Raw genomic sequence first — 274,423 nt, forward strand, 5'->3', positions numbered from 1 at the left:
CTTAAGACTGAGGGCCAGCCTTCCTCTTTTATTGAAATGCAGATTATACTCATGCACGTTAATGGTTATTAGGCAAAAATGAAAATAAATAGGAGGCAGATGGCAAAACAAGAGAGGAAGTAAAGAGATCCCAGCTTGCTTCATCACAACTTTTTCTTCAAGCTTCATCACTTGCATAGTCCTGCCCATGTCCGTCGTTGGGAGAAATTGGAAGCCAACGTGCAAATAGTTTAATTCTTTTAGCACAGTCATCACTTCTTTGCTGAACCTTGTAACTTTTAAAGTATTACACAGAGGTCAACACAATAATTTCCACTGCCATATAAAATGAATTAAGCAGTCATAGCTCTGCATGTCAGGCACAAAATAATATACACCATCTGTCTAAAAAGATCCGAGACTGATTTTATTCTTTTTGTAGAAATGAAGTCAGTACAGTAACTGTTGTGGCAGCTTGAATTATCAACTGTAAGGAACACATGTACATTCAGCTAGTCAGTTGTGAGCATGATGTGTGGGCATTGCATCTCATGTCACAAATTGCAATGGAGTAACATGTCTAAATAAACTGTTCAGTACATTGTCTAGAATGTTTTGAAGAAGAGAAAAGTCTGTGCAGTTTTCCCTGTATACCTCGATCCCGAACAAAGACTGAGGTGCTTGCACACCTGCCATGACTTGACTGAAATGCAAAATGTAGACAGTTTTATTCAGGGAAAAAATTAGTAGAAGTCACAAGACTATGAACTTATTGCAAAAATTCACACGAAGGATCAACATTTTGGTGACATAACAGACATTCACAACAATGTGACATCCGAGTTGAACAAAATCTCAAAGGAGGACTTTTCTGACAGTTTTATAAGGGCATACTGACATTCTGTGTTTTTTACTCAAATGACAGGAAGAAATATGTAGAACACATGAGGTGTTAAGACCACCATATTAACTTTCCACTATTTTTTTTTTACTGATCCAGTCTCAAAAATGGCCCAGTCACCTCTATTGTGTTCTGGCCACTTGTCTAATATATGGTGGCTAGGAAGCTGTTTTCTCAGATTGCTGGACAACAATTCAAACAAATCGTATTGATGGACTTTATTACAGTAAGTTAAATTGACAATACTTAACTTTGCATATTCACAAACGTGTGTCACAAGCAAATGGTGACATGCAAAGAATCGATGTCCTTCAGTATATACAATTTCATTGCAAGCAAAACAATACAGTTCGTAAGTCAGTGCTGTAGCATTTGTATGACAGCTCGTCTTCCATTCCGGCTGCAGCTGGTTGGTGTGGGGCTTATATTCTCACGGTGTAGAGGCCGCTTCTGTCTCGGTGTCATCCTAGAGAGGGTTCATCTACGTGCTATTGGCTGCAGTCGTCTCATATGTTTCCATAGCTGCATAACCTCTGCACAGGACTCAAAAACATTTTTGTCATAAACTTCTTTAGTTACGAAAATAAGTGGCAGTCAAAAGTTGCCAAGTCTGGTGAAAATAGTGGATATTCCAACACTCTGTGTCTAAAGTGACAGCAGCTTCATAGGTCAATGTCCAACTAATCCATCACTTATCATGCATACAGCTTTCTTATACAGGGTGTCCAGCAAAGCAGTCCCCAATGTCAAAATTAAGATCAATAGATAAGTGCAACAATAGAAATGCTTATTATGAAAGCTGTAAGAATTTTATACTTAAATTTTGAAATAGTCTGAAACGTTGCTAATAGCTGGCACTGCTTGCTGTGCAGCTCGTTCAGTCACTGCGTGATTAAACTTGATCTCTGCAAGCAGTGTTTGCAGTCTTTTTGAAATGTCCACCACTCACAGTATGGAGGTGGTGCAAATCAACAATGAAATCTGCCGTCAGGTCCTGAAGCTTCTCAATGGGAATGGATTCAGATAACACACAGATCACCAATTCGAGCTCACCTAGCACGGTGGGATGGTTCCAGTAGACAGTGTCTTTCAATGTTCCCAATAAAAAGTAGTCACAAGGAGTCAGATAGGGCGAGTATGGAGTCCAATCCATCCCTGTGCCAATGAATTTGCAATAATCTAATGCATTGTCTCTATCTCCAAAATATTCATCAAGAAAGGAAAACACCTGTTCAGTGCAACGTGGTCTGGCTTCGTCTTGCATGAACCACTTGGTGCTTTGTCGATTCACCAACGCTAGCTGTGTGGTGACAAATTGTTGCAGAATCGCAATGTAACATTCACTAGTGATCTTTCTTACATGAAAACGGGGCAAATAAAGCCTCTGCTATGTATCACAACCCAAACAATAACATTGGGAGAATACAATGGTTTTACTTCATACAACAGGTATTTTTGGAACCCCAGAGTTGCCAGTTCTGTTTACTGATGACTCCTTTCAGGTGGAAATGTGTGTCATCTGTGAACCAGATGCAGCCAACATCAAATCCTTCCTTATCGTCACAGCTCGTACAGGTATGGTCTGGCAGCTTTGGATTTTGAATGATCACAATATTTTCTGCACGCTGAAACACTTCAGACCTATCTCTGGTTCAATTCTTCAGACAGATTTCCTTGGATTTTGCTAGATAATTCCAGAAACCTTGGTGACATTTTCATGAATAACTACAGTTTGCCTGGGGGCCAGTATTCCCTGCTTTATCATCAGCCACACTAACTTTCTGTCAGTACTTCATGAAGAGCTTGTGAATTGTTTTCACATTGGGTCCTTTTGGAACATTAAATCGTATTTGAAAACTGGGCCTTATTGCTATAAGGATTTTGTTCTAACCTATTTGATTCCAATACCAGAAAAACGCATTGTACAATGGAATACATGATTTTAACTTCTTCCTCAGGTATGCTAATATCCTCTCACATTTCAGCAGTGGAAATGATTGTTCGTACATGCAGCACACAACTGCAATTACAGTGCCATCTGCTAGCCATTTTTCAAATTATTTCGAAACTTTTGTATGAAATTCTTACTGTCTTCACAATAAACATACTGTTTATTGTACTTGTCCATCAATCTTAATTTTCAAGATACTTAATTTTGAAATCACGGACTCCTTCACTGGAGACCCTGTAGCTTTTTTTTTTATTTTTTTTTATACCTTTTTTCCTAATGTGGCTAAAGCATCAGTCTTTTGGAAATGTCCAGTCACTAATCCATTCTAATGTGCCAAAAGAAAATTCACTCAAGGAAATTATCAAATTTCCAGAAAGATTTTTTGGCTATACTTACCCTCAAAAGGTGAAATATTTAGTACTACTGATTCACATGGAAAAATATACAACTCTATTCTGAGTCCCTCTCATCCCAAGGTCTGCCTTTCTGTTTTTATCTTGCCCAAACTAATAATTCAGAAAGTAGGTTAGTGTCATGTATTTTTGTGTGTGTGTCAAGGCATTGTACTTATTTCACCACCTGAAGGTGCAGTTATGTACACGTAAAACCAATAGTAAATCGTTTATTGACCTATGAAGGTAAAGTGTTAGCAGTAAAACATATTAAACTGTTAGGTACAAATCACAAAAAGTCTGTAACACAGAATTGTAAACAATGGGTAGATCATCAGTTTTAGGCAGATTACAGGAAGAACACTGGGGAGAAATTTATAAATGAGACAATGTACACAGAAAATTTAACTCCTCATCAAACATACTCCTACAGAATAAGCCTTCTTTTTCCCTAAAAGATAAAAGCAAACAAACAAGGATAACGGATGGATAACTACTGGGACTTGTTCTTAGAAGAGAGTTCTACTGAATACAGAAGACAAACTGTGGGCAAGAGTTGAAACTGCAGCAGTACACATATTGTAAAATCCTTCAGTCTGTTGTGAAAAGCCACACACATGCAGTGTGCTGAAAATACTCTGAAAATAAACAAATATTATTTGGAACACTATTAAACAAGAACAGTAACATGAATGAAACTGAGCCTTCAGAAAGTAGCCCTGGCATACAAAGTATACTTTCATGTCACTGGGCACCAAATTTAATGACGTCTTCCTCACAATGGCAACAGATCCACTAATAACTAAACATAAAGGTATTGGATTTACTTATACAGGCATGCACATTAGTTTCAAAAATATGACCCTTAAGGAGATTACAAAATTCATCAGATCATTAAAAATTAATAATCCTTTTGGTACAACAGTATTTCTAGCAGAATATTAAAATTTTGTGCTGACTATAAGACTACTTGGGGTATATTTATTGACAAAGTTAGATATGCTATAGTAACAACTATCTATAAAACTGTAGACAAGCAAACCACCTCTAATTACAGATTTACTTCATTCCTCTCTTTCAATTCAAAAAGTGTTTGAGACAATGGAGATCAAATACTGGCTTATTTAACTCAGAACTTGTTAACTCTCTCTCAGTTTGATTTCTGTTCTGGAACACGCAAATCAAGTGTTGGCAGCACTAAAAGAAAATTATATATGTGACTCGCAAAAGCCTCTGATTATGTAGATCCCAAAAATCTACTTGCCAAATTACAGTGTTATGGCATTAAAGCCATCTCCTCTTGCATGGATTGAATCTCATCTTCACAACAGAAAGCACACAAATTGTCATTCCAAACTTTGACACATGCACAACACTAAACCAACCTCAATTTATGGAATATAATAACATGTAGGTTCCCACAAGGATTGGTACTGGACCCACTCTTGTTCTTAAGCTACACAGCAGTCTTCCAATGACTTTAAAAGGGCAATTCAGAAACTGTTTTCTGGAAACACTGGCATACTAATTAAAAGTTCATACTCAGCCTTACCAGATACCAGACACAGCTTCAGTTGCAGCTGAACAGGCATTCATGTGGATCACAACTAACAGTTTAAGTATTAACCTAATAGACTCATATTATGTTATTTCAATCAAGCACAAATGACCTACTGACGCTGGTAGGAGAGACATGGCCAGTTAAAGGACAAAGTTAGGAGAGCAGTCACTTGGGGGCACCAAACCGAGAGGGGCATCACAGGCGCCCCTCGTGCAAAATTTTGTACATGGGGTGTAACAGTGAAAATAAACATTTTCTGCAGTCACTAGATTTAGACATATTTTTAAATACCAACAAATGGCAACTAATGTTTGAGGGGTTGGGGGGGGGGGCGGAGGAAAGGGGGCAGACAAATGATATGTCACTTGCATGGAAAAAATGGAAGGGAGGTGCCTCAAATTATATGTTGCTTGTGTGGAAAAATATTCTTGAACTGCCCGAGTAGACATTAATGGACAAAGATCCTGTGTGAAATTCCTTTGAATATAGTTGAAGAAAAAGTTAAAATAAAGGCAACACATAAACTAAGATGCGCAATGAAAATATGCAGGGGTTTCACAATTTTCTCTTACAGGCTTCTAAGGGTTGTAGAAGGGATTTACTAGATAAATTTCTGATAAGAAACCTACATCCAGAAATGTACTGTTTGGATATAAAACTGTATTGTGGAATTCTGAGTTGGGTGAAAGTGGAAGATGAAAGGACAGACTGGTCCCAGGAAAAAAAGTGGTGTGAAACAGGACAGCACATTGTTGCCTGTCCTCTTCGTTGTGGTCTTGGATGAGATAATGACTACAATGGCAGAAAAAAAAATAGAAAAGACAAGATGAAAGCAGTGGTATTCACAAACTAAATTTAATGTAAACGAATGTAAGATCTTGGTTACAACTAGAAAGAAAGATTAGTTAGAAGAATAAGGATTTGGGGTAAACAATTGAAAAAGGTGGAAAGTGTCAAGTACTCGAGAAATGTGATAGAGGTAAATGGAAGAAATGAGAAAGTGATCAGAGAACGTGACAGGCAGGGAGAAATGAGAAAGCAACCAGTGAACATGGCAGGCAGGCAGAAACATTGCTGTGAAGTGTTAGGAGCCTGCTTTGCAGTAATATACATAGGCTACTTCACTCTACTACTGTCCTATGCATCTGAAACACCGGTAATGAAGAAGAGAGATGTAAGCAGATTACAGGTATGTGGAACGAAGTTCCTCCGTAGACTACGAGTAACAAGGGAAGGTAGGATGAGGAATGAAAGGGTAAAGGAAGTAATGAAAGTGGAACCCTTGTGGAGCAGTATATAAACATCAAGGCGAAGTGCAACAAGAGAATGGGAAACAAGAGAATTCTCAAGAAGATACATGAAATGGAGATGCAAAGGAAACAACCAAGAGGAAGACCAAGGGGTAGATGGCTGAAAGGTGTAGAGGTGTGTGCTGAAAAAAGATGCAAGGGCTGAATCAAAGTGAACACACAAAGATGGTGGGGGAAATAGGACTAGATGGCAATGTTTATGTTCCAAACACGCCCAGCCTGTAGCTGGAAACTGTTCAAGATAATGGTAATGATGAAGATTATGATGAAGGATACAAAGTAAGTTCAAAGATTGGAACACTTTCAAATTTGCTTCAGTGCGCGTGTGCGCCCATACACACACACACACACACACACACACACACACACACACACACACACACAGTGGATACAGGATACAATGCACTATGACCTGGTTGCTCTACAAGAGGTTCTTCATTGCACAAGGTGTATTTGTGGTGAATGCTTTCACAATGCATACACATGTTCCCAAATTCTGATGTGTGCTAAGTAATTCATGCTGCCAGCAGAACTTATGTAAGGCAATCTTCTTCATATGGCCCCACAAGAAAAAGTTGAGAGATGTTAAATCTGGTGACCATGGCGAGGTAGGGAGTTGCTATACCTCAAACTATGCACCTTTCACTGTATGTTTGGTTGATACTTTCATGGACACCATGTGCAAAAATGCATGCACCACTATATTGGGACCACACTTGCTGATTTTTGAATGTGGATGAAAATAGTAAGTGGCGGACTGAGGCAACGTGGGAAAGGGTCTCGATACACGCATTGTTTCTGTGGTCCTTATTACTGAGTGACCACTAACATGCAATCAGAAACTGAAGTAGTGATTGTAAACAGAGGGCACATTACATCAGGGTACTGACGACCGTGTCCTCTCTTCAGTTTGTGTGTGTACCTTAGAGTGAGAGATCCAAATTGTACATTTCTGGACATAGTAGATTAAAATTTTAATAAGTAACCGAAGTCCCCTCTACAACCTACATCAGCCTTTTACAGGAATTGTGGAACACTCATATATATATTTTTTTTTTTCAGAAAATGAGTAACTATTAGACAGTTGGCAATTGAGGAAACTAATATGAATGACCATTAAAGAATAGTGTGCAATTACCAAATAGCTATGTGTCAATGTTTCCAACAGGGCATTAGAATTGCTTAAGAAACAAAGGAAAATTAAATACTTGCACTGGCTCATTAAAGATTGAGAACCTAACACCATACATGAAAGGCAAAATGAAACGTTAAAATGGCAGACTGAGAAAACTGAAAATTTTTGATGAAGGTAATACTGAACTTTTGTTATTATATTGTCGTGCAGAAGAAGGTGTAATTAGATGAATGACGAACACTAACTTCACTTAACGAAGGTTTATCCAGCACCTGCACATACAAGAGTGCGGAGCGAACTGCCTCCGACCAGAACACATGCAGTATATATACAGCTACAGAACATTCCAGTAGAATGATTCTTGACATTTGTGGATAATTCTAGAATGTACTCGAAACGAATATAGAAATTAAAATTATACAGTCCAGGTGAGCTTTGAACTCGCAACCCTACATGCAACAGTTTAGTACCATAACCACTACACCACGGTGCTACTCAGCTTCTTCTGCGACATTGCTCCCTCCTTAAGTGAATGGCATTTCGGTGTTACCTCCTCCTAGTCCAGGTACATGTCAGTCCTGCATATTCCGCCTCCCGATGAGTGATGTTCGCCCTAACGGTGATCGTCTTAGAACTTCTTTTGCGCTATGATCTTTGTCACCTTTCCGTTTGTTCCCTGTCGCTGGAACTTTGAATTTACCCTGGGTTGCACAATCCTTATAGGGCTTCATTCCCTGATCTTTTGTCATCTTGTGATGGAGTCGAAATCTTCAACTTTGTAAGTAACATCAGACAACTGTCTTACAACCTTATAAGGTCCAAAGTAGCGCCTATGGAGCTTCTCAGAGAGACTAACCTTCCAAACAGGAGTGAAGATCCAGAAGAGGTCAGCAGGCTGGTAGACAACACAGCGGTGGCTCGCGTCATACCTTCGGCGATCATTTTCTTGACTCTGCAGCGTGCAGAGTCTAGCTGACTGCTGAGCTTCCTCAGCTCTGGTTAATACCTGGCTGATGTAGTCGTCATTCATATCACCAGGATGTAACAGATACAGTGTCCATCTTAGTTGTCACCTCACACCCTTGCACCAAGAAAAATGGCTTAAAATCTATGGTGTCTTGTTTGACGGTGTTGTAGGCAAACGTCACGAAAGGTAGCACCTCATCCCAGTTGCTCTGCTCAACATTGATGAACATTGATAGCATGTCGGCCAAGGTCTTATTAAGGCATTCAGTAAGACTGTTATTTTGTGGATGGTAGGCAGTCGTCATGTGACGAGTGATTTTGCACCGACGGTTTATGTCTGTCACAAGATGCGATTGAAAAACTTTTCCTCAATCCGTAATTAATGATCTTGGGGAACTGTGTCTTAATACAATGTCTTCCACAATGAATTTGGCTACCTCGAATGCTTCGGCTTTTTTCATGGATATTGTAATGGCATAGCGTGTCAGATAATCAGTACAACAATAATCCATCTGTTGCTACTAGCAGATGTTGGAAATCATCCAAGGAGGTCAATTCCAACACGCCGGAAAGGCGTTTCGGCTGGTGGAACTGGTATGAGTCGGCCAAGCGGTTTCTGAGGAACTGTCTTTCTCCTTTAGCACTCTCAACAGTGCGACACGTAGTAACGGACACTCCTAAATAAACCTGGCCAAAAAAATCTCTTGCGGATTCTATCGTATGTCTTAATGAATCCTAAATGTCCAGCCTCAGGTGTGTCATGGAATTTCTGTAGAACATCTAAGCGCATGTGTTTAGGAATCACTGGTAGCCATCTCTTTCCAAACAGATCAAAGTTTTTCTTGCAAAGTAATCCATTAACTACCTTTCATTGTCCTTCCACATCCTCTGACCGATTTAAGGCAAGCATAATTTCAGATATCTTGGCATCCTCCTTCTGCTCAGCAGAGAGATCCTGAAGTGCAGTGAGACAGTCACTATCTTCATCAAAGTCCTGATGGTCTTGCCCAGGGTTTCTTGAGAGACAGTCGGCATTTTGGAATTTTCTTCCACTTTTGTACACTATGTTAATGTCACATTCTTGGAGATGTAGTGCCCACCTGGCGAGTCGTCCTGTTGGATCCTTAAGACCTGTCAACCAACAAAGTGAATGATGGTCTGTAACAACTGTGAATGGCCTTACACAGATGCACATGATCCAGATCACAGCAAGACATTCTCTTTCTGTAGTTGAGTAGTTTCTCTCAGCTTTTGTAAGTGTTCTAGAAGCATAGGCTATAACCTTCTCTTTTCCATCCGAAATATGCACCTGAACAGCACCAATCCCGTACCTGCTGGCATCTGTGTGTAGTTCTGTAGGTGCTTTCTCATTATACAGACCAAGTACAGGGTCTGCCTTCAGAGCTTTTCACAGCACATCGAAACAATCTTGTTGAGCGCCACCCCAGATAAATTTAGCATCAGCTTTTAACAACTCTTGGAGTGGCCTGGCTTTGATACAAAAGTCTTTGATAAAAAGATGGTAATAAGAACATAATCCGAGGAAGCTTCTCACATCTCTAATACTTTTTGGGACAGGAAATTCAGTTATAGATCTCACCTTTCCTGGGTCTGGTTGCACACCTTCGTTTGGCACAAGGTATCTGGGTATTTTGATTTCTTTTGCTCCAAAGAGACACTTTCTTGGATTAAGTTTCAGTCCACCTTGTTGGAGACACTTAAGAACGGCCCTGTCTTTTTATATGTTCATCAAATGTCTCCGAGAACACGATAATGTCATCTAAATAACAAAGACACATTGTGCACTTCAGGTGCCTTAGAAGATTATCCATCATCCGTTGAAAAGTTGCTGGTGCATTACACAAACCAAACGGCATTATCTTAAACACATACAGGCCCTCAGGGGGTGATGAATGCAATTTTCTCACAATTAGCCTCATCTACTTCGATTTGCCAGTATCCTGAGTACATGTCCATGGCTGAGAAAAACTTAGCCTCCTTCAGAAAATCTAGTGTATTGTCAATTCGTGGAAGAGGGTAAACGTCCTTTTTAGTTATCTTATTAAGCTTCCTGTAATCAACACAAAAGCACCAACTACCATCCCTCTTCCTGAAGAGGACCACTGGTGATGACCATGTGCTCTGCGAAGGCTGAATGATGTCATTCTTCATCATTTTCCCTATCTTGTTGCGAATTATTCGACATTGTGTTGCTGACACACGGTATGCTCTCTGGCTTATTGGTTGATGGGTCTCCAGTGCTTCACTGTCGATTTGTCTAATTTGCTCTTCACCTGTGGATTGAAGCATTCAGAGAACTCTTGAATGGCAAGTAGCTTCTTCTGTTGTTCCTTAGTGAGATCTGGTGATAGTTGAGCTAGAAGATCTTGTCTCATAGTGGTAGCACTAATTTCGCCCACAAAATCGGCATGGGAGGTTTCTATGATGCTCAGCTGTTCTTCAATTAACGGCTCAGTGTTTGCTACGCACATGTGTCTTGGAAGGACCTGTGGTTGTTGGCGACAGTTAACTGTCCACAATTCACTGAATCCATTCTTAAACAAGACGAGGCTGGGCTGACCAAGTTTTTCTTCGGTGGTATGCTTCTCTTACATTCCACTATAAGATCCATGGGTTGATGCATGGCATGACACGTGACAGTTACCTTTCTAGCGCTGACTGCAGGAATGGCCATTTCATCCAGCATACAGTCTCAACACACTCGGACACACATCGTCCTGTCCACAGTATCTCATCTTGTCTAGCATAATCTTAGAGCGACCACAATCTATAATTGCCTGAGAAGCTTCCAAAAGTCCCCTCTGAGAATGACGTCATGACTACACCCTCTTAAGATGATGAATTCTAAGGGCTGTGTATGGGGACTTATACCCACATGAATGATACATCTTCCTGTAGGTTTTACATATTTCCCATTAGCCACCTTCAGCAGAGATGTTTTGTTGTTGACGAATACGGTTTTTCTGCAACTGGCAACGGTACTTCTCCAAAATTACTGAATACGATGCTCCAGAGTCCACAAGAGCTTGGGCTGGTCGGCCATCCATGAGAATATCGACATAGTTTCCTACCATTTTTGTAGTGATTGACGGCAGAGGATTTTTCTCTTCGTCAGCCTCACCTCCAAGGAAGATTGCACCCTTTAGTCTTCCAGATTGCGGCAGCTAGGTGATCGGCTGGAGCTTTTAAAAGGCGATGGAGACCTTGAGAGGCGTATTTGGGAGCGTCGTCTCCAGTGGCTAGCTTGCAGTGATGGTGACCTATGTTGTCCTGCACCCACATCATCTTGTTCATTCTCAAAGAATCTTCTGTTCTTGGAATGCAACATGCTCTGCAACATTCCAAGTTCCTCCAGAAATTTTCTCCTAGTCAATTTTCTTGCATTCCATTTAACGTCAATCGAAGTCCACAAGACACATGCATTATAAGCAGCAACATCAAGAATACTAAAGAAAACTATATTGGGCTATCTATTGGTTTTTCATTTGCATGTTTGTGTACCTGTCAGACGATCGAGTGGGTCTACAGTGCCTTTTGCTGAATTGTAATCGAAAATCATTTTCGTCGTCTTATCAGCTCTGTCACTTATTTCCCTACCATGGTGGAAAGTGCTCATTAGTAAAACATTCTTACTTCTCTTAGGAATACAATGGATGACCGTAGTATGATTTGTGAAGTAAAATGAAGAACTATGAATCATCTTGTTGCTCATATTTTGTGGAAGCTCTGGCTTATTTTTTACATATGGTTCCTAACACTGTCAGTTTTCTTTTCAGGAGCAACTGTCCCAAATTCTATGATGTAAAAAAAACTGTCACATGTTACGTTCTGACCTTGCAGATCAGAGGTAAGATCAGCAACTACTCTCATTCCCCGATTTTTTTCTGGTGCTGCTCCACTCTTCTTTCCTGTATATATTTGTGTTTTCAATACACATGAGGCGGCGAGAAGCCAAGGGGTATACGCGACATTTTCGGAAAAAACGAGTTAAGTGCAGAAATGGGTTCCTAATATATGTAAAATTATGGTGGCCAAGAGGTGCAAGTGTATCACTGTCTGGTGCTGCAATCTGGCGGCAGAAAATTTAATTACTTGCAGAAACGGGTGTATTGTTTGGCGGCCAAGGGGTATATGTGAAGCAGCAATAATGGTGGTGCATGTGTGTGAATGCAGTGTTCCTGTTACGAAGTGAAGTTTGTTGTTTCATTGCATATAAGTGATAAAAACAAACTTCATTTACTGTCTTTCATCAATAAATATGAATATTAATATTATTTTTATTGTAAATTGGACATAAAATACGAGAGAGAACAGTAACTGTGACATCTCCAGAAGGCAACTTTATTGACAGCTCCTAAGGTGAGTAGTTAAGTACACCATTAATATTATTGTCTCATGTTTAAATAAAACACTTCAGAAATACATATATTTTATAGTTAAAGTGAAAAGCTGTTGATATTATTCCCTAGAATGACTTTTTTTCTTTTTTTTTTTTCTACTGACCAGACAGATGATGATATTTCGTATGAACCAGAGGTAGGTAGTGTGGATACTGACTCCAGGGAGAACTCTAGTGATGAAGGTAATTTTCTACAGGGTGGCACACGAAATGTGTTACCATTGTGTTTCTGAATATGAACTTTATTGTCAATACAATCTGAAAGGAACACACTACAATGAAGAGTCGTCCATGGAGATTTTTTCTAACTCAGCACATGCTCAATATGTCCATTTCGTTTCCTAACTTCTTCAAAGGAACACTGAAGTCAGTGATTACCCTACGGCACACGTCTTCTGTAATTTCACTGCAAGCTTGAAGAATAAGTCTTCTGACCCCCATAAATCACGTGGACATTTCAGGAAAATTTTTTCCTTTAGGTACACCAAATGAAAAAGTCATATGGATTGAGGTCTGGACTATTGGGGGGCCAATTTTGTCCGTCATTGAAGCGACCTGGAAACCTGAGTGAAATGATCCGCATGTTGAAATGCTCATCTAAAAACTCCAACACAGTGTTTGCAGTATGTGGCCTTGCTCCATCTTGCATGAACCACTGCGTGTTGAAGGGCAAGGCAGTAGCAAGAAGCTGTAGAATGAAGTTATTGCGAAACATGCTCAAACAACGCTCGCTGTTCACAGTTTCTTCAAAGAAAAAGGGTCCAATAAGTCCGTGACTGGAAATTGCTGCGCACGCTGTAATCCTTGAAGCATAATGTTGTCGTTAATGAAGCACTTGTGGGTTTTCAGTGGCCCAAAAGCGTACATTTTGTTTGTTAACCACACCATCTAAATGAAAATGTGCTTCGTCTGAAAACCTAACGTTATTGAGAGTTTCTTCCCTGACCTCCGCCCACTGAGGCGTGTTCTTCAGTGAGCTTCTGTGCACAGGTCATCTTGTATGGGTATATATGGAGGTCACTTTTAAGAATGTGTTGAATGGAGCATCTGGATATTCCCAGTTGCACTGCTGCCTTTCTACACGATTTCCTGGGACTTCTCTGTACAGCAACTCGTACCACTACAATATTCTCCGGCGAACAAACAGGCTTAGGTCAAGGATGCTTCACTTCCAATACTGTTCCTTCCTGTACACATTTATTGTACAACCTGTGGATGGTCTTCTTGCAAGGGACCCATCGTGTGCTAAACTGTTGTCGAAAATGCCTCTGAATCACCACATCAAGGCTTTTCGTTTCATGAAGAAGTAAAACAATAACCGATCATTGCTGAGTCGTCAGTCTTCCATTGAATTACATGTCATTTCGTAACTCATTTGTTTTTTCCAAGCTCTGCTGGTACTGCTGTAGAGATCCCAGCGGGATATCTAATGTGCATCGTAAATTGTGAAAGAAACAATTGATAACACATTTCGTGCGCCACCCTGCATAATTGATGCAATATGAGCAGTAAACTAAGTCACAGTTTGTAAGAATTTTCCTGGCAGAGTAGCTCCTTTCTTCTGATCAATATTTCTCGGTGGAAGTCAGAGTGCATTGTGCTCTTTTCTGCTTGCAGACCCTACCAAACGTAGTAAGCAACTGATTATAAGTGCTACAAAAGATGTATTCATTAATTTCACATACATTAACACTACTCAGAACTATATTACTTTGACAGTGAATATCTGTATAATATTATGCTCTCATGAAGCATTGTTACTGCCGTGCATCATTAATTTCTACCATTGTGAATTATTAATGTGAAGTTAACAGTACTACACAGAATTCTCCCCCCTCATCTTTTCTCATCCCACAGCCATGTTGGTGCATTTTCTTGTTCACATTTTCAGAAAAGTTTTACAAGCTGTGTATTTACCATTAATTAACAAATAATGAGAAATCAAAACAACTTTCATTACCTGAAAAAGTAAAACTAACCAGGTTAACGTACTGCTCTATGCTTCTTCATTTCAGACGAAAATGAGGGGCTGATGAAAGTGAGGTAAACAGTAGAGGGCACAAAGCTTCTAAGAGAGAATAAAGCATGTGGAGGGGTGGGGGGGGGGGGGGGCAAAAAAACCACACGAAGGACTCATTTATGGAAAAGAGTAGTATCATCTACAAAATGTAATGAAGGCAAAGAATATGTGGACCGCAAAGGAAAGTTGGACAAAGAAAGAAAGGTACGAGTGTACAATCACAACTGTCCATTCAAGTGCAATCAAATCATCAGTCAACAAACAAGACAGGAAGTATTTAATGAATATTGGAGTCTTGGTAACTGGGACTTGCAGACCCCCTTCTTATACTCTTCTTTTACTGTCAGTGAGCCAAATAGAAGGAAAGGAACTGCTACAAAAAGAAAATCTATTAGTTGCCAATATTCTCTCCAGGGCAAAGAGTTCTTTTTGAGGACCCTAGATGTGTGTAACAAACGTGATACAAAAGAAAACTACTTCAACCACAAATATTTCACCCAAGGACAAGCGAGGCCATACCACAAGTATTTCACCTAAGGACAAGCGAAGCCATACCACAAGTATTTCACCTAAGGACAAGCGAGGCCATACCACAAGTATTTCACCTAAGGACAAGCGAGGCCATAAAACCCCTGGAAATAAGATTGATGAAGCTAAAGTAGGTCTTATAAAGGAACCCATCAAAAGTTTTCCAAAGTACAGTAGCCACTATTCACGCCAAAAAGCACCTAATAAGAAGTATCTGGCAGGAAACCTCAACCTCAAGAAATATCAGCTTTATAAAGAGTTTTGTGAAGAAAAGGAAACAGAGCCAGTACGGAAAATCTTTTACCACCATGTTTTTAACACATGCTTTAATCTTAGCTTCTACAGGCCATATACAGACACATGTGCTACATGTGACAAGCTGCAAAATACCATTGATCATGGATTGCTTGGCTAAAAACATGGTGCTCTTGTTGAAAAGGAACTCCATCTACAGAAAGTGCTCGGAAACAAGTGGTGCATGCAAAAAATCTGGTTGCTAAAGGTGCTCGGCATGTGGCTGTGTTTTGATTTACAGTAAATGCTCCCAACGCTCGTCCTGACATGTTCACAAGCTTATTACTCTTGACAACTGTGGACTTATATAGTCAACAACACTCACATTCAGACTGTTGGCCATACGTTTCTACTTTCTGGCCATTCATTTAATGATTGTGACAGGAACTTTGGAATTATTGAGCACAGTAGATAAATTTCGCAAAGGGGTATTTACGTTTCTCAAGACTGGATTGATGTAATAACCAAGACGTCAAGATGTTTTGAGGTAGTGAAAATGGGTGACAAGGATTTTGTCACACTAGACATGATTGAACCATTTTTTTCTAAAATCTGTAAAGGGAATTCAAAAAATGCAGTGGATGCACTTCAAAAAAGATGAACCATGGCCATTGTTTTCAATGAAGATTTTGAATTCCACACCTACAATATGAAAGCAAAAAGCATTGGAAGACATGTTCAGACACTCCCAAGACTAACTCACAGAACAACTCTGCCAAAATTTAAGGGAAAAAAGTACAAAGACTTACTGCACCTTCTACCGCTTGTGCCTCCTGTGCATCACAGTTTTTACACAGAACTCAGTTCTGCAGTCCATCCACAATAGGAAAGAAATCGATTAATCTTACAGAGGGAAACCACAAGAGAAACTAATAAGTATTGGCCCTTGTCAGCAGCATATGCAGCACACCATCAAGAACAGTCGATAACAGAGTGCGATAACTCTGAAGGTGAAAATGACAATATTTTTATAGTTGTTTCCATTACTTTCCTATTTTTTTTCTTTAAATCAAAAGGAAAGATTAGGCATTTTCAGTTTTTTTATAATTTGCAAAGAAACTTTCTAAATTTTTTTAACATAAATTATTACTGTATTTAATGTGCATTATGTATTATGATTCATAATATACTAAATAATTTGAAAATTCTTTTAATATTTCTCTGAGATCTTATCTTTCTAACTCTCACTTGGAAGCCAAGGGCTACAAGTGACACGTGTCATCAAATTATCAATGACAATTGTTAAATGACTAATTTTTTTGCTGTAGAAATATGAGGGAGGTAAACATAAAACTATATCTTCAAATGATATGCAACAATGTTTTCTATATTTATGTCCTAGAATTAACTATTCAACTTTAACTTTAAACTTGATTATCTCAAAACTAATTTTTTGTCACTTGTACCCCTCGGCCTCTCACCTCCACATACGAAGTTTGCTGTCACACAGAATGCATATCTTGATCCCAATTTTGCTGGTTTACTTGGGGTTTACTGCCTGAATGAACAGCAGCCTCTAAATGTTATTAGCTACTCGTTGATGGTCACATTTTCCCCTGGATTATACACTTTAGGATGGACTTCTAACCACTTCACAAATTGCGGTGAGTTTATCAGTATGTCATCCTTCCTCTCTTGTAGATTTCTTATCAAATTGGAAGATGTGTGATATTGTAAAATATCACACATATTGTGATTTGATAAGAAATCCAAACATTCTGTAAAGAATCCGCCCAGTACCCTTATCCCACAAACTTTTTGTAGATTCCCCATGTGAGCAATATACACCAACAAGAAGTAGGAATCCTAAGTATGCGTGAAAAAGAGAATCATCAATGTTTGTCCATTGTTTACCATGAAGTTATTGCCCCTCAATATTGGCATCTCTATTATTTCATTCTGAAGTGCTGTAGAAAATAATACTTCAAATGAACTTTTTACATCTCTTATTCTGCTGCTTGCATGCTTGGTAACTCCCAGGGTACTCCTGATGACATTCGAAGCAGGTAGGCAGCTGTGTTGTACTGGTGGTTGCAACTCCCATTCTGTGTTCCCATTTTTAGAAATAGAAGTCTGTACACTACTTTGAACAGGCTGTGGACTGTTATCAGTGACATCAGTACACTCACTTTCAGATGCATTACTGACGTGATCTTCGAACTCGGAAGGTGATCCTTCATCTGTTGAGGTACTTACTAATTCTTCCAACTTGGTGTCAGTCAGTGATGTAATCACCATGATGTCACAATTCAGACTAATTACAAATTATACAGAACACAAACTGAGCAGAAAAAATGGATAATTTGAACAGTTGACAAGTCGGAACAAGTCCATAGCTGTAAAAGCAACGCCTTTGTTGACTTGTTGAATTTTGAGAGTAAGTATTAACAATGAAAGTCATTATTACTATAAAATATGAGACAACCAGAAAGCATTTGGCGTTAAGAGTAATAATATTAACATCAGGTCACATTGACCCGAACATTACATATGTAACTCTTAAGCTTTATGAGCAATGACTTAAAATATTTTAAAACTTTTTTAACCACATACTGCCCTCGCATTTTCAGACAAAGTCTGCCAAATTTCATAAAGTTAATGTTATTTTTAAATAATAATAAATAAAATTTACAACCATTTCAGGTCATAAAGTCCCAAACAGAACAGGAGGGCTAATGAAAGAAGAGGCTGCAGAGAATTAAAAAAAGGACCAAGCGTATCACATGTGAAACGATTGTGAGGAACTTAGGCATTTCGGCAGTTCAACCAACTGCAAATGAAGCTGTCTTATTAATCATGAGATATAGTTACTTACTGAGCATGTTCTTTTCTATTTTTATTAGACCAAAAGACTACTGGCACTGAAAACTCAATGGCAGTCAAAGAGGGTGATCTAACGAGGCATAAGGGACATTCGTGATTACTGTTTGCAGAATATGCTTGACTATAGATCAACATGGATCATAGCAATGAGATATGTCTCTAAAGCTCCAAAGAACAAGGAACAAATAAGACAAAAATGGTTTTGTCACATCCTGATCCTGAAAGAAAGGAGTTACGATGATTTCAGTAATAATTAGTAAAAATATTCTCAAAGAGCTTCATTTTTTAGAGCTGTGTTTTTGAGCCTTCTTTGAAACAGCTTACTGATTTGAAAGAAATTATTCTGCTCTAGCAATCTGTCAAATTTTTGTTGAAACTTCTGAGACATAATCATGCTTTTTGTATGCAATTAAAAAGTTAATTAATTTTATTCAGTCCATCACTACTTGTTGCACCTCCAATAACAGCAGTAGTAAAATGATGACAGACTGGTTGCATACTATCACTGTTAACTAACGTTACTTGAGGGAAATCCTGGATGGAAGAACGACATTATTACACTGGTGTCCAAAATTAAAGCAACAAACCACTGTTTCCCCATTCTGTGTCTAATTCATGTTATAATCATACAAACTGTCAACCAGATACCTGTACGATCGTATTCTGCACGGAAGATGGCATTCCACTCAAAGGACAACCATGCCAACAACGATGTTGGGTCACCTATGACACGAAGTAGTGTTTGCCGGGTAGCCCCACATTCACAATCGCTGTTTACAGTCACAGGCGGTGATACCTACCAGACACATTGTGGTGGAGGGCAGTAGAAAGAAAGGAAGGAAGGAAGGAAGGAAGGAAGCAGAAGAGTCTAAACTGATTTGGGCTAATGGCTTAATGTGAATCGTTCTGTTGTTTCTCGCATGTGGCAACAATTTAGAGAGACCAAAACTGTAAACTGAAGACAAAGACAGGGCCGACCATGTGTGACTTCAGAAGAGAGTACCAGTATTTGGCTGAAAATGGACGATGATACTGCCTTAGTACTGCAATGCAACTGGCATGTGAGCTCGCAGCATTCACTGGACATCGTGTGTCAAGGCAAATATTGTGCTGAAGGCTTGGGGGAAAGTGGTCCTTATTGTAAGAGACCTGCTGTACGTCTACCACTGATGCATATTCACAGCAGGGAACGTCTGGAGTGGAGTGAACAAGCCACCTGGACGGTCGAACAATGGGCCAAAGCTGTTTTCACAGATGAGTCCCAAATTAGTCTGGAGAGTGATTCTTGACAGATTCGCATCTGGAGGGAACATGCAAACACGATTTTGGGACCCAAACATTGTGGACAGAAACCAATATTGAGGAGGATCCCTAATAGTGTGAGCAGGGATAAAGTTTACCACACAAACCCCTTTTTCATGAAATTGTATGGGTGAGCTGGAAAGTTTTAACTGCTGTCAGATATCGGGATGAGATCTTGGGACCTCATTTGTGGTTGTTACGAGGTGCTGTGAGCCCTTGATGGATGATAATCCTCGACCTCATAAAGCACGAGTTGGTTGATGTTTTCTTAAACTGAAGTTATTGCATGCATGGCCTGCTCGGCCTCCAGATTTGAATTCCATACATTATATCTGGAATGCACTAGGGAGACAGCTTGCACCACCACGGCATCCACCAACCACTCTCCAAGACTGCAAGAAGTTCTGCATGAAGAACAGTTGTTATTACCTCAACATGAGATTGATGACATCATTCACAGCATGCCCTGTCCTTGTCAGACCTGTATTGCTGCCACAGGTAGACACATCCCACACCAAGCACGTAATATAGGGAAACATTCCACGTAGGGAAAAATATATCTAAAAACAAAGATGCGGTGACTTACCAAACGAAAGCGTTGGTATGTTGATAGGAGACAATAAAAAACACACACAAACACATATACAAATTTCAAGCTTTCACAACCCAAGGTTGCTTCATCAGGAAAGAGGGAAAGACGAAAGGATGTGGGTTTTAAGGGAGAGGGTAAAGAGTCATTCCAATCACGGGAGTGGAAAGACTTACCTTGGGGGGAAAAAAGGACAGGTATACACTCGCGCACGCCCGCGACCCCCCCCCCCCCCCCCCTTTGGGTTGCGAAAGCTTGAAATTTGTGTGTGTGTGTTTTTTATTGTCTCCTATCAACATACCAACGCTTTCGTTTGGTAAGTTACAGCATCTTTGTTTATATACATATAAAGGCAAAAACTCTTTGCCTTTACATATGTCTGCTTGTGTCTGTATATGTGCGGATGGGTGTGTGTGTGTGTGTGTGTGTGTGTGTGTGTGTGTGTGTGTGTGTGTGTATTTTTTTTTGTTTGTTTACCGTTATGCATGTTGCAGAAGCTATCTAGGTGGCAGGGATAAGGAGGGTGGGGCATGGAGATGGAGGGATGGCAGGCTAGGGGAAGGGAACGGTAAAAGTGCTATTTGTGTGAGCATAGTCAGGAGGTTAGATGGAAGGCAGAAGCAGTGGAAAAGGAGAGAAGTAAAGAGAATGTGGGTGCATTGGTGGAATAGAAGATTATCTAGTGCTGGAGAGCGACCAGGGAAGGGGATAGGTGGGTGCAGGACCATGACTAATGAAGGATGAGGCCAAGAAGGTTATTCAGAAAAGCTGGTGTTGTTAGGAAGCTTCCAGATGGCAAAGGGTGTGAAGCAGTCATTAAAATGAAGAATGATGTGTTGGACAGTGTGTTAAGCAACTGGGTGGTCCAGCTGTTTCTTGATCACAGCTTTTGATTGGCCGTTCACACTAACAGAGAGCGTGCTGGATGTTGTGCCCATGAATGCAGCATTGTTTGTATTTCATGTGATTGGTTTCACAGGTTGCCCTATCTATGATGGGATAGGTGATGCTTGTGACCACACTGGAGAAGGTGGTGGTGGTGGTGGTGGGAGGAGGATGTATGGGACAGTTCTTGCATCTAGGTCTATTACAGGATTATGAACCACGAGGCAAGGGGTTGCGAGCAGGAGCTGTGCAGGGATATTGCGTAGGTTTCGTGGATGTCGGCATACAACTGTGGGAGTCATGGGAATGAATGGGGGGGGGGGGGGGTAGGACATTCCTCATTTCAGGGCATGACGAGAGGCAGTCAAAACCTTGGTGGACCATGTGATTTGGTTGCTCCAGTCCTGTGTGGTACTGAGTCACAAGGTGGAAGCTCCTCTGTGGCTGGATGGTGGGACTTAAGGATGTGAAGGGTGATTGGAGAGATAAGGTATGGGAGATCCGTATCCGTACAAGGGTGGGAGGGTAATTACAGTCTGTGAAGGCCTCAATGAGACCCTTGCTATATTTCAAGAGAGGCCACTCATCACTACAGATGCGGACCACAAATGGCTAGGCTTTATGAGCAGGACTTCTTAGTGTGGAATGCTTAGCAGCCATTGAAATGGAGGTATTGCTTGTGGTTGATGGGTTTGATATGGGCAGAGGTACTGATGAAGGTCAACATCGAGGAAGATGGCTTGTTGGGTTGAGGAGGACCAGGTGAAGTGAATGGGGAGAAGGTGTTGAGGTTCTGGGGGAATATGGATAGGTCCTTGCCCTAAATCCATATCACGAAGATTTCATCAATGAATCGGAAGCAGTTGAAGGGTTTGGGATTTGGGTGGTTAAAAAGGATCTCTCTTGATGGCCCGTATATAGGTTAGCACAGTATGGTGCCATATGGGTGTCCATTGCCCAGATTTGTCTGCAGGTAATACTTTCAAAGGAGAAGTAATTGTGGCTGAGGATGTGGTTGATCACAGTAATTAGGTAGGATGTTACAGGTTCCAATAGTAGCAAGGCTATGGACATTAGAAACTTTGGTATAAAGGGAGGCTGCATCAACAGTGGGAAGCAGGGCACCATGCGGTAAAGGAACAGAACTGTGGAAAGTAGGGGAAGGAAATAGTTGTCACTTTTGGCAGGTAGGTTGCAGGTAACAAGATAAAGTCTACAAAAGCAGAGATTTTCTCAGAGGGGGCACAGTAACAGTTCAAAATGGGGTGTCCTGGGTCATTGGGTTCATGGACATAGGGTAGCATGCAGAAGGTAGGACTGCAGGGGAGTGGTAAGGGTGAGCAGAGAGAGATGGACTGCAGGGAGATACTGCTGGGTTTCTGAAAGGGGATCACTGTGGCAGGGTTTGCAGGTGGTGGAATCTGACAACTGGTAGAGTCCTCCTGCCAGGTAATCCTTGCAGTTCAAAACAACAATTGTGGAGCCTTTGTCAGCTGTTAGGATAATAAGATCGGGATCATTTTTTACATGGTGGAGTGCAGTTCTTTATGTGGATTTAATGTTAGCTTGCATGAGGGATTCGGTGAATAATAATGAGACAAGGTTTGAGGTTAAGAAATTCTGGAAAGTTAACAGGAGGCGATTTAGGGGCAGTGGGGACCGATCAGGGTTGGATGGAGGAGTGAACTGAATCAGGCAGGGTTCAACATTAATTTTTTTACGAGTCTGATTGGCAGGGGTGGTGGCAAAAAAGTGTTTCCACTGTAGGAACCAGTAGAAGGAAAAAACGTCTTTAACAAAACCAGCATGATTGAATTTGGGAGTGGGACAAAAGGTGAGACCTTTGGAAAGGTGTAGTACTTCTGTGGGACTAAGGCTTTGGGAGGAAAGATTCATGATTGTGTTTGGGTCTATTTAGGTTATGGATTTTGCATGCCAGTGGGAAGGAGTTTTGGAGGGTGGGGTAAATATAATAGGTCTGCGAGACAGGGGATTTGAGATTGGCGGTTCTTGTAGAGATCATGGATGATGATACTCCAAGGCATGAAAGGGAAGTGAGCAGATTGGAGAGTTTTTTGAGGTGGTGTTCTGCATGCTGCTCTAGCTCCTTGAGGGCTAGAGTTACAATGTGTGATATGGGATACAGGAATTTGGACTTGCAGTGCAGGAGAATTGGTATCGCTAGGAGGTTTGGGCCTGATTAACATGGTTTTGCAGGACTATGTCAGTGAGGGTTAAGGACTGACAGAATTGGAATAGATGGATGTCATTGTGGAAGGAGGGGGTTGCAGCCGAAGATGGGTAATTTAATGGTAAGGCCATTTTGGGGGATTCTATGAGCCAAGCAACTATGCAGGAACAATATGTGGGACTGGCTTCTGGCTAAGGATAAGGAAAGTTTTCTGTATTTACACAGATAGAAGGAGCAAGAATATATGGTGGAGGATAAAAATGTGTAAAAATATGTGCGAAAAAATTCCAACACAACAGTCATCTATTTCACCAATGCACCCACAGTCTTTTTACTTCTCTCCTTTTCTGCTGCCCCCCCCCCCCCCCCGCCCCCTTCAATCTTACTCCCACCAACCAGACTGCTTCTCCCATCCATCATGTGCTACTGATTGCAGTCTGGCCTCGACAGTCAGATACTGTGGCCGTGATTGTGCGAGTTGCATTTGTGTGTTTTGTATGTTGTCCAATTCCGAAATTCCGATGAAGGCCTTTTTGGCCGAAAGCTTATTTGTTTAACATTCTTTTTGTTGTGCCTATCTCCGACTCAACATCTCTGCTATATGGTGAGTAGTAATATATCCTTTATATAATATTTTTACTCAACAGAACATGCTTTAAGCCAGGTTACAAAAGTGCAGTCTGATTCTGAATATGTCTAGCAGATAATGAAAATAATGATGATCTAACATTAACCATTTTGAATTTACAGACTTCTCTGGCAAGGCAAAAACCTATACTACTCGTTACTGCCCCACTGGTTGTGAATACTACCAGAGCAAGAATCTTACAATTCATAACTGTCTTGAACCAATCCTGTAGGAAGAAACATTGCACAGTGCTTTCTTTATTTGCTATACTTTATTTCCCTTTTCTGCAGTGTTTGTGACTTATCACACATTCCCACATACATGCTTTCTTCTGAACTCTGTTAAAGACTTGGATCCTTTTTAATCACTGACAAATACTGTTTGTTTTGGAGTGAGGTAGGTACGGAGACACTAAGAAAAGTGGATACAAATTATTCTGTCTCTAAAGGAAAATTAAACACTCATTTTTCATTTTCTTTTTTTAATTAAAAAAATTATATGTCATCTACAATAAATACTAACCTTCATAATCTGTACAGGCACATCACTGTTTTCACACATCTCAAGTTTTAGTTGACAGTTAATCAACCGTACCAGATATACGAAGTATATACGGCAGTCACAGTAACATGTTATACTTTAGAATTTCAATGCACTGAATAACAAGAGTAATATCTTTGTGCTTCTGTTCAATAGCTATGTGGTTTACAATTTAGTAAGGTTTTTCTCGGATAGTAATACTTAGATTTCCCACTACTGGCATCTTACAATTTCATGTGATTAAAACTGTGATCCTTTGAGCAGTTTGTTTTTACTTTTTCTCTAATTTATATCTTCCTGCATATTACAATGAAACTGTAACATGAAGATCAGTAAAATGGGTGGCTTCAGGTCTCGTATGAATCATTCTATACCCTTCACACTGTTTTACCCTCATCATTTTAAGTCCACAAAATGAATGAAGCCTTTGCAACATACTACGTAACTGGCACTATCTACCAAAATAAATACACAAGTCTGACATTCAATATCTCCACATACAAACTACACAACCTGTTTCTAAAATGATTCTGAAATCTGAGTAATGGAAATGATGGGACCTATTATAACATATTAGAAATGTCACAAAACAACAAACCCTACAAAAATGGACTGAAATGTGAAAAAAAGATATCCTAGAAAATCATTTATGTACAAAATGATTAAACAATGAAAATACTTATACAAAAATGATCACAAACTTTACAAATACTTCTGTATTTCTGCTGAATCATAAATACTGATTTGTATTTCAGAAACATTTTGAATACATAGATTCTTCAGCAATGTTTTACAAAAGTATTCCTCAGTTAAATTGGCAACAATTAAAAATAAAATAAAAAAGTTTTAACAGATACAACACATATATAAAATGTGCAGACTGATGCTAATGGCATAGAAAAAGAGCATTTTTAAAATGCTCAGACCAGTTTACTGATGATGAAATTCCACTTATGTTTGGCTCATCAACTGGCACTCTTTGAAGACAATGCAATTTGGTATGTTGATTAACTGTAACTCGCAGAGGCATCCTAAGAGTCAGGTTCACTCGCTTATGAGGGTGCCAGCGACTAGTACTGCAACAAACCATATTTAACAACAAGCTTTAGTAGAAATGTACTCATTCGTCTCACATATGAAATGATAGCATATTTTTACAAATGTCTCAGATAACTATTTACACAGCAGCTTTTCATAATGATGGCAAAACTATCTTGATGCATCATATACTTTTCATTTAAACCAGATCAACAGATTTCACACAAACAAGTGTGGGGGGAATGTGTAAAAGCATCCAGCTCACTGAAGTCACCATTTCACATTCACACTACCTACTACAAAGCAATGTTGTTGAAACATGATGTACTGTTTCCTTGCTATGATTGACAACGGAAACAACGCGTATCATTAGACTTCTATCTGTTTCTCCATTCCCAGGAAGGTGCTAATTTATTCTGTGCATATAGTACAATTAGGGTGACCAACATTTGATAGTGATTTTAAGGGAGATTTGATCAGAATAAATTTCGACTGCTTAATTACATCATGTTTTCTTGAATAGGTAACAACGGAGATATCAGTATGAAAAAAAAAACTGGTTTACTTTGCTTAGTCTTACTGTATTGTGTCATATGGTATCATATTTTGAGGTAACTTTATAAACCGAGAGAAAGTTTTTAGTGTGTGAAAACATGTAATATGACTCATTTATGGAGTAAATTCAACTAACCTCAAGAGTTTTAAATGTATTGGTTATTTAATGTTTTTGGCATGTTCCACACCACATATGGTCCCCTCATTTTGGGAATGTGGAAATATACAAGAGAAACACGTATTGAAGAAGGGAGCTGCAGCTAAGTGGGAGGAAAAAAAACAACAAAATAGAAACTTACATCAATTCATAAAGTTTTGAATACTTTCTCACCCCCCCCCCCCCCCTTCTTACTAAAGATAATCAAATAATCTGATCATCTAAATGTTAGCATCCAAAAAAATCTCTCATATGTTATCAATGGTGGTTTACCCACATTTTACTGTGCTCTGACAGTAGGGTGGCTAAGTAGTGGCATACTGCCTTGGGAAATGGAAGTGTGTTGCATGGAAAATCATTTTAAATCTGGACACAGACTTCAGACTTAATGAACTGATTTAATAACGCATGAGAAATGTCTGCTTTATAAATACAGAAATCAACATGAACAAAAGTTGGTGAATTAAGAAATAGAGAAAAATTTTTAAGAATAAAATTGGCATTATGCCTTTCGCTGTAGTGTAGCGGACTTTATGGTAAGCAATTTTATTTTCAACTGTGTATCTAGGGTCTGTGTTCCTCACACAAGGATATCTAATAGGGACCAAAACTAAAGGAATGCTACAAATAACAAATACAGTAAAACTTTTTTTTTTGTTATGGACTGGGATAGAACTAACCAAGACCTTTCACTATTCACCATACCGAATAAATCTTAGTAAAAGAAGTAACCCCATAAAAAGAAAATAGAAGTGAGCATCAGACCAGAGTATAAACCTACCTCATCATGAATTACAGTCTCATGTAACAGCCTACCCACAATTCATTGCAAGGTTTTCAGTATTTTAAAACTGAATGCCGCAATAGGAAAGCTTTGATTTCACTCACAACAATGCCATAGTACTAAGTAAATTGGCAATCAAGGATCACACTCAAAGATTGACTGGCAAAGTGTACTGCCTCCCGAGCACTGTGCATTCCTCATCCAATCAGTGAATGAATTTTGCTCAGCAAAAACAGTTCCACCACATGATGCAAAATATAAAAATAAATCTCAGACACTCTAAGAGAATTAATGTTATAAATAAAAGACTGAATTCTACTGGAGATATGACATTAGTTCCAACTGAGAAAAAAACACCTCTAAGATACATCATCAGTGCCTGTATCACAATGACTAGCTTCAAGGCTTACCTCAAAACATAGAACATTTCAAAAACTGTTGGCATGCTCCCTAAAGGAAAAGCGAAATGAAGAAAAGTGCTAGCTGCAAGCACAGAATATTCTTGAGTGTGAAAAAAATTAACTGTTTGTTACAAAATACATGCTAACTTCAGTAATTCTGTCACACTACTTTTAAAAGATCATTCATAACCAAGTTAAATGATGATATAAAAAATAGCTTACCTTGACGAGTTCTACATAGTATCTTATGCTGAACTGATCTTCATTGCTGTACTTTTGCCCTTAAGATCTTCCTCACTTTTTCCACTGTCAGTATTTCCATCTTGCTCTCTGCTTTTATTCCATTCACGAAGACCCTCTGGTAAAGTCGTGTCTTCTTCAAATGACCCCGTTCCTTCAACAAATTCTTCATATGTTGACTTTTCAGGGAACGGTCGTGCCCCAAGCAATTCAATCATATCATCCCGACTTAAAATTTCTTTTTTTAACAAGCGTTCTGCAACCTGTTGCAAAGATATATTTCATCAGTTTTAACAAGTTTTTGGAGCAAATCATTATTTATTAGTGCCAATGTTTGTCAGGTAGTAACATACCTTTCGGACATCATCTTTATGATCAGTAAGTAACGAAGTTGTACGTTCGTAAGCGCTCTGTATCAATTGACGAACCTCAGAATCAATCAGCTGAGCAGTTTTCTCTGAATATGGCTTCTCCAAAACCATCTCTCCCGGTTGAGGCATGTCAAAACTTATATTTCCTAGCTTTTCATTCATTCCAAAATGCACAACCTGCGAACAATACAATTCCAACCAATATTTCTTAATAACAGTTTCCGTTTAAGATCCAGCATTTTGATCAGATGCATAGGATGTTTCAAAAAGTTTCACCTGATTTCACATTAATGAAGACTTCATACTTTTGCGTGCATGTCTACGGTTCATGCATTCACTGCTGCTATTACGTACTGTAATATTTCGGCCAAAGTTTCTGGAAGGGGAGACATATGTGCAGTCCTTCACAAACCTCTGTTGAGAGATGACATGACATTGAAGGCCAATGGTGCTATGAGAGATCTGTATGCCACCTTACTGCTATCACATCATTGAGGTAGCTCACTGTTATGAAAATCATGAATGGCATATGATTAAAGGAACAAAAAATACCTTTTTTGTTGTTTTATCACCATTTTGTTAATGGATGAGCTACATGCACCAGGGAGATGCTTATAGGTAGTCACATGAAGCAGCAAACTTACAAAGGATATCAAGGTAAACTTCCAAGTATTGATGTGGAAGTAAAAATTTACCCTACTTTTCTGTCTTCATTCGTGTACATAATATAGTCTTGTGAAACCTGATGAATTATTTGGAAACACCTCGTGTTACTGCCCACAAGAATATGGAAGAGATGTTCATTACAGTATGAAGACTTTTTCTACACACTGTAGGAAAATGCATTTTGACAGATATATTACGGAAGCCTTTTGAGGCAAGTTACTTTACACACTTATTGGTAAAACTAATCAAAGTTAAGTGGCTAGTGAGTATTAACAATGTAATGAGGCAATAACTGTGGTCAGCCCTATGTAATTATGTCAAATATTATTACATCAATGCAACTCAATATCAGCCATTACTCTAATGGTAAAATTAATGATATTCAGAGAACACCAATTGGTAGGATATTCTACAAAGAAGATTGCTGACAAAACTCTCACACAACCTATTCTAGAAGCTGCTCAAGTGTGTGGAAGATATACCAAATAATACAATTGGGGGTGGGGTGTGGTTTTGAATGCACACAAAGAAGGCAGCATAAATTGTGACATATTTGTTTGACCTGTGTGAGAGCACTACAGGAATGCCGAAAACAACAGACCTGGCAGATGCTTGAAAATAGATGCCAACTAACCCACAAAAAAACTACTTACAAAGTGTCAAGAAACATAATTAAGTGGAAATCTAGCAATGTGATAATAGTCCCTACTTATCGCTCTTACAGGAATCGCAAAAATAAATTAAGACCAACTACAGTGCAAAAAAAGGCATTTAACAAGTCATTCCATATGTGAACAGAATGGGAAGAAACTGCAACACATGGTACAATGCAAAGTACTCTCTGCCATGAACTTCACAGTGGTTTTCAGAGTATGATTATAGATGTAGATAATTCAATAGCATCTAATTAACTGTTGTTTGTGTTAACCCTGAACTATAACTAAAGAAAACAACAAAAGCCTGGTAAGACCTATGAAGGGAAGGAAGCTTAGAATTTAGTGTCCTGCTGATAATGTTGTTCGAGACATAACACAAGCTCGGACCCATTCTGGCATTCACCTTAACCAATGTAGGAAACAATAGAAAACCTGTCTGGACGGCTCAATGGGGATATGAATCCTGCTCCTCCCAATTCCAAGTGCTATGACATACTAAACACTGCATTCTTAGCACCCCAAGAAGATGTGCTTTGTTGTGCCCCTCATTTTATGTTGGTTTTGCAATGTATATTGACATTACACTGTTCATCTTTGACACACTAGTGTAAAAGATGTCACAAAACCACGTAAGAGCAAAACTGATGCAATTAGCACATTTATTTACTTTTATTTTTGTATGTAAGCTGATATAAGCCGACTTACATTATTTCCTTTGCGTCCAAGTAAAATCATGTATCAAATAAATCTGCCTCGAAAACACAGGTCAAAAAACGTTAACTGAATGAAAACTCTTGTGCAATTTGATGTATTGTGTATTTTCATATACTGAGTGCCAGGAAAAATGCATTTCAAGCTATGGCACTAGCTGTAATCAACATTTGTGTTTTATAGAATTTTGGCAGTAGTAGCACAGTACAAAGCATATATTCGAAAGAATAATTATTCGTTTTTGAGAGCTTTTGGTTTTCGTAGTAAATCAGCATTTGTGATTTAGTTACTGTAGCACATACTGTAACTAACATATGTTGTTACATTTAGTTTTCTGTTCAACAGGAATATATATTATCTGCATCAATTGTAAATTGGGGGGATTAACCTAATAGATACATAAATGGATAAAGAATCACCAAGCTTATTTTAAAGTTATTTCTTATTTTTCTGTAAAACATTGCACCAGCCACCGTGTAGTCCCACTGTGAATGCTGTTCTAAAACGTGGCATGAGAGATTTGAATAAAGAAAGATATAATTTAGGGCATTAGGTTGCATCATTTTGAAAGACTTAAACATCTAAAATGTTGAGATTTTGACCAACTCTTCAGCAGTTCTCTTCAGGGAAATTAACGGACCTGAAGAGGACCACTGCAAATTCGATCAAAATATCTGCATTTCAGTAGTAGTTGTGTTTCATAAAGACACAGCCTAATACCCAAAGTGATTTTATTCAAATTGACACTGGCCATGGAAGTCTACAAACTTATGGGATGAGCTACATGACATTTGTAAGCAGTTGGAAATTGCCCATCAAGGGAGTGGAAGCTGCTGTGAATGAATATGCTGGGAATGGATCCTGCCTCCTCTAGAGGAAGTACAGGCACTATCATTATTCACACAGTCAACTGTGAGAGGTGTATCACTGGGTGAATGGTTGGCTGGTGGTCAAGGGACCAAACAGATGTCACCAGTTCATCCATCAAGAGAGAGTTCATATGGAGTTAACGATATACACCACAGATTCAATCAAATTATGAAAGTACACAGAAGATTTTGATGTATTTGTCTAAGAAGAAGTAGGCATAGAATGCTTCAGCTAAGAAGATCAAGTGCAGAGGGTATACAGCTCTCGCACACATCGTGGGGACACACACGCAGAAACCAACATACATCTGACGTCGCCGGCACCAGCCGCTGTTCACCGGTGCTGACCTGCCTCCACATTCGGTCACCTAAGAATCGAAAATTCTACTCTGGTGAGCGTGAAACAAAACTTGATTACTTTAGTATGAAGTGGTGTAAGATAAGATATCGTTGAGTGAATTGTTATTGTGTAATTATTATATTTGAAGTTAATTTTAAATGCTTACAAGAGCTAAGGCATATAAAAGTGTGGAAGATATACAACAGGTTGGGGAAACTCAAGACCGAGCTATAGCCATGAACATTAGCAAAGAAGTGCCTGACTGGGCTGAGTTGATAAATTTAATCAAAGATCAAAGTCTTACATTAAAATCATTAAATTCTCAATTAAATACTCAAACGACAAATTTAGGTTTGTTAAATGCCAAAGTTGACTCTCAAACCAAGGAATTTAGTAATCTATGCGAAGGCATGGGTGCTTTGAAGGCTGAATTTGACACCATAAGTACGAAAGCAGAGAATTTAAAAGTAGATTTAAAGAACGAGTTGACAAATTCTTTGACCACTCATATAAATCATATGTCTACTAACCTTAGTCAGAAACAGAATGACAATTTTCAAGATTTATAGAAAATGTTAGAACTTGACACCGAGAACAAATGTAATAATGTAGAATCAGAACTTATTGAAAAGTTAAGATCTTTTGAAAACATGTACAATATTAAATATAATGATGTAAGAGCTTTGAAAGAGGGTTTAGACTAGTATAATGAATTAATGCCAATTATTCAATTGCAAATTAAAGGTGTCAATACACAGGTAGATAATGTAGAAAGGAATTTCAAAGAGAAAACAGCTAACTCCGATATTATACACATAATTAGTTTGGAGGTACAACTTGGAGAAATTATAGATCGAAAGGTTACCGGGAGAGTAACATATGGGAACATATTGTCTATTCCTTCTTCCGAACTTAATGATACCAGGAAGGGTATGGACAACCTGTGGAGAGAAATTAAGCTTATCCAAACAAAGTAGAAAAAAGGGTAACTTCACCTAAGGTCGTGTTAACTAGTGAAGCGGTGACCGATTTGCAATGGGGAGCTAATTCAGGATTATCTAGACAAATCCCTAAATTTAAGCCAGATGGACATTTACATCCAACACATTTCTTAAAAAGATTTAATCAAGCTTTGCAAAAAAACTGGGGAGATTCCAAGAAGATCGAATTTGCTGTGGGGTAACTTCTAGGCGAAGCCTCAGAATGGGGAACAGTAAATATTGAGAATTTTTCCTCTTGGGAAGACTTTCAAAAGAAATTTAAGGAGAAGGACTGGTCTGCCAGTGCTCAAGAAAAGTTAATATCAGATCTGTGGGGCCCAAAATATTATAATAATACTTGGGGTACTATAAGGAAATATTTCGATTGACATTTAACACAAGGGGGGAGGGGGGGGGGGCACAATATGAAGGATGTAAAATTTTATATCCCCCAGGGACGTTAACATTCAGAGTTAACGAGCAGAGTAACGACCGTCTGAATCAGAGTTGTTTTTGGTGTTTTTTCCAAACAGTTTCCTGCACCGAATTCCTTTAAAATCTAGAACTATTCTGTAACCATATTGATTAGAAAACCTGATATGACTATGAAATAGAGAACAACTTAAGAAAATCACAGACAGAAAGTGATATCTAGACGAAATAAACTAAATAGAGTATTATATTTTTGGAAAATATAGTACGATGTGACTAGCTGAACAACTGTTGTACCATAGTGTATAGATTTTCTATTTTGTATAGAGTATTTGATACCTTTTATGAGATGTGATATAGGTGGGAGGATTTGTAATAAATTTTGAAAGGGGTGGGTATTGAAGCTAAAAGCATGATTTACAAGAACAGATAAATAATGAATAACACAAAACATACATCACACCTTTCAAACAATGCTCACAAACAAGTGTGCCTGATTTTTCATGTGCCTGATTTTTCATCATTTGCCTTTTCCTTAGGGTTGCAAGGATTTTCTTCGGGGACCTCAAAGGGTGAAAATGGGACAAGTACGTTCTATAAGAGACAATTTAACACCAAACCACCTCTGGTGTCTCACTCAAGTACCTGAGGGGTAGGGATCCTAGGGAATGGGGGTGGAAAGGGTTTTCTGTCTTTGGGGTTATCTTCTTTCTCTTCTTCGATCGTAGCATCCATATCTATTTTTTCCGTTCTTACTTCATTTGAGGACCTATCTATTTTTTCCCCTCTTTCCGTATTCACAAACTTCTATTGCTGAAGTCCTTCCTTATTTTCATCGTTACTAAAAACCTAAATCTTATCTTTAGAGAAGAAGGCTGAAGAATTAGACTACACGAACACACATCCACATATACACAAATAGACACTTCTACACAAATATTAAGTCACATAAGAGGAAGCCTGTCATGATGTGAGAAATGTTCATATATGTGTGAATTGCTAAGAAACCAAACTGTAAACTAACTTATGCTGGGAACAACACACACACACACACACACACACACACACACACACACACACACACACACACACACCCATGCCCGAGGGAGGACTCAAACCTCCAGCGGAAGTGTCACAATGTGAGAACCGCCAGGTGTTTTAGGGAAAACGCGTGTACATATGTAAATATGCACACATATGTAGGAAGCTGTGACAGTTCTACATCGAATCTACATAAGTAGAGGTGCTCTTACATAACTATCAACTATAAAGTAGTAATTAGTAGGGCCCGGATTTTAATCACCTAATAAACAGTGAAATATGTAAGCATTTATGACCTAAAACTTACGTAAATATGACCTTAAAAAATAAAATATGACTTAATAGAAGTTTATTTAAAGCATTCTTGTTTGTTTATTTAATTTTTTATTCGCCATAAAGTAATACAAAATTCCACTTCTCAAAATATTGTAAGTATAGTTCTTTCTTTCTGTAGGATTTGTGGCTAATTTGCACCTATTTTTTGAATGTCTGAATGTTTTATTTTCTAAACACGAAGTACAGTGAAAAGATCATCTATCAAAAAAGAACAATGTTTTTATTTCTACATAGTATTTACAGCGTTTCACATTATTTAATACCGTATGTCAGTCAAAAATCTACGGTTGTCGCCGAGGATAGTTTTGTACCTGGAAAAGCGCCTCTCCATTTCACAAGATGTCACTGGAGCATACTTTAAGGCAGCCAGGTCACTGGAGTTCAGCTTTGTTTCAGTACCTTCAAATGTTGCGGCATTCCCTGAAAGACTGTCACTAATTTTGCACAGTGTACAATATTCAGGATTCCGTTGGAGAACACTTCGCAATTTGGTTTTCACTTTGTCAGCCGCATGACCACAATCTCGACCCAACTCACTCTGCATATGTTGCATAATACTCAGGGCCTCACATAGCTGAGTGCCAACAGCTTCCAGTTGTTTGATGGCTTTTGATATCACTGAAAAATTGGCGTTGATGTATGCCAAGTTTCGTGACAATGTATCTGTAAAAACTTCTTTCACAATTTTGATACCACTTGATTCATCGCTATCAAGCTCACAGAAGGTTGTCTTTATTTGGGTGTAGTTGGTGCAGTAATACTTGGCAGCATTAAGCCGAGAACCCCATCGTGTAGGAACAGGTTTAGGTGGGAGGGGCGTTGAAGGTGCTTGTTCCTCGAATTTCTGCACCCGCAGCGGAGCCTTCACATAGATTTTCTTGCCACAGGAAATTAATTTTCCCCCATCAGGGTAATTTGATCGCATCTCTTCGGCAACTCTGTGCAAAGCATGTGCAAGGCAAGTGGCGTACACCATACTGGGGTAGAGAGTTTGAAGCCCTTTGGCTGCTTTAGCCATATATGAAGCACCATCTGTTACAAGCAGCAAGACATTGTCTCTTTTCACACCATCTGGCCACAGTAGCTACAGAGAGTTGTCAAACAAAATAGCAATCGTTGAATTATTTACTCTATCAAGAGCGTCACACATTAGCAGAAACATATCTCCAGGGCCATCAACTTTTAGAACACCAACAACAACATTTGCAATACATCGCCCACTAATGTCAGTAGTTTCATCTATCGACAGCCAGATCTTTTGCTAAGCAATAGTAATTCGTATTTTGTTGAGCACATCATTGTAGGACACGGATAAATAGTTCTTTCTCAGTGTAGATTCATCTGGAACTGAATGTGTTGTGTACTTCTTCAAGAATCGTCTGAAGTGTGGATTCTTCAGCTTTTCCAATGGGATGTTTCAGGACACCATCATCTCACACAAATCCTTGCAGAATGATTGCACGGTTGACAATTGACCTGTCTGTTCAAACAACAGCGTTTGCCTGCTGCTATTTTCAGCACTTTGTTTCACACAGCTGCTGTGTTTAGCGGTATTACAGTGTTGTTACACATTAAAGCACTTTTCTGCACTAACTTTAACTTCACACAGTTTACAAAATAATATTTTCCCATCAGTACTAAAGAACTTCTCTCCAAATTCTCGAACATATCCTCGCAACTTCATGCTGTCAGAGCACTTTGCTTTAGGCATAGGTCTTATTCAAACTGGTTACTGGGAACACCTGTGCGACTGCGATGATTATTACGGCAGAAGCCACCTTTGTTGGCTCTGAGAGCGTATTGTCGATTCTGCACAACAATGTTTTATGTTCACGAAACGACTGTTGTGGTACACCGATTTTCTGCTACAGTCTTGAGAAATAAAGCTGTCTACTAATTTATCTGTTTATCTTTCATAATAGCACATTAAACATTGTCTCGTGAGCAACATATTCATTTTCTTATTCGTGTGTCCCGTAAGATACGAGAAAAATGGTATATGTGTTTTTGGCAAAAGTTGATATAAATATGACCTATTATATAAAAAGTTAGCCAAAATGTGACCTATTATTAAAATTTGTTGAAATATGACTTTATATGCACAATTAAAATACATTTTTCGATACTAAAATGCCTAGATTAGTGTATAAATTGTTTTGTAAGGGACGTACCTACTAGAATGGAAAGAGGAAGTGCTCTCATAAGGTCAACCCACAAGCACAAGGAATAGGTGCTGATCCAAGGAGACGGGAACAGTATTGTGACAAAAGTCACAAAGTTTATATAGATTATTCTGGGAAGTGTGAATTCTATGAACGAATAGCATTATTATGTTTCGTGGAAATAAATGAGAGTGAAAAGAACACTTTCATTTCGTCCAGAGTTCCTCCAAGCTACAAATAATGAAAATAGTACATACTAAGATAAAGGTAGTACAAAAGATAAGAACAGAAAATACTTTACTCATGTGTCATGAAAATCTGATGATTTTTTTTTTTTTAAAGAAAGGGGGGGGGGGGGGGAATAAAGAAAGAGTCCTCACAAGTTTTACATATTAGTAAAGCTGACTAAAACCACAAGGAAATGCTCATCTCTTAATAACAAAGTAAAATAAGAAAAGAGTAGAGAAACAATAAGCGAAAGATTGTTCAAGGTAGGACAGAGAATTGTTATGGAAAGGAAAGATATGTATATAAACATATGTAAGAAATGTATACTGTTAAGATATGAAATGTTATTATGAGTGATATTATTTGCATAGTGATTATGTATAAAATGTGTTCAATTAGGGAGGGGGGGGGGGGGGGAGATATGTAGCGATTCGAGAATTCCTGTGTAAATCCTAGAACCACTCACTCCGCCTTCTACCATTTCGAACACATGATATTCTGGATATGAGTGTGGGATGGTAGAATCCTACCTACTGCATGTCACATGTTTGTGTGTGAAGGTTTAAAATTTGTCGCAGGAAGAGAGTAGATGCAGCAGTCGGATGGCACCGACAAGTTCCTGTTTGGCATTCCATAGATGTTTTAGTGAGAGTGTAAGGAAGAACCATGGAGTTTATATGCAGCTCTGTGCTTATTGTGTCATTCACTATTGTTATTAAAACAAGAAAAGTTGAAAAGTACTCTTGTAGACTCTTTGACGCAACCTTGTTAGAGGCAAGACTCATTTTATGATTAATGTTAAGAAAGATGGTATCCAAGTCAACTTCCTTTTAACTGTAAATCAATTTGTATGTATACTTATTTCACAAGTAGAAAGAGTCTAAAAATTCCTGTACCTAGTGTTATTCGACAGAGAAGAAGTCAAGAGGGTTTCCAGCAGCCAGCTATTCAGTAAAGAAGAGTGGCTGCAAAATCCAAGTAAGTCATCTCATAAAGAAGTGGAAGGTGGTTTGGAGGAATAAGCCAATATAACCCAGATCCACATTCACACTAAGTTGTCAGAACATTAGATCCTATAGCAATCCCCTTCCCAGTCCTTTAAAGGCAAAGTATTAATACGGGGAAGGGGGGGGGGGGGGGGCAGCCATGATTTATTGGAGTGCTACCCTTAAAACGAAAAATTGCTCATGGTAGACAAAAGGGTAACTGCATGTAAATGCAATTAAACAGGGTAAAAAAGTAACAACCAAGCCAGCTGGCAAACTAGGAAGAGTCAAGGGTCCCAAACTCAGTATGTGGCAGCAGAAGCCTCAATCCCCAGTACTCTGCCCTTGCTTCAAAAGTAACTGAAAATAAATAATAGAATAAAGGCCACCGGAGGACCAGCTCAACAGTCCGTGAGTTGTCCGCCAATATTAGAGGCAAAGAATTCTGAAGACCAGGAGGAGGTGGCATTACACTAGAAAGTGAAATACTGTCTAAAATGCTCTGGAATCACAACATGGAGGCGGATTGTTACATAAAATAAAACTACAGGTTACTCTTGTATGACCATTGTGAAGAAATGGAAGACAGTAGATGCCTTCCACGAGGAATGGAAGGAGAAGGAGAAGGGCCACGCAGCAGTTTGGTCCCAATTTGTACCATAGGTACTAACTAGCGAGGGAGGGGCAAGAGTATTTTAGCAGAGAGCCTCCAGCTGCATTCTAACTGGTAATCTCACCTGAAGATGGATGTCAGATTGTAGACGAACCTTGTATGCAGAAAGAATTTGGTAAATTGAATGATTAGAAAACTGTCAACTGATGATTGCATCCGTAAGATTTGATGGAGGATCCCTACTTCGGCAAGGACACTGTTACAGGATTAACCTGATAGAAGCTAGAGGCCAGACTTGCTCCACAATGATGGACTGGGTCCAACAAATTCGAAGCTTAACATGTCTTTGTGTTGTAAACCTGGAAACTGTGATCCAACTCTGATGAGACCAGAGCCTAGTAAATATGGAGGACAATAACACAATCTGCAAACCGAAAGGTGTGTGTAAGAAAGCAGATAGCATTAAGCTTCCAAATGCAGCTGGTTCTTAGTCTTCTGCAAACTTTTAAAAACTGTTGTCATTAGAAAAATCAAGTTCTACAACAAAACAACTATATGAGAGTTTGCAATGCAAGCATATAAGGCCCTAAAAACAAAAACAAGGTGGAGGTGCATTTAAAATGGGCCCATATATGCCTCCTATTTTTTTGTGGTGACTCTGGATGTCTGTGCCACATGCCGTTGGTGTAGCACTAATACTTTAATCTTCCTCTTTCATCTGCAGATGGTTTCGTTTTTCTGCGGTACTTGGCACCAGCAGAGGAGTGTTACAAACGGAATGTGATATAGATGTTCATATAAAACAGCAATGTGTGATTGAATTCCTCACTGCTGAAGAAATTGTGCTGACTGAAATTAATGAATGCTTGCTAAAGCAAGACGATATAATACTGGGTACGGCATTTTCAAGGTGATGAAAAGGGTGTGCATGGCAAGCCACGGCCTGGTCGACCCTGCACAGCTGTCATCCCTCGCGCTGATCAGCTCATCCATGCTGATAGGCGGATAATGATCAGAGAATTGTGTACAAAGCTGAATGTTGGCTATAATGCCCTTGGAAGCAATGTTGGAACATCTTGGTTATCGAAAAAGTCTGTGCGAGAAGGGTTCCATAGATCCTTACAGAACAAAAAACTCTTCAAATAGAAATTTGTGGAGACCTGCTGGCTTAATATGAAGCGTAAGGTGACAATTTTCTGAATAGCATCATTATCAGATATGAGAATCTGATGTCACCACTACGAGCTGGAAACCAAAAGACAGTCCATGGAATGGCAACGTGTGAATTCTCCGTCAAAGAAGAAATTCAGTACACAGCCATCTGCAGGCAAAGTGATGTGCACAGTCTTCTGGGATAACCAGGGTGTGGTTCTTTTGTATGTCCTGGAGCCTGGAGAAACTGTCAATTCAGCACGCAACAAGACAACACTGACTAAGTTGAAAGCCCAAATTTCCAGGGTAAGGGCAGAGCAGAAGACCAACTTTCACCTGCAACATGATAATGCCAGGCCCCACACCAGTTCTGTGAGCCCACAAATCATTGCAAAATTTGGCTGGACTGTCTTACCACATCCACTATACAGTCCCAATTTAGCACATTCAGACTTCCAGCTCTTTAGGCGTCTGAAAGACGGACAAAATGGCGAACACTTTGATGACTCGGATGCTGTTGTCAAAGTAGTAAGGAAATAGTTAGCCTCAGCCAGTTCTGATTTTTACAAGCATGGCATGCAGGTTCTGGTTCCTCATTGGCATATGTGCATAACAAATGGTGGTGACTATGTGGAAAAATGAGTCTGTAGCTGAAATATTGCTCTATGCTGTTGTGATTTATGTATCTCCTGTAGTTTCGACAAATAAAAATAGGAGCCATTACTTGGAGAATGAGCCTTGTATTATGTTCTAAAATTGTTTAGTCCCCTCGGGGGAAGGTAATATCAAAGGTCTTTATGACTAGGTAGTGAGATAAAGTTCGAATAACTCTAAACACTTCAAGAAGTGTCTTTTGCTATGAGTTGTCATAATATATTTCAGTTTGTTATTCTGCTATACCTACAGAATAAGCTGATTATAAATTCACAATTTACCTGTGCATTAACAAGGCAGTGGAGATCATGGTAGTAAAAGTATTGCACAACAGCTGCAGCACACATCGTATAAATAGCCTGCAGGTTTTACACCACTGTCACACTGAGTAAATTTTGAAGTTCACAGCAGTCTTCCTAACTTTTCTTGGAATGGATTCCCATTAATGTCTTGTTATTATGTAATGCTACTGATGTGCTAGTTAAATTCTAGTTTAACGTACAGTGTACTTTGTCTTAGCATAGTTTGTGGATAATGTGGAACGTTAGTGTTGTAAAAGATGTTGGTATGCTTCATGATGCCTTAACCGCTGCTGGTTCCTTTTAATGTAAGAAAGTCAGCATTCCATCACTACAGGGGCCATGCCCGATAGCTACGCAATGGTAGCCATGGAGGAGTTTCTTTACCACATGTTCCCAAACCTGATAAGGATTTCTTTACACAGGATCCCAAGATGATTATACATTTCTATAAGTGTCCGAAGCCAAAGCTAGAAGAGGTCTCTCTTAAGATCCTAAGCTTACATTTGCTTCAAGGTAACTGAATTTTTTTTTACAGGTTTCATTAACTTCTTGTAGAATACCATGAGGGGAAACTATACTGCTGGCTAGACTATCTCACTGATCGGGCTGTTTTGGAAGAAATACTGGTAACACAGAACCCAAAAAGAGAAAACTATTGTTTTTATTGGATTTGTTATCCCATTTCATTGTCTATAAAATAAATTTTGTAGATCTGAATGCTGTGGAGATGTGAAAAGCAGAAGAAGAAGAAGGGGGGGGGGGGGGAGGAGAAGGGGGGAGGGGGAGGGAGAGAGAGAGAGAGAGAGAGAGAGAGAGAGAGAGAGAGAGAATGAGAATTTATTTCCAGTTTTTTCTGGCTCATGCTCATCTCTTAGTCATCAGGACTGTCAATATTATCTTCCACAGAAAATAATAAATAATTGCATAACATAAGTCTGATTGATTGATTAATTGAGAGGGTTTATGGGACCAAACAGTGAGGTCATCAGTCCTGAGATTCTGAAGTTACTGACAGAAGGAAGAGGGTCCGCTAAAACTGGATGGATCTAGTCAGGGGAGTCAAATTATAAACTAATGAAGTTAAAACACACAGTAAAAGACAGAAAAAGAGAGGCCAAATCTGAAAACTGGCAAAAAAGAACAGTCTTTCCATGGGAGGGTGGTCACGGGGTCCCAGACTGAGAAGACATGGGGAGAGGTCCCAACCACAACCACCCTGCCCCTGCTCCAGGAGTAAAAACCTTATACCTGGAAATAAAAACCACTTTCACACAGGAAGCTGAGGACCAGTTCAACCATCCATGAATTGTTTGCTGATGTTAAAATTAAGGAATCTGGAAGACTATGCTTAGTATGAAGGGCCAAAAGAAGGGGATATTCCACCAATATGAGGGATACTGTCAGTCTGGCTCAACAACCACATTGTGGGAGCAGTTGGTTATGCAGGAGGAAAGAATGGGCGAGCCTGGTATGACCAATGCGTAGACGGCATAAAACAATGGACTCCTTCTGAGGAGCGGAAGGAAGAATGCTAAACTCTAGTGGATTCCTTGATTGTGTGGAATTCATTACTGTGAGCAGTAGTGCACCAGATGTCATTCCACTTCTGGGCAAAGAGAGATTTGACATAAATCCACATATCCACAGCTGGAATCATGAAAGGGAATGGATGGTAAGTATCGGCTTTTCAAGCCAAACAGCCAGCCAGTTCATTCCCTGTGATACCCACATGATTTGGGACTCTGAGAAACACAACTGAAAAGGTGGTACGGCCAAGGGTAGAGAGAAAGTCATGGATAGCAGAGACCATAGGGTGACGAGAGTAGCATCAGTCAATAGCCTGCAGGCTGCTCATTGAGTCAGGACAAATTAAAACACTGTGCACCTGTGAGTGGTTGTCAGGAGGGAGACATTCTTTGTTTACAAAGAGGACAGGGTACACGGGATGGTTAGGGAACTGGCCAATGGTGATTGCACGAGAAACCAGGAGTTCGCTCCGCTGTGTGTGTGGAGAGGGAATACCAGCTTCTGTGAGGAGACTGTCAACTGGACTGCTGCGATTGGCACCAATAGCCAGATGCACCCTCCAATGGTGAACAGGGTCAAGTATCTGCAGAGTGGAAGGAGCTGCTGAACCATAAATCTGACTACCATAATCTAGTCTGGACAAGACCAAAGCACGGCAAAGATGGAGAAGAGTGCTATGGTCTGCACTTCACAATGTGTGGGCCAGAAGGTGGAGAGCATTAAGCTTCCACATGCGCGTAGTCTTCAGTTGACGAATATGGGGCAGCCACGTCAGCTTTTTATCAAAAATAAGGCCCAATAAACGGGACTGTGCTACAACATCGAGGAGCTGGCCGCCTAAATAAAGTTCTGGATCGGGGTGTGCTGCGGGTCGATGGTAAAAATGCATAACCTGCCTTTTGGAGGGAGAAAACTAGAAGCCATTGGAGATGGCTCACGCAGAGGCCCGTCGGATGGCATCTTGGAGCCACCACTCCGCAGATGCTACCGAGTGGGAGCTGCACCTGATGAAAAAATCATTGATTTACAATGCCTGGGTAACTATAGGCCCAAGAGAGGTTACAAGCCTGTTGATGGCGATGAGGATGAGTGCGACACTTAACACAGAATCCTCTGGGATACCATTCTCCTGAATCTGAGGGGTGCTGAGTAAGGTACCAACTCAAACCGGAAGAGACGGTGAGAAAAACTCACGGATAAAAAATGGAAGAGAGCCACAGAAGCTCCAGTCATAGAGGGTAACAAAAATGTGATGGCACCAAACCACTCCGTATGCCTTATGTAGGCCAAAGAAAAATGTGCGAAGGTGCCAGCAGTTAGTAAAAACCTGTCAGATTGCTTCTTCCAATATGAGTAAATGGTCAGTTGAAGATTGTCCTTCCTGGAGGCCACACTGATATTGGGACCAAAGGCCCTGAGATTCAAGTACCCAACTTAATCTGAAGCTAACCATCCTCTCAAGCATTTTACAAAGTACATTTGTCAAACTAACTGGGCGGTAGCTGTTGAGAGATATTGGATTCTTCCCAGGCTTAAGGACAGGGAAAAGTATATTGTCTCACCATTGCGATGGGAAAGCACACGTGGGCCAAATGCAGTTGAAGACCCTGAGGAGATGGTGCCTCTGGGGAATGTACAAATGTTGGATCATCTGGTTGTGGATGAATTTGCGCCTGGGGCCATGTCATGGAAAGAGGTAAGAGCCTGCAAGAATTCCCAGTCAATGTGGGCTGAAACAAGAGGAGGACGAGGGGGGGGGGGGGGAGTTGTCTGTTCGACTGAGTGTTACTTCCAGAGAAAGGTTGCAGGATAGACAAAGGACGCCAATGACGTCACGAGGTGTTGGTGTTCTGCAAGGACCCGTGGATCAGAGCACATAGTGCCCAGGAGGATAAGACCCTAAGTTGAGTCACTGGCAGCCCAAAACACTACGAAGCTTGGACCAGCACTGGGGGAAGCACAGCACTCCCGTCATTCCTTTTCACTCTGCCTTAGCATGGAGGCACTTAAAAGCGAGGAAGTTGGTCTGTGAAGGGTGTCATTTAAATCACTGCCGCAACTGTCGGTGGTCCTGGACAGCAGCTGTTATATCCTTGGTCCACCACGTTACTGGTTGATGACGAGGGGACTTGTGAATAGGTGGACAGCAGTGCCAGCAGTATGAAGAATAGTAGCAGACACACCTCGCACGGCTGCATCAATGAAATTCGAAGACGGAGGTGTCAAAGTGCACAGCAGATGCATATAAAGGCCAACTGGCCCTGAAGAATGCCCAACATAGGGGCCTGTCTGCCTGACAGTAGCCGGAGAATGATAGAATCACCGGAAAGTGGTCACTTCACAAAGGTCATCATGGGATGACTAATGTCAGGAAGCCACAAGAGCAGGGGAGGATATCTTCAGAGCAATAGCAATAAAGGCGCCTTACGTGACACTGAAGTGGGTAGGGGAACCATGATTGAGGAGACACAAATCAAAGTCTGTAATAAGTTGGTCAATGAGTTGACCCCTACCAGTTGATAAGGAAGCAGCCAACCTGGAGGGAGGTAGACATTGGAAATGCTGATTGTCAGAGTCATTTGCACTCTAACCACTATTGCTTCCCAGCTGGTACAAAGAGGGATCCATTCACTCATTACATCAGAGCAAACCTAAGTGCAGATCTGGCCAGGTGCTACCCTGGTGCTGGCACGGTTCCAACAGAATGCCCGATAACCATGAAATGTTGGAGAGTGGTCATCACCGAAGTCCATTTCCTGAAGAGCAAGACAGAACACAATAGGACGAAACAAGACGCTGTAGTTCCAGTAGGTGACGGTAGTGTCCGTTGCAATTCCACTGGATGATCGTGTGGCAAGAGCCCATGTTAGACATAAAGAAGTTGAGAGGAGGTCATGCCACTCAGTCAGTGGTCATCACCGATGAGGATGGGTTGATATCCATAAATAAGATGTCAGACTCAGGTTGTGAGGGGAGGAGACGGCACCTTTGGGAGCACCGGGGGGCCTTGTCTTGGAACGTAAGTTTCTTCTTCTTCTTCTCTTTTAGAAGTGGAGGAGGGCACACAGGGAGGACAAGTCGTACAACATCCAGAGCTGAAAGAGAGTGGGCAACCTTGTGGTGCACAGATGGTTCATATCATTGCTGAATTGTGGTAGAAGGCTTCCAGGATGAGAGATGCCTCAAAGAGGACTCCGGAGGGGGTGGATTACTGGCAGGTGTCGAAGAAGTGGGGCACTTTCTCGGCCGGGAGGAGCAGCTGCTCCCGGACGGGAGCTCGTGAGAACTGCTGGGGATGGGGAAGGGAGAGGGGCAGGGCTGGGATAAGGAAGAGATAGGAGGGGGCAAAGGATGTAACAGAGGCAAAAGTAGAAGAAAGTGACACTGGATGGAGTGTCTCATCTTTTTGGCGAGTCTCAGCATAAGACTGGCAATCCAGGGACTTTTACTCTTCTAACTTCTTTTCTCTCTTGTAAGCTGGGAAATCTGGCGAGCGAGGGGTGGTGGTGGTCATGACAATTGAGACACACAGGTGGTGGGAACACAGGGGCTTCCCTCATGGAAGGGTGTCCACAGTCAGCAGGTACAGGGTCCGCCATATGGTGGGAAGACATATACCTGAAATGCAACCACCGAAAACATCTAACAGTTGGTGGGACATACAGCTTCACGTCACATCTGGGAGAGTATTCCCCTCAAGTCAGAATGAAGACGCCAGTATCGGTGCGGTTGTCTTTGCAACCCTTCAGCATACATCGACAAAATGAATGATGTGTCACTCCGGATTAGCCCGAGTTTCTTGTCTGTTTGCAGGATGAGGTCCCTATGAAAAATCACTCCCGGGACCATATTCAGAGATTGGTGAGGGGGTAATAGACACTGGGTCATTGCCACGATGATCACACACACTAGGAGCTGTGGACTGGGTGGCAGAAGAGGCTCTGATCAACAGGGAGCCCAACCACATCTTACGAGGTCACAAGCACGAAGAGCTTCAGATTGGGTGATAGAAGAAGCTTTGATCAATAGGGAGTCCTTACTAAGCATCTTACTGAGGGACGACTTTGTCGCAGTGAATGTGTCCCCATCCGTCCTAGTACAGACGAGGTAGCGGGGAGAGTGTTTCATCCCAAGACGGAGATCCTGGCCCTCCTGCCATGGTGCAGCCAGTGAAGGAAAGGCTGCCAGGTCATACGAAGCAGCATTCAATGATCCTTCACCATTCTAAGACGACGACCAGATTTTTGCAGCTTGATATGCTTCATGCACTAAGCATCTGCCCCACTCTGACCAGGGGCTCTTCCCGTGGGTGCCACCCAGCTGCAGCACCGCTGCCATTACGAGGAGTTCCGATGCTCCAGGAAGACAAGCAACCACTCCCTGGCATACACGAGTAGGGAACATCTCAGGTATCAGTATGGTGAGCTCTGTGTTGTCAGGAGGCTCAGCCAGATAGATACATAACAGCTCCACAACATGGACTGGCTACAGGTGCTGGTGACCTACCAGGGTGGAGGGTTGCAACAGCATGGAAGGACGACAGGAAGGAAAGGGGGGGGGGGGGGGAATCCACACCGTAGACACTAGGGAGGGAGTTCTTCCCCAAATGGCTCACACTAAAAACAGAAAATTTAGAAGTGGAGGTTAAACTTCAAGCTGGGACCCAAATGCCAAAAAAGGATGGAAGAACAGGCAGAAGAAACAAAATTACAAGAAATACAGGGAACCAAGTGGATAGCTAGGTCGATATAAATCAGAACACAGAGAAGGGATGGAGGGGGCAACAGCAAAGGAGCAAGGATAGGGAGGAGGGCAGGGTGAAGGAAATGCAGACAGGGAAGGAAGAATGGGCTGCAACAGCTCGGCGTCCCGTGTGCGCCATGCACGAACTCACGAAAGAACTGTGGGCCCTCTGGGGGAACATAATAAAATATGTCAGATTTGAGTACCAGCGAGATACAGCTCCACTTTCAGTGCACCTTCACTTTGTCATTCTTTTTTAGGACCTTGTATGCTCACACTGCAAAACCAAATGCAATTTTTTTGGTTGGTTTAGAACGTGTCCTTCCTAATGAAAACAGTTTAAGAGAGTTTGCATAAGACTTCTTTGTAATAGTGGGCCAAAAATAGCCGTTTTTGGTGTTTTTAGAACAATCATCAACTTTGCCCTCAATTTGTCAACTACTGGTAAGTAGCAGTACAATAAAAGTTTGTATCCAAGGACCTTGTATTAGTAAGTTATTATGTTCAAAGTTTCAAGTGTATCCCGCAATTACTTCTTGAGATATACAAAGATAAACTTCACATTTTTTTCCAAGTGTGTGTGTTTTTTTGGCCACCTTTGCTTCAAATTATTCACATGGAAATCACCCAAGGAATCTCTTTTTCAATTTTTTGCTTAAGAGAGTGAAAAAGTTGTACAAGGTGACCTAGTTTTGATTCTTTCAAGAAAATATTACCAGAGAAATTATGCGTTAAAGTCACCAAAAACTCATGGGTGCATTGCATTGTTGATAGCTGCGTAATGGAGTCAACCAAGTGATTATATCTCTGCAAGAATTAAATTGGCGAAACTATAACTTTACCAATGTTCATTGGGAACATGCGCAAATGCTCACACAAAATTTCATGGTCATTTGAAACTTTTCCCAAAATTATACCACTTGGCATGGAATGGCACCTATGTGAATTATGATAATATTTTTGTATGTCACGGTTCGACTAATACATAAAAATGAAATTGTAATCACCTGCGGACTGACAACGTTTTGTGAACACTCACCTGGGCATATGCACTCTGTGTTACTTTCTTGAGATCATCCTGAGCACCAGTTGTAATTCGGCCAAAGAAAATTTCTTCTGATACTCTTCCTCCCAAAGTCATACACATTCGATCAAACAGCTGTTCTTTGCTATAAAGATATTGTTCCTTAGGGAGATACTGGGCATATCCTAATCCTTTACCTCGAGGAATGATGGAGACCTGTGAAAAAAGAACAGGATAGCAATTTAGCAAAACTCTGGAAACCAAAAATAATCTCTAATAAAAATCACTGCCACTATGAAAGCAAATTGCTTGTGTGACAACACACACACACACACACACACACACACACACACACACACACACACAGAGAGAGAGAGAGAGAGAGAGAGAGAGAGAGAGAGAGAGAGAGAGAGAAATATAAGGACGGGTGACCTGGAGAAAGAGAAGGCAATGGGATCTGAACTGCAGCACACAGTTAACAAGCAGATGCACATGATCTGATATTAGGTTTCTGTATTATTTGCCGACTTAAGACAATGCATGTAATGAGGCCTCGTTTTATGCTGTGTAAACATCCTTCCACAAAGTTTCTCCACTGGCTGCCTACATGCTGCCCTGTTTCCAGGTGCAATGCCTCATTTTGCATGGTTTTCAATGTACTCTTATCATGTCATGAGTATGTTACATCATGAAATGTGATTCATCAAACTAAGTAACTGTTTACGATTCAAAGCAGCCACTGGTATTATTGCTCCTAAATTGCTGATAGACATAATTTGCAATATGTGGTGAGCAGGGGCACATGTAGCTTCTTTATCCTATATTAAAGGGAGATTTCTGCATACTATGGCAGCTAGCCAATTGCTGCTCTCCAGTATATAATTGAAAAATGACTTACAACATTCAACCCATCTATTCACGACTATAATCTTAGTTCTATGGCAAACCCCATTATAAACAGATTGCTGCCTACAGTCGTTTACTCTGGTGGAAATCTTTGTAGTAGGTATGCTGTTATAAGGAGAAAGAAAACTGGCATTCTATGTATAGGAGCATGGAATGTCGGATCCCTTAATCGGGCAGGTAAGTTAGAAAATTTAAAAAGGGAAACAAATAGGTTAAAGTTATATATAGTGGGAATTAGTGAAGTTCGGTGGCAGGAGGTACAAGACTTCTGGTCAGGTGAATACTGGGTTATAAATACAAAATCAGATAGGGGTACTGCAGGAGTAGGTTTAATAATGAATAAAAAGATAGGAACGCGGGTAAGCTACTACAAACAGCATAGTGAACGCATTAGTGTGGCCAAGATCGACACGAAGCCCACGCCTACCACAGTAGTACAAGTTTATATGCCAACCAGCTCAGCAGACAAAGAGATTGATGAAATGTATGATGAGACAAAAGAAATTATTCAGATAGTGAAGGGAGACGAAAATTTAATAGTCATGGGTGACTGGAATTCGATAGTAGGAAAAGGAAGAGAAGGAAAAGTAGTAAGTGAATATGGAATGGGGTAAGGAATGAAAGAGGAAGCCGCCTAGTAGAATTTTACACAGAGCATAACTTAATCACAGCTAAGACTTGGTTCAAGAATCATAAAAGAAGTTTGTATACATGGAAGAGGCCTGGAGACACTGGAAGGTTTCAGATAGATAAAACTGAAGCAACTGCAAAAAGGTGGGAATTTTAGAAGATGGGACCTGGATAAACTGAAAGAACTAGAAGCCGAAGAGAGTTTCAGAGAGAGCATTAGGGACTGATTGAAAATAACCGCAGAAAGAATTGCAGTAGAAGAAGAATGGGTAGCTTTGAGAGGTGAAATAGTGAAGGCAGCAGAGAATCAAGTAGGTGAAAAGATGAGGGCTAGTAGAAATCCTTGGGTAAAAGAAGATATATTGAATTTAACTGAGGAAAGGAGAAAATATAAAAATCCAGTAAATGAAACAGGCAAAAAGGAATACAAACGTCTCAAAAACGAGTTCGACAGGAAGTGCACAATGGCTAGGCAGGGATGGCTAGAGGATAAATGTAAGGATTTAGAGGCATATATCACTAGGGGTAAGACAGATACTGCCTACAGGAAAATTAGAGAGACCTTTGGAGAAAAGAGAACCACTTGTATGAATATCAAGGGCTCAGATGGAAACCCAGTACTAAGCAAAGAAGGGAAAGTAGAAATGTGGAAGGAGTGTATAGAGGGACTGTACAAGGGCAATGTACTTGAGGGCAATATTGTGGAGATGGAAGAGGATGCACATGAAGATGAATTGGAAGATATGATACTGCATGCAGAGTTTGACTGAGCACTGAAAGACCTAAGTTGAAACAAGGCCCTAGGAGTAGACAACATTCCATTAGAGCTATTGATAGCCTTGGGAGAGCCGGCCCTGACAAAACTCTACCATCTGGTGAGCAAGACGTCTCAGACAGGCGAAATAACCTCAGACTTCAAGAAGAATATATTATTTCCAATCCCAAAGAAAGCAGGTGTTGACAGAAGTGAAAATTACTGAACGACCAGTATAATAAGCCAAGGCTGTAAAATACTAACATGAATTCTTTACAGACGAATGGAAAAACTGGTAGAAGCCAACCTAGGGAAGATCAGTTCGGATTCCGTAGAAATGTTGGAACACATGAGGTAATACTGACCGTACGACTTATCTTGGAAGATAGATTAAGGAAAGGTAAACCTATGTTTCTAGCAATTGTATACTTAAAGAAAGCTTTTGACAAGAATACTCTCTTTCAAATTCTGAAGGTGGCAGAGGTAAAATACAGGGAGCAAAAGGCTATTTACAATTTGTACAGATACCAGATGGCAGTTATAAGAGTCAAGGGGCATGGAAGGGAAGCAGTGGTTCGGAGGAGAGAGAGAGAGAGAGAGAGAGAGAGAGAGAGAGAGAGAGAGAGAGGGTAGTAGCCTATCCCCAATGTTATTCAATCTGTATAGTGAGCAAGCAGTAAAGGAAACAAGAGAAAAATTTGGAGTAGGAATTAAAATCCATGGAGAAGAAATAAAAACATTTGAGGTTCGCCGATGACATTTTCATTCTGTCAGAGACAGCAAAGGACCTGGAAGAGCAGTTGAACGGAATGGACAGTGTCTTGAAAGATGGATACAAGATGAATATCAAAAGCAAAACGCGGATAATGAGATGTCAAATTAAATCAGGTGATACCGAGGGAATTAGATTAGAAAATGAGACGCTTACAGTAGTAGATGAGTTTTGCTATTTGGGGAGCAAAATAACTGCTGATGGTCGGAGTAGAGAGGATATAAAATGTAGACTGGCAATGGAAAGGAAAGCGTTTCTGAAGAAGAGAAATTTGTTAACATCGAGTATAGATTTAAGTGTTAGGAAGTCGTTTCTGAAGGTAGCTGTATGGAGTGTAGCCATGTATGGAAGTGAAACATGGACGATAAATAGTTCCGACAAGAAGAGAATAGAAGCTTTCGAAATGTGGTGCTACAGAAGAATGCTGAAGATCAGATGGGTAGATTACATAAGTAATGAGGAGGTACTGAACAGAACTGGGGAGAAGACAAACGTGTGGTACAACTTTAATAGAAGAAGGGATCGATTGGTAGGACATGTTCTGAGGCATCATCAAGGGATCAGAATTTAGTTGGAGGGCAGCATGGAGGGTAAAAATTGTAGAGGGATACCAAGAGATGAATACACTACGCAGTTTCAGAAAGACGAAGGTTTCAGTAGGTACTGGGAGATGAAGAGGCTTGCACAGGATAGAGTAGCAGGGAGAGCTGCATCAAACCAGTCTCTGGACTGAAGACAACAACAACATGATATCTTCAACTGCACCGAGATACCTTCTACTATTTGCAATCACTTTTGTGTTAAATTACACCATTTTCAAGTCCCAGGACATAGTTGACATTTCTTTTGTGGCAACTGTACAAAAGATATATTTTCAATTAAAGGGAACCCATTCACTGAATAGGAGAAGTGTTGAGTCATCAATGGTCATATACAAAAGAGAAAGAAAACTTGCCAGCTTTTGGAATAGATTTTTTGTCGAGCTAGAGTACAAAAATACACCTGTGCCCTTACATTTTCCCTTCTGGACACACAATGCTGGGACTGCATTTCGGCAGGTGGACTAGGTTGGCTGGGGGTTGCGTTGGGAGGGTATGGGGAGGGTAGAGGGAGAGAGGCAGGAGGCGGGAAGGGGGATTGGAGGTGGGTAGTTAAGAGTCTATGATGGAAGCAGTATGTTTGCTGGCTAGGAATGTAAGATTGGTGGATGGTATGTGCATGGGCCAGGCATGTGATGTATGTCCTGAGTTAGTAGGGTGTGGCGCACGATGAAGATTATGTGGAGATGTGGACGGGAAGGGAGTGGCAGGACAGATGACGGAGAAACTGTTGGGTGGTTGGCGCAGGGACAGTGGGTTAACAGAGATTGAGGCCACGGGGGTTATGGAACTGAAGGATGTGTTGCAACGGTAACTCCCACCTGCGTAATTCAGAAAAGCTAGTGGTGGATGGAAGGCTTCAGGTGGCTCAGGTTATGAAGCAGCCATTGAAATATAGCATGTTGTGCTCTAATACATGTTCTGTCAACTATGTTCTAGGCCACAATCATTCTGGTGACCAGCTGGTTGGTTCTCACACTCACACTCACACACAAATTAAAATAAAATAAAAAAATTGTGTAGCGATTGCAGCACAACTGGTATCTGACAAGGATGCTTTCACAGATGGCTTATGGCTCTGACGGGATATGATAAGCCCATGACAAGACTGGAGTTTAAAGTGGGTGGATTGGGCAGGTCTTGCACCTTGGTCTTCCACAGGGATATAACCCTTGTGGCTAAGGATTTGGGAGTGGTTTAGAGAAACTCATGCACCTGCCACCCCTCCCTCTCCCACATTCCTAGCTAGGAAACCTACTGCCTCCCTCCAAGCTGCTAACTGCCCATCCCCACCCTTCTTTCTGAATCCCACCTCTCTTCCCCTATAAGCACCCCACCCAACACAACCTCAATCCCACCCTACTTCACCTATGGGGATGCAATCACACCACCTCCATCCCTCCCTAGTTCACCTACAGAAAGGCAATCACAGCATCGTGTGTCCGGTTAGTATACTGTAGGGATGCAGGTGTGCGTGCGTTTCTAACTTGACAAAGGATTTATTCTGAACTTTTGCAAGTTTTCTTTCTCTTTTTGTGGTGAGTGGTCTCCTTCACTCCCAAATTATTTAATTTCAACCAGGACCTTCCTACCACAGCAGAGTGTATATGTGGATAAGAAAAAAAAAAGTTTTCTGACCTCTCAGTTAAATATGAACTTTTACTGGGTTAAAATGCTGTTTTTCTGTGGTAAGTGACAATACCCTTTCCTTTGAGCTGTAAAACTTGTCAGTCCTTTGAATGGTGAAAGTTTTATGGACCAGTATAGAAATTCCTGGCACTTTAGAAAACGAAACCCAGCAAAAAACAAAGCATTTTGAAAAGATCTCTAATGCACCAAATACAGCAACAAGAATTCCACATGGCAGCTTGTGAAGCATTGAAATCAAGATAGTGGTACATCTTTGTCAGCCGATCATAGTTCGTGTCACATGACCTTGCCAGCCAATGGCAGCAGATATTCAGAGCAGTGGACATTTGATGTCATCAGCCACAAGCAACTTCATTGTTAGCGCGAACACACAAATACGAAAAGTTAATGGTTTAAGTTAATATATAAATGAAGATGATGTAACTAACAAAACGAAAGCATTGGTATGTTGATAGACACACAAACAAATACAAACACACATACACAAAACTAGAGCTTTTGCAACCTAAGGTTGCTTCATCAGCAAAGAGGGAAGGAGAGGGAAAGATGAAAGGATGTGGGTTTTAATGGAGAGGGTAAGGAGTCACTCCAATCCCAGGAGTGGAAAGACCTACCTTAGGGGCAGAAAAGGACAGGTATACGCTCGCGCACACACACATATCCATCTGCACATGTACAGACACAAGCAGACATATGTAAAGGCAAAGAGTTTGGGCAGAGATGTCAGTCGAGGCGGAAGTACAGAGGCAAAGATGATGTTGGATGACAGGTGAGGTATGAGTGGCGGCAACTTGAAATTAGTGGAGGTTGAGGTCAGGTAGGTAACGGGAAGAGGGGATATATCGAAGGTCAAGTTCCCATCTCTGGAGTTCTGACACGTTGGTGTTAGTGGGAAGTATCCAGATAACCCGGACGGTGTAACACTGTGCCAAGATGTGCTGGCCGTGCACCAAGGCATGTTTAACCACAGGGTGATCCTCATTACCAACTAACACTGTGCCTATGTCCATTCTTGCGAATGGACAGTTTGTTGCTGGTCATTCCCACATAGAAAGCTTCACAGTGTAGGCAGGTCAGTTGGTAAATCACGTGGGTGCTTTCACACGTGGCTCTACCTTTGATCGTGTACACCTTCCGGGTTACAGGACTGGAGTAGGTGGTGGTGGGAGGGTGCATGGGACAGGTTTTACACCAGGGGCGGTTACAAGGGTAGGAGCCAGAGGGTACGGAAGGTGGTTTGGGGATTTCGTAGGGATGAACCAAGAGGTTACGAAGGTTAAGTGGACAGCGGAAAGACACTCTTGGTGGAGTGGGGAGGATTTCATGAAGGATGGATCTCATTTCAGGGCACGATTTGAGGAAATCGTATCCCTGCTGGAGAGCCACATTCAGAGTCTGATCCAGTCCCGGAAAGTATCCTGTCACAAGTGGGGCACTTTTTGGGTGGTTCTGTGGGAGGTTCTGGGTTTGAGGGGATGAGGAAGTGGCTCTGGTTATTTGCTTCTGTACCAGGTCGGGAGGGTAGTTGCAGGATGTGAAAGCTGTTTTCAGGTTGTTGGTGTAACGGTTCAGGGATTCAGGACTGGAGCAGATTCGTTTGCCACAAAGACCTAGGCTGTAGGGAAGGGACCGTTTGATATGGAATGGGTGGCAGCTGTCATAATCGAGGTACTGTTGCTTGTTGGTGGGTTAGATGTGGACAGATGTAGGAAGCTGGCCATTGGACAGATGGAGGTCAATGTCAAGGAAAGTGGCATAGGATTTGGAGTAGGACCAGGTGAATCTGATGGAACCAAAGGAATTGAGGTTGGAGAGGAAATTCTGGAGTTGTTCTTCAATAATATATAAACAAAGATGCTGTAACTTACCAAACGAGAAAGCGTTGGTATGTTGATAGGAGACAATAAAAAACACACAAACACACACACAAATTTCAAGCTTTCGCAACCCAAGGTTACTTCATCAGGAAAGAGGGAAGGAGAGAGAAAGATTAAAGGATGTGGATTTTAAGGGAGAGGGTAAGGAGTCATTCCAATCCCGGAAGCGGAAAGACTTACCTTAGGGCGGAAAAAAGGATAGGTATACACTTGCTCACACACACACACACACACACACACACACACACACACACACACACATTTGCACATATACAGACACAGGCAGACATATATATCATAGCTACAAGAAAAGCTAAGCTTCCACATTTATTGGTCATCAAAGGTTTTTCATGAAATGAATGGACAAGATGAAATGAAGTTTCAGTGTGGTATACTTTGAAACAATCTTTGACACGAAGTCCTACAAGAAGCAGACTGAAATTCATATGTGCTTCTTCCTCAGTCTTCTTACTGGCTAAGTGCATAATAAATTAATTGTGAATTGAATTATTCACTAACTAAAAACATTTCCACGGACCGTTTTGTAACTTTTTCCAGTCAAAGAGAAGAAAATTTTGGTTCTTGATTTCTTCATACTTATCAACTTCCTGGCAAATATCTCCAATTATCATCAGCATGAATAACCCTATGTTTTGCTGATGAAGTGTTGTTGCCCACTGTCAACAAATGCCAGAGAAATACAGTCTTACCTGGGTACTGCAACTCGTGAGTTCACAGTTGGGTTACCAGAACTCTGGAAGTCCACAGTCGTGTGAGCTTACTTGGATTCTTAGTTTGAAAAGTTAAGATAGGGTGTCCAAATGTTTGTAATCCGACTGTAATCAAATGCAGTGATACCACACATCTTGCTATTCCTGTGCTTGGCTGTCACCCCTGCAGCCACTGCAGGGTTTAGCCTTGAGGCATACCAACTATTCCACATTCTCTCTCTCTCTCTCTCTCTCTCTCTCTCTCTCTCTCTCTCTCTCTCTCCCCCCCCCCCCCCCCCCACTCACTCCCCCACCCACACCTCCCTCACCCGCACCCACCCAAACACAACTGATGCCTCTTATTAAGCTGTTCACTAGGGTTATTTTCAGCAGTGCTCAGAACAAAAAATAGTTGATAATGCCAGTCTCTCACTGGTAGGGTATTCTCAATTCATTCAAATACCAGAATGTTGTTCTGCATTGATGGTTTGTATGGAACAACCGTATTGTGTCTTTGTACTACACATTAACACATCTAATGTCAGATCAATTGAATGACAATGCCAACAATGAGAAATTTAACAATATCTCTTTTTTAATCTTGATAGTATTTTACTTTCACAAAATGACTTCCAAGAGAAGTGAATTTTGCCTGTTTAAAACAGGTGTTCTGCCAATTACATTCCACATGTTCAACAACCCCCCCTGAACCATGGACCTTGACGTTGGTGGGGAGGCATGCGTACCTCAGCGATACAGATAGCGTACCGTAGGTGCAACCACAACGGAGGGGTATCTGTTGAGAGGCCAGACAAATGTGTGGTTCCTGAAGAGGGGCAGCAGCCTTTTCAGCAGTTGCAGGAGCAACAGTCTGAATGACTGATCTGGGCTTGTAACACTAACCAAAACGGCCTTGCTGTTGTGGTACTGCGAACGGCTGAAAGCAAGGGGAAACTATAGCCATCATTTTTCCAGAGGGCATGCAGCTTTAATGTATTGTTAAATGATGATTGCGTCCTCTTGGGTAAAATATTTCGGAGGTAAAATAGTCCCCCATTCAGATCTCCGGGCAGGGACTACTCAGGAGGACGTTGTTATCAGGAGAAATAATACTGGTATTCTACGGATCAGAGCTTGGAATGCCAGATCCCTTAATTGGCCAGGTAGGTTAGAAAATTTAAAAAGGGAAATGGATAGGTTAAAGTTAGATATAGTGGGAATTAGTGAAGTTTGGTGGCAGGAGGAACAAGACTTTTGGTCAGGTGACTACAGGGTTATAAATACAAAATCAATTAGGGGTAATGCAGGAGTAGGTTTAATAATGAATAGGAAAATAGGAATGTGGGTAAGCTACTACAAACAGCATAGTGAACACATTATTGTGGCCAAGATAGATATGAAGCCCATGCCTACCACAGTTACATATGCCAACTAGCTCGCAGATGACAAAGAGATTGATGAAATGTTATTCAGATAGTGAAGGGAGATGAAAATTTAATAGTCATGGGTGACTGGAACTAGACAGTAGGAAAAGGAAGAGAAGGAAACGTAGTAGGTGAATATGGAATGGGATTAAGGAATGAAAGAGGAAGTCGCCTGGTAGAATTTTATACAGAGCATAACTTAATCATAGCTAACATTTGGTTCGAGAACCATAAAAGAAGGCTGTATCCATGGAAGAAGCCTGGAGATACTGACAGGTTTCAGATTATATAATGGTAAGACAAGAGATTCAGGAACCAGGTTTTAAATTGTAAGACATTTCCAGAGGCAACCACAAATCTATTGGTCATGAACTGTAGATTAAAACTGAAGAAACTGCAAAAAGGTGGAAATTAAGGAGATGGGACCTGGATAAACTGAAAGAACCAGAGGTTGTAGAGAGCTTCAGGGAGAGCATTAGGGAATGTTTGACAAGTATGGGGGAAAGAAATACAGTAGGAGAAGAATGAGTAGCTTTGAGAGACGAAATAGTGAAGATAGCAGAGGATCAAGTAGGTACAAAGAAGAGGGCTAATAGAAATACTTGGGTAAAAGAAGAGATACTGGATTTAATTGATGAAAGGAGACAATATAAAAATGCAGTAAATGAAACAGGCAAAAAGGAATACAAACGTCTCAAAAATGAGATCAACAGGACGTGAAAAATGGCTAAGCAGGGATGGCTAGATGACAAATGTAAGGATGTAGAGGTGCATATCATTAGGGATAAGATAGATACTGCCTACAGGAAAATTAAAGAGACCTTTGGAGGAAAAAGAACCACCTGCATGAATATCAGGGGCTCAGATGGAAATCCAGTTCTAAGCAAAGAAGGGAAAGCAAGAAGGTGGAAGGAATATATAGAGGGTCTATACAAGGGTGACGTTCTTGAGGACAATATTATAGAAATGGAAGAGAATGTAGAGAAGATGAAATAGCAGATATGATACTGCATGCAGAGTTTGACAGAGCACTGAAAGACTTAAGTCGAAAAAAGGCCCCGGGAGTAGGCAACATTCCATTAGAACTACTGACAGCCTTGGGAGAGTCAGGCCTAAAAGAACTTTACCATCTAGTGAGGAAGATGTATGAGACAGGCGAAATGCCTTAGGGCTTCAAGAAGAATATAATAATTCCAATCCCAAAGGAAGCAGGTGTTGACAGATGCGAAAATTACCGAACTATCAGTTTAATAAGCCATGGCTGCAAAATACTAACACGAATTCTTTACAGACGAATGGAAAAACTGGTAGAAGCCGAGCTCGGGGAAAATCAGTTTGGATTTCGTAGAAATGTTGGAACATGTGAGGCAATACCGACCCTATTACTTATCTTAGAAAATAGATTAAGGAAAGGCAAACTTACGTCTCTAGCATTTGTAGACTTAGAGAAAGCTTTTGACAATGTTGAGTGGAATACACTCTTTCAAATTATGAAGGGGTCAAATACAGGGAGCGAAGGGCTATTTACAATTTGTACAGATACCAGATGGCAGTTATAAGAGTCGAGGGGCATGAAAGGGAAGCAATGGTTGGGAAGGGAGTGAGACAGGATTGTCGTCTATCCCCAATGTTATTCACTCTATATATTGAGCAAGTAGTAAACGAAACAAAAGAAAAATTTGGAGTAGGTATTAAAATCCATGTAGGAGAAACAAAAACTTTGAGGTTCGCCGATGACATTGTAAGTCTGTCAGAGACAGCAAAGGACTTGGAAGAGCAGTTGAACGGAATGGACAGTGTCTTGAAAGGAGGGTATAAGATGAACATAAAAACCAAAATGAGGATAATGGAATGTTGTCGAATTAAATCGGGTGATGCTGCAGGAATTAGATTAGAAAAGGAAACGCTTACAGCAGTAGATGAGTTTTGCTATTTGGGGAGCAAACTAACTGATGATGGTCGAAGTAGAGAGGATATAAAATGTAGAGTGACAATGGCAAGGAAAGCATTTCTGAAGAAGAGAAATTTGTTAACATCGAGTATAGAGTTAAGTGTCAGGAAGTCTTTTCTGAAGGTATTTGTATAAAGTGTATCCATGTATGGAAGGGAAAAATGGACAATAAACAGTTTATAGAATCTTTCGAAAGGAGGTGCTACAAAAGAATGCTAAAATTCAGATGGGTAGATCACGTAACAAATGAGGTACTGAATAGAATTGGAGAGAAGAGAAATTTGTGGCACAACTTGGCTAGAAGAAGGGTTGGTAGGGCATATTCTAAGGCATCAAGGGATGACCAATTTTATTGGAGGGCAGCATGGAGGGTAAAAATCAGAGGGAGACCAAGAGATGAATACACTAAACAGATTCAGAAGGATGTACGCTGCAGTAGGTACTGGAAGATGAAGAACCTTGTACAGGATAGAGTAGCATGGAGAGCTGCATCAAACCAGTCTCTGGACTGAAGACGACAACAACAACAACATGTTCAACAAAGGCACTCTGACAACGTAACAGTTGTAATGCATAAACAGCAGTAGTTTACAAAAAAAATTTTAATGAATTAGGAAGTATTTTCTGCAAACTATGTGTAAAATATGAGAAATTTTAACACACATCAGTGGTGTAAGGTAATCACAAGGTTATAAATTACAAACAATTCAATTCAAGGATGAAATAACCACAATATGAAAATGATAGGTTGTTACTCACCAAACTGGCACTGCGTCACAGGCAGACACAATGAAAAGGACTGCAAAAAATATTAAGCTTTCAGACAAAGCTCGACTCAGTTGGGCCCCAATGCCCAGGGACAAATGGACATGGATGTGCGATTTGTACTTCAGAAGCAGAAATTTTACTTCAGAAGCAGAAATCGTGCATGCAGAAGCATCCCCCCCCCCCCCCTTCCCACACACATACTTGTGACCATAGACATGCTACAAATTTGCTTAGTTGAAAGATGATTTACACAAAATTAAAATCTAAGAACAAAATTGATGAACAACAAGTACCTATCACTGAGCAATCTCTCAGGTCTATACTCCACTAAAATGTAAATTTATGAAAAATGCAAACTTGGATATAATTAATTGTACGAGTTATTACTACTGACAAAGGAAAATATGGAACATATATTCAGAATACTTTCTTAATTGAAGACAACTAGCTTGTGAAAGTATTGCAATGTACAATCAAATATCATCATCTTACTGGGTTTACCTATTTGCTTTAATGACAAATGGAAACTCTCATATGTTAAAATTATGTGGTTCACTGCTAGGCTAACAATTAGCAACACTAGCTACATCAGGATGGAATTAATCATGACACCAAGAGCTTAATACCACAAAGATTTCAAAATACTTTCATACAATGCACAGCGTTTCATTACCTATTTGTCATTTGCAATTCACTTCTCCAAAGCTGGCATTGTCCTTACTCTAAATAAACTTTTGTCATCTTGAAGTGGCAGGTATTTCTTTGTCTGCTGGCAAGGTAAGTAATGATACCTAGTTGGAGGCAGGTAAGAATTTCAATCTATAATGAGTAATGAAATACTTGTAAAATTTCCACTTAAAAGAAAAATTTAATAAGCAATAGGAAATGTGCTGACCTTCAATAAAGGATCAGCATTCTCAAGAAACCATCCAGCTACAGCATGCCCTGCTTCATGATATGCAACGGTCTTCTTCTCTTCAGGCTGAAGGACATTAGTTTTTTTCTCCATTCCCGCTACAACTCTCTCAATAGCTTGTTCAAAGTTTTTCATTGATATAGATTCACTCAGATCACGAGCAGCAATCAACGCAGCCTCATTACAAACATTGGCAATGTCGGCACCTATTTTAGAACAATAAACTGTTAGTCAATTAAAAATAAAATGTACACAGTAAGGAAGAATGTGGTTGAATATGCTTAATTAAGCCTTTCACTGACACACACACACACACACACACACACACACACACACACACACACACACACACACACACAGCCTGCATTCTTCACTGAGAGATGGTATTCTGGCTGCTATGAAATACTTATCAAATTTTAAGAAACCTACTTGGTGAAAAAAAATTTACTTTTGCACATTTTACAGTGTGATATCTTTGTTCGATAAAGGGCACTTTCTTCTCCTCATTTGTCATAATTACTGTGCTGAATCAAATTAAGTAAAACATTACACGAGATTATAAACATTTTACATAGGCAAAAATGTAGTGTGTAAACTTTGCGTATGGTTGAAGGTAAGATATTGAAATTTTATTTAAAACTGAGAGTACAGAAAAATCTCATTTCATTCTCAGGTTATTGGTTTTTATATCCCGTGGACATACCATTTCATCCCTTCACATCGGGAATTATGCCGTCTCAACAATCGTCTCAATAATTGTCATAATTTATAAACAATTAAAGAAATCCGAACAAGGCTTTTCACAAATGATAGTACGCAAAGAGGCACATATGTTTTACCAAAAATACATGAAACTTTTTTATTCGTAGATATATGGAAGTAATTCGTCCACAGCAGTGAGAGGTTGGCACAACGAGGCGCATGCCCATGTCAAAAGCACTTTAAGAAAAATCCGGTGGCCGCATTTAAATACATCCTCAGCACCTGGAGAGCAGCAGAACACGATGTGTTAACCTGTTGACAGCTGTCAAAGGGTTAATGTAAGAGGTTCACTAGACATATCATTGAGGTCGTGATGTTTAATGGGATCGTACTTTAAAAACTTATTGTTCAATCACTCCTTTGTGGCAGTTAAAAGAATTACAGGTAACTAAGTTATTCCATTCTTGAACTGTCAAACTGCAACAAAATACCTACTTACCAGTAAAACCTGGTGTTAAGGCTGCCATTTTCCTTGCCAGATCAGTCTTGTCTAAACTAGTTTTTAAAGGCTGTAAATGTACTTTAAATATTGATGCTCTTCCTTTAATGTCTGGAGCAGGAACAAATATCTGTCTGTCAAATCTACCAGGTCGCAACAATGCTTTGTCTAGTATATCAACACGATTTGTTGCAGCGAGCACAACCACATTAGTAGTTGTATTAAATCCTGTAGACAATTAGAGAAAAAAGTATGAATGGTATGACAGTGACAATCTGCTACTAGATGTCAATTGAGGTTGTAAATCCATTAAAGGTACAAGTTATAATGACACTGAGTATATGCTTAACAGACTCTTTAAATATTTTCTGCTAATTAATCACAAGTTTTAAGATAACATGAACAAATTTTCTGATGCAACAGTCAAAGGCAAAAGGTAAACCATGCAGGCTGGTTATCATAACACAAGTCTCAGAGGCACACGATACTGGAGGAAGGACGTAGTCAATTAGAAGTCAACAGAAGAAGGGGATTAGCTCAATAAAGGTAGTTACCTGAACTGGAGCTTTGCCATTTGCTTACCAAGTCAGACCTTTCCACTGGACGGCAGTGGAGTTCTGTACACAAGATTTATGGAAAAACTTTTAGGTGATTTCAATTATTGGTGGCCACAGATGCAGCTTGTCGGCCATTGTATCCAGCGAGAGCCAAGTTATTTGTGACCAATTAAGTTACGATAAATCTGATCACACTTTTATTCATTACAGGCCAGCTCAATACTCCACAACATGTATGACGGAAACTCTCAGAGTTATATGGTGTTTAAAACTAAATATGCCATTACATCAATAAAATTTAATTACTAAAATAAAATCGAATAATGGGGAATGGAGAATGGTGTAACAACAGGATGGAAAGGATACATTGGATATGAGAAGCACTGAGTTGCAGAAAAAAAAGGCCCTCATTTGGGCCCCAGTGCTTAGAAACAGTGGACACGTGTGTGTGTGTGTGTGTGTGTGTGTGTGTGTGTGTGTGTGTGTGTGTGTGTGTGTGTGTGTGTGGCGGGGGGGGGGGGGGGGGGGGCTATTTTTTGGAAGGACTCTGTCCAAAAGATTAATATTTCAGCAGTCTTTTTCATTGTGCCTGTGTCTTAACTTATCTTTTAGATGGTGAGTCTTAATCTATCCTTTTGATATTGTTATACTTAAGTTACTGTTACAGTCATATAGTTATGGAGATGTACCATATGCGAAATGATACTGCCAACACATACATCTGACCAAAATAGCTCGGCAGTTCGTTAAATGGTTCAAACACATACAATTTACTTTTCAAATTCATCCAGAATGTACATGTACATATAATAAAATAACAGAACAATGTAAATACACATGTTATCTATCTTCCTATGTACAAAAGTGTTTTCTTCATTTGATGTGTTTTTGATAGATTTACTGTGATTTTGTGATTAAAAGAGAACTAGCAGATGTAGAATTGATAGGAAGGCATCAAAATAACCAGCATGGAAAGAAGAAAAATCCAATAATCTTAATATAATGATCATCTACATTTACAGGGTGTCTACGTGGACAAGAAAAAAATATTCCCGGATTTTTCCCGGATTTCCCGGTTAAAAACACAATTTCTCCCGGATGAAATTACGTATAAAGCGGGTGAAAATACATCTGTGTTAAGTATCAGTATACATTCCCTCGGAGCTTAAAAACCTATACATTTCCTCGGAGCTCAAAAACTTATCAGTCCTTTGAACCGTAAAGGCCTTATACCGGCGGAGGACGTCCCAGCACTCTAGGAAACGAAATCCAGGAAAAACAATGCGTTTGGGAAGTTGTTCGATGCGAGACAATATACACAGAGTTTATTTTCGTGTTTCGAAAGTATATACACAAATTCCACAAATTACAGCACGGTAGCTTCCGAAACTATAAAATAGAGATTGCGTGGAGCGATGCACTTTTGTCATCCAGTCATAGCTCATGTCACGTGATCTCGCTAGCAAATGACGGCAGTTAGAGCACGAGGCCTACGAGAAAGACAGGCCGCGGCGCGTACGTTACGAAGATAGGCCGAGCTCGCTCAACTCAGCAAAGTGCGTTTCTACACCGGTTAACTCTTAAGTAGATGTGTATGTCCGAACGAGAATTGCATCGTTCATTGGCATCCACTGTTATTAGTCCTACAATGATAGGAAGTCCGTAGGCCTACTAACAGGCTCTAATTTGGCAATTAAAATCGTACCAAAATGATTATCAGTTGCGTAGAAAAGTCGAGGTGTTCTGGCACGAAGAGACTTGTGACATTGCTCAGTAACACATTATGCACATTTTTTTGAAGGTCAATTACACTTTTCGCCATCGATTGCATATTTTTTATCTATGAAAGAACAACATAAAATATGAAAACTAACTTGAAGCTCGGTCTTTTTTTAGCGTGTGTTACACGTTAAGTCATATCAAATACAAATGTGCCGGTAAAATTTTAAATACTGGCATAAATGACTTATCTTCGGGGCCCGACATTTCTCAAATGGCGGATCCTCAAAGTGTTAACGTTTTGAATGAGAGTTATAACGCCCTGTGATTTAAGAAATTCACTGCACATTCTCACACGTAACATAAATCATCTTGCGTGGAAATTTACTTTGAAAGTAACGCATCTCAAGCCACTATTCGTAATATTTTCTGGTGATCTGTTAGGAATGTAAACAATTGAGACGTCACGCACATCGAATGCACGTTAGTTATTACGGACGTACTGCATAATCTTCGACCTAAAGCCTTTGACACTTTTCGGTGTCCGCAAACTGGTCTGTGCATTGTGTAAATTACCCATTTTCTATGCAACTAAACTTTTATTTTGGTGTTACTCTCTGATTTATGTTTCATTGCTGCAGTATTATTCAGCATTAGTGGACTAAAGTTCATTGTCAGCGTATCAGATCTTACACGTCAAACCTATAAAACTTTAACTGAAATCTAAAACAATGAAAAATCCCGGAATTCTAAAAAATTCCCGGGTTTTTCCCGGATTTGTCCCGGATGAAAAAATTCCCGGGTTTTTCCCGGATCTCCCGGATGTCCCGGGCCGTATACACCCTGATTTAAATAAGTGGATCTTCTTTAAATTTTACACTGGCTAGTAGATGTAAATTAGCAGTGGGGAGGAAATAAGTCTATTTAGGGCTGTGTGTTTGTGCTTCGTGATCTGATGTTGTCTGTTCTTGGAGGAGGAAACATTGCGCCACTGGCAGCAAAGATTCGGCCTTGAAATGTAAAGGAGGAGATTACTGTTTAACGTCCCGTCAACAACGAGGTCATTAGAGACGGAGCACAAGCTCGGATTAGGGAAGGATGGGGAAGGAAATAGGCCGTGCCCTTTCTAAGAACCATCCCGGCATTTGCCTGAAGCAATTTAGGGAAATCACGGAAAACCTAAATCAGGATGGCCGGATGCGGGATTGAACCATCGTCCTACCGAATGCGAGTCCAGTGTGTTAACCACTGCGCCACCTCGCTCGGTTTGAAATGTAAAAAAAAACTGCAATATGAGACATGTAGTAGAGCTTTTCGAGCATATCATAGTGCTGTTTTGGACTGACTCAGAGAATCACACGTATATACTGGATGCATATTTTCACTAGAGATGGACCTTATATAGGCAACAGACTAATGTTGCACGGGATATTGCATTCCTAATGGGCGATTTGGACTTTAGTCACATATGGTGCTACTATACTGCACTAGCAGGCCATGGACCCCAGCAGTTGCAGAGCTGATCAAAGCAACATTATGTCAGGTGGAGCAATACCACAGTCTGTTTCCACATTGCAGGCCAGGGATCAGTGCTTGCAGTACCACTGACACAGCAGAGAAGGTGGGGCTGACCACAAATGACAGGTCAGCTGCCACATCTTTTGGCTGCCATATTGTTTTTTGTGCGCATGATTTGAAGTGGGGGTTCGGCAAAACAGGTAGGCACCAAACCTGAAAATACCCCTACTTTTTAGCCAAAGGCAAAGCAGTCTGGCAGCGCCTACTACATCGGAAGGTCCACACCAGCCAATGAAGCAACACCATTCTGCCACCACAAGATTTGGGATCCACCACAGACAAGTTGACTCCTGGTTTTAAATGCTTTCCTATTCGGGCTGGCTTTAGCCACAGCTGAAGGGCAGGCATTTGTGATCAGGCTAGTGCAGTCATCCATCCACTTGTACCTGCACATGCAAACTGACACTGTATACCTCTCACAGGGGCAGACACCATCACCGAGGGCTGTCCCCCAGCTTCCGCATCTAAATGTAAGCTCTGTCCTGAGCTGCGGAATCAGTGTCTGGAATTGAAGTGGCTCATGGTCACACATAAGATATCTATCTATCTATAGCTTGAGCCTTTTCCCGCAGTTAATGCTGGGTCAGTCATAGTTAATCAGATTTGGCATGTTAATGTTTAAGGGGTGGCCAGGTGCCCTTCCTGCCGCCACCCCGTACCCCCTGGGATGGAATTAGTGTACCCCAACTGTCTGCATTGAGTGTAATACATGGAATAGTGCGAAAGTGTTCAAATGTCTGCGAGCTGTGTAACTGAGGCGGAAGATGGGGACCAGCTCGGTATTCACCTAGCGGGATGTGGAAAACCACCTAAAAACCACATAGAGGCTAGCCGGCGCATCGGCCCTCGTCGTTAATCCACTGGACTGATTTGATTACGGGGCCAGTGCGCCTACCCGAGTCCAGGAAGCAGCGCGTTATCTCTCTCAGCTACCCCGGCAGGTGGTCGCACATAAGATGTAATCCAGGGTATTTCAAAAAGAATGACCTGATTTCAAAACTCCATACTTATTGATGGAAACATACTAAAAACACAGGTTAGACTGCAAAATAATAAAAAATCTTGACTATGCGATTACAAATGCTCTGTGTATTCACCAGCAGCAGAATGACAACCTCTAGATGACAGCTCAATTTGTCAAACTTCACACAAGGTATTTCCTTTTACAGAATTTATGGCGGCTGTTATTCCTTTCTTCGTTACTTCTATGCCATGAGGTAAAGGGGAGATGAACACACTTTCCTTCACATACGTCCCCCCGTGAACCATGGACCTTGCCGTTGGTGGGGAGGCTTGTGTGCCTCAGCGATACAGATAGCCGTACCATAGGTGCAACCAAAACGGAGGGGTATCTGTTGAGAGGCCAGACAAATGTGTGGTTCCTGAAGAGGGGCAGCAGCCTTTTCAGTAGTTGCAGGGGCAACAGTCTGGATGATTGACTCATCTGGCCTTGTAACACTAACCAAAACGGCCTTGCTGTGCTGGTACTATGAACGGCTGGAAGGAAGGGGATAGGTTAAAGTTAGATATAGTGGGAATTAGTGAAGTTCGGTGGCAGGAGGAACAAGACTTTTGGTCAGGTGAATACAGGATTATAAATACAAAATCAAATAGAGGTAATGCAGGAGTAGGTTTAATAATGAATAAAAAAGATAGGAGTGCGGGTAAGCTACTACAAACAGCATAGTGAACGCATTATTGTGGACAAGATAGACACGAAGCCCACGCCTACTACAGTAGTAGAAGTTTATATGCCAACTAGCTCTGCAGATGAAGAAATTGAAGAAATGTATGATGAAATCAAATAAATTATTCAGATAGTGATGGGAGACGAAAATTTAATAGTCATGGGTGACTGGAATTTGGTAGTAGGAAAGGGGAGAGAAAGGAAACGTAGTAGGTGAATATGGATTGGGGCTAAGAAATGAAAGAAGAAGCTGCCTGGTAGAATTATGCACAGAACACAACTTAATCATAGCTAACACTTGGTTCAAGAATCGTGAAAGAAGGCTGTATACATGGAAGCAGCCTAGAGATTATGACAGGTTTCAGATAGATTATATAATGGTAAGACAGAGATTTAGGAACCAGGTTCTAAATTGTATGACATATCCAGGGGGAGATGTGGACTCTGACCACAATCTATTGGATACGGACTGTCTATTAAAACCGAAGAAACTGCAAAAAGGTGGTAATTTAAGGAGATGGGACCTGGATAAACTGACTAAACCAGAGGTTGTACAGAGTTTCAGGGAGAGCATAAGGGAACAATTGACAGGAATGGGAGAAAGAAATACAGTAGAAGAAGAATGGGTAGCTTTGAGGGATGAAGTAGTGAAGGCAGCAGAGGATCAAGTATGTACAAAGATGAGGGCTAGTAGAACTCCATGGGTAACAGAAGAAATATTGAATTGATGAAAGGAGAAAATATAAAAATGCAGTAAATGAAACGGCAAAAAGGAATACAAATGTCTCAAAAATGAGATCGACAGGAAGTGCAAAATGGCTAAGCATGGATGGCTAGAGAACAAATGTAAGGACGTAGAGGCTTATCTCACTAGGGTAAGAGAGATACAGCCTACAGGAAAATTAAAGAGACCTTTGGAGAAAAGAGAACCACTTGTATGAACATCAAGAGCTCAGATGGAAACCCAGTTCTAAGCAAAGAAGGGAAAGGAGAAAGGTGGAAGGAGTATATAGAGGGTCTATACAAGGGCGATGTACTTGAGGACAATATTATGGGAATGGAAGAGGATGAAGATGGAATGGGAGATATGATACTGCGTGAAGAGTTTGACAGAGCACTGAAAGACCTGAGTCGAAACAAGGCCCCGGGAGTAGATAACATTCCATTAGAACTACTGACAACATTGGGAGAGCCAGTCCTGACAAAACTCTACCATCTGGTGAGCAAGATGTATTAAACAGGCGAAATACCCTCAGACTTCAAGAAGAATATAATAATTCCAATCCCAAAGAAAGCAGGTGTTGACAGATGTGAAAATTACCGAACTATCAGTTTAATAAATCACAGCTGCAAAATACTAAAAAACGAATTCTTTACAGACGAATGGAAAAACTGGTAGAAGCCGAGATCGGGGAAGATCAGTTTGGATTCCGTAGAAATATTGGAACATGTGAAGCAATACTGACTATGACTTATCTTAGAAGCTAGATTAAGGAAAGGCAAATGTAGGTTTCTAGCTTTTGTAGACTTAGACAAAGCTTTTGACAATGTTGAGTGGAATACTCTTTCAAATTCTGAAGGGGGCAGGGGTAAAATACAGGGAGCGAAAGGCTATTTACAATTTGTACAGAAACCAGATGGCAGTTATAAGAGTTGAGGGACATGAAAGGGAAGTAGTGGTTGGGAAAGGAGTGAGGCAGGGTTGTAGCCTATCCCTGATGTTATTCAATCTATATATTGAGCAAGCACTAAAGGAAATGAAAGAAAAGTTCGGAGTCGGTATTAAAATCCATGGAGGAGAAATAAAAACTTTGAGGTTCGCCGATGACATTGTAATTCTATCAGAGACAGCAAAGGACTTGGAAGAGCAGTTGAATGGAATGGTTAGTGTCTTGAAAGGAGGATATAAGATTAACATCAACAAAAGCAAAACGAGGATAATGGAATGTAGTCTAATTAAGTCGGGTGATGCTGCGGGAATTAGATTAGGAAATGAGACAAAGTAGTAAAGGAGTTTTGCTATTTGGGGAGCAAAATAACTGATGATGGTCAAAGTAGAGAGGATATAAAATGGAGACTGGCAATGGCAAGGAAAGCGTTTCTGAAAGTATTTGTGTGGAGTGTAGCCACATATGGAAGAGAAACATGGATGATAAATAGTTTGGATAAGAAGAGAATAGAAGCTTTAGAAATGTGGTGCTACAGAAGAATGCTGAAGGTTAGATGGGTAGATCACATAACTAATGACGAGGTATTGAATAGGATTGGGGAGAAGAGAAGTTTGTGGCACAACTTGACTAGAAGAAGGGATCGGTTGGAAGGACATGTTCTGAGGCATCAAGGGATCACCAATTTAGTATTGGAGGGCAGGGTGGAGGGTAAAAATTGTAGAGGGAGACCAAGAGATGAATACACTAAGCAGATTCAAAAGGATGTAGGTTGCAGTAAGTACTGGGAGATGAAGAGGCTTGCTCAGGATAGATTAGCATGGAGAGCTGCATCAAACCAGTCTCAGGACTGAAGACCACAACAACAACAACACATGGAAAATAATAATAATAATAATAATAATAATAATAATGTCAAGCTAAAACTAAACAAAGGTCCCTACACTACACATACATTGATTACCAAAAAGCCTTTGATAGTGTACCCCACTCATGGTTACTACAGATATTGGAAATATACAAAGTAGATCCTAAATTGATACAGTTTCTACACATAGTAATGAAAAACTGGAAAACCACACTTAATATCCAAACAAATTCAGATAACATCACATCACAGCCAATACAAATTAAGCGTGGATATACCAAGGAGACTCATTAAGTCCTTTCTGGTTCTGCCTTGCTCTGAACCCACTATCAAACATGCTAAATAGTACAAATTATGGATATAATATTACTGGAACATACCCACACAAAATCACACATTTGCTATACATGGATGATCTAAAACTACTGGCAGCAACAAATCAACAACTTAACCAATTACTAAAGATAACAGAAGTATTCAGCAATGATATAAATATGGCTTTTGGAACAGACAAATGTAAGAAAAATAGCATAGTCAACGGAAAACACACTAAACAAGATGATTACATATTGGATAACCACAGCGACTGCATAGAAGCGATGGAAAAAACAGATGACTATAAATATCTAGGATACAGACAAAAAATAGGAATAGATAATACAAATATTAAAGAAGAACTAAAAGAAAAATATAGACAAAGACTAACAAAAATACTGAAAACAGAATTGACAGCAAGAAACAAGACAAAAGCTATAAATACTTATGCTATACCAGTACTGACCTACTCATTTGGAGTAGTGAAATGGAGTAACACAGACCTAGAAGCACTCAATACACTTACACGATCACAATGCCACAAATATAGAATACATCACATACATTCAGCAACAGAAAGATTCACATTAAGCAGAAAGGAAGGTGGAAGGGGATTTATAGATATAAAAAACCTACATTATGGACAGGTAGACAATTTAAGAAAATTCTTTATAGAACGAGCAGAAACTAGCAAAATACACAAAGCAATCACTCATATAAATACATCGGCTACACCATTGCAATTTCATAACCACTCCTACAACCCTTTAGATCACATAACATCAACAGATACGAAGAAAGTAAATTGGAAATAGAAAACACTACATGGCAAGCACCCGTATCATCTAACACAGCCACACATCGATCAAGATGCATCCAACACATGGCTAAGAAAAGGCAATATATACAGTGAGACGGAAGGATTCATGATTGCAATACACGATCAAACAATAAACACCAGATATTACAGCAAGCATATTATTAAAGATCCCAATACCACAACAGATAAATGCAGACTTTGCAAACAACAAATAGAAACAGTAGATCACATCACAAGCGGATGTACAATACTAGCAAATACAGAATACCCCAGAAGACATGACAATGTAGCTAAAATAATACATCAACAACTTGCCATACAGCATGAACTAATAAAACAACACATTCCCACAAACAAGTATGCACCACAAAATGTACTGGAGAATTATGAATACAAATTATACTGGAACAGAACCATTATAACAGATAAAACAACACCACATAACAAACCTGACATCATACTCACCAATAAAAAGAAGAAATTAACACAACTAATCGAAATATCCATACCCAATACAACAAATATACAGAAGAAAACAGGAGAAAAAATTGAAAAATACATCCAACTGGCTGAGGAAGTCAAGGACATGTGGCATCAGGATAAAGTTGACATTATACCAATTATACTATCAACTACAGGAGTCATACCACACAATATCCACCAGTACATCAACGCAATACAGCTACATCCAAACATATATATATACAACTACAAAAATCTGTAATTATTGATACATGTTCAATGACCCGAAAGTTCCTAAATACAATATAACATATACCGTACAGTTAAAAGGAAGTCACGCTTGATCAAGGTCCGCGTCACTGTCCATTTTTGACCAGACAGAACGTCTGAGAATAGGAAGACATAATAATAATAATAATAATACTATCGCATGGGGTCACTATATGGAGATCTTTGAGAGCAAGAATGCAGGGCAGTGTCTCGGGCACCATATCCAGTATTGAGGAAGGTGTCATTGAGAAATTGATGTACATTGTCTTGCCTGTGTCGTGGAGTTCCATCTGGTTGTAAAATGAAGTTGTCATAGTCCTCCTGAAGTTGTGGAAAATACCCATTTTGCAGCATTTTTGGATAGTTCATTGCGGCCACTATGGTGTTCTTAATTTTTTTTTAAAAAGGAGGGGGGTGTGTGTGTGTGTGTGTGTGTGTGTGTGTGTGTGTGTGAGAGAGAGAGAGAGAGAGAGAGAGAGAGAGAGAGAACGAACCATACACTTTTTCACCGGAAATGGGACAAAGAACGTTCACCTTAGGTAAGTCTCTTTTTATACTTGAAAACGCCATGAGGGTTCTGGAGTCCCCCTATGCACACATTAAATTGGTTTACTTTACCACTGACATGAAATGTTACTTCATCACTGAAAATTAACTGTGATAAAAGTGTATTGTCTTCCACGGCCTCTAGCAGAGATTGCTGAAGTCAAGCCATTTCCTTTTATCACCAACCCAAAGAGCTTGCACTATTTGTAGTCTGTATGGTTCACCAACCCAAAGAGCTTGCACTATTTGTAGTCTGTATGGTTCAAAGACCAAATGACACTTTAACACTCTCCAGACAGTCGTATGAGGCACTACCAGTTCTCTCCCTCCATGACGAGTAGACTTTCGTGAACTCTACTCAAGCATCTGCTGAATTCTTTCTACCACGTCTTCATAAGTGTGAGGTCAATCTGGACTCTTACCTTTGCACAAGCATCCTGCCTCTTCAAATTGGTGATACTAACAACGAATGTTTTTGGGTGCATGCAGATCAGTGCAAAAATAACGACGAAAAGCACACTGGACCAAAATCACCGACTCATTTGTAAACAAAATGCCTTCAGTTGAGCAGATGCCGTCTTACTACTGACTGACTGCAAACTGAGAAGACACACTGACTGACATCTAACAACAAACTCTAGGCCATGCCTATTCAAACAGCACACATTTCCTTGCTGACACGTCCCATGTTTCATAATTATTACTGTCCAAAATCAGGCCAACCTTTTGGAAACACACTGTGTATTATTTTATGAATGTGAGTGGGTATTTTTCTAGTGTTTTATTACACTTGGTTGTGCATTGGGGATAAAGGTTCCATAACAGAGTCTGGGATCTACATCTACATTAATCTACATTTACTCTCCGCAAACCACCCAATGGTGTGTGGCAGAGGGCACTTTACGTGCCACTGTCATTACCTCCCTTTCCTGTTCCAGTCACGTATGGATCGTGGGAAGAACGACTGCCGGAAAGCCTCCGTGCGTGCTCAAATCTCTCTAATTTTACATTCGTGATCTCCACAGGAGGCATAAGTAGGAGGAAGCAATATATTTGATACCTCATCCAGAAACGCACCCTCTCGAAACCTGGACAGCAAGCTACACAGCGATTTGGGGTGTAAGCAACTATATAGTAAACAGAACACTGAAAGGATTTTTCAGAAGCAATTGAGTGGAATGTCTCAGAAGTACAGATGTCAGTAGAAACTTTCCATAACGCAATAAGAAAAGTCAATGTGCATTCTGACTAATTAACAGGATGTGATGAAGTGAATAAGATTATCTTCCAGGAAGCAGAGTACAGGGCTCTAGACACTTTCCTGAGAGTCCTCCCACCCAACAAGTCAGGGAGGATTCGAGCACGTACCCCGAATGATCTGAACCTGCTACTAGGAAAGCTATGGAGAAAGAGGAGACATAACGACAGGGATGCGCAACAGATGAGGTATTTAATCTACTGACAAAGTGTTAAAGGTGTAGGTGTGCAGGCCATGTCCAGTGGTAGTGTTGTCAGCCACAATGTCATAAATGTGGTGTGGTTGGTTACCAGCAGTGTTTATTGTAGAAGCAAGGCAGAGGGGCAGGGGAGAATGGACAGGTCAGGGGTTGATCATAAATGGGGAACACCAAGTTGGCCAGATGGCATTACCTTAAAACTTAAACTCTGCAGAAATGTGTGCAGAAGTTGAGTGTGGGATAGTAGGTATTGTAAGTGGTAAGAAGCATAAATTTTTGTTAGACACAGTACTGTTCAAGCACACAGGAATACATGTGTCCATGACAAGTCTGGATCTCATAACCAGGAAATGGTTAAACCCATCACATTACACGTTTCGTGGGGGTGGGCGATAGTGGCGTGAAGTCACTGGGCTCAGCTATGTTAAATTTTCAGCTTGGGGTGGGATAATTTAAGGAATGCATGAAAGTGATGCCTCATGTAAGTGAAGGTTACATTACAATCATAGGGCTTTCTGTTCAAGCATCATGACAAAACTGACATTCAGTGTGTATGATGGAACTCTACGACACAATGTTCCAACTGGGTATAAACTATCACCAGTGAAATACTGTTGCAAGGTTCATCTATCTTGAGCGACATGCCACTTAAATTACAAACAAGGTCACTAAGGCTTAATTCACACAATATAGTGACAAAAGGCATCAGGAGGCTATTTTACATGAGTATGGCCAGAACTATCTGTTACCATGTCACCTGTGCCAGAGCCACTAGAGGAGAATGGTGTATTGGACACATCACGATATTTCGTACGAAGTAGTATTGTACGCGTACAGGAAATGGATGCTGAAAGAATTGTGCCCATCAGTTTGGATAACTTTGGTAATGATGAGGTGAAGCTATCAAAAGGATTGTTGATAGCAAGTGTAGACGTTTCAAACAAAGATGATATGGGTGCATCACGTGTAGGCAATAATCACATGCAAGCTGCTGCTACAACTGCATCACATATGGAGGTAGAACACTTGAAATAGAGGGAGGGAGGGGGGGGGGGGGAGGGAGGGAGGGAGGGAGAGGGAGAGAGAGAGAGAGAGAGAGAGAGAGAGAGAGAGAGAGAGAGAGAGAGAGAGAGACAGTCAAGGATCTATTTAAACCCCAGGGCCTACTGCCAGTGCTGCCCCTAATGCAACAAAGAATTTCAATCGGAACTGAAGCACCTGTATATTGCGACAGCATGTTCCATACCTCAACATTTATAGCCTATGTGGAGGACTTCATCAACCAAAAACTGAATGATAAAGGAGAGCACTAGCCCTTGGAAAGCACCCACCGTCTATACACAAAAAGTCAGCAGATGGAACCAGAAAGTATAGATTGTCACTACCGGCACCTAAATAGTAAAATACAGATGAACATCCAATAACAAACATTATGGAAACCCTTAACAGCTTGGGGGCAGTACCAGAATTTCTCTCATGACAGATTTGAGGAGTGGGGACCATCAACTGGAGGTGGCTACACAGGACCAGCAAAAAACTGCATTTTCAGTCCCTTGTGGTCATTACCAGTATCAGCAAATGACATTTGAATTGGAAAATGCACCACCCACATTTCAGCGGTTGGTGAATGGAGTACTGAGGGTTTGTAAACCTCAGTAACGTATGGTGTACCTTAACGATACAACTGTGGTTTCAAGGGATATGAAGGAACATATATGGCAGTTGAAGGAAGTGTTTAAGGGCTTATGGGTAAAAGCCACCAAAGTTAATGCAAACAGTGTAGAACTTTCCTCCGACTTCTCAGACAAGTAACGAGTTACAATCTCTCTTGAGGCTGACCAATTACTAGGGAAAATTTGTGAAAAGGTTTGCAGACATTGCATGGCACATTACCAATTACTTAAAAAAGTGTAATATTTCAGTGGGTAACAGAGTTTAGAGCCACAGTTGAAAAACTGAATGGGGTTTAAGCCTCACAGCAGAAGAACAAGGCTGATAAAAATTACTCCACAAGAGTGTTCTTCAAGCAGGTTTACAAGGGGAGTGTTTGAAGAGTCAACGAGTTTGACTTTGAAGTAGCCCATAAACTAGGCAGGAAGCATGGAAACGCAGATGAACTGAGCAGGAAGGTTACGGTAGTATGAGCACTGGGTCACAGCCCTGTGGAATGGCAGATACTGCAGGCACTGACGTAAACGGCAAGCTGTTTATGACTCAGCCACAGTTCACTGTGCAAATAATGTTGTTACGTTGGTCGAGATTAGGGCCACACATAGTAGTAGCTGGGGGAAGTATTGAAGGAGGTGCACAGTTATATGCTACCTGGAAATCGGGGTCATAAGGTGATGGATTGAAGAATGGCATTCATGGTTGGTGGAGGACAAGGGAAGGAGATGTAGACAAGTATGTAAAAGAGTTGTGTACTGTGAGCACAGCAAATGGATCTGAGCCATCAGCAAGTACTGCTTCTACAAAAGTTAGTGGAAGCAACCAAACCTTTTGAAATGATATGAATGAACATTTTATGACCTTTTAGCCAGATTCCAGAGTGAAATGGCTACCTTCTGATTATTATTGATCATTTTTCACCATACATTGCGTGGTCACCATTCCGAACCAACATGCGACTGCAGTGCCACAGGTCATGGTGAATAACTGGTTGTTAAAGTCTGGTGTCCCTGAAATGTTTACCGCTGACCAAGGTACTAACTTCATGCTGGACTTTATGAAGCAGTTGTGACACTTGCTATGAGTTTGAAAAGAAAGGATGGCCATTGGACCCACAAGCGAATGGTAGAACTGAGCGAGTACAGTGTACTATTGGTAGTATGTTGAGCTACTATGTTGACAGCCACCCTAATGATTGGTATGTTTATTTACTGTGTGTTTTGGCAGCATGTAATTCCAAGGCTCACAACAACACTGGACTTTGCCATTTCATATAGTCAAGCCAAAGATTAGGAGGAACGGAGAGTCTGTTCAGAATTTCATAGACACATTAAAGAGGGCAAAACACCAGAGCACTGGAGCAACAGGAATAGCTAGGGAAACATGCACAAAAGTTGCCAGAGTGCATAGTGGGGGAAAGGATGATGATATGAACTTGGTACCAGGGGGGCCATACCAAGTGATTGAGAGGATGTCACTAGTAAATGTCAAACTACAATCACCAATTTTAATGAATATAGTTCACGCCTGACACTCATGACTGTTTCAACATGCTCCGGATTCATTGCTGCAAATATCAGCATCAACCGTTATGCAAAATGCTTGAAACGACAGAATGAGAATCAAAAGTATGTTGCATCATCTACATGCAAGATCCCAGAAGTAAGAATGAATGATGTAGAGTACCATGGAAAGTTTGTTTAGCCGAAGTTTTATGTAAGATTATTTAGTGGGATTTTAACATTACCTAAGGTGTTCTTATGGAAATAGTAAGGTGGACAGCCTGTAACTGTTACACGGTGTAATGTCAGTGGTAGAAAAAGGAGCAATACCTTTTGTTGGTGTAATTATTGTTCCTTTACATCAGCGTTTTTGTATTACCTGTTCACGACAAATTTTGTGAGGTAATGTTGGGTCTTTAAAAAGGGGGGAGGGAGAAGGGGGAATAATTACAGCTCGCTTTCCCCAGCTTGCTGCAATTCAGACAAAGGGGGTCAAGGACATCGTAATCCTGGCAGTACTAAATCTCTTCACTGAGAGTGGAGTAGGAGCACTGTGGGAATAGCAATAGGAAAGTGGAGTGCTATTCACCTGGCAAGAAGAAATTGAAATTAGTCATTGATGGACTTTGAGGCTGATGCATAAAACATAGGACAAGGGGAATGAGGAGCAGAGGTTGGAGAAAACGTTTTCAAAATTGTGACACAAAGAGGACAGGCAGGAATGTCTGGAGAAAGAAAGGGAAATACCACAGATTGCGTATGTCCTACAAGTGATGAGGACAACTGCACAAAGCAGTTAACGCAGCACATCATATCCTGCAAAGGCGCAAGAGGCGACAGTTGAATGCTGGGGAGGAAGATATTAAAAATAGTATTTGGGACCGATGATGACAATGATATCCAAGATCTGAATGGCACTATGGGGAGGAATTCCATAACTGTCAGAACGAGTGGCAATATGCCCAACCCGAGTGATCAAGAATTGCAATGATACAAGCAAGATTCTGTTGTTCTTAGGTGAGAAAGATGGCCAATGGTGGTCACAGGGCAGCCTGGAACCACAACCCTATTTCCAAAAAGAGGGGCTACACGGCATCTATTCTGTGTACGAAGTAGTAGTAGTAGTAGTAGTAGTAGTAGTAGTAGTAGTAGTAGTAGCAGCAGCAGCAGCAGCAGCAGCAGCAGTAGACTTGCTATGAGCACAAGAGAGACTTAGAGGGTGATGGGATTGGAGCTCCACACCAGCAGGTTGCTGAACTACAGGACAAATTGTGACAGTGTGTCTGACATTCCACTTGTTGGGCTTTGTTCCAGGAATCATCAGGATAAACATAAGTCAGCCAGTTGTAATGGTTGGAAAACCGTTAAGAGGTACTCCCAGCATAGAACCTGGCCTATCTCACTAGTACTCTGCAACTCTACCTCATCCTTCCCCTGAAGCACCTCACAGCAACCCAGGACGGACAAATTTTCTGCATATCAGATGCTGCAGCATGTACAGTAATAGTGGGGTAACCAATTTATGGTCATGAGCATGAGCATCAAAATACCACGCCCTTAATAGCTCTAACTTTATTCCGTGCAGTCATTATCTACCTTAGGTGGGGAGCCGCCCACCCATGTGACCCTCTTTGTGCACCATTGTGACCCCGCCTTCCCAGTACACCAGACACCAGGAGATTGGACTACCTGTCAAGCACAGTATGTGATTAATTGAGAAACTATATGTTACAAGCATTTGTAAGAGAGGAAGAGTCTACCAGTGTTACTTTAGTTTTTTCTATGGTTATTGCAACTAGAGCTGTGTGCATACATGATCAAGATTATTCATTCAATGACATGCAGATTTTTTCCTTGCACTAAAGTACACTGATGGGATTAATGATGTAGAACTGTAAATGATTTTTTGTGTAGTAATTAATATTGGACAAAAACAGTTTACAGCACATGGAGCAAATTACCAAAGGTATGTGCATTAGAAGGAGTCCGTGTAACACTTTATTCTGTAATACTGCAGGGAGTCTTAAGATAATTTGCTGTTAATGGATATTCCATATAAGAGAAGAATTTGGTAGTATTACTCTATTAGTTGATATGAAATTTCAGGTCAAGTGTAAATGAAAGCCAGTGGGCTAGTGTTTTAGGCCAACTACATAGTCTGTGAACCTTGTGGTCCTGACTGTGCTTAGGGAGAATATACTGTACACCATTATTAGTGTGGAAATATATGCTGAGTCTTAGCAGAATTACCCCGAGTTCAGGTCCAGGGACAGGATCTACCCGAGGGGAGAGGTAAGCTGGCAGCATCGCTATTTTTTTGACACCATGGAGCGAAATAGTAGAGCTGCCGTGGCTCTCTCCCCCTAATGTGGACGTGTTATCTTCCAGATGATGGGCCATGTTTTGGTTCACTTTAGACGGAGTTGGACTTGTGCCTTTTAGGGCAGCTGTTTGTGACTGGGATGATGCAGCTGCTAATCCACCTGTACTTGTGAAGGCAAACTGACACTGTACACCTCTGCTCGGAGGTTGGACACCACCACGTGGGAGAGGGGGATTTTTCTTCTGCTGCAAGAAATCATGGTGGGCTTCCACATCTCCAGATGTGTCTTGCTCTGAATTGTGGAACAGGGACAGGACTGCACAGGTGCTTCTGCAGGTGTCCCATGTCAGCATTCTGCTCCAGCTGTCTGTTGCCTCAACACAACCAGCCTCTCTCTTGTCAGCACATGCCAAGAGGGCATTGAGCCAGCTCTGGACAATATCCTGACATCAACCCATGACCAACTCAACCTTGCCACTGTAATGGCAACACACACCCTGGTCCTCTATAATATGAACACCGGTGCAGGTAAAATTCTACAGGCATAGTCCATATCAATTCAGACAGGCTAGGAAAAAATCTTACCTTCATAGTCTCAGATGTTACTGAATTTAGCATATGTTAAAATGAAGGGCTAAGTAAGGAATACATATTTTTTTGTTTTCTCCAAAAAAATTTCTGCTCCGAGATGCAGGATCCAAAGATGACACAGCACATACCATTTTGAAGATGCAAATTTTGGAAAAAAAATTAGACTGCTGTATCTCTGGATCAGTTCAAGATATTTTGTTGGTTTTCTTTACTTGAAAGCTAACTGCATTATGATAAAATGCCAATCAATAAAATTTGGATGTTTTTCCTGTTGAATAGTACCATACAGTTCCACATTCCCTGAAAAGGAGAGCTTCCACTTTTAGGTTGAACAGATTTTATAAACAACTGAAATTTTTTCCATACATAAAACCTGTTTTATTACCACATTATCACATAACAGGCTCATAAAAATAAAAACCTAGCTTTATTAACATAATTTTAGTTTTGAAAGATGAGTAGTGACTCATTTTTGAAGCATTTTAAATGGTTCCAAAATGTATGTGAAAGGTCCAAAGACTTAAGGGTTTCAATTTATACAAATTCTGTGCACTCTGTTTTTTTACTGAAATTAGCCAGTCAATGAATGAAAAATGTATTGCACTGCTTCAGTATCTTCCTTTGATAGAGAGTGATGCCTTCCTGTTGCACCAACAGGAACTGGAGCACTTACAACCTTCAAAAAGTTGTTAACAGGAAGTGAGTACCAATGGCATTGTTGCTGTTCTTCAGCTGGAAATCTATATCCAGCAGCTGGTCCAAGTGGTAGCATAAATTTCACAACTTCATTTAACTCATATCTGGTGTCTATAATCTCTGCAATCCACCAGTCACAGTCATACACACGTGCCACAAACATCCCCCTTTCAGGTTGTGAATCTGTATATTATCCTGCTGTTTCTGAGGTGTTGGCCGAATGAACGAAATTTCTTCTTTCTTGCTGTTCAAAGTGTTGCAATATGAGTTCGCCAATCAGTTTAGGCCCAAAAACGTGTCTTCTGAATTCTTTTCACAGGAGTAGTTTGTTTGGACCAGTCTTCTTTTTTCTGCTCACAGAAATCTTCAATTTCCTCTTTGGACAAAAGAGTAAGGGCTGTGGACGGGTAAGATTTCACGACTCTCATAACATTCTCAGCATTCGGAATTGCAGCTGTATTTGGTCTGCAAAGATTATGTTTTGTAACATGGCATTACTGTATTTTGTTCCACAAGTATGTGCATGTCTAGACTCAGAATTTTAGTTTTCATCAGATGGCTTGCCAATCTCCAACCATTTGAAATAAACGAGAAGCGTCAGTGTCATATATAGGCTGCAAAGGAGCTAAGAATCTTGACATCTAGACCGCGTTCGATGGAGAAAATGACAACTGCAACTAATGGGCACCTACCAGATCCCCAACCACAGTAGACAATTTAATTACTCTTACTGTTTCCTGTGCAAATGAGGATAATGATTCTTACAAGAAATTTCAACCACACCGTGTGTGGTTCCACCGATAATGTAAAAACAGGAAAAAATAAAAAGACATGCATGAAGATATTTTATACTAAGCGATAATTTCGATATTTTTTATGGCAACAGCAATCTACTACTAAAAATAAGAAATCTTTTGAAGTTTCAAAACAAAAATAATTCTAGTATTTGTGGCAGGAAAAACTAAAAGGCATGCTAAAAATCAACTCTGGCTACAGTTCCAGGAAACCTAACTATATGATGAGTAATTACCATTAATTCTTATTTAACTTTATGTAATAACTGAGATATAAATGTGCAGTTTACATCTTGCATTTTCTAATTGTTACAATTTAAACATAATTTGTTTTCTCACATGTCTGATTCAAATGGCTCTGAGCACTATGTGACTTGACTTCTGAGGTCATCAGTCCCCTAGGACTTAGAACTACTTAAACCTAACTAACCTAGGGACATCACACACATCCATGCCCGAGGCAGGATTCGAACCTGCGACCGCAGCGGTCGCGTGGTTCCAGACTATAGCGCCTAGAACCACTCGGCCACTCCTCCCCTGTCTGGAATATGTATTTTTCTTTATCTTTTAAATTTTATTTTACAATCAAATTTGGCTCTCAATAAAGGAGATAAAAATATACATTTTCATCTAGGTGCTCACCGTCCATTTCAACCAGCAGCTGGTTCAGAGTGTTTTCTTGTTCTGAATGGCCACCAAAGGCACGGCCACCTCTTTTTCTACCAACTGCATCAATTTCATCAATAAATAGAATGCAAGGTGCATGTTTTCGAGCCATAGCAAACATGTCTCTGACCTGTCAAAAGTCAAAGTTTCAAAATACTGTCAAAATAAAAGAATTTTAATTTCCAAACACACACATAGTTACTAACCCGAGACGGGCCAACTCCCACAAACATTTCAAGGAATTCAGAACCTGAAACTGTTATGAAAGGCACATTTGCTTCACCAGCAGTTGCCTTTGCAAGTAACGTTTTGCCAGTTCCTGGAGGACCTAAAACATAAACATAACATTAATTGACTATTCCATTGGTTCTTGGTAGAATATTTTATACATTACGAATGAAAAAAGTCACAACAATGGTGTAATACTCTACTATATATTTTTTATTTTATACGTAAGTTCTTTGACTGTTGTGCAATCAGGTACAAGGATGAATAGTAATCTTTGTAACTGAAATCGCGTAACAGGCAAAAACCGATTTATAAAATAATAAATACTGTAGAATATTACATCAGTTTTTGTGTTTTTCATTCATAATAAAAAAAAATAATAGTCGCGGAGTTCAAATGTTGAAAAGCAGTTATGTACACAATAAAGCTAGGATAGTTTCTGCACAGTACATTTATCCATCAATAGCAAGTCATTAGGTAACACGTTGACAGCTTTAGATCTCTCAAATCTTTGTGCCTTAAAGTTATATGAATTGTTCTATTGATTACAACAACGTCAGCACATACACTTTTTCTGATTAATGTCTTAACACTTGTATTTTCATGCGAAAGTACAATTTGGAATATATTATGATGCATTTATAATGCCTTTGCCACTGTAATATTAAGGAATTAGCTTGTGGTGACTTTAGCATCAAATTCAAACGTTGGAGGAGATCAATGTGACAGGTGATGTACTGGTGAAGAAGTAAAATCTAAACTGGATGTGTACTATAGCAGGGTGTATACGTGGACAAGGAAAAAAAAATCCTGGATATACCCTTTAAAAAATATACTCTTCCCCGGGGGAAAATACACTTTCATGGAGCTAAGTGACAGTAGGTTTTTCGTTGATTTTTTTCCTTTGGAACTGTAAAACTTATCAATCCTTTGAATGGTTATAGGCTGTATATTTTCGTATTACGAAAGTATAAATTCGAATTGCACCAAACACAGCACGTTAGTTTCCGGAGCGTTGAAATCTAGACTGTGATTTCTTTTTGTAAGCCAGTCATATCTCGGGCCACGTGATCTCACTAGCTGATGACAGCAGATATTCAGAGCATAGGACACGTGTTGTTGTCAGCCAATAGCAAGATCACTGTTATGTAAAGCGAACACACAAAGAGGAAAAGTTCGTAGTTTACATTAATATACCTACAAGAAAACCTAAGCTTTTACAGATAATATTGGTCTCTAAGATTAATAAGCTACAAGAGAAGAATGCTTGGTCTTCTGGGCTCGAAATTCTTGTAAGTGGCTGGTCCTCAAAGTGTTCAGTTTTAAAAGCTCTGTGACTTAAGAAATTCATTCCACTTTCTCACACTTAACATAATTCAACTTGCGTAAAATGAAATTTACTTTGAAAGAAACACTTTTTGAATCACTGTTCTCAATACTATCCCGAGACTGTTAGAAACAGGTTCGATTTAGCAGATGCCAGAGAACGCCAGAAAACAGGCATTATTGAGCGTGAGCAGCTGCTGAAGATTACTGAGGTACGACTGGATCCACTTTCCAGACTGGCCTCTAATTCCATAATTACTTTGTTTACACAAGAGAATGCCATGATCAATTACATCAAAGGCTTTACTTAGATCCAGAAATATCCCAGATACATGTTTATCATCCACTGCTTTTAATACTTCATTTAAGAAGGCAAAAATTGCTGACCGAGTTGACTTTCCACCTCTGAGCCCATGTTGGGAGTCACTTACCAGCCTCTCTCTATTTAAGAAAACAATCTTTTAAGGAACATTTTTTCCATAATTTTGCTGAAGCCTGACAAAACTGAAACTGTTCTATAATTAGCAATATCACTTCTTGCACCCTTCTTATTCAAAGGTGTTATTTTTGCAATTTTTAGATTATTTGGAAATACACCACTCTCAAAAGATGAATTTACTATGTCTGTTAGTGGTTCCACAATAAATGTTGCACTAGCTTTGATAATAGCATCTGGTATCTCATCAACACCCGCTGAATATTTATTAGGTAATTCTTTTACAATTCTTGATAGTTTCTCAGGTGTTGCTAGATACTGTGTTTGAATGAATTTTTTGATTGAGTGACTGGTTGGCTGTTTGTCATGGTGTGTATTTATTAACTGCTTTGATATATTTGAGAAATAATTGTTGAAAGCACTAGTAACATGTTGGGGGTCAGTTAGTTTATTTTTATTCATAATCAGCTCTATATTACTGTGATTAACTGGCCTGGTACCCATTTCGTTCCTTTTAATTCTTTCCACATTTCAAAGTTGAAAGCATGAATCTGTTATACACTATTAACAAGAAGCAAAGAGATTAATGGCCCAGGATTTTCACAATTTTGCGTACTTTCCTCATAAAGTAAGAGTAATTTTATATACTACCATTAGGGGCAATTTTTATAAGCTAGTAACTGCAAATTACCACAAAAAACTGTTTACAAAGTGATACTTTCAATAACCATGCACTGAAGGTGAACAACAGAAGTTTGCATCAGCATAGTGATGAAAATTGTGGAATTTTTCACTATACATGTCTCACAAACATATCCATAACATTCATGACATGTAAAACCCATGCTCGCCATTTGTTACAATGGATATACTTCTAGGGAATTCTGACACGTCACCACAAGTACCACACATGTCCAACAGCTGTGAATCTATTGCCATGGCAACCTAATACTGTGGTGCACACAAATGGGATGCCACTTTGTTACTGGCCCAAATGACCTCTGATGAGAACAAAATACAACTAACTAGCAACACAGTTGCTGTCTTCAGCAAGCTAATGCCAATAGATGTACAAGATGTCTTAAACCCACTGCCCACTGGAGAAAAATATGATAATATTAAACAATCTAAGTTTAGTTTTTTTGTCATAGGCAGAGGCGAAAAGCTTCTAAAAGCTCCTACACATGGAAGAACTTTGATTGCATGCCATCTCAGCTAACTTGTTGTCTTTGAATTATTAAGGGCAATGCAGTGAACAAAGTCAGCCCATGAAACATTAGGCTTTCACAGTTGCTAGTAGATTGCTATAAAATTCTAATGGTGTTATCAGAGAACATGACGCACTGGCAGAAAACGGAGACAACACTGTGGAAGTGTCTCCGTAAACAAAGAGTTGAGAGAGTCAGAGAATTTTATTCAATGTTATTTTGCGACCATTCACCAATCAAGAAACAGACCTGCTATATCACAAAAGTTTGGTACAGAAATTCTACCATGCTGTCCACCTTACCAGGGAGAATATCGCCCGTAATCTGTAGTGTTGGCAAATGATTCCAGACAGGACAGTTGCAGGCTACTCATAATGAAATACGTGATGAAACTGCAATTCCTGTCCAACAACGGAACTGACGTGTCCGTGTCTCCATCAATCCACCTATTGTGATACAATACAGATGACAACTACCTAAATATCTCAAATAGGTACACTCAAATAGGTAGACTCCCACTTTTGTACATCAACCATCTTTGACTTCAACTAAGTTGCATGTGTTATTTATTTGTTGTCAGTGTAGCATGTCCAATAATCCGCTACCAGATCTACAACAGTGGCATATATGTAATGATTCAACAACCTTAGGACAGTTGCTATTCACCATATAGCAGAGATCCTGAGTCGCAGATAGGCACAACAAAAAGACTGCCACAAAATAAGCTTTCAGTCAACAAGGCCGTTGTCAAAAACGGACAACAGATATGCACATACACTCATGAAAACGCATGTCACCCTGTGTGTGTGTGTGTGTGTGTGTGTGTGTGTGTGTGTGTGACAAAGGCCTTGGTTGCCAGTGCTGATCAACACATTGCTCAAGCTGCTGGCAGTTGTGGATGCATCCACCATTACTGTGATAAGATATTTGAGGTAGAGGAAGTGCAGAAGTGTGGCCTTTCCTATAGTGGATTTCACTTAACTGAAAGCTGTCTTTACTTCTCTGCTGTAATGTGCATCATGGCTTCATACGAATTATCACAATTCATGAATGGTGTTGGATTGTGGCAACTAAGTAGTGGCTTCCACCTTGTTTCTTTGTTAACTGCCATCAGAAGGATGCATGAACTGCTTGATGGTAATTTTTTCGCTTTAGAAGTAAGTGTTTCTAGTAGACAGCAGACACTGTCCTTATCTGTAGAGATTGCACTTCTGGGCATACTTATTTATATTTCAACTGATGTGGGTAGTCAACTATAGTTCCCATTCAAGTACTAGCAACACTGCTGAATATGAAACTGACAACTGCCTACCACCACCTATAACAAGGCTATCCTCAGATTTGTCCCTGTACTCACAATAGACCTGGAAATCAATGTATAATATATGTCATTTCAAATCTAAGCATCTGGAACAATATGAACAAGAAATTAAAACAAGTGTGAATGTAAGAAAGCTTTGAGACACAGACAGGCACACACAAATGAGAAAGAACACATGCTCGTTTTCAGAACAAAGAACAAATCATTTGACAAGCTAGAGGAGACACACACACACACACACACACACACACACAGACACACACACACACACGTTGGGACTGCATTTCTGTGGGGGAGAGCGGGGACCTCACCTGTTTGTGACTGTCTGTCTGTGAGATCTTCAGCATACTGGGAAAGGAAATTTTGTCATTGGAGGTAAAGTGCCTACAGCTGGCCAGGCTGTTAGGGAGAGATTTTTTTGTTGTGGAAGGGGTGACAGTTGTCAAAATGTAGGCAATATTGGTGATTATTGGATTCAATATGGACAATGATGTGGATGGAGCCATCAGAGGGGCTTAAGTCATCATCCAAGAAGGTGGCATGTTGGCCCGAGGATCAGGCGAAGTGGATGGGAGAGAAGGTGTTGCGGTTGTGGAGGAATGAGGACAGTGTGTCTTAGCCCTGAGTCCAGATCACGAACTTAACATAAATGAACCTGAACCAGTCCAGACCAACAGTCTGGGGAGACTAGGGAGGTTTCCTCTAGATGGCCCATAAAAAGATGCATAGGAGAGTGCCGTGTGGGTGTCCATGACCATGCTATAAGTTTATTTATATACCTTCCCATCAAAGGAGAAGTAGCTGTGTGCGAGGATATAGCTGGCAAGATTTACGAGGAATGAGATAGTGGGTTTGCAGTCTGAAGGACAATGGGAGAGGTAGTGTTTAAGAATGGCAAGGCCATGGGCATGAGGGATGTTGGCATATAGGGAGGCGAGTGACAACCACTTTAAACTATGTCTAAGAACAAAGCTGACTATCCAGTACAGCAGAGCACAACATATTCGAGTCAAGGGTTGCTTCACTACCTATGCCATCTGGATTCTTTCCACCTCCACCTCCACCGTGCGCCGCACCCCATTTGCTCCAGTACCTGTTTATCACATGCCTAGCTTGTACTCCTGCCATTCCTCCCTCCCACATTCCTACCCAGAAAACCTGCTGCCTCCCTCTAAGCTGCTAGCTAGCCCTGTTCCTGTCTCACCATTCTCTTTCCCTCTATCCACCACATCCAACACAGCATCCTCCCCACCCTAGTCCACCTGCCAAAATACAACCCCAACACTGCGTGTCCAACCAGCACACGGTAAAGGGACAGGTGTGTGAAGTTTCTGCTATTCATTGAATGGTCAACTTTACTCTTAAATTACTTACATTATACCATAATTTTACCTACTATATTTATAAGAAAGGTTTTATGTATAGATACCACATACCAGTTTTCCTATCCACTATGAAGGAATGTCAGCTGCCAGATGTCACTGTCTTAACAGTTCCTAATGTCGAGAAGGTAGATGACTTTATGCCACTGGGAGAACAATTAATGGATACACGTATTAAGAAACAAGTAAAGAAGCATGTTGACATCATTTTAATCTACTTTTACATCCATACTCCAGAAGTTGTCATAAGGCACAAGCAGGGGGTACTTTGTACCACAACTAACCATTTCCTTTCCTGTTCCACTCGCAAATGGAGCAAGGGGAAAACTACTGTTTACATGCCAAATTTCTCTAGTCTCCGTGGCTCTTAAATGAAATATATGTTTGTAGCAGAATTACTAATGCTGTATTTGAACATTAATGGATTGTTTTTCCTACTCATCTGCATTAACTTACATTTTTTCTGTGTTTAGAGCAAGCTGCCAGTCATCACACCAACTAGAAATTTTGTCAAAGTCATCTTGTACCATCCTGCAGTCATGCAACAACGATACCTTCCCACACACCATAGCAATTTCAGAAAAATTGCAACTCACCCTGCCTGTTACATCATTTATACACACCGAGAATAAGAGTGGTCCTATCGAACTTCTCTGGGGCAGTCCTGACGATACCCTGATCTCTGATGAACACGCACCATCAAAGACAATGTACTGGGTTCTATTACTTAAAAAGTCTTCGAGCCACTCAGATATCTGGGAACCTATTCTGTATGCCAATAACTTCGGTAACAGTCTGCAGTGGTGCCCCAGTGTCAAACAAATCTGGAAATCTAAGAATATGGAATCTGACTTGTCCTTCATCCACAGTTCGCAGGATATCATGTTAGAAACTGGCAAGAGAGTTTTGCATGAGCAGTGCTTTCTAAAACTGCTGATTTATGGAGATTACCACTTCCTTACAATCTGTGTGTCACCAAGTGACTTCCATTCTTCTTTTTTCTTTCCCTTCCAAGAAAGAATAGGGTGGTTTGTACAGAGAATGTCTCTCTCACCACTGTGATTATATTGAAAATTGTCAACACATATATGTAGTACCTGTAGATACACCTTTTCTGATCGTAACACTTTTAAATTTCTAGCTGCACCAGAAGCTAAAAAACCTTTTATTTAGCTCCCCATCAACAAAAAAACCCCTCCAATTCCATTGAGATGTGATATATTTATGATGAGCCTATAGCAAAGCAATGAGAGCAGCTTCACATGATAAGCCTATCACCATGTACTGGCTAACACTTAAATATCATCCGAACACTTGAGAATATTACACAGCAGTGTTAACATAAACTTTTCCCCTATTTGATATAATTCTTATAGAAAGAAACTGCAAGCAGGACCATACAAACAAGCAACACTGACCAGATACTGTGTTATCCTACCCCATACGGGTTCTTTTATTGGGCCTACAAAGAGGTACAGGGTAAGTACATAACATTTCCTGAGCAGTGTTTGTTTTAACTACTACTTATCATTCAACTAGCTCCTCAATTGGCTGAGTGCATCCTGTTGCACCCCTCCCGTTAACAAAAATTCTCTGGCAGTAGCTGAAATTGATCCCAGATCCTCCAAATTTCAGACAGACATTATTTCTGCTAAGCTACGGAGGCAGACTAAGATGATACAATGATAAACAGCAAATAATCAGGTTATAATAATAACCATAATGCTAGCACATTCTAAAGAAAATAAAGAAACAGTAGAACCATTGTTACAGAACATTTCAGTGGAAAAGTTATCTGAGTGCAGCCTGTTATCAGTATGTGTACTCATAATGTGATTAGAGGGAATAAAACAAAAATTTATGATGTTCAATTTCATTAATAAAGGAAGATATTGAAATGGGATGCCCAGTCATTCTGTTACAGTATATACCTCTTATTTCTACTGAAATATGTAAGGATACAAAAGTTATTTACCTGTTAATATTGCACCTTTGGGGATTTTAGCTCCTAAATCAATGTACTGCTGAGGATTCTTGAGAAAATTAACGAACTCCATTATCTCCAGTTTAGCTTCTTCACACCCGGCAACATCCCTACAAATAGATAAGAACTTCTACTAAACTGTATAGCTTTATGATGAAACAAACTGAGCTGCACATAATTTACAGTCAATAATCACCTGAAACAGTGAAATGTTGATAGTATCCTCACCCACTCAATGGCATGAGAAGGTAGCTACTAAAGTCAAGTGAACAGATCAGTCACGAAATTATGCAATATTTAATCCATTTAAAATAACATCTGTTAAAGAACTGGAAGCGAGGTGTAGCAAAGCTAATGCAGTGAGCGCTCAGCTACGATCTACTCTCTTCTGCAAGAAGGAATTCAGTACCAAGACTAAGGTATCTGTGCACCGTTCAATCTTTCGACCGACTTTGTAGTATGGGAGCGAAAGCTGGGTGGATTCAGGTTACCTTATCAACAAGGTTGAGGTTACGGATATGAAAGTAGCTAGGATGATTGCAGGTACTAGTAGATGGGAACAATGGCAAGAGGGTGTCCACAATGAGGAAATCAAAGAAAAACTGGGAATGAACTCTATAGATGTAGCAGTCAGGGCGAACAGGCTTAGATGGTGGGGTCATGTTACACGCATGGGAGAAGCAAGGTTACCCAAGAGACTCATGGGCTCAGCAGTAGAGGGTAGGAGGAGTCGGGGCAGACCAAGGAGAAGGTACCTGGATTCGGTTAAGAATGATTTTGAAGTAATAGGTTTAACATCAGAAGAGGCACCAATGTTAGCACTGAATAGGGGATCATGGAGGAATTTTATAAGGGGGCTATGCTCCTGACTGAACGCTGAAAGGCATAATCAGTCTTAAATGATGATGATGGTTGAAATTCATGAGTTTGGGGGTGCAGTCAACACAGCTGACCCCAACTGCAACTACATGTAGGGAACATGATGTAGCTTGTATTACTGACTATACGGCCTAAGAATTCTGTAGTGTGGAGACTATGTCTGTTATGGCTGAGCTTTGATTCTGCTTGGGGGTGGAGTTCCACACAAGTGCGACTGTGTCATTATCCCTTACCAACTGCATAATATGTGCCACTATCTGCATTAGTATATATCAGCTAAGAGCTTTCTTGCAGGCATAATTTTTAGCGTCACCCAGTCTAATAAAAACAGTGTTCTTTCAGCTAACTTTTGTGATGTTTTATGTTTTCTCTAAGTGGTTTATAATAAAAAAGAACACTCATTTAATATTTTTCAACAAAACATAAGAAGTTTCATGAACAAGAAGTAAGAACTGGAAGTATCAACAAGGGGAATTGAATGAGCAAGTGTAATGTCGACAGATAACTTATACTTATCAGAACTTCATGTCAGAGGCTGTGAAGCTGAACGGATACACTTTGTTACTGTTGTCAGCACTGTTCCATGTCATGTTGTGTCCGTGTACTATAATACATCGTATCTTAGCTCCATTATAGGTAATGTGTTTTTATAAACATTTTTGGAAGGTGACCATCAACAGCTGCCACCAAGTACTGTATAAAATGCACGACTGATGGTCGATTTTTGGGTTTAAAATAACAGCAGCTGATGGTCAAGCAAGCATTTTCTATGACTTTTTTTTATCTCTGTTAGCTATCATGTGGATTTCCAGAGGCACTTTGGGCATGAAATTTAAACTTTTTGTTCTCTTTCGGTTCTACTTGCTGATCAACTTAAAGGTACTTGTATCATATTCCATTGAATAAATGGTATTATTAAATGAGATTCATAAATCCGTGTTTGTTACCAGAGTTCTCAATCAATGAAGTTAATATTTATTATGCAGAGTAATTTTGCACTTGAGGAAAAAAAAAACATTACTAACAGAGATTACAGTGTGTGACATATTTAAGTTTCTATCTGGAAGGTCCAATAATTGAAACAGTATATGATCACCCTTATTACGGTGATAATTTGAACATGTATTTTCACAATATATATTTTTTTCTTTTTCTTTTTTTACTTTAGCCATGAGATAGAACAAGCAGATATGATATTTATTTTTGCCTGCAAATACAGAACACATTATAAAACATCAAGTCTTGACAGGACACACAAAATGTCACCCACTGAAGTGATTAATTCATTTTGCAACTAAAATTTATGTACTTCTTTGTTTCCTGAATTTCATGATAGTCCCAATATGGAGTGGAGAACATCGAAGAAAGAGTAAAAAAGAGGGGCAAACTCAGAGGAGAAGAAATTTTGTAGGTTAAGCACAAACACAATTTGAAATTTTCATATTCTCATACTGGCTTGCTTGCTACTAAGTAGTTGCTTAGAACAGCTCAATGTTCAGCTTGTTACTTTTATGTAGTTATTATTCCAGTTTTGTGCAGTGTGTTTTACATACTCTGATAGTGAAATCTGTGCACTGGGACAAGAATCTAGTTTGTTGTTGTTAGATTGAATTTCTTTCTAAGCCTATTACGACGCTACCGTCACTGTTGTAAGGCAATGAATCGCGTAATAAGTAATGTTATTAGTAATTTTTAACAGGGAAGCAAGTTCCGTTTTTGAAATGTTGATTACATTCAGGTTAACAGGGAAATGGATAACAAGAGATACTGATCCAACTAACAAAGTCGAATTGAGCCTTGCAGTGGAAGCCTACCACTCAGGAAAGCCAATCGGTGGATCCATTAAAAAATCAAAATTTATGTCTTCAATAATGAATGTGGTGTTAAAACATGAAATCTGAATTCTGAAGGCGCAAGTATCCATTTTGGCAGAAATGACAGAAACCTTGAAAAGCAAGAAACTGTCAACAGTGCTGACAGATTTTGAAGAAACAAGATGCTGTCATATTAGAAACTGCTCAACTTTCAGAAAAACAGAAGACACAGGTGAAGGAAATATCTGCTGAAATGTTAGCTTTCAAAACTGAATAGGCCAGTTTACCTGAGGCCATGCAGAAGTTAGTAAATAAAGTTACTGAAATAAAATGAGCGCTTTCCACATTCTCTGAAACACTGGCAATTCCAAGTGTTTCTGCCAGACAAAAGGACTATTCACCGTGTTGTGCATTTCATGAAACCGTGCCATGATCATTGCTGGATGCTGAAAAGATAGGCTCCATCACTGGCTATGTCCAGGCGGATGCTCCACTGAGGACACAGCAGCAGCAGCTGAATACTGCCACACCCATGACATGTTTGAAAAATCTTCCTAGCTAAACACCCGCTTGCCAGGGTTCAGTAGCAACTCTAAAGAAGTCTTCAATCTGGGGTTGTTCCGGGCATATCAGAGTACTTTTAGGGAAATATTTTGAGAAATACACCATTAAGACCAGATACTCGGGTAACGCCATGTCTCATTGTCATGTGTTGGGAATATTAAAGGCAATGTTATATGCACAGATATGGGAGAAACTATTCATGTTATCAGAATCAGATTTGGAGGAATTACTATCTCTGTTGGATTTCATAAATCTAATCCATGAAGACATGTAATCTATGTGAAGTAATGGAAAATTTAACAACAACCATAATAATCACAATTCTGAACAGAATAATCATGCTAATCATAGTAGATCATATAATGTGCTGGGAGAGGAGTGGAATGAGAACAATAACCTACCAAATCATAACAACCCCTTAAACAGATAAAAGCAACAGTGTCATGATAATAGGTACCATCCTGGATATGCAAACAATAGTCATACTCAGTGGCAACAACCACAACAGGGTAATCTAATTACACAAAACTGGCTTAGTCTGATTTCAGACAGAGGTGTGACATATCATGTAAATTCTCGGTCCACAACTACCCAGGAAAACTAAGTATGGCCATATTCAGCCCCATAGTAATAATCAAGGATTGGTTAGGGGCAGTGATCAGTCAATCTAAAAACTTTTCTATTTTCACATTATTTTTGTGTGTTTCCTCCTGCCACTGCTTTGTGAGTGCATTTTTATCTACTGATTATATTATATATTTAAATATTAATTTTTTCCTTCCCAATTTTCATAGTTTATAATGTTCAGTTTCATGAATTCAGACAACAGAGAATAAAACCTATAATAAAATGATTTACATAATTAAAAAACATTACTAACAATAAACCCAGAAAACTCCATTTCCAAACAAATAAGAAAAAGCTGGAATACCAACAAATTATTTCATAAAATATTTATCAGAAGAAACAATATACAACACGAGGATGTGGCATCTAAGAGGCAACTGATATTTTCTTCTTTTGCTCTTAAGACACCATATTACTTACACTCATGTGAAATGAATTAAACACATCTACAGAGTAGTGTGTTAGATCTGATTTTGCCACCATAAAAATAGCTACTTTGTCATGGCATAGACTTCACAACAAATGGAAAAAAATTGAAAAGTCATCCCAACCAAGGACCATTCCAGTAACTACAACAGCTTTTAGAGAGTGGTTAGAGCTGAGTCCAAAGTGCATACATCTCACTTGATGCTGTCTCGCAAATGCTCAATAAGCTGATGTGAGTGTACACAAAAGCACCCTCACAACTATGGAAGTGGTGTTCATTTCATTGTGGTAATTCAAGAGAGGTGTGGCGGTTAACTGCCTTCCTGGAGGTACAATTACCTAGACGACAGAGGCTAGTATTGTTCACTAGTGAGAGACAATGGGAAATATATCAGGACCAATATTCTATGCCATGGAAACATGTCTCACATGGAATAACTACACCACCTGCAAGAATAATTTCCTGTTGCTACATGCAGTTTTTAACTTACCTGTACCTCGAAACTGATGCTTATCAAAGTGTACCGCAACACATCAGTACCGTAATGCTATGAGTGTTGCTGTGCCTTGGGGTCCTGTGACATATGGGACAATGGTTTCTACAGCCCACAGCAAGGAGTTAGTTCTGAGCAACAGACATTCACCAGTTGTTCTGCACTTAACTGATAACTGATGTGCTGCACTTAGCCAGTATATTCACTGTTACCTCAGGGATACAGGACAACTACCCTTATCTGCGTGTGGCTCTTCATGGCAGTTGACTCTTGTGGGAAGGAAGGGGGGAATTATTTTTCCATTGATTGAGGTTCTAATGTTATGTGTAAACTGAACACTAACAAGGCAGCTGAATTAGTATCTCGTGGCGTTACAACTGATTGTTCATACTGAATAGAGAATACTGATAGATACACATCCGACATTAAATGATAATGTACAAGATTGTTGTAATTTGATTTGGCTTTAATTTTTATGATAATGTAACATAAATAACTAAATGAAAATGTGTTAGTGCTATGGCAACCTGGTAAATAGAAAGTCATAACTGACCACTTACAATAAATACACTCCTGGAAATGGAAAAAAGAACACATTGACACCGGTGTGTCAGACCCACCATACTTGCTCCGGACACTGCGAGAGGGCTGTACAAGCAATGATCACACGCACGGCACAGCGGATACACCAGGAACCGGGGTGTTGGCCGTCGAATGGCGCTAGCTGCGCAGCATTTGTGCACCGCCGCCGTCAGTGTCAGCCAGTTTGCCGTGGCATACGGAGCTCCATCGCAGTCTTTAACACTGGTAGCATGCCGCGACAGTGTGGACGTGAACCGTATGTGCAGTTGACGGACTTTGAGCGAGGGCGTATAGTGGGCATGCGGGAGGCCGGGTGGACGTACCGCCGAATTGCTCAACACGTGGGGCGTGAGGTCTCCACAGTACATCGATGTTGTCGCCAGTGGTCGGCGGAAGGTGCACGTGCCCGTCGACCTGGGACCGGACCGCAGCCACGCACGGATGCACGCCAAGACCGTAGGATCCTACGCAGTGCCGTAGGGGACCGCACCACCACTTCCCAGCAAATTAGGGACACTGTTGCTCCTGGGGTATCGGCGAGGACCATTCGCAACCGTCTCCATGAAGCTGGGCTACGGTCCCGCACACCGTTAGGCCATCTTCCGCTCAAGCCCCAACATCGTGCAGCCCGCCTCCAGTGGTGTCGCGACAGGCATGAATGGAGGGACGAATGGAGACGTGTCGTCTTCAGCGATGAGAGTCGCTTCTGCCTTGGTGCCAATGATGGTCGTATGCGTGTTTGGCGCCGTGCAGGTGAGCGCCACAATCAGGACTGCATACGACCGAGGCACACAGGGCCAACACCCGGCATCATGGTGTGGGGAGCGATCTCCTACACTGGCCGTACACCACTGGTGATCGTCGAGGGGACACTGAATAGTGCACGGTACATCCAAACCGTCATCGAACCCATCGTTCTACCATTCCTAGACCGGCAAGGGAACTTGCTGTTCCAACAGGACAATGCACGTCCGCATGTATCCCGTGCCACCCAACGTGCTCTAGAAGGTTTAAGTCAACTACCCTGGCCAGCAAGATCTCCGGATCTGTCCCCCATTGAGCATGTTTGGGACTGGATGAAGCGTCGTCTCACGCGGTCTGCACGTCCAGCACGAACGCTGGTCCAACTGAGGCGCCAGGTGGAAATGGCATGGCAAGCCGTTCCACAGGACTACATCCAGCATCTCTACGATCGTCTCCATGGGAGAATAGCAGCCTGCATTGCTGCGAAAGGAGGATATACAGTGTACTAGTGCCGACATTGTGCATGCTCTGTTGCCTGTGTCTATGTGCCTGTGGTTCTGTCAGTGTGATCATGTGATGTATCTGACCCCAGGAATGTGTCAATAAATTTTCCCCTTCCTGGGACAATGAATTCACGGTGTTCTTATTTCAATTTCCAGGAGTGTATATTGTCACTTGTCATATCTTCATTAAGTGACTGGTCATGGTCAGCACGTGTGATACGATAAAAATGATGTCGCTATGTAGTCACTGTTGCATGTATGATATGGATATGGCTCTGAAAATTTATTGGTATGTTTTGTCTCACAGCCTCTAAACAGCAAACAGCAGCCCCCCCCCCAATACTCACAGAAATTTATACAATCAAATTACAGATTTCATAAAACAAATTCTTAAAATGTAAAACACTGCAATTTTAGTTACTTAAATTATTTATAAGATGTGCATACTTAAATCTCACTCCAATGTCACTCGAGTTTATTAATTTGGCAGTTGATTCCATAACACCACCAAACAAGCCACCACCTTTCCGGCCGCTACGTCCTCCCATCACTTCAGCTGATCTTCGCATCATATAAATCAAGAATCCTGTAGAAATACGAGGTCAATTTTCCATGATAAATTAATACTAGCATTAAATTAAACTTTTACTGACAAAATTATTAATGAAACTTTCTTATGTAGATTAAAGCAAGCGTGCACCTCTCTCTCTCTCTCTCTCTCTCTCTCTCTCTCTCTCTCTCTCTCTCTCTGTCTGTCTGTCTGTCTGTGTGTCTGTGTGTGTGTGTGTTTTGTTCTACATACACTGATGCAAAGGAGTTAGTGGTAATCTCATCCACTGTTGCAATCCATTCCAGATATTAATATCAATTTGTTCCATTTGTAGGAAACATTCCGAGATAACTTAATATGGTGTCGAGTTGATGGTTTGCTGCAAATCTCTTCACAGATCATAATAGGTACTATTCAGTTATTGGTGTTCATTTAGATCTTTTTTCTCCCTTTACCCCCTCTCTGGAGAAATATAATTGATCTCTCACTGTACAAAACCTGAAGCCAGAATCTTCTCACCCCGACCCACTCCATTACACTACTTGCAGTTCCTTGTGAATGATTTAATGGAAGATGCAGAGAAATACTCCGGTGCCAACTGTGCTCAAAATTTTACTCTTGAACCAGCACAGAAAGTAGCAGCGAATTACCTCGACTGTGAGTGTGGGTTATGAGTTACATTTTTTCAGTAGAGAACTTGCCTACAAAAGGCAAAGACTCCAAATCTGAGTCTAGTCAAACACAGACTTTTAATCTCCCTGGAAGTTTCAACACAGAGTCTCCAACACTTACTTTGTTCTTGTCAGGAAGTTGGTTTAACTCTATGAACTCTACCCACTTGTTTCTCCACTTCCTTTAACCTCCCCCATTCCTCTCTTCTCCATTTTCATGATGCCTTAAAACTCATTAAGAATCTACTAATTAATTTTCCACTAGTTTTCTACTAGTTTTTACCCCCCACCCCCTCCTCTCAACATACATAATATTCTTTCATTTTCATATACTTCTTTATTTCCTTTAGAGATAGAGTTTGACAGTACCCGCAGTATTAGTTCTGGATCCAGACCTATCCTTCAGCAAGCGTACTACTTATCCTTTCATTTTGCTGTTTTCTATTTGTCATTTCTTAAGAAGAGCTTAAACTTTTAAAATTTTGTACGTTTGTGTCCTGCTGCAACTGGTAATTAGAGCTCTTTATCTGTACAATGCCGCAGGTATTTTTGTTCGATTCATACTGCTCCTTGCCTCAGTAAGTTTCAAATAAAATGTTTAGCTGATACTGAAATTTTTACTGTAACTTACTGTTTCTCTTATCTCCGATAACAAGTAGTGCCACACAAACATTATTTTACCTCACAATTTAAATTTTAAGATACTTCTCTCATGTATTTAGTCATTCCATGTGCAATGTATTATTATAAACAGATAATAATATGTTAATAAATGAGCACTTAATTGAGGCTAGCAACTCTATCCCCCCCCCCCCCCCCCTCTCTCTCTCTCTCTCTCTCTCTCTCTCTCTCTCTCTCTCTCTCTCTCTCTCTCTCTGTGTGTGTGTGTGTGTGTGTGTGTGTGTGTGTGTGTGTGTGTGTGTGTGTGTGTGTGAGAACGTGCACATGCACACAAGCATGCACGCTAAGGATAACTTGTTTTATTTACCTATTATCATTAAAGTGGGAAGAATGCCTGTAAGGCTTGCAGCTTCCAGTTCAGTCTTATATATTACTGGAACAAAGTTTGGTGGCTCAATATTCATTTCAATTTGTGCATTTTCAAGGTTTCTTTCAAACGAATCAACACTGCCAATGTTGAACCAGAGCACACTCTGGAAAATAAACAGGTGAAAGTAAAATTGTGGGTGTGTACAGAATTTATGGAGGTAATTCATAAATTAAGCTCAGGTTTCATTGGGAAGCACCACAAGGTAATCATTTAGCTAGAATAAAGCATTGACAATCAGCAGCTAGCATTTTCTATAGAGTCACACTGCAAACAACAGTTAGGTTCAGAATAATTTTCATTTATTTTTGCAGAATGAACAAAAATTGGAGACAAAAGAGGTGAGAATTTTATCTTAATGTTGAACAGTTCTCAAACTCAAAGTTACAATAATATGGAGGGCAGCTCACAAAACACCTTAAACACAGAAATGATGAGAAGCACATAAAAAATTAGGGATCACTCAGAGCACACAAACTTCCCTGGTTCTCCAAGTCAACATTAGAAATATATTTTTGAATGGGTGCCTATGAAGTTCTGTTTCACTCCTAAGTAAAAAAGAAGTTCAGCTACACACTTTTTGCGTTCTCCTGACTCAAACCAATTTAAGGTGGCACAAAGATGTGTCTCCTCAAAAGTTGTTCTGTTCTATCTTCAATATTTGTAACAACTTAAAAAATAAACTATCACTATAAATATGAAATTTATCCTCAGGGGCACCCAAGCAACTACATCATGCCTGAAATAGGACGAAAACACTTACTGAGCCATCCACTGTGTTTCCTGGCATTAAACGTACACGGACCCACTTCTTATTGACAACTTCAAGTTTTTCCACAATTCCCTTTGCAAGGTAACTGGAAATGAAAGAAAAAGTAAAACAGACTAGTATTGCCAAACTTACACAATTACAAAGAATAAAGAGACTATACATTTGTAAAACATATAGCTGCAAATCCATTACTACTTCCAAATTATTATCTGGACCACTTTCTCTGAGGCAACAGCTTGGTTAGACATTTCTTACTCTTTGGCCCTTCTTATTGTTTTCTAGCTTTTCCATTCTTCTAATGACAGACAATGTGTTAAGTGGACAATCATCTTCTGTCACAAATATTGTTATTACTCATTTCTTAACTTTGAGTATACTCATACTGCTTTTTAAAAAACTAGGGGAAACTAGCAGGTACAGAGATTATCAATTTGCTCAGATAACAGAGATTATCAATTTGCACAGATAGTTTCCAGGGTCAGGACACTGATTGTACCCATATGTAGAATTTCTCTCTCTCTCTCTCTCTCTCTCTCTCTCTCTCTCTCTCTCTCTCTCTCCCCCCCCCCCCTCTCCCCCATGATGAAGTTTGAAGTTACAAAATTATGAGTCATGAAGAAAAAAAAAAAAATTAAAAAATTTTGGAGCCTGCATGTAACGTCAGTAAACATAACTTATGTGTGAAACATTCATGACTTTTTTTGTGTGTATGTGTGTTCAAATGTCTCCATCTGACACAGTTGACCATGTAAAAGTACATTTACACCAGGAAAATAGAGCTCTTTGGGCTATGCCTTAGAGCCAAGAGCTAGTGAGATTTTGTTACTGTTAGGTTTTCTTTTGATTTTCAATGTTTGCCTCAGCACTGTGCTTGGGTCAAAGCTTGTATAGAGTATTCTCTTACAATCATCATTAGCTTAATAATGAAATAATCTGTAGGATGAGAACAGAATTGCTGGCAAAATTCTACAGTGACTAAGAATAATAGTAAATAGAGAATAATTCCTGTACTTCACGCACTAAATGGCCAGTTTGTCTGCAATAAATCTATTGTTAATAATGAAATAAAATATTCTTAATGAATGATATATGTGCTACAATGTAAATATAGTTAAGTGTCTCAATGTCCACTGTAAAGACTTGTCACCAACTGAAAATTTAAATAATATAATTTCTCAGGAAATCTACTCAGTTTGTGTAACCTCACCCAGACAACCAGTGACTTAATCAAAGACTGGTTATGGACACCAGTAAGTGGAAATTTGTGGTCATGTCTTATGGGATCAAACTTATGGACACCAGTCTGTCTGATAGTTCAGTCAGTCATTTAAGCACCTAATAATCATACTTTATATAGACGTTATAGGTCTTCATGGCAAGTGATTTAGAAACACACATGCATTATTAAATAAGATATACTTTATCCTTCAAACTGAAAAATCCTTTTGGTAGGAGAAAGAGAAAGACAGGACACTGGAGCGAAGGGTAAGAAGTACAATTATTGAATAGGAGAAAAGTTACTCCAAACCATGGACCTTCCTGTTTGCTGGCTGCTAATCAACAAATTTCTGCTTTTCTTATGACTCTCTCGCCCATACAAAGACATTTTATCACAATCACACGGAAAATAATTTCTCTCAAAATTAATATATATTCTATCTATGGCTTTATTATAACAACACTGATTAAAAGCAGCCTAATCTTGCTTCATATACTCTGAGTAATAATTTATTAGTGATCAGTTTACATATCTGAAGGTAAGGTGGGAAATTCTCTGACTGTTACAGGGATTCTGCCATTATCTATTACATTTCTGTGTATGTTATTAGCCAGTGTTAAGTATCTACTTGAACTGTGAAACACTTTTCCTGCTTTTAGATTTTTTGTAGGAGTAGGAATCACTGAAAACATTGCAAACTTAAAATTATTATTTTGGGACAGTTTATCGTCAACAAAAATCCTTTTGAAGTAGCTGAAGGTTTAAAAGGAGCATGCACATTAATTTACAGTTAAGAAAAAGGCTAACTGATACAAATGAGCTTGTATGTCCTTTGAAGATAATTCACATGGTGAGTCTCCCAAAAGTCATCACATCAAGAAATTGCAAGATATAGTCTTGGGCAATTGATGACTAAGGTTTTAGAAATAATGCCATACGTCAGAAAGGAAAAAAAGGTATATTTTCCAAAAAGAATTAACCCTTTGGCCTACCTGTGATCTCACGATTGCTCAGGACATAGTAAGCAAGAAGATTGGTTGTGCATCAAGCCACTGAGCTGCTTAGCCATGTGGTTTAATCCACACAAATGTACATGTTGTATGACATGCATATTTCGGTACAATGTAAGGAACTGTGCAGTAATAAACTATGTATGGGCACAACCGATAATTTTAAGATGTCGGTAAAGTAAATATGGCACAGTCGTCAGTGACTGAATAAGGTACGAGAAACAATTTGTAAATTAATACTCAATTTAAATTACTTATGTTTTGAGAACACTGTTAAACAGTTAGAAACCACAGTAATATTTAAAAGAAAAACACTTCCTACTGTTGTGCAGAATTCTATTTATTTTTTCATCCCAAAGAACGCCTGAGAAGCCAAAAAAATGGTTTGTGACAAAATAAACATTTGCAGAACATTATGAAGTGTTTTCCTTTTTAGAATTATCATTATGTTCTGCCAAGCACCAACAGTAAAGTCAGTAAATTTTATTGATCACAATGTTGCAGATGTATTCTCATTAGTACATCTCTGGTTGGCAATGGTCCTCCTCTTTTGTAAACATGTGACAGCAAATTTTGTACTAACATTTCTGCTATTTGAAGTCTAAACTCTGTGTAATTTTGTTTCTTTCTCATACGGTTTTTGTTGTACAGAATACATGAATTATAAAGTGTACTATCAATATCGAAAAAAAAACTGTGCCCTTTCAAGCATTTTCTCAGTAGAGGGAAACCTACTAATATCTTATCTTTGGGTTCCATATCAAACGTTCCCCTGCTGTAATCAATGGTAAATAATGAATTGAAAGTAGAGTTTCACTGACTTTTCTTTTTTTCAGAATTTCTACACTTTCATCCCTTTTATCCTTCTGCATTAATGCTAATATACCATTGCAGCTTCTAATTATGCATTCCTTTTTTAAATTTTGATTTAACAAAATCTCCCAGCATATTTTTTCTTTTAAAGTGTACTGAACTGACATTTTTTTTCATTTTCAAATAAATTTATAGACTGTTTTGGTGATGAATACCAATTATCAGCATACAAAGTGTGTCCTTAATTTAGTACTGATTTTGGTAACTCCATCACAATAGTTTCAGACGCATTGCAAACAATATTCATTTTGTCATTACTGAATATACTGTAAAATCGTAGCAGTAGACAAATGCCAATACACACAATTTATATAAAACTTTATCCCAAATCTCACCCTCTTCAAGGGATTAACCCTTTGAATGTTGAGGTAACACACTGTCATTACCCCTAATAATGTCGGAACTGTTAAGAGTGCCAATTCGTCAGCAGTCGAGTTTTGCTTAGCTTAAAATTTGCCGCTAGCTGACGGTAGTAGTATTTCTGCTTAACATTTCGATTTAGGTGTTCATTGATTGTTGTCTACTTTTGAATACTGTAGCACTGAACTACAGTTGATCGATAACTCTGCTACTGAATTTTTTGTTCATTTATTTACAGCATGCTAAGTAACACTTGTCTACATTCTGTTATTGCATCCAATGTCGTCGTTTTTGTGCTATTTTTCTTTAAGTTAGTGTTTACAGTTTGGTTACTTGATCATTTTGCAATTTGTTTTGATCTTCTGATGACTTTACTAGTTGATAAATGACAGTATCATCTGCAAACAACCTAAGAGAGCTGCTCAGATTGTCTCCTAAATCTTTTATATAGATAAGGAACAGCAGAGGGCCTGTAACACTACCATGGGGAACATCAGAAATCACATCCGTTTTACTCTATGACTTCCCGTCAATTACTATGAACTGTGATCCCTCTGACAGGAATTTTCTGGTTATAAATACACTTTTACCTGGATGAAAATACACTTTACTCCTGTGTGTAAGTACATTTTTTGCATTTTAAGTGAAAATATACTTTTACTCAGAGGTGTTAAACTCATCAATCCTTTGAATGGTGAAGGTTTTATACACTGGTATAGGAGTTCAAGGCACTTTAGGAAATGAAACCCAGCAAAAAACAATGTTTTGGAAAGATCTTTGCTGTGTGATAGCATTTACGCAGTATAAACAGGAACTCTGCCAAATGTAGCAACAAGAATTCCACCAAATACAGCACAATAGCTTCTGATGCACTGAAATTGAGACTACAATGCGCCTTTGTCAGCCAATCATAGCTTACGTCACATGATCCCGCCAGTCAATGACAGCAGGTATTCAGAGCATAGGACACGTGATTTAGTCAGCTAACAGCAACATCATTGCTAAGCAGCATGAACACACAAAAATGAAAAGTTAATGGCTTAAATTAATATATGTACTGCTTAGCTACACAAAAAGCTAAGCTTCCACATATAATACTGGTCGCCAAAATTTTTTTTCTGGTTCCCACTCCCCCCGAGGATGTGATTAGGCAGGGTCCTAAGAACACAGCTTAAATTGCAATAGCTGAATACTTCCAACAAGCATGACTATAAATTTCACTACTGTGCAACGAAAATTTCGTGGATTACCTGGCTGAATACATGTTTCCACTGAGCACTTCGACTTCTTCACAGAAAAGCCAATTATTTGTGTGGCTGCTCAACAACTCACTTCACATTTTTTGCTAAAGGATAATTATACTTTCTGCCATCGTTACTGCATACTTTGTAATCTGTGACAGAACTAAAATCAAAATGAGAAACTACCATTAAAACTTTCCCTTTTTTAGCATGTGTTGCCCCTTAAGATATACCAATCACAAATGTGCTAGTAAAATAGTAAATAACGGCATCAATGGCTTATCTTCTGGTCCCAAAATTTTTCTAAGTGCCTGGTCCTCAGCATTAAGTTTTGAATGAGAGTCTAATGCTTTGTGAGTTAAGAAATTCATTGCACATTATCACATTCATCTTGCATAAAAGGAAATTTACTTTCAAAGTAACGCTTCTCAAACCATCATTCACAATATTTTTCTGCAACCTGTTATAAATGTAAACAGTTGTGATGTCACGGTCATCGAAATGAGGGCGCACAAGAAAGACACAACGAAAGCAGTTGTAACACAGTATTGCATGGTCTGACACATTTTGCTATTGGCAGACACTTATGTGCGCACTGCGTTTTGTTGCTGTAAAAGGCACTTTTTCTTTGCAACTAAAGTTTTATTTTGGAGTTATTCCCTCATTTGTGTTTTACTGCTGCGTATTATTCTGCAATAGTAGGCCAAAGTAAAATTCTTTGTTAGAGTTACCAGTTCTAACTGAAAATTACAAAAAATTTACCGAAAACTAAAATAATGAAAAATTTCTGGAAGTCTAAAACAGTTCCCATGCTTTTCCTAGATTTCTCACAGATGAAAAAGAATACCTTGTTTTTCCTGGATTTCCCAGTTGTCCTGGGAGGGGGGGTTATACACCCTGTCAAGGAATCCCTGACTAAACACACTGCCTTTCTTTTGATTTTATCTATTTCCTTTATTAACATAAAGGTCCCAGACTGGTGAAAAATACTCAAGAATTTGTCGGTCAAGTGTTTTGGGAGACACTTCTTTCATAGTGGATAAATTTCATTTCCTTACAAATCTTGAAATGAATCCCAGTCTGGCTTTCGCAGTTCCTTCAATTAGTTTCATACTGTCATTAGACTTAAGATAGTTTTGTAATCGTCAGGCACACAGAAAAGAACAAAAACTTTGCTACATTTCAGACAAATCCTTTTTTGAGCTAGAGTACACATACAGCTTGAAATAAGATTCATGCAAATGTTGTGTATGTGTACTCCAGCACTAATAAAGTTCGTCCAAAACATGTGCATGTGTACTCTAGATTGAAAAAGGATTTGTCTGAAAGCTACCAAAGTTTTCAATGGTTTTTATGTGCCCGTCAATCAGTCAACGCCTCTACTACTTGGCAAGTTGTTACCTGTATTCCAAAATTATTTACATTTTGCCAGAACATTTCTACCATATTAAGATAATTTTGGACGCATACTCCTAGTTAGTTTGTGGTTATCACTGTTTCTGGTGATCGACAATAGTTTAAATGAAGAACGAGACTTCTTACAGAGCACTGACCCTTCAGAGTCTTACTGCATTTCAACATAGGTTTCTGAAGAGTAACAGCAATATTAACACTTCCTTGGTGTATGCCTGAAGACACTTCTACACTTGACAATTCTACCGCCCCATTAAGAACTACAGCTGAGTGGTATTTGCAAAAATCCTGTCACAAAACTGGTATATTAATCTGGAAGTTTCCAATTTTGTACAGTGAGTAACAGTGCATAACTGTGCTAAATGTCTCCCAAATGTGTAAGGAACTGACAATCTTCCTTAAAAATGGGAATAAACTGCACCTTTCTCCAATCACTTGGAAACCTTCATGGTTCCAGTGACCTACAATAAATTGCTGTTAGAAGGGGTAAATAATATGCACAGCAAAATCCTTCAGGTACCTTTCCTCTATTGACCAACTTCATCTGGTTTTCTTTTGCAAGAAAACATAGCTCAGTATCTTCCATTTCCGAGTTTTTATGATTACTGAAAGAATGAATCTTTTATGATTGTCTGCTGAGAAATAATTTTAAAAGACTAAATTCAGTGGTTTGTCTCTGTGTAACCTCATGTTTCTGTGCCCGTATGACTGAATAAAGGATTTTTATCCATTTGATGATTTTAATGAAGACTGAAACATCTTTGGATTTATCAAATCAATTATGGAATTTTTCTTTTGAACTGACTGAACACATGTCAGATTTGTAATGACGGTCTCTCTGCTTTCAAAGAAACTTTCGAAAATAACTACTGAACCATGGCACGTCTTGTTTATCCTTAACAGCATTGCTCAGCACATACGTATCTTAAGGGTGTGCTTCCACCTGTTCTACCAAGCAGATGTTCCCATTTTATGCACACTATTTCAACAACTGAGCCAGCCACCTTCTTCAGGTGCTGCAAGTTTTGCTGTTAAGTGTACTCATGCCAAGAAAACCTGAGAGATCAAATATATATCTGATAGTACTGTATGACACAATTCTGAATATTCCTTTTAACAATTTTAGATAACACGAAAACAATCAATTTCTGACAATATAACTTAACTGGATAGATAAAAAATCCACTCACCAAGCGGCACAATAGACACAAAAGAAGGTTATAATTAGACAAGCTTTCTGAGCCAGCTGCCCCTACTTCAGGCAGAAGGGTTGAAGGGAAAGGAAGAGGGGTGGGAAAAGGACCTGAGAGGTCTAGGAAATGGGATAGATTTCAGAAAAGTCACCCAGAACTGTGGATCAGGGGATGCTTACCAGATGGGATGAGGAGATAAGACAGACTGTTGCAGCTGCACCATCTGCTGCAGTCCCCAACAATCAATCAGTTTTTTCTTCTCATCCCGTCTGATAAGTCTCCCCTGATTTGAGGTTCTGGTTGACTTTTCTGAAACCTACCCCTTCTCCTGGAGTCTCTAGTCCTTTTCTTTCATCCCTCTTCCTTCCCCTTCAACCTTTCTGCCTGAAGGAAGAGCCACTGGCTCCAAAAGCTGGCCTAATTATAACGTTTTATGTGCGAGTGTTCTGCTGCCAGTTGGTGAGTAGATTTTTTATCTATCCAATTAATTATTTTACCAATTTTAGCCACTGATACTGTAACAGTCTTTTGAGCACTGATGACAATGACTACGTTGACTATGGTGGTGTTGAATTTAGAGTGCTCAACTGCAAGGTCATCAGCATGTTTATTGGATATCAATAACATCTTTTGGTTTGAACGATGTCTGTTCTCACAAGTGAAATTGCTGAGGGAATTCTGTAAATTTCTTCAGAATGTCTGGCTACATTGACACTAATGCACAGTTTACATGTTTTTAAATTCTCAAACAGTCATAAGGATGGCTGAATAATTAAAGAAAATGCAGAGGCCAAGCCACCCAGTCAGAGCTCACTGACAACCTCTCCCCAACACTTTAGGTAGGAGATCTGATACATCACAAAATTTTATAATACGTGTCACATAGTTGCCATCGTAAGCTAGGATGATGGGTAGGTCTCCTGCCAAGCAGAGGATTGCCTTACATCATACTGAAAATGGTATTCCACAGGCTTCACATATGGATGGATCACCCCACCAGAGAACGAAACTGTATATTAATGCAAAATGTCTTATTCTTCACTTCAGGAGCATCACTTCCATCACAATTTGTTGTCTTTTTCCCCACAGACACATGATCTTTCTGACCGACAATAAGATGATTGCGTGCAGGGAAACCGAATATCACAATCCCCACTGCAGAATACCACTTTTGTACAGAGTGAAAGACAATGAGCAAATCTGAGCAGCTGAGAAACTTTCTACATGCTCTAGAGGGTGCAGTGCAGTGGCCAGTGAGTGGCCAGTGGTGATAGAGATGCTGGTTAGCTGAGCATTAAGGACTTCAAGTTTTTACCTGTCATGTTTATTATGCCAGTGGTAATGTGTGCTATACTATCTTAGACCAAGTTTAGAATTCTTGATATCTATTTTGTGGAATAATTATTTATATGTAGATATATGGTACAGGGTACTGGATTTACATCAATCTTTGTAAACAACATTTTGATTGTTGGGAATGTACTGCATGATACTAATATGGCTTAAACAACTAGTAAGAACAATTATTTGCAATGCCAATATTGACTGTAAAAACCAATGTAAATGTAGAAGTGAAGGTAGCTTCATGAAGGTAGTATTTTGAAGAAACTAAGAAATATGTAAACAATGGGCAATGAAAGTTAACCAGGAAAACAGGAATTGTAAAGGCAAGTCATTGAAACTGGCGAATTATTCCTTTCTGTGTGAAATACTTACTTTGTGGTAAGCCATTAGTAATGTTTTATCAATGACATTTCATTCTACCTACTATTGTTCAAAGACTTGCTGGTGCTGCTGTGCATTATTTGTGTTTTGGTTGCTCAAGAAAAGAAAAAAAAATTTAGACTTTTATTGCAAACAGCTATCATATTGTAATACCTGTTGTTCACTTACACTCATCACTAAACATTGTAATTAAGTGCATAACAGAGTTTACTTCACGAGTTACTGCTTCATTAACCCGTGGTATGTAGAAACTAATTCTTATTATTGCTGTTTATTCAGTTCACTGTGCAAATATTTAGTTTTGAAAAAGAGCAAAGAATGGGTACTTTTGATACTGTGTACGAGATGGATAATCGTTTAACTGTTATGAAATGACTACCATTATGTCAATGTAGAAAGTATAGATGTTCTGTTGAACAACCCAAGGGTGTACAGCCACTTTACGGTGTCCAGTGGGCACAATATTTTGACACACTGACATGTTGGCATCGTCAGGTGTATTGACGAACTAATCTCTTAAGGTTGCATGATCAACTTTCATTCCTCCCTCTGCAAGCTGCTCCACATGCACTCCATGCTCGAGGTCACTGGTAGCTGAAGCAGTGATCGCATCAGTGACTGTCCAGTGACATCTGGTGGAGCAGCTCTGCTGCATCAGAGTGGATGTAGGCACTGTGCCCAATTTGTGTCTTCTTGATTAGACACTGGGGCAGAGTTCCTACATCCATCCTGCCAGAGCTGGGGGCGCCACTGATACAGTACAGAGTGGAGTGGGCCCTGAGGGAGAGGTGATGAGTCGGCTGTACTTTTTTTTAATAGCGCGCGCACAATCACACGCACACTTGGAAAAAAGCAGAACACAAAGCCATCTTATAAAATTATATAATTAACCAATTATTTATTTTGTAAATACATAATTTTGTGACAGCACTGTGTAACACAAATAAATAAATAATTAAGCAGATAAATAAAAATTTAACTTTTAACATGGGTCCTGACTGCGGATGAGAAACCATTCACAGCTATTGCAAATAGTACTACACTTAGAATACTATCTTAGTGGACATAGACATGTTTGTATGGGCGCACGGCAGCAAGCTATTTAGTGCCCGCGCAAAAACAGATTGAGATGAGTGTCAGTTAAATACACAAGCCAGGAAGATAAAACAATAAAACATGATGTAAAACATAGGTAAGAAAAGTTGGAAAACTTTGTGCACACCCACACAGAACCACAGAACAAAGAATTGCGTCAGTAGGGAAACATTAACGAGGCAGGAAGAAAGTGGTATAAGGAGCTAAAACAATATGGCAGATGGCTGTGGCTGGCTGGGAAAAGAGAGAGAGAGAGAGAGAGAGAGAGAAACCAGCTGCTCTGCAAGACGAAAACCTCCAGCCTAAAAGTTTATGCCAGGGTTCAGACACATCACAAAATTTTGAAACCTTAGTCACACTCGTCTCATGATCAGCTAAAATAAGAGGGCAGGCTCCCTCCAATATTTGCTTCTGCCCTTGCATCACGATATAAAACGCACTCTACTGAAATATGGCAGATAGCAATGTGCACACCACAAGCATCAGAAAACATAGGATCCTCTCACTGCAGTAAAAAGCTATGTGTGAAATGGTTGTGCCCAATTCTAAGACACTTGATTGCCACTTCATCCCACCTGAGCAACTGACAGGAGGACCGCCACAACCGGGTTGTTGACTTCACCAACCGCAGATTATTGGCCGTCACCACCAGCCATTCCTCATCCCACAACTGCATACACTTCCTGTGTAATGCAGATACAACAGCCTGTAAGGGAACAGAACACACTGCCACATCCTATTCTCTGCAGGCCTCCTTGGCAGCCCGATTGGTCTGTTCAGTTACCCATATCCGTACGTAACCTGGCATCCAGCAGAATGGTTGGTTGGTTGGTTGGTTGTTTGAGGTGAAAGGGACCAAACAGCGAGGTCATCAGTCCCTTGTTTCAAATAGACTCCATGCTGCTAACGGGACATCTCAGAAAAGGCAGAACAATAAAACGGAAAAAGGGGAAACGTAAAAGGGCAGTCACGTTGTCATTAGTAAAAACAAACGAGGGAAGTTGGCAAGAGAACGAACCCAACACTATGCTGAAGCAGCATAGGCAAGACCACCTGTGACTTAAAAGGGACAACCGCTATAATGCAGAAAGTACGGATGGGAATAGAAAAACTAACCAAGCCTTAAAAAGAAGGGGTAAAAACAGAGTAAAAGGGAAAGAAAAGAGGATTCCAGGCAGGGAGGTGAATCGGGAATCTCTGAACACCGCCTACAGTGGGAGACACCCAAACACTCACCGCCCTGCCCCAACACCAGAGGGAGATTAAAAACTTTAAAACTGAGAATAAAAACCACTCTCCCGGAGGAAACCTAGAACCAGAGAGACCATCCGGGAATCGTCAGCCAACATCAAAGGTAAAGTGTGGGGGAGTCTGTACTTCGCACGCAGAGCCAGAAGAAGGGGGCATTCAACCAAAATGTGGGCCACTGACTGGAAGGCTCCACAACCACATAGCGGGGGTGGCTCATCACGCAAAAGGAAACCATGGGTCAGCCTGGTATGGCCAATGCGGAGACGACACAGTGTGGTCGAGTCCTTGCGGGAGAGGCGAAAGGAAGAACGCCATGGGCCTGGATTCACCTTAATGGCACGAAGTTTATTAGACAGTGGAGTAGCCTCCCAAGAACTGGCCCATGACTGTGCAAAGTGGGATTTGATGTGAAGCCGTAAATCCGCTGCAGGAGGGGTTACAGAAAACGGGGGGTAAGTAACTGCTCCCCCAGCCAAACGATCAGCGAGCTCATTACCCGGGATACCCACATGGCCCGGGACCCATAGGAAGTCAATGGAACAAGCAGCACGGTGAAGATCAGCGAGATGGTCATGGATGGCAGAGACCAAGGGATGGCGCGAAAAACACCGGTCAATAGCAAGAAGGCCACTCATCGAGTCCGTACATAACAAAACGCGGTTGTGTTGGAATTGTTTAATAAAGGTAAGGGCCCGGGATATGGCCATCAATTCCGCGGTAAACACCCCACATGAGGGTGGCAGCAGATGATTTTCCGTTCCAACAAAGGACGTGAAGGCATACCCAACATGATCAGCAGATTTAGAGCCATCAGTGTAAAAAACAACAGCATCCCGAAACTCCCATAAAATTTGGCGGAAAAAGGAACGGAACACCACCGGGGAGATGGAATCTTTCGGACCGCGGCGGAGATCCATCCGAATTCGAGGCCGAGGAACTAACCAAGGAGGGGTGGAGGGGAGGGAGCGAGGAAGACAGGACAAAGAAGGAAGCCGGAAATCACGGGTAAGAGACGCAAGGCGCAGCCCAACCGGTAAACCCGCCCGAGGGCGGGAGTCAGGCGGGCGACGTCCATGGTCTGGAAATAGGATAGAATAGGAAGGATGAGCGGGAGAAGAACGGATAGTAAGGGCATAAGACACCAGAAGCTGGGACCGCCGAACAGAAAGGGGGGGGATCCCAGCTTCAACCAGGAGACTATCAACAGGGCTGGTAGGGAAGGCACCGGTGGCTAAACGGATACCACGATGGTGGACCGGATCCAGCACGTGCAGCGTGGAAGGAGCAGCTGAACCATAAACTTGACAACCATAGTCCAAGCGAGACAGTACTAGAGCACGATAAAGACGGAGGAGGAGGGAACGGTCCGCACCCCAAGAGGAGTGGGCAAGGAAGCGAAGGACATGGAGTTTACGGAAACATCCTACCTTCAGGAGTCTGATATGGGGCAGCCAAGTGAGCTTGTTGTCAAAAAGAAGACCCAGGAAACGAAACTGTGGAACCACAGGCAATTGTTGTGCAGCAAGATAGAGCTCTGGATCAGGGTGGACCGTAGTACGGCGACAGAAGTGGACCACCCGCGATTTTAAAGGAGAGAATTGAAACCCGTGTGAGTGGGTCCATGCAGAGGCACGCCGTATAGCCACCTGGAGCTGCCGTTCTGCAGATGCCATCGAGGAGGAACTAACCCAAATGCAGAAATCATCCACATACAGGGCAGGAGCGACCAAGGGACCGACAGAGGCCACAAGTCCATCGATAGCAATGAGGAAAAGAAGGACACTCAAGACAGAACCCTGTGGGATGCCCGTCTCCTGGGTCCGTGGAGAACTAAAAGCAGTACCAACTCTAACTCTGAATGACCGATGGATCAGGAACTGGCGGATAAAAATCGGGAGTGGGCCCCGAAGACCCCACTGATGAAGGGTTAGTAAGATGTGATGGCGCCAGGCCGTGTCATAGGCCTTGCGAAGGTCAAAAAACACTGCAACCAAATGGCGGCGCTGGGAAAAAGCCTGCCGAACTGCGGATTCCAAGCGAAGTAAATGATCGATTGGAGATCGTCCCTCTCTAAAGCCACACTGGTATGGGGACAATAGATCCCGAGATTCGAGGACCCAAGTGAGCCGACGGGCTACCAGCCGTTCAAGTAACTTACAGCCAACATTGGTCAAACTAATTGGCCGATAGCTGTCAACAGATAGGGGGTTCTGACCAGGCTTAAGGACAGGAACCACAATGCTATCCCTCCACTGAGAAGGGAAGTCACCCTGGAGCCAGATACGGTTAAACACCCGAAGAAGATGGTGCCGTTGTGGAGCACTGAGATGTTGAAGCAGCTGGTTATGAATGGAATCGGGGCCAGGGGCCGTATCATGAGAAGAAGATAGAGCAGAAAGAAATTCCCATTCAGTGAAAGGTTCGTTGTAAGATTCTGACGCACAAGTGGTGAAACATAAGGCGACAGCTTCAGCCTGCTGTTTTTGATGAAGGAAAGCAGCTGGATAGGAGGCCGACGCCGATGCCATGGCAAAATGGGTCGCAAGATGTTCTGCGAGAACTAATGGGTCCGTACAAATGCCATCTGGGAGGTGAAGGCCTGGGAGGGTGGACTGCCGATGGCAACCTTGGAGAGAGCGAAGTGTAGCCCATACCCGCGACAGAGGGACAGTGGAACCAAGGGAAGAAACGAATCGTTCCCAACATATCCGCTTGCTCTGTTTGATTAAATAACGGGCTTTAGCGCGAAGGCGCTGAAAGGTAGAAAGGCTGGCTACAGATGGGTGCCTCTTGAAGTGTTGCAAAGCTCGACGGCGATCACGGATGGCAATGGCAATGGCCGTACTCCACCACGGGACTGGCCGACGACGAAATTGGCCAGACGAGCGCGGGACAGCAAGGGTAGCCGCGCGAACAATCGCGTCAGACACGTCACGTACGACGTCATCAATACAACCCGACAAAGAGGGAGAAAACTCGACCTGTGCAGTGTATAGAGGCCAATCGGCGCGGTGGAAAGACCAACGAGGTAACCCATCCATCGGGGAGCGGGAAGGGAGCGTGATAATCAACGGGAAATGGTCACTATCACAAAGGTCGTCGTGTGGCGACCAGTGTAATGAAGGGAGGAGAGAGGGAGAAGAAAGAGAAAGATCAATGGCAGAAAAGGTACCAGGACCAGCACTGAAATGAGTAGGGGAGCCATCATTAAGAAGGCACAGGTCGTGGTCTGCAATAAATTGGTCGATAAGAAGACCTCGTCTAGATGGAAAGGCACTGCCCCACAAAGGATGATGAGCATTAAAATCCCCAAGGAGGAGGAAGGGAGGAGGAAGTTGCTGAAGAAGGGTGGTTAAGGCAGCAGGTGTGAAAGTCCTGTCAGGAGGGAGATAAAGATTGCATACTGTGACTGCAGAGTCTAAGTGGACCCTAACAGCAACCGCTTCCAATGTAGTTTGGAGAGGAATCCACGTGCTAGCAATGTCTGTACGGACCAACGTACAAACGCCACCAGAAGCCCGCAAGGGTCCGACCCGATTTCGACAGAAAACACGGAACCCACGGAGGGTCGGTGAGTGAGCATCAGTAAAATGAGATTCCTGGAGAACCACACAAGCTGCTGAGTAGGACGAGAGAAGGGATTTCAATTCCGGAAGGTGACGATAATAGCCATTACAATTCCATTGGAGAACCACAGAACGATGGTTTAAATGAGGGCTGAACACGCTGAATCCAGTCATACCGCCGGGTCCCCACCCGTCACCGACAAGGAGGGGGCGACGTCCATAAAAGACAGGTCAGAATCCGGTTGCGAAGTCGGGGAAGGGACCTCCGGTGGTACCAGAGGCTCTTTGTCCCGGGACTTATGTTTCTTCTTCTTTTCAGGCTGAGATCGAGGAGGGCTGTGTGGCATAATGGAGCCAGCTGCAGCAAGATCAGGAACAGAAAGAGACCGGGCGACCTGGGGGCCGATAGACCGCGGCTCTCGCGGTCGCCGCGCTGCAGCAGACCTCTGACCTGGAAGGTGCCGGGAAGGGGCATCCCGGGAGAGGCGCCCTTGACCGGCAGACGCCGAAGGAGTGGGACACTTCTCCGGCTGGGGAGGGGGAGCAGCGCCCAGAGGAGAGGGGGTGGGAGCTGCAGGGGAGGGGGGAAGGAGAGGGGTCCGGGATGGGGGTAAGGAAGGGGGAGGAAGGGATGAAGATGTAACCAAGGCGTAACTAGATTGCATGGACACAGGGTGCAATCGTGCATATTTCTTACGGGCCTCTGTGTAGCTTAAACGATCAAGGGACTTATACTCCTGTATCTTTTTTTCTTTCTTATAGACTGGGCAATCTGCTGAACGTGGAGAATGACTACCATGACAATTTACACATACAGGAGGGGGAACACAGGGACTCCCCTCATGGAGTGGACGTCCACAGTCACCACAGAGGGGGTCCTGGGAACAGCGAGAAGACATGTGGCCAAAACGCAAGCACTTAAAACACCGCATAGGAGGTGGGATGTACGGCTTCACATCACAGCGATAGACCATAATCTTAACTTTCTCAGGAAGGGTATCCCCTTCAAAGGCCAGGATAAAGGCACCAGTATCAATACGATTATCCTTAGGACCCTTCTGAACACGCCGGACGAAGTGAACACCCCGCCGTCCGAGATTGTCCCGAAGTTCCTCATCAGTTTGAAGGATGAGGTCTCTGTGAAAAATCACACCTTGTACCATATTTAGAGACTGGTGAGGGGTAATGGACACGGGAATTGTGCCAAGGTGGGTACAGGCACGAAGGGCCGCAGATTGGGCAGCCGAAGCAGTTTTTATCAACAACGAACCCGACCGCATCTTGCTCAGGGAGTCCACTTCGCCGAACTTGTCTTCAATGTGTTCCACAAAGAATAAAGGTTTGACACTGGTGAAAGTATCTCCATCAGTCCTAGTGCAAACTAAATAACGGGGGAAAGGTTTTGCCCCTAGACGACGGGCCTGACCCTCCTCCCAGGGGGTAGCCACGGAAGGGAAGGCCGAAGGAGCAAGAGAAGCAGCACTTGAGGAATCAGTACCACGCAGAGAGACGGCCGCAGAAGAGCGGCCAGAGGTTTGGACCCGTATGCGTTTCATCTGCATAGCGTCCGCCCTGATACCACCCACTCCGATCAGGGGCTCTCCTCACGGGCGCCACCCAGCCACAGCAAGGGCCGTCTGGCACGGCGGCCATTGCCGGGAGTTCCGATGCTCCAGGATGACGAGCAACCACTCCAAGGCATGCATGAGGAGGTCACAGCTCAGGTATCAGAAGTGTGATCCCTGTGTGTTCAGGGGGCTCAACCAAAAGGGTACATAGCGACCCCACCACACGGGCTGGCTACCGTGCTGGCTATGCACCCTAGCATCAGACAACGACGTAAAAGAAAAGGTGGAATGTACTAGAAGGGCACACGTCGGAGACACTAGGTAAGGTGCTCTTCCCCAAATGGCTCACACTACGGAAGAGAAATTTTGGAATGGAGGTCAAACCCCAGAGGGGGACCAAGGAATGCCAAAAGGAGGAGATGATTACGCAACAAAGCCGGAGTGTAAAACCAACAGAACCAGGAGGATAGCGGGGGCCAACATAAGCAAGGACACCAATAGAGGGAGAGGAGAGGGCGAGGGGAAAGGGGTATGGAGGGGAAAGGAGGGGAAGGGAAAGGAAATGCAGCCCGGGAGAGAAAGAAGGCTGCAATGGCTCGGGGCCCCGTGCTCGCCACACACGTATCCACAAAAGAGTTGTGGACCCCCTGGGGGGTCCAGCAGAATGATACCTGCTTATCCTGCTGTTGGAGCAAGTACAGTTGGTCATGTATCAGCCGGACCAACTCCTCAGCTGGGTACAGGTTCTATAGCGATTTTAAGGCACTAAGGAAATCTGAGCAGATGAGAAACCATTTGCCCTGAATATGATGCATCTGCTCCAGTGCCTTCAGGATTGCGTGGAGCTCCAATGAGAAAACAGTATACTCGTCAGGAAGGCGATCCCTGGTGACATGGTCAGAGAGTACGACAGAGCAGTCAATGGCATCTCCTTGCTTGGAGCCATAGTGTACACTATTGTGAAACCATGATGCATATTTAAAATGTTAAAAAACAGAGACTGAAATGTTAAATCTGATGTATGATCTTCCTTAAAATTCGTCAAGTCTAAAATAAGTCTGGGCCTCTGGAGAAGCCAAAGTGGAAATCTGCTCCCACTGTGACGTAAAACATTAAAACCCCATCTCTAGAAGACAGTCCTGTGCACAAATCCCATAGGGCCTCGTTGCCTGTTGTTGGTTACAAAAAAAGCCTTTCCAGTGGAGGCTGAGCAACGTTATGATAGGTGGGTGTGTATGTTGTGGACAGCTTTTTATACACCTGGAGCAATGCAAGTAGCCATCGCCTGACATGAAGTGATGGTTCACCAGCCTCTGCATAGGTGCTTGGTATGGGGTTCATTCTGAATGCCCCAGTGGCCAACGGAGTTCTTTCATAGTGCACCATGTCCAATAACTTTCAATAAAAGGGTCTTGCAGACCCATATACTGTGCACCCATATCGAGCCGAGATCACACAAATGCCCTGTAAAACTGGAGCAGACAAGTCCTGTCTGCTCCCCATGTACTGTGGCTAAGACATTTTAAATTACTTAAAGCCTTAAGTGACTGTTTTTTCAGGTCCTTAAGATGTGGTAACCACAAATATGAGGCCTAGAATCCTCACTGTGTCCTTCATCCTCAACTCAGGAAAGTTTAAGATGCAACAAGAACGGTTAAAAAGAACACATACAGACTTCTCGTTGGAACACTTAAAACCACTCTTCTCCGTCCATTCCTGCAAACACTGAAGACTTAGTTGCAACTGACGTGTTGTTGTTGCGAGGCTTGAAGAAGAGCAAAACACAGGGAAGTCATCCACAAAGAACACTGGACAGGACTGTCACACTTAAAACACTACCTTGAGGGACACTGTTGTTCTGCTCAAAGTGCTCAGACAGGACATCACCGAATTGGTATCTAAAATATCGTGGCGAGAGGAAGGACTGAATAAAAAGGGAAAGACAATCACAAAAAACCCATTCATAAAGCTGCTCCAGGATAAGATGCCTCCAAGTAGTGTCGTAGGCCTTCTTGATGTCAAAAAAATACACCTAGAAGGGAATGGCAGCATAGGAAAGACTGTTGTATAGCCTCCTCCAGGAGGGCAAGATTATCAAAGGTGGAGCGATACCTCTTGAACCCACATTGAAAGTGACTAAGGAGGCTGGATTCTAAGATCCAGACAAGGCAGTGGTTGACCATCCATTCCAAGGTCTTTCCCATGCAGCTAGTGAGGGCAACACTACAGTAACTACTTGGGCAAGTACGGTCTTTCCCAAGTTTTAAAAGAGGAATTAAAATTGCCTCATGCCTCAAGCTGGGAAAGTGATCTGACATCCAAATAGCATTAAAAAGTGTGAGGAGGATATCTTTGTTTCGCCTTGTGGGATGCCGTAGGATACTGTAATGGATCCTGTCGTGACCAGGAGATGTGACACGAGCTGCATACAATGCAGAATCCAGCTCCCACATGGAAAATGGGCGGTTGTAATCTTCATCACAAGTGGACTGGAAGCCCAAACTACACCTTTCAGCAACCGCGCTATGGTGCTAGGAACCTAGATTCTGACTTGCATAAAAAGTTCTCGGTTTACTTGCCGCGTCAAATTTGGACAAACAATTAAGAATAAACAAGTTTATATAAGAATGAGATCGTAAAAGACAACCAGAGAAGATCGCTGAGGGCCCAGAAAGCATTCCAGAGTGCCCAGAGAGCATCCCAGAGTGCCCCAGAGAGCATCCCAGAGTGCCCCAGAGAGCATCCCAGAGTGCCCCAGAGAGCATCCCAGAGTGCCCCAGAGAGCATCCCAGAGTGCCCCAGAGAGCATCCCAGAGTGCCCCAGAGAGCATCCCAGAGTGCCCCAGAGAGCATCCCAGAGTGCCCCAGAGAGCATCCCAGAGTGCCCCAGAGAGCATCCCAGAGTGCCCCAGAGAGCATCCCAGAGTGCCCCAGAGAGCTAAAACACCAATAAGAATCGCTTCTCGGCTTTTGCCAAGATCAATGTGTAGTATTTTGTTGTAAATCATAAAAGAAGGAAAGACTTCGTAGTCATACTAGATCCCGACTGGTTGCTGCAGTAACTATGGCAAAATACGCTGCCATGGTCTGGGCAGAGTCTTGAGGATTGATTTGGAGAGTGCCGTTCCCCATTACAGCAGCCATGGGGCACCTGCCTCCTCTCCCAAAAATTCTCCTGATGGTCTCCCACACACTGGAACTTTTGGTGGAGGCATTAATGGGGTTCAGGAACTGTTGCCACATCATCATCTTGCTTCTCTAATAATTTGGCGACATTTTACCCTCACCACCCGAAAGGCTGCAAGATTCTCTTGCAGTTGGCTGACACTTGAAACTACACAGAGCTGCATGCCACGTCCTGATAGCAGAGCAGCATTCGGCACTCCACCAAGGGACAGGTTGCCTCTTCTGTTGTCCCATGGACTGTCGAATCGATGCTGCAGCGGCATGGTGGATCATTTTGGTAACATTATCCATCCATGTCTCAACATTTGCACAATGTTTGGACTGGGCCAACTGGCTATAAAGTGTCCAATCAGTTCTACCGAGCACCCATCGTGGCAGTTACCTTTCGGGTTCCACCCCATCTAGAAAGTCAATCAAAATCGGGAAGTGATCAGTTCTGAGCAAGTCACTGACCACTTCCCATTGGGCAGTGTGAGCAAGAGCTGGAGAGCAAAGCAAGAGATCAATGGCAGAGAATGTCCAAGTTGCTGTGCAGAAGTGAGTGCTCTGTCTCGCATTTAGCACGTATGTACATGACTTCATGAGAAGCTTTTCAATTGCTCTACCCCTGGGGCAGGTAGTTGTGGAGCCCCAGACCGCACTGTGTGCATTAAAATCACCACAGAGGATGAAGGTGCGGGGGAGCTGTGTAATAAGGTCAGCTAGGGCCTCTTCATCAAGTGCATCATGTGGGGGCAAGTAAAGGGAACACACTGTCAACAGATTATGCACATGCACAGATGCAGCAACTGCTTGTAAAGTTGTCGTACGTGAGAGAGGCAAGGAGTGGTAGTCGGTAGTGACGAAAATACCTACACCTCTCTAGCTCTCTCTCCACTCAGGTCGTGAAGCATTTGTGGAATGAGAGGGAGTGGAGGGGCTGCCTGGATCCAAGGCATCTAACTCCATGATGTCCTCCTCCTCAGTCAGATGCGAAAGAATGATTTCTGACGGCACTCGAGATAGCTATTGACCAGAACGTCGTCAACCTTTCCCTCCATCCTGTCCCTTCAAGGACAAGAGGGAAAGGGGGCATTGAGAGGCACTGTGCTTGTTTTATGCCTTCTTGACACTCACTCTGAACTGTTGCTGGTCTCTTCTGTGGTGGCTGCTTGGACTGCTCATCACATTTTGCCTTGGCATGTAAACATGCAAGTAGAGGTACTGCTGGTGGATGGTTGTACAGTGGACGATGTCTGTGTCAGCCTTAGGAACAGGTTTTTGTGCCATGGAAGCAAAGAGTGGTAAAGATGGGAGGTTTCGTCACCCTATATTCCTTTTTGTCTTCAGCATAGGTGATCTACTTTGTGACTTTCGCCTATCATCCATGCCTGCCTCTGCTGGCAGCAGAGCATGTTAGTAAGAGAATCGTGGTTTAGCTTGTTTGGTGCACGTACCATGCAGTGTCACTACCATGTCTGTAAAGTACAATTTACAGTATCTTGTTGAAGTAAATAACACATTTGTGATATAAGTTGTGTATTCCATAGCAGTGTTGATTGTTCAGTACTGGTGACTTATTTGAAAGTGATAATTCCTAAATCATGTGTCTGGTTGCAGGAACAGCAATGAACTGTGATCCGTCCCACATACACTCGTGAAAATAACTTTTCATGCCATTAGAACTGATTGAAGCCAATTGCAAGAACTGTGTCGCACACCTAAACTTATGATAGCCGGTATTAATACTGGACTTCTGTTTTGTGCTCCAAGTATCTGAACTGAGTGATTAACATTATGACAATAGATTTAATTACATTCGAACAGGCTATGTGACTGAAGTGCCAATAAATGAGAATATTGATTAGTTTGACAACTTTAGTTAGGAACAGTGCGCTCCAAATTTACAGTGCTTGATTAACATACTATATCTGGATCATACCAGATAAAGTTGGATCTCATTGCACGAGTTTTTGTTTTTGTTTTAGGGTGCAAAACCGCTATGGTCATTAGCGCCCAGTCCGTGACTCAGGAAACAGTTAAAACCGAAAATGGAAACCAACAGCAATGGGAACGAAACTCAAAAAATTGGAGAAACTAAAAGCAGAAGGATGGCTTAAAAGTCGGCTGCAGAAAGGGGTTGGTTGTCCCCAAAAAAAGCTTCAAATGACTGACGTCATTTCACTGGCACTAATAAACTCGAGAATGCGATCGGCTGAGCGCGTGTCATCTGCTAAAATTGACGATATATCAGGCGACAGCTGTAGACGGGCGCGTAACGGGGTAAAATAGGGGCACTCAATTAAAAGGTGTCTTACCGTCCACAGCTGAGAGCAGTGGGGACAGAGTGGGGGAGGATCGCCGCTTAAAAGATGTCGATGGCTAAAAAGACAGTGCCCTATCTGGAGTCTAGTTAAAATTACCTCCTCCCGACGACGCGTTTGGGAGGAAGAGGTCCAAGCACAAGGAAGAGCTTTCACATTCCGCAATTTATTATGGGGAAGTGTCGACCAATGTGCATGCCATAAAAGAACAACACGACAACATAAAACGCTCCGTAGATCGGCGAAGGGAATCGATTGAATAGCTGGCCGAAGAAGAGAGACTGCAGCCTTGGCCGCAATATTGGCCGCCTCATTTCCACAGATACCAACATGTACCGGGAGCCAGAGGAACGCCACCGAGACGCCCCCCGGGTGGAGCAAGCGCAGACAGTCCTGAATCCGGTGGACCAGAGAGTGCACAGGGTAAAGAGCTTGGAGACTGAGGAGAGAGCTGAGAGAATCTGAGCAGATAACATACTGCATCCGCTGATGGCGGTGGATGTAGTGGACAGCCTGGAGAACAGCGTAAAGCTCCGCAGTATAAACCGAACACTGGTCGGGAAGCCGAAATTGATTTGGGGTGTCGCCAACAATATAGGCACTCCCTACACCTAACGATGTTTTCGAGCCATCAGTGTAAATAAATGTGGCTTCCTTCGTTTGTGCACATAGAGAAGCAAATGCCCGACGATAAACAAGTGAATGGGTGCCATCCTTGGGAAATTGACAAAGGTCACGGAGCAGGCAGATCCGGTGACGGAGCCAAGGCGGTGCTGTACCCCAAGTTGTCAGGAAGGTTTTAGAAAAACCGGAAGGAAAGAGAATGGAGCAGTTGATGGAAGCGGACTCCTGGTGGTAGTAGGGAGGAGGGGCGGCCTGCATACCCTACATCAAAGGAGGCGTCGAAAAAAATGTCATGGGCTGGATTAGCAGGCATGGAATACAGATGGCTAGCATAACGACTCAGAAGGACTGCTCGCCGATTGGACAGCGGAGGTTCAGCAGTCTCAGCATAAAGGGTTTCCACAGGGCTGGAGGGCTGGTGTAAAAGGCTCCAGACACTAAACGTAATCCACAGTGGTGGATAGAGTCGAGACGACTAAGAATAGACGGCCGAGCAGAGGAGTAAACTATGCTTCCATAGTCCAATTTCGAGCGCACTAAGGCGCGATAGAGGCGGAGAAGGACCACTCTGTCCGCTCCCCAGGAGGTACCATTCAGGACACGGAGGGTGTTGAGCCATCGCAGACAGCGAGCCGAAAGATAGGAAACGTGGGAGGACCAGCACAGTTTTCTGTCAAACATAAGACTCAAGAATTTAGCGACGTCCGAAAACGGAAGGTGGACAGGTCCTAGATGTAAGGAGGGTGGAAGAAACTCCTTATGTCGCCAAAAATTAACACAAACGGTCTTACTGGGAGAAAAATGGAAGCCGGTTTCGGTGCTCCAAGAGTAGAGGTGATCAAGAAATCCTTGAAGACGTCGTTCAAGAAGGCTGGTCCGTTGAGAGCTGTAGTAGATCGCAAAATCGTCCACAAAGAGGGAGCCCGAGACATCAGGAAGGAGACAATCCATAATTGGATTTATGGCAATAACAAACAGTACAACTCTTAGCACGGAGCCCTGGGGTACCCCGTTTTCTTGGGAGAAAGTACGGGAGAGAGTAGTGTTCACCCGCACTCTAAATATGCGCTCTGCCGTAAATTCGCGAAGAAAAAGGGGCAGCCGACCTCAAAAGCCCCAAGAGAACAGTGTGCTGAGGATGCCTGTCCTCCAGCAGGTATCGTATGCTCTCTCCAGATCAAAAAATATTGCTACTGTTTGGCGTTTCCGGAGAAAATTGTTCATGATGTAAGTGGAGAGAGCAACAAGATGGTCAACTGCAGAATGATGCTTTCGGTAACCGCATTGGGCAGGTGTTAAAAGACTGCGGGACTCCAGCCACCAAGCTAAATGGCAATTCACCATATGCTCCAAAACCTTAGAGACACTACTCGTGAGAGAAATGGGGTGATAGCTAGAGGGGAGATGTTTGTCCTTTCCAGGTTTCGGAACAGGAACGACGATAGCTTCCCGCCATCGTCCGGGAAAAGTACTGTCGGTCCAAATTCGATTATAAATGCGAAGGAGGTAATGCAGACTATGGGTTGATAAATGCAGCAACATTTGGATATGGATACCATCCAGTCCTGGGGAGGAGGAGCGAGAAGAATAGAGTGCATGTTGGAGTTCCCGCATGGAGAAAACAGTATTATAGCTTTTGCGATTTTGAGAGAAGAAAGCAAGAGGTTGCACTTCCGCTGCACGTTTCTTCGGGAGAAACGCTGGTGGGTAATTTGAAGAGCTCGAAATCTTAGCAAAGTGTTTACCCAAGGAGTTAGAAATTGCGACGGGGTCCACTAATGTATCACGCACGACAGTGAGCCCACAGAGACCTGGGAGAAATTAGGCGCGCCTGATAACTGTCGAAGCCGACTCCAAACTTCCCGAGGAGGGAGTGAAGGTGTTAAATGAGCTAATAAAGAATTTCCAGCTTGCCTTCTTGCTATCGCGGAGGACGCGACGGCATCGCGCACGGAACTGCTTATAGCGGATACAGTTGGCCAAAGTAGGATGGTGGTGGAAAACGCGAAGAGCACATCGCCGTTCACGTATTGCATCACGGCATGCCTCATTCCACCAAGGAACTGGGGGGCGCCGGGACAATTCGGAGAAGCGTGGTATTGAACGTTCCGCAGCTGTAAGAATAACATCAGTAATATGTGTGACCACATCGTCGACGCTAGGAAAGTGACGGTCATCGAATGTCGCTAGAGACGAAAAAAGTGTCCAATTGGCTTGGGCAAACTTCAGGCGTCGCGGGCGCATATAGGGCAGTTGAGGCTGCAGTCTAAGGACACATGGAAAGTGGTCACTCGAGTGTGTATCATCAAGGGCGAACCATTCGAAGTGCCGAGCTAGCGAAACAGTACTGACCGAAAGGTCCAAATGAGAGAAATTTGTCGTGGAGGCAGACAAAACTGTAGGGACCCCAGTGCTCAGGCAAACTAGATCCGCTTGGTGGAAGACGTCTAGCAATAGTGAGCCACGTGGACAAGGATGTGGAGATCCCCAAAGCGGGTGGTGGGCATTGGAGTCCTCAACCAGCAAATAGGGGGGTGGAAGCTGACCAAGAAGATTAAGGAGATCAGCTCGTGCCATTGGTGTGGACGATGGAATGTATACAGTACAAAGAGAAAAGGTATATCCAGAAAGGGAAAGACGGACAGCGACAGCTTGGAAGGAAGTGTTTAAGGGGATTGGGTGATAATGGAGAGTATCATGGAGAAGACTCATGAGTTCTCCATGGGCTGGAGTGCCTTCAACAGAAGGGAGATCAAATCGGACAGACTAAAAATGGGGGAGAACAAAGCGGTCATGGGGACGCAGCTTTGTTTCCTGAAGACAGAAGATGACCGGCGAGTAGGATCATAAGAGGATCGACAATTCATCCCGATTTGCTCGAATGCCACGGATATTCCAGTGGATAATGGACATAGGGTGAACAGAAAATGGAGGAACGTGACCAAGGTTGCCGTCACCTCAACGACTGCTCAAAGCTTGCGACCGACAGCATGGAATGGCATTCAGCCAAAGGCAGAAGATCCTGATACATAGGTTGTTCGGGAGCAGCTCCTGCCACCAGCGATCGGCTGGTTGATCGGCCGCCAGCAGTGCGCCTCGGCGACACAGAAGACGGCTGAGGGCGATTTCCGCCAGGTGGTTCTGTAGATGAGACACGCCTTGGCGGAGGAGATGAACTGGGTTTCTTAGTAGCCTTCTTGGAAATATGATGTTTAGATGAAGGAGGAATCGATGGTTGTGAAGGTGGGGTACGTAAAAAATCTTCACGAGTATGCTCTTTTTTCGAAGTCTTGGTGTCTGACTTTTGGGCTCGAGATTTAGCAGAACCCGATGAAGGGTGAACCGTAGAGTGGGCAGGCGAAAGTGGTGAGGTTGAACGGGCGATCTTTGCACTGGCCAATCTGACGACCGTGGCACTAAAGGTGAGGTCGCAAGTCTGCGTGGCCGCCTCCTTTGTTGGCCGAGGAGAAGCAAGGACAGTGCTGTATTTTCCTGTCTGAGGCACGGTGGGCTGTCGACTGGCGAATAATTTTCGAGAAGCAAAGGTTGACACCTTTTCCTTCACTCTGATTTCCTGGATGAGCTTTTCGTCTTTAATAATGGGGCAATCTCGAGAGGAAGCAGCGTGGTCACCCATACAGTTGATGCAGCAAGGGGATGGAGGTGGACAAGCACCCTCATGGGCATCCTTGCCACACGTAACACATTTGGCCGGATTGGAACAGGTCTGGCTGGTGTGATTGAACCGCTGACACCGATAGCAACGCGTAGGGTTTGGGACGTAAGGACGAACGGAAATTATCTCATAGCCTGCTTTGATTTTGGATAGGAGTTGAACTTTGTCAAATGTCAAGAACACAGTGCGGGTTGGAATGATGTTCATGTCAACCCTTTTTATAACTCTATGAACAGCCGTTACGCCCTGGTCAGACAGGTAGTGCTGAATTTCGTCGTCAGACAATCCATCGAGGGAGCGTGTATAAACAACTCCACGCGAGGAATTTAAAGTATGGTGAGGTTCCACCCGGACAGGGAAGGTGTGGAGAAGTGAAGTATGCAGCAATTTTTGTGCCAGGAGGGCACTGATTGTTTCTAACAACAAGGTGCCATTCCGTAATCTGGAACAAGACTTTACAGGACCTGCAATTGCGTCGACACCTTTCTGAATAATGAAAGGGTTGACCGTGGAGAAGTCGTGACCTTCATCAGACCGAGAAACAACAAGGAACTGTGGCAACGATGGAAGAACTGTCTGTGGCTGAGACTCAGTGAACTTACGCTTGTGAGCAGACATAGTGGAAGGTGAGGAAACCATTGCGGAAGAATCCCCCATGATTACCGGCGTCTCCAATGGCGCGCTCCTCCCTTGTGGGGGCCCTCTCTGAGGGCACTCCCGCCTTAGGTGATTGTTCACACCTCATGTCACACCTCCCGACAAACGGACGGAGGGACCAATCGGCACTTTCGGTAGTTATCAGCTCGGGTAATCACCCCTCCCTGGGCCTGGCTGTTACCAGGGGGTACGTACGTGTCCTACCTGTCTACCCGGGGTGGGGAATTACGCGTTACCGGCTACACACGAAAATGCGTGGGTCGGCCTTCAGACACGCACAGGGAGGAAGAAAGATAAAGGGAAAAACAAAGAAAGGAAAAGGAAAGAAGAGAGGTCTCAAACTCCGCAGCGGAGAAAAGGGTAAAGAGAAGAGGTAAGGAAAAGAGAAGGACAAAGGAAGGATGAAGACATACAAGCAGAGGAGGCGAAGAATGCGTTACATTTATGGGCGTCCGTCTCCGGACGTAGGCACAAACCATACTCCCAGAGGGGGAGAAAGGGAAGGAAAGAGCCAGAGGTGAGGGGAGGGGGGGGGGCGAAGATGGGGGATAGGGAAGGAAGCGGAAAAGGAAGGTATGCAGCCCGGAAAGGAAGGAGGGCCGCATTAGCTCGGGATCCTATGCTCGCTACGCACGTATCCACAAAAGAGTTGTGGACCCCCTGGAGGCATTTCACGAGTGTGTCTCCAACCTGTTAAATGATGAACATTACAGGATTCCGTCTAGCTGGCGGTGGGCAAAGTAAGAGGACAGCCCGCATTGGGAAGCCAAGTGCACAGGATTAGGCAAGAGGTTGTGAATTACCAAACCTTCGTCCCTGTACTAATGCAACTTCGTGCATCACTCTAAACAAGAGAGACCAATTTATTATTTATTTTAACCCCCTGGGCTTGCAACACCCAGTTTCAATAAAGGAATCATTATTGCCACTATCCATGCATCAGGATACTATTAATGAAACCAGATTTTATTGAAACTACATTGAAGTATATCTTTGGCTCCTCAGTACAGAGGTGTAGCATGGCATAATGTATCTGATGTGGTCATGGGTCAATTTCTCATGCTGCAGACAGGTCGGACTCCATTTCCTATACGGAGAACAGGTGGTTGGCCATTTCTGAGCTATTTGAGAAGAAGATTACCTTTCTCATCTCTGTGTTACTACAGAGTGCATGGTTCTCTGGAAATTGGTTGACACAGTTATTTTTAAACAATGTTCACCCATTGCTTGAGCCATGTCCATAGGTGGACTCACCAGAACCCAATTCCACAATATAGCTGTAAGTTCTAAACTGCCCTTATCTGAAATTCTGCTTATTGACTCTGAAGCTTGCGGGCTCAAGTGGAATGATTAATGGAACTTACACAGTTCTTCCACGAGTTTCTCTTTCCTTCTTAAATTTCTTGCTGTGCTTTTGCCTTCACAATCAGGAAAGCTGCAAGATTTTCTGCTGATTTACCACATTTCAACTACCCCGGACCTGTGTGTATGGCACTGATTGCCAAGTGGCTTTCTTCATACCACCAAATGACAAGTTATCTTCTGAAACAGTTGCTAGACTTCAGGATGGGTTCTTCGGTAACATGGTGGATAACACAACTAATATGATCCACCATCTTGTGGACACTTTCTTCTTGTTGAAAAACCTCTTTCTGACTACAAAGAGTTCAATTTTCCCTGTTATAATCAAATTTCATACAATATATATTAGAACAGAAGAAACAGTCAAAACTGAGCTATCTGGTTTCTTCACGAGGATATTAACATCTTCAGTGTTTCGGTTAGCACTGGGCAGAGATAATGCTAGCTGTGAATTGCTGATGCTTTCATTTGTGGTTTCAGACATGTTTCAAGGTCAGACATAGTTTTGCCTCTACAGGTGCAATGACAATAATATGTCATCTTACTTGGTCTGAAGCTTGAATTTATGATAAAGCATTACTTTTGGTGACTTAGTTTCTTAAGAGCAATTATCAATTTCTGCTATTACATGGGAGTCACCTAATGTTTTTCATGCTAGAAGCTTAAGACACTGTGTGACACGGTCGTTTCTGTTAGTAACATACCATTACAAAGTTGTTTTATACTATTTAAAAATCCAGCAATTTCATACAAATCTTGGTGAACACAGAAGGGCGAGATCTTTTTCATAGACTTCCTGTTCTCTCCTAGTTATTATGAAGGCGTTATGGCAAACCTGTGAGCTGATCATCAGAGAGCTCTTTGTCGGTTGGGTGTAGGTGCTGCCTAATAGTGCACTCCTCTTGCCAGGAGTATTTCTGGGTTACATTCTGCTCCATAGCAATCCCATGAGCAGCAAGGGAAATAAATTATGACTCAGCAGAGCCCTGCTTACCTGAAGAAAGCCTTATACAACTGGAACACAGCAGGTGTTCCAGAGGTTGCTCCCTAGTGATCAATTTGCCTCAACAGCCAACAATGCCCCCCCCCCCCCCTCCCATCCCATCCCAATTGATACATAGCACATTTTGATGTTATTTATTTCTTTCCTTTTCTGCTTTTACTATAGAGGTTTGTACCTTCCTTTAAACCCAGACAGTTAAGCCAAGACACCAGTTCTCAAAAACATAGTCTTTCACTGTGATGACCAATTAAGACTGTTACACCCACAGCTCAAAAGAGAATGCACAAATGACTAAAAGCAAAGATTAGTAGAAATTTGTGCATCTGTAAAAAAATCTGTGAATGAAACATACAGCAACTACCACCATTGCTAAGCGGTGTCTCACGCTTCCATCCAGTCACTCATTGACCAGTCTGATGAGGCAGTAGAAGACAGCAAATAGAAAGCTGAAGTTTTAAATTTCACTTCTATGAAGTCATTCACACAGGAGAATTGTACACACACAACATTATTTGACCATCACACAGACTCCCGTATGAACGACATAGTGATAGATGTAGGTAAAACAATGGGCCTGTGAAATTACAGACAAATATCATTGACATGGGTTTGCTGTAGGATTCTCAAACATATTCTTAGCTCAAATATAATCAGCTTCCTTGAGATGGAAAAGTTTCTGTCCACAAATCAGCACAGATTTAGAAAGCATTGCTCATTTGAAACTCATCCTGCACCTTTCTCACATGATATCCCGTGAACTAAGCATGAAGGGCAACATGCAGATTCCATGTGTCTAAATTTCCAAAAAGCATTTGACATGGTGACCCACTGCAGATTGTTAACAAAGCTATGAGTAAACGGGGAAGGTTCCCGGGTACATGAGTGGCTCAAAGACTTCTTTTTCCCTCACCCTATTTGCCAGTGGAACAGGAAAGGAAATGACCGTAGTGGTACAGGGTACCCTCTGCCACACATCATAGGATGGCTGCCAGAGTGTGTATGTAGATGCAGACATTTGCTGAAGTACGCTCACAGTTCACTTTGAAAGAGGACTGGCAGTGCTCACTAACTGGAAGCCCCGGGTTAGCCCTGCCTGTATCCAACCAACGCCAGCTGAGCTCCCTTTGGAAACACTGTATCAGCCCTTCCTTCCATAAGATGTGGGACATTATTCATCAGTCTCCTCTGTGGACAACTGTCTGGCTTGGGTGACCCTACCAGTAGCTACAATGTTGCTGATATGACCACCAATTCCTCCCTCCATGTTAAGAGATTCAAAAAGTTAGTGCCACTAAGTCACAAGAGGTAAAATATTACTTCACAAACCAGTTGTTTAAGAAGTGAAAATTAATTTCTCCAGAGTGTTTGAACTTTTTTTTTAAAAAAAGTAATTTTGTGAGCCAATCTGTTACTATGGATGAGAGATGAATCTGTCATTTAACATCTGAAATAAAACAGTAATTCAAGTTGTTGGTGAAAGCCTGTGATCTTGCACCTAAAAAAGCAAACATGATTTTTGTCTACTGAAAATTTTATGCCAAGTGTTTTCTAGAAAGGCAAAACAAACATTTGTCATAACTTCAAGTCATGAATTACTCTCCAGAATATCAAAGAGGAATGGACAATCAATCACAATAATATTCAGCCGAAGTTGACAAATGACATTTAATTATAATTTTAATGAAAATAATTTATTTATTTTTGATTCCAGTAACATGTTTTAGTCTATTACACTATCTTCAAACCAGAAGTTATAGATGACATGAGATCAAAGTAGTTACGACAGGAATCAGTAGATACTCTGTGAACTAGCTCCTCTTGTCATCTGGACGGTTTTGTCTGAAGATGGTCTTATGGACAAACTGTTTACCGTATTCAAAATTTACTAGTTATCACAATTTGCATGAACAATTGCTGTAGTTCCACAATGATGTCAACAATTATTACATTTTTAGATGTACATAAAAACTATTTATACAGTCAATGGCTATCTAACCAAACAATAACTTATATTCTGGGAACATAAATAACACTGCATGACCAGAAATTATGTTTTCATACCTAAGAATGGGAAATACGATGTAGTTAAATAAATGTACTCACTTGTTGACAAATTCTTTCCACGCTATTTCCTTATAACCCATCTCATAAAATGCTAGGGTTCCAAGAAGAGCCACAGTGCCTATCATGCCAAGTACAAGCCATTTCTCACGATCTCCTCCATCACCAAATGGCTTTCCACCTCCTGGGCCAGTACCCCTGGTGGGGCAAAAATTTCAATCAAAAATGAACAATCATTTCTAACACCAAGTCATGAAATTACTTTCAATCTGTCAAATGGCAATGACAGTGAGGCTAAATAAAAATTGGTAAATATGTAATTTAAACATTTAGAGCTGATCTAAATTAGTAGTAGTAGAAAATATTATTATTATTATTTCTTTCTATTCTCAGACATTATTATTATTATTATTATTATTATTCCATCAGACACAATGGCTGGATGCAAGTCTTTCAATTGGATGCTACTTTTATGTCCCTGATCTACCTTAGTTATCCAAGTGGGGAAAAGGTATCTATAGTTTACTGTTCCATCAAACATGTTGTTCCCTTCTGACTATGCACTTTACTGCTGGATCACCAGTCCCAAATAAATACAAACTATATTAACTACACACGAATGTGCAAAAACATGAACAGAGCAAACACCTATTTTACCTTGAGCTTTTGTAACTAAAGGATTGTTTCTTTGTCAAAAGAAAAAATGGAATAGGAAATTTAAAGAAGTTTATAACATAAATGTATTCACTATTTCCAATGGGACAGAACATAATATGTACTGTACAAAAACTAGAAGCCAACAGATTATTGAAGACATATTAATTTCTTATTAAATAATACAACACACAGTGAATAAATCAATTAGTGAAACATGCTAAATTGTAATTTATGACATTAAAATTGTGTGACAGACTGGAACTTTAACCTAGAAATGGATCTTTTGTAAAAATGTTCTTCCCAATTGTGTTATTTGTTCACACTGCAAGCCCATACGGAGATTTCAATGTACTGCTAATTCTCTTGTAATCTTTTAAGCTCCACTTAAACTCTCCTGCCTGCCTTGCTGACTAGATCGCCTGCGAGATGGGCATTTTCCAGTTTGAATTTTTTCGCCCTACATCTGAATGTATTATGAACTGAAACTTAATGATAGTGGTGAGGCATGTTCGAACAGCTCATTTATTACCAGAACTGCTTGCATGGAACAAAGCTCATTATTTGAATTCTTGTCCAGCAAATAATTTTAATCTACCAATAAGTTTCATTACAGTGCATATGTACTGTGTGTGTGTGTGTGTGTGTGTGTGTGTGTGTGTGTGTGTGTGTGTGTGTGTGTATTTTTCACTATCATTTAACTGTATTTTCCACAGACTGGTATATGCTCCCTCAGTCAGCCTCTTTACAACCCCCCATCTCACTGACACTTTGGCATTCATAAGGCTTGCTTCCTACCTTCACTACCTTACAGTGTTTGGGCACCTTTTCCAACTTCTCAAGCTTACAGCATATTGGAATTTTTGAAAGTTCCTAACAGCATAATTATGATTTTCAAGGCCGGTAAATGCCATCATTCTGACTTTTTCTAGCTGGGGCGTGTGGGTTAATCAAAAAACTCTAAGTACTAAAATAAAATAATCTCTGTGTTCGCATTCTCTTACATAAACACAAAAAGCTCTTCAATTCTTAAATTGTTTAAGAAGTAAAACAACTTATTTACTGTTTTCAAAAGAGGAGTTCCCTTTTTATAACAATATTTACCTGGACTGACCTCCAAACATCCCAAATGACCACTGATCATATGGCCTCTGGGTAGACTTGGGTGGAGGCTGACTAGTTCCTCTCGAAGGTGGTGGCTGCTGTGCCTCTTTTGGAACATCTTCCTTTGGTTTTCCATTTTTTGACGATTGTTTGCCTGTACCTGGTTTGAAAAACTTCTCAAAACCCTTTGGAGGTCTTTCACAAATCAGTTGCCATTCCCGTATGATTGTTGCCAAACTAGGAGAGTTTGCTGATTTCTGGAGTATTGAAAGGTTCCTCTTCAACTGCAACAAACAAATTTACATCACTAGAGAATACACCAGCCCACGAGATTCCTTTCATTTTTTATCTTTTCAATTCATTGGACATCTAATGACAATAGACGTAGAATAATGATGTTATTAATCTCTCCATTTTAGAGAACACAATTAAATGAAAATTCCTTGGATTAGGACAACATGGAACCAACTCCTAAATAGAAGAAGTCAAAGCCTGTGTCATTAAAATGGTGTATGAGATTCAAAAAGAACCACATCTGTTGTGTGTGTTGTTGTTCTATCCCCATGAACAACCACTCAAAAGTAAAATATTGTACTTAAGATACAATAATCTAAGTTACGTGTGTTACAGGAAATCTGTATGAGAATGTGTTCAGATTATAGTTAATAAGGCTATTGCTAAAATAGGTAGCTAACATGTAAAACTAGACACATGAATGAAAGGAAACTTGGCCTGGGTGCAACCGCCATGACAGGAGCCCTGCCTGAAGGTGTGCAAATATGCTCCTCTGTCATCAACTTAACCTCTGGCATCAATCTAACACCTAGGCCAGATCATCAAACAAAGAATAAAAATTTAGTCTTCGTGTACAGTACGACTGGGCTGTAAATATGTAAGCATTTTCCAGGTATAAGAGGATAAGTTGTTTATGTCAGGTCAGCAACATAGCAGAGTACAAAATGTCTATGATACACAGCAGTCACTATACCAGCTATTCTGAATGGAATTGTGAAAGTTGTGGTTCTGTAGTCAGAAGCCCACAGAATACTGTTTTCTTGTGCTTACTGGTTATAAAGGGGCAAAGGTACCCCGACATGGGATGGTCAACAGGATTTTAAAAAAAAAAATATATATATATATATATATGGGTCGGTTGCCTCAATAGCCCAACTCTTGCATGGTTTGCAAAATGTGTCCAGTTCACTGACTAGGGAAGACACATCTATGCATCTATGCCAGAACTTGTTTAATGCAATCAGTATAGTTTTTTTACCATTATTATAAAGGTTACGTATTATGGGTTATGAACTGTATTCTGTTTCAGGTACGCGTTTATAAATTGTGCTAGTACATTGTTCAATTCCCTATGTAAAAGAAACATTATACTACCCGCCACCTGCCGCTACTGGACAGACTCTCAAAGTCCGAGTGTTGGGTAAAAGCAAGTTAGTAATTGTAAGAACTTTTCGAGTCTCAAATTTCTGTGAAGCATGGTTCGGCCATGTTAACAGTTAGAACGAATTACTTCCTTATCAAAAATTTCCACAAGGAAGTAGCATCCACTGGTAAGTCCTTGCTGGCCCAAAATTTAGAAGCAAGTGTATGTGCATTCCTTGTGGCAACAGTGTTCCCAACTTTTTTGTTGTTGTTTAGTTAAGTAACATTCATTCATTCTCTATGTGTGAATAAGATAAGGTTATTAGCAGGGTGATGCATCCTTTGTAATTGTAATGCCTTTTTCACTTTTTTTAATGGCCCTTGCTATTACTTAATGACACTGATGGACTGAGTGCCATCTAGGAGGTCCTGCAGTGAAGGATATCATGTTTGCATCTTAGGTTATAATATTCATTGTCTCTTGCACTATATTGTCAATGCTGTTCTCTTTGTTCACAAGATTTGATCTTGAGGTCTGTTTATTTTTTTTTCTTCTGACTTGTGGGTGCAAAACAGTTACGGCCAAAGCTCAAAATTTCCTAATAAAGTGAGGCAGGCGGCCTAATAAGCACCACTTGTGCAATGTGTGGTGTCCTCCAGCAAGTGTCATATGGTCACTCCTGCAACTCAAGCCATCATACTAGCTGCCTATTCATCATCTGTTTGTTCGATAACCCTCCAGATACTACAGGTGAGGGAAATGGGACAACAGTAGAAGGAATATGTTTGTCTTAAGCATGCTTAAGGATAAGCATTAAAATGGCTTTAAGCCACTGGTAGGAAATGTGCTGTCTCTCCATATAAGACTGGAAGTATGGAGTCGAAGCTTGCCATCAGAAAATAGGTGCCACAACCTCTAAATACTCACTTTCGAGGTAGGAACTCAGGATGGTAATGGGTGGAGCTTGAAATCTTTGTGAAGTAGTGACCAAAAACGTCAGAGATATTGACAGAATCCGCTATAATATTGCTTGCAACAGTCCAACTGAGTATTGGAAAATACAACTTTTTGCTACCAACATGACAAGCTTTATCCCAAACAGCAGAATAGAAAGTAAAATGGTTAAGAGACTTATAAAAAGAGATTAAAGAAGCTTTTTTACATAACTGATAATCAAATACTATGCACGCATCTGTTTAGATCAGACAATTCTCCATAATGAGGTGGCGCGCACGCGCGCACACGCACAGACAGAGAGAGAGAGAGAGAGAGAGAGAGAGAGAGAGAGAGAGAGAGAGTGTGTGTGTGTGTGTGTGTGTGTGTGTGTGTGTGTGTGTGTGTGCGCGCGCGTGCGTACGTACGGAGTGGTAGCTAATGTGTCAAAGCTATAGCAGCAAGTGACAAATGTCAACCATCACACAATTTTAATTGGATTATAGTGCGCTGTTACTATAATTCTGAGACTACTTCTCAGGTGGACTGACCAACTGAGCTCTCTTTGTTGGGTGGGGATAGGTACTACCTGATGGTACAACTGTCCTATTAAGAGTAGATGTGAACTGAAGTTGCTTCAAAGGGTTCCCACAAGCTGCTAGGCAACAAATGTCAATGCAGACAAAGCTCTGCAAGCCTGAGCATGTCTTTTACACCTAAGGGGTGGCAGTGTTCGAGAGGTTGCTGGCTAGAGACTGTTTTACAACAGCAATTCACTTCACTAGCATGTAGCACACCTTGAAGTTGAGATTCATTTTAATAGAGATGTGTACCTTCCTTGCAGTCCAGGCAATGAAGCCAAGGGCCCTATTCTACGAGACACATTCCACCAGCATGCCCAATGATGACCCCTGAAGTATGCCCAGAGTGTACGGCAGAAGAGATCCGGCCATGCCAGCCACTCCTCTGCTCAGGGAACCAAGGGTTGCCAAATTCATGCCCTTTTGGGGAGTTTGCTGGGAAAAACAAGAGCTCCCTCTTCTCTAAGCCGTGGGACACATTCCGTCACATCCCTCCACTGAGGGCTGTCCAGCTTGGGAGACCCTGCCAGTAGTTATGCTATAGCCAGCACGACCTGTGTCACTGAAGCATGCAAACCCTCCCATCTCGCATTAAAGGTGCCTACGTTAAGGCAGTGTCCCTCGGGAGGAATAGAAAATTAGAAGCCACAGTGGAACAGTTCAAGTGGGGGCCCTTCAGAATACACCTTCCAGCTGGTGTTTAGCCAATTCTACAGATTGCAAACTATACTAAATGCAAAAGCTGTCAATGTAACAGGCAGGTGTGACCAGTGGTCCAATGAAGGTCTCTTAGACCAAGTGGAGCTGACTGCTATTCCCACTCTAACTCAAAGTAAGAGATGGGATACTAATAGACCTAAAAATTCGATAGGGAGCCTCGAAAGCTCCTGTCATGGAGGGTAAGTAAAATGTGACATGCAATGTTATATGCTTTATATACGAAAAAGACTGAGATGAGGCACTGCTATATAGGAAAAGTCTGTTGGATTGCTGTTTTCAAACTAACCTGACGTTCGGTTGTGCATTGTCTCTATTAGAAACCACACTGATACGGGGACAACAAGCACCATGATCACAGGACCCTGCATAATCATAGAGCTGCCATCCTTTCAAGCAGTTTGCACAGCATGTTGGTGAGGTTAACTGGTCAGTAGGGAAAAAAAACACTTTCTAGCCAATTATGGTACAAGATGCTCAGTATGTGGTGTGTTTGAGCCACATTCAGATGTTGAATCATCAGATCATGAATAGAATCAGAACTTGAGGTTGTACTGAGTGACGAGTCAAGAGCTGAAGCAGTTCCCAATAAGTGAAAGGATTATTATATGATTTGAAGTGACCGGAGGGTAGGGTACAGAGAGGGGGGATGAGAATATGGAGATGTCTTCAACTTTTTAAACAAAGTAGCCTAAAACCAAGGTAGCCAAATAAGAAAAGGATGCCAATGCTATCATAAAGTGGGTCACACCATGTTCAACAATAAATGATGCATCGGTACAAATACTACAATGAAGGAAGAGACCCAGAAAAGTTGTTGATCTTTGGCAGCACAGAAGGCTACAGAGCTGGGCCCACACCTGGGCTGGAGAGGCATACTTTCTCAAGGAGAATGACACAGTAATCCTAGCATTTCTCCTTACTGTATTTCATAAGATAACAAACCTTAGCCCAGAGCAGCTTAAAAGTGTGGAGGGTGGTCTGTGAAGGATGTCGCTTGAGGCATTGCAGGGCATTTTGATACTCCTGAATAGCTGTTTCAATGTCTTTGGTCCACCATGGCACCAGGCTATGGTGGAAAGTATCTGTAGAAAGGGGAATTGCAGTTCCAGCCACATGGATGATCATATCGCAAACATTTCCCACCACCCCACCAATGCAATCTGACAGAGTATGGGCAAGAGTGACAGCAGAGGTACAAAACTGCCAGCTGGCTCTTCAAAGAGCCCACTGCGATAATTGGTATGTTGGGCAGTGACAAGGAAGTGAAAGGATCACTGAAAAGTGGTCACTGTCACAGATTGTCATGTAGTGATCACTATGGTAAAGCATTTGTTTTCATATGTTATAAGAGAATAAAAAAAACACATGATAAGGATTGGCAATTTCTTCTGTGGTCCAATGAAAGTGCTTAGTAATGACAAATTAGAGCGAGTGTGAAAATACAAGCAACAATATGAATGGGTTTCACTGGAGACAAAACTGTAAAACCCAATGTTCCAGAGGGAGATTTCATTTCATGCCACTTCACCACATAGCATGCGTTTTGACAAATGCATGAAAGCCATCTGATGACACATTGCATCAATTTGAAACCAGTAATGGTACTTTTTAAATAAAATAGCCTAAAACCAATGTTTGGCTGGTTGTTACTGTACACCAACAATCTGCATCACAAACAGCCACGGTCTCCAATCATGTACTTATTTGACAAAACTGCGCATAGTGAATTTTCATCAAGTGGACAGCCACTGTCTCGACCAACTGAGTTAAATGTCCACTGGAAAGGCAGATACCCGAAGTACACCACATCAGGGAGTGGGAAATACAGCTTCACATTGCAGCAGCAACACATGATTTTGACTTCCTCTGGAAGCCAGTCTCCCTCAAAGGCGATGATGAATGTATTGGTGGCCACCTTGTTGTATGTGAGATATGAAGTGGATACCTCACCTCTCTTAAGTGTTCACATAGTTCTTCCATCTTCTGTGTTAGGTCCCAGTGAAACGTTATTCCCTGTATATGTTGAGGTTCTTATAGAACGTGATGGTAACATCTCCATCACCAAGTTGTTTACAGGAGAAAAATTACCTAGGATGCAATCCCTTCATAATTTGCTAAGGGAAGAGAGTTCATGGCATGAAAGGGAAGCAGTGGTTGGGAAGGGAGTGAGACAGGGTTGTAGCCTCTCCCCGATATTATTCAATCTGTATATTGAGCAAGCAGTAAAGGAAACAAAAGAAAAATTTGGAATAGGTATTAAAATCCAGGGAGAAGAAATAAAAACTTTGAGGTTCGCCGGTGACATTGTAATTCTGTCAGAGACAGCAAAGGACTTGGAAGAGCAGCTGAATGGAATGGACAGTGTCTTGAAAGGAGGATATAAGATGAACATCAACAAAAGCAAAACAAGGATAATGGAATGTAGTCGAATTAAGTCGGGTGATGCTGAGGGAATTAGATTAGGAAATGAGACACTTAAAGTAGTAAAGGAGTTTTGCTATTTGGGGAGCAAAATAACTGATGATGGTCGAAGTAGAGAGGATATAAAATGTAGACTGGCAATGGCAAGGAAAGCGTTTCTGAAGAAGAGAAATTTGTTAACATCGAGTATAGATTTAAGTGTCAGGAAGTCATTTCTGAAAGTATTTGTATGGAGTGTAGCCATGTATGGAAGTGAAACATTGACGATAACCAGTTTGGACAAGAAGAGAATAGAAGCTTTCGAAATGTGGTGCTACAGAAGAATGCTGAAGATTAGATGGGTAGACCACATAACTAATGAGGAAGTATTGAATAGGATTGGGGAGAAGAGAAGTTTGTGGCACAACTTGACCAGAAGAAGGGATCGGTTAGTAGGACATATTCTGAGGCATCAAGGGATCACAAATTTAGCATTGGAGGGCAGTGTGGAGGGTAAAAATCGTAGAGGGAGACCAAGAGATGAATACACTAAGCAGATTCAGAAGGATGTAGGTTGCAGTAGGTACTGGGAGATGAAGGAGCTTGCACAGGATAGATTAGCATGGAGAGCTGCATCAAACCAGTCTCAGGACTGAAGACAACAACAACAACAACAACAACAACAACAAGAGAGTTCACCCAATATGTTCTCAGTATTCTCCACAAAAAATATTGTTTTATTAGAGAGAAAGGACCGTCCATCCGTTCAGGTGCAAATCAACAACTGATGGGAGTAACTGTCTGTTGGTCACATTATTTTGTTTTCTTCCCATGGTGTGGCCAAGAAGGGAAAGTTCTTACAGTAACAACATAAGCACTGAACTGCAGTCAATCTGAAGAGATTTGCAGACCCTCTGACAACTGGCTGATAACTCTGGCTGTTTCATGACACCAAATATCTGCTATGATGCTGTCTACTCCAAATGAGGGCTCTCCCTATAGGCACCATCCAGCCAGAGCAAGGCCACCTGGTGTCATGGCCAGCGCCCTGAGTTTCAGTATATCTTACTCTTCATCATGTGCAAATGCAGGGGAGGCAACAGCTTGGGCATCAACAGTGCGATTTCTGCAGTGCTGGGGCTACCACTGTACAAGTCCAAAACTGTGCAGTCGGATGTAGTGGGCAGCCTGATAGAGAACAGAAAGCTCTGCAGTCATAATCGAGCACTGGTCTAGAAGCTGGTATCTAATGTTTGTTGCCAATGACAAAGGCACATCCGACACCAGTCAGTCAGTCTTAAAGAGCCAACAATGTAGACAAAAATGCTGTATCCAAGTTGAGTGCAAAGTTTGAGAAACTTACAGCAGTAGATCGAATCTAGAGTAGTATCCTTAGAAACTGAACTAAATCCAATATGAACACAGACTTCTGCATGAAGTCAAGGCACTGAAGGGGTCTCACCCATTGGGAACAGTACACAAAAGTGAACTCCGGGAGGTAACAAAGAAGTTGCGCTTACCCTGTACTGGGGGTCAAGAGAGTCACCAAAAAAGAGGCACCGATTTAGTGTAGAAAGCTCCAGTGGTCAAACATGATGATTGATTGTGAGGAGATGGCATGAAATAGATGATCACGCAGATGAGTAAATGAAATACCCATAATCCATTTCTGATGGGACATGGGATTGGTATAAGTGGAGAACAATTTTTCGATCTGCTCCCTACGCAACACCATTTAAAACACGTAGGCTATTTCAAGATCAGGTACAGTGTGCTGCCAAGTAAGATATGTGGGAGGACTGACAGTTTCCTATCAGGTATGATTTCAACAAATTGAAGAGCAACAGGAGCAATATGTAAAGACATTGGAAGAAATCCTTACTCTGCCAGATGTTTAGATAGACAATTTTTTTCCAGTGTAAGAGTGGAAGCCGTTATCTAAGCTCCATGAGTAAAGATGGTCAAAACATTGCAAAGTCATCGACGAAAAAGAGAGCCCGAGAGGTCTGGCAGGAGACAGTCCATGATAGGGTTCATTGCTATGGCAAACATGGCTACTCTCGGCTCTGAGCCCTGAGGTACCCCGTTCTCCTGCATAGAAGTGGTCGACAAAGCTGAACCTAGACATACCTTGAGACCTCTGTCTTTTAAAAACTCCCAATTAAAATAGGGTAGGTGGCCTTGGAAGCCCCACATGTGCATGGACGGAGGATGCCCAAATCGAAACACACAGCTACAGTTTGACATTTCCATAGAAAATTCTTCATAATGTGGGTTGACAGAGTGACGAGATGATCTACTACACAGCAATGTTTACGAAATACATGTTGTGCATTTGTTAGCAAATTCCCAGACTCAAGCCACTATGCCAGCTGACCACTGATCATTTCATCGCCTTGCAGACACTGCTGGTGAGGGAAATTGGGCAGTACTAGATGGAAGATGTTCGTCCTTACTAGTTTGGATATAGGGATTACAGTGGCTTCATGCCAATGACTGGGAAACACACCATCTGTCCCGATGCGATTATACATATGAAGGAGAAAGAGAATGCCATCAAGACAGGTGCTGCAACATATGAATGTGAATATCTTCCAGTCCTCGAGTGGAGGATCATGACGAGGTGAGAGCATGTTCGAGCTCCTTCATAGTAAAAATGGTATTGTAGTATTCGTAATTCTCAGAGGAGAAAGATATCCCCCGAGCCTCCTCCACTTGTTTCCAGCGTAGGAAGGTGGGATAGTAATGGTCAAACCTCTAGATCTCTATAAAAGTATCGCCTCAACATGTTGGGAATATCTATAGGGTCCACTGTGACATCATTCACGACAGTCATGCCAGGAGTCTGGAGTTATACCTTGTTTCCAGAAATCCAATGTAGGTTACTCCAAACAACAGAAGATGGAGTAAACCTGTTAAAAGAATTAGTGAAAGATATCCAACTAGCTATTTTGCAATCTCTGATAATGCAATGACATTTTGTGTGCAACTGTCCATGACAAACACAGTTCTCTTTTGTGGGATGACATTCAAAGACACTGACAGCATGTGTCTGTACACGAACCACATTGCTGCATTCCTCAATCCACCAGGGGGACTGGGACACATCACGGTAGGAGAGATGTTCGAGGGATGGAACATTCTTTGGCAGTAAGGGTAACATTTGTAAAGTACTCTTCCTTATCATCACTGCTGTGGAAATGATGTTCATCTGAAGTTCCAGTGAAGAATAGGGCCTCCAGTCAGCTTTAGAAAGCTGCCAATTGGTCTAGCACACAGATGGGATGAGAGTTAGACAAATTATGCACAGGAAACTGTCACTTGAGTATGTGTTGATGACGGACCACTGTAAATGTTGTGCACGCTATGCAATACAGAACAAGAGATCCAGGTACAAGAAAGTGTGTGGGAAAAGAAAAATGGATACATCAGTGTTGTGAGAAATGAGAGCAAGCAGAGTGATAATATCTGCCAAGAGCAAGCCTCTCGGGCAGGTCCTCAGAGAGTCCCAAATGGGAAGGTGAGTAGCAGAAAGGGTTGAGGGAGCTGGGTGATAAGTTGCAGAATGTCTGAGATCAGTGGATGGGGTGTGTGTAGATATTACAAAGAGAAAAGAGATAACTGGGGAGAGAAAGTCTAACGGCAACATCTCGTAGCTGGGTATTCAATGAAATGGTTTGGTTATGGATGTCTTAATGCGCGAGTGTAATGACTCACCTGTTAGCTGGAGTTCCTTTCTCAGCAGGAAGGCAGAAAACACTGCAGTGAATTGTAAGAGGTCAAAGCGGTCTTGAGGGCATAATTTCGTTTCTTGGACGCAAAACAATGAGGCACTGTGATCGCAATTGCAGCTGTAAGTCTGCCCTGTGTTATCTGATGCCACAAATGTTCCATTGGAGAACACCCATATTAGATGACACGAGATATTTCTCTTATAAGGGGCAATTACTTCAGTGGCTGCCACGGGTCAAATGTACAACTACACAGTTCTGAGGCAGGAATGTCGTATGCTTCACATCTGCTGTGCAGCAAGCTATGTAAATTTAAGTATTAACTGTATTTTTCTTACTTGCCACTTCTTTTTCCGTGTGTTTTTGCTTTTAGGAGCTTTAATTTTCGAGTATTAGTAATAGTGTTCCATAGATTTCGTGTTTGTTTTTTGTTGAATACAGTCCAGAGACAGTTAGTGCTTATTTTCATTGTTTCCAACAAGTAGTATCTAGTAACCACAGTTTAGTCAGCTATCAGCTGCCTTTAGTGAATTAGCAGTCTAGTAAAAAGTTGATTAACTCTCTACAGTAAATTGTTTATTTCTTAGGATGGATAGGATGTGTGACTGCTGTGTACAGACGCAGGAGGAACTGGCCACTGTTAGCGTACAGCTGAACATGCTGATGGCCACGGTCAGCCATCTTCAGGCTGCTGCCTTTGAGTGAAGCGGCAGTGGGGAGTCTGGTGCGTTGCATGCTACACCCCATGTGTTACATGCTTCACCCACGGTCCCTGCTGTCGAGACATCTTCGCGGGTACCGGGCGCGGTTGGGCCACCCTCTCCCCAAGGAGAGTGGCGGGTTCAGCGGCGTTTGCGTCGCACGAGGCGGAGGGTCAATGTGGAGGCTGGCCGTGTGGCATCGCCGACTCTGCCTGTGAGTGGACATGTGGCCGCTCCTTCAGCGAGATCTGAGCAGGCACAAGGGGGGAGGGGTTTATAGTGATTGGGAGCTCCAATGTTAGGCAGGTGATGGAGCCCCTTAGGGAAATAGCGGAAAGGTCGGGGAAGAAGGCCAGTGTTCACTCCGTCTGCTAGCTGGGGGGTCTCATCCGAGATGTGGAGGAGACCCTGCCGGCAGCAATAGAGAGCACTGGGTGCACCCGACTACAAACTGTTGCTCATGTCAGCACCAATGACTCCTGCCGTCTGGGTTCAGAGGTCATCCTCAGTTCATACAGGCGGTTGGCGGAGTTTGTGAAGGCGGAAAGCCTCGCTCACAGGGTGGAATGTGAGCTACCTATTTGTAGTATTGTTCTAACTATTTGTAGTATTGTTCTCAGAACTGATTGCGGTCCTCTGGTTTGGAGCCGAGTGGAGGGCTTAAACCAGATGCTCAGACGATTCTGTGGAGATCTGGGGTCAAAATTTCTCGACCTCCGCTATCGGGTGGAGAAATGTAGGGTCCCCCTGAATAGGTCAGGCGTGCACTACATGCAGGAAGCGGCTACAGGGGAAGCAGAGTACGTATGGAGTGCACATGTGGGTTTTTTAGGTTAGAGAATTTCCTCCCTAGGCCCGACAAGATGCCTCTAGAGACGCGACAAGGTAGCAGTAGGCAAAAAGCAACAGGGAATGACAATATTAATGTGGTAGTCAATGCCCACATAGTACAAGATCGTAAGAGATGGAAAAGAGCCACCATGGTACAACAGAGTTAGGAAACTGCTGCGAAAGCAAAGGGAACTTGACTGCAAACAAACATAGCCAAAGCCTTGCAGACAAACAAAAATAACACTAAGCGAAATGTAGTGTGAGGAGGGCTATGCGAGAGGCGTTCAATGAATTTGAAAGTAAAGTTCTATGTACCGATTTGGCGGAAAATCCTAAGAAATTTTGGTCTTATGTCAAAGCGGTTGGTGGATCAAAACAAAATGTCCAGACACACTGTGACCAAAATGGTACTGAAACAGAGGAAGGCCAAAGTTGTTTCACAGAGGAAGACTGCACTGTAGTTCCTTCTCTAGATTGTCGCACAGATGACAAAATGGTAGATATTGAAATAGACGACAGAGGGATAAAAAAACAAAATCGCTCAAAAGAGGAAAGGCCACTGGACCTGATGAGATACCAGTTTGATTTTACACAAGAGTACCCGAAGGAACTTGCCCCCTTCTTGCAGCGGTGTACCGTAGGTCTCTAGAAGAGCATAGTGTTCCAAAAGATTGGAAAAGGGCACAGGTCATCCCCATATTCAAGAAGGGACGTCTCACAGATGTGCAGAACTATAGACCTATATCTCTAACGTCTATCAGTTTTAGAATTTTGGAACACATATTATGTTCGAGTATAATGACTTTTCTGGAGACTAGAAACCTACTCTGTAGGAATCAGCATGGGTTTCGAAAAAGACAATCGTGTGAAACCCAGCTCGCGCTATTCGTCCATGAGACTCAGAGGACCACAGACACTGGTTCCCAGGTAGATGCCGTGTTTCTTGACTTCTGCAAGGCGTTTGATACAGTTCCTCTTAGTCGTTTAATGAACAAAGTATGAGCATACGGACTATCGGACCAATTGTGTGATTGGATTGAAGAGTTCCTAGATAACAGAATGCAGTATGTCATTCTCAATGGAGAGAAGACTCCCAAAGTAAGAGTTATTTCAGGTGTGTCGCAGGGGAGTGTTGTAGGACCACTGTTATTCACAGTATATATAAATGACCTTGTGGATAACATCGGAAGTTCACTGAGACTTTTTGCGGATGATGCTGTGGTATATCAAGAGGTTGTAACAATGGAAAACTGAACTGAAATGCAGGAGGATGTGCAGCGAATTGATGCATGGTGCAGGGAACAGCAATTTAATCTCAATGTAGACAAGTGTAAGGTGCTGCGAATACACAGAAAGAAAGATCCTTTATCATTTAGCTACAACATAGCAGGTCAGTAACTGGAAGCAGTTAATTCCATAAATTATCTGGGAGTAGGCATTAGGAGTGATTTAAAATGGAATGACCATATACACTCCTGGAAATTGAAATAAGAACACCGTGAATTCATTGTCCCAGGAAGGGGAAACTTTATTGACACATTCCTGGGGTCCGATACATCACATGATCACACTGACAGAACCACAGGCACATAGACACAGGCAACAGAGCATGCACAATGTCGGCACTAGTACAGTGTATATCCACCTTTCGCAGCAATGCAGGCTGCTATTCTCCCATGGAGACGATCGTAGAGATGCTGGATGTAGTCCTGTGGAACGGCTTGACATGCCATTTCCACCTGGCGCCTCAGTTGGACCAACGTTCGTGCTGGACGTCCAGACCGCGTGAGACGACGCTTCATCCAGTCCCAAACATGCTCAATGGGGGACAGATCCGGAGATCTTGCTGGCCAGGGTAGTTGACTTACACCTTCTAGAGCACGTTGGGTGGCACGGGATACATGCGGACGTGCATTGTCCTGTTGGAACAGCAAGTTCCCTTGCCGGCCTAGGAATGGTAGAACGATGGGTTCGATGACGGTTTGGATGTACCGTGCACTATTCAGTGTCCCCTCGACGATCACCAGTGGTGTACGGCCAGTGTAGGAGATCGCTCCCCACACCATGATGCCGGGTGTTGGCCCTGTGTGCCTCGGTCGTATGCAGTCCTGATTGTGGCGCTCACCTGCACGGCGCCAAACACGCATACGACCATCATTGGCACCAAGGCAGAAGCGACTCTCATCGCTGAAGACAACACGTCTCCATTCGTCCCTCCATTCACGCCTGTCGCGACACCACTGGAGGCGGGCTGCACGATGTTGGGGCGTGAGCGGAAGACGGCCTAACAGTGTGCGGGACCGTAGCCCAGCTTCATGGAGACGGTTGCGAATGGTCCTCGCTGATACCCCAGGAGCAACAGTGTCCCCAATTTGCTGGGAAGTGGCGGTGCAGTCCCCTACGGCACTGCGTAGGATCCTACGGTCTTGGCGTGCATCCGTGCGTGGCTGCGGTCCGGTCCCAGGTCGACGGGCACGTGCACCTTCCGCCGACCACTGGCGACAACATCGATGTACTGTGGAGACCTCACGCCCCACGTGTTGAGCAATTCGGCGGTACGTCCACCCGGCCTCCCGCATGCCCACTATACGCCCTCGCTCAAAGTCCGTCAACTGCACATACGGTTCACGTCCACGCTGTCGCGGCATGCTACCAGTGTTAAAGACTGCGATGAAGCTCCGTATGCCACGGCAAACTGGCTGACACTGACGGCGGCGGTGCACAAATGCTGCGCAGCTAGCGCCATTCGACGGCCAACACCGCGGTTCCTGGTGTGTTCGCTGTGCCGCGCGTGTGATCATTGCTTGTACAGCCCTCTCGCAGTGTCCGGAGCAAGTATGGTGGGTCTGACACACCGGTGTCAATGTGTTCTTTTTTCCATTTCCAGGAGTGTAAAATTAATCATTGGTAAAGCAGATGCCAGACAGATTCAATGGAAGAATCCTAAGGAAATGCAGTCTGAAAACAAAGGAAGTAGGTTACAGTACGCTTGTTCTCCCACTGCTTGAATACTGCTCATCGGTGTGGGATCTGTACCAGATAGGGTTGATAGAAGAGATAGAGAAGATCCAATGGAGAGCAGTGTGCTTCATTACAGGATCATTTAGTAATCGCGAAAGTGTTACGGAGATGATAGATGAACTCCAGTGGAAGATTCTGCAAGAGAGATGCTCAGCAGCTCGGTACGGGCTTTTGTTGAAGTTTCAAGAACATACCTTCACCGAGGAGTCAAGCAGTATATTGCTCTCTCCTATGCATATCTCGCGAAGAGATAAAATCAGATAGATTAGAGCCCACACAGAGGCACACCAACAATCTTTCTTTCCACGAACAATACGAGACTGGAATAAAAGGGAGAACTGATAGAGATACTCAAGGTACCCTCCACCACACACTGTCAGGTGGCTTGCGGAGTTTGGATATAGATGTAGATGTAGACCCTTTACATTATTTCTTCAGAGGTGCCAGTAGTCAGTTGACTACAGGTTGGAGAATCGGTTGGTGATTTGCACTGGTTAAATGGAAATCAACTGGACGGAAGTGCCACATGGTGTCATGGTTGTAGAGGACCTCCTGAGTTGGAGAAGAAAAAGAGTGTGTGCCTTTGTTTGACCTCTTAGTAACTTTGCGTTTGTCAGGTGCAGACCCAGAGTGTTTGCTGACTTCAGGAGTAAAAAGTCCTTTAGGGAGTATGGGACACCCACAAAACTTTTTTCACTTGTTTCTTTCTGCATGGCAATAGTCAATGTAAAATTTCTCCACATACTTCATGTAGTCTGAGGGGAAAAAATTGAAATTTTTTTATAAACGTAAATGCCGCAACTCAAGTTTGTCATTTGGATTACATTACTTCAGACAATAACAACAATAACAACAACAACAACACCAGAAAGTATCTTATTTTCAACACACCAGTCATATTTCCCCAGGTGTCACAGACAGGATGTATCTTTATTGGAAAAAAAATCAATAACTATTCTTGACTTATTGGTATATAGAAAAACAACTTAAGCTGTTGTGGTTCAAACAATGATTTTTACATATGAAAAACACTTTCTGACAGCTCATATGAGATTTATTTTTATTAAAAAAATAAAAAAAAAAATAAAAAAAGAAGAAGAAGAAGCACCCTGAGTTTTGATAGATACTGGATGTTCATTTTACACATGTCACACCATTGTTCAGAGGGTCATTCAAATCAGATTATGTAAACTGATAAACCATAGTAAGACTGCCTAATGAAAGTTCAGAGCTGAAAGTTATAAAGGTAATTGAAACATTTTCATTACACGGGTTAACTTTATTTAGAGTGTCAAATTAGCATCTTTACACAGCAATTATTCTAGCCACACTAATATTAATTTAAAATGTACATGTTCAGCATCTCTGTTTATAATCCACTGTGAGAAATTTTATTCTGTTAACTTCATATCTTTTTCATTAAAGTAATGGGCCATTCCATCGGAAATCGTCCGAAGGAGGTTGCATTATGGTTACAGACTCCCATGAAATTTGGTACAGTTACTACCTGCGCTAAAGTAAGTTCATATCTCAGGTACTGAGGGGGGGGGGGCTGAGCTATACTCTACCAAAATTACAGTTTTGGCCATTTTTTTTCAAAAAACATGCCACCATGTGTGACCACCTACCTCCCGTACTAAATCATATACGGCCAAAAGGTTGGTCTCATTTGAAAGGTAATACATCTCCCTTGTAGGAGAAAGGGATAATGTGTTGCAATGGTTCAATGGTACGGAAGTAATACGTAGACAAACGGCTACAGAAGTTGTCACATTTTTTGTAAGTTTCCAATATTTTTTATCTTTCGTGTGAATGGCACTACTGAAACAATATTTGGTGTGTATAGAGAGGTGATATGGCTGAATTCATAAAACAAATTTGCTTGTGTTACTTGCATGCAAACATTGACTCTTTGGATTTTGAAAATTCTGAAATTGTCAAAAAATCACTATTTGGGACCTCCCCAAATGTAGTGTCTGCAAGGTCACAGCATGCTGCAAATTGCTTTATTATGTAGCTTGTATCTAAGTCTAATTACCCCCAAAGTATCTTTGTGTTACTCCAATGTCTAACTTTTTTATTGTATTCTTTAGCAGTGTGTACGTGTTGATAAGGACAATATTGTAAGTAACACAGAATTTGACACAAGAGAATCATTATTCTGTAACATATTCAACCGGAATTAGTAGAAATAATATGTTTCATTCAAAATGTTTCAAATGAGACCAATCTTTTGGCTGTACCTGCTTTAGTACAGGAGCTAGGATGTCACACATCGTATAGCATTTTTCAGAAAAAACGACCAAAATTGCAACTTTAGGAGCGCCTAGCTCAACCCCCTGGGGGTTCCACATTTCAATACCTGAGATATGAACTTAATTTAGAGCAGGTAATAACTGTACCAAATTTCATTGAAATCTGTAACCATGTTGCAACCCACTTTGGCTAAAATCTGATGATTTTCAATGGAATGACCTTAATACATTCTGCCTACTGATGTTTATTAAAGTACACCAACAGCAGATGAAATGTTTTCCAAATGCACAAAACACGAGTCTTCCTACTCTGGCTAAACGAATGACACTGGTGGTCCAGGTGGGAGGAGAAAAAGTATTTCAATGTCTTCTCCTCCGCCACAGGAATTTCTGATAAAGGCAAAGTATCACCTGAGGATGAATGCCTGTCCATTGTGGGACATTTTCATCGAGTGAAAAATTCAAGGAGGGCTTTTCAAAAGAAGTTACTCTTCTAAATTCTAAAGAATCACAAGAATGTGGTTTGTTATGGTGAAAATTCCTGATACCATGTATTGTGCAGATTGTCAAAGGAAGGCACCAACTGGGACACAGAAAGCACAAAGTGACAGGAAATTCTGGATAAAAATCGGGAACAGGCTTCTGAGATCCCACTCGTCTAATGCGGCAAGGATATGATGTCACCAAGTGGTGTCATACGGTTTTCATAATTCAAAAAAATGGCAACAAGGTGTTGGCATCTGGAAAAGGCTGTTTGGATGGCAGACTTGAGGGACACAAGATTATCAGTGGTAGAGCGACCCAGACAGAAATCGTCCTGGCACAGAGCCAATAGGCCATGTGACTCAAGGACCCAAACCAACCGCCGACACACCATACGTTCCAGCAGCTTACAAAGAATGTTGGTGTGCTGATGGGACGATAGCTATCCACATCAAGAGGGTTTTTGCCGGGTCTGAGCACTGTAATGATGGTGCTCTCCTGCCACTGTGATGGAAAGACATCAGATCCGGTTGAAGATCATGAGGAGATGTAGCTTGCAGTCAGACTAGAGATGTTTAATCATCTGACTGTGGATCCAATCTGGCCCAGGAGTTGTGTCGGGGCAATGTGGAAGGGCAATGAGGAGCTCTCACTCTGTAAACGGGGCATTATAGAGTTCACTGTGGCGTGTAGTGACCAAGTGGACTTTCCCTTCCATCCGCCATTTGAGAGTGCGAAAGGCTGGGGGGATAGTTCTCCAATGCAGAGGTGCTCCAGGGTAGGGTGTTGCTTATGCCGCTGTAGAGCTTGCTGACGATCCTCAATTGCCTCAGTGACTTCTGGCGACTGCCAAGTGACTGTCTTTCACCAGGGGCACCCTAAAGAACGAGGGATCATGTCTTCCGCCGCAGAAACAGTTGTTGTTGTTACCTGGTCAACCACTACATTTTTTTTATTTTTTTTTATTTTATTTTATTTTATTTTTTTTGGTTGGGTTTAAGGGCGCTCAACTGCTGAGGTCATTAGCGCCCAGTCACTGTTGTTAGAGCACATGGAATCTGGTAAAACTCAAGGGGATGGAGGGGACACCAGAAGGACCTGACAAAGATGCAGATAAAATAAGTAAAAAGATTAAATGTCTTTGGACAAGCCAGTTAAAGTTATAAAACGCAGAATACGAGCAGCTGCTCGAGCGTCATCAGCTAAAACATCCGGTAAAGTAGATGGCAGGGACAGGACAACACGAAATTGACTAAAACGGGGACACGACAATAAAACATGGCGCACTGTTAATGCCTGACCACAAGGGCACTGCGGGGCTGGGTCACCGGAGAGAAGGTAGCGGTGGCTAAACCGGCAATGCCCAATCTGCAACCTGGTCAGAAGGACCTCCTCGCACAGAGATGGTCGGGAGGATGTTGTCCAAGCAGTTGGGAGCGGTTTTACTGCCCGGAGCTTGTTTCCTTGGAGGGATGACCAAGCATCCCACCACAATGACACAAGCCTCTTACATACATCTCCACGAACGTCAGATGACGGGACACAATGGGAGGCTGGCCGAGGCAGGAGGACTGCAGCCTTGGCTGCAGCATCCACAGCCTCATTCCCAGGCACTCCTACATGTCCAGGAACCCACAGAAAGCTGACAGAACCACCATTATCAGCGAAAGAATGGAGGGACTGCTGTATCCGTTGAATCAAGGGATGGACCGGATAGGGAGCTCCAAGGCTCTGAAGAGCACCGAGTGAGTCAGAGCAGAGTACATATGATGAATGGCGGTGGCGGCGGGCATACTGAACGGCCTGATGGAGAGCAAAAAGCTCGGCCGTAAAGCTGGAACATTGGTCGAGGAGCCGGTATTTAAAGGGGGCGGCCCCGACGACAAAGGCACAGCCAACACCATCGTCAGTTTTGGAGCCATCGGTGTAAATAAAGGCGTGACCGGCAAGTCGAGCACGAAGTTCGACAAACCGTGAGCAATACACTGCAGCCGGAGTACCCTCCTTCGGGAGTGAGCTGAGGTCGAGATAAATATGAACCGGAGCCTGGAGCCTAGGTGGTGTCGGGCTCTCACCCTCTCTGAAGGTGGTAGGGAGGGCAAAATCCAATTGTCGAAGCAGGCGACGGAAGCGGACTCCGGGGGACAGCAGGGCAGACACATACAACCTGTACTGACGGTCGAGAGAAGGACTTGTAGAAGGACTTGTAAGAGGGGTGGTCGGGCATAGACGACAGCCGGCAGGCATACCGACACAGCAGTACATTGCGCCGGTAGGTCAACGGTAACTCAGCAGCTTCAGCATAAAGACTCTCGACAGGACTAGTGTAGAAAGCTCCGGTCGCAAGACGTATCCCCCGATGATGGATGGAGTTGAGCCGGCGTAAGAAGGACGGCCGAGCGGACGAGTAGACGAAGCTCCCATAATCCAGCTTCGATCGGACTATGGACCGATACAAGCGAAGCAGGACAGTGCGATCCGCTCCCCAAGATGAACCGCTAAGAACTCTGAGGACATTAAGGGAACGTGTACAACGGGCCGCCAAATAAGAGACATGTGGAGACCAACACAGTTTCCTGTCCAACGTGAGCCCTAGAAACTTAGTTGTGTCCACGAATGGGAGAACAACGGGACCGAGATGTAAGGATGGCGGAAGGAACGCTTTATATCGCCAAAAGTTGATACAAACCGTCTTTTCTTCAGAGAACCGGAAGCCATTTGCCACGCTCCAGGAGTAGAGGCTGTCTAGACAACGCTGAAGGCAGCGCTCCAGGAGGCATGTTCTCTGGGCACTGCAGTAGATCGCGAAGTCATTGACAAAGAGAGAGCCTGAGACATTAGGTGGAATGCAATCCATAATTGGATTGATCGCGATGGCAAAAAGGGCTACGCTCAAGACGGAGCCCTGAGGTACTCCGTTCTCCTGGAGGAAGACGTCGGACAATACGGAACCCACACGTACCCTAAACTTTCGATCCGTTAAAAAGGAATCAATAAAAAGGGGCAGGCGACCGCGTAGGCCCCACCTGTGCATAGTGCAGAGGATACCTCCTCTCCAACAGGTATCATAAGCCTTCTCCAAGTCGAAGAACACGGCTACCGTTTGGCGCCTTCGCAAAAAGTTGTTCATGATGAATGTCGACAAGGTCACAAGGTGGTCAACAGCGGAGCGGCGGCGACGAAAGCCGCATTGGACATTAGTAAGTAGCCGTCGAGATACAAGAATCCAGACTAACCGAGCATTAACCATGCGCTCCATCACCTTACAGAGACAGCTTGTAAGAGAAATGGGGCGGTAACTAGAAGGAAGGTGTCTATCCTTCCCGGGTTTGGGTATAGGAACAACAACGGTGTCACGCCAACGCATGGGGACTTGACCTTCGGTCCAGATGCGATTGTAGGTATGAAGAAGGAAGCTTTTGCCCGCCGGAGAAAGGTGTGCCAGCATCTAAACGTGAATGGCATCTCGCCCCGGAGCAGAGGACCGGGACAGTGCAAGCGCACGTTCGAGTTCCCGCATAGTAAAGGGGGCATTATAAGTTTCCAGATTCAGCGAGTGGAAGGAAGGTCGCCGAGCCTCTTCTGCCTCTTTCCTGGGAAGGAAGGCAGGATGGTAATGGGCGGAGCTTGAAACCTCCGCGAAAAAGCGGCCAAAGGCGTTGGAGACAGCCACAGGATCAACAAGGACCGCATTACCTGAGGTCAGGCCAGGTACTGAAAGTGGGCCTTAATGCCCGACAGCCGGCGCAGGCTACCCCAAACGACGGAAGAGGGAGTAAAACTGTTAAAGGTGCTGGTGAAAGAGGCCCAACAAGCATTTTTGCTGTCTTTGATGACTCTACGGCATTGCGCTCGGAGTCGTTTGTATTCAATAGAATTCGCCAACGTAGGATGGCGGCGAAAGGTGCGTAAAGCACGTCGTCGAGCACAGATAGCGTCCCTACAAGCCTCGTTCCACCAGGGGACGGAAACGCGACGTGAAGAAGAAGTAGTACGAGGAATGGAACGTTCGGCAGCATTGATGATAACAGCCGTGAGGTATTCGACCTGACTGTCACAACTGGGAAAATCGTGGTCCGGAAAGGTCGCCAGGGATGAGTAAAGTCCCCAGTCAGCTTTCAGTATGTTCCAGCTCGAAGGACGTGGGGATGGGGTGTGGTGCAGGAGACGAACGACACAGGGGAAGTGGTCGCTCGAATAGGTGTCAGAAAGGACATACCACTCGAACCGACGGGCAAGAGTGGTAGAACAGATCGAGAGATCCAAGTGGGAGTAGGTATGAGTAGAGTCCAAGAGGAAAGTCGGCGCGCCGGTATTGAGGCAGACAAGATTGAGAAGGTTGAAGACATCTGCCAAGAGTGAGCCTCTTTGACAGGATGCAGGAGAGCCCCAAAGGGGATGATGGGCATTGAAGTCGCCAAACAATAAAAACGGCGGGGGAAGCTGAACGATCAGGTGCATCATGTCAGCCCGACTAACAGCAGACGACGGTGGAGTGTAGATGGTACAAACTGAAAAAGTAAAAGCATAAAGAGTAATGCGGACAGCTATTGCTTGGAGTGGGGTGGTCAATGGGAGGGGATGGTAATAGACATCGTCCCGAACGAGCAACATGACCCCACCATGAGCTGGGATACCGTCCACAGGGGTGAGGTCATACTGCTCCGAGGTATAGTGGGTAAAGGCAATACGGTCAGTCGGGCGTAACTTGGTTTCCTGGAGTCCAAGGACGAGCGGACAGTGCAGGCGGAGGAGCAGTTGTAATTCCTCCCGATGAGATCGAATACCTCTTAAGTTCCAATGAAACAACGCCATCGCTAGTCAAAAAGTTGGGGGAACGAGACGGGGGAAGAGCTGGTCACCTCGACGGCCGCGGAGGGCCAGGTTGCGAGGGAACAACGCTACAACCGACGGGAGGCGGATCCGGTTCCATCGACTCGTCGCCAGCTGCGGCCGCTGTCCCTGGTTGTGTAGCAGGGGCAGCATCATTTGCCGATGAAAGGCCAGCGGAGCGCTTGGCAGCAGAGCGTCCCGGCGAAACTGAGGACGGCCGGCAGCAGCGACTCACGGATGGAGCGTCAGACGAAACGCGCCGGGGTGGAGAGGGGGATAGAGACTTCTTCTTGGAGGCCTTCTTGGAAGGCCGAGGAGGCACAGGGATGGTGGGCTGGACCCGAAGAAGGTCCTCACGCGCGGGGTCCGTTTTGGAACGCTGGACCTCGGAAGCTGGGGTCCGGAACGTTTCCCCGATGGACGCCTGAGAAGAGGATCGCTCCTCAGGTGGCGTGGGGGGAGAAGGAGGAGGAAGGGTGGCCCCTGGGGCAGACGGGGTGGGGGCCACGGGGGAGGAGGATTTGGAAGGGAGGGATTTGGGAGGCGGAGGCAGAGCCCCCTGATGGGCGGAGGAGGCGGAGGGGGGACAGGATAGGGGTGAGGATACCGCGGAAGGAGGGGACACAACTGAGGCAAACGAAGTGGTCAATGGCACGGGATGGAGGCAGTCATACTTCTTCCTGGCCTCAGAATAAGAGAGCCGATCCAAAGTTTTGATTTCTTGTATCTTCTTCTCCTTCTGATATGCGGGGTAGTCTGAGGATCTAGGCGAGTGGACGCCAGGACAATTAACGCACCGAGGTGGTGGGGTGCATGTATGTTCCTCACGAAGAGGACGTCCACAATCGCCACAAAGGGGCTCAGCCTCACACCGTGACGACATGTGCCCAAAGCGCAAACACCTAAAACAGCGCATAGGAGGTGGGACGTAGGGTCGCACGTCACACCGGTAGCACATCACCTTTACCTCCGGGAGAACGTCCCCCTCGAAGGCGAGGATAAAGGCCCCGGTGTCGATGCGACGGTCTTTGGGGCCGCGCTGGACTCGCCGGACGAAATGCACGCCTCGGCGCTCCAGGTTGGCCCTGAGCTCCTCATCAGATTGTAGCAGGAGGTCACGATGAAAAATAACCCCCTGCGTCCTATTTAGTGCCAGATGTGGGACAATGGAGACTGGGATGTCCCCTAGGCGGTCGCACGCCTGGAGCGCCGCCGACTGTGTGGCGGAGGTGGTCTTGATAAGAACGGACCCTGAACGCATCTTGCTGAGAGCCTCGATTTCCCCGAAGATGTCCTCAATGTGCTGAACAAAGAACATGGGCTTGGAGGTGGCGAATGTCCCCCCATCGGTTCGAGAACAGACCAAATAGCGGGGGAAGTACTTCGCCCCAAGCCGGCGGGCCTGTCCCTCCTCCCAAGGAGTGGCCAAGGGGGAAAGGGCAGGAGAACCAGAACTAGAAACGGTACCTTTTCTTTTGAAAGACTCGGCCGCAGAGCGACCTGATACGTGGTGACGTTTCATCTGCGAAACGTCCGCCCCGATACCACCCACTCCGACCAGGGGCTCTCCCCACGGGCGCCACCCAGCCGCAGCAAGGGCCACCTGGCAGGATGACCATTGCCGGGAGTCCTGATGCCCCAAGGAGACGGGCATCTACTCCTTGGCCGACGTGGGGAGGGTGCAGCTCAGGTATCGGCAGTACGATCCCTGTGTTGTCAGGGGGCTACAACCTAGAGGGTACATGACGACCCCACCACAACGGGCTGGCTACCGTGCTGGATTTCTGGTGCCATGGAAAGTCCATCATGATCGCTGGTGCAGATGGAGATGCACTATGGGCGTAACTTGGACAACCCATCAGGCGTTTAGGCCCAATTTGAGGAATAATGGGTATGGTTACAACGCCGGTGCAATGCTGAGTGCCAAGGTCTTAGTGCACTTAGGACCAGTGGTACACCACGTAAGGTGTCCTTCCCCAAAAGGCTCGTACTTCTGTAGAATTTTGAAAAATGGAGGTCAAACCCCAAGGGGGACCATCACATGGAAGGCCGAAATGGTTGAAACTCCTTTTAGTCGCCTCGTACGACAGGCAGGAATACCTCGGGCCTATTCTTACCCCGGACCCGCAGGGGGAAACCACTACATTGATGTTACCATGTGGAGGGAGATTCAATGGTGGCAGCAGAGGTGAAGGCTTCCCAGTCTGCCTTCTCTAAAGCCCATCTGGGCAGGCCTCCGTGGGCCTGATGCCAGGGTAGTGACAGTAAGATGGCGGAGTGGTCACTACCACACAGGTTGTCATGTGCTCTCCAGTGGATAGATAGGAGAAGGTCAGGACTCAAAATTGAGAGATCAATGGCCGAATATTTGCCATGTGTGGGGGCACCTGTATTTAAGAGGCAGAGGTCGGGTTGGGACAGTAAATTTTCGACATCTCTGCCTCTGCCAGTAAGCACAGTGCCACCCCACAAGGGGATTATGAGCGTTAAAATCTCCCAAAAGTAGGAAAGGTTTAGGGAGTTGATCAATCAGTGTAGCCACAGCGTTCAGGGGTACTGCACCATCTGGAGGAAGATATATGTTGCAGAAAGTTATTTTCTATGTTGTCCTTATCCTGACAGCCACAGCTTCAAGAGGCGTTTGAAGGGGCACAGGTTCACTGCATGCTGCATTCAGGCAGACACAAATTCCACCTGACACTATTATAGTCACTACAGTTCTTGTAATATTCCCCATAGCTATTAAGGGCAGGGGTCTGCATTTCTGGGAACCATGTTTCCTGAAGGGCAATGCAGAAAGAAGGTTTAAAGCTTAAGATTGCCGTAGCTCACCCATATCGTGAAAAAAACAGCCACAATTCCAGTGGAGGATGACATTATCGTGAAGCTGGTAAGGCATGAAGCACGGTAGCAGGCAGGTTATGCCTCAGGGTCACCTGCTGCCATCAACTGAGTATTAGTAGCCATTTCTATGGTGGATGAGGCACCAGTGAGATCCAGGTCTGCATGGGATGCCAAGATCTCCAGCGCATCCTCAGGAGGGGAGGAGGATATTAGTGTTTAAGGTCCCGTCGACAACGAGGTCATTAGAGACGGAGCGCAAACTCGGGTGAGGGAAGGATGGGGAAGGATGGGGAAGGAAATCGGCCGTGCCCTTTCAAAGGAACCATCCCGGCATTTGCCCGAAGCGATTTAGGGAAATCACGGAAAACCTAAATCAGGAAGGCCGGAGACGGGATTGAACCGTCGTCCTCCCGAATGCGAGTCCAGTGTGCTAACCACTGCGCCACCTCGCTCGGTCGCATCCTCAGGTGCAGAACTGATGGGGAGTGGTGGTGTTGGGGCCACCAGAGGGTCCTGTTTCTTAGCAGACTACTACTAAAAAATCTGCCAGGAAGTTTCATATCAGCGCACACTCCGCTGCAGAGTGAAAATCTCATTCTGGAAACATCCCCTAGGCTGTGACTAAGCCATGTCTCCCCAATATCCTTTCTTTCAGGAGTGCTAGTTCTGCAAGGGTCGCAGGAGAGCTTCTGTAAAGTTTGGAAGGTAGGAGACGAGGTACTGGCAGAAGTAAATTCAAGTTGTGAGGACAGGGCACGAGTCATGCTTGGGTAGCTTAGTTGGTAGAGCATGTGCCCACGAAAGGCAAAGGTCCCGAGTTCGAGTCTCGGTCTGGCACACAGTTTTAATCTGCCAGGAAGTTTCATATCAGCACACACACTGCTGCAGAGTGAAAATCTCAGACTACTACTTAGTTTGCTTGCCCTCTCTCTTCTCTTTAGGGGCTTGCTGGGAAGATTTCTCCGAAGCAGATTCAGGCATGGGGGAAGACCATGAAGCTCTTCGTCCAGCAGCTTTTGGCTCCTGCACCCACTGGCGGGTGTCCGCCACGGCATTAGTGGAGACCTTGGGAGAGAGGGCCCCAAGGGACAACTTCCGCATGAGAGTAGTCTGAAGAGGCTTTTGCTTCTCCGGAGGGGGCGAGAGGACCAATGTTCCCTGCGTTTGAGGGGGCCTTGCTCCCAAAGTAGGTGCTTTGGGAGCAATGGAGGAAGATTTGCCCCCTACCACCAAGGGGGCGGATGTATTCTGGTGACCCGGAGGGGCCCACTGTTCGTGGCACAAAGTGAGAAACCACTGGCACTTGGGATGGCAATGGTGATGTAGCTGCAGCTTATGTCGACGTCAGCTGAATGGGGTGTAATCTTTCAAATTTATGTTTAGTTTCTATGTAAGTCACCCAGCCAGGTTCTTGTACTCCATGATTGTTCGCTGCTTTTGGAGTACTTAGCAGTCTGGCGAGCATCGGGAGTGGTGCTCTCCACAGCTGATACAGGAGGGTGGTGGTGCACATGGAGTATCTGTGTGCAGTGAATGTCTGCAGTCTAGACATGTGGCACTGGAAGTGCAGTGGGAAAACATCTGCCTGAACTTCCAGCACTTAAAGCACTGCATAGGGGGAGGGGTGTATGGTTCAATGTCAGAGGTAAACCACCACCTTGACCTTTTCAGGCAATGAATCACCCTCAAAGGCCAAGATGAAGGCACCAGTACTGTTGTCTTTGGTGGGTCTCCTGTAAACACACCGGACAAAATGAACACCCTGCCGTTCTAAATTGGCATGGAACTCATTGTCAACCAACAAGAGAAGATCACGATGGAAAACAATCCCCTGGATAAAGTTGAGGCTTTTATGGGGAGTGACGGAAACAGGAATATCACCCAGCTTGTCACAGGCGAGTAACACTCGGGATTGGGCTGGGGATGCCGTCTGAATCAAGACTGCAGCGTTTCGCATCTCTGACCGTGCTGTCACTTCTCCAAACTTATCCTCAAGGTGGTCAACGAAAAATTGAGGCTTCGTAGGTAGAAAAGAGTCCCCATCAGTTCTGCTACAGACTAAAGGCTGAGGCAAATATGGCTCTATCTGTTCTGTAGCACTATGTTCCTCCCATGGTGTAGTGAGGGAGGGAAAAGACTCAAGAGTCATACCTGTCGGCACTGTATTCTATCTTACCCTTCCTAGAGATTGCCGGTGCCGTACGGTCACCAGCAAGAGATGACTTAGTCCACTTCATTGCGGGTCATCTACCCTTATGTCACCCACTCCGATCAGGGGGGCTCCCCACTGGCACCACCCACCCAGACCAAAGGCCAACTGGCATGATGGCCGTTGCTGGGAGTCCTGATGCCCCACGAAGACAGGCATCTACTCCTTGGCATACGTGGGGAGTTTACAGCTCAGGCTTCAGCAGTGCAATCCCTGTGTTGTCAGGGGGCTACCACCAAATGGGTACATGACGGCCCCACCACAACAGACTGGCTACTGTGCTGGACATTTAGCGCAGAGAAATCCAGTATTGTTTTGAGGGTGAAAGAGGACAGGAGACAACAGGAAAGATGACATACACTGGAAAGTGTCCTCGCCCAAATAGTTGAATTGTAAGTGGAGATGCAAAGCCAAGACAAGAGATTCAGGAGATCGAATCTAAGGGCACTATGGATAACTCTTTCACCAAGTAAGGCATCCTTCCCCATATGGCCCGCACTTCTGTGGAATTTTGAAAGTGGCAGGACACATCATACAATGGGACCTGAACTCACAGGTACAATAAATGTGAGACTCCTTTTTGTCACCTCTTACAACAGGCAGGAATACCTTGGGCCTATTCTGACCCCCCAGACCCGCAAGAGTAAGTGGCTGTAGGATAGGGAGCAGTAGTGGCTTAATGAAAGGGTTCGATTCCAGACATAAAGAACTAAATTTGTGTCACAAGGGATTGAACATCATGTGAGTAATGGGTAATCTATTTGACCATAAATGCACAGTAACAATTCAATGGGCACTGCGTCAAAAGAAAATTTGTTGCTCTAATTATAGAAAATAAAGAGACTCATCCAGTACAAAAAAAGCCTGTAAGTGGAAATCTCTACTGCAAGTACCAGCATTCACACAATCTGTATCTTTTAGCTTCTTCCTGTAACATCACTCATAGTGGCCATTCACTACCCGTACACAATCTTCAGCCAAAATTTCTATGAGCCACTTCCTTCCACTACCATACAGAACGTATATGCTCAAGTAGTAAACTTTTACCATGTTATCTTAACACAGTCCTCTAACAACTGTCATGCAAATGCTGCACTCACAATTAAAGAGGAATTTGTGCGACTGCTTCACTTCCAATTGCAGTGCTCATGATGGGTGTTAAAAGAATACAGTAACGCTGCAGAGTCAATTGCACTGCCATCCCTGTAGCTACAAGGAAAACAATGTGCTCCCTGCAGATGACAGTGGGCAACCAGTGAGAGATACGTCAGTGTTCAGTATCTGGCCTAATGCAATAATCATTTCATCGTCTAATTTTGTTTGCTTTTAGACAACTGCCCTTGCTAGAGAGTAAAGGTTCATGAATTATAAATATCCAGATGACTCTCCCATTTGTCACTAACACCTAAAGAAAAATCACACACATTAATTAATGCTACTCATTATTTTAGTCTATTTTCTATAAAATACCAATACAACAAGTCTTATTCTTAGTGGGCATGTAATGACAGACTGGTCAATTGTGAGAATCCAAGCCCAAATCAACCACAGAAAGACAAATGCAAATTCTTGACGAACACACACACACACACACACACACACACACACACACACACACACACACACACTGCTGAACAGAATTGGAATTCATTTCATGTGAGTAATGGGTAATCTATCTGATGATAAATCCACAGTAACAGTTCAATGGGCACTGTGTCAGAAAAGAAAATTTGTTGCTCTAATTATAGAAAATAAAGAGACTCATCCGGTACAAAAAAAATTATCATGTAAAAGAGTACACTAGTATTCCCATCAAAAACTTAAAATAATGATTTAGGTCACACTACACAAGCTGTTACAAAATTAACATAGGTTTGTCTGTGGGTTATATAAGACTTATAATTCACACAAACTGATAGGGTACAGAGTATTTACAAAATTTTACGTTAGAAATGGCATTTATTATATGTTGTATCGTAAACCAAACGTGGAGGATACCAATTATGATAAACAATTACTTAATTTCCGAAACTGAGGAATACGCTAATGGTAATGACAGTACGTCTAAAAAAAGAAAATGTGCCACCAGGGTGGCAAATTAACGAAAAAACTTCCTTAATACATTGTCTAAGTGATAAACGGAACTAGGATACATGCTTACAACAAGTAATGAAGAAAAAAAATTGCACAAAACTGGGTGTCTTACTAAGTCATTCCAGTTACGCAACGAGTAGTAAAAAACGTTTATAGGAAACACAGAAAGGGATAAGACATCTTAAGAGGAGGAACGAATCAGAATGTCGCCCCTACGCAAAGGATACATGCCTACAACAAGTAATGGAAAAAATGCACAAAACTGGGGGTCTTACTAAGTCATTCTAGTTACGCAACGAGTAGTAGAAAAACATTTATAGGAAACACAGAAAGGGATTAGACATCCTAACAGGAGGAACGAATCAGAATGTTGCCCCTACACAAAGTCACTAGGTTTTCTATTGACTTAATTTCAACAATATAAAAGCTATTAATAACACAACAAACTACTTCTACACGAAGAGCGACTCTTTGCACAGACGATACAACATTAATTGATATGAATACGGGAATGTCATTTTGACAGAAGCCTCCCATTTTAACAGTAAGTTAATGCGAAATGTGAATTACGTAAAGGATACACGATAACTAAGACATTACCATTGAGTTGTTAATATCGCCACGTCTAATTCCATTCCACAGCAACTTTTCCAACTTTCTTGCAGTTGTCAGCAACCGGTGAGCCATTATCTAAAATCGTTTACGAAGAACTAAGCCTCCACAGTAACATCCCTAACCTGAACAAGCTTAGTTATTACTACCACAAGCTCGAATTTTGCATCATTTTACAGTAACTTCCGATATGCTAACACTTTCGATTTCGTAGTCGATGGGTTAGACCGCTTGTGTAATAACTATTCAACACAATGTCCATAATGTTAGCAAACATCGGATACTTATTAAAGACTCAGACTGTTTTCAATAGACAAAGTCCACGCGCAAATACGGTACCCGGCGATACATGTTTAAGTAAACTGTTCTTAAAAAATTATTTTGGTCGTTTGCTGCACTGATACCGCTTCTGGATTGTTTTATCCGGCTTGTAGAGTCTTTGGCACGCAGCAATGTTTTCGAATATTTGAATGTGAGTGCGAACTTACGAGTGATGGGACGGGAAATAAAGTGAAAATGTGGACATTAGGCGAAGTTGTTAATGCACTGATTACTTTCTGTAACTCTTTGAGGAAGCTTATTCAAGTAACGCTGTGGCTTAGCTTCTCGGTAGGTGGTGTTATTGTAGAGTTCATCACGTTCGTTCTCTTCCATGTGGGAAATGTTTTAATTAGTTTATTTGTCGTTCTCCAAGTGCTGTATGAAGATTTTATTGTGTTTATAATTGATTGTTCTTGGAAACTGAAGAGTGCGGCAAGTACTTTACTTTATTTCTGGTCACAAATATTGCTCGTCTCCTCGGAAACTTACCAAATTGCACGGAGGACCGCTGTGAGTTTACACGATTTTGTGGTGTCTTGTGTCAGTGTTCTGTGGAGTTGTTTAAACAAGCTATACGGTTTCATCGTATTTGTTCCAGAACTGCTGAAAGAGGCGATTATACTTATAGGGTCCAGTGTATGGTACTGTGTTCAGTTTGTACCGCTGTGCATTGTATATTGTATGGCAACTTCTGTTTATGCTGTTGGCAGGTGCTACGAAGAGTTAACATCCATTGTTAGTGCTGCATATGATGGTATTAATACATTACTGTGGAGAGTGCTACTATTTTTTACCGATATACCATCAACAGCACTTCTTGGGTTGTTGATCGCTGTATTTTTATCAGTGGCATTTGTTAAATACCAGGCACAGATTTTCAGTTTTGCCCTAACTATTATTTTGTGTACTTTAAACTTCTTACGGTCTTTACCAGTCAGAATTCTGAAAGTGTTGCTGTCAACAGTTCGAAGAACAGTCATTCGACGGCAGTCTGAGACAAACGTATCTAGTGATGAATCGGATATCAGTGAGCAGTCTTCATATTCAACGCAAAGCCAACAGCCAGTTAGTTCCCGCTTGAGGCCAGCAGTGAAACTTCATTCAACAGAAGCGAGTAGCTCCAAAGATGATTTGATTAAACGACTACAAAGAGAACAAGATAGTAGGCTGTGTGTAGTTTGTCAAGACAGGGACAAGTGTATTGTGGTTCTGCCATGCCAACATTTATGTCTGTGTGTACAGTGTGCTACTACAGTGCATAGGGAGAATGGGAAATGTCCTATTTGCCGGCAGCCTCTTAGAAAGGCAATGAAAGTTTATGTCAGCTAAATGCCAGATGGATTTCTCAAAGTCATATGTTTTCATGCTTAATCCATAAGTCTTGGGGTATGTAGCAACATTCAGAACCTAAAGTAGCTGATTTTGCTTTTACAGTTAATCTGAGTAAAGTAATAAACATTTTTCTTGTGCTTTTTATCATATTAATTGTATGTGCAAAATTGTTTTATGAATATCTTGCCAAGCTTTTCATGTCCAATTTACATGATAAGGCAGCAACATTCTGTTGTAGATTGTAAATGATGCAGTGAAATTCATTAAAATTTTATAAATAAGAAGAAATTGGGAACACATTATAAAATAAATTTGATGCTAGGAAACAACTATTGTCTGTAGTCATTCCCATTATCTCTTCGAAGTATTAGTGAGCCTCTCTGTACATATATTTAGTAGTCCATTTAACTATATAGCTTTGTCAACGAACTAATAGTTTGCCTTGTGATTTGTACCATTATTTTATTATGTATGCTGCCACTGTGATACTTGTTTTTCATCAGGCCTAGGATAATGTTGATTATATTTCCATAGCTTTCATTTTTGGGGGGAGCAGGGTCCAGGACCCCATCTGATTTGTTTTCATGGTTTCGCCAGATCATTGTCAAATGTTTGGATAATTTGTGCATGGCCAATGGCAATTTTCTTCACCACTCGTACCTCACTGAGCCTACTATGGTGGCTGTAATGGCTTTAATGTTAACACAACTTTAAACTATTACTTTTCTATTGTTTTTTCATTCCTTTACTGTTGTGCATTATAGTGGGATAAATATAAAGTTACTTTGGATAATAAGAAATGCAACTAGAGGGTTTTTTATGTCTTAAGACAAAAACAAATGGATTTAAATACACACCAGAAGCATTCGCTCCTTCAATTTGACTCAGACCGTCTATGTTGTTATGTGTGTACAAAAAAAAAATGGGCGTATCTTTGAGCTGATTACATGTAGAAAATGGGACCTTTCTTGTACTTGTCAACAAAAAGCTAATTACAAAATGTTAGAATATCTGTTCATAACTAGGCCTATTATACTGCTAGCTGATGAGAAGGTAGTGTTTACAGCAATTACCATTCTCACTGTATGAAACATAGGGAATTTGAAGACCGATCAAACTACAGTCTGATCCACAAACAATGGCAGTTCGTGCAGGTCAAGAAATGGACAGGATAACGGTAAGTGCATACACGTGCTTTGCACTTGGTGTATGAGAGTATCCCACAAATTATATCTCTCTTGCTTGTGTAGAATTTGTCACTTAACCACCACCATCAGCTATAGCAACTCTCAACAAATGGAATAAAAATTCATTGAATAACTCACTATGGTTGTTCAACACACGGATTACATAAGACATTAACAGCAGAGTGCTCAGAACGGTCACTGCCTGTTGGAGAATGCGTGATGTAAACAAGCAGAATGAACCTAAACTTGACCACCATCATTTGTGGTACCAACTATAGTTGGTATTGAGTCTTTGTCAGTAATGTGTTAATGTTCAAAAAGCTATTTTTGAGAAAAATCTTATTTTGTAGAATTCAGAATCTACAGTTTTAGTTAAGTGAACATAGATTTTAATTTGCAGTAGCTACTAAAGTTCGCATCATGTAAGAAGGTGGTGGTGATAGTGGTGGTAGTAGTAGTAGTAGTAGTAGTAGTAGTAGTAGCAGCTATATTCATTCGTAGATCTCTTTTTACAAGGATATAGGACATGTCACAGTATTTACAAGTTTAGATCAATATAAAATAAGCTAATTTCTTATACACACATATTTACAGACTTCTAGTTAGAGACAATCATTATATTTACTCCTGGTATACAATACTTTTTACAAATAACTTATTAAATAATGTAATGCTACACTGTTAACTCATATCTCACTAACAGTCACTACACACACACACACACACACACACACACACACACACACACACACACACACACTCACTCTCTCTCTCTCTCTCTCTCTCTCTCTCTCTCTCTCTCTCTCTCTCTGGTGATCTCTGGGCCATTTTCTGTACTGTAACGTCCCACTTGCTATCCTGAAAAACTGAGTCAGCATCCTTCCATAATGAGTGAGATGATGAGTTCAGAAAGAGGAAGAGGTGTTAGTATTGTGCCATGCATAGCTTGGGGATGAGTATATTTAGAAAGGAAAAAAGAAGGAAAAAAAAAACATAAAGTGAAGGCGTTATGTGGAATGTTTAATGTTTTATAATCATTATTATTATTTATTTGTATAACATTTTTTTTTATCAAACCCCTACTCTGTTTTATCTAAGTAATCCTTCAATGTATAAAATGTATTGCATAATAGGTACTTTATAGCTGCCTTTTTAAATAAGTGTATTTTTGCAATTTCTTTAATCACTTTTGGTAAATTATTATACGGTTCTATTACTTGGTAGAAAATGCTGTTTTGAGTCTATCTCTTGTTGCATGGTCATGGACAGAGCTGCTTGTGCATTAATTACCAATGTTATTTTTGCTGTGTACAACTAACTGGTAAATGTATTCACATGGAGCAGTTAAAATCCCCAGTATTTTGAACAGATCTTTACAATGAGCTCGACTAGTAACTTATTTTTGGTTATTATTATTACTATGGCTCTTTTCTGGAGTTTGAAAATTGTATTCATATTTTGTGTGTTTGTTCCCCAAAAAAGAATGTCATAGCTAAGAATTGAGTGTACATGTGAGTAATATGTAACTAGAAGATACTGCATGTTACACACTGATGATAGGATTCTAAGGGGATAACATGCTGATGACATTCTGTTTGCTAGTATTTATGTGTTCACACCATTTCAACTGAGAATCAATATTCATTCCTAGAAATGGGTCGACAGAAGCGTCTGATCCCACGCGTCTGCTTTGACCCATGACGTAAGGGTGTTCTCGTGTGTGAAGTCATGACGGCGCGGAGTTTGGTTTGAGTGTGGCTGTCTCCAGTTCTGTTTTATCTTATTTTATTTACTTTTCTGATCTGTTTGTTGTATCTCGTGAGATTATTATTATTATTATTATTTTTTTTTTTTTTTAAAGACAAAAAACACTAATCAGCTACTGAAGCATCTTTATCTTTTATGGGTTCCAGGGGTAAGACCCCTGGGGAGGTAGGTGGGTATTCATGCATGGCTGTCTTCACTTACACGTTGTAGCTACGCAAGGCGTCTAAATTTGTTTATATTTAGTTTGCCCCCCACCCAAAACACCCCATTTCCCGCGCTTGTCCCGTTAGTGTCATTAGGCTTCTTGTGGAAATTGTGTGTGTTTGTTTTTGTTTCCGCCATATTTGTGACGTCATGGGTCAAAGCAGACGGGTGGGATCGGACGCTTCCGTATTTCCCTAGAAATTTTGCATTTGTTACACAGTCTATAGAGGTGCCATCTACATTTAACATTGTCATTTGTCCTCTTCAAACTGAAATTCATGGCACGAGTTTTCTTTATGTTCAATGTCACTTTATTGCTTATTGACCAATCATAAACTTCCTTGAGAGTTTCATTTGCTTTCTCGGCAAGGAGTTCTCTTGTTTTCTGCATGTCCATAATATTGCTGTCATCAGGAAAGAGAATTTTTTCACCATGAATAACACTACTGGGGACGTCATTGATGTATATCAGGAACAGTATTGTGTTTTGTACTAACATGCTACCTAGTGGAACCCTAATATTGTGGTTCTGATAAGTGTTTTGGTAAATGTTTAGATCTATTATCTATACACTTTGTACCCTAACTGTTATGTATGATCGAAACCAGTCATTACTTACCCCCCTTATTCCTAATGCTTCTAATTTATTTAATAGAATATTGTGGTCTATTGTATCAAATGCCTTAGAAAGATCCAAAAATATGCCTGTGACACACTCATCTTTATCAAGAGCATCAAGTACAACTTTTGTGAATTTTACTATGGCCGACTCCGTATTTTTGCCACTTCGGAAACCAAACTTTGATTCGCTTAAAAGATTGTATTTATTCAGGTAATTCATTAATCTGACTTTCATAATTACTTCTATTGTTTTTGAGAATGCAGGGAAATGGGCCGATAATTTTGTGTCTTCTGCATTACCTTTCTTAATCAAAGGTACCTGTTTTAACTGCTTTGGAAATGTCCGTGGTGTAAAGGATTCATCTATTATATGTGTTAAGGGGCCTAGTATAATCCCTTTTGCATTGTTTCAATAGACACATCAGTACTTCATCTACAGCTACTGACTTTTTATTTTTTGAGCAGTGTTATTGACTTCATTCTCTGTGGTTGGAAGTAACATCATTGTATTTAGTGCAACATTTTTTACAGGTGTTATATTTGTTTTGGGGAATTTTTGCTGTAACTTCTCCGCAATACTTAAAAATGCTCGTTTGCTTAGTTTGCTAAGTGTTGTGGATCATTTATTACCTTATCCCCCTCCCTTAGCAGTATGTTATTCTGCGTTTGTTTGCTTCTCCCCATTTCCTTTTTTATAACATCCCAGACTGCTTTGCTTTTATTCTCTGCATTATATATTATTTTGTCATTAAATGACTTATTTGCAGCACCTTCCTATAGATCATCTTGTATCTATGATACAAATTTAAGAATTCTGGATCATTGCGAATCTTTTTCGTGGAACTGAGGTGTTAAAGTGTTTGGGAGGACTTCTTAATACCTGCTGTTATCCATCTGTTTTTGTGAGATTTTGATAGAGGCACGCATACTTTTGGAAATGCCTTTTCAAAGTTGAATTTAAACAATGTGGAGAATTTCATATTCACAATGGCTTCCTTATACATTTCATCCTAGCTTTGTTTTTCTCTTTCTTTTGAAAAATCTTTTATTTTCATTTCTGATAGATGTCGTTTGTAGGCTTGTAGTTTAGGGAATGATTGGTTGTCTGTTTTTACTATTGTTATTTGACAGAGATGGTCTGATAGTCCGAGATCTTTTATAGCTACATCACATTTTTCCCTGTCCATATTTGAGGCCACTTGGTCAATTACCGACGCAGTCATTGTAGTAACCCTTGTTGCACTATTGATTTTGCCAAAACTTTGAAGGATGTTTATGAGGGTGCTGCTGGATTCATTTATGATATCACTGTTGATGTTAATGTTCCCACACAGAATTATGTTGACCTTTGTACTTGAGACTTTATCTAGAACTTATATTAATTTATTGAAAAAAAGTGTCCACACTACCACCAAGAGATCTATACACACACAGAATGATAAATTTCTTGGTGATATCAAGCCCTGTTAATTCAATAGCTGATATTTCAAAGTGTTTGTCTTCACTTACGGTCATGTCTTGATTTGAACTGTGTTCTTTTTCTGATATAAATGCATGATCCTCCACCCCTTGAAGTAGTACCGCAGTAAGAGTTTGTCTTTTCATACAGTGATAATACATGTTGGATTTTTGTGTGTCTACACCAATGCTCAGTAATACAAACTACTGTGCAGTTCAAAGATTGGATCTCAACTTCTAATAGTTCTATTTTATTTTTTATGGATTGCATGTTTTGATGGAGGATTGTAAAGTCTGTGAAATGCCCCATGTTACTCTTTCCAATGGTTTGTTTATCTTTGTGACATCTGTTATATGTAATATGTGGGGTGTTAAAATCTGTCTTGTGAGTGATTGTTTCAGTATTTTTTAAACTGCTGGAGATACTCTTTAGGCAGGGGAACCTGTTGTCTGAATTTATCCTAAAAAGACCTACTTTTCCTACCTATGACAACAGGTATTTGACCATGTGTGGCCCAAGATCCACCCCCTTTACTTTCATGAATCAGCTGTACCAATCTTCCCTTCCCAGTCCTGTTTAGGTGTAGGCAATGCGTAGTGAAAGCCCATCTGTTGATAGTCCCAAAGGGCACCAGAGAAACATGAGCAAAGTTAGCTGTCCTCAGAGCCATCCCTAAGCCCACATTCATTCACCTCACAGCTCCATCAAGGTGTGGTTGATCATGACACTGGAACAGCTCAACGAAGTGTACGTTAGTGCCATGAGTCAGGGAAGCCATCTAGTCCAGGTCACCACCTATGTCATGTACCCCATCCGTCCCACCCACTATCACAGCTAGAGAGCGAGAATCTCGCTCCTACGTGCTGCACTGTTGCCATACTTCGCGACAACCGAATTATTCATTCAATTATCCATTTTTTCCCCTTATTTCTCTTGCAGTAGTATAGCTGTGAATGTGTGCCTTGTATATTTTTAAGTGTGAATAAAAGAAACCTCAGGTGATGGCAATAAGTGTGAAGTGCTTCACAAGCTGGCGAGGCAGATTATTTACCACATTTATGACATTTTCAAGTGTGAATTTAAAAGCAGTCTCCTACTGTTGACATTGGAAAACACAAGAATGGACTCCAGAACCATGTGGTGTCGGCAAGAGCACTGTAAAAAGAATTGTAAACGAAAGTGTCAGAGCTGTAGGAACCATAGAAACAGTTGGATTCGTGTCGCCTGGAAAGCATCGAAATCACAAGGAACCTCTACCCCAAATAGATAGTTTTAACAAAGATGTTTTAAAGTACTCCATTGAATGATGAATGCCCAGCATAACAAAAACATATTACCATTATGCAGGCTTCAGTGGTAAGCGCTTTGTTAAGGTAAAGAATTTTAAAAGACGTTGGTTCCAGAGATGTTAAGAAGAGAGCTTTTATTCACAGCAGTGACATAAGTGCAGTATGAACTATATCCCATACAAAGATTCATGATACAATAGGAGGAGGTAGTTCAACAGTGTGTTATGTTAATGAGAGATGGGTCAATTAGAATCATTCCAAGATGATCTGCTGGAAAATGAGTGATGGTACTGACGGTTTAAAGTTCTCGTGGGGATAGGTTCTTGGATAATTATTCTGCATGCTGACTCTTCTGATTTTATTTCTGAGAATAAACTTGTATTTATGTGTAAGAAAAGCAGCAGTGATTACCATTCGGTAATGAACGCTGTCAGTTTCGTGACATGATTCACAATTCTTGTCATACCTTGTTTCGAAGTTGGTCATTGCCAGTTATAATTCAACTGTTACAGAGAAAACATCAAGTAGTTATTTTTCCCCCACCTTCAAAATGAAAATATTAAGCCCCATTTAAACCAGACTTGTGCCGATCTCCTGTAACTCATTAATTTATGCAAGTCATGTGACAGACCATACAAACTTGACTTCCTTGCATGTGAATGGGATCACACAGTTTTGCATTTGCCCATGTGTCATTGTCATTGTAGCGCGCTGATAAACAGCAATGGCGGACCGGAAACTGAGTTTTCCAGAGGATCGCGCTCTGTTAGAACTAGAGTGCGATCCGCCGTGGCCTAGTGGTGCCAAGCGGAACCTCGTTCAAGGTCACCCGCCTCTAAGGCGGCGCACACAGCCATGCATGAATACCCACCCACCTCCCCAGGAGTCGAGTCTGAACTCCCGCACCCATCGTTACGTTCTGATTAATAAATAATTAATAAATAGATCTAAAAGATAAGATTTTTAAATGGACCTAGTTATATACTTAAAAAAAAAAACTCACGAGATAGATAAGGATGCTTCGCAACTTTAAATTGAACAATAAAATAAAGGCTAAATTTAAAATTATAAACAATTAAAAAATACATGATTATATACGATAGAGATAATCTCAGACTGACAGAGAGAGCTAAAACACCAAGAAGAATTGGGCAAAGTGTTTTAAGGCTACATGGGAGTGGGGGGGGGGGGGGGCGGTCGGCAAAAAATAAATACAAGATAACATACAGTGAATCGCTTCTGCATGAGGCAATGCACAATGAAGTAACAAACAGCATCCCACCTGCAGTGTGGGTACAGTCTGTGTGGCATGCTGAAAAGCTTCAGAAAGAATAATTTGACAAGGAAGTGATGGATATAAACCTTTGAACCTATTATCGTAAATTTTCAATCAGGTTGTTCAGAAACTGACTCAAATAGAAGTGATGATGGTATTATGATGTAGACTTTGGAACAAAGTAATAATATTTCTTAGTTTCAAAGATTTGTGGTTTAAAAAATGTATTTGTCAACATACCAGTTGCATACATAATAATGAGAACTTCCTAGCCTTTTTGATTAGTCTGCATAATTGAAAGATACAATGTTCAACATATTGCCCAAAGACAAGTTAAGCTTCGTCCACCATGCTGTAAACCACACAGATCGCATCTCCTCACACTTCCTTTCCACTCCACCTCTATGCGCCGAAGTGCCATGCTAGGTGACGCAGGCTATAGTATGGCATAATAGGATAAACTGAAGTGTTGTAACACTGCTTCACCAACTCAAAACCACATTCAACTTACAACCTAACTTAGACTTCAGGTTACACTGTGTTGTTGTTGTGGTCTTCAGTCCAGAGTCTGGTTTGATCCAGCTCCCCATGCTACTCTATCCTGCGCAAGCCTCCTCATCCCCGAATAACTACAACTTACATCGTTCTGAATCTGCTTAACGTAGTTAGTTAGTTACGTGTTCCATTGATCAATAGCACGGAAAACTGTTATGATGTGGAACATGTCAAATGGACAAGAAATACGCACAGGAGACAAGGTTGGTTTTTTTTTTTCGTTTTTAATACACCTTATAGTGTTATACCTAAATATTTCTATTATCTATCCCATTCCCTTAAATGGCACAAAATGCATACATTATATCTCCAGATTTATTTACTCATATTCAAGAATTCATCTATGGTATAGAAGGAGTTGTCAAGGAGGTACGATTTCAATTTGTTTTTGAAACTATTACTGCTGTCTGCCAGACATTTTATTTCATCTGGTAATTTATCAAAAAGTTTTATAGCAGCATATTTCACCCCTTTCTGTGCCAAAGATAGGTTAAGTAAAGGATAGTGTAGGTCTTTCTTTTTTCTGGTATTGTAATCATGAATGTCACTGTTGATTTTAAACTGGTCCATGTTGTTGAGAAAAAATTTCGTTACTGAGTAAATGTACTGTGAAGCAGTTGTAAAAATTCCTAACCTTTTAAACAGATGCCTACAAGATGAACCCCCACACATTATTCTAACTACTTTCTTTTGAGCAGTGAATACCTTTTGCCTAAGTTTTGAGTTGCCCCAGAATATTATTCCGTATGACGTCAGAGCGGGAAGTATGCAAAGTATGTTGGCTTACTAATTTCTATGTCCTCAAAATTGGCAATTATTCTGATTGCAAAAGTTGCCGAACCTAGTCGCTATAGGAGATGTAAAGTATGATTTTTCCAATTACGATTCTCATCTATATGTACACCCAAAACTTGGTATGCTCTACCCTGGCTACTGACTTCTTTTGATGTGTTACGTTTATTGAAGGAATTATACTTTTTGCAGCAGAAAATTGGATGTACTGTGTTCTTTCAAAGTTCAGAGCAAGCCCATTCACAGAAAACCGATTAATAATTTTCCAAAGACCTTGTTTGTATCATTTTCTATCCGACTTTCTTTTACTGGATTAATAATTATGCTTGTATCATCAGCAAACAGTGTCAGTTCGGCATCTTGTTTCACATAAGAAGGCAGGTCATACACATATATGAAGAACAGGAGGGGACCCATGATCGAACCTTGTGGAACACCTAATGTAATTTCACCCCAGTTAGATGAAGTGGCAAACTCCTTTGAATCACTTTAAGCATATAAAGAGACTTTTTGCTTCCTGTTCTGTAGATATGACTTAAACCACTCATATGCTGTTCCATTTATACCATAGAATTTTAATTTCTCTAACATAATGTCATGGTCAGTGATGCATTACATATGTGACTCAAAACATCAGCTGTAATTGCTCCACATTGTTTTAATAACCTGTTAGAGATGTCATCTACTCCAACAGAACATTTATTTTTCAAAGATTTAACTTCACAAGAGGTTGTTAGATGAAACTTAATCTGACTAAAATTTTTCAAAACTGACTCTTCCATGTACTACATGGCTGTTTCTTTTGAACTATTCTCATCAATTTTTTCTCCAGCACTTAAGAAGCGATTGTTAAATACATTGGCTACCTGTCTACTGTTGGTTGAGATGGTCTCATTCTCTTTAACAGTAATACTTGAGATGGTCTCATTCTCTTTAACAGTAATACTACCTAGGGCCTGCCTGCCCCAGTGGTTACTTTTCCTGTCTCCCTTCTAACAACATTCCCTATTGATTTGATTTTATTGCTGGAGTTGTTATTTTCTTCTCTAACATACATATTTCTTGATTTCCTTACAACTTTTCTCAGTATGTTACAATAATTTTTATAGTGTAAAACTATTTCTGGTTCTGTATTCATCTCTTGGTCTCCCTCTTCGATTTTTACCCTCCACACTGCCCTCCAACACTACATTGGTGATCTCTTGATGCCTCAGAATATGTCCTACCAACCGATACCTTCTTCTATTCAAGTTGTGCCACTTACTCCTATTCTCCCCCAATTCTGTTCAGTACCCCCTCATTAGTTATGTGGTCTATCCATCTAATCTTCTGCAGCACCACATTTCAAAAGCTTCTATTCTCTTATTGTCTACACTGTTTATTGTCCATGTTTGACTTGCATACATGGCTCCACTTCATACAAATACTTTCAGAAGAGACTTTCTGACACTTAAATCTATACTCGATGTTAGCAAATTTCCCTTCTTCAGAAACACTTTCCTTGCCATTGCCAGTCTACATTTTATATCCCCTCTACCTCACCCATCTTTAGCTATTTTGCTCCCAAATAGCAAAACTTGTTTACTACTTTTAAGTGTCTCATTTGCTAATCTAATTCCCCCAGCATCACCTGATTTAATTAGACTACATTATCCTCATTTTGATTTTGTGGATGTTCATCTTATATCCTCCTTTCAAGGCACTGTCCATTCTGTTCAGTTGCTCTTCCAGGTCCTTTTCTGCCTCTGGCAGAATTATAATGTCGTTGGAAAACCTCGAGGTTTTTATTTTTTCTCCCTGGACCTTAATTGGCACTCAACATTTTTCAGTCATCCACCAGTTAATGACTGCTTCGTACCAGTTTTGCTTGTAATTACCAAGTGGAGAGGTTAACACAAATGCATGTAGTCTTTTTCGAGTTTGGGTCAATTCAGACTAGACACAATCATCTCTGAATGATTAATTGGATCTCTAAGAGTACATTATGGAAAATCAATATAAACCAGGGTGAGCAAGGAAACTCCTGGAATGAAGCCTTAGTTCTCTTCTACGAAGACTGGAAGAGATGCCTCTTATAAGGGGAGACAGCCAAGTAACAATGCACATCTCAGACATGCAGCTCTACAGGTTCAGTGAGGACGTGGGTCAGTCGTATCATTTACATGTTTATAATCTATATAGAGGGTTCTGAGCCTTGAACCAGTTGTCCATCATTATTGCCAACATCCGGTGTCATTCATCTTTTGAGATGAGGCATAATTACTTTATGGACATCTTCCTCCAGGCAACATCTAGGCATCCAAAGCTTATACAATTAAAGTGTTCCTTCTGCTTCCTATTGTCAAGATATGATTTTATAAGATTGAGTTCTATGTCTCAAATGCCACACTACTTCACTTAATCTGTTAGAATCCAGCAACTCACGGAGTCAAATGCCTTGCTCACGTCATTCAGTAGCCCATGAACAGACGACTTTGCTTCAAAGGCACTGAATATTGTCAAAACATTTGCAACAGCTTTCAGTGTAGATGAATTTTCCCTGAAGCCAACAGTGTTTGTCAGTGTTCCATTGCTGGTGGAATGTTTGTAAATTTGTTTGCACATGTAGTGTTCTACTATTTTTGAAACTATTGGCACAAGAAAGGACAGTAGTTATCAACAGGTGACTTGTCTTTTTTATGTAGAGGGACAACTACTGTTATGTCTATTACCCAGTCCTGATCAACTCTTCAAGCAGCCTGTCATTTGCTTTGTGTTTGTTGAATGTAATTATCATTTGGCATTCATTTCTGTTTTATAATTTCAGATCTGTACCTTTTGTTTAGTTGAAGGTACAGAAGTCTTATCTCCTTCACTGTTCTTTGATCTGTTGTGGTTGATGACTTGTATTCTTACTTTTTTGAGGTCAGGTGTGAATCATCAATGTACATTACTGTGATTACTTTTGCTTGGTTTCCTCTTGTGTTGTTTTAATACTTTAAAATAGCAATTACTAAACACAGAATTGATATGAACTGTTCAGAGCATCCTCCTACAGGCCAACCGCAAATTAGAACAGCATGCCACCCTCCACCTCAAAAACTATCCAATCTTCTGGTTTCCCACCTCCGGAAAGGCAACTCACTCACCCTTCACAACCTTTCCGGCAAACCTCAACCTCCTCTCATTGCACACAGACTCAGTCCTTCCCATCTACTCAATCTCCCACTTCCGGCTCCACTCCCTCCAAAACCTCAAAATTCTAATCAACACAATCTGGAACCACAACACCCTAATTCAGTAGTTAACCTTTCCTCCAAACCTCTCTCCCAAGAAAACTATCAACATGCCAGTGCTTTCATTTGGTAAGTTACATCAGCTTTGTGTGTGTGTGTGTGTGTGTGTGTGTGTGTGTGTGTGTGTGTGTGTGTGTACAGGGTGAGTCACCTAACGTTACCACTGGATATATTTCGTAAACCACATCAAATACTGACGAATCGATTCCACAGACCGAACGTGAGGAGAGGGGCTAGTGTAATTGTTTAATACAAACCATACAAAAACGCATGGAAGTATGTTTTTTAAATGGATCCCCGTTAGTTTTGTTAGCACATCTGAACATATAAACAAATATGTAATCAGTGCCGTTTGTTGCATTGTAAAATGTTAATTACATCCGGAAATACTGTAACCTAAAATTGACACTTGAGTACCACTCCTCCGCTGTTCAATCGTGTGTATCGGAGAGCACCGAATTACGTAGGGATCCAAAGGGAACGGTGATGGACCTTAGGTACAGAAGAGACTGGAACAGCACATTATGTTCACATGCTAACACCTTTTGATTGGTCTTTTTCACTGACGCACATGTACATTACCATGAGGGGTGAGGTACATGTACACATGTGGTTTCTGTTTTCAATTACGGAGTGGAATAGTGTGTCCCGACATGTCAGGCCAATAGATGTTCAATGTGGTGGCCATCATTTGCTGCACACAATTGCAATCTCTGGCATAATGAATGTCGTACACACTACAGACAGGTTGATACACACAAAATTCAAGCTTTCGCAACCAACGGATGCTTCATCAGGAAAGAGGGAAGGAGAGGGAAAGACGAAAGTATGTGGGTTTTAAGGGAGAGGGTAAGGAGTCATTCCAATCCCGGGAGTGGAAAGACTTACCTTAGGGGGAAAAAAGGACAGGTATACACTCGCGCGCGCGCGCACACACACACATATCCATCTGCACATACACAGACACAAGCAGACATTTGTAAAGGCAAAGAGTTTGGGCAGAGATGTCAGTCGAGGCGGAAGTACAGAGGCAAAGATGATGTTGAATGACAGGTGAGGTATGTGCGGCGGCAACTTGAAATTAGTGGAGATTGAGGCCTGGCGGGTAACGAGAAGAGAGGATATACTGAAGGGCAAATTCCCATCTCCGGAGTTCTGACAGGTTGGTAGTAGTGGGAAGTATCCAGATAACCCGGACGGTGTAACACTGTGCCAAGATGTGCTGGCCGTGCACCAAGGCATGTTTAGCCACAGGGTGTCCTCATTACCAACTAACACGGTCTGCCTGTGGCCATTCATGCGAATGGACAGTTTGTTGCTGGTGATTCCCACATAGAAAGCTTCACAGTGTAGGCAGATCAGTTGGTGTGAAGCTGGCCATTGGACACGTCCGTCCACATCAAACCCACCAACAAGCAACAGTACCTCCATTATGACAGCTGCCACCCATTCCACATCAAACGGTCCCTTCCCTACAGCCTAGGTCTTCGTAGCAAACGAATCTGCTCCAGTCCGGAATCCTTGAACCATTACACCAACAACCTGAAAACAGCTTTTGCATCCCGTAACTACCCTCCCGACCTGGTACAGAAGCAAATAACCAGAGCCACTTGCTCATCTCCTCAAACCCGGAACCTTCCACAGAAGAACCCCAAAAGTGCCCCACTTGTGACAGGATACTTTCCGGGACTGGATCAGATTCTGAATGTGGCTCTCCAGCAGGGATACGACTTCCTCAAATCCTGCCCTGAAATGAGATCCATCCTTCATGAAATCCTCCCCACTCCGCCAAGAGTGTCTTTCGGCCGTCCACCTAACCTTCGTAACCTCTTAGTTCATCCCTATGAAATCCCCAAACCACCTTCCCTACCCTCTGGCTCCTACCCTTGTAACTGCCCCCAGTGTAAAACCTGTCCCATGCACCCTCCCACCACCACCTATTCCAGTCCTGTAACCCAGAAGGTGTACACGATCAAAGGCAGAGCCACGTGTGAAAGCACCCACGTGATTTACCAACTGACCTGCCTACACTGTGAAGCGTTCTATGTGGGAATGACCAACAACAAACTGTCCATTCGCATGAATGGACACAGGCAGACAGTGTTTGTTGGTAATGAGGATCACCCTGTGGCTAAACATGCCTTGGTGCACGGCCAGCACATCTTGGCACAGTGTTACACTGTCCGGGTTATCTGGATACTTCCCACTAACACCAACCTGTCAGAACTCCGGAGATGGGAACTTACCCTTCAGCATATCCTCTCTTCTCGCTATCCGCCAGGCCTCAATCTCCACTAATTTCAATTTGCCGCCGCTCATACCTCACCTGTCTTTCAACAACATCTTTGCCTCTGTACTTTTGTGTGTCTATCGACCTGCCAGCGCTTTTGTTTGGTAAGTCTCATCATCTTTCTTTTTAGATATATTTTTCCCACGTGGAATGTTTCCCTCTATTATATATATATATATAACAAAGATGATGTGACTTACCAAATGAAAGTGCTGGCAGGTCGACAGACACACAAACGAACACAAACATACACACAAAATTCAAGCTTTCGCAACAAACTGTTGCCTCGTCAAGAAAGAGGGAAGGAGAGGGAAAGACGAAAGGATGTGGGTTTTAAGGGAGAGGGTAAGGAGTCATTCCAGTCCCGGGAGCGGAAAGACTTACCTTAGGCGGAAAAAAGGACGGGTACACACTCGCACACACACACATATCCATCCACACATATACAGACACAAGCAGACATATGTCTTTAAATATGTCTGCTTGTGTGGATGGATATGTGTGTGTGTGTGTGTGCGAGTGTGTACCCGTCCTTTTTTCCCCCTAAGGTAAGTCTTTCCGCTCCCGGGACTGGAATGACTCCTTACCCTCTCCCTTAAAACCCACATCCTTTCGTCCTTCCCTCTTTCCTGACGAGGCAACAGTTTGTTGCGAAAGCTTGAATTTTGTGTGTATGTTTGTGTGTCTGTCGACCTGCCAGCACTTTCATTTGGTAAGTCACATCAACTTTGTTTTTAGATATATTTTTCCTTCGTGGAATGTTTCCTTCTATTTTTTATATATATATATATATGTGTGTGTGTGTGTGTGTGTGTGTGTGTGTGTGTGCAGAAAACTGAGAATGTTGGTAACACTTAGAAAAACAAATGAAACTCCGTATTAAAAAGATGGTAGACAGTGAACTGTAGGATGTCCACCTGGTTGCCAGATGAGAAAAAGCAGTTTGCTTAGATGCAGTGAATTAGAAGTTACCTGTAAGTATCTTTCCATTTCATAAAAAAAAACCGTTAAGGAACTGCTTTTAACTATAACCTACATGTGAAACCATGACCTATGTGTAAAAATGGACAAATCTTGTAATATTTCAGGACAGCCACTGAAGATACCTTGTAAAAAAAGGCAAAACACGTCTGGGTGCATAAATAAAAATTTCGACATGCAGCATGCAAAAAAGGCATTGTCTCTGAAACAACTGCAATTTATTTGTTATAATATTGACTAGACATGATAGCTGTCTTATTTTTACAAATCAAATTGTGTGACCTGAGGACACTGAGCCAGTGCAAGTGCTTTGTTGTTGTAACTCTAATGTCATTGTTAATATCCTCAAAGATTAAAATGTTATGGTAATCGTATTTCTGCAGCTGAGGAGATTGCTCTATCTAGTGCCTCTGTGAAAAGACCAGTATTGCTGTCATGGGTGCAATACAATTAGTTTCGGATCTGGCAATAATATAGGAGTTTCCTCAGATACACTTTAAGTGCAGAAATTACTGATGTCATGATTAGTGCATGTTGCCAGAAGGTCATTGCTCAAACTTAGCACTACACAATGGCCAATGTTCATGAATATATAGAACAGAATTTTTGCTCCCTCCTAGTAGAACACTGTGATAAAAATAGGGTTGTCTGTCCTGTCGGAATGTAGTTCACTTTATATCTTTCCAACACAATCAGTCTTCACACTTAAACTGAAGAACTGTGGTGAGATTGTTGTTCCGATCCCAACTTTTCTGTGTACTTAGTACATTAGACTTATTGGTTAAAAACAGTCTTGGTTGCAATTTTAGTATGTAAACCGTGACAAGCCTAGATTTCAATCCCTAGTCATTTCTATAATTTCACTTCCCGACAATGTTTGTTAATATGAAAACTCATGAGTTGCACTGTGGTTTGGAATTCACATCAAACTGGCTCGATCACCCAGTTCACAAGATAGAAGAAGGCAATGGCATACCACATCCAATAGGCACACAAATGGTGTTCAAACCAATCACCTGACTCAGGATAACTTTACCTTATCTAAATTATTGTTAGCAACTGAGGTACTCCTTACTATGTAAATGTAAAAATCTTCAGAAGCAAGGATTACTCCATTCAATGCAACATACTAAGTTCCAAATCATAGCCCTTAATGTAATTAAGGTTAACAGCAGTGTTATGGGAAAGATTGACTTCCAGTAAAAGAAAGAACAGCCAGAAACAACCTCAAAACAATTCCTGACCTAATCATCCTACCTGCAGACAAAGGTTCCATCACTTGTTATGAATTGTCATAGGGACTACCTGGAAGAAGGCCTCTGCCAGAGTGACCCCTGCTTAACGCCTTAGGCCCTTCCCAGAATATCTCCCCTAAATCCATTACCCCCCTCACCCCTATGACACCCTGCACACTCACCTTCTACACGCCCCCTAAAATCCATGAACCCAACAACCCTGGGCAGATGGAACATTACCTTTCCCAGCATCATTCAGACTCCAAACCCACTACCTCATTCCTCATACACCTTACTAACTTTATACTAACCCACAACTACTTCTCATTTGAAGGGAAGGTATATAAACAAACCAGCGGCGCAGCCATGGGGACCCGCATGGCACCTTCTTATGGTCCATCTAAAGACCTTCCTGGCCTCCCACAACACCAAACCCCTAGTCTGGTTCAGATTCATTGATGATACCTTCATTATCTGGACTCAGGGCCAAGACATAGCTTCATTCCTTCAAATCTCAACACCACCTCTCCCATCCGCATCATAAGGTGCTCCTCACCCCAGCATGCCATGTTCCTAGATGTTTACTGTCTCCTCTCTGATGGCTCCATCTGCACCTCTGTCCACTTTAAACCCACAATGTGCATTTTGACAGCTGTCATCCCTCTCACATCAAAAAATCCCTCCCATACAGCCTGGTCACCCAGGGAAGATGCATATGCAGTGACAAAAATTCCCTTGCTCACAAGGAAACCTCCCCATTGCACCCCACTCAGATTTAGTTATAAGTTGGCACAGTGGATAGGCCTTGAAAAACTGAACACAAATCAACTGAGAAAACAGGAATAAGTTGTGTGGAGCTATGAAAGAAAGAAGCAAAATATACAAGCTTACTAGTCCATGCGCAAGATAGGCAACATCAAGGATAATGTGAATGCCGGAGTGCTGTGGTCTCGTGGTTAGCGTGAGCGGCTGCGGAACGAGAGGTCCTTGGTTCAAGCCTTCCCTCGAGTGAAGAGTTAACTTTATTTATTTTGGGGTGACGGCATGTGCGTCACATGACAGGAATATGTTGTCGACCCACCTAACTTGTACACTTGGGGAGTGGGTAAAAAGATTCTTCTACTTTGCCCGATTTAGATTTTCTTGTGGATGTGATAATCACTTCCAAAAAACATAAAGAGTTTGTCACATAAACTGCAACAAATGAATGCAACAGTTTCACAGTCGCACAGTTTTCCCTGTGCTCTGTCAAAACATATGTTTTTAACGTTTTCAAATTTTTCCGTTTAGGTGTAGCGTCCCCATACTACGGCGCAGTTACCTCCCATCAGACGGTCGGACGGACAGATAATAATTGTCTGAAAATAAAAAATTAAAATTTTTCCATGAAGGAAGACTTGAACCAAGGACCTCTCGTTCCGCAGCTGCTCACGCTAACCACGGCGCTCCTAAGCTCGCATCGTACTTGATGTTGTCTATCTTGCTGATGGACTCCTCAGTTTGTATATTTTGCTTATTTTTTCATAGTTCCACACAACTTTCTGTTTTCTCAATTGATCTGTGTTCAGTTTTTCAAGGCCTATCCACTGTAGCAACTTATAACTAAATCTGAGGGGGGCGCGATGGGGAGGTTCCCTTGTCAGTATGCTGAGGGTATCACCAAGGCCCTTCACATACAGGCACTATCCCCCAGTCCACAAACAGCTCGTCCATACCATTACCCCTCACACACCCAACCCTTCCACAACCCCCAAGAACAAGCACAAAGGAGTGTCCCCTTCAGCACCCAGCACAACTGAACCATATCCTTTGCCAGGACTGACTTTGATTACCTATCATTATGCCCAATATACTTCCCAGCCCTCCTAAAGCGGTGCTCTGTCGCCCACTCAATCTCCACAACATCCTAGTCCATCCCTATGCCACTCCCAGTCCCATATGGAAGACCCAGGTGCAAGACTGCCCAATCCACCCACCCAGCACTTCCTATTCCAGTCTTGTCACAGGTTTATCCTACCCCAACAGGGGCCGGGTCACCTGCGAAAGCAGGCATGTCATTTACCAGCTCTGCAGCAATCATTCCACAGCTTTTTATGTTTTCAAATATTGGTACGACTGCAAACCAGCTGTCCACTAGGATGAATGGTCGCCGCCAAACTGTGGCACAACATGCAGCTGAACATCACACACTTGATTTCAATGGCTGCTTCACTACCCGAGCCATCTGGATCCTTTCCTCTTCCACAGCTTTTCTGAACTGTGCAGGTGGGAGCTAGCCTTACAACAGCCGAGAATTCTTCCGGGTTGTATGGCTGTGGTCCATGGAACTTTTCCATCCCTGACGTTTCGTCCAAAGCTGCGTTGCACATCTTCTGAGATGCTCCTGGTTGTGCTGAGTCTTACCGACTGACAAGTTGGACGTCGAAGAACGGCCTAAATACCGTGGAAAGTGGGCTTGGTCCGGATTTCATGTGCTACCAGAGGTAAAACTAGTCAAGGATAAAATATAACTATTGATCATAGTACGTCAAAGATAAAAAGTTGTCATCGATTCTGTAGTGCCACTGCCAGCGATATATGGACAGTGACACTAGAGAATCGAATTTTTGAAGAAAGAAGCAGGAAAAAAAAATTAAAAAAATTTAGTTATATTATGCTTTGTAAAATCACAAAATTATGTTGTAATTTTTATTTTCCTTGTTTGATGATGGTTACCTTTTAAAATACATTCAGTAATGAGTTAAAACAAATAATTATTTCAGTAGTAAACAGGTTAATTGGAAATGAGTGGTGTGAATCACGATATGTTATGGTGCTGCGGGCACACTTAATTTGTCCCGGTGCGTGAAGCTTCGGGTAAAGTCTGGCACCAGCGGGCCAGTGCTGCAGCTGCGGCAACATCAAAAGGACTGGAGCAGAAGTACCTGGAACCCTCCGCCTCCCGTCGCCCTGACGCTTAGAGGCATTACGACGCCACGGCTAATAAAGACCACCCTTCTGTTGCAGTCAATCCGTGTGAATAGTTTCATTCAGTGCATGCAGCAGACATGTTTAGTGTTCCGACTTATACGAAACCCCCAACACTGAATCACAAACTCTGTTTAAATTTTAAAAGACTTTTTGCTCATCTTGATTTGTCAATGGATAACTTAAGAGGACAGTGCTTGCTACAATGGTGCCACAAATATGAGAGGTAAGTACAAAGGACTAAAAAAAGTTAGTTTTGGGTATACAACCAAAAGAATGTTACGTGCACTGCACTGTTCACAGTTAAAACTTGGCAGTTGTAGGCAGTCTCTGCCATCTTATGTCTCTGAGGGATATTAAGGCTTAAACTAAGGACTTAATAAACACCGTAAGGGACTTTTCAGAAGCATACGGTATGAGAGCGCCAGTGACCAAACTGGTCTATGACCCCTTTGCCTGACTCGATCGACTATGCGAGCTTCTAGTATCTTGAGAATATTGAAAAACTTTGAAGAATTTCTAGAGTTTTTTGAAACATTTTCTGTATAGGACAAAACAGAGCCAGATTAAAAATGTGCAGGATACCTTGAGTCAATGTTACAATTCAAGACTTATTTATTTTTACATCTTTATTGCCATGCAGTGAACACAGTTGAGGATGTCCATGAAAAAATTCAATGCCCTCATCTAAATGTTGCTGATCTGGAAAAAAATATGAGTGCTTCATTTGTATATTGAATGGAAGGCGTGATAGTTTTGAACACTTTTGGGAATTGTGTTTAAAAGAAAAACCTTCACAAGTTGATGATCCTTTGCTTCTTCAGAATCAAAGTATACCAAAGACGTATGAAAACAACGAAGCCGAGCTCACCGCACACTTTCAAAACCCCAAAGGAATACGACAAAGTTACTTACATTGAAGTTTGTGAAACAGTGCAATCTTGTAGTACTGAGCGGTTTGCTTCAACTGGACTCGCACAGGTCAATGCAGTTGAACAAGAGTGCTTGCTTTTAGTAAACAAAGGTGAAACAAATTTGTAAAAATCAACTGAGTTTTTCAAAAATGACCTAGACATTGAGAGACTGCGCTTACACTTGAACATGTTAGCCGATGTCGGTAATAATAAACTGGTCTTAAAAAACGCATGATATAAGAAAGTACATTACACAGGAGACACTCTAAGCCCTAATCATAGCATTCAGAAATATATTAAAAATCTTTGTATAATAGAGAATTAAAAGCATACATAATGTTAAATTCTCAGTTTCAAAGTATTAGTACTAGTTTTGTAGTGTATTACTGTATTAGTTATTTTCAAATACTTAAATAGTTTTAGGGTGTAAGACCCAATTAAAACCTATTATTTACATAGTTTCTGACTGAAAGTATTAAGCACACTGTATTAACTTTGTTAACTGTATTAAAGCATTAACTCTGAGATAATGTTTTTTATTTAATGAACCCTGAGCCTTATTCAAAGTAAGCTTAAATTTGCTATTTCACTTAGCAATCAAAGAGCTATTACTGTGTAACAGCCATTCTTTTAATGATAATTTAGGATTTATTTAAATACAATTTCAGTCTTTTTCAGAGTTGTATATTCACTGCTCTGTAATAGTCTGTAAGCATGATTATTAATGTAAATTAAAGTAGCTTTTTACGAAAGTACTGCGCGTGCTTACGTTTTCTTTCTTTTTCAAAGCCAAAAAACGTGTCAGGCTTGTCGAGTTTTCTGGAGTGTCGAGTTATTGAGCGGCCAGTTGTCAGGGCTCTAATCTTGATCATATGACTAAAATGCTTTTGAGGTAGAACTCTGGCTGCACTCCACTTGAAATAAGATTTCCTAATCCATTTTCCCCCCCGTGAACCATGGACCTTGCCGTTGGTGGGGAGGCTTGAGTGCCTCAGTGATACAGATAGCTGTACCGTAGGAGCAACCACAACGGAGGGGTATCTGTTGAGAGGCCAGACAAACGTATGGTTCCTGAAGAGGGGCAGCAGCCTTTTCAGTAGTTGCAGTCTGGATGATTGACTGATCTGGCCTTGCAACATTAACCAACACGGCCTTGCTGTGCTGGTACTGCAAACGGCTAAAAGCAAGGGGAAACTACGGCCGTAATTTTTCCCGAGGGCATGCAGTTTTACTGTATGGTTAAATGATGATGGCGTCCTCTTGGGTAAAATATTCCGGATGTAAAATAGTCCCCCATTCGGATCTCCGGGCGGGGACTACTCAAGAGGATGTCGTTATCAGGAGAAAGAAAACTGGCGTTCTACGGATCGGAGCGTGGAATGTCAGATCCCGTAATCGGGCAGGTAGGTTCAAAAATTTAAAAAGGGAAATGGAGAGGTTAAAGTTAGATAGAGTGGGAATTAGTGAAGTTCGGTGACAGGAGGAACAAGACTTCTGGTCAGGTGACTACAGGGTTATAAACACAAAATCAAATAGGGGTAATGCAGGAGTAGGTTTAATAATAAATAGGAATGCGGGTAAGCTACTATAAGCAGCATAGTGAACGCTTTATTGTGGCCAAGATAGATATGAAGCCCACGCCTACTACAGTAGTGCAAGTTTATATGCCAACTAGCTCTGCAGATGACGAAGAAATTGAAGAAATGTATGATGAAGTAAAAGACATTATTCAGATAGTGAAGGGTGGTGAAAATTTAAGTCATGGGTGACTGGAATTCGGTAGTAGGAAAAGGGAGAGAAGGAAACATAGTAGGTGAATATGGATTGGGGCTAAGAAATAAAAGAGAAAGCCGCTTGGTAGAATTTTGCACGGAGCACAACTTAATCATAGCTAACACTTGGTTCAAGAATCATAAAAGAAGGTTGTGTACATGGAAGAAGCCTGGAGATACTGACAGGTTTCAGATAGATTATATAATGGTAAGACAGAGATTTAGGAACCCGGTTTTAAATTGTAAGACATTTCCAGGGGCAGATGTGGACTCTGACCACAATCTATTGGTTATGAACTGTAGATTAAAACAGAAGAAACTGCAAACAGGTGGGAATTTAAGATGGGACCTGGATAAACTGACTAAACCAGAGGTTGTACAGAATTTCAGGGAGAGCATAAGGGAACAATTGACAGGAATGGGGGAAAGAAATACAGTAGAAGAAGAATGGGTAGCTTTGAGGGATGAAGTAGTGAAGGCAGCAGAGGATCAAGTACCGTATTTACTCGAATCTAAGCCGCACTTTTTTTCCAGTTTTCGTAATCCAAAAAACCGCCTGCGGCTTAGAATCGAGTGCAAAGCAAGCGGAAGTTATGAAAAATGTTGGTACGTGCCGCCACAACTAACTTCTGCCGTCGAATATATGTAGCGCTACGCAGGCATGCGTTGTAGGCACAAAGATAAATACTGGCGCCAAAACCTCTGCGTCAGTAAATAAATTAAAAAAAAAAAAACAAGTGGAAGACGAGCTTATTTTCTCCGCCGTGAGTTTCGACCACTGCATTTTCATACATTATCCAACAAAGTAAATACAAATTCCGTATTGTTCATTTTCGAATGTAGCACAATTTCAGTGTATTACGAAAATCTGACTGGCAATTGGGATGTTTGTCAATATGGCCAACTCTACATTCTGAATTTTTTCCTGTCTGTGAGAAGAGATGGTTGCTAATAGGAACCTGATGAAATATGAATCACATACAGTATTCTCTTCACCATAAGAATAATACGAATATAAACATTTTGCCATGTATTCTTTCGTGTTTGCTGCTATCTCATTTAAATCCTGTCTGCCTAATAAACTACGAAACTAGAGTGAGACAACAGCAAACGCGGAAGAATATACGTATCGTGTCATGTTTATATTCGTATTATTCTTACAGTCAGAAATGAAGCACGGCAAGTGACTAGATTTTTAAATCTAAGATGACTCTAATTTCTGTGCAGAATTTGATGTAATAAAGAAGCGGCCGCAAAGATTTTCAAACGGAGAAAAATTTTCGCCTAACTCTCGTTCAGAACATGTTCTATCATACGCAGTCTATTATTTGATTCTTGTTGATCATTATCAAAGAAAGCAGCAGTGTAAGTAACAACAAATAGCAGTCTCTTGCCATTGTTTCGCTAATGAGACGATTCCTCTTTTTTTTTTTTTATTGTACGCGGCGGTAGCGCGTACAAAAGCAAGCCATGCCGCGTGCCGCGACAGGCCGTAAACACGCACTATCAGAATGCGACAAACAATGCATGACACAGTGCAGTAATGCATTTTCAGCTTAAGAGTGACGCAAACACCTATAACAAAGAAAACGGCATTTATCAGATCAAAGCAAAATAAGCTATCGATTCAAACCAGACGAAGCACGTGAAAAAGGAAGGGTGCCCGTATAAATACGGACGGAGCGCATGACGCATAGCAATGGCTACGTGGTAAAGCATAACTTCTAAGCTTACGACGCGAACCAAACTACTGTAGCTGTATCGTCATTCATTCGACCTAAATTGTGTCTCATATTACAATGGACCAACTTTGTTTCGATTTGGAGGTGCGGCCTAAAACTTTTCTCTCCCCTTGAATTTCGAGTCTCAAATTTCAGGTGCGGCTTAGATTCGGGAAATTTTTTTTCCTTTATTTCGAGTCTCATTTTTCAGGTGCGGCTTAGATTCGAGTAAATACGGTACGTACAAAGACGAGGGCTAGTAGAAATCCATGGGTAACAGAAGAAATATTGAATTGATGAAAGGAGAAAATATAAAAATGCAGTAAATGAAGCAGGCAAAAAGGAATACAAACGTCTCAAAAATGAGATCGACAGGAAGTGCAAAATGGCTAAGCAGGGATGGCTAGAGGACAAATGTAAGGATGTAGAGGCTTATCTCACTAGGTGTAAGATAATACTGCATACATGAAAATTAAAGAGAACTTTGGAGATAAGAGAACCACTTGTATGAACATCAAGAGCTCAAATGGAAACCCAGTTCTAAGCAAAGAAGGGAAAGCAGAAAGGTGGAAGGAGTATATAGAGGGACTATACAGGGGCGATGATCTTGGGGACAATATTATGGAAATGGAAGAGGATGTAGATGAAGATGAAATGGGAGATATGATACTGTGTGAAGAGGTTGACAGAGCACTGAAAGACCTGAGTCGAAACAAGGCCCCCGGAGTAGACAGCATTCCATTGGAACTACTGACAGCCTTGGGAGAGCCAGTCCTGACAAAACTCTACCATCTGGTGAGCAAGATGTATTAAACAGGCGAAATACCCTCAGACTTCAAGAAGAATATAATAATTCCAATCCCAAAGAAAGCAGGTGTTGACAGATGTGAAAATTACCGAACTATCAGTTTAATAAGTCACAGCTGCAAAATACTAAAAAACGAATTCTTTACAGACGAATGGAAAAACTGGTAGAAGCCGACCTTGGGGAAGATCAGTTTGGATTCCATAGAAATGTTGGAACACGTGAGGCAATACTGACCCTACGACTTATCTTGGAAGATAGATTAAGGAAAGGTAAACCTACGTTTCTAGCATTTGTAGACTTAGAGAAAGCTTTTGGCAATGTTGATTGGAATACTCTCTTTCAAATTATGAAGGTGGCAGGAGTAAAATACAGGGAGCGAAAGGCTATTTACAATTTGTACAGAAACCAGATGGCAGTTATAAGGGTCGAGGGACATGAAAGGGAGGCAGTGGTTGGGAAGGGAGTGAGACAGGGTTGTAGCCTATCCCCAATGTTATTCAATCTGTATATTGGGCAAGCAGTGAAGGAAACAAAAGAAAAATTCAGAGTAGGTATTAAAATCCATGGAGAAGAAATAAAAATTTTGAGGTTCCCCGATGACATTGTAATTCTGTCAGAGACATCAAAGGACTTGGAAGAGCAATTAAACTGAATGGATAGTGTGTTGAAAGAAGGATATAAGATGAACATCAACAAAAGCAAAACGAGGATAATGGAATGTAGTCGAATGAATTCAGGTGATGCTGAGGGAATTAGATTAGGAAATGAGAAACAAAGTAGTAAAGGAGTTTTGCTATTTGGGGAGCAAAATAACTGATGATGGTCAAAGTAGAGAGGATATAAAATGTAGACTGGCAATGGCAAGGAAAACGTTTCTGAAGAAGAGAATTTTGTTAACATCAAGTATAGATTTAAGTGTCAGGAAGTCATTTCTGAAAGTATCTGTATGGAGTGTAGCCATGTGTGGAAGTGAAACGTGGACGATAAATAGTTTGGACAAGAAGAGAATAGCTTTCGAAATATGGTGCTACAAAAGAATGCTGAAGATTAGATGGGTAGATCACATAACTAATGAAGAAGCTTGCACAGGATAGAGTAGCACGGAGAGCTGCATCAAACCAGTCTCAGGACTGAAGACCACAACAACAACAATCCATTTTCAAGAATGGTCATCAGGGGAATAACAATACCTCCTTGAATGTACTCACTTCCATTAAAATACCCAATGTTTCTGACAGTAAATCAGTACATCCAGACTGGGTATGGTACCATTCTGCAATACAATGAATGTTCGTCTGCGACAACTCGCGCATACTGCACACACATGTACTGTCTAATAGGCCATGCTAAATGGCAACAGATGTATGTCTCAGCAATGCTGTATTCTCTCTGTGTCGTATTTGTTGCTCATTTCTGTTAGCATTCTTATTAAAACAACACTGGTCGCTTTCCGATATTCTATAGTAACCTAATATTTCAAAGCAATGGAAATTTCATGAATAAATCTTTTTGTTTAAAAAAAAGTAAGTTTCATTTAAAAGCGTTGTCAGGTAAAATTAGCAGCAATGAGTCCGGTAACTGAAGATTTCATCGGAGGGCAGTCAAAGTGGGATAGTGTAGCAGAATATGGGCCACTGTCGACTGGGCACTGCATTGACACTGAGGCGGGTCTTCATGGCGCAGGAGATAGCCATGGATTGGCCTAGCATGGCCAATGAGGAGCCGGCAGAGAACCGCATGGTTCCTGCGAGAGGCCCGCATGAAGGACTGCCACACATTCGTAGTCTCCTTTAATGGCACGCAGTTTGTTGTGCGTATTGAGACTATGCCATTACATCTCCTAAAGCCGAAAAACCTGGCGATGTAAAAACAAACACAGGTAAGTGTTTGGAATACCGATCTCATAAGTTATTTCCGTGTAGCCTGTTTGGCCAGCCTGTCAGCAAGTTTGTTGCCTGGGATTCCATGTCCTGGGGTCCCCAAAAACACCCCTGAATGACTTGTCCGTTCCAGGGCATAGATGGACTTCTGGATGGTCGCTACCAAAAGATGACGAGTGTAGCACTGGTCGATAGCTTGTAGGATGCTGAAGGAGTCAGTACACAGAAGAAATGACTCCCCAGGGCATAAACGGATGTGCTCAAGAGCACAACATAGCCACCAGCTCTGCAGTGAAAACACTGCTGGCAGGGAATGCTGTTCAATATGTCCTCCATGGACATACACAAAGCAGACGTGACCATCACCCATCGAGCCGTCGGTGTAAACCACTTCATGACCTCGGTACACCTCAAGAATCAAGTGGAAGTGACAGCGGGGTGTTGTAGGGTGAACTGAGTCCTTTGGGCCATGTGAAAGGTCCAGGCGAAGCCGCGCCCTAGGTGTACACCAAGGAGGTGTACACAAATGGACCTCAAGTATAGTTGGTAAAGGCAAGGACTCCAGTTCAGGCAGAAGTGATCAGACATGAACTGCAATTGTAAGCCCTGACGTGGACTGCCAATGCAGGGGAGAAACTGCTGTGGGTGGGAAAAAGAGAGAGTAATTTGAATGTGCAGGAGAACTATGAACATGTGCAACGTAATTGGCCAGCAGTTGTGCACGCCTGACCTGCAATGGAAGGACTTGAGCCGGTCACCGGACTCGTCCTAAAAGCTCCCGTCACTAGTCGAACACCACAGTGGTGCACTGGGTCAAGTAAACCCAACGCTGAGGGCGCCGCTGAACCGTAAGCTGGACTCCCATAGTCAAGGTGGGATTGAACAAGAGCTCTGTATAGCTGCAGAAGTGTAAAGCACTCTGCACCCCAGTTGGTGTTGCTCAGGCAGTGGAGGGTATTGAGGGGCTGCCAGCACTTCTGCTTAAGCTGATGAAGGTGAGGTTTCAAGTCAATCGGGCATCGGAAACCAGTCCTAAAAATCGATATGTCTCCATTACAGTGAGGGGATCGTCAGTAAGGTAAAGTTCTGGCTCTGGATGAATGGTATGATGCCAACAGAAGTACATAACACACAAATTTGCGACCAAAAACTGAGCCGTTAGCTTGAGCCCATGACTGCGTCTTGTGGATGGCTCCCTGTAGGCGCCTCTCTGCAACATCAGTACTGGAAGAGCAGTACAAAATACAGAAGTAGTCTGCTTACAGAGAGGGTGAGACGGACAGCCCAACATCTGCTTCTATACCGTTAACAGCCACTAAAAATAGAGATACAGTCAATATAGAGCCCTGTAGGACCTCATTCTCCTGAATATGCAGGGAACTACAGGAGGCACAAACTTGGACATGAAAAGTACGATGCAACAGGAAATTCTGAATAAAAATTGGGAGTGGTCCTTGGAGACCCCACTTGTATAATGTGGCAAGGATATGATGTCACCAGGTGGTGTCATATGCTTTTTGTAAATAAAAAGAGACAGTAACAAGGTGTTGGCATCTGGAAAAGGCTGTTCGGGTGGCAGACTCGAGGGACACAAGATTATCAGTGGTAGAGCGACCCAGGCGGAAACCACCCTGTCACAGAGCCAGTAGGCCAGCTGACTTGAGGACCCAACCCAACTGCTGACACATCATATGTTCCAGCAGCTTACAAAGTATGTTGGTGAGGCTAATAGGAAGATAGCTATCCACATCATGTGGGTTTCTGGGTTTGAGCACTGGAATGATGGTGCTCTCCCGCAAGTGCGATGGAAAGACGCCATCCCACCAGATCTGGTTGAAGATCATAAGGAGATGTTGCTTGTAGTCAGATGAGAGATGTTTAATCATCTGTCTGTGGATCCGATCTTGCCCAGGAGTAGTGTCGGGGCAATGTACAAGGGCACTGAGGAGCTCCCACTCTGTAAATGGGGCATTATAGGGTTCATTGTGGCATGTAGTGACCGAGAGGACTTTCCCTTCCATCCGCCACTTGTGAGTGCGAAAGGCTGGGGGGTAATTCTCCGATGCAGGGGCGCGAGCATAGTGCTCAGCAAAGTGCTTGGCAATTGAGTTTGGGTCGGTAGATAACATGCCATTTATATTAACATCAGGAACACCTGTTTGGGTCTGGTACCCAAAAACTCATTTGGTAATTGCCCAGACTTGGGAAGGTGACGTATGGCACCCAATGGTCGAGATGTATCTCTCCTGTTTCCGCCTTTTGATAAGCTGGTGAACACGGGCACGGAGCCCTTTAAAGGCTATGAAGTGATCCAGGGAAGGGTGCTGTTTATGCTGCTGTAGAGCTCACCGATGCTCCTTAATTGCCTCAGTGACTTCCAGCGACCACCAAGGGACTGTCTTTCGCCAGGGGCACCCTAAAGAACGCCATAGAAACAATTGTTGTAGTTACCTGCCCAACCACCACATCAATGTTTCCATGTGGGGGAGATTCAACAGTAACAGCAGAGGTGAAGGCTTCCCAGTCTGCCTTGTTTAGAGCCCATCTGCGCAGGTGTCCATGGACCTGATGCCGGGGCAGTGACAGGAAGATGGGGAACTGGCCACTACCACACAAGTTGTCATTTGCTCTCCTGTGGATAGATGGGAGAAGGCCAAGACTTCAAACTGAGAGATCCGTGGCAGAATATGTGCCATGTGTCACACTGAAATGTGTGGGGCCACCTGTATTAAAGAGGCAGAGGTAGTGTTGTGACAGTAAATTTTCGACATCTCTGCCTCGGCCAGTAAGAACTGTGCCACCGCACAAGGGGTTATGGCATTAAAATCTCCCAAATGTAGAAAAGGTTTAGGGAGTTTTTCAATCAGTGCACCCAATGCGTTCAGGGGTACTGCACCATCTGGAGGAAGATATACGTTGCTGACACTTATTTCCTGCGTCGTTCTTATCCTGACAGCCACAGCTTCAAGAGGGGTGTGATGGGCACAGGTTCACTGCATACTGAGTTCAGGACATAGACGCAAACACCACCTGACAATCTATTATAGTCAATATAATTCCTGTAATATTCTTTATAGCCACAGAGGGCAGGGATCCACATTGTCAAGAAACAGGTTTGCTGGAGGGCAGTGCAGAAAGCAGGTGGAAAGCTTAAGTTTGGCCGTAACTCAGCCAGGTGGCAGAAAAAACCGCCGCAATTCCACTGGAGGATGATGTTATTGTGAAGCTGGGAAGGCATCAAGTGCGCAGGTTATGCCTCAGGGTTACCTGCTGCCACCGATTGAGTATTTGTAGCCATTTCTACGGTGGATGAGGCTTCAGTGAGATCCAGGTCTGCAGGGGACGCTAAGATTTCCACCGCATCCTCAGATGCAAACTTGATAGGGAGTGGTGCTGTAGGGGCCACCAGAGGGTCCTGTTTCCCAGCAGATTACTACTTAGTTTGCTTGCCCTCTCGCTTCTCTTTAGGGGCTTGCTGGGAAGATTTTTCTGAAGCACCTTCAGGCATGGAGGAAGACCCTGAAGCTCTTAGTCCAACAGCTTTTGGCTCCTGCACCCACTGGCGAGTGTCCACCATGGCATTAGTGGAGACCTTGGGAGAGAGGGCCCCAAGGGTCCCTTTCCACACGAGAGGAGCAGGAGGAGGCTATTGCTTCTCTGGCAGGGGCAAGGGAACCAATGTCCCCTGCGTTTGAGGGGGCCTTGCTCCCAAAGTAGGTGCTTTGGGAGCAACGGAGGAAGATTTGCCCCCTACCACCAAGGAGGCAGATCTATTCTAGTGGCCCGGAGGTTCCACTGGCACTTGGGATGGCAATGGTGATGTAGGTGCAGCGTATGTCGACATCAACCGAATAGGGTTTAATCTTTCAAATTTACACATAGCCTCTGTGTAAGTCAACTGCTCCAGGGTTTTGTACTCCATGATATTCCGCTCCTCTGGGAGTACCTGGCAGTTCGGCGAGCAGGGGGAGTGTTGCTCTCCACATGTGATGCAAGAGGGAGGTGGCGCACATGGAGTATCTGGACGTCCGCAGTCTCGACATGTGGCACTGGAAGTGCAGTGAGAAGACACGTGCCCGAACTTCCAGCACTTAAAGCACCGCATAAGGGGAGGGATGTATGGTTTAACATCGCAGCTGTAAACTATCACCTTGACCTTTTCAGGCAGTGAATCACCATCAGAGGCAAAGATGAAGGCAACTCTGCTGTCTTTGGGTCCCCGGTAAAAGTGCCAGGTGAAATGAACACCCCGCCATTCTTAGTTGGCGCCGTTCTAAATTGGCAAGAAGATATTGCATTGAAAAAAGATTCCCTGGACCATGTTGAGGCTTTTATGGAGAGTGACGGAAACAGGGATGTCACCCAGCTTGTCACAGGCGAGTAATGCTCGGGATTGGGCTGGGGATGCTGTCTGAATCAAGACTGTGCCGTTTCGCATCTTTGATAACTGTCACTTCTCCAATCTTATCCTCAAGGTGTCAACAAAAAACTGAAGCTTCGTAGGTAGAAAAGAGTCCCCATCGGTTCTGCTACAGACTAAAAACCGAGGTGAATATGACTCTCTCCGTTCTGTAGCCCTATGTTCCTCCCACGGTGTAGCGAGGGAGGGGAAACGATTTAAGGTTATACCTGTCGGCACTTGTAATGAAGACGGGTTGCCCACTGCTATCCTGTTTTGGTTTTACACTCCTTCAGTAACTTAGTTAAGCAATGAACTTTTATTTTCTTTCATTTTCACTACTCAGATTCTGACTACAGATTCTGTGGCCTTCAGCCTCATAGTACAGAATTCAGAAATAGTTTAAATAAAAATTCCACTTGTAAAATCTATTATTTCAGTACATTCTGAAAGTAATGAGCTAATTAGTTCTATTGGAAATGCATCATATTAACAGTTATGAACAATGACGTATATTGTGCAATACATATTAAGTAAAATTCAAGTGAGCTAATAGTACAAATTCAGCTATAAGACTGCATCCAAAAGAAAGCCTAAATTTTACTGATTCCAGCAAAGTGTGTAAATTAACCTAAAGTCTATTAGTTAAATAGATATTAAGACTTAAAATCTGCAGCCTGTATGACTCAGTGCCAATTGTGACCAAACTACCAAATAATTCTGAGATCTGTTTCGATACTTTTGCTATCTTTATTTTTCTACGTAAAATAACTCCAGTCTCAACTTTGTAAGTGCCTTAATTAAGAATTAAGTAAATATGAATGTGTAAAAATTATTGTTCAAAAGGGCTGCCGTGGTTATAAGTCGGGAATTCCCACGGCGGATGCATAAGTTAGTTCCGTGTATTTAAATTGATACAGCTCACTCATGTTATTTAAATAATAAAACCCAATAGTTAACTTCAAAACCAGTCAGAAAGGATCATTTTAACCTTGGGAAATTATAAACTATAATATATTAACAGATATAGTCAAATATTCAAGCGCTCGTCTATATAAGATCTGAGCTGGTGCAGTTCTCAAGTTAATTCTCGGTCAGATTTTCTTGGAACAAAAGTGCGAAAGTCAGTTAATTTTTCAGGTCGTACCACAAAAGTGTATTTGTGAACATTGTTAAATACTGGAAATTTTTGACCTACCTTATGTGACAATTAAGTGTAAGAGGCCTGGTCACGTGAATATTGTGTGTGCGAGTAATAACAAATAAATCGTACTGTGGTTGACATAAATGTTCAACAATGAATACGATCTTGACTTTTGATTTTGGAAAACTTAGCCTAGAATCCTGGCTTCTCAATTTCAGTGTATGAAAGTGTGATTCTGAAGTGTCTTTCTTGTTATTAGAGATTGAGTGAAGGCAGAGCAGGGGGTAGTTAATTAATGATGGTAATGAGAATAATGGTGAATAAGGAATATGAAGTCAACGAGTATGAAATAGTAAAATGAGGTAATGGTTAGGGAATAGTTAGGGACCCTGTGTCTGCTGTAATTAATGTTTTAGTAGGGATACACTTCACATATTTACAGTTAACAGAGGAAAAAAGAGAGTATGGAACAACTGAAATATAAATAAGTATTATAATGAGGAGTTAAGAACTAGAATACAATAAGTATTAAGACGCCTGGGTAAAGAAAGGCAACAAATTGGTTCTCTACTATAATCAATATGGCACTCCTAAGGATTTAATTATTAAAATGGCACAAAAAAATAAATAGTTAGGAAACAATAAGTGGAGGACTTATATTAGAAACAGTTTCCATAAAAACAGAGGTTTTTCCATATGCAATGTTTATATAATACTGTAACTTTATTGAAAGCTTTGAGGAAATCCTTGTTGATCTGCGGTACTAAATAGTGTTAAATATGTATCTGTATGTTACCTTAGATAAGATTTTATATTATAATTTTAAAATGAATGACAGAAAGTATATATATATATATATATATATATATATATATATATATATATATATATATATATATATATATATATATATATATGATGATATATTTCAAAAGAAAGATGATGAGACTTACCAAACAAAAGTGCTGGCAGGTCGATAGACACACAAACAAACACAAACATACACACAAAATCTAGCTTTCGCAACCCACGGTTGCCTCGTCAGGAAAGAGGGGGTTGCGAAAGCTAGATTTTGTGTGTATGTTTGTGTTTGTTTGTGTGTCTATCGACCTGCCAGCGCTTTTGTTTGGTAAGTCTCATCATCTTTCTTTTTAAATATATTTTTCCCACGTGGAATGTTTCCCTCTATATATATATATATATATATATATATATATATATATATATATATATATATATATATATATATATCTAAAAACAAAGATGATGTGACTTACCAAATGAAAGTGCTGGCAGGTCGACAGACACACAAACTAACACAAACATACACACAAAATTCAAGCTTTCGCAACAAACTGTTGCCTCATCAGGAAAGAGGGAAGGAGAGGGAAAGACGAAAGGATGTGGGTTTTAAAGGAGAGGGTAAGGAGTCATTCCAGTCCCGGGAGCGGAAAGACTTACCTTAGGGGGAAAAAAGGACGGGTACACACTCGCACACACACACATATCCATCCACACATATACAGACACAAGCAGACATATTTAAAGACAAAGAGTTTGGGCAGAGATGTCAGTCGAGGCAGAAGTGCAGAGGCAAAGATGTTGTTGAATGACAGGTGAGGTATGAGTGGCGGCAACTTGAAATTAGCGGAGATTGAGGCCTGGTGGATAACGGGAAGAGAGGATATATTGAAGAGCAAGTTCCCATCTCCGGAGTTCGGATAGGTTGGTATTAGTAGGAAGTATCCAGATAACCCGGACGGTGTAACACTGTGCCAAGATGTGCTGGCCGTGCACCAAGGCATGTTTAGCCACAGGGTGATCCTCATTACCAACAAACACTGTCTGCCTGTGTCCATTCATGCGAATGGACAGTTTGTTGCTGGTCATTCCCACATAGAACGCTTCACAGTGTAGGCAGGTCAGTTGGTAAATCACGTGGGTGCTTTCACACGTGGCTCTGCCTTTGATTGTGTACACCTTCCGGGTTACAGGACTGGAATAGCTGGTGGTGGGAGGGTGCATGGGACAGGTTTTACACCGGGGGCGGTTACAGGGGTAGGAGCCAGAGGGTAGGGAAGGTGGTTTGGGGATTTCATGGGGATGAACTAAGAGGTTACGAAGGTTAGGTGGATGGCGGAAAGACACTCTTGGTGGAGTGGGGAGGATTTCATGAAGGATGGATCTCATTTCAGGGCAGGATTTGAGGAAGTCGTATCCCTGCTGGAGAGTCACATTCAGAATCTGATCCAGTCCCGGAAAGTATCCTGTCACAAGTGGGGCACTTTTGTGGTTCTTCTGTGGGAGGTTCTGGGTTTGAGAGGATGAGGAAGTGGCTCTGGTTATTTGCTTCTGTACCAGGTCGGGAGGGTAGTTGCGGGATGCGAAAGCTGTTGTCAGGTTGTTGGTGTAATGCTTCAGGGATTCCGGACTGGAGCAGATTCGTTTGCCACGAAGACCTAGGCTGTAGGGAAGGGACCGTTTGATGTGGAATGGGTGGCAGCTGTCGTAATGGAGGTACTGTTGCTTGTTGGTGGGTTTGATGTGGACGGACGTGTGAAGCTGGCCATTGGACAGGTGAAGGTCAACATCAAGGAAAGTGGCATGGGATTTGGAGTAGGACCAGGTGAATCTGATGGAACCAAAGGAGTTGAGGTTGGAGAGGAAATTCTGGAGTTCTTCTTCACTGTGAGTCCAGATCATGAAGATGTCATCAATAAATCTGTACCAAACTTTGGGTTGGCAGGCCTGGGTAACCAAGAAGGCTTCCTCTAAGCGACCCATGAATAGGTTGGCGTACGAGGGGGCCATCCTGGTACCCATGGCTGTTCCCTTTAATTGTTGGTATGTCTGGTTTTCATATATATATATATATGATGAGACTTACCAAACAAAAGCGCTGGCAGGTCGATAGACACACAAACAAACACAAACATACACACAAAATTCTAGCTTTCGCAACCAACGGTTGCCTCGTCAGGAAAGAGGGAAGGAGAGGGAAAGACAAAAGGATATGGGTTTTAAGGGAGAGGGTAAGGAGTCATTCCAATCCCGGGAGCGGAAAGACTTACTGTAGTGTTACCTTTTTATTTTATTATCTCTTCTTCTCATTAACTATTGAAACAACATCACTTTGACATGTAATTTTAATTTTCACCAAAAGCACATTCAACACAGCGGGAAAATACACGTCTTTCGTATCAAGACAAGAGAGAGAGAGAGTCCTCCTTTAGTTCTTAAAAACAAAAACTACGCAAAAGTAAAAAAAAGAAGAAGAACAAAATTATTTATAAAATCGGTCGCTGGCGCAGCGCTCTTCTGCGTGCGCGATCGTAAATTATAACTTTGCGGAAGTCAAAGTACCATTACAATGCCTCCTCTACTGACACGCTCCGCAAGCGAGCGTGGCAGTATAGAAAATTTACATAGATACATACATATATGAGAAAATAAGAAATTTACATATTACAAAAAATATTTCTGAGCATAATGCTCTTTGCGTATCAGTCTTTGTATACAGTCTTTTTGGTGTGTATCTTCTTTAGGAGTCGTAACATTAATTTCTTTGAATTGCAGCGTATTATCGTTGCTTAGCGCAGCGTTTGAATTCAGTTTACATGATTCGTGTTTACAATGGAATTAATTCGAACAATAAATGTTTCTTTTATATTGCTCCAATGTCTTTAAACGTAGTATCGGATTCTGAGTGTGTGTGTACTGCCTGGATCTCTTCCGTGTGACTTGAAGAAAATCCAAAGTTTGTTCAATGTGTCAACACGAAATTGTGATCTCCAGCAGTCGAATTTTGGTGGCGTCTACCGGGGTATAAATGGTCAATGAGGGCACAGGAAACACCTCACTGCCTACGACAGGTGATGAGCTTGTCTTTTACACCAACCTGAAGACCTGCCGGCTTCCACAACACCATACACTTCAAAGCATGTTGACACTACGTAAATATTGCTTGACCAGTGTTCCATCACGTTGGTTTCTTCTTTGCATTTTCAGTTCACGGTCGCCAATTGTAGTGTTACCTTTTTATTTTATTATCTCTTCTTCTCATTAACTATTGAAACAACATCACTTTGACATGTAATTTTAATTTTCACCAAAAGCACATTCAACACAGCGGGAAAATACACGTCTTTCGTATCAAGACAAGAGAGAGAGAGTCCTCCTTTAGTTCTTAAAAACAAAAACTACGCAAAAGTAAAAAAAAAGAACAAAATTATTTATAAAATCGGTCGCTGGCGCAGCGCTCTTCTGCGTGCGCGATCGTAAATTATAACTTTGCGGAAGTCAAAGTACCATTACATTACCTTAGGGGGAAAAAAGGACAGGTATACACTCGCACACACACACACACATATCCATCCGCATCTACACACGTGGAATGTTTCCCTCTATTATATATATATATATATATATATATATACCTAAAAACAAAGATGATGTGACTTACCAAATGAAAGTGCTGGCAGGTCGACAGACACACATACGAACACAAACATACACACAAAATTCAAGCTTTCGCAACAAACTGTTGCCTCATCAGGAAAGAGGGAAGGAGAGGGAAAGACGAAAGGATGTGGGTTTATATATATATATATATATATATATATATATATATATATATATATATATATATATATATATATATATATATATATATACACTCCTGGAAATGGAAAAAAGAACACATTGACACCGGTGTGTCAGACCCACCATACTTGCTCTGGACACTGCGAGAGGGCTGTACAAGCAATGATCACACGCACGGCACAGCGGACACACCATGAACCGCGGTGTTGGCCGTCGAATGGCGCTAGCTGCGCAGCATTTGTGCACCGCCGCCGTCAGTGTCAGCCAGTTTGCCGTGGCATACGGAGCTCCATCGCAGTCTTTAACACTGCTAGCATGCCGCGACAGCGTGGACGTGAACCGTATGTGCAGTTGACGGACTTTGAGCGAGGGCGTATAGTGGGCATGCGGGAGGCCGGGTGGACGTACCGCCGAATTGCTCAACACGTGGGGTGTGAGGTCTCCACAGTACATCGATGTTGTCGCCAGTGGTCGGCGGAAGGTGCACGTGCCCGTCGACCTGGGACCAGACCGCAGCGACGCACGGATGCACGCCAAGACCGTAGGATCCTACGCAGTGCCGTAGGGGACCGCACCGCCACTTCCCAGCAAATTAGGGACACTGTTGCTCCTGGGGTATCGGCGAGGACCATTCGCAACCGTCTCCATGAAGCTGGGCTACGGTCCCGCACACCGTTAGGCCGTCTTCTGCTCACACCCCAACATCGTGCAGCCCGCCTCCAGTGGTGTCGCGACAGGCGTGAATGGAGGGACGAATGGAGACGTGTCGTCTTCAGCGATGAGAGTCGCTTCTGCCTTGGTGCCAATGATGGTCGTATGCGTGTTTGGCGCCGTGCAGGTGAGCGCCACAATCAGGACTGCATACGACCGAGGCACACAGGGCCAACACCCGCCATCATTGTGTGGGGAGCGATTTCCTACACTGGCCGTACACCACTGGTGATCGTCGAGGGGACACTGAATAGTGCACGGTACATCCAAACCGTCATCGAACCCATCATTCTACCATTCCTAGACCGGCAAGGGAACTTGCTGTTCCAACAGGACAATGCACGTCCGCGTGTATCCCGTGCCACCCAACGTGCTCTAGAAGGTGTAAGTCAACTACCCTGACCAGCAAGATCTCCGGATCTGTCCCCCATGGAGCATGTTTGGGATTGGATGAAGCGTCGTCTCACGCGGTCTGCACGTCCAGCACGAACGCTGGTCCAACTGTGGCACCAGGTGGAAATGGCATGGCAAGCCGTTCCACAGGACTACATCCAGCATCTCTACGATCGTCTCCATGGGAGAATAGCAGCCTGCATAGCTGCGAAAGGTGGATATACACTGTACTAGTGCTGACATTGTGCATGCTCTGTTGCCTGTGTCTATGTGCCTGTGGTTCTGTCAGTGTGATCATGTGATGTATCTGACTCCAGGAATGTGTCAATAAAGTTTCCCCTTCCTGGGACAATGAATTCACGGTGTTCTTATTTCAATTTCCAGGAGTGTATATACACGGTGTTTCAAAAATGACCGGTATATTTCAAACGGCAATAAAAACTAAACAAGCAGCGATAGAAATACACCGTTTGTTGCAATATGCTTGGGACAACAGTACATTTTCAGGCAGACAAACTTTCGAAATTACAGTAGTTACAATTTTCAACAACAGATGGTGCTGCGGTCTGGGAAACTCTATAGTACGATATTTTCCACATATCCACCATGTGTAGCAATAATATGGCGTAATCTCTGAATGAAATTACCCGAAACCTTTGACAACGTGTCTGGCGGAATGGCTTCACATGCAGATGAGATGTACTGCTTCAGCTGTTCAATTGTTTCTGGATTCTGGCGGTACACCTGGTCTTTCAAGTGTCCCCACAGAAAGAAGTCACAGGGGTTCATGTCTGGCGAATAGGGAGGCCAATCCATACCGCCTCCTGTATGTTTCGGATAGCCCAAAGCAATCAGACGATCATCGAAATATTCATTCAGGAAATTAAAGACGTCGGCCGTGCGATGTGGCCGGGCACCATCTTGCATAAACCACGAGGTGTTCGCAGTGTCGTCTAAGGCAGTTTGTACCGCCACAAATTCACGAAGAATGTCCAGATAGCGTGATGCAGTAATCGTTTTGGATCTGAAAAAATGGCCAATGATTCCTTTGGAAGAAATGGCGGCCCAGACCAGTACTTTTTGAGGATGCAGGGACGATGGGACTGCAACATGGGGCTTTTTGGTTCCCCATATGCGCCAGTTCTGTTTATTGACGAAGCCGTCCAGGTAAAAATAAGCTTCGTCAGTAAACCAAATGCTGCCCACATGCATATCGCCGTCATCAATCCTGTGCACTATATCGTTAGCGAATGTCTCTCGTGCAGCAATGGTAGCGGCGCTGAGGGGTTGCCGCGTTTGAATTTTGTATGGATAGAGGTGTAAACTCTGGCGCAGGAGACGATACGTGGACGTTGGCGTCATTTGGACCGCAGCTGCAACACGGCGAATGGAAACCCGAGGCCGCTGTTGAATCACCTGCTGCACTAGCTGCGCGTTGCCCTCTGTGGTTGCCGTACACGGTCGCCCTACCTTTCAAGCACGTTCATCCGTCACGTTCCCAGTCCGTTGAAATTTTTCAAACAGATCCTTTATTGTATCGCTTTTCGGTCCTTTGGTTACATTAAAACTCCGCTGAAAACTTCGTCTTGTTGCAACAACACTGTGTTCTAGGCGGTGGAATTCCAACACCAGAAAAATCCTCTGTTCTAAGGAATAAACCATGTTGTCTACAGCACACTTGCACGTTGTGAACAGCACACGCTTACAGCAGAAAGACGACGTACAGAATGGCGCACCCACAGACTGCGTTGTCTTCTATATCTTTCACATCACTTGCAGCGCCATCTGTTGTTGAAAATTGTAACTACTGTAATTTCGAAAGTTTGTCCGCCTGAAAATGTACTGTTGTCCCAAGCATATTGCAACAAACGGTGTATTTCTATCGCTGCTCGTTTAGTTTTTATTGCCGTTTCAAATATACCGGTCATTTTTGAAACACCCTATATATATCCACGAACCTACTACGGTGTCATAGCAGGCGGAGAGGTGATACTCCGACGTGGCGCGTCCCAGGTGGCGGATAGGGGGGTCCTCACCGGGTTACCGGCGGACTTGAGGGAAATAAAATAGCTCTCGCGGACCAAACACTATACAACTCAGAGCTTGCTCCATACAAGGTTGACTACCTTTGAAAGTCAAACATGGAAGGAAATCTTTCAAGGAATAATCCACCGCTTGGCAATAACCAAGGAAGACTGCACTCGGATACGGTGGGCAGTCACCTGAAAGATAACTTGGATGAGTCGGAGCATCTGAAAATACCCAAAACGGACAGACGACCAAAACTCAAGACAGGACAAATAAACTACATTGCGACACACAATACAAATTCCCTCATACAACCAGACAAATTCAAAATTCTGACGGATGAAATGGATCGCAAGGGGATTCTCATAACCGGACTTCAAGAAATGAGAAATACTGATCAGGAGCCGATAGAATCACAAGGATATAGGATTTATAAGGGAATACCAGGGAAAAGAGTCATGAAACAGTGTCCACAATTTGGAACAGGATTCGTGATGAGTCTAAAAATAATAGAGTCCATAATAGAATTTAAAGCACAATCTCCCAGGCTCTCAACATTAACTCTAAAAGCTGCAAATAAAATGTACACAATAATAAATGCCCATGCCCCAACAAATGATAAAAATAATAAAAAAGAACACAGAGAAGAGGTAGAAAAATTTTGGGAGCTCTTAGATCAAACGACGAATAACATTAATAAAAATCACGTCAAAATTTTAATTGGAGACTTCAATGCCCAGTTAGGAAGGGAAAAGAGATATAGAGACATAATAGGGAAATGGACAGCACAAAGAAGAACAAACAAAAATGGCATAAGACTAGTGGAATTTTGCAGAAACCATGACATGATCTCAAAGTCGACGTATTTTAAGAGAAGACCAAGTAAACTAAAAACTTGGAAACATCCAGATTGGAAAAAAGGAGAATGGCAACTGGACCATGTCTGCATGGACAAGAATTACCACAAGGAAATTTACAATGTGAAAGTACTGAGAGGGACAGATACCGGTTCACATCATTACATGATAAAAATTAAAATTAAATTAACCCCATTAGCAAAGAAAAAATCCCACCAGAAGAAGAAGAGAACCTATGACCCTCGTAAATTGATACAAAATGAGGATTATGAAGCACAAACCAGGGATATAAAAATAACAGATGATCTGGAAGAAATAATTCCCAAATTGAAACAAATAGCTGAACAAGTTGCCCCTATAAATCCAAGGAAAAAACACCAGTGGTGGAACGATGAATGTGATGAAGCAGTGTTGGATCGACACCAAGCCTGGTTAAGGCATCAAAATGAAAAAACAGAAAAATCATATTTGGAACTCACAAAACAAAGGAAGACAACACAAAAAATAATAAGGAGAGTTAAACGTCAGTACCAAAAAGATATACTTCTAATGATAGAAACAAATAGTGAAAAAACAAACTCAAGAGACTATTACAAAATATTTGGCAGACAATTACAAAGATATGATCCTCCAACATTAATGTTAAAAGATAAAGATAATAACCTAGCCCATAGCAATAGTAAAAATACAGAAATTCTAGCAGAAACATTTAACAAGTTACTAAATTGTGAAGATCCCCCAGAACTTCTTCAGATAAACACAGAAACCCCAATTAAAACACCAGCAGAAAATATAAATCCACCTACAATTAATGAGGTCTACAGAGCTTTGAGAGAACTCAAAAACTACAAAGCAAGTGGAGATGATCAAACGTTTGCTGAACTTTGGAAATATGCAGCAGAACCAGTAAAGATAGCATTACACCAATGCATAGTAAAAATCTGGAATGAAGAGAAATTACCAGAAAATTGGACTACTGCTATAATACATCCATTACATAAGAAAGGAGAAAAATCAAATCCAGACAACTATAGAGGAATTTCCCTTTTGGACTGCACGTATAAGATCATGGCAAGAATACTATACAACCGCTGTAAAGATCAACTAGAACTGGAACTGGGAGAATATCAAGGAGGATTTAGATCCTGGAGAAGCTGCCCAGAACAGATAATCACCTTGAAGTTAGTTATGGATATCTACAAAAGAAGGCAAAAACAACTAGTCATAACATTTGTAGATTTCAAAAAGGCGTATGATTGCATCCATAGATCTTCAATGATGAAAATATTAAGGAATTTTGGACTTCATCCTAAATTAATAAAAATGATACAGTTAACCTTAACAAACACCAACTCCAAAGTAAAATTTAGAGGAGAAATATCTGAACCATTTACGATTAAAACAGGGTTGAGACAGGGAGATTGTTTATCACCATTGCTATTCAATTGTGCTCTTGAATATGTAATGAGAGAATGGTACAAGGAAAATCCTATGAATATTAAAATTGGAACTAAGAAAGATAAAAGAAACCTAAATTGCTTGGGATTTGCTGATGACCTAGCATTACTAGCTAATAATATTCAGGAAGCCACGAAACAAATTACAAGCTTACAAAATATAGCACAAAAATTAGGACTCCAGATATCATTTGAAAAGACTGAAATAATGGTAACGGATCCACTTTTAATAGATCACATCACAGTGAACAATAGGGAAATTAAAATAGTGAAACAATTTAAATACCTGGGTGAAATTATAACACATAAATTGGACGAGAAACCTGCATGGCGAGCAAGAACTAATAAAATGATAAAAGCTCAAAAACTAACATTGTCTACGTACAATAAAAAATGTCTATCAATTAAAACAAAATTAAAACATTACAAGACGGTGGTTCAACCAGAGGTTACATACGGAAGTGAAACTCTTTTTAAAGTCACCCAGAAAAACAGAATTGACAAAATTTTAAAAGTAGAGAGAAGAATTGCTAGAACATGCATAAATAAGAAATATCAAAAAGCTGGGCAATGGCGGATAGTTCCAAATGAAGTGGTATACAGAGAACTGGAGCCCATCACCAATACTATACGAAAGAAAAGGATCTCTTTTTGTGGTCACATTCTGAGGACACCAGAAACCAGATTATCAAGGAAAATTATTGAGAAACTCTGGAATTTGAAACAACAAGGAGGATGGCTTAAGGAAATAAGAGAGGATATGGAAGAACTGGAAATAACTCTGGATGATTTGCAGAACAAAACGCCAAATTTAAAGAAGTTGAGGGACACAGAAATAAGATTTAAACCAAAAATTGACAAACGACATACAATGAAAAGGGTATTTACAGGTGAGGAACGACGAAAAGCATTGGAACGAATGAAGAGATACTGGGCCACTCGGAAGGTGAAAATACCAAAGAAGAGGACCAGAAATGATTGACTGAAGTGGTCCAATGAGGCCGTAAAAGCAGAAGAAGAAGAAGAAGAAGAAGAAGAATATATATATACACTCCTGGAAATTGAAATAAGAACACCGTGAATTCATTGTCCCAGGAAGGGGAAACTTTATTGACACATTCCTGGGGTCAGATACATCACATGATCACACTGACAGAACCACAGGCACATAGACACAGGCAACAGAGCATGCACAATGTCGGCACTAGTACAGTGTATATCCACCATTCGCAGCAATGCAGGCTGCTATTCTCCCATGGAGACGATCGTAGAGATGCTGGATGTAGTCCTGTGGAACGGCTTGCCATGCCATTTCCACCTGGCGCCTCAGTTGGACCAGCGTTCGTGCTGGACGTGCAGACCGCGTGAGACGACGCTTCATCCAGTCCCAAACATGCTCAATGGGGGACAGATCCGGAGATCTTGCTGGCCAGGGTAGTTGACTTACACCTTCTAGAGCACGTTGGGTGGCACGGGATACATGCGTACGTGCATTGTCCTGTTGGAACAGCAAGTTCCCTTGCCGGTCTAGGAATGGTAGAACGATGGGTTCGATGACGGTTTGGATGTACCGTGCACTATTCAGTGTCCCCTCGACGATCACCAGTGGTGTACGGCCAGTGTAGGAGATCGCTCCCCACACAATGATGCCGGGTGTTGGCCCTGTGTGCCTCGGTCGTATGCAGTCCTGATTGTGGCGCTCACCTGCACGGCGCCAAACACGCATACGACTATCATTGGCACCAAGGCAGAAGCGACTCTCATCGCTGAAGACGACACGTCTCCATTCGTCCCTCCATTCACGCCTGTCGCGACACCACTGGAGGCGGGCTGCACGATGTTGGGGCGTGAGCGGAAGACGGCCTAACGGTGTGCGGGACCGTAGCCCAGCTTCATGGAGACGGTTGCGAATGGTCCTCGCCGATACCCCAGGAGCAACAGTGTCCCTAATTTGCTGGGAAGTGGCGGTGCGGTCCCCTACGGCACTGCGTAGGATCCTACGGTCTTGGCGTGCATCCGTGCATCGCTGCGGTCCGGTCCCAGGTCGACGGGCACGTGCACCTTCCGCCGACCACTGGTGACAACATCAATGTACTGTGGAGACCTCACGCCCCACGTGTTGAGCAATTCGGCGGTACGTCCACCCGGCCTCCCGCATGCCCACTATACGCCCTCGCTCAAAGTCCGTCAACTGCACATACGGTTCACGTCCACACTGTCGCGGCATGCTACCAGAGTTAAAGACTGCGATGGAGCTCCGTATGCCACGGCAAACTGGCTGACACTGACGGCGGCGGTGCACAAATGCTGCGCAGCTAGCGCCATTCGACGGCCAACACCGCGGTTCCTGGTGTGTCCGCTGTGCCGTGCGTGTGATCATTGCTTGTACAGCCCTCTTGCAGTGTCCGGAGCAAGTATGGTGGGTCTGACACACCGGTGTCAATGTGTTCTTTTTTCCATTTCAAGGAGTGTATATACAGGGTGTTTCAAAAATGACCGGTATATTTGAAACGGCAATAAAAACTAAACGAGCAGCGATAGAAATACACCGTTTGTTGCAATATGCTTGGGACAACAGTACATTTTCAGGCAGACAAACTTTCGAAATTACAGTAGTTACAATTTTCAACAACAGATGGCGCTGCAAGTGATGTGAAAGATATAGAAGACAACGCAGTCTGTGGGTGCGCCATTCTGTACGTTGTCTTTCTGCTGTAAGCGTGTGCTGTTCACAACGTGCAAGTGTGCTGTAGACAACATGGTTTATTCCTTAGAACAGAGGATTTTTCTGGTGTTGGAATTCCACCGCCTACAACACAGTGTTGTTGCAACAAGACGAAGTTTTCAACGGAGGTTTAATGTAACCAAAGGACCGAAAAGCGATACAATAAAGGATCTGTTTGAAAAATTTCAACGGACTGGGAACGTGACGGATGAACGTGCTTGAAAGGTAGGGCGACCGCGTACGGCAACCACAGAGGGCAAAGCGCAGCTAGTGCAGCAGGTGATCCAACAGCGGCCTCGGGTTTCCGTTCGCCGTGTTGCAGCTGCGGTCCAAATGACGCCAACGTCCACGTATCGTCTCATGCGCCAGAGTTTACACCTCTATCCATACAAAATTCAAACGCGGCAACCCCTCAGCGCCGCTACCATTGCTGCACGAGAGACATTCGCTAACGATATAGTGCACGGGATTGATGATGGCGATATGCATGTGTGCAGCATTTGGTTTACTGACGAAGCTTATTTTTACCTGGACGGCTTCGTCAATAAACAGAACTGGCGCATATGGGGAACCGAAAAGCCCCATGTTGCAGTCCCATTGTCCCTGCATCCTCAAAAAGTACTGGTCTGGGCCGCCATTTCTTCCAAAGGAATCATTGGCCCCTTTTTCAGATCCGAAACGATTACTGCATCACGCTATCTGGACATTCTTCGTGAATTTGTGGCGGTACAAACTGCCTTAGACGACACTGCGAACACCTCGTGGTTTATGCAAGATGGTGCCCGGCCACATCGCACGGCCGACGTCTTTAATTTCCTGAATGAATATTTCGATGATCGTCTGATTGCTTTGGGCTATCCGAAACATACAGGAGGCGGCGTGGATTGGCCTCCCTATTCGCCAGACATGAACCCCTGTGACTTCTTTCTGTGGGGACACTTGAAAGACCAGGTGTACCGCCAGAATCCAGAAACAATTGAACAGCTGAAGCAGTACATCTCATCTGCATGTGAAGCCATTCCGCCAGACACGTTGTCAAAGGTTTCGGGTAATTTCATTCAGAGACTACGCCATATTATTGCTACGCATGGTGGATATGTGGAAAATATCGTACTAGAGAGTTTCCCAGACCGCAGCGCCATCTGTTGTTGAAAATTGTAACTACTGTAATTTCGAAAGTTTGTCTGCCTGAAAATGTACTGTTGTCCCAAGCATATTGCAACAAACGGTGTATTTCTATCGCTGCTCGTTTAGTTTTTATTGCCGTTTCAAATATACCGGTATCCACCCTGATGCTATCCACTCCGATCAGGGGCCCTCCCCACGGGCACCACCCAGCCACAGCAAAGGCCAACTGGCATGATGGCCGTTGCCGGGAGTCTTGATGTCCCACAAAGACAGGCATCTGCATACATGGGGAGTTTACAGCTCAGGCATCAGCAGTGCAATCCCTGTATTGTCAGAGGGCTACCACCAAATTGGTACACGACAGCCCCACCACAATGGACTGGCTACCATGCAGGATATTGGGTGCAGAGAAATCCAATATTGTCATGGGGGTGAAAGAGGACAGGAGACAACAGAAGAAGATGACATACCCCGGAAAGCATTCTCCCCAAATAGTTGAATCACAGGTGGAGATGCAAAGCCATGACAAGAGGTTCAGGAGATCAAATCTAAGGGCACTATAGATAACTCGTGCACCATGTAATGTGCTCTTCCCCATATGGCCTGTACTTCTGTAGAATTTTGTAAGTGACAGATCATACCATAGAATGAGACCTGAACTCATAGGGCCGAAAAGTGAGAGACTCGTTTTAGTCGCCTCTTACAACAGGCATGAATACCTTGGGCCTATTCTAACACCCGGACCCGCAGGGGGTATCTGCAGTTAACACTATTTAACAACTTTCCACACGTTACTGAGAATAAATCAGACAAATATTTTATCACACTAATTTGTACTGGCTCATTATGCATAGTTGTGGCACAATGTAACCGCTGGGACAGTTAAGTAATGCTAATTACACTACTGGGAAATCCAATAGTAAACAGTATTACATGAAGTCTTATGATAATGTAAATTGATTCAAAGATTCAAAAATATTCCACAATTAAAATTGCACAACATAGTGAACAATGGAACATTGTCATCCAAATACAGTTACATAGCCCTGAACAAAGTGTCTTTTCAGATTAATTTTGATTCAAGTGTTGTGTCTCCCTACTCAAAAGGACGCAGGAACAGGAGGCCCCATTTTAGAGTCCTTGGTCATGGTCTTACAAAAAAATTTCCCCCCACTTGAAAATTTGTGAGCTATTATTGTAAATGCTTCTGAATATATATGATGATAGTTTGGTTTATGGGGTGCTCAACTGCAAGGTCATCAGCACCCATACAAAGTCCCAATTTTTACACAGTCCAATCTTACCACTATCATAAATGCCGATGACGATATGATGAGGGCAACACAAACACCCAGTCCCCGGGCAAAGAAAATCCCCAACCCAGCGGGGAATCAACCTTGGTGATCCGTGATCCAGAAGCAGCAACACTGACCACTAAACCACGACCTGCGGACTTCTGAATAGATATGTATTTATGGGAATGGAAAGTCCTTCATGGATTTTTAAGAGTACACTTGACAACTTGCTGCATAACTGAGGCACTGAATTGTGGAGAGGCATACAATGTTGCTAGCTATTGGACGAATCTTTTATCACACTAATCTGTACTGGCTCATTTATGCACAGTTGTGGAACCATGTAGTTAGATGGGACAATGTAGTCCTACCTCTGTGTGTGTGTGTGTGTGTGTGTGTGTGTGTGTGTGTGTGTGTGTGTGTGTTTTAGTCTTTCCCTACTTGTGGGAAAGTCAGTCCATCTTCTTCTTGGTCTTCCTTTTCCTCTGTCAACTTTCCCTACCATTGTCTTGCCAACACAGGCACTGCCCCTTCTTTTGATATGTGCATTTCATTGCATCATCATTTCTTGACCCTTTGTTGATACTTACGTCATTTATTGCCTCATTTCCAATCCTATCAGTTCTTGAGATACCGCAAATTCTTCTTTCAGCCACATTCACTGCCTTATAATGTGCCGTAGTTGGTGCCCATCTCTCTTTTCTATACAGCTTTGCAGATCTGACTTTTACACCTTTCCTTTCGTCCTCAGATTTTATTTTTCTATCACAGCACATCTGATGCCTTTTTCTGTTCATCCAGCTGAGCTATTGCTTTCACTAGACACTGTTGGTCCTAAGTACATAAAGCTATTGACTTTGAAGTTTCATTCACTGGACTGTTTCCTCCTCTTATCCCCGTAGGCACATACTCAGTTTTCATCATATTGATTTTCATTCCTTGTCTTCCAAAACATTTCTCCAACTTTTTAATCTCATTTCATTTTTTTTGGTGCAACATAACACTATATCATTTGTGAGCATCAAACACTAAGCAGCTTGCTCTGTAACACCTGAAAGTTAACTGACAGACTGAAAATTTATTTGCTCAACACCGACTCTCCATGCAATCCGACTTTAGCTGATATCAATTCTGTTAGCCCTCTACTGCTTCTTACCAGCATTCTGGCACGTCCTGACTAAGATGTGGAATATTCCTCTGACACATCCTACTCTCACACACCTACAGCTTTCTTGCCATGGCACTTGTATTAAGCTTTTTCTATGTTTATAGAGACCATATGTAATTCCTCTGTTTCTCATAAAAGTTCCCGAAGTACAAATATTGGTAGTTCTATTCCTTTCTCCAACACGAATCTGAACTATTCAACTATTACTGCTGTTTCTTGTCGAAGCTGTCTTTCTATTGCCATCTCCCAAATTTCATAGTATGTGCCATTAGTTTTATTCTTCTATAGTTAGTACAATCATGTCGTCACCCTACCCCTTGAACAAGGGAATTACTGTAGTATCTCTCCAGTCATCAGGAATTCATTCTTCCTGATATATTCATTGCATCAAGTCCCATAAAATATCCAGCCCTTCTTCACCGAAACACTTCCAAGCTTCAACTGGGATTTCATCAGAACTTTGTGTTTTTCAACTTTTCATTTTCTTCATAGCTGCTACCAGTTCTTTAGTTACATCCACTGCCATGTTCTGGAAGGAAACACCATTGCTGAAGACTTATCTTGGATTTTCCTCATCGAGAAGATGTTCAAATATTGCTCCCACAGCTTTCCTATTGGGGCACCATTCTCTCCTCATTATTTATTTGTCTCATGTTCTAGCTATTCTGAAAATCTCAACACCTGTTTCAGTTGCCTCATAAACCTTTTTCCTTGCCGCTGCCTTTGCGTTTGCCACAGTCCTTTTTGCAGTTTTATTTTCCTCCCTGTAACTACGATTTCTGAGCCAGATGAATCCCTTTGCCTTTAGCACATCGCACTGATTATGCAAATGCATAAAAAATTAGCTCTCACACTAACTTCAGATTGCTAAACATACCTATAAACATATTTCTATAGATAACCACCAAGACAAAGCCCTAAGAACTTTTAATACTAAAAATCCATCATGGAAGACCTTGTGGTTATATTTTCAAAAATATTGTTTAATATCAACTTAATGTGCGAACACTTACTTCCCGAGTCCTGAGAAGAAGTTCTGCATTCAAAGCACATTCACAAGAACTGTATTATTCAGGATACAATTCGTCTTACACCAAGATAGTTCATCATGTAGTTAATTTACATGTATGTTTAGAGAAGACAGTAACATCAATATTTTGTCAAAGTATCTGAAGGGAGGACAACAGCATAGAGGGGAGAAATGTACACAGTTTGCTATATTTTTATATTAATGAAATTGAAATATGTCCTTAATCAGACATATTATTGCGTACAACGTACCTATAATCTCAAATTCTGATGCCTCTTCATTCCACTGCTACCACACATTACATAAGTATCTGAATACTTCTGTACATATAAATATGCATGTATGTTAGATGAGAGAAGTGAATGGTTCCAATCTTATTGTTGCACCTACCAAAAAAATGTAAATCTTAATTACCCAAGAATGGTAACAACACTGACAAAAAGGAAAACTGTGAACTAAAGTTCTTTTTCTGATTACAGAGCAAAGGTGATGCTACACTGATTTTTAAAAACAACATTTCTACTGTATTTCTTTTATAGATCACATGCTAATTTTACAAGCATAAAAATATTATGATAATATATCACCTTGAAATGACTAGAAAATTTAATTAACCATCAATAAGTGATATTTTTCCGCCCATTATCAAGTAAAAACTTACAAAAACATGAGGAGAAGAAAATTGCAAATTTTGAAAGCTCATTTTTTGTTTTTATGATATAAAATAGGTGCGACATTTTACATCATCATTCACAGAGTAATACAAAAACACCAGACAAGAACAGGAAATACTGTAGTTGTCACTTACTTAAAAATTTAATTATTAAGCAGTTCGGCTCTTTCATTAAACTCACTCTGCTGCTAACAACTTACATTATTTAACATGATTGGAAATAGGATAATCATTTATGTCTTGTACCAACTTCACATTGTTTACAAAAGTAAGATACATCATTGTTTACTTTAGTAACAGATCCAATCAAAGACCTTTTTGTAGGACAAGGGTCTGTCTTTTGGTGATATATCACCTGCAATAAGTTATGACATGCCAAGATTTATCACTGCTGTTCCAAACAACCAACTTAGTCCCAAGTTGAATCTACTAGTTTTTATGGAAGTGTATATCAATCACACACTGGAGCCATTATCACAGAAATATAAATAAATGAAAATGTCAGTTCCACAACTGTATCATTCATTATGAAACACTGTCAGGAACTCAGTAGCTCTGGCAAGTAAAAGTTTTTAAAAACTGGTTATAAATGTCACATTTTTCTTTGCTGCAGATTGCTCAGTAATCTCTGTTTTGTTGAAGAATTTACTTGGATTCTTGTTGCTCTGTGGAAACAAATTAGTTGTTTTACAATTGAACTAAAAAAATTTAGTGGCTTTAAAAATAAATTATCATCATTTCAGATAAAAAAATCATAACCCACAAGTAGTTTACCTGTCAAGGAAGACCATAAGTGTGTCCTTTGTACTTTGTGGAAAATAATCCTGTTTAACCACATAATCAAGAGCTAACAAACAACCTTCTACATTCTGAGGTGGCTTTAAGTTTTTGTCTTCACTCTGAAAATAAGAAAGAACACCAAATTTTTATAACAGAAATTAAAATGTGTACTAGTGAGGTCTTTGTCTCAGCATAATGCATGCTATTCACCTGTGCGAACTGATATCTCTCTATGGCAACTTTTGACTTCCCAAGCTACACACTGAACAGTTACACACAGTAGCCTGGTAACAGTAAATTATTCCAGAAAGACTGGCCGATACCTATCATCAAGAGTTGCAACTCCCAGTATTGCCACCAAGAACACTTAGAACAGATAGAAATATCTTTGCTTCCCTCCCTTAAGAAAAGATTGGTTCCTCCTATGAGGCCTGAATGCATGTTCCCGACAATTCCACTTTCATCTCAGAAGAAAAAATCTTCTATTCCAAAAGTTAAAATTGCTGTGTTCTGATTTAAAAGTTTCTGTGAGCAGTACTAGAAATTACACCCCTTGAAGGTAAGGTGACACAGGAGGAGAATTTTTGTGTCGATGTACTGGCAGTCACAACTATCAGGCATGAAGTATGACCATTTACAGCTGCCACCAGAACTTCACATTGATCCTATGCAAAATTCTGATGCATAGCCCAAGCACACTTTGTGCAATTTTAATTTTGCATTCGAGCCATGAGATTTGATATACCTTCATATTCCATGATATCATTTAAAATGTTGTACAAATACAAATAATATTGATTAAAAAGAAATGGATCACCAGTGACACATGTCTGCCTGATGATAAAGTGCCACGACCCCCACTCCATCCATTAGCAATGTCAATGAGACACTTTAGAGAACGTGGGAATCTACCAGTACAAGACTGATTCCAGCCCATGCTAACAGCCTGAAACTTCAAACTGTAATTTTTCTGATTCTTCTCCATGCCTTATTAGGAGATGTTAAAAAGTCTCACAATTTGCATGGAACAAAAAATTACTTCATTCATTGCATTCCCAGCCACAACATTATTCTGCCTAATCTCATTAGGCACCACTGTGTTGTTGTGAGTGGAAGAAAAACCAAAGCCCTATGAATACAGAGAGCCACCTTTACAAGCACAATTGCAAACACATTCAGTTGATATTGTTCTCAAAATTGATATTTCCAGTCAGAGAAACTTTGGTAGCACTTTGCAATAAATGCCAAAAAATGTTGCCAAGAAAGAATGTTTGGCTCTGGTAGCAGGTGTCAGTGGTTTTCTTGCCTTCACTTTAACTGAACATACACTATTGTTTAAAAATGAATATGACAGCACGGGGCATGCATATCATACCAATCACATCATGTAGTTATCTTCAAACCTTACTATTCCTTAAGATGTATGCAATTCTGGCAAATCATGCTAACAACGCACTTTACTACTTAAATTCCTCCTTGAATTTTGCACTGAAAATTAGGCACTCCTGTCTCTTCTCTGTTAACCAAACAGATTTCTACATGAATGGGTCATCTTTCTTCCACTATGCAGTGCAGTACTATATGATCTTACTCTAAGCTGTACAAACCACAACAGCTTTCTCATATCTTCACCAGTTAATGAAATATCTGGAAAGAAACAATTTTCTTCCACTATTCATTTACTATTTTATGGGAACGAGTACTTTGGACAATGCCAATGTTTAATTTACACACACAGCACAAAATTTACCATTGCAGTGATCTTTTGGGTTTCATCTGATGAAATTTTGAATCTCTCATTTGAGAACTGTTTGTGATTAGAAAGCAAAATAAAGCACCATTTTCACACCACAGTAAACGAAGTGTATTGTCTGATATTACCATTCACATTATTAGGAGAGGGGAAAAAATACAATGCAACATATGTTACATTATCAGATTCATTTGCTAAGTAAGGAGGAAGAAAGAAAGAACCAATTTTGGAAAGTCCCAAATCCAGATTCCATATATATATATATATATAAAGAAAGATGATGAGACTTACCAAACAAAAGCGCTGGCAGGTCGATAGACACACAAACAAACACAAACATACACACAAAAATCTAGCTTTCGCAACCAACGGTTGCCTCGTCAGGAAAGAGGGAAGGAGAAGGAAAGACAAAAGGATATGGGTTTTAAGGGAGAGGGTAAGGAGTCATTCCAATCCCGGGAGCGGAAAGACTTACCTTAGGGGGAAAAAAGGACAGGTATACACTCGCACACACACATATCCATCCGCATATACACAGACACAAGCAGACATTTGTAAAGGCCTTTACAAATGTCTGCTTGTGTCTGTGTATATGCGGATGGATATGTGTGTGTGTGCGAGTGTATACCTGTCCTTTTGTCCTTTTTTCCCCCTAAGGTAAGTCTTTCCGCTCCCGGGATTGGAATGACTCCTTACCCTCTCCCTTAAAACCCATATCCTTTTGTCTTTCCTTCTCCTTCCCTCTTTCCTGACGAGGCAACCGTTGGTTGCGAAAGCTAGATTTTTGTGTGTATGTTTGTGTTTGTGTGTCTATCGACCTGCCAGCGCTTTTGTTTGGTAAGTCTCATCATCTTTCTTTTTAAATATATTTTTCCCACGTGGAATGTTTCCCTATATATATATATATATATATATATATATATATATATATATATAATGTGTGTGTGTGTGTGTGTGTGTGTGTGTGTGTGTGTGTGTGTGTGTGTGTGTGTGTGTGTGTGGAGAGAGGGGGGGGGGGAGGGAGAAGAGGGTAGCATGTTTAGGGACCACAACGATGAGGTTGTCAGTGCAGGAACTGGTTAAGAAGGGAACAACTTTAATGTTCAAAACTGATCAACATTTATGCAGCAGTCTCAATACTGGCTGAAGATGCATTATGTCACTAAATATCATATCAGGTTGTGCCACACTAGCCTTCCTAGCAGTGTGTTTATTTCCCTTCACTTTTTAATTTGGGACTAATGCTGATAAAAGAATAATATATCACAGTAATCATTTTCCATAATATAATTTTCTCACTCTTTCAACCATATTAGTTAACACATCAGCCCTGACTGCAAAATGAATTTAAGTTTGTTGTAGTGGTACCAGTCACTCACGTGTAATTTTTTGCCAAGTGGTTTTTCTTTTATGTTTAATAAGTTACAGCACATTTCAGCCTCAGCTTATAAGGTGAACATTAAAAGTTATAACACTTATAACCTAACTTCCAAAACAGCTGTTTGTGATGGTATGCTTCAGGAAATTTTTTTTTAGGCAAATACCACCACTGCAGTACGCTGTGTCGTGTATGTGCTGTTGTGTTTGGATTTTACAGGTGCTCTACAGTGAGGTTATTAGTGCCCTTGCATCTATTAAAAGAAACAAATGGAGATAAATGGGCTAAAAACATTGTCACACTGAGGAGTAAATCTACAAAATGACACTCCTCACTCACTCACTCACTCCCACCTCTCTGGCGTTGACACACACACACACACACACACACACACACACACACAATTATTCCACCTCGCATGTCATTAAATTTCTTTCTGGCGGAGTCCATAATACTGTGCAACAATGAAAATGTAAATCGAATGAAAATAGCCAATTCCTATAAATACTAAAGTGTTGATCGCGAACATCACAAAGACAATTCAAAATTAGCTCTAGTTTTCATTTTACACTGTTTTATTACGATGAGATAATCATACACAGATTTTTATCTTAAGTTTAAAACCAAATATTATAATGATTTGTCAAATTCATAACAACTAGTTACAATGGATTATATTATTGTCCCTGGTCTTACTTGTGTGCAATGTTTTGGATTTAAACATTCTGATACCAATTTTAGTGATCTTTTTGTCTCCCTTCTCTTCAACTTCAGTGACTTTATTAATGCATGCAATAATTTTTGCACGTTTGTTTCAATATTAACTACCAGTTGCTCAAGTTGACTGCTACTGAAGTGAACAAAAATGCCACGAGTTTGTGTTAACAGTGCTGACACATTTTGTTATGTGTGTGGAGAAGTGATATTTGCTTCACAAAAACAGCAAATAACCCCACTGATTAAAAAAAGCTCACAGTTGTTATTTTGGGTGCAAAATAGGTGGTCAGGATAAACCCTGGGCTCCACATGTGATCTGCAACACTTGTGCTAGCAACCTCAGGAACTGGATGCATGGGAAAGGACGGACAATGTCTTTTACAGTGCCCATGATCTGGGCATGAGCCAACTAACCACGTCAGTGACTGCTACTTTTGTATGGTTCCTCCTACCATACATCCAGTTCTACATGGAGAAGGATTGCCAATACCTGAACCACCAACAAGAGTACGAGATTACTTCTGATTGGGATTCTGAATGTCCTGAACCATGTACATCACAAGATCCAGAGTTTCTTTCAAATATATCAACTGATGATCTACAAAAATTGTCTCCAAATGAGTTAAGTTATCTCATTAGAGATTTGGAGCTCTCCAAAGCTAAGGCTGAGATTTTAGTATCAAGATTGTAGCAGCACAATTTTCTGGAATGCAATGTAAATGTTTCATTCTACTGCAGAAGAGAGCAACAATTCACTCCTTTTTTTTTAACACGCAAGATAGTTTTGGGGAATGGTCTAATGAAGGCTCTCAGAATTAATTACAACTGTGATGAGTGGAGACACTTCATTGATTCATCAAAGTTGAGCTTAAAAGTATTTATTTTACATATTGGTAATGAGCTTCCTTCTATTCCAGTTGGGCATAGTGTGCATATGAAAGAGTCATACCAAAACATGAAAAGTTTACAAGAAGCCATCTAGTATAATGACTCTCAATGGTAAATTTGTGGTGACTTGAAAGTGGTTGCACTCTATTAGGTATGTACTAAATATTGCTGCTTTCTCTGTGAATGGGATAGCTGTGCTCGTGCATCTCATTATAGTAAACATGAATGGCCTACCAGAAAATCTCTTCAACCAGGTATAAAGAACATTAAGAGTGAACCTCTAAATAAATGGAAATGCCTTGTGGCTAGGGTCTCCCATCGGGTAGACCGTTCGCCTGGTGCAAGTCTTTCGAGTTGACGCCACTTCGGCGACTTGCACGTCGATGGGGATGAAATGATGATGAAAGACACACAACACCCAGTCATCACGAGGTAGAGAAAATCCCTGGCCCCACCGGGAATCGAACCCGGGACCCCATGCGCGGGAAGCGAGAACGCTACTGCAAGACCACGAGCTACGAACAGTGAACCTCTAGTAGACCCTAAAAAGATTCTGCTCCCGCCCTTGCACATCAAGTTGGGTCTCATGAAAAATTTTTACGGGAATGAACAAAGACAGTGACACATTTAAGTGCTTAGGCAAAAATTCCCTTACTTTAGTGATGCCAAAGTAAAGGAGGGTATCTGTGTAGGCCCACAGATTCGAGAGCTTTTTGGAGACCATACTTTTGATGGAATCATATAAGATGATGAGAAGCATGCATGGGAATGTTTTAAGACAGTCTGTCCACAGTACTTAGGGGACAAACAAGCAATAAATTACAAGGAGACTGTAGATAACATGTTGTCATCTTATGAAAAACTTGGTTGTAACATGTCATTGAAAATGCATTTCTTACATAGTCATCTTGACTTCTTCCTCAAAGATTGTGGTGCAGTGAATGATTAACATGGGGAGCGATTTCATCAAGATATTGCCACATTTGAGAAGAGGTATGCTGGAAAGTGGGGCCCTATTATTTTAGCAGATTACTGCTGGACTGTCATAAGGGATGTTCCATAGCATATGTATAAACGTCAAGCCAAGCGAAAACGGTCATTTTTTGAATTTATCTCTGAACAAAATATGTAATTGTACATACTGTACATATGGGCATTTAACATTTGTAATCCTTTATATACATTTGTGACCAGTTGGTGTATATATTTTCTTTTGTACTTTACGTAGTTCAGGTACAAAGTAGATTTAGAAAGTATTTTTATTCATGTAATATTATCTTCATTTTTCTTAATATTTTACTTTTGTACTTCCAGAATGGAACTGCAATTTATCAATGCACGATACATAACGTAATTCAAGTAATTATTTACTTACAATTTCTTATGCTGAATCTTGGAACATGAATGTATTATTTAGTTAGTGAGTCATTTATACAAAAATGTAGATTACTATTTAAAAAAAAAAAAAAAAAAAAAAAAAAAAAAAAAAAAAAAAACTAGAACTAAATATTTATAAAGATGATGATTTTTTTATAATTTTATACTGAAATAAAAATACCGTAACTAACTCAAAATAATGCAATTTACACTCTTTCACTTCAAATTTGTTGTTCAGTGTAATCAGTGCATATCAGACATAGTTTTGTGTGCAGAACAATACTTTTTCACTTTTTATAATGAATAAGTGGCTACTGACTGCAGTGACTGCATTTTTACTATTCAACAGCCTAGTCAAATGGTGCTCAGAGAGACCAAATAGTGGAAAGTTTGTAAAAAAAAAAACTATGTTTGTTTTAGAGGGTGCTGAATCCAAATTTTTGAAATCCCACCATAATTTCAGCCCGGAAATGGGGCAAAGAACAATTGATAACATTGCTTCTCTACCACCAACTGAGGATGCAGCTTGCCAGCATATTCTCCGAGTGTTCCATCAGATGCAACAAAGTGGCTGAGCAAAAACAAAAATCCCAAAGAATGTGGTTGGACGAGGTCCAAGTATCACTTGGTTCCAACGGCTATGCTTCAGTCACTAGCACCTGATGCTATTCTGACATATATGACATGAAAATACAAAATAGGTGTTATGGCTACTCTTGTAGAAGCTGAAAAACAAGCCTGCATTGCTCAAAGTGCTGCATCAACTGTGATACAGTTTGTGAGAATGTAAACCACCTCCATTCACAAGACTTAGAAGAAGCCATGTTGGGTGTAGGGGAGGAACAGGAGATTGGAACGAGGAATTTACAGATGAAGGTAAGCTATATTTCACATTGTTGTCGTTTTAATTTGCCGTTGTGTAATCTTCTGACCTCATTATAGCAACCAAACATATACATTCGTTTCATCTCTAATTTTTTATCGATTACCTGATATGAACTGAAATTAGTCATCTATTATCTTACTTAGTTGTAACATACTCATACATATTCTCATTTTGTGGACGAACGAAGTAAAGACGAGCACAGTAGTACATGAAGTGCAAGAGGATGGAATTTCTTTAAAATTATTACATAAATAATATAATGACAATTGTTGTTGTTGTTGTTGTTGTTGTTGTTATTTCTTTCCTTTCTCAGACATTATGTCTGGTTAAAAATGGAGAGCGACGTGGACCTTGATCAACCACAACTTCCTTTTAACTGTACGGTATATGTTACATTGCATTTAGGAACTTTCGGGTAATTGCATATGTATCAATAATTACAGATTTCTGTAGTTGTATATATAAGTTTGGATGTAGCTGTATTGCATTGATGCAATGGTGGATATTGTGTGGTATGACTCCTGTAGTTGATAGTATAAGTGGTATAATGTCAACTTTATCCTGATGCCACATGTCCTTGACTTCCTCAGCCAGTTGGATGTATTTTTCAATTTTGTCTCCTGTTTTCTTCTGTATATTTGTTGTATTGGGTATGGATATTTCGATTAATTGTGTTAATTTCTTCTTTTTATTGGTGAGTATGATGTCAGGTTTGTTATGTGGTGTTGTTTTATCTGTTATAATGGTTCTGTTCCAGTATAATTTGTATTCATCATTCTCCAGTACATTTTGTGGTGCATACTTGTATGTGGGAACGTGTTGTTTTATTAGTTTATGTTGTATGGCAAGTTGTTGATGTATTATTTTTGCTACATTGTCATATCTTCTGGGGTATTCTGTATTTGCTAGTATTGTATATCCGCTTGTGATGTGATCTACTGTTTCTATTTGTTGTTTGCAAAGTCTGCATTTATCTGTTGTGGTATTGGGATCTTTAATAATATGCTTGCTGTAATATCTGGTGTTTATTGTTTGATCCTGTATTTCAATCATGAATCCTTCCGTCTCACTGTATATATTGCCTTTCTTAGCCATGTGTTGGATACGTCTTGATCGATGTGTGGCTGTGTTAGATGATATGGGTGCTTGCCATGTAGTGTTTTCTTTTTCCAATTTACTTTCTTCATATCTGTTGATGTTATGTGACCTAAAGGGTTGTAGAAGTGGTTATGAAATTGCAGTGGTGTAGCCGATGATTTATATCAGGGTGTATACGGGGACAAGGAAAAAAAATTCCCGGATTATTCCCGGATACCCCATTTAAAAAATATGGTTTTTCCCGGGCGAAAATACACTTTTTATGTGCTAAGTGACAGTAGGTTTTCCGTAGATTTTCCCTCGGAACTGTAAAACTTATGAATCCTTTGAATGGTTAACATTTTATACAATCGCATAGAACTTCCCGGAAAAAAAAAGAAAAGGCGGGGCAAAGAAGGTTTTGGAGAGACCTTTAATTAAAAAAAAAAAGGGAGAGAAATTTTGGAAAGACCTTTGATTTGCATCAACATATACGCTACATATTTTCATATTACAAAAGTATAAATTCGAATTGCACCAAACACAGCGCATTAGTTTCCGGAGCGTTGAAACCGAGGCTGCCATGTCCTTTTGTAAGCGAGTCATATCTCAAGCCACGAGATCTCGTCAGCCGATGACAGCGGCTATTCAGAACATAGGACACGTGTTATAGTCAGCCAATAGCAAGATCACTGGTCACATAGCGCGAACACGCATGAGGAAAACTTAACGGTTTACATTAATGTATGCCGCACCGTATATCTACTAGAAAAGTTAAGCTTTCACATATAATGTTGGTCTCTAAGATTAACACGCTACAACAGAAGCTAAGCTTTCACATGTAATGTTGATATTTTTTGCGTGTGTTATACTTTAAGACACATCACACAAATGTGCCAGTAAATTTAAAATTATGACATAAATGTCTCGGCTCGAAATTCTTGTAAGTGGGTGGTCCTCAAACTGTTCAGTTTCGAACGCTCTGTGATTTAGATATCCATCCCACTTTCTCACACGTAACATAATTCATCTTGCGTAAAAAGAAATTTACTTTGAAAGTAACGCTTTACTAACCACCGTTCGCAATACTATTCGGAGACTGTTAGAAATAGGTTCGATTTACCAGTTGCCAGAGAGCACCAGAAAACAGGCATAATTGTGCGTGTGCAACTGCAGTGGTGTAGGAAGCCCGTATGTTCGTGTGTATAAAGCACTAAGAGAGCTTACATTACACCATAAAAGAAACAGTGCATCAGAGGATACTCCAAGAGCATCGGAATTTCGTAAACCATACTAAAATGCCTAATTCGGCTTGATGTGCAAATTGGCTTTTTCCAGATTCACAATGAAGTAGGTCCCATCTGATATTAAGCTTTTCAGTGTGGTTTTAGGGATGTAAATTTTCTTGGAGTACCAGTACTCTACGATATCATTTTTGGTTCTTTATTATGGCATAATGCCATATATGGCAGAAGATGATAACGTGCACTTGAAATTGCACTTGAAATTCAGCGAACAGTTGGAAGTAGCCAATACTGTAAAATGATCGCCCTCGACGGAAAGATTAATAAAGCCAAATTTCTTTAGCAAACTTGCAAAAATAACTTCACTGTTCTGCAAGGCGATTAATACTTGACCGCTACTAACTTGGAAATAAAATAAAATCGGAAAACTGAAATTAATAATATATTTTTGCCCTCCGTAATTATGTGAATGTATTTTAATTCACTTGATAGCTCCCAGCCACAGAAATCCGTATTGTTTTCATTTGACGTGGGAGCAGTACACGAAGAGAAGCAGCGAATTCACTTTACGTAAACACGGGTCATGTGGAGGTTAACCCCCTCCCCACTACAACTCAGACAACTCTGTGCAAGCGTGAATCTGGCAGCTAGCGCACGCGAGAAAAAAATTTCTCGTTTGCATCTGGCTGCTTGTTGCTACTACCGATACAGCTAACAGCCAAACTTCAAGTAGCGGGAGAAGGTACTGCTTATACGCGAGTCAAATGCGCATGCGCAACAGATCGCTAGCAATTGGTCAAACGAACCTAATGTGAACAGTTGTGACGTTATTCTCATGGCAAGCAGTTTATTGTTACGAAGAATTACAGTCTTTGCCCTACGTCCTTTGACATATTTTTGCAATTTGCAGACGCTTGTGCGTGCACGTTTGTTTGTTGTTGTAAATTGCTCATTTCCTTTGCCACTAAAGTTTTATTTTTTTCCCTCTCGTTTATCATTCTCCAGTAGCGGGATACAGTAACATTCTTTGCTAGAGAATCAATTCTGCAGTCAAAATTACAAAAATTTAACTTAAAGCTAAAACAATGAAAAATTCCCGGAATTCCGAAAAATTCCCGGGTTTTTCCCGGATGAAAAAATTCCCGGGTTTTTCCCGGATTTCCCGGGTCGTATACATCCTGTATATGAGTGATTGCTTTGTGTATTTTGCTAGTTTCTGCTCATACTAGAAAGAATTTTCTTAAATTGTCTACCTGTCCATAATGTACTGGATATAATAGAGGGAAACATTCCACATGGGAAAAATATATCTAAAAACAAAGATGATGTGACTTACCAAACGAAAGCGCTGGCAGGTCGATAGACACACAAACAAACACACAAAATTCAAGCTTTCGAAACCAACGGTTGCTTCGTCAGGAAAGAGGGAAGGAGAGTGTCTGCTTGTGTCTGTGTATGTGCGGTTGGATATGGGTGTGTGTGCGCGAGTGTATACCGGTCCTTTTTTCCCCCTAAGGTAAGTCTTTCCGCTCCCGGGATTGGAATGACTCCTTACCCTCTCCCTTAAAACCTACATCCTTTCGTCTTTCCCTCTCCTTCCCTCTTTCCTGACGAAGCAACAGTTGGTTGCGAAAGCTTGAATTTTGTGCGTATGTTTGTGTTTGTTTGCGTGTCTATCGACCTGCCAGCGCTTTCGTTTGGTAAGTCACATCTTTGTTTTTAAACCCACATCCTTTTGTCTTTCCCTCTCCTTCCCTCTTTCCTGATGAGGCAACAGTTTGTTGTGAAAGCTTGAATTTTGTGTGTATGTTTGTGTTCGTTTGTGTGTCTGTCGACCTGCCAGCACCTTCATTTGGTAAGTCACATCATCTTTGTTTTTAGGTACATCTTTGTTTTTAGATATATATGTCCATAATGTAGGTTTTTTATATCTATAAATCCCCTTCCACCTTCCTTTCTGCTTAATGTGAATCTTTCTGTTGCTGAATGTATGTGATGTATTCTATATTTGTGGCATTGTGATCGTGTAAGTGTATTGAGTGCTTCTAGGTCTGTGTTACTCCATTTCACTACTCCAAATGAGTAGGTCAGTACTGGTATAGCATAAGTATTTATAGCTTTTGTCTTGTTTCTTGCTGTCAATTCTGTTTTCAGTATTTTTGTTAGCCTTTGTCTATATTTTTCTTTTAGTTCTTCTTTAATATTTGTATTATCTATTCCTATTTTTTGTCTGTATCCTAGATATTTATAGTCATCTGTTTTTTCCATCGCTTCTATGCAGTCACTGTGGTTATCCAATATGTAGTCATCTTGTTTAGTGTGTTTTCCGTTGACTATGCTATTTTTCTTACATTTGTCTGTTCCAAAAGCCATATTTATATCATTGCTGAATACTTCTGTTATCTTTAGTAATTGGTTGAGTTGTTGCTGCCAGTAGTTTTAGATCATCCATGTATAGCAAATGTGTGATTTTGTGTTGGTATGTTCCAGTAATATTGTATCCATAATTTGTATTATTTAGCATGTTGGATAGTGGGTTCAGAGCAAGGCAGAACCAGAAAGAACTTAATGAGTCTCCTTGGTATATCCACGCTTAATCTGTATTGGCTGTGATGTGATATTATTTGAATTTGTTTGGATATTAAGTGTAGTTTTCCAATTTTTCATTACTATGTTTAGGATCTGCATCAATGCAGGATCTACTTGGTATATTTACAATATTTGTAGTAACCACTACCAAAAGCTTTTTGGTGATCAATGTATGCATAGTGTAGCGACCTTTGTTTAGTTTTAGCTTGATATGTCACCTCTGTATCTATTATCAGTTGCTCTTTACATCCTCTTTCTGCTTTGCAACAGCCTTTTTGTTCTTCATTTATAATTTTTTTCTGTGTTGTATGTGTCATTAATTTCTGTGTAATGACAAGTTAATATTTTGTATATTGTTGGTAGGCATGTTATGGGGCGATATTTAGCTGGGTTTGCTGTGTCTGCTTGATCTTTAGGTTTCAGATACGTTATTCCATGTGTAAGTGTATCAGGGAATGTGTATGGGTCTACAATGTAACTGTTAAATAATTTAATGATATGAATATAATAGAGGGAAACATTCCAAGTGGGAAAAATATATCTAAAAATAAAGATGATGTGACTTACCAAACGAAAGTGCTGGCAGGTCGATACACACACAAACATACACACAAAATTCGAGCTTTCGCAATTAACAGTTGCTTCGTCACGAAAGAGGGAAGGAGAGGGAAAGACAAAAGGATGTGGGTTTTAAGGGAGAGGGTAAGGAGTCATTCCAATCCCGGGAGTGGAAAGACTTACCTTAGGGGGAAAAAAGGAATGGTATACACTCGCGCACACACACACACATATAACCATCTGCACATACACAGACACAAGCAGACATTTGTCAAAGTGTCTGCTTGTGTCTGTGTATGTGCGGTTGGATATGGGTGTGTGTGCGAGTGTATACCGGTCCTTTTTTCCCCCTAAGGTAAGTCTTTCCGCTCCTGGGATTAGAATGACTCCTTACCCTCTCCCTTAAAACCCACATCCTTTCGTCTTTCCCTCTCCTTCCCTCTTTCCTGACGAAGCAACCGTTGATTGCGAAAGCTTGAATTTTGTGTGTATGTTTGTGTTTGTTTGTGTGTGTATCGACCTGCCAGCACTTTCGTTTGGTAAGTCACATCATCTTTATTTTTAGATATGTTAAATAATTTAGTTAGTTGTGGATGTGTTGAGGTGAAATTCTTTAGCCAGAAATTTGCTATTTTATCTTTTCCAGGGGCTTTCCAATTGTGAGTAGAATTAATTGCTCGGATGACTTCATGTTGCAAAATTATCACTTCAGGCATTTGTGGTATCATCTTGAATGTATCTGTTTCTGCTTGTATCCACCGTGCATGCCTGTTATGTTGTACCGGGTTTGACCATACGTTGCTCCAGAAGTGTTCCATGTCTGTTATGTTAGGTGGATTGTCTATTTTAATGTGTGTGTTATCTATTGTCTGGTCAATTTTCTTTTGGTTTGTGTTGAATGTTTGGTTTTGTTTCCTTCTATTTTGTTTCCTTCTAAGTCGTTTGGCCAATGCTTGTCATTTCTGCTTCTTTTTATCTAATTGCTCTATCGCTTCTTGTTGTGAGATTTTACCTAACCTTTTTCGTTTTCTGTCTGATATTTCATTTCTTATAAATTGTGTTAGCTGTTCGATGTCTTTTCTCACTTCTTCTATTCTGATCTGTAGCCTGTGTTGCCGTGCTGGTTTTGTGGGTTTCTTCTGTGTGTTGGTTGGTTCTATAAGGTCCCCCTAAATGGGTCTTGTGTCCACTACACATTAGAAGCAGCTATCACAGGGTGCACAGAATTGTTTTTCAGAACAGGTGACTCTCCAACCAGTCTACATAACAAAAGCTGTAGGTGAACTGGAAGTATCAGTATAAGAAAAAATGAAATGCACCATCAGGCAAGAGTATTAAAAACCATAGTGACTAAAGCAAAAGCACTGACACCAAAGTGCCCTAGTTTGAACCATTCCTGAAAAGCAGTGGAGCTCACATAAAACTAGGTACAAAAAGCTGGTTAAAACCAGAAATTGATGGTGAGGTTTTTGGGGGAAATTTAAGTTATATTAACAGGGTAAGTTAAAGGTAAATGACTGTGGCGTATTTATTTCAGCAGACAAGAAACTCAAGTCAACCAAGATAGAAATTGCAATTGAATGCAAGATTGTCTCGGAAAGACTCAATATCAAGGGTGGGCATAAACTCTTAATCATGTGCTTCTATCATCCACCAGACTCACCTTCATATGCAACCGAAAACTTCAGAGGAAACCTAAATTCACTATCACATAAGTTCCTCAATCATACTTGTCATCATTGTTGGAGATAAATCATCCAACAATCACTTGGAAAAATTACAGTTTTTTAAGTAACGGGTGTTAAAAACATACTGTAACGTATTACTAAACATGTTCTCTGAGAACCACCTAGAATAGGTTTTTCGGAAGTCCACTCTTGATAGAAATATATTGGATCTACTAGCAACAAATGGACCTGATCTTTTCCCGCATAGAAACTTATCAATGACAATGATGCAGTTATTGCAACTATCATTAACATAGAACAAATGGCAACTAAAACAAGTAGAATAATTTATCTTTTCAACAAATTAAATAACGAGCCCAATGTTGTATCTCAATTTAGCTCTAAAGAGGGGCATGGAGAATTGAGTGCTTAGGTTTAGGTGAACAGTTGACCATGCACTTCACATATGCAATAGTAGAACAGTTCATGACGTGAAGGACTCTCCAAGGTACATAATCAGTGCAAAGAACTTCTGAAGCAACAGAGGGTTACTGCATAATAGATGTAAAACAAAGCATAGGGTTACAAACAGGGAGATGCTAAATGAAACACATCTGGTTGTAAAAGGGCAATACGTGAATTATTAAACAGCTACTGTAGCGGAATGCCATTGAAGGATCTCTCTCAAAGCTTAAAGAAATTCTGGTCAAATGTAAAAGTAATTAGCTGTAGCACAGTTAAGTGTCCAGGCACTCCTGAAACAGACAGGAATTTTAACTGTGGGTAGCAAAGCAAAAGCTTTAACACTGAATTTCAGTTGAAAATGTTCCCTTAGAAATGAAAATGCAGGGACATTGCCCCATTTTAAGTCTCGCACCTTTGCAAAGATGAGTGATACAGATAATGGTGTAAGAAGTGTTGAGAAACAGCTGAAACTGCTAGAACAAAGCTCATGAGCCTAATTGAATAGCAATTAGATTTGATACCAAATTTGTGACCGAGTTAGCCCCTCTTTTAACCATAAAATGCCATAGATTTTAACACAAAAAACTATGCTCAATAGTTGGAAGACAATACAGGTCACACCTGTCTACAAGAAGAGTAGCAGAAGTGATCCAGAAAACTGCTGTCCAATATCTTTGACATCTATTTGTTGTAGAATCTTAGACCATATTCAGAGTTCAAACTTAATGAGGTACCATGAACAGAATGACCTACATACCAGTCAGTATGGGTTCTTACAACACTGATCATCTGAAACCCAACTCGCACTTTTCTCACACGACATTCTGAAAGCAATTGATTAAGGCAGTCGGATTGATCCAGTATTCTTGATTTCTGAAAAGCATTTGTCTCAGTATCACTTCTATGCTTATTATTAGAAGTACAATTGTACATGGTACATAAGTGAAATTTGTAAATGGATTAAGGAGTTCTTTGTAGGGAGGGTGCAGCATGTTATCTTGGATGGAGCGGCACCAACAGATGCAGAAGTAACTTTGATTGTGGCCCACAGATGTGTGTTGAAAAACTTGTTTTTCATGTTGTATACTAATGGCGTCTCAGACAATATTAAAAGTAAGACCAAACTTTTCGTAGCTGATGCAGTTATTGATAACACAGAATACCATCTTTAAAAAGCTGCATAAATATTGAGTCAAATCTTGATAAGATTTCAAGGTGGTCCAAAGACTGACAATTTCATTTAAATGTCAAAAAATATAAAATTGTGCACTTCAAAAAATGAAAAAACATAGCAGCCTATGACTACAGCATGAACCTGTCAATTCATACAAATATCTCTATGTAACATTTGTAGAGATATGAAGCAGAATACTCACAAAGGCTCAGTCATAGGTAAAGCAGGTGGAAGACTTCCATTCATTAGTAAAATACTTGGGAAATGCAATCAGCCTAAAAAGGAGATTGCTTACAAATCACTTGTGGAACCCATACTAGAATACTGCTCGCGTGTGTGGGACCCATATCAAATACAGGGTTATTACAAATGATTGAAGCGATTTCACAGCTCTACAATAACTTTATTATTTGAGATATTTTCACAATGCTTTGCACACACATACAAAAACTCAAAAAGTTTTTTTAGGCATTCACAAATGTTCGATATGTGCCCCTTTAGTGATTCGGCAGACATCAAGTCGATAATCAAGTTCCTCCCACACCCGGCGCAGCATGTCCCCATCAATGAGTTCGAAAGCATCGTTGATGCGAGCTCGCAGTTCTGGCACGTTTCTTGGTAGAGGAGGTTTAAACACTGAATCTTTCACATAACCCCACAGAAAGAAATCGCATGGGGTCAAATCGGGAGAGTGTGGAAGCCATGACATGAATTGCTGATCATGATCTCCACCACGACCGATCCATCGGTTTTCCAATCTCCTGTTTAAGAAATGCCGAACATTGTGATGGAAGTGCAGTGGAGCACCATCCTGTTGAAAGATGAAGTCGGCGCTGTCGGTCTCCAGTTGTGGCATGAGCCAATTTTCCGCGGGCTACGAGTCATGAGCCAATTTTCCGCGGGCTACGAGTCATGAGCCAATTTTCCGCGGGCTACGAGTCATGAGCCAATTTTCCGCGGGCTACGAGTGAAACTTGCCCGCACGCGTTCAACCGTTTCTTCGCTACTGCAGGCCGACCCGTTGATTTCCCTGTACAGAGGCATCCAGAAGCTTTAAACTGCGCATACCATCGCCGAATGGAGTTAGCAGTTGGTGGATCTTTGTTGAACTTCGTCCTGAAGTGTCGTTGCACTGTTATGACTGACTGATGTGAGTGCATTTCAAGCACGTCATACGCTTTCTCGGCTCCTGTCACCATTTTGTCTCACAGCGCTCTAGAGCGCTCTGAAGGCAGAAACCTGAAGTGCGGCTTCAGCCGAACAAAACTTTAGGAGTTTTTCTACGTATCTGTAGTGTGTCGTGACCATATGTCAATGAATGGAGCTACAGTGAATTTATGAAATCGCTTCAATCATTTGTAATAGCCCTGTAGAACTAGCGGGGGATACTGAACATACCGTATTTACTCGAATCTAAGCCGCACTTTTTTTCCGGTTTTTGTAATGCAAAAAGCCGCCTGCGGCTTAGAATCGAGTGCAAAGCAAGTGGAAGTTCTGAAAAATGTTGGTAGGTGCCACCACAACTAACTTCTGCCGTCGAATATATGTAGCGCTACACAGGCATACTTTGTAGGCACAAAGATAAATACTGGTGCCAAAACCTCCGCGTCAGTAAATAAATTAAAAAAAAAGGTGGAAGACGAGCTTTTTTTCTCCGCCCCGAGTTTCGACCACTGCATTTTCATACATTATCCAACAAAGTAAATACAAATTCCGTATTGTTCATCTTCGAATGTAGCAGAATTTCAATGTACTAAGAAAATCCGACATGCAAGACTGTTTGGAATGTTTGTCAATATGGCCAACTCTACTTTTGAATTTTTTCCTACCCATGAGAAGAGATGGTTGCTAATAGGAACCTGATGAAATGTGAATCACATGCAGTATTCTCTTCACCATAAGAATAATACGAATATCAACATTTTGTCATGTATTCTTTCATGTTTACTGCTATCTCATTTAAATCCTGCCTGCCTAATAAACTACGAAACGAGAGTGAAACAGCAAACGCGGAAGAATATACGTATTGTGTCATGTTTATATTCGTATTATTCTTATGCCTAATAGTGATACAGCGAGAAATGAAGCACGGCAACTGACTAGGTTTGTAATTCTAAGATGACTAATTTCTGTGCAGAATTTGATGTACCAAAGAAGCGGCCGCAAAGATTTTCAAACGGAGAAACATTTTCGCCTAACTCTCGTTCAGAACATGTTCTATCATACGCAGTCTATTATTTGGTTCTTGTTTATCATTATCAAAGAAAGCAGCAGTGTAAGTAACAACAAATAGTCTCTTGCCATTGTTTCGCTAATGAGACGATTACTCTCTCTTTTTTTTTAACTGTAAGCGGCGGTAGCGGCACAAAAGCAAGCCATGCCGCGAGCGGCGACAGGCCGTAAACACGCACTATCAGAATGCGACAAACAATGCGTGACACAGTACAGTAATGCATTTTCAGCTTAGAGTGACGCAAACACCTATAACAAAGAAAACAGCACTTATCAGATCAAAGCAAAATAAGCAATCGATTCAAACCAGACGAAGCATGTGAAAAAATAAGGGTACCCGTATAAATACGGACGGAGCTCCTGATGCATAGCAATGGCTACCAGGTAAAGCTTAACTGCTAAGCTTACGACTCGAACCAAACTACTGTAGCTGTATCGTCATTCATTCGACCTAAATTGTGTCTCATATTACAATGGACCAACTTTGTTTCGATTTGGAGGTGCAGCCTAAAACTTTACTCTCCCCTTGAATTTCGAGTCTCAAATTTCCGGTGCGGCTTAGATTCGGGAATTTTTTTTTCCCTTTATTTCGAGTCTCATTTTTCAGGTGCGGCTTAGATTTGAGTGCGGCTTAGATTCGAGTAAATACGGTATATGAAGAGTGGGGTAGCACAAATAGTCACAGGTTTGTTTGAGCCATTGTAGAGCGTCACAAGATGCTGAAAGAACTGAATGAGCAGACTCTTGAAGACAGAGAGATGAGCTTAAATTGGGCACTCTTCTGGGGGCAGAGCATGACCAGCGAGGCATCAAAATTAGTGTCCAATCACTCATGAGTGAGACAAGAACTGAAACTGAGTGTAGCAAAGCAAAAGCTGAAGTGCGTAACTTAATTCTTGTACCACTACAAATATGAGTGAAGTAGATATTAATGTCAATAGTGTTGAGAAACAGCTTAAATCATTAAAACCGAAGAAAACTTTAGGGCACGATGGAATCTCTTTCAGATTCTATATTGAATTTGCAGTCGATAAACTCCTCTCTTAACTACAATGTACTGAAGACCACTAACAAAAAAATCGTGCCCAGTAGCTGAAAGAAAGCACAGATCAGACCTGTCTACTAGAAGTACAGCAGAAGTGATCTAGAAAACTATTATAAAATATTCTTGCATCCATTTGTTGTAGAATCTTAGAACACATTCCAAGTTCAAACACAATGAGCTACTTTGAACAGAGTGACCTCTTCCATGCCACCCAACATGGATTCCAAAAAAATCAATAACGATTCCAAAGAAAATCAATAACTTGAAACCCAGCTTGCACTCTTCTGAAGTGACATACGGAAATGGCTTTCAGGCAGGATTAAAGCAGTCAGGTAGAGGCAGTATTTTTCGATTTTCAAAAGTCATTTGACTCAGTGTCGTATCTACGCTTATTATCAACAGTATTACTGCATGGGGTATCAAGTGAAATTTGGAACTGTATCGAGGATTTCTCGGTGGGGAGGATACAGCATGTTAATTTGGATGGAGACAACAGAAGTTAAAGTAACTTCAGAGGACTCCAGGGAAATGGGATGTGGCCCTTGTTGCTCATGCTGTATATTGACGACAATGTGAACAATATTAATAGTAAGGTCAGACTTTTCGCAATTGATGCAGTCTTCCATAGTGGAGTATTTTCTGAAAGAAGCTGTACAAATAATCAGTCAGATCTTGATAATATTTCAGAGTGGTGCAAGGACTGACAACTTGCTTTAAATGTTCAGAAAAACTGCGCACTTCACAAAATGAAAAAAAAAAAACATAGTATTCTATGGCTATAATATCAATGAGTCACAGCTGGAATTGTTCAATTCGTACAAATACTTGGATGTAACACTGTTGGTGATATGAAATTGAATGGTCACTTACACTCAGTCATGAGTAAAGCGGTGACAGACTTCGGTATTCTGGCAGGATAATGGGGAAAGCAATCCTACAAAGGAAATTGCTTGCAAATCACTAGTGCAGACCATCCTAGAATACTGCTCAAATGTATGGGACCCATACTCGAATAGGACTAAAAGGCAATACTGAATGTATACAGAGAAGGTCATAACGAACGGTCACAGGTTTGTTTGACCTACAGAAGGGCATTATGGAAATGGAGAAGAAACTGAGCTGGCAGACACTTGGAGATACACAAAATAGTACCCTGAGAAATCCTACATACAAAGTTTCAAAAACCAAGCTTTAAATGATGGATCTAGGAATATACTACAACCCTAACACATTGTTCCTGTAGGGATTGTGAGGACAAGATTTTTGTTAACTACAATATGGCCAGAAGCATTTGAACAGTCATCTTCAGACAGTCCATATGTGAATGGACCAGGAAGAAGCCCTCAGGAAAAATTTGCATAAACAATAATGCGAAAAATAAAAAACTGGCTTTTTTTTTAAATAAAAATTTGAGATTTTCCCCAATTTCACATAAAATATTACAAATTTGAAGGCAGCAGTTTACTAATATTGGCAACTGACATTTTATGTTGAAACTGGATCGTGATTTTTGTTTCAACAAGCTACACATATAACATTAAAAAGAATGTTTACTTCCAGTTTAAAAACCGATGCCTGGATGCCCCATTAGTTAGTAACAGCTTTATAAGCTGACCCTTTTGTAGGAAAATGTTGCATTTTGGAGACATCTTTAGTCGGTACATTAACTGCATGTTTCCATAGTACACGAGTGTAAATATGAAAACCACCAAATATGGCACTTTCGCTTTTTGATACATGTAAATCAACATTGTGCCTCATTGTTTTGCTTCTTTCAGTCACTAGGGCTACACTACAGATCAGGCTGTCATAAATTTCATTTCACAAAACAGTTAAACTAGTATTCAGCAAATACTATGATGAATGTTCTCAGTGTTCTGTTCTGTCACCAGAAACACATCTGCGCAATATGGTGTGTCGTGTGCTGTGATTGGTTAATAAAAGCAAACCAAGCAGGTGCCATACTGATTTGGGCGCTTCTTATATGCTGAAGTGTCACATTTTTAAGTTTTCATATTTAAATTTAAGTCTTACGAAAATGTGCAGTGTAACTGACACACAGAAGTAAAAATCTCTCCAAAATGTGTTGTTTTTGGCATGGTCTCCTGTACAAAATGTTTGGGAAATGATGTTGGCAGATAAAACTGGTACCTCTGTTCCAAGTTAAAACAGTTTGAAGACAGCTGCTGTATTAGAGGAAAAGGAATTTTTAATAATGAAGCCAGAAAACTGCTGAAAAATGTGGGGCTCAGGACCTCATGTATACGTGAAGAAAACAGTGAAACAAATAGGGTTACAAATTAAAACTAAGCTGTCAACTGTTACGGGCACAGATACATTGAAGTTTGCATTCACAGATGGTGATGATGAGCTCTATTAATGATGACAAGGAAAAGAGCATCTATGTATATCTGGTATGACACGATTAAGCTGTGTAAATATTCTGAAGAGCTAGAAATCCTTTCAAAATTTAGTGACATAGCAGCTCTTCATGCCAGAGGAAAATTTAGACACTGTCAAAAGTCTTCTGTTGTACTGAATGCAGTTGGGCTTCCAGGTCGAAAGAGACTCAAAGTGGCAGTTTTTTCACTATTAAGCAAGTTCCATTTATCCTGACCAGCCCAGATAACACTTTGTCCAGAAGCAAAACAAAAAATTTAACAAGCAAATGCTATTTGACTATCAGGGTGCCACTGCTCAGTACAACTGCCTTTCTTGTACTTAACACATATTGGAAAATCCACCCTTATGGCTCATATCCATGTAATAGACCTAGGAGCCAGAGCTGTCCCATACATCCTACCACCACCACCACCACCACCACCACCACCAACTCCAGTACGGTCATAAGCACCACCTTCCCATCAGAGGCAGGGCTACTTGTGAAACCAGACAGTGATCTACAAGCTAAGCTGCAACCCCCCTGCTGTGTTCTGCATGGTAATGACAACCAACAGGCGGGCTGTCTGCACAAATGGTCAACGACAAACTGATGCCAAGAAGCAGCTGGACTACCCAGTCACTGTGCTAGCTGCCCAACACAACATTCTTCATTTTAATGACTGTTTCACAGCCTGTGCCATCTGGACCCTTCCTATCAACACCAGATTTTGTGAACTGCACAGGTGGGAACTTTCCCTGCAGTATAGCCTATATTCCTGTAACCCTCCTGCCCTCAACCTTTGTTAGTCATTGTCCTACACCCACCTATCCCATTCTTTCCTTATCCACAGCCCCCCCCCCCCCCCCCCCAGTTTAACCAATCGACTGCATCTTGTTGCCCTACTCTCTTTGCACCTCCTTAGCCCACCATCTAGACTGCTTCTTCTATCAAGCACTACTGCTCGCAGTCTGGCCTTGGCAGCCAGATTCTCTCTCTCTCTCTCTCTCTCTCTCTCTCTCTCTCTCTCTCTCTCTCTCTCTCTCTCTGTGTGTGTGTGTGTGTGTGTGTGTGTGTGTGTGTGTGTGTGTAATTCTGATAAAGATCTTCTAGGCCAAAAGCTTACTTCTTTTTCAAATAGCACGCTGTATTTTTTATCCAATAATCCACTTCCTCTTCTCAAGACCCACTCGGAAATGAATCACAGTGTACCATTCTTGTAAACATGATATTATTAAAAACAACATTAAACTGACTGACACTCCCCTATTAGCACATAGTGCAGGTATTCTGGCATAACAGAGAAACTACACACTGGTCTTTCAGTCCACCATCTTCAATTGATGATATATACGAGAACAACGTACACTAACAAAGATACGGTAGAAATGCTACTCATCTATGGATAATGTAATTTAGCAGACGGTAATTGCGATGATGTTTTCTTATTTACAATATAGGTACTTGTAGCACAGTACTGCTCCACTTTTAAACAATATGTTGTGCACAAAAAAAAGCAGTCCTTGATTATAACTTGCATCACAATTACTTTTCTTCTATTGTGGTTGAAGGAGGCTTACTGCTACTCAGACAGCGGAATTTCACAGAGTGATATCCTGACAAGAACCAACATTCTCACGTTATTGCAATTATTGGCCACCCAACTCCACAGTAACAGTTGTGGAATCATTCAAAGTCTACATTCAGTAGTGCGCAAATAACCATATCAAATTAGTTGGAGACAACTTTACCCTAACAAGTATAGGCTGGGACATCTATGGATTCATTGCAGGTAGTACAGACAGCCAGCCTTGTGAAGCATTTTTCGAAAACTGTCATGAGCATCTTGTTCGACAACCCACAAGCAATGGATATAATTTAGACCTTGTAACTACAAACAGGCTTGATCTTAGTGTCAATGTTAGTACAGAGACACTATTATTGTTGTTGTTGTGGTCTTCAGTCCTGAGACTGATTTGATGCAGCTCTCCATGCTACTCTATCCTGTGCAAGCTTCTTCATCTCCCAGTAACTACTGCAACCTACATCTTTCTGAATCTGCTTAGTGTATTTATCTCTTGGTCTCCCTCTACGACATTTACCCTCCATACTGCTCTCCAACACTAAATTGGTGATCCCTTGATGCATCAGAATATGTCCTGCCAACCGATCCCTTCTTCTAGTCAAGTTGTGCCACAAGCTCCTCTTCTCCCCAATCCTATTCAATACCTCCTCATTAGTTATGTGATCTACCCATCTAATCTTCAGCATCCTTCTGTAGCACCACATTTCAAAAGCTTCTATTCTCTTCTTGTCCAAACTATTTATCGTCGATGTTTCACTTCCGTACATGGCTACACACCATACAGATACCTTCAGAAACGACTTCCTAACACTTAAATGTATACTTGATGTTAACAAATTTCTCTTCTTCAGAAACGCTTTCCTTTCCATTGTCACTCTACATTTTATATCCTCTCTACTTCGACCATCATCAGTTATTTTGCTCCCCAAATAGCAAAACTCCTTTACTACTTTGTTTCTCATTTCCTAATCTAATTCCCACAGCATCACCTGACTTCATTCGACTACATTCCATTATCCTTGTTTTGCTTTTGTTGATGTTCATCTTATATCCTCCTTTCAAGACACTATCCATTCCATTCAGCTGCTCTTCCAAGTCCTTTGCTGTCTCTGACAGAATTACATCTCTGACAGAATTACAATGTCATCGGAGAACCTCAAAGTTTTTATTTCTTCCCAATGGATTTTAACCCTTTTAGTGCCAGACGTTTTCTCAAAAGATCATGTTAAAAGTGCCGTGCGATTTTACAGTAAAATGCAGACCTCTGCCATACTTGCAATAAAATCTTAACTAATGCATAAAGGAATGTAATTTTTTTTAATTTTTAGGGAATGCTGCTGCCTACAGTAATATGTGCAATACACATTGTCAAAGAACATATTTTCAGAGAAAAAAATTATTTTCATGATGGGGTTTATCGAAAAAAATTAAAACTTTGATTTCAGTTTACTCTGAGACCCATCAAATGATGATATACTCAAAAATTTCAGGTATTTATAGAATCTCTGTAGTTTCCTTAACAAAAACACCATAAAGGAATACAAAAAATTTTTATTTCACTAAGGAAAAAATCAAAAAGAACATAACATTACAAAAAAAAATTGTTTTGCTCTGAACGTGTTCTCAGTTCTTCAGTCATAAATCACTGACAAATGTGAGGTTGCAGTTATGACAACTACTTGCACACATGCTGACCAACACATGAAGGATGCAGTCCTTTCTTGCAACAAACACACACTGTTCGTGAACGCCGCTTCTTATCCTTCTTAGAACAAACACTACAGTAGCGTTCCTTTCTCCCTGGAAGAGTCTCTACACCATATACTGTTGGAGCAGGCACATTTATATCTATTGCACTTGTGGTTGCAGTCCTTGCCTGAAACCACTGTTTAGAAAGTTTGCAAATGATTATGCTGTTAAACTTCAGCCGTGTCAGTGGTTTGTCGCTGGGGTTTAGGCTTTCCTTATACAAAACATATGCATTCAGCAACATCCTGGCAATTATGCTGAACACTACCTTCTTCCACATCTTGACAGTCCTCCTCTCATCTAAATAGCAGTATGCCATCATATCAGATAAGTCAATGCCACCCATATACTTATTATAATCAAAAATAACATCCGGTTTCTTGACCGACTGTCTATTGCGAATTGTCTTTTCTGATGATGTAGCAGAGGATGATGTGCTCACAAGGAGGACTGGATTTCTCTGTGATTTCTTCTGTCTGAAGCCACAGAGAAGTATAACAGATTTCTTGAAAAACTTTAGCTGACGTACAGCATAATTTGACAGAAGACCACGTGGCAGGAATTTTCTGTTTCTTCTAATTGTTCCTGTAAGATAAGTGCCAACTGAATACAGCTTTTCTGCTAGAGGAATAGATGTAAAAAAGTTATCGCAAAACATATGGTAACCTTTTTGCATGCAGCTCCCAAGAGCTAGTAGTTTCATGACAACTACATATCCCAGGCCATTCTCTTTTATTTCGTTTTTGTCATCATCACTTTTTGCACCACGGTATGCATAAAACCCCAGGCAGTAATTTACGACTGAATCACACAGCATTCAAAATTTGACTCCCCATCTGTGATGATGTTTATTGGGAAGGTACTGGATTAGCTGTGAGTGCGCCTTTGTCCCAACAAGACTTTCATCGACACTCAGTTGCTGGTGTGGAGTGTAGTAGCGACGGAAAGCATTGTTGGCAATATCCACCAACACTTGAAACTTGGCTGTTGGATCATATAATGGGTGACCAGGAGGGTGAAGTTTCGAATTGTCTACAAAATGAAAAAACCGCAGCAACAACTGAAACCTGTTGCGTGAAAACATTTGTGAAAACCACGGTGTCAACAGGTTTGTATCAGTTGACCAATAACTAAAAATCGTCGGTTTTTTTATCAGTCCCATATTCAAAATTACTGCTATAAAAGCCCTCATTTCTGCTACCGTTGTTGGTTGCCACTGTTTGATTCTCGAATTTGGCGATAAATGCGTAGACTGAATCACCTGGCGAGCGTATCTGTTAGTCTCTGTCACCATAATCGTAAAAAGCTGCAGTGAGAAGAACAAATTGAAAAAATCAATTGGTGTGGCGTTTGCTGGTATATGTTTAGGGCCTGGTACTTCTGCATACACGAAGCTTGGAGGAGGTGGATTATCTGATGCCTCATCCATTACTTCAACAAAAGTATTTGCACTGCAATTTAGTTGCGTTTGGTCGTCGTCGTCATCGTCATTTGCTGACGCACAATCGTCACTTGAAGAAGAAAACGACGTGTCCTCTTCTCCACCTGACATCTCATAATCCGATTCACTTTCTGCAAATCCTGCAAATTCATCTTCACTTCCACTGCTTATCATATTATTGTCTAAATCACTTGTATCGAACCGCAACTTCTTACTTGACGACGCCATGCTGCCGCGAAATAGTCGGTAAACAAACACCACCAGAGAAGTTTATTTTACTCGAAATATCGCACTGACAATCGAAAAGAAGATCGATATGCTGTGCCTTCGACCTTCCTTCTGCGTCTTGGCTAGGAAATACTAACAACTTTGCCTTCAAGCGCGGAAAAAATGAATGAGAAGGGCATCACGATCAGATCGTTACTGGCATTTTTCGCCGAAAATCTGAATCACGATCAGATCGTATTTGGCACTAAAAGGGTTAATACCTACTCCAAACTTTTCTTTTGTTTCCTTCACTAGACACTATTATGAAAAGGAAAGATGCTACTCACCATATAGCTGAGATGCTGAGTCACAGATAGGCACAACAAAAGATTGTCACAAATACAGCTTTCGGCCAATAAGGCCTTCGTCAAAAATAGACGACAGACACATGCGCGCATGCACACACACGACTGCTGTCCCAAGCCTTACAGGTGTGTGTGTGTGTGTGTGTGTGTGTGTGTGTGTGTGTGTGTGTGTGTGTGTGTGTGTGTTGATTAAGGGTTTACGGGCCAAAAGCTTTATTTGTGACAGCCTTCTTGTTGTGCCTATCTGTGGCTCAGGATCTCCGCTATATGTGCGCAACAACTTGCCTTTTCATAATATTGTTACATTCCATCCTGGATTTTCCATTGTTTGATTAGTGATCATGATGTCATTGTAGTGAAATCACTAAAACCACCACAAAGGCTAGGAGAGTATTTTTTGCTAGGAAAAACAGATAAGCCGTTATCTACCCTATTAGACGATCAGTAGACATAATTTAGTCCCAAAATGAGGAGCAAAGTTTAAACTGATCATATATTGTGCTTTGGAGATGTATGTGCTGAATACAGGGATTACAGATGGAAAAGATCTACAGCAGTTCAATAACAAAAGTCATAAAATGTTGTAGAAACAGAGACTGCTGCACTCTCAATAATTTTTTAAGGTTAATGACAAGAAGCAAAGGTTAGTAGCGATTCGTGCATCTATAAAAGAATCTCTGCATGAAGCACACAGTTACCACCTTCATATCTTAGCAAAAGATCTGGCTGAGAAAATATTGGTCCTATGTAAAATCACTAAGCAAGTCTAAGGCCTCCATCCAATCACTCATTGACCAGCCTCACCTGGCAGTAAAAGATGGCAAAAGGAAAGCTAAAGTATTAAATTTTGGATTTAAGAAATCTTTCAAGCAGGAGGATCATACACGCATACTATCGTTTGACCATCCACAGACTCCCATATCAATGACACAGTAATAGGTATCCCTGGTATAGAGAAATAACCAAAAGAGTTTAAAATAGATAAGTCGCCAGATCTGGATGGAATCCCAATTCAGTTTTACAGAGTACTCTATGGCCCTTTTACTTAGCTTGCATTTAACTCAAATCTCACGCGCAGCACCAAGTCCCAAGAGACTGCAAAAAAGTGAAGATGGCTACTATACATAAAGAGAGTAGAAGAACAGACCCACAAAATTATAGACCAATATCCTTAACAACTGTTTGCTGCAGAATTCTTGAACTCATTCTCAATTAAAATATAATAAACTTCCTTGAGGCAGAAAAGCTTCTATCCATATATCACCACAGATTTAGAAAGCATCAATCATGTGAAACTTAGCTTGCACTTTTCTCAGACAGTATCATGAAAACCATGGATGAAGAGCAGCATGCAGATTCCATATTCATAGATTTTTGGAATGCATTTGATATGGTGCCCACTGCAGATTGTTAATGAAGGTCCAAGCATACAGATTAGATTAGCAGATATGTGAGTGACTTAAACACTTTTGAAGTAACAGAAACCAGTACGTCTTTGATGGCAAGTGTTCATCAGAGACAAGGGTACCATCAGCAGTACTCCAGGGCAGTGAGAAGGACTGCTCTTATTCTCTATATACATAAATGATATGTTGGACAACGTGAAAAGCAATTTGCAACTGTTTGCTGATGACGCTATGGGGGGGTGTTCAAAAAGTCCGTGCAAAAATAAAAACTATTTACATGTTTGGGGTAAACCTTTTTTATTTTTTAACAGTCTCCTTTTAGACTTAAACTTTGTCCAACGCTGTTCTAATTTGTTGACCCCTTATGAATAATAGTAATTGTCCAAGTCTGCAAAATAGCTATTAGTTGCTGCAATCACATCCTCATTTGTACAAAATCTTTGTCCCACCAGCCATTTCTTCAGATTGGGGAAGAAATAGTAGTCCGAGGGAGCCGAGACTGGAGAATAGGGGGGGATGTGTCCTATTTCCATTAATTTTGCAACCACAACTGCTGTGTTATGTACTGGTGCATTGTTGTGATGGAAAAGGATTTTTTTTGCGGTATAATCACCGATGTTTTTCTTGCAGCTCAGTTTTCAAATGGTCCAATAACGACGAATAATATTCACCTGTAACAGTTTTACCCTTTTCCAGATAGTCGATGAAGATTATCCCTTGCAAATCCCAAAAGACAGTCGTCATCACCTTTCCAGCTGAAGGAATGGTCTTTGCCTTTTTTGGTGCAGATTCTCCCTTGGTAACCCATCGTTTAGATTGTTGTTTGGTCTCAGGAGTATAGTAATGTATCCATGTTTCATCCACAGTGACAAATTGACGCTTAAAGACCTGCAGATTCTTCCTGAACAGCTGCAAACCGTCCTTGCACCACTTCACACAATTCTGTTTTTGGTCAAATGTAAGCAATCGCGGAACCCATCTTGTGGATAGCTTTCTCATGTCCAAATGTTTATGCAAAATATTATGTACCCATTCATTCAAGATGCCCACAGCACAAGAAATCTCATGCACCTTAACTCTTCTGTCATCCATCACCATATCATGATTTTATCAATGATTTCTGGACTCGTAACCTCCACAGGGTGTTCAGAACGTTCAACATCACTTGTGCCCATATGGCCACTCCAAAAATTTTGAAACCACTCATAAACCGTTCTAATCAAAGGTGCAGAGTCACTGTAATGTTTATCAAGTTTCTATTTAGTCCCCTGAGGTGTTTTGCCTTTCATTAAGAAATGTTTAATCACGAAACAAACTTCTTTTTCGTCCATTTTTTGACTATCACACGACTTCCCTGATTCACACCAAACACAAAGAAATAGACCAATATGGCTGAAACTTTGTGTGCGTTCTTTCCAAAGATGCTACTAACTAAACATGACCTCGATATATACCAGTGGTGCTATCTCTCGGACTTTGCACGGACTTTTTCAATGCCTCTCATATGGTTTACAAGTAAGTGTTCTCTTTGAGTCACTGTAGAAGAGTATAAGATAACTTGCACAAAATTCTTGCTGGTAGGATGAACAACTACTAACTCTAAATGTAAGAAAAATGTAGGTTAGTGCATATGAGTAGGAAAAACAAACCTGTTATGTTTGAATACAGCATGAGTAATGCATTGCTTGAAACAGTCAAGTCATTTAAATATCTGGGCATAACATTGCAAAGTGATATGAAATGGAATGAGCATGGAAGGACTGTAGTAGGGAAGGCAAAAGGTTGACTTCAGTGTATTGGGAGAATTTTAGGAAAGTGTAGCTCATCTATGAAGAAGATCATGTACAACACACTAATGCGGCCCATTCTTGAGTACTGCTTGAGAGTTTAGGATGCAGGCGCATCTGATCAACACTCAAGTATTACAGACTTGCTTCATAAATTGAAATGGGAATCCCTGGAAGGAAGATGATGACCTTCTTGTGGAACACTATTGGGGGGGGGAGGGAAGAGGGAGGGAGGGAGGGGGGAGGGAGGGAGAGGGAGGGAGGGAGAGGGAGGGAGGGAGAGGGAGGGAGGGAGGGAGGGGGGAGGGAGGGAGGGGGGAGGGAGGGAGAGGGAGGGAGGGAGAGGGAGGGAGGGAGGGAGGGAGGGGGGGAGGGAGGGAGAGGGAGGGAGGGAGGGAGAGAGAAGAGAGAACCAGGACTTAAAGCTGACTGCAGAGTGATTCTAGTGCCACCAAAAAATTCTGCATACGGACCATGAAGACGAGAAATTAGGGTTTGTACAAAGACATGTAAACAGCCATTTCTCACTCACTCTAATTGCGGGTGAAACAAGAAAAGGAATGTCTAATAGTACCCTCCAACATGCACCATACAGTGGGTTGTGAAGTGTGTGTGTATATGTATATGTAGACTGTTTGGGTAACTTACATTGTCCATAGGAAAATATTTCTACCTTCTGTTCATTGGTGTACATTGTACTCACACAAAACTTCAGTTGAAGATGGCTGACTAAATGACCACCACACATTTTCATTGTGTTTCTGTTTGTTGACTGTCAACTCCAACCAACTGATGAGACGTTATATATACATGAATGGCACACTGTGATAAATTTTTGACAAGTCTTGAATGTGTGTGTGTGTGTGTGTGTGTGTGTGTGTGTGTGTGTGTGTGTGTGTGTGTCCTGCTGACAAAAGCCTTAATGGCCAAAAGCTATGAATCTTTTTGTTATGCCTATCGCAAATCAGCATCTCTGCTATATGGTGAGTACTAACTTTCCTTCTTTGGTATTGTTACATTCCATCCTGGATTTTCCACAATTAAAAGATATTGACACATAAGCTTTTGGCTACAGTCTTTGTTAGAAAAAGAGAAACCACACCATTCATTCACATAAGCAAACACACCTCACGCATAAATAACTACCAACACCGGCAGCCTGAGCCAAAATGCAACTATCACATGGGATGGATGTAGCAATCTGAAAGGGGCAGGGAAGGGGAAGGGACAGCAGGAAAACAGAGTGGAAAATGAGAGAACTAGGGAAAGATGGGCAGATGCAATGGTAGAAGGCCACCCCCTGCCAATATACCCGTCCATCTTTTGTCGCTCCTTTCCTTTAACACAGACTTCAGGGGACTCAAGCAGACTGGACATTATTGTCCTGAGAAATATCACATGTGCTCTGACTCACTAAGTGCCCATAAATTCATTCACAATGGACAAAATGGCCAGAACATCCAGGACTCACTTCCCTGCTACCAAAGCCTGGAGATGGAGGTGACATTCTTCTCAATTCCAGAGCACAGGGGAATTCAGGGAAATAAATTAGCAAATGTGCAACCAAGGAAGCATGCAGCTCAAACAAAGTGACTTAAATATCCTACTCACCTCTACACCTACATACCTGTACTTCTACACCCATGCTTTGCAAACCACTGTGAAATGCGCAGCATGAGATACTTAAATTTTACTGGTTGTGATAAGAGACAGGGGAAGAAAAACTAATTTTTTGACCAATTTTGGTGCTATTTTTGCCAATTTTGGTGTTTTTTAACAGCAATTTTTTAAATTTGTATGTTGAAAATGAAGATATACTTATCAATTATATTTACTGACATCACACATCTCATTCGGTTCCATTATTTTACTTAGAAACTACAAATCTGGTAAAACTAACGAATTAAAGAACAAATAACTCTGTGTCCAAAAAACACTCATAGTGTTGTCACAATTTCAAATTTCTACTTGGAGACAATATGCTGTCAACGCTTCACTACTGTGTGCCCCATTTATTTACTATATTTACTGCCGATCACTTACAGCAGAATAAGTTTAGATATTAAACAGGGTTAATAACAGTTTTATGGAGAAGTTACTACAATTTAATTCTACTTCTTTCAGAAATATTCTTAAAAACTATAGTTCATATTGTTTACTTCAAATAGCTGTGAAATGAGTGTTTCAGTAACCAGTCATAATTCTTAAATTTGAAAATATTATAACAATGATGTAGGAAAAGATAGATTTCTACTTATGGTAAAGATGACACAGTAATTTGCAGACAGGCACAATTGAAAGACACTTGCACAAGCTTTTGACCACAGCCTTTATCAGAAGAAGAGAAATGCGCACCATTCACTCACTTAAGCATGCACGCCTCACACACACGACTGCCAACACCAGCCGCTCAGCCAGAACATAACTATCATGTGGGATGGAAGCAGCAATCTGAAGGGGGCAGGGAAGGGGGAGCAAGGAGTGCTGTCTGCTGGCAACAGGCAGGGTTTCAGGAGGTTGCTAGGCAGGGAGGTAGGAAAATGGAGAAAAAAAGGAGAGGAGTGGGGGAAAAATGTGCGAGTGCATTGCCAGAGGGTGGCCTGTGCTCTGGTATCAAGCAAAACAACACCTCCATCCCCAACCTTTGTAGGTAGGGAAGAGAGTGAAGGTAAACCAGGAAAGACATGCGATTCAGATTTCACGTTAAACTGTAGGTCCCCTTTTTTAGGTAAAATTACTGGCCAGGATAAGGAAGCACAATGCATCGAAGTGGTGTCCCATTAAAACAACTTGCAAACAGGCAGTGGAGTCCCTCCTGAATGACTCCCAACCAATCATGTCACGCAAATTTGTTTTACGGCCTCATTCCTGGCAGACCATTTGTGAAAACTGCTTCCATGGGACAATGAACAATGGTTTGATATGCTGGTTATTCTGGAACAGTGAAAAACTTTTACACCTCACACAACATGAGATGATGCGGTGGCGACATCGACGATACACACGACAACGAGGCATAGTGCTTCAATGCTGTTGCAGATAGAGCTCACAGCAGAATGGTTCCACTGGTGTGCACTGCCCACTTATATACAGACTCAGTGACCTTGGTTACATAACCCGTGGTCAGCATTGGTAGTCCTGAGATATGTGGTTATTGCCAATCGGTGACGTGTGCAACCATAATGTAAACAAGATGATACACAAGCTTTATGAAACCAGAGAAAATGTGCCCTTTCTATCCCCCACAACATGTGACTGAGGGAATTTAAGATGTCCAGTGCCTTGATGGAACTTGCCCTCAGATCCCTTAGGTGTGGCACCCACAATAAGCTTTGAAACAAATGTGGCCCACAAACCTCACCAAGTTTTTAAAACATAAACTAACGTACACTATTTGCAGGTTAATTAAATATTACACACACACACACACACACACACACACACACACACTATTAATAGCTGAAGTTTCTTCTTCACATGCTGTGTTTTATTTACTATGAATTCTTTACTCCAATCACAAAGCTAGTCTGATATCCTGAAAAGTCATATATTGTTCATTAGGCAATAGCACACAACTGCGCCAAATGCATTTTGAAAGTCAAGGAACACTGCATTAACTTGGGCTCCACTGTCTACTGCCTTCTGGGTTTCATGAGTAAACAGAGCAAGCTGTCTCACAGCATTGTTGTTTCCTGTGTGCTACAGTTCAGTGACCCTTCCTGAAAATGGGAATGACCTGCACACTCTTTAAATCACTGAATGTTTTGCTCCTCCAGCCATCTAAGGTAGACTGCTGCCAGAAGAAATGCATATTTTCATACACTTTACAAAAAATCTTACAGGTATTCAATCAGGTCCAGAAACATTTCCACTCTCAAGTGATTTTATTTTATTTTCCATCCTGCACACACTTATTTCATCTCGTTTTGGTTTTCATGTGACAATCAAAAGACGGAACTGCAGTATGATCTTTCTCAGTGAAACTGCTTTTGCCTTCTCTGTGTTGTCCTCCATTTCGATGCCATTACAATCACTGAGTCCTGGACAGGTGAATTTGTTCCCTTTACTGATTTACTGTAATTGAGACACCTGTTGGTAGAGAGAGTTGAAGAATCCCATTTCGAGTCACTGAAGCAAATAATGTTGCAGAAGTAGGTGGTTTTCTGAGCCACAATTTTTTTAGCTTCTAAGAAGGTCTTTTTTCATTTCTTACCTCTTCCATATTCATTTCATCTGAGAATACCTGACCACCACAGCTCCAAACAGCATTTTTGCCTTCGCAATTAATACAGAATAAACAAGCCAAACAACAGGTGCCATCTCCATGTGCAGCTTGACCAATTGTTTCCACAAGTTACCCATTAATTGCAGGCAGTGATGGTGCATCCACAGCACTGACACTTGATACAGTGCACTGAGTTTGCGACATAAGGCTTAACTTTCAGGTGGATGATCCCATCCGACGTATGGTCAGGTGAAGTTGCTTAAGATCAGAATAAATGAGCTTGCTTCTCTACCTCATCATTTATTCATTTTACGGTATTTTGACATGTCACACCAACTTCTCCTCACTCTTCTTTGACACCTATATGCATTAGATTTCTTCATTATAAGATGCCCTTACTACAATTTGAAGCATTGTGTAATTCCTTCGCAACTCGGTATTCACTCAACTCATTTGCTTCTGTATTTCACACTCTGTAGATCATAATCACTAACAGTGCTGTGTATCTTCCGTTCTCATGGAAGGCCGTTAACAGGTTGAAATGAGAAGAACTATGATCACCACCCATGCACAAGCATTGTGGAGAACTATCATCATTCATGATCTCATTGAAGGCAATGAACTTTCAATGCTTTCTTAAAGTGTTTCTCAGGTTAGCTTAAATTATGGGAGCTGTTAAACTATCACAGTGTGTGCTCTCTGTGGATACTTCAACTTTTGACTGACAAACAGAAACTACTGGAAGTTAATGAATGGCATTCAGTGATGTTTGCTGACGAAGCAGACAATTTTTAATTGCATTGTCACTTGTTATGAAACTTTGTTACACTGCTATACAACTAAGTAGCAACAGGCCAGTGAGGACTGTCAAATGGGGAATGAAGCAACACTACAACATAGTGACAGGCAAGACTACTGTTAGATGGCAAGGTATTTAGTGACTCCTTTTCTTCAATGGTATGGCTTTTCGAGTATTGATTTTTTGCATTAGTGTAGTGCCATTGATGGAACATATTACTTTGTTTTAATGAGGTTACACTTGCTTACTGCAAAATGAGACCAACCAACACAAGTCAATCTCCATTGTGACAACTCTCACATCAATAACGCAACTCTTGAAGGAGGGAGTGAGTTTGGGAGGGAGAGGGGGGGGGGGGGGGGAGAGAGAGAGAGAGAGAGAGAGAGAGAGAGAGAGAGAGAGAGAGAGAGAGGGAGAGGGAGGAGGGGTGGGGGGGGGGGGTTGGGGGGAAAGAAATGAGATGGAAACCCACCATAAAGTATAGATCTATAGCTCTATTACTTCCATATCTCTGGAGCAACAAAGTAGAACTAGGAAGCAAAGAATTTGTGTGTGAATTAACTGTGGGAGAGCTAGCTGTTGAAACAATCTCACTCTTTTCACAATAAAGGCATCAAGAAGCGCGGTGCATGTGCATTTCCAAGACAGAATAGTTTGTAAGGAAATGATGTATACCTATGCTGTAAAAGCACATAAAGAAATTAACAGCAAAAGTTTTGTTTATATGTGATCAATGGTTAAACATGCATGTGCTTAAAAATGATACCTTATGATAGGGTGTCAATTGACAATTTGCTGGAAGCTGTAATGCTGTTTTTCCTAATTTTTACATTGATCTTAACACAACAAGTCATATTCAGGAACAATGGAATGAAAATAAATAAAATTACCTTAATCAACCCAAGGTAGGCTAGGAGTGAGTTGTTTACAATAGAAATATTTTCCACTGTATTTGCCCAATCAAATAATTCTTTGTACAACGTATTGCAACATGACAGTACTGAACTGTTTGCAGTTTCAGAATTGCTTGTGCTTAGTGATGAGACTGCCATCAAAAGAGGCATGAACTTCTCCAAAAACTTTTCTTTTGGGTGCCGCTGAAACAAATTTGGTAATTCAACATAAAGATCAGAGAAATGAAGCGACTCAAATGCCAGGTGGAATGTACAGTGTGAGTCAGAAAGGACTTTACAACTTTGGAATGATACAGAAATTTATTAAGATAACGTACAGAATTGGTAAGTGTGTCATTTTGTAGCAAACAATCTAATGTTTCACATGAAAGTGTCAAGTGACATTTTGGTTCAATGTGACTACCGTTTGCTATGCAGCAAACATCCCACTGGTAATCACTTTCTTCCCATGCTCATTACGGCAAATCGCGCTTAATTGTGCAACGGCAGCATAGATTCCATTTTTCATGTTGACTAAATTGTTGGTAGGGGAAGAACATACACACAATAGCTAATAAAACCCCAGAGAAAGAAATCCATTGATGTCAAGTCTGGAATGTGAAATGGTCATGGCAATTGGCCTTTAATGGTCAATCCCGACCTGGGAAGTGATTATTGAGGAAACCACAAACTTTCATGAGGAAGTTAGGGGATGCATTGTCTAGCAGATAGTAAACTGTCCAATCTCTGTCACCTTCCTTGATCTGCAGGATTCAAAAGTTTTCAAGCATATCCAGATATACAATACCAGTGACAGTTTTCTCCATGAAGAAGAAAGGGTCATACACTTAATTTGCTAAGGGCACCAAACACATTAACTTTGGGGCTGTCACGAACGTGTTCCAGGGTTACATGTGGATTTTCCCTGCCTCGTATTCTGCAGTTGTGGGTGTTCACCGTGCCACTGATACGAAATGTTGACTCATCACTGAAAACTGTTGTGTTCAGGAATGTCTCTTGTCCTCTATCTCACGCAACATTTCTGCACAGAATTCCCTAAGAGCATTCTTATCTCCATCACCGAGTAATCTTACCTACATCTCTATTGTGCTGTTCCATTGTGAATCTGTATGGTTTTAAGTGTAAAAGTCCACACTACTCACCACAAAGCATTTTACGGAATGTTGGTCTCATGACACACACACACACACACACACACACACACACACACACACACACAGTGCATTGATTTTTGCAGACTTCGGGCAAAGCTCTCCCTAACCCATTTGACATAATCATCAGTGCTTGGGCGACCTGACGATTTATGAAGTCACCCTGAACAACCCATCTCAATGTAGTTCTTGTGCCTGGAGCAAATTGTAGGCCTGCTTGGATGTTCTTTGGAGTATTCGGTACAAAATTTATGCCAAACGGTTGCAGAATTTGTTTAATGAAACAAAAACACACAGCTAGCACGCTCCGCAACAATGAAACTAGAAATTTTAACTGTGCACTATGCTGGCATTCCTGGTGGCAGAATGGGGCACTGACGCACGACATGAATCAAACATGAGTATGTATGCTACAAGATGACATCTACTGATTCTGTAAGTTGTCACAATAAATTTCTATATCATTCCAAAGTTGTAAAGTCCTTTTTTGGCTCATCCTATATAATTAAATAAATACATGTGTGAAAGACAGGCTGTGATCATTTTTGTGGAGGGAAGTAATATTTTGTTCTGTAAAACTATTTTTTTAAATATGGTCATTACTGCACATAAGCATAACACTAGCATAATTAAATAATATTTTCATACTTGAGTTTGTTTCATTTTTCTACATAGTTGACAGTGAAATCACTGGTTTTACACCTTTTCTTTTATCAAAGTTAGAAAGAGATCACAGAGGCAACTCTAATAACTAAGTAAACCTATTAACCACCACACCTCAATTTGAAGCTTTCTGAGTTTAGCTGATATGAAACATCACGGGATTGATGATAGTTATCTGCAGAGTTATGCACAGGCTAATGAAGAATTTGGAAATTACACCTCTGTTAAATAATTCAAAAAATTCAAAGACCTTATTCATAATATCTACACTGAAAGTTACAAGAATTTTTTAATAGATTAAATGCTCCAAATATGTGTCTTCACCAACAGACATTCTCTGGCACAGCTTAGCTTATGGTTTGTATTGAAGAGGCATACAATGTTATCAGATAATCCCACTCTACCTTTGTTTCAGCAATAATTATTTCTGCATGTCCACTTCCTATGCTCGCAAAATTTTCTGCCGTGGGTGAATTCAAAAATGTTTTTAGGTTCACCTGCAAAACAGGAGTGTTTTCATAATATAAGAACAGCAAATTTGTGTGTGAGGGAGGGGAAGATAGGGAGGAGGTAGGGAGAGGGAGAGATGGGGAGGGCGGTGGTGGTGGTAGAGATGCAAGTTGGGGTGGGGGGGAGAGAGAGAGGCAGAGTGGTGGTAGTGGTGGTGGGGGGAAGACAGAAGCGAGGTGGAGCGGGGTGGGGGGAAGACAGAGGAGAGCGGAGAGGTGGGAGGGATGGGGGCTGAGCGATATAGGGGGGTATGGAGAAGGGGGAGGCAGCAGGTGGTGGGTGGGATATGTGGTGGCAGAGGGGGAGGCAGAGGGTGTTGAGGGAGGTGGGTGGATGTATGAGAGAGGGAGGGTGTCGAGGGAGGTGGGTGGATGTATGAGAGAGGGAGGGTGTATGAGAGGGGGAAGGAAAGGGGGAGGGGAGAGAGAAACGGATGGGGATAGGATGGAGGGGGAGAGGGGGGAGGGAAGGAAGGAGGGAGAGGGAGGGAGGGAGAGGGAGAGGGAGAGAGAGAGAAGGGGCAAGTAAACAAATTTTTATAACATTAGTATTTCATGTTGATCAGGACGTTTTGGCAGTGAAAGTTACATTAAAAACTAGTGCATCTCTGTTCATCAGAATGTTTCATGTTAGAATTAAATTAATGAAGTTGGATTTAAAAATGTCAAACTTGGATAATTAGCTGTCCCACATGTTAATCGAGATCATAACATGCTTGCATAAGTAGGTTCCTCAGTTTTTGTAGATAATGTAAAGCTTTGCAATTTAAACTGATCAAAAAATTGTAAGAGTAATAAGACCGAACATGCATACATACTGTTACATTTCTACAGAAAATTACCTGCACATCATCTTTAACTTGAGTAACTGGTTTATTATCTGTGATTTGGATATGTACAACCTCCTCTAGTCCTTCTGTTACACTATTTTCTTCTTCACTTTCACTCTCACTTTCACTGTCTTCTTTATCTTCATCTTCATCTTCATCATCTTCCTCCTCTTCATCTTCATCTTCACTGCAAAGAACATTGGAAGAACATACACAATATTTATTGAAACCGTTTAGATATTAGTAGGAATTATTCGCATATCTGTTGCAAGATGGTCCACATGAAACAAGATATCAGCATTGAAAAGCAGCTATGAACTGCAAGCAACTACATCAGTACTCTTAAAGAGTATTTCGTGTGTGTGTGTGTGTGTGTGTGTGTGTGTGTGTGTGTGTGTGTGTGTGGGCGCGCGCGCGCGCGCGCGTGCACTCACCAAATGTAGTTAAACTTACACATAAAACAAGTGACACAGAACTGAAAGAAGAGATACACTGGGAAATATAAGACGAGGTAAGAAAAGAAGTTGGGGGATGCATTAGAGAAATAACAAAATTGATAAGTGTAAAGAAGAAGTAATTACTGTTTGGGGAAAAAAACTTAAGGTATGTGGCTCAGAGAATGAACTGGCGAAAGAAGCAGCTACTTTCATTCTGTTGTGTTACAAAAAAAATCACTGTGACAACACATCAGAAAATACCATGGGCGTATAGTCATAGGAATAAAAGCATTGGAGAATTTTCAACGATTTATAAATAATAGATTAGTACATGGTTTCTCCTCAATAGCATATCTATTATGACAATAGATGGTAACACAATGGCTGTGTTGACTCTGATATTTAATAAAAACAATATGCAAAATTATTACATTATTTGTCCTTTAACGTGCTTCTACTTTGTTTCATCTCTTTATTATCCTTTTTTCCTATCTTGATTTATATTACTGTCTGCTAAGATTTTTGTCAGGTCTGCTCAAGGTTTCAGTTTTTTAATCTCATCACAAAACACACTAAGAGAGAGGTAATGATTCTGTAACATTAAATACTGTCAACACGGCAGTCCAAACAAAAAAGGATTCCATCAAATTGTCTACCCAAAAAGGAAGCAATATTGGTGTTTAACATCCCACCGACAATAAAGCTGATTGGGGAAAGATGTGGAAGTAAATCTCATGTCCTTTTCAGAGAAAATATAGTGGCATTTGTGTTAATTGATATACGAAAACTATGTAAACGTTCCATCAGGATGGCTGGATGGGATTTCCCAAATATCAGTCCAATGTTTTACCACAAACTATTTCAGACAGAAAAGAACATGTAAGGAATAAAGCAGCATGTGACCAGTTCTGATAGAAAGAAATTGGGAAGATTGTATGCTTGTCTGAACTACACCATATGTCACAGAGAAGGAAAAAATTCCCAGATTTTACAGAAAGAAACACTGGAAAGCAGTGAAGAGATAATTCTGGCTCCAAGGAGAAGTGAGTGCTTTAATTTTAATGACACATTGAGATACTGTGGTATGCATACATTTACAAAAAATGAGAATCAACGTTTTCAGATAACAAGGAGAAAACAAAATGAGTGTGAGATTTAAGGAAGTAAACATGGAAATATAGCTTGAACGAGAATTTTCAGAGAGGTACACAAAGTACCACAATGACGATGTACAGTGTCTGCACTAGAAATGACATAACATTGTGAAAGGAGTTGTGTTTGAGAATAGGATGTCACAACAGTACAAGTCTACAAGGAGCATATGAGAAGGCAAAGTGCTAAAAAGTGGCAAAGGGAACAAAAACTATGTGGGACAGACCACAAGTTAACCCAATATTCATTAGGTTTCTGGAAAATACGAGATAGGATACAAATTACTTGCTAACTACATTCTGATGAAACATGTAGCAGCTGTGTGTGGTGTGGAAAGCAGAGAACAAAGAACAGCTTCATCGAGCTCTGTGTTAAGTAAAGTAAGGACAGGTAACTGCATGGCCAAAACAATGTAAAATATTTATGCAGATTAATTGTAAACAGAATTGATGAAAAAGTCATTTTCCAAAGAAGATAACCCCCCTTGATCAGAATAAGCACTTCCCCTCACACATTTGTTAAGTCATAACAAAATTTTTTAACTAAACTACAGAATTCTGCCTCAACCATCCTACTCTTCGTATTTAACCCTACGACAACCACTAACACACTCAGAATTGGATTAAACTGCCAGTAGAAACCTGTTGAAATCCCAATTTGGCAGAGCTTGACTTTCATTTATTGCCTTAAGTTGTAAAAACAAGGTGCCAAACATATTGAGCTATGCTGCTAAATAACTTCAATTTTAAAAAGATTATTTCCCCCCCCCCCCCCCCCCCCCCGCCCCCCTCCCTGACACAATCCCTGCCTTTTGAGTAATCCTTGAGAGATGGGCTCCTTATGTATGATACTTTTTGGTGGCAGATGGACAGAATCTAAGTTATTTACTGATGGCGCTCTGATTAAGCCTGCAGCACCAGTGTGTGGAGTGGAAAGCAGAGAACACAGAAAGAACCAATTTCCCACGCTTTAGGTTAAAGTGAGGAAAGTAAGAATGGGTAATTGCACAGCTTATGATGCACACATATTAATACAGCAATTTCTTGTAAGTTTATGGTGAGGTGGAGAAACCAGAAGTGTTATGTGTCACCTACAAAGATGGCTACTCTTCAGCACATTGACATCAGCATCTTTCTTGTTTCTTGTAAATGCAAGCACATAGGTCGGGCAAATGGTTTCAACTCTTCCACATGTATGAATCTCTCAGTAGAAAAGGAAGCAATGTGGGATTTTTCAGGAATACCGACTCTTTGGCACGTGAGCGGCTTTATGCAAGAGAACAGGTCGGTGGCAGGGTCTAGCTGAGGTTTATCAGATCTCTACGGTTGGAGACAGTACAAAAATACTCGGGTATCGTGCTAGGGAGGTAGATATAAAGAAATGAGCTTCTGGGTTGGTACCTTAGTCTGATTTTATCACTTCTTCCCAAGTTTACATGAACACGTCGAAGAGTGCAGACACTGGGGTCATAATTTTCAATGAGCGCAGAAAATAGATGAGGCTTACTAGATATTCAAATTACTATAACAAATAGCCTGCCTAGCCTATCACATTGACTGAAATCATGAAAAGGAGCCGGTTTCTTACTGCTGAAATTGAGCTCTCAGGATATGTTACACATCACACTGCAAGTGTGAATCAGACCTGGGTACAAGTATGCCATGACAGACTAACTAACCACAATCCCGAGGTATGTACAGGCAAGAATGCAAGTCATCATTCATGTACAAGCTTAATTCAATAGATTCTTTCACTCACGTAATTTTCTGCTGTGGGCTGACAGACACCTGAGGTTTGTCTGCTGGCAGAAACACTAACTATTGAATTCTGCTCACTCGCCCACTTGTTAACTGGTGGCCTTTTTATACTATGTTGGGGCTGTTTGCTTATAGATGGTACATGACCGTGTCACATTTTTACCCTCAGCTTACAATCAGCCAGCCTTAAATCAGCAGTTTCTTAATGCTTGCAACCTCATTTTGGTCTGGCGAAAGCATCAAGCGCTGTACGTCTCCACCTAGGTTTCCAGGCTCTACATGTTAAAATTCTTAGCAAACTCAAGCTAACTACTGACCCACTTCACTATATTCCTCATATATGTAACACAACTTACCCTTTCTGCTTATCCTTAACTCTTCATTGTCTATGTGCACTAATACATTTAAGAGTCTCATCAATTTCCCTGGCTACTGAAAACTTACCCAGCACCTTTGCACTCAACAGCTGTTTAATTTGTCAATGTCTATGTGCACTGCTACATTTGAGAGTCTCAAAGTTCCCTGGCTACCAAAAACTTGCCCAGCAACTTTGCACTTAACAACTGTCTAATTTGATGTAACAAGCTCTCTCCACTAAACGTGTCCCATTATTAGACGCTTTGCCAACCTCTAAACAATGCTTTTGCTCTTGATTATAGAAGTATTCTACAAGCACTACGTGTGATGCTATTGTTAAGAATGTTTCTCGGCTGATGATCTCGGTGGATTAGCTACCTATTAGCTGAACGGAAACTACCGCACTCCCATTATCAGCTTGCAATCCCTGAACAAGGCAAATGCAAATCAGGTGCAGCAAGAGTCCTAGCTCGCTCGCTCTCTCTCTCTCTCTCTCTCTCTCTCTCTCCCCCCCTTTTTTTTCCACATACCACTTTTGCAGGAAGCTCACCTCCAGGATTGAGGTTTATGCCATCCTCACAATCCAGGAGGTTAAGCCAAGATCCTCTTTCCTTGTGTCAAACAACTTACAATTGTGGCACTCAATGATGGCCACTGGAGCACCACAGAGCTTACAGTACTAAGTGACTGACCAGAGCCCAGCTTAGGAAGGCTTTTCTGAGTCATCAGCCTTCTGTCTAGTTTAATGCAACTCACCACGAATGTCCCTCGTACCTACCTCTTCATCTCAGAGTAGCACTTGGAGCCTTCATCCTTATCTGGTGCCCAAATGTACACCTGATCAACACTGTCCAAGTTTCATGAAAAACCTACTATTTGGGATGATGACGGCTATGAGCAAGGTGATTAATACCCCTTACCACTGTCCAAAATGTGTGTGGTGTGGTGGGGAATGAGTGGTTGGAGGTAACTAGTTACAAACAGCAATCCCTGAAGCCCTCGGCCTCACTAGTAAACGAACATTGTGCCCCATTCTTACAAGTAAATAGAAATTAACAGTTCATAAATTAATTTGCTCCGCATAATCTCTATATATAGAAGGCAATGTCTTGACTGACTCTCACTCTGACTCATCACCACCCAGCCTAAACTGCTAAGGATAGAAACCTGTTACACTACAGGCATCATTTGACAAGGGACTGTTCGAAATTCTGCTATGAAGGGGATAAAATAGGGGATGAAAGACTTTTTGAAAATACATTGCTATTAAGGCAATTCTGAAGAAAGAAGTATGAAAATTGGTATTTCATTTCCCTGCTAAATATAAAGAATGTGTTAGGGGATGAAAGTTCCTATGGAAGTATCGCCACTAGAATGCAAAAGGCATGATTAACAAAAACATTTGACTGCCGCTACCAGAATCACTTTTTGGTCAGAAGTGCATTTGGGAAATGTCATGCTTCTATGGCCTCAATTAGCAAGGAAAGTTTAGAAGGTATTGCAATTTGTGAACAACAGAAAAGGAAGAAAAAGTCCGTGCAGATATACAGATCATGCAAGCAAAGCAGCAGGTGCTATGCTACTTATAATGTGTAGTACAACTGATTCATGGAACAAACAACTAACTCATTAAGTAGATCTTCACATTTACCTTTTATAGGCAACATATGTGGACTTGAACCTAAGTTTTTTCACTGGTTTGCATACAGGGTATTACATGATGAGGGAAACACTCTTAAATGACTGTACCATTAATTAAAGTCTTGTTTTATGTTCATCCCCATCCCTGTCTGCTGCCACTTCTGACCAGTTGCATGGTGGAGTAGAGTTTAATGGAATTAATAAAGAACTATGATGTGCACATGCAGACTGAAGCACAAAATGAAAATCTGTACCATGGCTGGGATTCAAAACCAGGTCTCGTGCTCACTGGGCAGATGCACTAACCACTACACCACTCTGGCAGAGTGACTTTGCACAACTGCACTGACTACCCAAGCACACCTCCCCCCCCCCTCCCTCAATCCACATTCCCATTCACACTTAATCCCGTAACCCCATCTAGTACTCCCCTAAACTCTTAACACCACTGCAGAGGCTCTACAAATGTATTGGAATAGTAGCTCAACACAGAATAAAAGCAGAGATCCCACTCGAAATCCAGGCATGGGTACTAGGGTGGCATTGTGGTTATTGCATCTGCCTAGTCAGCAGGAGACCAGGTTCAAATCCTGGGCTTAGTAAAAAATTTTCGTTCATCGCCTCAATCTCCATATATAAATCACACACATTTGAGACTTTAAAATGTTTCTAGAGTCATACAGTGTCATTTGTTTGATAAAGAAATGGTTTATATCCAGCAGTGGTTTGTCTGCATCTTCTCCACATGTCATACTTGTCTCCCAAGCCATCTACGAATCCTACGACATCCATGCAAGAGTTGAGCACATTCTGACAAGCAAGAACTGTTTTGTGTTTGACTTTTGTTTCTGTGCAGCCACTCCTATCCACTCAACTTTGGCACCCAATGTGGGGCATCTCACTCCTACACCAATTATGTTGTCAGAAGTGGGATGTTTTGGAGACCAATGGATCAACAATGATGAAGAATGTATGCATCATTCTGATGGCAGATGACTGCAAGTGATGATTCAACTAGGACAGCAACATATGAGAGTAGCAGCACAAACTTTTCACTTGTGTCATCAGTTCATTCTGGTATCTTTGTACCCTCGAAGTCTTGTTCAATATGTCAGGTGTAGAACATGTCAGGTGTAGGTACAGTTGCAGCATTTGGCTCGAGGGCCAAACCACTAACACTAGTAACTTGTATGCAGTGTAACTTGCATTCAGGCCCTTGTACCAAGTCACACAATGTGATCTGTTAGGTTTGGCATCAAAAAGATCACTATGCAAAGCCAGAGCTAGGAGTGCACCTGACTTAAGATGTGGGATTTTGTGGGTGCCGAGAGGACATAGGAATAGGCCGAAATAGTTTTTCTTATACATAAAAATTTTTGTGGAGTAGAATGAGAACTGTAAATATGATGACTCAAGGTGAGGGGTGCTAAACATCATGGCCATTAGCACCCAGACAAAAAGTCAGTGTGCCATTCTCAAGAGTGGGGATGAAGGCTGTACCCACATGTGGAGCAGTTTGTAATGCAAGTCTGCGGCCCTTCCCCACCAATTTAGGGATGAGGCCTGACAATTTACAACATTTCACCAGGCTTGTGACACTGAAATCAGTATCGGTAGGATGGTGGGTAGATCTCCATCGAGACTGAGGGCTGCCCAAGTATCAGTATACAGACTCTTTGCCAAAAATATATGCTGAATTGAAAGTGGCACACCACAAACTTCACTGAGTGTTGGATCCTCCTGCTGGAGGAGAAAGCCACGTGTTTAAAGAGCTATGTCCAATGTCCAGCCTTGTGTAAGCAGAACCTCCTTCCAGCAGTGAGGTTGACATGAAGTCCGCCATGCGGCCATGCCCTTTCAAATGAACCATCCTGGCATTTGCCTGGAGTGATTTATGGAAATCATGGAAAACCTGAATCAGGATGGCCGGACGCGGAACTGAACCATCATCCTTCCGAATGCGAGTCCAGTGTGCTGGACACTATGCTACCTCCCTTGGTTGGAAACTGGAATCAGCTCCATCTGTGGCCAGAGACACTGCTCCAGGACCTGATGAGATCCATTATGCTTTATCATCTATGCTCTGTAGTGAAATGACAGCTCCTCTCATTTCAATCAGATCTGGTTTGATGGACAGTACCCCGTCACTTGGAAGGGGGCATTCTGGAAACCAGGCAAGGAACGTAGCGCCCCTAACAGTTACCAGTGTGTAACACTTACCAGTTGTTTGGGTAAGATACTTTAAACCATGATCAACTGCCACCTCAGCTGGCTGCTTGAACCCCGATGTCATCTGAGCAGCTCCCCGTGCAGTTTCAGGTGCTATGTTCCACCCTTGACAACTTAATTCTACTGGTGACGGTGATACAGGAGTCCTTCGTATGCCAAAACCATTTGATTTGTGAGTTTTTTGACCTCTAAAAAGCATACGACACTATTTGGAGGTACAACGTCCTTTGCCAACTTCATGAATGTGGAGTACATGGACGTGCCACTTCTTATCCAATCCTTTCTCAAGGACCAGCGTTTTCGATATCACATTGGCAATGCCTTGTGTGACTGCTATGTTCAAGAGAACGAGGCCCCCCAGGCAGTGTACTGTGTCGCATTGTCTGCCACTGCTATCAATGGCATTTCCTCCGCAGTCAGGAGCCTTGTCAAATGCTGTTTGTGGATCACACCGCAATCTTCTACTCAGCCTCCAAAGTTACAGTGGCGGCGAGGCAGCTACAGCTGACCATTAGGAGAGTGGAAACGTGGGCCAGGACTACTGGTTTTCGGATCTCATCAGAGTAGGTTACATGTGTCAATTTTAAACGTGCTCATTGAAATTTTAACCAACTATTGTTCACAACAGGGGACAATATTTTACATTTTCAAGAAACTGTGCCTATTTGGTTTATTATTTGACTCGAAATTAACTTGACTGCCACATCTGAAAGGCCTACGAACAAAGAGCTTCCAGTCATTGAATATTTTGAAATGCCTTAGTGGAAAAGCATGGGGAGCTGATAGGTTTCACCTCTGCAGTTTTATAAGGCATCTGTTCAATCATGTTTAGATTATGGCAGTGTGGTCTATGGATTAGCACATATTTCCTACCTCTAGATGTCAGACACTGTCCACCATGAGGACATCAGGTATCGACAGGAGCCTTTCGGACCAGCTCAGTTCAGAGTATGTGTGCAGAGGCTGGTGAACCACCACTCTGGATTTGATGCTGTATCCTTGTGGATCAACAGGCACTGAAAATCTCAATGTCACCTCAGCAATTGGCATATAGTGCAGTGGTCCAACCCAACGTTGAGCAGCAGGAACTGGCCCCATGCTACCAAGCCATTTGGGATATGTGCTATTGAGTGTCTAAAGGATCTGGATCTATCAGACCTCCAAATACACAGATAGGGATGGAATGTGGTGCCACCTTGGTGTCTTCAGAGGCCCAAAGTGATCTTAAGCTTGACACAGTACAAGAAAACTTGTACGCCATATTACATTCTCACAACTTTTTTTTCATCCATTTTTAAGTATATACTACAGTAATTCTTCAAGCTTTCCTGTTGAGGAGTTGTCATGTTGATTAATTGCATTTCTGCCAGTATTTGCATCCTTCCTGCACGATATTTCAACTGGTCTTCTTCAGGTGCTGTCTGATACTGATTCCAGTGTGGAATGAGTCGACAGGAGCCTTTCGGACCAGCTCAGTTCAGAGTATGTGTGCAGAGGCTGGTGAACCACCACTCTGGATTTGATGCTGTATCCTTGTGGATCAACAGGCACTGAAAATCTCAATGTCACCTCAGCAATTGGCATATAGTGCAGTGGTCCAACCCAACGTTGAGCAGCAGGAACTGGCCCCATGCTACCAAGCCATTTGGGATATGTGCTATTGAGTGTCTAAAGGATCTGGATCTATCAGACCTCCAAATACACAGATAGGGATGGAATGTGGTGCCACCTTGGTGTCTTCAGAGGCCCAAAGTGATCTTAAGCTTGACACAGTACAAGAAAACTTGTACGCCATATTACATTCTCACAACTTTTTTTTCATCCATTTTTAAGTATATACTACAGTAATTCTTCAAGCTTTCCTGTTGAGGAGTTGTCATGTTGATTAATTGCATTTCTGCCAGTATTTGCATCCTTCCTGCACGATATTTCAACTGGTCTTCTTCAGGTGCTGTCTGATACTGATTCCAGTGTGGAATGAGTCTGGTATTTATGCGTACGTCCCTCTGCGATCTGTGCCACGTCTGGCGCTCTGTCCGTGGTGTGTGCCGACCAATAGCAACGGCTGTAGCATTTTCTTCTAGCAGCGGCTGTTCTGAACACTGTATATTTACTTTGTGGTTATTACCCATTGTCAATATAGCTGAATTATGTTCTGAATTATGTACAAGCTGTGCTTGACGTTTTATCTTCCGACTGTCGTAATTTGAGTCCTTCTGTGAATTAGGATGTTCTGTTACCATGCTGTGTCGTGTTAGGCGTGGTTGGTCTTGTCTTTCTCCCTTGGAGGCAGTGATTTACCAGGAAGGTCAGGGGAACGTTAGCCAGTTTCTGTCTCTCCTATTCCTCCCATTGGAAGTCCATGTCCTCAAGAGTATAGTCCTCATCTGAGAGGGAGAGAGCTTGCCAATCCGAAGGTTTAACTGCTACTTTCTTTGACTGTGAACTACTTTTTGAAGGTGGTTTTTTCTTATCTATGGGAGAAAATGGGTGCCTGGGTTGAGGGGAGGACTTAGTATACTTCTGACGGTGGGCAGTGTTACGTGGCTTAGGTGGTATACCCATCGCCAACGGCTTCCGAATGATTTCTGGTTCAAGTATAGCGTTTACACGCCCTCCCCCCACAGGTACACTGACAAGCGCATGTGTTCGTACTTGAATCTGTGGTGTGAGTTTGTGTGGAGGCATCACACATGACGACTTGCTTCTTAAGGGCCTATGCAAAAGAAATAGGAAAAACCAGAGATTGTACAGCTTTGAAAGCTTTTTTTAGCTTCACCACTGGGTATGCGTCTCTTGACTTTCAACTCCTGAATTTTCCTTTCCTTCTTGTAGACCTCACACTTTCTGCTCCTCACTGGGTGATCGCCGGGGCAGTTTATACATTTCGGAGGAAGTAAACAAAAATTGCCTGATTTGTGAGCCAAACCTCCACAATTTCCACACGTAGCCAACCCATAGTGCTATGACCAAATCTCTGACAATCTAAGCACAGAAGTTGGTTAGGAACAAATGGGCGAATCTTAAGACAGATATAGCCTGCAAGGATGTGTTCAGGTAATTTTGGAGTACTAAATGTTAGAATAAATGTTGCAGTTTTTGCAATGTGCCACTGACTCTCATATAGTACTGCACTTCCGTGACACCCATATTTTTCCATTCTTCAGGTAACTCCATGGGGTCCATCTTCATCTTCATTATATCGGAGCAGGTAACCACCCCTTTTGGGTAGTCACCTAAGGCCATACATCCCAGAAGCTTAAATATTTGGTTTGAGTTGGCAGTTTCAATTAGAAGTGTTCCGTTACAAAGTCGTTTGACACTTTGTAGGAACCCAGCAATACCCTCCAATGTCCTGTGAATACAAAAAGGGGAGACCTTCTCAAAGGTTCCCCTGTTCTGCTTACAATAATAGTGTTATGGCACACTAATGCCTCGTTACTATGATTCTGAGATTTCTTCTTGGGAGGACTGACCAACTGAGCTCTCTTTGATGAATGGATGTAGATACTATCTGATGGTACACCCGTCTCATTAGCAGTAGTAGTTTGATGGGACTGTTCCACAGGGTTCCCACGAGACTCTAGGGAAATAACTGCTGACTCAGGCAGAGCCCTGCATGCCTGAGCAGTCCAGGTGGTGACGCCAAGGCCCCTGTTCTCCAAGATGGACAACATTCCACTGCTGTGCCACATGGGGGTCACTGAAGCAAGCTCGGAGCTTACAGTAACAGAGGACTGGTAGCACTTACCAGTCCCCAGCTCAGGAGCTCGGGGTCGCCAAGCCCATACCCAGCAACCAAATGCTGAGCCCCTGGGGGATCTATAGATAGATGAAGTTCAAGTAACAAGTTAGAATAGCTTTTAGGTTAGAATTAAATTAAGTGAACGTGGAACTTGCTTTCCTAATAATAAGATAGAGGTAACAAGTGGTAGTTCAGCACATTCTGTCCAGGGGAGAACAAATCTTGGTATTGATCATGCGAACCGATTGGCTGCATTCAGCTGGCCTCGAGTTTGCACTATGTAGCACTTTCCAGTGGCAGACAGCGAAACCTTACAGTAGTCACCTGTGTACTGTACAGGTGTTTTGGCTACTGTGCATTTCTTATGTTGGAAAATGGAAAAATAGTTGCAATCTGTGCACTGCAATATAGGCAGTAATAAAGGCTTTTATTGTCAATATTTCCAAACTTTTTTCTTTACTTTAGGAACGCAAAACATCATTTGAGAACCTGAGAAATACAGTTCACTCTAACCTCCATGACCCTACTACAGAACACACTTCCAGATCACTCTTCCTGACTTGTAATCTTTAATTTCTCAAACATTGATATTCCAGGAAATTGTGGAAAGAGCAATGCTGCCAGAGTGTTGTTCTTTCCACATATGAAATTTTAGCATTCTCAAGTGTGTAATCTATACAAAATTTCATCAAAATTGAAACTGATAAAATAAAAACAATATTTACTGCAAGAATCTGATGCAGAATGTCTCCTTTCCCATACACACAATGTAAAATCTCATTTCAGGGACTTTTATAAGCTTACAAATTGTGTCTAAGAAACATACTGTCATGTATGTTATCATGATTCTGGTCTTTAGCAGTGACAATTTTCATACAGGCAATTCCTTAATGGGAAACATCTTTAACAAGAACATTTTCAATGCCTCTAGTACTGGGACTATCAACTGCAGTAGCCCAATTTTCAAAATACAGTAAACACTTATAAAAAGTAAATCAACACTGGTAACCTGTAGATCTTGCCCTAATACTAGACTTATTAAGCTAGCTAGCTTATATCACAAAACCTGTCAGCTGTTTCCGACTCTCCATTCCGGCCCAGTGCATTAATGAATACTTCTCTAACTCCAGGATTGTGAATACAATTGCAGTAGTCATTCTGCTATTGTCAAGTACAATCTGCTGAAAGGTATGTTACATGGAAATAACAGCTATCCATAAACTGCTGTAGTTGGATACGAACTTCGAGAGATGTATGTAAAGCTTCACAACTCGAAGATCAAATACAGATCCAGATTAATGAAGGAAACCAGTACCCACACTGTTTATGCAGACATCTACGATAAACACGGTATGCAGACAAATCTGTCCGCCTAGTTCTCTACACTCAGAAACATACAGAATTAGTCAGTTAAGAGAAGAAGTGGAACATTTTTTAATGAAAAACTACTCATATTTTGGGAAGAATACAAACTTAATTACATTTTTAGTTGTGGGGTATATTTTCAAGGAGTTTTTGGTAAAGTAAACTGCAGGTCCTATAAACTGCACGAACAACTTAGGCACTTCCACACAAGACAATCTTGAATTTCACATGGAATTAATCAAATGGTTCTTTGTGCTAGAGGTGAATGCAGGTTTTCACTGTCTGTCCCCAGGAAGCGCTAGACCTGTTGACCCGAGGCCAGCCGATCAGCGCACTCGATCAACACAAAGATTTGCTGTTCTTAGACTAAAGTTGCAGCATTGAGCAAGTAGAGCACGCTCTGAGAATCACAGTAGAATCAGATGGTTCAGATTTTCTCTTTTTACATTACACTTGACTGATCCAAAGCAGTAAGTTGCTGAGACATGGATGTGTGATATCGTTAGTCACCATGATATCAATTAAACTGCTCTAGGTCTGCTGGGAAGCAGTGCATGTAACAGCAGAACATCCGCCAATGATGTCTGTATTAATTCGGTGTTTCGGGAGAATGTGGCAGGAAAGTTTGAAAAGATATCTTATGGGCAAGAGGGTAGCCTAGGAAATAGTATGTTGGGACAGACAGGGAAAAAATGTATTATGGGCAGACGAGAGGAGCTGGAAAGCAACGCGCAGAGGAGAGTAGGTGGAAAGCAACTGTGACCCAGCAGGATGGTCCATTGTATTGGGCAGCTCATGAAATGGGGCCACAGAACTAGTTGCATTTGCTCGGAATGAGAGGTATCTGTTTGTTGAGATACCGAGCTTCATTACAAAGAAATACGAAGAATGTAATGATAAACTATGTGCATACTGCGAAGATGAAGTTAGTTAACTGAGTTCAGCATAGAGTTCTTCCCAGTAAATATAATGAATGCAACAATGGAAATGCTGTCACTGACCTCTTTAGTCTCTAAATATAAGGGGCATTCAAACGAAACCTGGTCACTAGTGTAAGGTGATCATAACGATTTTATTCACTCAAAAATTTGATTACACACAATACACATACTCAAAAATAGTCACCAAAACTGTTGGCACATTTATCCCATTGCGACACTAGCCGGTCAATTCCATCCTTGAAGCAGCTAGTAGGCTGCTGTCAGATCCAGGCCTGGCCCAGTCACACACTTTGCTGCCGCATTCACTTCCGCAAACATTTCTGGCGTGATGACATGGTGAGCCTGTCCAGGACGAGCATCGTCTTCCAGTGACTCTCGCCCCTCAAGGAATCATTTGCACCATTCCACAACATTTTAACAACTCAGACTGTACTCACTGTACACAGCCTTCACCAGTCGATACATTTCACGGCCTCCAACTACCTCCACCGCCAAAAATCTACTCCCTCCTTGTTCCTGCTTACTCGCCTGCATGTTCAGAAGTGGACGATAGCTTGTGTGACCATCTTCTCTTTGGCGTGAAACCACACTGGCACTATGCAACATCAAACTGTGCACATGCGTCAGTCTCTCTACCAATAGATGACATCACTTTACCCGCAGTTACGTGGTGCCACCTTACGTGTAAGGCATAGGTAGATGCACTGACCAGGTTTCATTTGAATTAACCTCATGGTTTTGATTACCAATTAAATCTTAATGATACGATACTGATGTAGTATTTGTACAGATAAATGTAACCACATTATGAGTCATTCCATGTCAAATCAACACAGCTCCCAACGTATCTCTGATTTTATCAAATATGGTGTATTCATAACACGACAAAGGAAAGAAAAATGCAAATAACATAATTGCACCACACATCAAACAATGGAAAATCCAGGATGGACTGTGACAATATTGTAAAAACGAAAGTTGCCACTCACCATATAGTGGAGATGCTGAGTCGCAGATAGGCACAACAAAAAGACTATCACAAATAATAACTTTTGGCGAGTAAAGCCTTCGTCAGAATTAGACGACAAAAAAAAAAAAAAAAAAAAAAAAAAAAAAACACACACACACACACACACACACACACACACACACACACACACACACAAACCCAACTCACATGACTGCAGTCTCAGTTGCCTGAGACTGCAATCATGTGAGTTGGGTTTGCGTGAGTGTGTCTGTATGTGTATTTGCCATCTAATTCTGATGAAGGCCTTAATGGCCAGAAGCTAGTATTTGTGAAAGTCTTTTCGTCTTTTCAATGCAAAACATGATGATATTGTTCCAGCCAAACCACATTTGTGGAAGGCTCAGCACACAGCTTCAGATTTAAGGAAGCTAATTGTAACTCCTCCGGTATCTTTATTAATATTCAACACACATCCAACCCACCAATGACCTCCATACATACATGCAACGAACTCTGAGATACCACCAAGGTATGAGCCTTCTTGGGTCTGTGTTACATATTCATTTCTGATGTCTGGTGAATTGGAGAAAACCTTCATTTGAATTTTGTTATGGCCAGGGGGAATAAAATATTGTAATTTGTGGATACCTGCAATGGTGCAGATTTGTGCAAAACCCCCCCCTTGAAGAAGAGATCCTTCTTCATCATACTCAATGTTAGTTGTATAATGAAAGTGAACCAGTACAATCTTTTTGGAATACCATTCAGACAGCTGTCTAGGTATCGTTATCTGAGAGTTGCAGAAGCACTGTGGACTGGTAGTGGCAGCAAGTCTCTTGATAATATACCAGTGATACCCTAACACTGCTCTTCGCCATAGGGTATGGCACAGAAATGCCACTCTGCACAGACATTGGAATCATTCTGCTGAGAAGATATGTTTGAAAAATTATGCAGTTTTTTGCTGGAATGCAGCACCATCTGAGACGTAATAAATGTACTTGGGTGTTCTATGGAAATGCAAAATCATGAAGTTAACCAAATAACGTTTGAAAAGATGAACACACACAGTGACGTGTTTAAGGTATTCTGATATGATAAAAAATAACGTGTGATCAATTACATTGGTTTTGGAATGTCTAAAATAAACATTAATGGATGGATGGTGGCCTGCACATTTTCCACTGAAGCCCTTTGAACTCATCCTGCATGATAAATGCATAATTCTCTGTAAAATCACATATAACGATGTATTCATTGTCAGAAAGTCTCTCTTTCAGATGCTGCAGAAATTCAGCCTATTGGCTGGCTATGAAGGAGTGTAGCAGGAGCCTTTTTTAATCTGTCAATGAGGCTTACCAATAAGTCTCCCACAGAAGACAGGCGTACCTGCAGAGTTGTTATATTCTTAGATGTACACAGTTTGTATGTTACTTCATCAATTCCATTTTCATCAAACAACTCTCCTATGTATTCCATGAAAGAATATGCACCTCGGCAGTTATCACATGCTAATATAACATTTTAGCTGTGTGGGATTACAAATTATCTGAGCCAGACAATGTTTCTATTTGTCAATAGTCTGCATCACATGTCAACACTTTCAATTTGCAACCTTCTAACATGAGCGTCACATTTTAGTGAATAATGCAAACACACAAACTATGGGTACTGGTTGCATTAGCCAGAACACAATTCTTGGGTTGTAACTGGCAAAATTTGGATAATCCTATTTTCAGTCATGGATGTACATCTTTTAATGCTTGATACAGCTCTTTCGTGTTTTCCAACACCAGACATTTTATTTATGAACCCTGGGATTGTTTTATTTAACAGAAATAAAATCCTTCTTCTCAGGCAAACTGTGGCTTATATCTTCTCTGTTGTAAAATTCTATAACACATTTCACAGTGTATCGCTGTGATGAGCCCTGCTCAGCTGATGTATCAACTTTACCTCAAAAATGCATTTCAAGATGGTGAGTCCCCTTGAAACATCCACATTAGTTGAACAACATTCTGTTATTTGTTTTTTACTTGCTGAAGATGAGAAACCAGTGAATATATACCACAGAATGTCTAAAGTTTATGGTGAGGGTTGTATGAATCATGCAAATCTTTACAAGTGAGTAGAGCAGTTAAAAAATGGTCACGACTCAGTGACAGATGAACACCATTCTGGCCGACCAGTTGCAGTTTCGACTCCCTCACTTGAAAGTCAACTTGATGATATTATTCATGCCGTCCGCTATGTGAGTGTGGAAATGATAGTTGGTAAGGTTCAAGTTAGTAATGGTACAGTTCATAACATTATCTGTAACAAGCTGAAGTACCGCTTAACATGCGCAAGATGGGTCCCAAAGGAGTTGAAGTGGCTACACTAGGAAACAAGGTTGTGTTTGTGCACAGAGCTAAAGTAACGTTATGAAATATAAGGGGAGCACTTCCTCAACAAAATTATAACGTGTGACGAAACTTGGGTTCAATATTATGAGCCAGAATCAAAAAGACAAAGCACGGAGTGGAAGCACACCAACTCACCTGTCAAGAAAAAATTCAAAACTGTTCAGCAGGAAAAGTCATGCTGACGGTGTTTTGGGATGCTGAAGGTCCAGTTTTTTGTGATTATCTCAAAGAGCAGTGTACAATGCACAGCCAATACTACTTGGATTTGCTTTTAAACAAGGTGAAGCCAGCCATGAGAAACAGATGTCGTGGATGTCAGAGGAGAGGAAGACAACCCACGACCTCCTACTGCTCAATTAACCCGTGAAACCATCGACAAAATGGACTGGGTAGTAATGCCTCATTCCTCTTACAGTCCTGATTTAGCACCTAGTTAATCCATTTGTTTGGTGCCCTGAAGGAGGCATCACGTAGGAAGAGATTCCTGGACAACGAGGATGTGAAAAAGTTTGTGGGAAATTGGTTCAGACATCAAGATAAAGATTTCTTTGCAGCTGGAATAAAAGTGCTTGTAGCCCATTGGAACACACATTCAAAAGGATTATGTTGAAAAAGTAAAAAAAGTATTGTTTTGTAAAAATAAATGCTCTTTTTCTCCAGACCAATTTGTCTCTTTAATTATTGAAACGACCCTTGTACTTTGGAATACCTTTGACACTTTCTCAAACTTTTTCTGTGGGTATGTTCTCTCTCTCTCTCTCTCTCTCTCTCTCTCTCTCAGATTTGCCGATGAATTTCCTTTGGTTTAACTTTCTTTCCATTTAGAAAACTAATCACAGATCTGATTTCACACACAGCAGCATTTCCAATTATGGCTGACATTATCAAGAAGCACTACAAAGCACACGTCGGCAGCAACAATCTGAAAATGGTGTACATATCTTCTCCTTGAGTCAGAGTAACTGCCGCGCATGCTCTGAACTGTGATCGTAGCGCTGCTGCAGATAGAAATAGAAATGGAACTTACTTTGTGGATGACCCTTGTACTTGGTTCAGCTACAGGCCTTGTTTCAGTGTTAATTTTTTCCTACTGTCACATATTTTGTGGTCTGTCATTATGACACTGACCATATCAACCATCCACAATTGCACTTTACATACACTTTTCTTGCATCTGTTGTGACCATTCTTCTTGAAAGAATTACAGTAGTGTATGATCCTCCCAAACACCATCTTCATCTGGCAGATATGTACAGTTACAAAACACAAACACCACTTCTGATAGAACTTTCTCTGTACATGTAGCATCCATACTGCCACCCAGGCTTTGAAAGGAAACCCTTCACTCTCCTGATTTCATATCTTCTGACTTGCTTTCAGGTAACAAGAATGCTTGCTATTGGCCTGTTCACTGTGTGCATTTAGCTTTGACTGGTTAAAATGAAAATGCTTGCCAGTGACCTGCTTGCCTTGCAAGTTACTTGTAATTGGTCAAAACAAGAATGCTTCTTGCTATTGGCCTCTTCAGATAGTCAGATCAACTGTGTTTGGTCAAAACAGAAATGCTTGTGCTGGCCTGTTCACACTGCTATCTTACTGGGTGTTGCCGATACAACTTCTTTTAACAGTTAACGTGTAATTCAGTTCTTTATGTCATTTTGTTGCAGTCTGCATACAGTTAGTATTGTTTTATTGTATCGCTTGGCTGTACATATAATTTATACATGCTAATGCAGATGTCATTCCAACTTGATTTAACAAAAATAATCAATTTTTGAAAATATAATATAATTTGATTGATAAAATCACATATAAAAGGTATTGACATTTGCAAGTTTTTGGATTGTAGAGGAATTCAAGGGGAACAAAAAGGGGCTGAAGAGAAAGGACTGGTGAGGTTTAGGAAAAGGAGTAGAGCTCAGGAAAGCCACCCAAAAGCTTGGATCAGTGGAGACTTACCAAACTCTACTCCTTTTCTTAAACCTCACCAGCCCTTTCCCTTTTGCCCCTTCAAAAGGGGCAAAAGCACTATGGGACTTAACATCTGAGGTCATCAGTCCCTACACTTTGGGCAGCCAAAACTGTTGCTGTAGTCTTGCTACACTTTGTAATTTGGCATTTTCTATTCTCTCATTATGTAAAATGAATACAAAAACTGCATAAAAATCAGATATGGTCAAGTTGAAAATAGTACTTTTATGTGTTGATTTAACATGGAATGACTCTTAAACAGCTCAAGGAACACATGCCTTCCTGGACCCACATTCCTTCCCCACGATGTGAAATGGTGTAGCTGCTAGTAGGACTGAAAGTGGGTTTAAGTGAAGAGTTTGTAAACAAGAACAAAGACCTCTGTGTGGAGCCAGGAGATAGTGAAGCAGAACAGAAAATGTACACAGCGCAAAGGACAAAGTGACACCATGAGTGGAGGTGGAAAAAGTGAAGTGTAAATAACTGCAAATAAACCAGTGTTTATGTATCAGCAAAATCTGAGGGCAGATTTATTCCGTAGCAGGGAAGAACTGTAAAGGAAAAAAGTTTTAAAGGGGTTTGGAGCCAGCAGTGGAGTGACAGGATGGTAATCAAGTCACACTGGAGTCAGCCAGGCACTGACCAGTGACCCTTATTCTGAGTGGACTAACACCTCTTCCACATCACAGCCTTCAACGTGACAAAACCAGGCCACTCACCAGGAAGAATTAAAGCTAACCCATTGCCAGTTACAACAGCCAGTCATTGCCTCTTTTCCAGGTAGTTCAGCATGACACACAAATGCAGCCTGCCACTAGTGGAGAGCAGAAGCATTTAAGCCCACCTGAACCAGTCCGTCAGCATTTGGCCAGCTGGGCAATCTGTGACAACTGGATTCTTCATCATCACCATGCCATGCTGCTTCTGCTGACAGGGCCACGAATGAAGGATATCTGCCTGTCTGCCCAAACCTGGCAGCCAGCCACCTGCCCCCAAATTACATAAAGGCAGAAACTCATTTAAGTGACTACTTGTTGGATGAAGTAATTAAAGGTTTGTTTATGTTCATCCTCATATCTGTCTGCAGCCACTTATAAACAGTTACATTGTGGAGTCAAGTTTAATGGAATGAATAAAGACTTGTTTTATATTTACCTTGATTTGACTGCTGCGTCCCCACACATATCACACTTGTCTCTCAGTCCATCTACAAACCCGGTAACGCCCACGACATACTAGAGCACAGCCTGACAAGCAAGAAATGTTTTACTAATGTTTCTGTGCAACCACTCCCATTGCT

At 41.5% G+C, this 274,423-nt stretch overlaps 3 protein-coding genes across 6 annotated transcripts in view; 1 reads left to right on the forward strand and 2 right to left on the reverse strand.

The window, feature by feature from the left end:
• Positions 1-25,134: 25,134 nt before the first annotated feature.
• Positions 25,135-162,269, reverse strand: LOC126173141 (AFG3-like protein 2). The gene is made up of 15 exons (XM_049920933.1): positions 162,045-162,269; positions 132,431-132,714; positions 130,715-130,870; positions 99,278-99,371; positions 98,455-98,620; positions 96,693-96,831; positions 89,604-89,722; positions 81,934-82,055; positions 81,704-81,857; positions 61,542-61,769; positions 60,320-60,546; positions 47,399-47,599; positions 27,944-28,138; positions 27,573-27,853; positions 25,135-25,491 (listed from the first exon to the last, which is right to left on the reverse strand). Exons 1-14 carry the CDS (start codon positions 162,129-162,131, stop codon positions 27,596-27,598), a joined length of 2,430 nt encoding a protein of 809 aa, XP_049776890.1. The 5' UTR covers positions 162,132-162,269; the 3' UTR covers positions 25,135-25,491; positions 27,573-27,595.
• A 156-nt stretch (positions 162,270-162,425) lies between these two features.
• Positions 162,426-164,492, forward strand: LOC126173158 (uncharacterized). The gene has a single exon (XM_049920934.1). It carries the CDS (start codon positions 162,573-162,575, stop codon positions 163,704-163,706), a length of 1,134 nt encoding a protein of 377 aa, XP_049776891.1. The 5' UTR covers positions 162,426-162,572; the 3' UTR covers positions 163,707-164,492.
• Positions 164,493-214,328: 49,836 nt separating this feature from the next.
• The window catches only part of LOC126173174 (ran GTPase-activating protein 1), a 126,932-nt gene continuing 66,837 nt past the window's right edge, over positions 214,329-274,423 (reverse strand). For 3 of the 4 annotated variants that reach the window (XM_049920935.1, XM_049920939.1, XM_049920936.1), the window contains 5 exons: positions 254,166-254,340; positions 253,219-253,311; positions 250,977-251,183; positions 215,087-215,211; positions 214,329-214,977 (listed from right to left, as the gene is read on the reverse strand). In XM_049920935.1, coding sequence (XP_049776892.1) covers positions 214,905-214,977; positions 215,087-215,211; positions 250,977-251,183; positions 253,219-253,311; positions 254,166-254,340 — 673 coding nt within the window. In that variant the 3' untranslated portion in view covers positions 214,329-214,904. The remainder of the gene's footprint in view (positions 214,978-215,086; positions 215,212-250,976; positions 251,184-253,218; positions 253,312-254,165; positions 254,341-274,423) is intronic. The other variant, XM_049920938.1, reaches the window with a different exon arrangement.

This window comes from Schistocerca cancellata, chromosome 1, assembly GCF_023864275.1.
Source record: "Schistocerca cancellata isolate TAMUIC-IGC-003103 chromosome 1, iqSchCanc2.1, whole genome shotgun sequence".
Lineage (NCBI taxonomy): Eukaryota > Metazoa > Arthropoda > Insecta > Orthoptera > Acrididae > Schistocerca > Schistocerca cancellata.

Bases quoted from the DNA above. Each gene is read 5' to 3' on its own strand.
- LOC126173141 (XM_049920933.1), bottom strand. From the start codon at position 162,131: ATGGCTCACCGGTTGCTGACAACTGCAAGAAAGTTGGAAAAGTTGCTG. The intron at 82,056-89,603 runs GTAAATAACTTT...TTTATGTTTTAG, and splicing joins CAAAGGTGCAATATTAACAG to GTCCTCCAGGAACTGGCAAA. The intron at 28,139-47,398 runs GTGAGTGTTCAC...TATTGTTCGCAG, and splicing joins CACAGAGTGCATATGCCCAG to GTTGTGCATTTTGGAATGAA.
- LOC126173158 (XM_049920934.1), top strand. From the start codon at position 162,573: ATGTGGACATTAGGCGAAGTTGTTAATGCACTGATTACTTTCTGTAAC.